The sequence below is a fragment of the Moschus berezovskii genome, chromosome 13 (assembly GCF_049115385.1).
Source record: "Moschus berezovskii isolate FMDL1 chromosome 13, NW_MosBer_1.0, whole genome shotgun sequence".
Lineage (NCBI taxonomy): Eukaryota > Metazoa > Chordata > Mammalia > Artiodactyla > Moschidae > Moschus > Moschus berezovskii.
The window spans coordinates 50,105,227-50,393,584 of NC_142472.1; the positions used below are offsets into that span (position 1 = coordinate 50,105,227).

At 40.5% G+C, this 288,358-nt stretch overlaps 5 protein-coding genes, 1 long non-coding RNA gene and 3 pseudogenes across 14 annotated transcripts in view; 3 read left to right on the forward strand and 6 right to left on the reverse strand.

Moving 5' to 3' along the window:
• Positions 1-1,666: 1,666 nt before the first annotated feature.
• CPAP (centrosome assembly and centriole elongation protein) lies at positions 1,667-40,180 on the reverse strand. 3 transcript variants are annotated; one of them, XM_088842680.1, is made up of 17 exons: positions 40,043-40,180; positions 35,642-36,103; positions 35,041-35,164; positions 31,242-31,544; positions 28,178-28,289; positions 27,306-27,408; positions 25,544-27,179; positions 23,320-23,452; positions 20,088-20,253; positions 17,393-17,635; positions 13,616-13,700; positions 6,349-6,410; positions 5,982-6,092; positions 3,924-4,064; positions 3,760-3,844; positions 3,554-3,674; positions 1,667-1,983 (listed from the first exon to the last, which is right to left on the reverse strand). In XM_088842680.1, the coding sequence occupies exons 2-17, from the start codon at positions 36,083-36,085 to the stop codon at positions 1,788-1,790; spliced, it is 4,065 nt and encodes a 1,354-aa protein (XP_088698806.1). In that variant the 5' UTR covers positions 36,086-36,103; positions 40,043-40,180; the 3' UTR covers positions 1,667-1,787. The 3 variants fall into 3 exon arrangements, with proteins under 3 accessions (XP_088698806.1, XP_055282413.2, XP_055282414.2); XM_055426438.2 differs by lacking the exons at positions 5,982-6,092; positions 40,043-40,180 and having other exon boundaries at positions 35,642-38,170; XM_055426439.2 differs by lacking the exons at positions 5,982-6,092; positions 6,349-6,410; positions 13,616-13,700; positions 40,043-40,180 and having other exon boundaries at positions 35,642-38,170.
• Positions 10,345-10,867, forward strand: LOC148775832 (large ribosomal subunit protein eL42-like; annotated as a pseudogene).
• A 780-nt stretch (positions 40,181-40,960) lies between the features above and the next one.
• On the reverse strand, positions 40,961-45,956 carry LOC129556410 (uncharacterized). The gene is made up of 3 exons (XR_008685996.2): positions 45,104-45,956; positions 44,206-44,286; positions 40,961-41,080 (listed from the first exon to the last, which is right to left on the reverse strand). It is a non-coding gene; the product is annotated as an uncharacterized LOC129556410 (long non-coding RNA).
• A 1,924-nt stretch (positions 45,957-47,880) lies between these two features.
• On the forward strand, positions 47,881-125,461 carry PARP4 (poly(ADP-ribose) polymerase family member 4). 6 transcript variants are annotated; one of them, XR_008685995.2, is made up of 35 exons: positions 47,906-48,026; positions 53,256-53,388; positions 54,569-54,770; positions 58,489-58,558; positions 59,646-59,721; positions 60,476-60,589; positions 62,658-62,807; positions 63,314-63,451; positions 66,107-66,280; positions 69,433-69,593; positions 70,418-70,555; positions 72,801-72,896; positions 75,176-75,359; positions 75,547-75,703; positions 77,051-77,175; positions 79,375-79,506; positions 80,223-80,309; positions 82,458-82,622; positions 84,339-84,385; positions 84,536-84,614; positions 88,222-88,359; positions 92,171-92,366; positions 93,307-93,374; positions 94,268-94,455; positions 96,238-96,337; positions 98,321-98,491; positions 98,750-98,830; positions 100,816-100,896; positions 101,901-101,996; positions 102,601-102,723; positions 107,484-108,680; positions 110,294-110,393; positions 112,897-113,003; positions 113,686-113,864; positions 116,488-116,621. XR_008685995.2 is itself a non-coding variant. In XM_055426431.2 (34 exons), the coding sequence occupies exons 2-34, from the start codon at positions 53,257-53,259 to the stop codon at positions 124,479-124,481; spliced, it is 5,295 nt and encodes a 1,764-aa protein (XP_055282406.2). In that variant the 5' UTR covers positions 47,881-48,026; position 53,256; the 3' UTR covers positions 124,482-125,461. The 6 variants fall into 6 exon arrangements, 5 of the variants coding, with proteins under 5 accessions (XP_055282406.2, XP_055282404.2, XP_055282407.2 ...); XM_055426431.2 differs by lacking the exons at positions 112,897-113,003; positions 113,686-113,864 and adding an exon at positions 124,286-125,461 and having other exon boundaries at positions 47,881-48,026; positions 116,488-116,620; XM_055426432.2 differs by lacking the exons at positions 112,897-113,003; positions 113,686-113,864 and adding an exon at positions 116,924-117,242 and having other exon boundaries at positions 116,488-116,620.
• Positions 55,680-56,609, reverse strand: LOC148775833 (antizyme inhibitor 1 pseudogene; annotated as a pseudogene).
• Positions 125,462-128,018: 2,557 nt separating the features above from the next.
• On the forward strand, positions 128,019-177,412 carry MPHOSPH8 (M-phase phosphoprotein 8). 2 transcript variants are annotated; one of them, XM_055426426.2, is made up of 14 exons: positions 128,019-128,385; positions 140,042-140,197; positions 154,169-154,990; positions 158,302-158,401; positions 160,896-161,153; positions 165,776-165,901; positions 165,981-166,069; positions 166,995-167,135; positions 167,763-167,849; positions 169,234-169,388; positions 171,033-171,187; positions 172,657-172,784; positions 173,792-173,875; positions 174,235-177,412. In XM_055426426.2, exons 1-14 carry the CDS (start codon positions 128,161-128,163, stop codon positions 174,274-174,276), a joined length of 2,568 nt encoding a protein of 855 aa, XP_055282401.2. In that variant the 5' UTR covers positions 128,019-128,160; the 3' UTR covers positions 174,277-177,412. The 2 variants fall into 2 exon arrangements, with proteins under 2 accessions (XP_055282401.2, XP_055282400.2); XM_055426425.2 differs by having other exon boundaries at positions 128,020-128,385; positions 160,893-161,153.
• A 24,632-nt stretch (positions 177,413-202,044) lies between these two features.
• On the reverse strand, positions 202,045-254,467 carry PSPC1 (paraspeckle component 1). Its single transcript, XM_055426427.2, has 9 exons — positions 253,953-254,467; positions 249,214-249,515; positions 239,991-240,086; positions 233,452-233,648; positions 228,688-228,772; positions 226,047-226,152; positions 208,453-208,510; positions 204,853-205,022; positions 202,045-202,716 (listed from the first exon to the last, which is right to left on the reverse strand). The coding sequence occupies exons 1-9, from the start codon at positions 254,313-254,315 to the stop codon at positions 202,531-202,533; spliced, it is 1,563 nt and encodes a 520-aa protein (XP_055282402.1). The 5' UTR covers positions 254,316-254,467; the 3' UTR covers positions 202,045-202,530.
• On the reverse strand, positions 240,097-249,207 carry LOC148775834 (ribosomal biogenesis factor pseudogene; annotated as a pseudogene).
• A 9,042-nt stretch (positions 254,468-263,509) lies between the features above and the next one.
• The window catches only part of ZMYM5 (zinc finger MYM-type containing 5), a 25,737-nt gene continuing 888 nt past the window's right edge, over positions 263,510-288,358 (reverse strand). Inside the window, exons 2-8 of the mRNA XM_055426423.2 lie at positions 288,217-288,286; positions 281,170-281,674; positions 280,841-280,934; positions 270,415-270,700; positions 269,386-269,551; positions 268,005-268,217; positions 263,510-264,899 (exon numbers count right to left, since the gene is read on the reverse strand). Of these exons, the coding sequence (XP_055282398.1) occupies positions 264,132-264,899; positions 268,005-268,217; positions 269,386-269,551; positions 270,415-270,700; positions 280,841-280,934; positions 281,170-281,664 (2,022 nt within the window). The 5' untranslated portion in view covers positions 281,665-281,674; positions 288,217-288,286 and the 3' untranslated portion in view covers positions 263,510-264,131. The remainder of the gene's footprint in view (positions 264,900-268,004; positions 268,218-269,385; positions 269,552-270,414; positions 270,701-280,840; positions 280,935-281,169; positions 281,675-288,216; positions 288,287-288,358) is intronic.

Genomic DNA, 288,358 nt, shown 5'->3' on the forward strand with positions numbered 1-288,358 from the left:
AAGTATTTACTTATTGTAATTTTTAAATATTTTAGCCACATTAGGAAAAATATTTCCTATATATTCAGTTTAAGAAATAAGACACTGTCAGCACAGGTGTAGGGGCCTGTTCTACCCTTCCCCAGTCATTCTCTTACCTACAAAGGAGGTGAATACTGTGAATTTGGCATTTATTGTGCTTATATACCTTGGAGAAGGGCATGGCAACCCACTCCAGTATTCTTGCCTGGAGAATCCCATGGACAGAGGAACCTGATGGGCTACAGTCCATGGGATCGCAAAGAGCAGGACACAACTGAAGTGACTTAGCACGTGCTTATATTGGTCTTTATAATTTTACTGTATATGTAAGCATCCATAAACAATATACAGTTCCATATATTTTTAAGTGTGTGCAGTATCACACAGTTGCCTTTCCCCCTACTTTATTTACAGTCTTTTATCCATACTGATATGCATAGCTCTGTTTTATTCACTTGCATTGTTACATCCCTCTGTGCACATAATTTATTCTGTTAGATCTTTAGGTTGTTACCAGTATTTTCTCACTTATTCTACAGTAAGACCCTCTCTGTACCTGTGAGTGGTTTTCCAGTGAATATACTTATTAATGGAATTTACTAAGTCCTGAGGTAACTGTTTTTCAAACTAACTCTACCATTAGTAGTCTTGAGTTCCTTGCTGACATGCAGTGTGGCCAGACCATTATTTGCCAGTGTATGATACTACTATAAAGAGATACGTCATTTTTGTAATATGCATCCACTGGTTTAGTTGCTTGTTTATTGCTCATTCATATCTTTTGTAATTTTAACTAGTAAGGCTTCTTAATGTATTTGGGTTATTAATCCTTGTCAGATATATGTATCTTTTCCTAGTCTGTGACTTTTCTTTTTGGGGTATCTTTGGACAAACTTTTGACTCATTAACCTTTAAAGTTTGTGCTGTGTCTTTCTCAAGGGTGGACCTTGTGATCTAGGGGTTAGAATTTGGCACATTGACTGCTGTGGCCTGAGTTCATTCCCGGGTTGGGGAACTGAGATCCCAGAAGCCTGTACAGCATGGGCCCCCCAACCGAAAACAAAAATGGCTTTCTATCCTGAGGTTACATGAATATAATTCCTTATTTTCTCTGAAAACTTTTAACACTGCCTGGTTGTTTCTTAGGCCCTGCCCTTCTCACGTGTCCTGCTTTGACCAGATATCACTCTCATTACAGCTGCTTTCTCCTCCCATGAGATCTGCACTTGCAGAATGAACTCATGCTACCTGTTTGACTAACTGACTGACTTGTATATTCCCTCATTGTTTTAACTTCCCATTCTGTGACCTTGGTGGGAGATACAATGCTTTAATTTCAGCACAGATTGAGTACAGTGAGTGGAGCAACGATTCCTCCTTCAGTGATGTTTCTGAGCATGACCTTGATAGGGCTGACAGGCAGTAGGAAAATCTGTGTGATAAATACTATGTGATACTGTATTTCTTGTATTTCCTGGTTTTCATAGCCATCACCAACCACAGAAAGCATCCCCTTATTAAAGTCTATGCTGGTTATGACCATAGAAGACAAGGGAGATGTATTAAACATGAAAGCTGCCCCTGTTCATTTCAAACATAAAAAGCAAGAAGTTTTATACTACGAAGTGTTTTCTATTTATTTATATAGACACACAGACACAAACACACATAGTATATAAATTAAACCACAGAATCCACAAGAAATGTACATTTCTTTTTAACAAGGAAATCAAATTAGTGTCATTTCATGATAAGTCACACAAGTTTCATGACAGTTTTGTGTCCATAAGAACATTACCGTCCTTGTCTTTCATTCTTACTCGACCAGATGTGTACTTGGTCTCCTGATGCCCATTTGTGTACACAGTTTTCACAGTGCCATCTGGATACTCCCGTCTCTTGAACTGGGCCGTATGCAGTTCTCTTTGGCCATTATTAAATTCTATGATTTTGTTGCCATCTCTGTAAATTTTAAATAGAATTTAATTCCTTTATAAAAACATGAAGATTATAGCAGGAGAAATCTGGCAGTTACTCCTTCTCCAAGAGCATCCCTGGTCCTTATTTTAAGGATAATGTCCCATTATAAAACAAAGCTAAGGCGCTAAAGTTAAGAAGTTGTCAACTTCTCAACAGAGAATGTTTTTTTCTATTTTGGTTATTTCTCAAATTTCATATGAACACATATGTGGCTCTCTGCCATATACAAAGGTTAGAGAGCCACTGCTCTAGTTAAAGTGTGGCCCTGTGGTGTCTGCATCACCCAGGAGCTCACTCGAAATGCAAATTATTTGAGTGGGGCCCAGCAACAAGCCCTTGAACAGTCCCTCCAGATTCAGATGCACCCTGAAGTTTGAGAACCACTGCTGTAAGTGAAAAACAGCACAGTTATCCTGAATGAATTGCACATTCGAAAGCCGCTAAGAGAATAAAAGTTTTTATAACAAGAAAAACATGTAATTATGTGTGATGATGGATGTTAGACTTTTGTGATCATTCTGCAATATACAATATCTAGTAAATTTTTGTGGTACACCTGAAACTGATGTCATATGTATGTCAGTTACACCTCAATTTAAAAATGATAATCCATAATGAACTAATAACATGGGATGTGTCTGAGTATAGACGAGAAAAGACTGGCCATGAGATTAAATAGATGGTTCTAGGGAACTTTTCATAAGAGTCAAAACTGAGAAACTTCTGAGTTTTAATACTTGAAGATCAGATAGATGGCTCTAGGGAACTTTTCTTAAGAGTCAAAATTGAGAAGTTTCTGAAATCTATATTGTACACATAAGATTTTCCTCAAATTTTCTTTAGTTGAGCAGCAGATAAAGACCACCAGATTTCAGACCACAGTAAGGGAAAAACAGTCATGACCATAAGGAGGTTCCTACATTATTGCCAAGTTTACATCACATAATTCAAGTTAATGGGTACTTAACTGCTACACTCCAGGAAAGGAGGGTGAAACTAAAAACAGGTCTGGATCTGACAAACCCCTATTATGGTTTTAATTATAATGGCACCTATAAGATGCTCTTCACTGTGGATTAAAGAAGTCATCTCTGACTTCAAGAAATTTAACATTCAGAAGGATAAAGACATTGTTAATTTGGAATTGGCTTAGAGAGGCCAGAAGAGTAAAGTGCTTAGGCTGGGACAGGGAGACCCAGAAAATCAAAATAGAGTCCAGTTATTCTTAAAAATTGACAGGGAAGCTTCCCTTCTGTGTCTCGCTCACTGTTTTCAAATTTCACCAAACTTATTTCTAAATAAGTATCTGGCATCCTCCTTTCGTGAAGTGCTCTTTAGATATCCTTTAGATCTCTAAGCTAAAGACTAAGCAAATGTTAGAATCCATTGGTCTCAAACTTACCTTAAATTCTAAAGTGCTGCAAACACATCTTACCTGCTCTCAGATTCTGAACTCATTAAAATGTTGAATGACTTATTAAAGTTTAAGATTTTTAAACTTCATTACTGATTGAAAGTTGAAAACTAGAAACCAACTTAACAGGTAACATACCGTTGTACTTTGACAACTGTACCATCTGGGAAAATGCTTTCTTCCTGTCCATCAGCAAACAAGTTTTTGATAGTCTGGTCAGGAAATGTGATTTCTTTTCTTCCATCTGGGAAATGTTTTTCTGTAAGAAAGGGGTTATTATAAATATTTTATTTTTAAAGGGAGGAAAAACTTAATAGAACTGAGAGGGCAGAGCAGGTTCTCACCTATCTGGCCACTAGAGAAATGTAGAACTTCCAGCCCTTCTGGGAATGTGGTGTGGGCAGTCTGCGTGGCTGCATAGTAGTAGATCTGTAAAGACACGGAGTCAGCACTGCTGCTCCTTCAGGGGTGTTTATGCTACAGAGAAAACACACCTGTGGAAACCTACCACTCTCCCATCTGGCATGACCTGCTTGATGTCACCGTTGAAGAAAGTGACAGTGACGGTCTCCCCATCTGCACTCACTTCCTTTCGCGTTCCATTTGGAAACAATACAACATGGCACCCGTTCTTATAAACCTTCTCTATCTACAAAAAAGAAAACCAAACTAGCAAAAATTTTCTGAGACCACATGACAAAAACGTCCCTATTTATTATAAATTGCCTACTTTGATATTTTTCATAATAAAAATTAAAACATTTCTCTGAGAGAGAAGTTCCAATTCAAAACAATCAACTTCAACTATTAGCACATCATGTCTATTCTTAAGTCACCTATTCCCCCCAAACTTTTCAGTTGTTTTTTTAGGCAACCTTCAGATTATCACTTCAGCTCTAAACACTTAAACAAATCTCTCTACTGGAACAGTCAGTAACATAACCAGACTATTATCATCCCTAACAAACTGTAATTCCCTCATTATATCATAACCTTTACACTGTTTTTCATAAATTCACCAAAAACAAGGTTTTGTACAGTTTTCTTGAATATGGATGAAAATAAGGTCCACACACACTGGGTTGATGTGTCTCTCCAATCTCAATTTTTAATGGTCCCTTCGTTTTCCCATTTTAATGCCAATTGTTGAAGGAACTGAGTCACTGAACATATAATATTGACCACATTCTGGATCTGGCCAATTGCTTTCCTATTTTTGTGTCAGTTAACATGTTCTCATATCCTGTTTTTCCTTAAAAAACCCAGTAGTTACTCTCAAGGCTTGATTACATTCCAGGTGAATTATTCTGACAAGTGCCTTTTAGGTACAGCAGTGGGCTCTGTATGACAGCATGTCCAGAAATTCAGTAAGTACGTAGCTGCCTCACGACCTCAGCACTGACTGGGTGGCATCATGAGACCCATCAACCTTTCATCTGAAGTTTCAGCAGCCACTGATGACTGCTGCCCAAGACCTTTCCTTTCATTAGACCTTATACACTGGTGATATCCTAATTTTCTCATTCCTCTTCTAAAAAAGAAAACCCTTCCTCATCAACAATTTGTTACCCGAAAGTAAAGTGTTGCTTTTGAAATGTGGTGTTGGAGAAGACTCTTGAGAGTCCCTTGGACTGCAAGGAGATCCAACCAGTCCATCCTAAAGGAGATCAGTCCTGGGTGCTCATTGGAAGGACTGATGTTGAAGCTGAAACTCCAATATTTTGGTCACCTGATGTGAAGAGCTGACTCATTTGAAAAGACCCTGATGCTGGGAAAGATTGAGGGCAGGAGAAGGGGACGACGGAGAATGAGATGGTTGGATGGCATCACCGACTCGATGGACATGGGTTTGGGTGGACTCCGGGAGTCGGTGATGGACAGGGAGGCCTGGCGTGCTGTGGTTCATGGGGTCGCAAAGAGTCGAAGATGACTGAGCAACTGAACTGAACTGAAAGTAGAGTGCACAGGAAAACTACTTTAGGATGGAGGTAACAAGTTCCTTCTGATTGCTGGTCTTTGTCCTTCACTCATTCCTTATGGTTCACAGTGAACTTCAACCTTCTCATTTCTATTAAAGTGGATCAAAGAACCTAGAAAAGTACATGTTCTAAAAACCTAAGGAAAAATCCCCTCACCACCACCTCAGTAACAAACCCTGTTTATGTCCCTTCCCTTGTCCTTCATTCTTTAACTGGAGCACCCAGCCAGGCTGGGCTAGGGCATAGGAAATATTTAAGGAGGGGTAGAGCATAGAACTGAGGCTTTTACAAGTACTAGGGATTACCAAGGCTTTCAGCCATATCTGGGGAAAGAACAAGAAGTTTAAACAATGGGACTGTACTCCTCCTCTTATTGCAACTCTCAGTTAGAAATGGCAACTAAATGCATTTTCATTTATCAAGTGTTTTCAGAGGGGTCCAAAGGTTCAGGCTGAGGACATGTGCCAAAGCATTGAAGACCTTAGGCCCCATCAAGTCTCAAAAGTCAATGATTTTAGAACCTGTTTCAACTATATTTTAAATCATGTCTATTTTTTATAGAATTCATTAAAAAAAAAAAAAGTAACCTTTCCATCAGGATGGCTGATTTCTCCCTGAATTTCCTCTTTTTCATCCTCCTCTTTATAGTCAGGATCTGGAAAGTTTACTGGTTCAGGCAGCTCCCTGGGTGAGGCCATCTATAAGGACAGGAGGCTCTTAATCTGTGCTATATGACATGTAATAAAAATCTCAAGCAGCTAAAACTTAACACTTTTGTCCAAAAGCCAGATTTCACTATTATAGGATTCTGTGACTAGTGTTGGTGTTGTTTAGAAAACCTTTACGATGTTAAGTAAAAAGCTTCCTTTATAAATGGTTTAGAAACTTAAAGCAGTTCACTAATCAACTGTAAGCCTAAGAAATATGTCTGAATATACAAAAACAAAGATTTACCTGTCCCTTCTCCGAGCTGCCTAAATCATGAGGCTCAGACTTGGATCTTTGAGATAGATTGCCTGTTAGAATATTATTGCCAGAGTTAGTTTGATTATTTAATTGAAAGATTTACGTTTACTCAATACTATGGTCAAACATTTCCTTAGTTCACTCTTCTTTACCCATTATTTAAGAAAGTTTTAGTATTCTTCTTTACTAATTCCTAGTTCTTCATTATGTAAATTCAGATGCTTATTCAAATACTTAAGTCCTAATGACCAAGAAAGACAAAGACAGTATCCATTTTCTGAAAGTTTACAACCTCTTTCTGGAGAAAGAGACAAGCGCTCAGCCAACCTAACAGATGAACCTGAAGGTGTTCTGGAGACAGTCACTAGGACCTTTAATTAAGAGGGCAGAAATGGAGAACAAAGAGTGGAAGCATCCAGAAAGACACAGAGAATCTGGCTTGAAAAAGAAACTGGATAGACCTAATGGCTATGGTCTAAACTTTTTAGATCATGACCAATACACCCAATTATACTGTATATTAGGAATACACACATTATAAAATAGGCACACATGCGTGTACATGCACACACATAGACACCACACCACCACAGCAACAACAAACTGAAGTTAGGTTAAAAAGGCACTAAAGTTCTAATATTGTCTTCCTATATGCCAATGGATAGTAGTCCTAAATTTGAAGGGTTTCAAGCTCAAGTGCCAGGATCTGACTTAAATGTAAAAAACCAGAATGGATCCTGAATGCTCCAAGAATGGTGAAGAGCAGAGGTAGAGGGTCCACTAGGCAGGCTGTGGGCATCTGTGGAGATAGCAGTGTGTGTGCTATGGCAAATAACAGACCCAAGGATTCCAAGTTGCCAGGTACTAGCAGTTTCATACAGTTCAACCTACTTAATCGATTCAGAAACTATCAACATCAGAGGATTAGTTTAAGGACAGATGGGAATGTGGGAGGGCAGGGAGTAAAGATAAAAGGAATCAAGGAGCACACACAGGTTTTGGCTAAATGACCAACTTCCTCCACATCACAGGCACAAAAACCACACTGCACTCTGAGCTCTGTGTTAACATCACCTCTGAATCCTATAACCACCCTCCACAGAAGAGACGAATATCCTCATTTTATAGGCAAGAGGACTACATAAAGAAGTGAAATTCAACTACATTAAAGAAAGGAATTGGGGAACTTTTAAGGTGACATCAGCATCATGGCAGCTAAGCCATTCCTCTTTCCCCTTAACAACTAACTTGACATTTGCAACTGAACAAAAGTGCCTCAGTGCCTTACACCCAGGAATCTGGGGGGATTCTTGCCCACCTGTGCATCTGAATATAGACCAGACCTCAGTAGGAGCTGTGGACCCAAGGGACTCAGCAAACCTGCCCCATCCCCACTCACCATGGGAGGAAAAACCTGGAGAGAGTGGACCTGAAGACGTCCAGGGTAGACGAGCAGGCTACCAAGGCAGGACAGAAACAAGTTTGTATGCAGCGCAGAGGGGAACCCGAGAGAGCTGCCCCCAGCCCAGGGGACAGTGCACGGACCTGAGCTGTGTGGTGGAGGCAGATGACCTCCCGAGGAGGACATGGAAAGCTTGAGAGGGGAGCGGCTGCCCAGCCGCCTGCCATGTGGCTCAGAAGCCGCTTTCTCTCCAGGAGCACCTGAACTCCTGAGGGACCAGACCTCCACGACTGGGGGGAGTCAGGAAAAGAGGGGGGGAGCAGGTAAGAACATGGGCATGGAGGGATGCAGTTCCTGCTGTCCACTGCAGGACCTCTACCGGAGGTCCACCCATTCCACTCAAGGATCGCCCCCTGGGCCCACACCGCCACTGCTGCCAGCTCCTTGTGTGAGCGTGGAGTGCTCAGAAAATAGGCCACGGTCAGTCTGTGGACAGGGAAGGAAGCAAAAACTTGAGCTATGGCCCTACATCCTGGAAAATGAAAGTTTTCTAACAGCCAGCCTGGTGAATTGAAGGAACCAGTGAAGTCATAAAAAGCTTTGTTAAGGAAGTATCTGCTACTTCAAATTCTGGAGGTGAAGAATTCGATGACAGATGAAGAATGCAACAGAGGGTATCTGTGCAGAGCAGACCAGATGGAAAGAACAAGTGACTTGAGAAACACGAATTCAAGAATAATACAGCTAGAAAAGGAGATGAAACTAAGAAAGCCAACAAGAGCTATTGGATTCCCACTAGAAGGACAAATACTTGATTAACTATTGTTCCAGAAGAGGAGCAGTAGAAAGGGGCACAGAGTTTAAAGAAATCAGAGCTTTTATTATTTAAAGGAATAATAGGTGAGGACTTCCTAAATCAATGATAATAAACCTTCAGAGCAGCCAGAGGGAAAAAAGAAGTAACCTGTGAAGGCGCAGTCTTAGGCTCTCAGTGGATTTCTCAGCAGAAACCCCACAGGCCAAGAGAGGAAAATGACATATCCAAAGTATGAAACAAAAACTGCCCACCCAGACTACTTTATCCGGCGAAATTATCCTTCAAAAATATGAAGGGGAAATAAAGGCTTTCCCAGACAAAAACTGAGGTAGTTCAGCATCACCTGACCTATAAGACACTGCACGAAATGCTGAAAGGAGATCTTCAAGTAGAAACAAAAAGATGTTAACCAGCAACAAGACAACATGAAAGTACACAACACAACACATTGGTAAATGTGAACATGTACAGTCAGATAAAAAAAAAATTCACCTAATTATAGCATAAGGTTTAAAGGAAAAGAATATTTTTTAAAACTCCAGTTATGGAATTCCCTGAAAGTCCAGTGGTGGAGACTCTGCACTTCCACTGTAGGAGGTAAAGGTTCGGTCCCTGCTGGAGGAACTAAGATCCCACATGCTGTGCAGTGCTACGAAAAAAACCAAAACTCTAGCTACTGTAACGTTACTCAAATCAGAGCATAAAAAAGGCAAATCGTGACATCAAAACATAAAAGGGTGGTAGAGCCTTTATAATGATAAGTTGCTAATAGCATACAGCGGATTGTTTTATCTATGAGATGGTTTATGTAGATCACATGGTGACCGCAAGCAAAAATCTAGAGTTGATCCACAAATACAACACAACAAGAGATGAAGCACACCACCGTGGGAAAAAAAGTTTACAGAGATAGGCAGAAACGGGGGGAAAAGAAACAATGGAAATAGAAAACCAAAAGAAAGCAATCAATAGGATGGCAGTCATAAGTCCTTACATATCAATAATCAACTACTGTAAATGCCCATAGAACAGAATAGAAAACCCCCCCATATATACAATCAACTAATACTCAACAAGGGAGTCAAGAACACCCAATGGGGGAGAATGCACAGTCTCTTTATAAAGCAGTGCAAAAATTGAACACATGCAGAAAAATGGAATTGGATCTCTCTCACACCACTCATAAAATGAACTCAAAATGGATCAGTCTTAAACGTAAGACCTGGTACTGTAAAAGCTGTAGAGCAAAATAAAGAAGCTCCTTAACAACAGTCTTGGCAATAATTTCTTGGATATAACATCAAAAGCACAAACACCAAAAGCAAAAACCATCAAAATTAAAACTTTCTGCCAAGCAAAGAAACGATCAACAAATAACCTACAGAATGAGAGAAATTTTTTATAAACCATCTATCAAATTAAGAGTCAATATACAAAATATATAAAGAACTCATGCGTGCACTTTAGTTATGTCCTACTCTGCGATCCTGTGGACTGGAGCCTACCAGGCTCCTCTGTCAAAGGAATCCTCCAGGAAAGAAAACTGGCGTAGGGTCCCATACCCTTCTCCAGGGCATCTTTCCAACCGCAGGATCAAACTCATGTCTCTTAGGTCTCCTGCACTGGTAGGCGGGTTCTTTACCACTAGCACCACCTGGGAGGCCCTAAAGAACTCATATGACTCAATAATTATAAAACAAAGCACAAAAAAATATAATTTAAAAATGGGATGAGGGCTTTCTGTGCTAGTAACACTCTCGCAAACATGGTGAACGTTCCTAAAAGACGCTGAACTAAATATGGCAAGCACCAACCCCACAAAATGACCCAATACAGGAAAAGCAAGGATTCTCTGCATCCCCAAGGAAAGTAGAGTTATGACAGGAAGCAGAGGGGCTATGGTGGGCAGACTAAGCCAATTTTCCAGAAAAAGGCTAAAACTACAAAGATTGTACTGAGGCTTGAATGCGTTGAGGCATTGAGCCCAACTGCAGATCTAAGAGAATGCTCGTTATTAAGAGATCCAAGTATTTTGGGCTGGGGGGAGATAAGCGAAAGGACCAAGTGATCCAGTTTTGAGCTTCATGTTTTGTTTTATTAAGAAGACAATAAAAATTTGAGATTGTTTATGTGCTCGCTTCGGCAGCATGTATACTAAAAATTTGAGATTGTTTTTAAAAAAAAATAAAAATGGGCAGAGGAACTAACTAGACAATATTTTTAAACATGACATCCAAATGCCCAAACGGTACATGAAAAGATGCTCAACATCACTAATCATGAGGGAAATGCATATCAATGGCTATCCAAAAAAAAAACAAACAACCCAGACAAGTGATAACAAGTGTTATCCTGTTAGGTAACAAGGATGTGGAGAACAGGAAACCCTTGTACAATGGTGGTGGGAATACAAATTGGTACAAGCCACTAGGGAACAGTATGCACATTCCTCAAAAACTTAAGAACAGAATTACCATACAATTCAGCAATTCCACTTCTGAGTATATATATCCAAAGGAAATGGAAACAGGATATTGAAGAGATACATGCATTCCCATGTTTACTGAAGTATCATTCACAATAGTCAAGATACGGAAATAACCTAAAGTGCCCTTCCATGAATGAATGAAGAAAATGTGGTACATATATACCAGGGAATATTGCTGTATGGTATAACTTATATGTGGCATTTCAAAAAGCCACACATTAAAACAGAGAATAATATGGTGGTTACTAAGGGCTAGGAGGTGGAAGTTAGGGTATAACAACTTGCACTGAGCTGTAAATAAGTCCCAGAGATACAAAGCACAGTGTAGTGAATACAGACAACAATACTATGCTATAATCATCAAACTTGCTGAGAAAACTAGATCTTAATTATTCCAACCACTAAAAAAGAAATCATAACTGTGATTTAATAGAGGTGCTAGGTATGGCCACACTGACAGTCACATTACAATATATAAATGCATCAAATCAACATGATGTACACCTCAGATTTACATAATGTTATATGTCAGATATATTTCAATTAAAAAAGACACTTTTTATATCTTTAACATATAAAGAGTAAAAAGACAAGCTCTACACTGGGAGAAGATACCTGCAATACGTGAAGCTGTTACAGGATTATGAGGATGTGGGGCCCCTCCCACAAACAAGAAAAAGACACAACTCCACAAAATAAAGATGTCATCAATTTCCTCTCAAAATGAATTCTGAACAGCTACTAAACACAGGCAAATGTGTTCAACATATTTAGTAATGGTGATGCAAATTAAAACTATGAGATACAGATACACTCCTAACAGACTGGCATGAACTTAATTCTGAAAATCAAGTAATAACAAGATGTAAAGCAAAGCAAGCACTTACATTGCTGGTGAGAGAGTAAAATCACTTTGGAAAATATTTTGGCAATATCTGTTAAAGATATTCCTACAAATTACTCAGTAACTCTAGTCCTAGGTATATGTCTTAGAGAAATGAATGTGTACCAGAAATGTGTAGGAAGGTTCACAGCATCGTTTAACATCCCAAAACTTAAGAAAAACTTAACCATCAACAGAAAAATAGCAAACTGTAATATATTCATAAATGGAATACTAATACTACCTTGCAGTGAAAATTAGTGAACTAGATCAACAAGACTGAATCTCAAAAACACGTAGTGAAAGAAGACAATGGAATACATACAGCATGACTGACTCTTCAGAAAGCTCAAAAAAAGTAAAACTTTTTTTTTTAGTACTGTGAAAGTAGAAACTATTTTCAAGGAAAAGCAATGTAATATGATCACGGAGGGGGCAGTTCTGAGGTGTTGCTAATTCTTATTGTAGGCAGTGGTTACTCATATTTCCTTTATAACTACTTTTCAAACTACTTATGTTATATCCATTTCTATAAATTTAATTTACAGAAATAACTTTCTAAAACTTCCAGGCAGATTAAAGATCCAGCTGTGAAAACAAAAGTTCATAGAAGAAAATAGTGTATTTGTGACTTGATGTTTGAGACGGATTTCTTAGTCACAAAAAGCAAAAACCATTTTTTTTTTAAGAAAACTGATTAAATTCAATATTAAAAGGAAAACACATGGATAAAGAAACACAAACCAAAAAGCTAAATATAGATGGGGAGAAGATACTGGCAGTGCTTATAATTAACTTTAATAAGCAAAACCTCACAAGCACACACACACAGTTTTAAACGGGCAAAAGAGATGAACAGGCAATTCACAAGAGGAAACTCAAATGTCCACTAAATATCAAAAGATGCTCACATTACCTCATCAGTAATCAGGGACATGCATATTAAAATGACAGTGACTCATCATTTCACACCCATCTCACTGGCCAAATTAAAGTGTAAGCAGATCAGGTGTCAGCAAGCACAAAGAGCATGTTCTGTTGACAATAAAAAAAAAAAACTGCAAAGGGAAGTGAGTCGCTCAGTTGTGTCCGACTCTCTGTAACCCCAAGGACTATACAGTCCATGGATTTCTCCAGGCCAGAATACTGGAGTGGGTAGCCATTCCCTTCTCCAGGGGATCTTCCCAACCCAGGGATCGAACCCAAACATCTCCTCAACTGTGACAAACCTGATGTGACCCAATATCCTACCCCTGACATTTGTCTGAAAGAAACTCACATGACCAAGACTTGTCTTATTCATTCTGTGACAGACATGGAAAACCTGAATGCCCATCAACAAGACACCTTAACTGTGGCAAATATACATGGAATATGTACAGCTCGAGTTTATATGTATTACTGAGGTTAGGTCTTAAAATACTAAGAGAGAAAGCAAATGGCAGAGGGATGGAGTATGACACAATACTACATTAATTTATGGACACAACGTACTAAAAGAATGAAAAGTAAGAAAGGAAATGTGGTCTGGGTGCAATTTAACTGGAAGTAGGATACACAGGGGCTTCAATTATATTTACAATATCTTATTTCCATTAAGTTGGTGTAAATTCTCCACTTTAAATTTCTAAAATATTTTATAAAAAGATCATGTAATGATCTTACCTTGTGTTGGCAAATAATTTTTTTTGTACTTTTCTACCTGGGTTCCTGAAGAAATCTGACTCTTTTGAAATCGAACTGATGAATTCTATAGTATGAGAAAACGTTGAATATAAAATTAGTTTAGTCTACACATTAGTACAAGGAAAGAAAGTAACAGAGATCAGCGTGCAAAGGGAATATTTTAAGTGTGTTCAATTTATGCTGTTTTCATGTATACTGAGTGAACAGGCCGGAGTGAACCAGCTGCTACTAGGAATGGACTACACACATACTCACACATCACCTCTGGAAATGCATTCACTCCTCAAGTGAGGCACAGCAGACAATGTGAAACAACAGTTTTTGGGACGTTACCAGAGCGGTCAGAGGAGAGGGCTGGAACTCATGGTCAGACACCAGGAGACTGCACATACTATCCTCCCACCCCCCAGGGTTAGAGGTCAAGGGAGATGTCCTCCTTGTTCCCATCTCCTCCTCCAGTCAGATCTCCTTCTCTCCTGCCAGTCAGTCTCATCCACGTACCCCACTTGTCAGGAGATGATGCCATAGCTGCTACCTCTAGACCACTCTCTCCCACCTCAGCTAGGTACTTCAGTGGACAAAGGAGAACTAGTCATTATAAATATCTGCAATTATTAAGAGCTGCAAAAGTATCAATTTCAGAACAACCTACAAAATAATCATTCAAAAAGCCAGTGCCATTTAATAAAGTGCCAAAGTATTTAGGGGTGAGATGCCACAATTTCTGCCATTACCTTCAAATGGTTCAGCAAAACACTTTACATGGAAATGTGGCAAAATGTGAACAATGACTGAATCTAGGTTGAGTGTTCAGGTATTCATCATACTATTCTTTCAAATTTCTTTGGCTCAGCTTTCTTAATAACATGGTTGGGAGGGGGGGAATCTCACCCTCTGACTACACATTCTGTCCTCCCAGCTCACGCTGCTGACACCCTCCCTCCTCCAAGGCTTACAGCCTGCAGGATGCCACGATCCACTGATCGTGTTTCCTGCATCTCCCCAAACCTCTGCCCTTCTTGAGCAGACTGAAATCATGACTCACTGCAGTCACTCTTGCTATATATACTATCAATTTCCATGCCCCTCTCACTCTGGTATTCACCGGGCTGACATACCTCTGCTGTCCACCATTTACACTCGAAAAGCTGAATAAGAAAAAAATAACAAACAATTCCTACTTGAAACATACCATCTCTAACCTCTGTGGAGTCAGACCACATTTCCCCCTCGTTCCGCTCTTGCGGACCCCAATTTCCCATCCCTCCCTCCCCTCAAAGCTCCCAGAGCCTCCTCCATCCTCCCTCTCAGCAGAGAGCCAGGCTTCCCACTTCTCTGAGAAAAGGTAAAGGGTTGGGGGAACTTCCCACCAAGGGCTCCCCCACGTCCAGCTCTGGGTCCACACCTGAGCCTCCCCATCACCAGGCACAGACATCCAAGCCAGGGCCTCCACCCCTCAAACCCCAGCTCCTCTCCGTGTGCACACCGCTTCAACAACCCTCGCACTGTCTCCTGCATCAAGGTTTTCCTCTCTGCGTACTCAGTCCTAATAATACATAAACACTTGTTAATTTTCCCATCTTAAAAATAAAAAACTTCCCCTGCAGCTACTACCCGATTTCCTTGTATTTACTACAAGACTTCTGCACAAAGCTTTACAGTCTGTCTGAAGCTTCTCACTCTCTCACCCAGTCAGGCTTTCCTCTGGCAAATCCGAGGATCCACTCAGCCCTCACCTTACTCAGCAGCAGCCTCTGAGGGACGTGCCTCTCTGCCTGCTGTACTTGGCCCTCAGGACACCACACTAATCTCCCCACTTCAGCTCTGGTTCTTTGTCCTCACCATCCATACCTTCAGCCCTAGTCTCTCCCACACATTCTGAGGGCCCCAAACTTCTAGCCCAGACCTGACCTTCTCTGGATACACACCCATCTCCGCCCCGTGTCCGCCTGATGTCCAGCAGGCAAATCAAACTCACCTGACCTAACCTGAGCTCCTAACATCCACACCCCCGGAGAAGTGTACTCTCTTTTGAGGGGACTCATGATAAATGGCCAAAAAAACAAAACGACACTCGACTTGGAAGCCCGCTTTCCTGCTGTCACACCCCACCCAGTTTATCACTAAATCCCGCCCACGTCTCTACCCTCTCCAACCGCTCTGCAGCCTCAGCCACCAGTCTCTGTTTAAGGCCTCAATCCCCCAATGCTCCCGATGGTGCCCGCAGCCCACCTCAATCCACTCTCATGTCTGCAGCAGGGGGGCCGCCCCTCCCATGCATCCTTCCAAGAGTTCGAGATCTCACGCAGAAGAAAAGGCAGTGCTCTGGGAAGTGATTAAGGCCTAAGGAAAGCTACACCGGCCATTCCCAGCCCATCTCCGATTTCACACACTCCTCTGCTCCCCAGGATGGACTCTGCTCCAGCCACACCAGCCACAGGGCGGCTCTGGCCTCAGGACTACCAAACGGTCTTATCCTGGCTCACTGCGCCCTCTCCTGGCCGTTGTTCAAACCTCGCTTTCTCAGGAGGGCTTTCTCCAGATGCTGGACAGAAAACTCCCAACACCCTCCCCCAACAGGTGTCCCACCTCCTTGCTTTTCTCCTCAGTCCTTCCTCATCACAACCTCACACACCATGTCCAACACTCATCTTTCTCCCACCACTGGAACACAAGTTCCAAGAGGACAAGAGGTCTGTTTTGTTCACTGCTTGATCCCCAGTGCCTCAGTGTCTGCACGTCACAGCCATGAATATAGATGAGTAAAAAAACAAACAGTTGATTCAAAAGGATCATATTCACAAAAAAAAGAGGATCTCTGCAGAAAATTTACTTACTCTGTTTTAACTGAGATCACCTGCCTATTGTATTATAATTCCTCCACAAGAATTACCAAAATGAGGAACTTCCCTGATGGCCCAGTGGTTAAGAATCCATGTGCCAATGCAAGGGAAAACAGGTTCGACCTCTGGTCTGGGAAGACTTCACATGCCACAGAGCAACTGAGCCCATGAGCCACAACCACTGAGCCCTCAGGCTGCAGCTGCTGGGCCTGCACGGCCTGAGCCCATGCTCTACAAGAGAAGCCACTGCAGTCAGCCCACGCAACTAGAGGAGCCCCCACTCGCTGCAACTGGAGAAAGCCTGTGCACAGCAACAGAGACACAGCACAGCCATAAATAAATAAACAAAAAGTTTTTTAAAAAAAGATTAAAAGTGGAACTTCCTTCATGGTACAGTGGTTTTAAAGAATCATAAAAACGAGTTTGAAGTCTTTACAATGCACAAAAGAAGAATTTAACTGTGGTGAAATACACATAGAACTACCATCTCAATGTTCTCAAGGCAGTTCAGTGTTTAAGTACGCTCACACTGTTGTGCAGTCGCACCACCATCTCCAGAACTGTTACCTCACAAAACTGAGTCTGTACTCAGGAAACAGCAGCTCCTCCTCCTCCCCTCCCCCAGCCCTAGCACCCACCCTCTATATCTATGAATCCAACTCCCCAAATATTCAGCATCTCCCTAGGGTGACAGAGGCTTCCCTGGTGGCTCAGTGGGAAAGAATCTGCCTGTAACACGGGAGATGCAGTTCGATCCCTGGGTCAGGAAGATCCCCTGAAGGAGGAAATGGCCGCCCGCTCCAGTCTTCTCGCCTGGAGAATCCCACGGACAGAGGAGCCTGGCGGGCTACAGTCCATGGGGTCACAGAGTCTGACATGACAGAGACAACAGAGACAAGGTGACAACACCTACCAAGAACCCATCTTTCTTTGAGGCGGTCACACACTGACCCATCCTGGCGCTGCTCTCTGTGGCTTCTGCTTTCTTCCAGGCATCCAGTCGGAACCTTTCCATCACTTTTATCTCCTCCCGGAGGTCTGTGTTCTCTCTAACCAACATTTCTATCTGGCTTCTAAGACGGCCATGTGTACTGGACCACTTTGCTTCCTTTCTTTTCAGATCTTCCTGTAAATCAGATACCTGCCGCTTCAAAGCCTTTCCAAAATACAAAAACACAAAACACCATTACTAGAATTAAAACAATGTAACAGAAGAGACAACACATCAACAAACCAGGATCGCTAGCCCAGCACAAAGAGCAGAAAAGGGAGGACTTAGCAAATCACATTTCAGAAACATCGGGTTCCTCAGGAAAAGGAATGGGGTTCAAGCTGGAGTCTCACCTCATACCATCAACAAAATCCCAGGAGTCAGGGGTGGGGGGGTGTCAGACACCACATAGGAGCCATGAGGTAATCGAGGTCTAAACTAAGATATTAACTGAAATAGAAAGAGACGAGTGGGGTTATCTGGTGAAGAAAACAGTAACAGGAATCCATGACTAACTGAAGAAGAGCAGTGACAAAGGGAATAAATGAAGTCAGAACTCCCAGCCCTGAAACTGGGTCTGTCTGAAACTCCTGAGACTGAAACTGGGACTACCTGAAATTCCTGAGAACTGGGTCTGAGAAAATGACTTGTTTCAGATGCACTGAATGACTAAGTGAAGAAACTCCTGGAGATGTCTGAGGAAGCTACTTGCAACTGTACAAACAGAAATCAGCCACCTGCACCCAGGTGGGTACAAATTACGGGGAGTGACTGAGAGCGGAGGGAAGCCGAATCAAGAAAGCATCGCCACCACCCACAAGCTCACTCCGACTGAGGTATGAGTGAGGAGGCCCACCACCTCGTGAACACGTGTGGGCCTGGACACCCATCTGCCCTCTCACAGCACTCAACACAGCAGCAAAGGCAACAGAGGGAGGAACAGGGCTCAGGGGCCCTTGCTGGGTGTGACTTCAGAGAGACGGAGGCTGGACCCAGGTGAGGTCAAGGCCCTTCCCCGGGTTCGACGTCAGAGAGACAGACTCAGGGCCAGGGTGAGGTCAAGGCTCATATCCCAGTTCTGTGCCATGAAAACACATGAAGCAAGGTCATTACCTCCCTGAACTTCCTATTTATAAAACAGTGGGGGTGCAACCAACCAGTGAGCTATTTCTAACTGGTAACCACTGTTATCATGTGGGAAAATAAACTATTCTACTAAAATGATAACTCGTAAATCTAAATAATTTAAGAATTCAAAGCCAAATAAAACAAAAATAGACAAATACTATCAGAGAAGGCACTGGCGACCCACTCCAGTATTCTTGCCTGGAAAATCCCATGGACGGAGGAGCCTGGAAGGCTGCAGTCCATGGGGTCACTAAGAGTCAGACACGACTGATCGACTTCACTTTCACTTTTCACTTTCATGCACTGGAGAAGGAAATGGCAACCCACTCCAGTGTTCTTGCCTGGAGAATCCCAGGGACGGGGGAGCCTGGTGGGCTGCTGTCTATGGGGTCACACAGAGTCGGACACAACTGACACGATTTAGCAGCAGCAGGAGAAGGCAATGGCAAGCCACTCCAGTACTATTGCCTAGAAAATCCCATGGATGGAGGAGCCTGGTTGGCTGCAGTCCGTGGGGTCGCTAAGGGTCGGACACGACTGAGTGACTTCACTTTGACTTTTCACTTTCCACTTTCACACATTGGAGAAGGAAATGGCAACCCACTCCGGTGTTCTTGCCTGGAGAATCCCAGGGACGGCGGAGCCTGGTGGGCTTCCGTCTATGGGGTCGCACAGAGTCGGACACGACTGAAGTGACTTAGCAGCAGCAGCAGCAGACAAATACTATATGGTATCACTTACACACAGAATTTTAGGGGGGAAAAAGCTGACTTCCAAGAGCAGAATGCTGGTTGCCGGGAGTCGGAGGGAGGGGAAATGGAGCAAGGGAGGTCAAAGGACATGAACTTTAAGCTGTAAGAAGAGTGTAAGTTCTGAGGGGCTTCGGTACAGCTCAGTGACTGGTTAACAAGGTTGCACTGTGCACCAGACAGTTGCTCAGAGCAGATCTTCAGCATTCTCCACACCCACTCACTCAGAGATAACTTGACTTCGGTAATTATTCCACAATGTATATGTGCATCAAATCATCACACAGTATACTTTTAAACATATAGCTATATATTTCAATTATTCCTCAGTAAAGTTAAAAGGAATTCAAAATCAACATTTTGAATTTATCCATGTCATTATCATAGTCTTTTCTGGGGAAGTCTTTAGTAAGAAAAGAACTGACATATTTTACTCTTCACAAGTCAAGAGTATAGGACTTCTCTGGAGGTTCAGTAGTTAAGATGGAGGGGGCCAGGGTTCGATCCCTGGTTGGAGAACTAAGATCCCCATGGCATAGCCAAAGAGTAAAAAATTTAATAAAAATTAAAATGAAAAGCTGTGACTACGGAAGGTGTTCCTGGTATCTCAGATTGTATGCTGAGTCAATGGATCATTAATACATTGATACCCAATTTCTCTTTGACACAAATAATTCTAAAATTCTTACAAGGCTGCCATCTTTACTAACTTATGAATATAATATAAATAACTGACATACTTGTATTTCTTCACGTTCCTTTTTATCTGGAAAAGTTCTTGCAACTGTAGAATACTTTTCAAAAACTTTGCGTTCCTTTTGTAACTTCCTCATTTCTTCCTTTTTAAACTCCTCTATTCGAGCCAATTCTTTTGCTTTTTGTTGTTCAAAGTCAGCAATTTCTTTCCTAAAATGACCAAACCACATTATCATCTAAGGAGACCACCTCGATATCGTAATCCACACATGGCACAAAATGAAGCCCCAGTGACAGCCTGGAATGGAGGAGCTGCTGGTTTTGGTGACTCCACCTTCAATCAACAGTAGTGAAATAACCATCAACTCAGTAAAGCCCCTCTCAGCAAGTATTTTCTGGGAACCTACTATGACTCAGGCACTATGCTAGGAACTGAGAAACCATAGTGAAAAAAATAAAATCCTTAGTCCTAACAAAGCTTCTTACATTCTAGTGGGAGCAACAGAGGACAATCAAGATAAACAAGTAAAATATATGGAACACTAGAAATGTTAAGAATAAAGCAAGGAGGTTAGAAAATATGGAGGTCAGGGGACGGAAATTATGGATGGAATCCTCTTGCTGAGACAGTATGTGAAGTGAAATCTGAGGGGCCGGGAGAGATCAGTCATGAAGATATCTGGACAGAGTATTCCAGGAAGAGGAAACCCCATGTGCAAAAGCCCCGGGGTACCAACGTGACTCGTCTTCAAAGACCAGCCAGGAGGCCAGTGTGGCTAAAGAGACAGAACAGTAGGAGAGAATGTCAAAAACATGGTGGGGCTGGGGAGACTGATAAAGGTCATGGTCTCTGGGACCACGGTGAGGACTCTGCTGTTGAGCACAGCAGCACACTGGTCTGGGGCTGTCATAACCCAGGGTCTTTCTGGATGCTGTGCTGAGAGCACACGGCGCAACAACAGCAGGACTGTGGAATAAGGGGTCCCAGCTCACATGCTCCCACACAAACAACAATCTGACCACCATCCACAGACAAAAGTGGGAACTCAAGGACCCTGGAAGGTAACTGAGAAACCCTGGTGAAGCCTGACATCAAGGACAGCACGTTGAGAAGGCAAGTCCATGCAGACCTACCAAATGGCAACCTGATTGTACTACACACAGCCCCACTGCCAAAGGAGGCAGGAGGAGCCATGCCTACCCATGCCCCTGGAAGCAGACCCACAGACCACAGTCCTGGCTACAGATCCTGACACAACCCGGTGACCCAGCTCCAGCCCTGCTCTGGGTATGGAGGCAGTCCGGCCAGATCAGGGGCCCATTGGGAAGATGCTCAGGAACCTGGCTGGAGCCACACCAGTACTGATCTCTGGAAACACACCTTCTATTACAGACCCAGCAGTGGTCCAGGAGGAAGCCCATGACGTAGCTTCAGTCCTGCCTGATTGCGGTCCAAGAAGCAGTTCTATCCACAGGGGATCTGGCAGGAACCACAGCTGACTGCAACCCTGGCAACCGACCTATCAAATGGTGAACCCCTTCACTATGGATCCAGTACAATGAGCCAGCTACAATCCCACCATGATCCTGGAGGCACCCATCAGTCCAGGAGTCCAGCAGGACAAAGTCTGTACCTGCCAGAAACAGCCTCTAGAGACAGGAGCAGGTGTTTGTTCCTTCAAATACAAGGACATCCACACAAGTTTACACATATCAGTAAGAATCAGGCAAACATGAGACCACCAAAGGAAACTGTTAATAAAGCTTCAGTAACCAGTCCAAGGAAATGGAGATCTACAAACCACCTGACAAAGAACACAAAGTAAGTGTTTTATGAAGCTCAGCAAGCTACAAGAGAGCACAGATAAAGGACTCAATGAAATCAGGGGAACAACATGTGAAACAAAACAAGAACAAACAGAAATTATTAAAAAAGAAAGAAAGAAATTCTAAAGCCGAAGAATAAAAGAAATGAAGCGACAAATGCAACAGAGAACTTCAGAAAAATCTGTGACCTCACAGGCTGGTGACTTGAAGATACCCAGTCAGAGGGGGAAAAAGGGAAAAGAATGAAAAGGAGTGAAGAAAGCCCACAGGACTTATGTGATGTGACTAAATGAACGACACACGCATTAGGGGAGAGAAACCCCGAGTCCGACTAAGAAAAAAAGAGAAATACAGGCTTTAACAGATACCTCAGAAATAAAAAGGACCACATGTGAACAATTATATTCCAAAACACTGGAAAACTCAGAAGAAATTGACAAATTCCGAGAAACATACAACCTACCAAAACTGGACCCAGAAGGAAGAGAAAGCCTGAACAGACCAGTAACAAATAAGAGGAATGAATCAGTTATCAAAAACTTCCCACAAAAGGAAAGCCCAGGACAGGTGGCTTCACAGGTGAGTCCCACCAAATACTCAAAGAAGGATTAATACCAATCTTTAAAAAGAAGGGACACTTCCAAACTCATTCTGTGAAGCTAGTTTTCACTCTCATACCAAAGGCAGACAAAAACACAAGGAAAGAAAACTATAGGCTAATGTCCCTGATGAATAAGGGTGTAAAACTCCTAAAAAAAAAAAACTAGCAAACCAAATTCAACAGCACAGTAAAGGCATTAACACACCATGACTGATCCCCAGGATGCAGAGCTGGCTCGGCTGGCTCGTGCAGATGAACACGACATAACTGGCGCGGCTGCTGTGGAACAGCATGGTGAACATGACACAAACTGGTAAAACATACACGACATAACTGGCGCGGCCCCTGTGGAACAGTGTGGTGGCTCCTCAGCACTATTCTCAATAATCCAGAGGCAGAAACAACCCCATGTTCAGCTGCAACCCAAGGAAGGCCAAGAATCACTAGAAACTAAGAGAAGACAGAAGAGAAAGCACGGCTCTGCTGACGACTGACTTCTGGCTTTCAATCTCCAGAAATGTGAAAAAATAAATTTGCGTTGTTTTAAGCCACCCAGTTTGTGTGAATTATGTCACAGCAGCCTTAGAACGTAATACACTGGCCAAGGTAGCACCTGAATTCACAGCTCCAAACTGCTTGTCAAACTTCAGTTTATGACCTCATCACCAACAGAATTCCCCTTTTAACACATCTTGGACCACAATAGGTCATTTTATCTAAATTTATTAAATTCTTTTGTGGTACGTATTTCACTTCCTTCTCTTGCTAGATTAACAGGAATTGTTTCAAATAGTTTAGATATAATCTTAAAGATATAACTGGATCACTGTACATATCCCCCCACTTACCTGAGTTTTTCCAAGGCACTTTCTCGTTCAATGCGAAGTTTAGCTAAAGATGCATTCTCAGCTTTAAATTTTTCTATTTCTGTTTCCAATTCAATAATTTTCTCTCTTAAAACTTGAGATCGAGCATTGCCACCTAGAAGATAAGCCACAAATACTGAACTTCACAAAAAGCTTTCAGCAGCAAAACACTAGCTAGCTATTACACTAACAGCCAAAAATATTCTCAATACCTGTATTATTAAAAAGCATTAGGAACAATATTTCTAAAAGACAAAAAAATTTACAATGGCCTAACTTTGCAGATGGGGCAATCTAAACTTGAAGAATCAAATCATTCTACCTCAAAAAACAATCTGATGACAAATTAACATTATTATTTAAAAGTCATTCAAATAAATTTTTGAACAAACATACATAAATAGCTTAAGAACATGAATAAGCATTCACAAGAGATCTAAAGCACTAATCAACACCAAAATCAAAGTTTGCTGCTGCTGCTAAGTCACATCAGTCGTGTCCAACTCTGTGTGACCCCATAGACGGCAGCCCAACAGGCTCCTCTGTCCCTGGGATTCTCCAGGCAAGAACACTGGAGTAGGTTGCCATTTCCTTCTCCAAAATCAAAGTTTATCCCCCACCAATAAAAGAAATACAAATTAAGACCTTTTCCACATCAAATTTGCTACTTAACAGAATAGTCTATACTTTTTTCCTTCAACCACCCATTTGGAAAATAACCTTGATTTATATCACAAGACTAAAATACATGTATCTCCCCTCTGACCCACTTCTAAAAATCTAAAGAATTTTATAAGTTTATAAAATCATACAAGTCATTCTACACAAAAAGTGCATTGCAGCGTTATTTCCAATAGTGAAAAATAACTGAAATGTTCAACATGAAACTAGTAAATAAAATTATGCTATATTAATATAATTCTCTGCAACCATTTTTAAGTACACAAACAGTTTTAATGATATGGTCAAAGCACTGCATACATCTGGTCAAAAAGGATAAGGCCAATTATATGTCTCTACCATATTAAAAATACACAGGAAAAACGATTGTAAAGAAATACATCACAGTTACCTTAGATAGTTTAGTTATAAACACTTTTGCTTCTATACTTTAAGCTTCCAACTTTCCTGCAAAAAATACTATTTTTAAAAAATAGCTTATTTTTTAAAGCACCCATGCTTTGCTAGACATTCGAGTTTATAATATATATAAAAGAATGGAAAACTGTTTTCAATATAAGTTTAGAAAGTCCATCCCATCAACTAAATACTTTACAGCCATGAAATGGAATGAGACAGATGTGTATTAGCACAAGCTTCAAAATGTATTACTAACAAGGAGCAGAGCAGTATATACAAAGTGTGTTTACATTTGTGTAGAAAGGCAAATTATATACAGATTCACACATACACTTTCATATGCATGGAATCTTGGTAGAATACACAAATGAAATGGGAAAGCTGGTGTCTCTAGGAGCCCAGGTCTGGGGCTGGGGAAGAGAGGAAACTCGGATTTTACTCTATTTCTTCTTCATCATATATAGCAAGTTAATGCATGAGACCATTAAAAAAACTGATTTAAAATGGTGTGCACAAATGGAGGTAACACAGTAACACCAACCACAAGTTGGGTATTCCTTGGTTGTTGTTGGTGGTTTAGTCGCTAAGTCGTGTCTGACTCTTACGACCCCACGGACTGTAGCCTGCCAGGCTCCTCTGTCCATGGGATTCTCCAGGCAAGAATACTGGAGTGGATTGCCATTTCCTTCTCCAGGGAATCTTCCCGACCCAGGAATCGAACCCCAGTCTCCTGCATTGCAGGCAGATTCTTTACCGACTGAGCTATGAGGGAAGCCCAACAGCCCTTGGTTATTAAAGAAACTTAAACATTATCTCACCTTACAGTAATTAATTTTAAAGCCTTGGCAATAAGACACAGGTTAAAATTTGAAAAAATCTGCCATCACAATTCTTCCAAATCTCTTATACTAGTGTGTGCGCGTGCATGTTTGTGTGTGACTATCACATTTTTAGGCTCACAAAAGAAATCAAACCTTAACAAACACCTACTAGGTATCTACTGAGCATCTAGAAAGAAACATTTTAAGAAACTTAAAACTTAAAATGTGTTTCTTTTTAAGAAACATTCTGACAACATACTGATAAATTTAAACTTACAGCATTTCATTACAATACTCTGACATACCAGATGGGTGGTCTTGACTTGTGTTTAACTTGGGATCATTTCCTGAGCGTGAGTGTGACTTTGACTTCGATTTCAAAGAAGGAAAGAATTCCATCATCAAATCTGAGGTAGGAGGAGAGCTTGGGCCCCTACTGGATTTGCCCAAGTCTTCTCCCTTCTTGACTGGCACGACCTTCCTTTTTATCGTTTTGTCCAGTACACACATTTCACTCTTGTTAGGGCAGGTTGTCTGGGAAGTCCCATAAATGGCTTCATTCCCAAGAACACCGTCATGTTTAAATGAATTATCTTCAAGATCAGTCCAAGTTCTTTCATCATCAAAGTCAATTTTATTCATACTTATAGATGAGTGTCTTTTGGAGGAATCAGAAACTTTATTTTTCAAGCTTTCTATTATGAAAGAATCTTCACTGCTATAATCCTTGTCAGACAAATCTAAATCAACATCTCTCTTTTTCTCTTCCTCTTGAGTCGTGGTGTCCCGAAAATGTCCCTTAGCATCACAGACCTGCGGACTATCTTCTCTGCTGCTGGAACTCCTTTCCTTACCGTCAGATGATGGCTTTATTGTGACGTCAAGCTGTTCCTCCAAATCGGTGCTATGATCACTGTCTGTAACACCTTCACCATCGCCTGTACTCCACCTGGTCTGTCTTTCAGGAGGGTTCGTTTGGAACACTCTCCTCCTGACTTCACAGGACGGCGCCCACAATCCTCCAGGTGAGAACACTGAATCAAGTTGTCTGGGAGCAACCTCGCACTCAGCCTTGCTGCCACACTGGGCACGGTCCGGATCCTCATTTTGGTTATGCTGACTAACAGAACCCGGTGTTGCTGTCTTCTCTTCCCGCACACCTTTGACAGGTGTAGAAGACAGCCGGCGACCTCTGCAGTTCTGCTGGTCCCTCTCTAAGATCTTCAGTACAAATGAGGAGTTACTAGAAAATGATATTTCATCAGCAGCTTGTTCTAAAAACAAAAATTCATCTAATTCCAAATTTTCCTTTTCCTTTTCTCGTTCCCAATTCTCTAACTTTTTCTGAAGAGAAACATCAAGAGAAGATTCTGACCCTTTCAAAGTTTCACTTGCAGGGTTCTGAGAAGCCATACAGCTGATGAGTCCTGTGGAAATGGGAAGTCTGTCTTTACTGCGTGTCTTATTCCAGATTGTGCAACCAACATCGCAAGGTTTTGTACACTCAGGTACATTTTCTTTATTATTAGATTCCAATTTTTTCCCTAAACTGATCTGTTCTCTAAATTGCCCATCACATTTCTTCCCTGCTGGCATTTTCAATCCTGATGGAGAGAGACTTTTCCTACTATTACTCTTATGCACTTTTGGCTTCTGACTGAGCATGAGAGAACCACACTTGGTTCTGACTTTACTGTTCTTTTTAATAGGAAGTTTCTCTGTACAGATTTCTTTATTTATAAGAGCAGTTTTCCGCTGGAATTGTTGTTTGTCTGATTTAAACACAGGCTGGTCCTCTGAAATGCTCTGAGTGGTGACTAGGTTACTTTCTCTCCCCTTCTGATACTTAGATTTAGCATTAGTAAATCTGGCTAAACCTTCTCCTCGTTTTAAGAATGGCTGTTTTGGTTTTGCTTTGATAAGCAAAGATCCTTCTGCTTCCTAAAATAAAAGAATATTTGAATTAATTCTGGTATATCCAAGTAATTTCGAAGCTATTTTTTAAGCAAATTATAAACAAATCTCTAAAGCCTTAGATAACTGGATCAAAATAGTAGAAATGCTAACCTTTAGCTGTTTCTGTTGCAATTCTAGTTCTTCCAACCGAATCTGTTCCTCTAAGTAGTCTTCAAAAGTTTGTTTCCTTTCTCTAATAGCAGCTTTAATAGGCCTAATAGTAAAAATAAAGTTATGTAACATGCAAAGCATGATGTGGTGAATACTTTACACTTAGTGTGGCTGATAGACACCTCTAACTGAGAACTAACCTTTTCCAACATCACAAATTCTATTTGAGAATCTATTAAAAGCTACAATTCCACTCCATCTCCCAAATACAGAAATACATGTCTCTACACGTGATTTGAAAAAGCCCCTCTGAAGTCCACCTACTGACCTCAGATTAACTTTTAAAGTAACATATTCATTATATAACTAAGATATGTTTCCAAGAATAGTTCATTAAATAAATATTCTTTAAGATCCTTAATAATATTAACAAGTCATTTAGCATTCCATAACACTAAAATATTTAAGAAAATAACAACCTCACTATTGATATTTTATCTTTGATATAAAATTAAATTTTAAACTCTACAACCACACTCAATTATTATTTATAAGTAATACCATATGTAAAACTCCAATATATGATCTTTCTCATCTCCAAAACAGGATTTACCTATTTGAGAGAATATTTGAGAGAATCTAAGGTATTTCCCTTAGATGAAAACACTGCTAGATTCTCCCAATACAATGTCAAGGCTACTTTAACTGATTATCTTCCCAACCTCTTACTGCTGCTGACAATATGGAATAAGCTGGATCTTCAATCCTATACTTAAAAGCATGTCCAAGCAAAAACAAGAAAACTATGGATCTTTCAAACAAAGTACCAATAATAATGACTCATATTAAATTCCTTTCAAAGCAAATGATACCTTTCTTCAATATTAACCACTTCTGAGGAATCACCAATTTTTTTTAAGTGCGTATCGTTCCCTTCCTGAATCTGTTCCGTCATTTTCTCCAAACATGGTAAAATATCTTCTCCTAGAATAAAAATAAGGAGCAATTTAGTTCAATAAAAAAAGCAGATTAAAGTCATAAAATGTGAGAATTTTACAAGTTACTATGCTAAGAAAAAAAAAATTTAGTTAAACAATGTATCAGTTCAGTTCAGTTCAGTTGCTCAGTCGTGTCCGACTCTCCGCGACCCCATGAATCACAGCACGCCAGGCCTCCCTGTCCATCACCAACTCCCGGAGTACACTCTAACTCATGTCCACAGAGTCGGTGATGCCATCCAGCCATCTCATTCTCTGTCGTCCCCTTCTCCTCCCGCCCCCAACCTTTCCCAGCATCAGAGTCTTTTCCAGTGAGTCAACTCATCGCATGAGGTGGCCAAAGTATTGGAGTTTCAGCTTTAGCATCAGTCCTTCCAATGAACATCCAGGACTGATCTCCTTTAGAATGGACTGGTTGGATCTCCTTGCAGTCCAAGGGACTCTCAAGAGTCTTCTCCAACACCACAGTTCAAAAGCATCGATTCTTCGGCAATCAGCTTTCTTCACAGTCCAACTCTCACATCCATACATGACCACGGGAAAAACCATTGCCTTGACTAGACGGACCTTGGTTGGCAAAGTAATGTCTCTGCTTTTTAATATACTATCAAGGTTGGTCATAACTTTCCTTCCAAGGAGCAAGCGTCTTTTAATTTCATGGCTGCAATCAGCATCCGCAGTGATTTTGGAGCCCAAAAAATAAAGTCTGACACTGTTTCCACTGTTTTTCCATCTATTTCCCATGAAGTGATGGGACCAGATGCCATGATCTTTGTTTTCTGAATGTTGAGCTTCAAGCCAACCTTTTCACTCTCCTCTTTCACTTTCATCAAGAGGCCTTTGAGTTCCTCTTCACTTTCTGCCATAAGGGTGGTGTCATCTGCATATCTGAGGTTATTGATATTTCTCCCGGCAATCTTGATTCCAGCTTGTGCTTCTTCCAGCCCAGCGTTCCTCATGATGTACTCTGCATAGAAGTTAAATAAGCAAGGTGACAATATACAACCTTGACGTACACCTTTTCCTATTTGGAACCAGTCTGTTGTTCCATGTCCAGTTCTAACTGTTGCTTCCTGACCTGCATACAGGTTTCTCAAGAGGCAGTGTATACCAAAGATTTTAAAACACTCAAAGACTTCTTTAATACGATAAAGAAAACTAAAAAACCCTAATTAAAACACAACATCCTTCAAAAAGTTAATGTTAAGGGGGAGAAATTTTCTAAGTTATAAAGGACTCAAAGAATTGTAGCAACTGAATGTAATACAATAACTTGACTGGATCCTACTTTTAAAAAACACCTTAAAGAGGCAATTTTGGGATTGCAGGGAGCATTCTAAATTGCATTTCCATAGTTAAGGTCCCTGGATACAAAAATATTAATAGTATTGTGGTTATATAGAAGAATGTCCTAATTTTTTCTGGATATTTGAAATTATATAATGTCTCCATATAATTTGAGATGAAATGACTGAGCAAACTATCAATATGTGCAGATATAAACAGATAAATAAGTATAGATACAGATATATATAACATATAAATATAGATAGACAAAGTAAATATGGAAAAATATCAATTGCTGCATCTAGGTGGTGGGTGCACTGGTAATCACTGCAGTGGTCTTTCTACTTTTCTGGATATTTGAAATTTGCCAAAATAAAAGGTCAATGGGACTTCCCTGGTAGTCCAGTGGCTAAGACTCCATGCTTCCACTGCAAGGGGCAAGGATTTGATCCCTGGTTAGGGAAGTTTCACATGCTGCACAGTGCCACCAAATAAAGATGAAAAGGTTAAGGGAATGTACTGTATAAAAAACAAGGAAAAGACATTTGACCTTTTTATACCAAGAAATTACTCTAAACTAGGAATAAGATATCCACAAAAGGTGCCCAATACTAAGTAGTGAGTAAAGACTTTTTGTCGTATCATTTGTGTTTTTCTATATCTGACTCTAAAGAACATATACATAAAAACACCATTAAAGATGAAAAGCAAATTAAAATTAAAAATACTGGAAATGATTCAGTCCTACTATAAAGAAAATGAAATAAAGACATATTATTTGATGATCTGCATAATGATAACATTAAAATTATGGTTATGAAGGCTACAGAAAGTGCCCTGACCACTTTCCACATTGAGTGGGAAAAGAACGTAATTTATTACACAATACTCACTCTATGATTACAAAATATGGAAAGAAAAAAAAGGCCAGGGAGTGAGCACAGAAACAGGACTTTAGAAATGCCTTGAGCACTCAGTGAGTTTGGAACGAGCAGACACTAGGAGCCAGTTCTCTGGCAGGAGCGTGCCAGGTGCTGGGAACACAGAGATACAGTAAGGGTGTCGGGGTTGGAGGGATTTCTCTCACAAGTACTAAGTCCCATCACTCATCTATTGTTCACGTCACACCTTCTATCTTACTCCCCACCACCAACACACACTTTTTAAATCGATTTCAAACTTCTCCTAAGCTCTCAAGAAAAATGATCCAACCAGAAATTGCTGCCTCCCTTTCTGAAGATCCAATACTACCACGGCAATGTCTGAAGTCAGCAAGAGTCATCCTGCAACTTGTTCCTTGAAAGTCACAAATTCTTTGTCCAAACCAGGCTCAGTCACTGTATAGAAGTTAGGATCTCTCATTTAAAGACGTAGCACGGACTTCCCTGGTGGTCCGGTGGCTAAGACTCTGCACTCACAATGCAGGAGGTCCGGGTTCAAACCTGATCATGGAATTAGATCCCACATGGTTCAACTAAGTGTTCGCATGCTGCAACTAAGACCCAGTGCAGCCAAATAAACAAATACACAAATATTTAGGAGGACAAAAAAAAACACAAATAGGAGAAAAAAATGCAGGACTTTCCTTGTCTTAGAACAACCAGGTGACACTGTCCATTAACTATAGAAGAGAGAAAGATAAGTAACTCACCTTTAGAACAGTTACCGTTTTCTTCCTTCAAATCATCTTTTTTCACAAGTGCTTCCTGACACTGTGCCTCATAAAACACACTGGGAGAAGCACCACTTCTTGAAGTTAAAACAAAATCCTGATGAGTGGTTCTACAGAAGTCGTTTTGTTCACTGGATAAAATGTTAGAAGGGTGTTTCTTTTCTTGGCTTTGATTCTGGTGGATATATGATGGCAAGAAGGGCATGGTTTTCTCTACAGTGGTTGAATTTCCCGGAGGTCTGTACTTTTTCTGGCTCTGGTCATCAGGCAGTGGAGTTAAACCTTACAATTAAGAAAATCAATAAAACCAATGACTTTCTGTTCTACCTGTTAATGGTACCTATGTTTCCTCCAAAGTGAGAAAAGTATTTTTTTTTCCTCATTATTAGGAAACCATGTTTAACAAAATCATGAAATTTTAAGAGTCCAAAGTGACCTTTGAATGCTTTTGATTGAAAATGCATTTACACCATGACTCATGTACAGTGTTCACACGCCAGAGCTACAGCCTGCCTAACTATGGAAGGTATCATTCACCCTCCATCTGTGAGCACTGCCTGGAGCTGTCAACTCTAAGCCCTGTGACAGTTAAATGCAGAACTCCGATGCAGACAGTTACAAATAATCTGAACTGTTCCTTCACAATCAGTAACTGCTCTGCGTTACAACACATGAAAGCATTTTTTCCTTTATGTTCCCATTAAGATACTGGTGACCTCAGGTGGTGGAATGATGGGTGATTTTGTTTTGTACTTTTCTGTAGTCCCTAAATTTCCTGTAATATTTTTAGCCTGTTCTGTTTCTTAAGTCTCTGCTTTTGAAATCACCCAATAAACATCTCGAAGATACAATTCTTAGAGAATAAAAGGCAATAACTAGCCATCCTGCCTGCTGAACCAGCCCCTTGAAATTTACTACTCCTGTTTTCCCAGATTGTTTCAATTAAACTTAGAATTAAAGACACAATTTCTGGGGCGGGGGCGTGCGGGGGCGGGGGGGGACTTCCCTGACAGTTCAGTGGTTATGAAGCTGTGTTTCCACTGCAGGAGGTACAGGTTCAATCTCTGGTCCAGGAACTTAAGACCCACCAGTCATGTGGCATGGCCAAAAAAATAAGACATAGTGGGAAGTACTTCATAAAAGAGGCATGCCACCAATGTCTTACACCCTCTGCTTCACCCCTAGCCCACAAATAAAACTTGAAGTCAGGTAGGTCCTCACTGAACATCAGATTCAACCTGCCTTCTTTAATAACAATATTCTCCCATCTAAATATTTTTGACTAATGGTCAGCCCACTTCAGCCTAAAGACATCTCTGACAGAAGAGCAAAATCCCAAAGCAGCAGTCCTCAAAGTGTGGTCTGTACACTCCCAGTCTCCAAAATTCTGTCAGGGCATCCACCAACGTCCAAGCTATCTTCAGAAGCACTGAGACAGTATCTGCCTTTTCACTGTGCTGATGTGTACCCTGATCACATGCACTGTCAGGGAGCTTCCAGGGGACCTCACTCAAAAGCGGGACAGCAGGACCCACTGTGCTCACCACCACACTCTCAGCTCGAAAACTGACAACAGCTTTACCGAAGAATGTTCCAGACAAAGCAAGCAGGAAAATTATTAATTTTTTAGTTAAATTTTAACTCTTGAGTTCATGTCTTCTGAATATTTTATAGGACAAAATGAGAAGTATGCATAAATCACTTCTGCTGTAAACTAAGCCATGGGCTGTGAAATTTTTTCAGCCATAAGCTCAACTAATTGATCTTTCAGGGATTATTTCTGCTTGAAAGAATGACGAACTATGATGATTTAAACCACAGCAACTGGCAGAACATCTTCTCAAAAATGAAACAACTGAGCAAGACATTTCAAGGAAACTGACAGTATTTGTTGCCAATGATAAAGTATGAACTTTCAAATAAAAATCAGAATGTTGGAAAATATGTCCATCACCATGAGCTTGAAAGCTTTATATTTTAAGACTTATGATGAGATCTGTGGTAGCATTAATACATATAAATTTTTATACTTTATAATGAAATACATCAATATTTTTAGAACCTACCTAACTCAGAGAACTATTATTTTCCAAATAACCAATGCATGATTTTACCAAAGCATGGATGATAAGTCTATTCAAAATGTCAAGATACTTTAATGTATTTTAATGTAATAGAGCACAGAAAGTTCATTAATATGATTGATTCCATACTGTGAATAACAGCTGAGAAATGACCACTTGTTAAGTGTGGTGGAATATCAAAGAAATAATCACATTATTTGAAAAAGTTTTCTCCTTTTTCTAATCACATGTCCTTGTGAAGATGGATTTTTTTTCACATACATCAACCAAAACAACATAAATGAAGAGATGGGAGGCGAAAGTAGATATGAGAATCAGCTGAGTTCTATAAGCCAAAAGAGATTTTCAAAAACACTGAACAATGTCATTCTTCTCAATTATTTTTTAGAAAATTTTTTTGTTAAAAAGTGTTATTTATAGCACATAATTATTTTAAAGAAATTACTTTTTAGATTTCTTAGTTTTAATCTCTAACACAGTAAATATCAATAGCTATAGCCCATATAATAATACAAACTCTTTGGAGTCCTCAATAATTTAAGAGTGTTATGGGGTCCTGAAACCAAAAAATATTGAGAACTGCCCTAAAACAACTGCTACATAACTCCATGGAGGTAGTTCTCACATTAGTAACATTAAAATCTGCTTCCCTATTGCTCTGCCATATGCTATTTCTACCCAGGAAACTGTCATAGGCTATTATATAAATGATCGTGATTATTATTTTTCTGTCCTCCATAAAAGAACCCTGAACCATTCAGTTATTTCCACATACATACCATATTGTCTATATTGTCTAAGATAAACATCCAAATTCCCTGAGCCATTCTTCATTTGCTGCCTTGTCACTAGTGCTACCACCACGCCCAAGGTACCATCCAGCCACATCTGCATGCACACATACCAAGATCTTTCTTCTTTGTATTCTCTATGTCCAGTACAGCCTCTCAACAGAACAGGTGCTCCACTCAATCAGTAAAGTGTGTCTCTTAAAAGGCAGCACCAAGAAGCAAGCACACTGCCCCTGACCACTGTTTTTCAAACCATGGGACACAATCCATTTTGAAAATGTCCTTGCTACCTGCCAGGCATGTGAATAAGAACCGATTCATGAAATTTCTCTGAAATTATGAGTCATGATTTTAAATGTTTTTGTTACTATGCAAGCTGGTCAAAAAACTGAAAACTACTGCTCCAGATCACCTTTCAACAGCTTGCTCATCCCTATAAGTACATCATGCTTTCTATTAACTAATCTAGCATTCAACAGGAAAGCTGTCCTATACTACCCCAGAAAGTATTTCTGGTATGGCTCGTTAGCAGAGCAGAATGGCTTCTACACAGACACACTTTTATGACCCTGATCAGTTTTTCATTCATTAGGCAGGAGTTGTACCTCAGTAGCCCTAGGTCAAATTTAGCTCCGCATTTTCATTCTGTTGGGTCTTCTTAAAATTTTCTTTTATAAATAAATGTGAATGCCTTTAAGTGGGGCACACATGTTCCAGAATGGCACAGATCCCTCATCTGTATTATATTACACCATTACCGTTCCATAGTTGTCTCTCTGGCTTGAAATTGGAGTTGGCAACATGACAGAGAAATGGTAGAAATAACCTGTCAAACAACTAAAGACAGGAAATGTGTATAACTGCCTACCACTGTACTGACCAAAGGCCTCAAGTAAATAATACCTTGGAGCGTCTGCTGCCCAGACACCAAGGTGAGTAGCTCCTCCTGCTCACCCATGAGCCTCTGCAGCTGCTCGAGCTGCCGCCTCTTCAGCTGCTCCTGCTTCTTCTGTTGCTCTTCTTTCAGCTTTTTAGACATAAAATTAACTTGATTAAAATTAGTATTTCTTTATGGACCTTTGTTCCTTAACATTAATCTTAATCCCTCCCAGCTCCCTTCTTGTATCTTCTCTAATAAGAGTTCCAAAGAGGGATCCCTAAGTAACTTAATTTGCCACCAAAACTCTATAAACTCTCAACTAAGAAAGAGAAAAAAAATCACATGAATCCTTTGATTCTTAAAGTAGGATCGGTATCAGTCCATTTATAATCAACTAATATTTGATCAGTCATTTCTAAATTAGTTTTTACAAAATGAGGTAGGAAGATATTATTTTAAGTGCTATGTTTGATTCTTACATATTAATCATGTTTTAATGTTTCACCTCAAACAAATGTATGATATTAAAAGATAAACAAAGACCTGGAACAGATGACTTTTCATTGTAAACAGAAACCTGCAATAACTGCAATCATTCACATACATATCAAGACGCCGTTTTACCTGTTCAAGCTTTTTAACAAGTGGGTCTTTATAAGGCACTTCCTTGAATTCACTCAAAAGATCTGCGATAAACTCATTTTTGCTATCTTCCCATTGTCCAGGAGCATCCTGACGTGCCACTATCTGTGGCCCCTCTTTAGTAAAAGGAAAGACTCTCTGTGGCTCAGATTTATCTGACTGTAACTTGTATGGGCTGTTAGGCTCCAATTTCTGTTCTTCATGAAGTGAATCTTCTTCCCTTATAAAGCTGAAACTATTTGAAAATTTTGTGGCTTTAATAGGAAAGCTGGTAGAAAAGTTCACATTTGCTGGCTTCTCTTCCTCTGCTTCTAAAATAGGAAATCCACGATTTAATATGACCCCAGCCCGAGAAGGATTCGCCATCCACTGGGTTAAGAAGTTCTGCCCACTGTTTAACTCTGAAGAGGTTGGCATCAGAAACATTTTGGTCCAAGGACAGTACTGTATTTAAATAATGTAAAAGATGGAACAGTTATTAATTTCCAACACCTGCAGAGAGAAGACAAAAAATAAAGTATTCTACCCAAACCTCAACCTAGCACAAAAATCTACTATTTCTTATATGAAAGACATTAGCAAAGCAATCAAGGAATTAGTTACATATTTTTTTAAATGTCCTTAAAAAATCCACACTGAGGGGATCAAAAATCAAAGTTCCCTATGATTCAATCAGTTATGGATCAATTTACACAAGTGATGATCAGTCAAAAGACCTAAAACTAAGGGAGCAGGATTCCCTGGTGGCGCAGTGGTAAAGAATCTGCCTTTGCAAGAGACTTGGGTTCGATCCCTGGAAGATCCCCTGGAGGAGGAAATGGCAACCCACTCCAGTATTTGCCTGGGAAATTCCATGGACAGAGAAGCCAGAGTCCATGAAGCCACAAAGAGTCAGACACGAATGAGCACAACACAACAACAACAAAAACCTAAGGGAGTTAAAGCTCATCTAAGTTATTTGATTATCAAAACAAAAACAAAATCACTATCCATATCCACTACTACCCACTTTAACCACTTTCAATGCATCTAACTGTAGTCCAATACTGCTTCTTTGTCCAACCAAGGAAGCAGTGTTCCTCCTAGTTCCAGAACAAGTCACCACCACCCCAAGGCTTTATCTGGCACAGTCTCCTGTTGTCCCTTCCTCCTCTTCCTATAACTCCCTTCCTGCCCATGAGGCAGTCTCTTATCTGTATCCCTAGAGGTCTCTGACATCACTATTTTGGCATTCCTCTCATTATTAGTGGCATTTTGTTTTTGTATTCATAATCTACCGAGTGAACCATCCTACACTGCTGGTGGGAATGTAAATTGCTGCAGCAACTATGGAGAATAGAATGGAGGTTCCTTAAAGAAACTAACAACAGCGTTACCATATGATCCAGCAATCCCACTCCTGGGCATATATTCACAGAAAACTCTAATTCAAAAAGATACATGCACCCCAATGTTCACAGTAGAACCATTCACAACAGCCAAGACATGAAGCAAATTAAATGTCCACTGACAGATGAATGGATACAGATGTGGTCTATGTATACAATTGAATATTACTCAGTCATAAAAAAAGAATGGAATAATGCCATTTGCAGCAACATAGATGGATCCAGAGATTAAATGATATCATTTATATGTGGATTATTAAAAAAGGATACAAATGAACTTGTTTACAAAACAGAAACAGACAAACATAGAAAACACTTATGATTACCAAAGCAGATGGTGGGAGAATAAGTTAGAAGTTTAGGATTAACAGAACTAAAGAGCCTCTTGATGAAAGTGAAAGAGGAGAGTGAAAAAGTTGGCTTAAAACTCAACATTCAGAAAACTAAGATCATGGCATCTGGTCCCATCACTTCATGGCAAATAGATGGGGAAACAGTGGAAACAGTGTCAGACTTTATTTTGGGGGGCTCCAAAATCACTGCAGATGGTGACTGCAGCCATGAAATTGAAAGACGCTTGCTCCTTGGAAAAGTTATGACCAACCTAGACAGCATATTAAAAAGCAAAGACACTACTTTGCGAACAAAGGTACGTCTAGTCAAAGCTATGGTTTTTCCAGTAGTCACATATGGATGTAAGAGCTGGACTATAAAGAAAGCTAAGCACCAAAGAATTGATGTTTCTGAACTGTGCTGTTGGAGAAGACTCTTGAGAGTCCCTTGGACAGCAAGGAGATCCAACCAGTCCATCCTAAAGGAAATCAGTCCTGAACATTCATTGGAAGGACTGGTGCTGAAGCTGAAACTCCAATACTTTGGCCACCTGATGCGAAGAACTGATTCATTTGAAAAGACCCTGATGCTGGGAAAGATTGAAGGTGGGAGAAGGGGTGAGATGGCCTCACTGACTCAATGGACATGAGTTTGAGTATACTCTGGCAGTTGGTGATGGACAGGGAGACCTGCTGTGCTACAGTCCATGAGGTCACAAAGAGTCCGACACGACTGAGCGACTGAACTGAACTGAGGATACACACGACTACATATAAAACAGGTAAACAAGGATCTACAGTATAGCACAGGGAACTACACTATCTTGTAATAACCTGGAAAGGAAAACAACCTGAAAAAGAATATGTATGTATATATAACTGAATCATTTTTCTATTCACTTGAAACACAACACTGTAAATTAACTATACTCAAATTTTATTTAAAAAAAAAAAAAGCTAGAAAATTTTCCTCCCAGACTGACAAGTGCATTTTCCCTCCAAGACTTGTCTAGATGCACTGACAAGGGGCATCACCATTGTGATGCTGCACACAGACGTCTGCATCTGAAACACAACAGGGCCCTGTGGTCCTTGCCCCGGGGTCCTCAGTCTGCCTTTTGTCTGTGGAAAAACATCAGCCAAAGAATAAGTTCAATCAGAGAAGGAAAAGCAGAAGCAAAGAAAAGCAAACAGGACAAAACAGTAACAGCTTAAGTCATTAAGCAAAATCAAGACCCTGTAGTTCCTTGTCATGGGTTAGTGATATTGAGAGCCATTCAGGTGAGCTGTCTTGGAGAGACTAAAACTCCCACCAGGTGGAAGAAGTTAACTCCATGACGACCAACCAGACACTAGCCATGACACAGCTGCTACAATTCTGAGACCTGGCCTTGAGAAAATGTGAACAAACCGACTCTGAAACTGAAGATTCAGTTCAGTTCAGTCGCTCAGTCGTGTCCGACTCTTTGCGACCCCATGAATCACAGCACGCCAGGCCTCCCTGTCCATCACCAACTCCCAGAGTTCACTCAAACTCATGTCCATCGAGTCGGTGATGCCATCCAACCATCTCACTCTCTGTCGTCCCCTTCTCCTCCCGCCCCTAATCCTTCCCAGCATCAGAGTCTTTTCTAGTGAGTCAACTCTTCGCATGAGGTGGCCAAAGTATTGGAGTTTCAGCTTTAGCATCAGTCCCTCCGATGAACACCCAGGATTGATCGCCTTTAGAATGAACTGGTTGGATCTCCTTGCAGTCCAAGGGACTCTCAAGAGTCTTCTCCAACACCACAGTTCAACTGTACTTAAAACAATCAAGATGACTCCAATCAGAGGACCGTCATGACGGATTTCAAGATGACTGTCAGAGCTGACTGTGCTGTTTCTCCATGTAGGTGCCTCCATCCACCTAATGGAATGCGGGGGTGGGGAAGGTCCTGTCTTCTTTCCACAAAACTTGCCTCTTTATTGGCTTTGAGCAGTGAGCAGGTGGACCCCGCTTTGGATAATACATCTTTCCTCCACCTATAAAAGAAACCTCCACTGCTTCATTTCATTACTATGATCCTGAAAGTATATTTACTGTCAGCATGATGCATAGAAATCCTGTTTTTTTCACCATAACCTGTTATTTACTATTGATACTAAGGCCTTGGTAAAGGGAGCATACTCAGCAAAATGCCTCGAAGGACTATCAGCATGTGAACTCAGATTTTCCTATTATCAAAATCTGTTTGAAAGAAACGAAGTCTTAGACCTCCAAAAACTACCACACAAGCATTCTTTAAAGCACCGGGGGAGGAGTTAAATTCTCTGCAACGAGAGGCAGAAAACGTAGATGCAAACAATTCAAACCCACCCTCAGGTCTTGAAAATCAATTGGTTACTTAGGGAGGTGAATTTCCGGTCTCCCAACACGTCACTGAAACCCACCGACCCACAGCAAATCTTTCAAACCCACAGCTTTGAATAACCGCGGAACAGGGTAGCCCGCACCGCCCCTCCGCGCCGACTGGCGCGCCCCCACGGGCCTAGCCGGTCCCTCCGCGCACCGCTGACCCGCTCGGATTCAGGGCGGCATAACCAATTCAAGTCCCTCCCCACAAGAAGTCCCGCTCGGAGGCCAGAACCCCTCAAGCCTCTCAAGCCAGAGCCGGAGCGGGTACCTCTGCACTTACAAACCACCCGCCACTGCCGCCGCCGCTCCGCCCGCGGACCCAGAGGCTCCTGGAAAGTGTAGTTCCTTCGGCCCCTCTGCGCTTGCGCGAGCGCGCCGTCGGACACACGCAAACTACAACTCCCAGAGAAGCCCGGAAGACACCAGTTAGTTGGCGCTAGTGGCCAGGCACCTTCCGCCCTGGCGTGGGCTCGGGGCCGGAGTAGTAGAAGGCTAAGCAGCGGGGAGATGGCTGCTGCAGAGCACTTCCGGGTCCGATCGACCCTCTCCCTTGGACTTTGAAAGCTTCTCTGGCGCACTCGCGGAAGCTTCTCCTCGTCCCCGGAAACATGAGGCCGCGGATGCTCTGATCGGTGGAGGAAGACTTTTTGCCAAGATTTCTTTGGTTTTTGTTGTCTTTGCCAGGCGGGACCGAGTAAAGGAAGGGCGGGCGGTCGGCCACACTATTTCATGGCAAAGACAACCTTGTGATGAATTCACTGCTTGTCTTTATCGCTTGTCTTTGCTGCCTAATGCGTAATTGGCCGTGTGCGCATTTTGAACACTGGCTTGCAAAGCTCGAAAACTGTTTTCTTAATTGCCATCGCAGAGTGCTGCGTAGAAGCGGACTCAACAATGCAAGGTAGCATTGTGTACACAACTTGGGCTCTGTGCTTGTTTATAAATATTTAAAGAAATCAAACGAAGTGCCATTTGTAACAACCGGTATAAGAAACGAACTAGCGCCTACTGCTGGCCCTGCACGACAGGACAGGGCAGTAATGGAGAGACAGTTGTTGGGGCAAGGAATGATAACTTTATTCCAAACGCCAGAAAACAGAGAAAATGGTATACTTGGGCCCCTAAAGAACCATCTTGGCAGAGTTAGACTTCCGACTTCTTTTGCCCTAAAAGCCTCCAGAGGCAGGGCAGGGCGGTAAAGTCACCCACTCCTGGTTCTCCTCAGCGTCAGGAGAAGATGTATTAATTTCTTCTGTCCTGCAGTCATTCAGGGGTGGGCCTGGTCAGGATATTTCTAGTCAGGGAGCTTGAAATGGGGGAAAATATATATTTGGTACGAGTTCTACAAAAACGAAGGTACTTTAGCTAAACAAAGGTATTTTAGCTTAATACCAGTTTCCTGGAAGGCAGTGTTCCCAGAGATGAGTCATTATGTATAATTTAAGCTGGTAGGCAGAGGAACCAGAGATCAAATTGCCAACATCTGTTGGATCATAGAAAAAGCAAGAGAGTTCCAGAAAAACATCTACTTTATTGACTACACCAAAGCCTTTGACTGTGTGGATCACAGCAAACTGTGGAAAAGTCTTCAAGAGATGGGAATACCAGACTGACCTTACTTGCCTCCTGAGAAACCGCTATGCAGGTCAAGAAGCAACAGTTAGAACAGGACATGGAACAATGGACTGGTTCCAAATTGGGAAGGGAGTACATCAAGGCTGTATGTAGAGTACATCGTGCTAAATGCTGGGCTGGATGAAGCACAAGCTGAAATCAAGATTGCCGGTAGAAATACCAATAACCTCAGATGTGCAGATGTAAAGATCTGCAGATAATAACCTTATGGCAGAAAACGAAGAGGACCTGAAGAACCTCTTGATGAAAGTGAAAAAGCTGGTTTGAAACTCCACGTTCAAAAAACTAAGATCATGGCATCCAGCCCCATCACTTCATGGCAAGTAGATGGGGAAACAATGGAAACAGTGACAGACTTTATTTTCTTGGGCTCCAGAATCTGCAGATGGTGACTGCAGCCACGAAATTAAAAGACGCTTGCTTCTTGGAAGAAAAACTATGACCAACGTAGACAGCAAATTAAAAAGCAGAGATATTACTTTGCCAACAAAGGTACATCTAGTCAGAGCTATGGTTTTTGCCAGTAGTCATGTATGGATGTGAGAGTTGGACCATAAAGAAAGCTGAGCACCAAAGAATTGATGCTTTTGAACTGTCGTGTTGGAGAAGACTCTCGAGAGTCCCTTGGATTGCAAGGAGAGTCAACCAGTCCATCCTAAAGGAAATCAGTCCTGAATATTCATTGGAAGGACTGATGCTGAAGCTGAAACTCCAGTACTTTGGCCAACTGATGTGAAGAACTGACTCATTGGAAAAGACCCTGATGCTGGGAAAGATAAAAGTAGGAGGAGAAGGGTATGACAGAGGATGAGATGATTGGATGGCTTCACTGACTTGATGGACATAAGTTTGAGCAAGCTCCAGGAGTTGGTGATGGACAGGGAAGCCTGGCATGCTGCAGTCCTTGGGTTTGCTCGGAGTCAGACACAACTGGGCGACTGAACTGACTGAAGCTGGTAGGCAACATCTTTTTAGTGATTAACTTGTAACAGAATATGAAAAGGTTCTTTCCTATTACACTACCACTGAGTTAAGGATAATTTTAAAAAACGGACTTCCCTGGTGATCCGATGGCTAAGACTCCATGCTCCTAACTGTAGGGAGCCCAGACTGATCCCTGGTCAGGGAACTAGATCCCACATGCCACAACTAAAAGAATTCACATGCTGCAACCAAGACCTAGTGCAGCTAAATAAATAAATACATATATTTGTTAAAAGATTACTATAAAAACACTTAGTAAAAATTGGGCTTCCCAAAAGTGTTTTGCTAGCTATTTCAAAAATAGCCCTTCCCAAAATCATGGTTTTCATTTTTTTTTTCTTTTTTTAATTATGGATGAAGAAGTCAAAGCCCAAGACTTCCAAAGTCACACAGCTAGATGCCACACAAGGAACCAAATGCTCATCCTCATTTATTATAGTCCTTTGGCTTGAAAGCTTGCCCAAAAGTCTTATTTTTTTTCAAGTGTGTATCTTTTTAAAATAGTCACAAAATTTCCTACTTTTTTTGCCTGTATTTTATTCCTCTGTTTTTATTCTAATTCAGTCTAAGTATCACATTGGTTATTGGTTGAATAAATCAGTCTTTTACTACATGCAAGTCCTAGCTGACTTTTAAATCAATGTTATATAAATGTTCACCTGTAGCCCAGGTGCCCACTAAGCTCAAAGGTTCTTAAAATCCATTACAAGGTGGAAGGGGAAGAGGGGAGGAACTGCCAGACAATGAAAAATATTGCATCTTCAAGTCCTGCTGTAGAGAAAAGTCAGACTAAGTGCTCCCACAAGGGATTTTAGCCACAAATTATCTATTCTGATACAATCTTTTATGTCATCACTGGAGGCAGGAGGGCACTGTAATATAATGGCTAATGGCCCATGCTTTGGAGTCAGACAGCCTGGGATCAGAGGAGTTCTGTTCTCAGAAACTTCTCATCTGCAAAATGGGGATGATAACACACTTGGCCCTCCCAACTGTGGTTCCACATCAGCAGATTCAACTCAACAGAGACTGGAAAAACAGCAGGGAAAAAAATTACACAGATTTCCAAAGAGCAAAACTTGAATTTGTTGTGCACCCACAATTATTTACTACATGGACAGAAGAGCCTGGCGGGCTACAGTCCATGAGGTCACAAAGAGTCAGACATCTGAGCAACTAACAGTAGGCCTGAACGCTACAGTTATTTACATAGTATCTACATGTACTAGGTATTATAAGTAATCTAGAAGTAATCTAGAAATCTAGATTTCAAGTATAGGGAGGATCTAAGTAGGTTACATGCAAACACTATACATTTTATATGAGGGACTTGAGCATTCAGGGATTCTGGTATCCTTGGGGGTTTTGGAACCAGTCCCCCATGCAAACCGGGACACAACTGTGTCTGCTTCATAAAATTATCAAGAATATTAGATCAAAAGAATATGTCTAGGGAGTTCCCTAGTGGTCCAGTGGTTGGTTAAGAATTCGCCTTCTAATGCAGGGGATGTGGGCTCAATTCCTGTCAGAAAACTAAGATCTCACATACATAAGCCCTTAGGGCCTTAACTAGAGAGAAGCCTGTGTGCCAAGGAAAAGAGCCCTGCATGCCACAGCTATGACTTGACACAGCTCTATATAAGTAGTAAAAAATACATATATTTATATATATGTAAAAGTATGACACTTACCATATGGTAAAAATTTAGGAAATTTTTCACTTTTTAAAAACCACCATATGGAAGTATGACTGATATACAAAAAGCTATATATATAATACATATAACTTGATGAGTCTAGAGAAGTCCTCACCCAAGAAGCCATCATCACATCTATACCGTAAACAAATCCATCAAGTCCAAAGTCCAGCTCGATAGGTCATGTCAGATGATTCTGCAAGATATAAAAATAATATGTAATTCTCAAGTCATTTGGTAAGAATACTATTTAAGAATACAATTTTAATTGGGCGTGAAAAATCTTCAAAGAGTTGAGGCATTTTCTTTGCTAGCTATGATAGGAGTGACCGCTCTGCCCAGAAAGGACAGAATTTCAGGCCTGGCTGTGGGAGGCTTCCCATGCTGATGCTGTCCAGGCTAGAACAGATGACCCCAGCAGAGGATGGAGGGACCTGAGAGATGCGAGTACCCAGCCTCTAAGCAAAGGCAAGAAAAGCCACAGCCCACTTTACCTGTGGGAAGTAGAGTTCCTAACTAAGGTCCTAAGGCTCAGATTTCCAGAATGTTACCTCAGTAAGAAAATTTCTAACAACTACATTGGATGCAGAAAGATATCTTAAAAAATCTTGTCATTTTAATACGGCTAGAACTAGTGCTGGTGGGTTGGGCTTGCAGCAAAAGGTCATGGAAACCTGTGAGTCTAAACAGTGAAGGGATTATCACATGCACTACATTCTAGAATGTCCGCGCAATACTGTGCAGTAGATAATAAAGAGAATTCTAGCCTGAATCTGCTGGGATCACAGCAGAGCAATACAATGATAGTTAAGACTTTACTGTAATTATTGTCTGATGGTTCTTGACACATTCTATGGGTTTTTATGCTTCAGATCAACTTGCAGCATTCTATGGGTTTTAAATGTTTTATTAGACATTTTTAAAGCAGCACGTTTACCCTCCAGAAATAAGATTACTGATTCCAGGGAGGGGAGATTAAGATGGCAGAGTCGGAGGACACAAAGTTCACCTACCCTTACAAACACATCAAAAATACATCTGCATGTGGAGCAATCCTCACTGAAGACAAATTGGAGACAGACAGCCTTGTAAAACCAAGCCTGTACGAAAGATCCACACAGAATCAAGTAGGAAGGGAAGAGAAGTAATTGGCTCAGGACCTGCACCCTGGAAGGGGACACAGAAGAGAAGAGAGATGACACAGGCTTAAATACCTTTTCTGGGGAGGGGGCGGTTTTAGCCACTGTTGGGCACCCTAGTCCTGGTGTCTGACACTGGGAAGACGTACCCCCTTAGGTGGCGTGAACACCAGTGGAACTAATAGGAAGGCTGTAAGAACCCTAGACTCCACTCATGAGGGACATGCACAAGCCTGCTTACTCCAGAAACAAGGGGATGCAGACCGACGCTGCCTGGGTTCTGGCTGGTTTCCTGGAACCGCCCCAGCACACAGCCACAGCTCCACGTTAGGGTAAAGGTGCAACACCTGAGGCGACTGCAAGACTGTGAGGCACACAACAGGCTCAGACCCCTAAACGGGGAAGGGGAGGCATCGGTGCGCTTGCTGAGGAGCACATCAGAGGCAGTGCAGCTCTGACTGGTGCTGCAGCCCTTGCCAACCACCTGCTCTAATCCTACCTGCTCCAGTCCTGCGCTCTTGAGAGCAAAAGAAGGGTCCTGTGCAGGATCCTTGCAAGGGTGGGCAGACCACCCAAGTTAAGCCTCCGTCGGATCAGTTCCTACCCTCACCCTATTTAAAGAACCAAGTCTCTCCAACTCCTGGAGCAGGGGCACCTGATGTTTGTTTTCACATCCTCTTACTGCAGCAAAAGTCTGACCTCATCAATTTCTATCAATAGGGAGTTCAAGGGGACTTCCCTGGTCGTACAGCAGATAGGAATCGCTTGCCAATGCAGGGGACACCGGTTCCCTCCCTGGTCTAGGAAGATCCCACATGCCTTGTAGCAACTAAGCCCATGCTCCACAACCAGAGAAACGACCACAATGAGGAGCCTGTGCACCACAACAGAGAGTAGTGTGCCTCACCGCAACTACAGAAAAACCCACGCAGTAACGAAGACCCAGTGCAGCCAAAGATAAAAATAATATAAACGAAATTTTAAAGAGTCCAGGGACCCCAGTCTATAACTTTTATACATCTGCTTGTTTGTTGTAAACCTTTGACTACCTTCTAGGATCTGGTAAGGTAGTTTCTGACAGGTTTTGTCAAGTTTTAAAAGATGTTTCAAAAATAAATTTAAGAAACTGTTTTGGGACTTCCCTGGTGGTCCAGTGATTAAGACTCCGAGGTGCCACTACACGGGGATAAGTGTTTGATCCCTGGTCAGGGAACTAAGCTCCCACATGTTGCCCTACACAGTCCCCCCAAATTGTTTTGGGGTAGGGATGGACCTTGTACCATTTTTGCTGATGTCAGCCAAATTGATTCTCACACAATCCTGTAAGGTAGGGGCCCCCAACCTCTGGGATCTAATACCTGATGATCTGAGGTGGAGATTATGTAATGATAATAGAAATAAAGTGAACAATAAATGTAATGAACTTGAATCATCCCACCCCTTCTGCGGAAAAACTATCTTCCATGAAACTGGTCCTTGGTGCCAAAAATGTTGGGGACCGCTGCTATAAGGTAGCTTGTCCATAATCCCCTGGAAATTAAATAGTAAAGTCAGGATTAAAATCCATATTATTTCTATATATTTTTAAATCCCATTTTATTCCCTATTTGGAGATTTTTATTATTTCCCGTTAGGTCTGTCTAGTCAAAGATATGGTTTTTCCAGTAGTCATGTATGGATGTGAGAGTTGGGCTATAAAGAAAGCTGAGTGCCAAAGAATTGATGCTTTTGAACTGTGGTGTTGGAGAAGACTCTTGAGAATCCCCTGGACTGCAAGAAGATCCAACCAGTCCATCCTAAAGGAAATCAGTTCTGAATATTCACTGGAAGGACTGATGATGAAGATGAAACTCGAATACCTTGGCCACCTGATGCTGGAAAAGATTGAAGGCAGGAAGAGAAGAGGACGACAGAGGATAGGATGGTTGGATGGCATCACCGACACCATGGACATGAGTTTGGGTAACTCCGGGAGTTGGTGATGGACAGGGAAGCCTGGCGTGCTGCAATCCATGGGGTCGCAGAGTCGGACACGACTGAGTGACTGAACTGATCGCCCCTCTACTCAGTGAGTGGCCAGCCCCTCCTCTCTGGAATGGCAGATTGTTGTCCTTGTTTAGTCCATAAGTCCTGTCTGACTCCGTGGGACCCCCCCGCCCAACACACACACACCCTCCCCCCTGAACTGCAGCCCTCCAGGCTCCTCTGTCCATGGGATTCTCCAGGCAAGAATAACTGGAGTGGGTTGCCATGCCCTCCTCCTCCAGGGGTTCTACCCGACCCAGGGATCGAACCCGGGTCTCCACAATTGGTAGTCCGATTCTTTACCGTCTGAGCTACCGAGGAAAACACATATTTCTAATTACTCAGTAACACTACCAAGAACTACAAACTCTGAGAATCCTGCACTAAAATTAGCCTCATGTTTCCCCAATCTCAAATCCTCTCGAAATTGTTCCTTTCCCGCTCCGGAAAACCGCCCTCCTGCCTCAGGCAGCACCACCACCGCTTTCCCCAAACTGCGAAGTTTGGAGTTCTCCTCATAGCGGAAAGATGAATCCGAGTCCTGACGCCGGAAGAGCAGCGCAGAGTCCTGACGCCGTCCGCGGCGCTATCCGGCTCCTCCGTGCGCGCCGCGGCCAGTCCAGGGCGGCGCCGGAACCCCAGAGCCCGGAGCGGGGGCGCGCCCGGGACCCGGAAGTGCCCGGACCCGGGAGTCCCGAGTCCTGAAGCCCCGGGAGTCGAAAGCCGAGAACTCGGGGCCGCCAGCGTCGGAGTGGGCCGGAGCCTCAGGCAGGTGCGTGGGCGCCGCTGCGGTCGACCGGTCGGGTCGGGCAGTCAACTGAAGGTCCGGGGATGAGGCCGGGAGGGGACCGCGCCGACCGTCCGAGGAGGGCCGGTCCCCTCGCCCGCCACCGCCGGCTGGGAGACGCCCCCGCTGCCGGGTGCCTGGGCGTGTCCCCAGCTCTCAAAAGTGAGCAGATGGAGATAGAACTTAGTTTTTTCTTGGGTTTTCTTTTTTTTTTTTTAATAATTTTTTCTTGTTTCCAATGTGCTAAACAGACTTTCTCCTGAAAGTTAGGTCCCAGAGAAAGAAACTTGCCTAATACTGCATTTTGGTGACAGGGAATGTAGCCCGACCTGGCGAGTGACAGGGAGCCCGGGACGGAAACACTGAAGGTACCTGTGAGTCCAAAGTGGAAGGCCCGGAAATGAGTAGTTGACGCTTTTGGGAAAGCGCACGGATGTGGGTGCAAAGTCTCAGCTCCTTAGAACAGGCGGTTGCCCTGTGTGGAGCCGTGATGTGTGTTCTGGGGCGGACGCAGTGCCGCAGCGTGTGGCCTTTGCCATTGCAGGGGTTTTAACAGTCCCGTTAGAGAGGTGTGGAATTAATGACATTTGAGCCCAGAAATGCAGGTAGTGTCAGAAGGGTTTTGGGTTTGTGGGGTTTTTTTAATAATCCTAGTCTTAAATTCCGACTTCCGTGGTGGCTCAGACAGGAAAGAATCCGCCTGCAATGCAGGAGACGCAGGTTCAATCCCTGGGTCAGGAAGGTTCCCCTGGAGGAGGGCATGGCAACCCACTCCAGTATTCTTGCCTGGAGAATCCCCACGGACAGAGGAGCCTGATGGGCTACAGTCCATGAGGTCACAAAAAGTATGACAGGACTGAGTAACTAAGCACAGCACACAGCAGGATTTAATTCATGCTTGGAAGAGTTTATAGTTGGCAAGAGTTTGTTGAATGCCTGCTGCGGCTGCTGCTACTGCTGCTGCTAAGTCACTTCGTGTCTGACTCTGTGCGACCCCATAGACAGCAGCCCACCAGGCTCCCCCGTCCCTGGGATTCTCCAGGCAAGAACACTGGAGGGGATTGCCATTTCCTTCTCCAGTGCATGAAAGTGAAAAGTGAAAGTGAAGTCGCTCAGTCATGCTGCACTCAGCAACCCCATGGACTGCAGCCTACCAGGCTCCTCCATCCATGGGATTTTCCAGGCAAGAGTACTGGAGTTGGTTGCCATTGCCTTCTCCATGTTGAATGCCTACTGTGTGCCAAAAGATGTCTAGATTCCAAGGATATAAAGATGACCAAGGACCAGTTGTTCACATACGCTTGCCATCCTGGAGACACTGATACTGTTAAGAGTGCAGGCCATCCCATGATTACAGAGAGGTGTGTGATTAAAGCCGCTGATGTGGGCTCTTGAAGTGAAGGGAAAGTGTTAGTCCCTCAGTCCTGTCCAACTCTTTGCGACACCATGGGCTGTAGCCTGCCATGCTCCTCTGTCCATGGAATTCTCCAGGCAAGAATACTGACTGTTGCTGTTCCCTTCTTCAGGGGATCTTCCCTACCCAGGGTTTGAACCCAGGTCTCCTGCATTGCAGGCAGATTGTTTACTATGATAGCACCAGGGAAGCCAGGGGAGGAAATGCCAGCTGTAAAGATGCCAGATTGGGTGGCAGTGATGCTCCCATATGCATCCATGGTTTCTAGATAGAGACAGGATTTGTGAGGGGAGTGCTGGAGTTTCTTCGGACCTGAAGCTGAACTGGGCCTGATGGGTGGAAGACACCCAGAGCTCACATATAACAGAGCAGTCTCCGATGAAGATATGAGATTGACGACTTCATGTAGAGAAAGTTTGAGAAGAAGATCTTGACGGGTGGTGTGTGTCTGTCAGGAAGCTGCTCGCAGGAGAAGAGACAGGTGTTTGAGGGAGACTCCAGACAGAACCTGCAGGAAGACAGGAGTCAAGGCCAGACTTGAAGTTTCACAAAACTTAGTGTTAGTCTCTCTCTTGCCCCTGCAGCCTCTGCTGGACCAGAGGAGGCTCACTGCCACCCAATCTGGCATCTTTACAGCTGGCATTTCCTTCCCTGGCTTCCCTGGTGGCTCTGACAGTAAACAATCTGCCTGCAATGTGGGAGACCCGGGTTCAAACCCTGGGTAGGGAAGATCACCTGAAGAAGTAAATGGCACAGTCTCCAGTATTCTTGCCTAGAGAATTCCATGGACAGAGATTTATTAATATTTTTAAAATCTTTATATTCTGGTTTCACAATGTGAATGTACTTAATGCTACTGAGCTGTATGCTTAAAAATGATTATTGTTCAGTCATTCAGTTGGACACGACTCTTTGCAGCCCCATGAACTGCTTCCCTGTCCTTCTCCATCTCCCAGAGTTTGTTCAAACTCACATTCATTGAGTCGGTGATGGCATCCAACCATCTCCTCCTGTCTTCAATCTTCCCCAGCATTTAGGGTCTTTTCCAGTGAGTCTGCTCTTTGCATTAGGTGGCCAAAGTATTGGAGCATCAGCTTCAGCACAGGTCCTTCCAGTGAATATTCAGGGTTGATTTCCTTTAAAAATTATTAAAGTGGTAAATTTTATGTTATGTATACTTTGTTGTTATTTAGTTGCTAGTTATGTCCAACTCTTTTGCAACCCCATGGACTAGCCAGCCAGGCTCCTCTGTCCGTGGAATTTTCCAGGCAAGAATACTGGAGTGAATTGCCATTTCCTTCTCCAGGGGATCTTCACGACCCAGAGATCAAACCCGTGTCTCCTGCATTGCAGGTGGATTCTTTACTGCTGAGCCACCAGGAAAGCCCATGTATACTTTACCACACAGGAGAAAAAATGTATATACTAACATTTTCTTCAAAATATATAATGAACAATTTTAGATAACCAAATGATGACAGGGTAGGAGTTAAATAGCAGAAAGCTTATGCATTACTACAAATTCTTTCAAAGAACATTTAGTGCTATAGGAAAATTCTCATGAAAAGTTAGAGAAACTGTCCATAAACTTAAATAAACAATATGAATAAATAACATTTTATGAGACTACTATACAAAATAGTAAAAAAAATATGGGAAAAATAATACCAAAAAGAAATATCACAGTATCAACAGTTGGGGTTGTTTCTGGATGGAGGGATCACAGGTGCTTTTTCTTTAATATATGTGTACTACATACACGTGTGCAGAGTTGGTGGTATAGTGGTGAGCGTAGCTGCCTTCCAAGCAGTTAACCCAGGTTCGATTCCCAGCCAGCACAGCATTCTCAGTGTTGGAGACTGAGAGCAAGGTGGGTGAACCTGAATAGCATAGTCTCGTATCTTTCACAGTGTCTGTCAGCATTCTTGTCTATGCCCAGTGCTAATTATGAATCCATCTGCATGTGAAAGACAGTCAATACCTGTGAAGCTGTGGAGTTAGTAAACATTAATGCTGCAGAAAGACAGAGTTAAATCCAGGCACTTCCGTTTAACCGGATCTTAGACCATGTTAGAAACAAGAAATGTGAAGCCCTAGTTTGTTGATTGTTGGGCAGACACCACTAGGTCCTGGGTGGGATACACAAGTGTGAGTGGTGGCAGTGGGAGGGTCCCGGGGAGAGGAACAGCTGTGTGAAGACCCTGAGGGTTTGCCAACCTGAAGAAAAGCCACCTGGGCCAGGATGAGGCTGCGGGGAGGCCATGCCTTGAACCCTGACAGGAAATTGAATTTCACTTGAAGCATAATTTTCAAAATAAGAAAATGGTTATTCATGCTTCAGTGTGGTGAAGGGATGAGAGGCACAGGGGAGAGGAGGTAGGGAAACAGTCAGGTTCCACTTGCCAGGGGTAAGGCAGGTGGGGAGGTGGGGGGATGGGGAGGGCTGTAGGAGTGGGAGGGAGCCTGGCTACAGGGATGGGGGGAACAGTTGCCTGTGGCAGGTGCCCATGGCAGGTGGGGGCCTTGACCTAGGACCGCACCCTGCTGGGGGCTGGCCAGGAGGAGACTGGACATGTCAGGGGCCAGTGCTGAGACGCAATAGACCTTCTGTGCTAAACTGGGGGTCGTTGGCACACAGGTGCATTCTGGGTCTCCCGTGGGCACTACGGCCCAGCAGAAGGCCTAGGGTGGGATTCCAGCCAGGGGAACCCAGTGGTCAAGGGGAGGTGCAGCAGAGGAGGCCATCCTGAGAGGTCACCTGCTCACTGACCATCTTCAACCCAGTGGGACCCGCATCCTTCTGGGAAGTACCAGCTCACTGTGGACAAGCTGTCAGAGAAGACTCCAGGTTCAAACCTGTCAAATAGCCACTGTCTATTAAACCCAGTATCTCACCATTCATTAGTTTATTATTAAATACACATAAAAGTTCTTTCGGTTCAAAATATGCTTATTTTTCGTAGAAGTAATTCTTTTTTTTGTATGTTATGTCTAAAAATAACAGTATTTTTATTACTAATGGTTCAAATTTTTTTTCCCCAGACTGGTTTTACAGAAACTTGTGTAACTAATGAGTCTCTTTGAGTTCAGAGAAGAATTATATGTAAAAATTCATGGCTTCACTGTCACATAATCTTAATTTTTAATTTAGAAATAAATGCTTTTATGGTCTTAAAATGGGCTTCCCTCATAGCTCAGTTGGTAAAGAATCCACCTGCAATGCAGGAGACCCCGGTTCGATTCCTGGGTCAGGAATATCCCCTGGAGAAGGGATAGGCTACCCACTCGAATATTTTTGGGCTTCCCTTGTGGCTCAGTTGGTGAAGAATCTGCCTGCAGTGCGGGAGACCTGGGTTTGATCCCTGGGTTGGGAAGATCCCCTGGAGAAGGGGAAGGCTACCCACTCCAGTGTTCTGGCCTGGAGAATTCCATGGACTATACACCCCATGGGGTCACAAAGTGTCGGACATGACTGGGCAACTTTCACTTTCATGGTCTTAAAACACACCCATTTATAACCGAAATCTGCTACATTTTCATTAAGATTAGTATCATGAGTCTATGCAAAAGGATCTGGGGATGTTACAGTATTAGCCACAAAAATTAGAAACCAACATAGAGTTTACAAACTTGGATAATGTTCAGATTTTGTGATTATAACATGATTGCAATATCTTTTTTAAAAAAATAACGTCCAACTGCTCCGCAGTTTTCCTGCAGAACAATTCTAAATTCACTGTTGATTATATTCACTGGAAAGAGAATCCTTAAGAACTCTGACTCGAAACTTTTTCCTACAGGATGACTGTGGGAATCTTCGAAAACTGTACCTTCTGTTTGAAAGTCAAGCACTTACCTCGTCAACAGAAGAGAAAACTACAAACTGATATCAAGGAAAATGGTGGAAATTTTTCCTTTTCATTAAATGCTCAGGTATTATCAAATTTTATGAGAACTGTATGATAGACATTGTGCATTACCTGAGGATAAGTCATGGTTAGAAGGGCAAACAGAGGAAATCAGCAGCAGGAGAAGGCCAGAAAAGGCAGGAGAAAGTGTGCAGTTGTTTCCAGTTTTCACTGTTGTGGACAGTGGTGTGCTGGATGTTTTCCTGTCCCATCCTCATACGTTTCTTTAGTTACTTCCTTAGGAGTAGAATGAACGGTTCAAAGGCGTTCATTATTTATTTTAATTTGTTAATTTATAATTTTATCAATTTATTTTTTAATAAATATGAAGTATCTGCACATTGTAGAATATCTAAAAAGTAAAATAATAATAAGTTAACTTATTTCCCACTATGGTTCCCAATTCTGGAGCTGCTCTCTGCATAGACAGCACACACGAGAACACATGAGCGCACAGCTCTGTTTCAGCCCAGACACAGAAAACACATTCTGCACTTACTTTTCCACTTCACAATTTGAGAGATCATTCCTCACTGTCACGTATCAAACTACTTCCTTTGTTATAGTACCTGGTGTGCACATTTCAGATGTTTATGTATGTTGAAAAATAATGTCCAGAAAGATTGCAAAGTTTCTAAAATTAGAGACCATGTTGGCATTCTCTACCCAGAAAATGGACTGAGAATAGGCAGGAATTATTCATCCATCCACAGAGATGGTGAGATAAGTCGTGTGATTCTGCCTAAACTGGTGGCAAATTGGGACATTTCATTTCTGACATTCACAGGCAAAGTATTAAATGCCAGAGAACCACCCAGTACCTCCTGGCTAGAATAGAACGTGCCTCATAGAACAAGCAGGCTCCTTGTGGGCTGTGGTCCAGGAAGGGGCAGGTGGAGTCAGCTCCCCCAGTGACCCAGAGGGAAACACAGCCTAGGGGGAAAGCCCTGCATTTCAGGCCTGGGGTCTAACAACTGGACTTCAAGTTTTACTTTTTATGATGAGGTAGTTAGTTGGTTAATCAATTATGGTACACTCATATACATACTTTGTTGATTTTTTAAAAGGTTTATGTAACTAGAGATTGTCATTCATAAGAGTTTTAGAAATCTGAGAAATATTAGTACCAATGGGGTGAAAGTCAGGTACAAATAATTTATTTAATTTTTGTTTTTACTAGTGCATAATTTCTTGTTTTTTCTCAGTGCACACATGTAATCTTAGACAGTGCTGATGTTCTGAGCCAGTATCAGCTGAAGTCTATTCAGAAGAACCATATTCTTATTGCAAACCCAGACTTTGTATGGGAATCAATCAAAGAAAGGAGACTGCTGGATACAAAGATTTATGGTCCCAGTGAGTCACTGGATATCACACCAACTTCCGATGAAGAACTGAGCAGCTCTAGTAAGTATTTCATGTCAAGTGCCTAACGTATTGGGCTTCCTTGGGACTTTCCAGGTGTCGATAGTGGTAAAGAACCCACCTGGCAATGCAGGAGATGGGGGTTTGATCCCTGGGTCAGGAAGATCCCCTGGAGAAGGAAATGGCAACCCACTCCAGTATTCTTGCCTGGAAAATCCTATAGACAGAGACGCCTGGTGGGCTGTAGCCCACAGGGTCGCAAAGAGTCATACATAACTTAGTGACTGAGCATACACACTTAATGTATTAGAGTTTCTACAGTAAACAGTTTGGTTTATCAAAGATATTACTGACAAAAGATTGTCCAAATACTATGAAACTAAGCAGGCTTCTTATCATCCCAGAAAAGGGTCAGCAAAATAATGAAGGGCAAAAGACTGCTTTAGCAATAGAAATAGATTTCTCAATATTCCATCTGGTACACTCAGATTCAAAATGACTACGAAAACACTGATAATCTCAGAAAGCTTGATGTGTAATTTTTTTTAATCTATTCAAAATTTTACTGTCATACTAAGGCTACATTAGGTTAAATACAACAAATACTATGAGGCAATTTTACATTTATTAAACTGTTGTTCAAAGCATAAATTTACACATTGTATTTACACTGAACATATCTGCTGAAGTCAGCACTGGTCTTCCATTGACATTTGATACATCTTAGTGAAAGATGTTGACTTTACAAGACTTTTTAATGTGAATCCTTAATATGAAAGCTTGTACTACTTGTATGTAAATTGTTTAATGGGGAATCCAGTGAGTAGGCTTCCATCACTACCACGTCCTCCATTTTGTTGCATATTTCATTTTAAATGCATATAAGGTAGGGCAAAGTGTTAAGTTTAAATCTGAACACATTACCTAAATCTCCCAATTACCCACAGTGAATTATAGGTGAAAGCTGGTTTGATCTGATCCCAAACACCTAATACTATTGGTTTTTGTTTTCAAGAGAATTAACAGAATAAAATTGTTCACGTTGTTCCACACTGGAATGTAGACTGGACAAACTTCACCTGCTACTTCAGATCTTTCTAAAGAAAGTGCTGAAGCGTCAGTGGAGAAGCTGTCTTGGAGGCTTGGCTGAGTGGGTGAAGGCACAAAGAAGAGCTTTCATCATTGAGTCTGAAGTGATTGTAGCATCCTCCCTTCTTGCCAGTCACTGAATGACATCCTGTGATAAACAGCTGGCTCTGAAAAAGCATTCAAAGCAGGTGGTTTGTGGAAAGAATCTGCTTCCATGCTATCAGAGAAAAGCCAGCCTCCCATATTCAAGAAGAGAGTTTTCCACAGTTTGATCAAGCTCATCACAGCATGGACCCCACGGGCAGCTTGTAAACTTCATCCTTGTATTTCTTGTGAATCTTCGGGATGGTATTTAAGTCCTTAGACAGAGACAGTTTACTTGCAAAAGAACCATAAACCCCATCATTCGGGTAATACACAAAAGTCTGGCTCATCACTTCTGGTATTTTCTATTCCAGAGAAAAATGTATCACTTTCAATAGCTTTCTTTTCAATGATGTTAATAGCAAATGTAAAGGCAGAAGACACCTAGTATCTTCTAGGTTCTGAAGTTGTCTTAATGCTAGATCCTTCTGGAAATTGGAACATCCAGCACGGGGCTGGCAACATATGAACCTCTTTCAGCTTAAGTTTAGTTCTTATGACCATCCCCCCTCCCCTATCCACAACATCTAGCGTGTTCATTATGAAGCTGAGTTCTGCACCACGTCACACACACTGGGCATCTGATGGAGCATGGGTGTTTACTTGAGAGTCTTTTCAGGCCCTTGAAATATGAAATTTGACCCCATTAAATTAGACACCCAAGTTCCATAGCACATTCAAAACAACCACCTATTGTTCCTCAGGGTAGTGCTGCCGTCGGTGTTACTTTCTGCTGCAGTAGGCAGTGAGACCTCAGAGAAGGGGAGATGGGGCAGGGCTGGTCCACGCCCACAGCAGCACACATCGGGCCTGCAGACTGGAGCTGCGTGGACAGTGCCAGCGCCCCCAGACCCAGGACAGGAGTACCAAGTGAACCTCACAAAGTACAATCTAGATTACAAGTCTTTTATGTCTCCTACATTGGCAGGCAGGTTCTTCACCACTCACGCCATCTGGGAAGCCCATAGCTAATTGAAAGTGAAAATCACTCAGTCATGTCTGACTCTTTGCAACCCCATGGACTATACAGTCCATGGAATTCTCCAGGCCAGAATACTGGAGTGGGTAGCCATTCCCTTCTCCAGGGGATCTTCCCAAGCCGGGGATCAAACCCAGGTCTCCCACATTGCAGTCGGATTCTTTACCAACTGAGCCATAAGGGAAGCCCATAACTAATTTAAGGAAACCTAAGAAAACATGCTCAAAATTCTCCAAGCCAGGCTTCAGCAATACGTGAACCGTGAACTTCCAGATGTTCAAGCAGGTTTTAGAAAAGGCAGAGGCACCAGAGATCAAATTGCCAACATCCGCTGGATCATGGAGAAAGCAAGAGAGTTCCAGGAAAACATCTATTTCTGCTTCATTGACTATGCCAAAGCCTTTGACTGTGTGGATCACAGTAAACTGTGGAAAATTCTGGAAGAGATGGGAATACCAGACCACCTGACCTGCCTCTTGAGAAACCTGTATGCAGGTCAGGAAGCAACAGTTAGAACTGGACATGGAACAACAGACTGGTTCCAAATAGGAAAAGGAGTATGTCAAGGTTGTATATTGTCACCCTGCTTATTTAACTTATATGCAGAGTACATCATGAGAAACGCTGGGCTGCAAGAAGCACAAGCTGGAATCAAGATTGCTGGGAGAAATATCAATAACCTCAGATATGCAGATGACACCACCCTTATAGCAGAAAGTGAAGAGGAACTCAAAAGCCTCTTGATGAAAGTGGAAGAGGAGAGGGAAAAGGTTGGCTTGAAGCTCAACATTCAGAAAACAAAGATCATGGCATCTGGTCCCATCACTTCATGGAAAATGGATAGGGAAACAGTGTCAGACTTTATTTTTTGGGGCTCCAAAATCACTGCAGATGCTGATTGCAGCCATGAAATTAAAAGACGCTTGCTCCTTGGAAGGAAAGTTATGACCAACCTAGACAGCATATTAAAAAGCAGAGACATTACTTTGCCAACTAAGGTCCGTCTAGTCAAGGCTGTGGTTTTTCCAGTGGTCATGTATGGATATGAGAGTTGGACTGTGAAGAAAACTGATCGCCGAAGAATTGATGCTTTTGAACTGTGGTGTTGGAGAAGACTCTTGAGAGTCCCTTGGACTGCAAGGAGATCCAACCAGTCCATTCTAAAGGAGATCAATCGTGGGTGTTCATTGGAAGGATTGATGCTAAAGCTGAAACTCCAATACTTTGGCCACCTCATGCAAAGAGTTGACTCACTGGAAAAGACACTGATGCTAGTAGGGATTGGGGGCGGGAGGAGAAGGGGACGACAGAGAATGAGATGGCTGGATGGCATCACTGACTCGGATAGACATGCGTTTGAGTGAACTCCGGGAGTTGGTGATGGACAGGGAGGCCTGGCGTGCTGTGATTCATGGGGTCGCAAAGAGTCAGACACAACTGAGCGACTGAACTGAACTGAAGAAAACATAACAGCATGGCAAGATTTATTGTTAACTAATTTTAATATATATTTGAGTACTAAACATGCTTTGTTTGTTTTAATTCTAGAAATGAAAACGAATGATTCTTTATTCCTGGACAGTTCCACAGAGAAGGAGAACACTGTTGAACTCACTAAGTAATCTACTTTTGATCTTTAAGACTTGACATAGTTTGTGAAATGTTTTGTAAACCTCAATATTAAAATGCTATTAGTACATCAGTATTTTTATAGTATTTTAATTTATCTTATCTAACTTTTTTAAGTTTTTAGTTAGTTATTCACTTACTGTAGTGATAATTATTTTTGTCAGTATTATATGAGACTAGATATAATTGTTAGATTGATTTTAAAAAAGAAAAACCACTGGAGATGAGATTTGGGCAGTCTGCTCTTTCTGTTATCTTCCTGAACAGCGTTCAGAATAAAGACCATTCATTAGTCTCTACCTGATACTTTGAAAGACCCTGATTCTGGGAATTGGAGGCAGGAGGAGGAGAAGGGGATGACAGAGAATGAGATGGTTGGATAGCATTACCAACTCAATGGACATGAGTTTGAGCAGGCTCCAGGATTTGGTGATGGACAGGGAAGCCTGCCATGCTGCAGTCTATGAGTCTAAGAGTCAGATATGACTGAGCCCCTGAACTGAGCTGATATTTTAAATAAATAAATAGAGATAGAAATAATACAACCTTCCCCAAATGAAGTAATGAGTCTAAAGTTCTGTATGGCCTCAGCTGCAGTGTCATTTAAACATCACAGTTGATTTGTTTGTTAATCTTTATTTGTTAATCTTCGTGTTATAAGAGAGAATAAATATCAAAAATAAAAGTATAGATTATGAGAAATCTGACACCCTTAATTAGTTACTTTGTTAATTAGCTAATTTATTTTAAAGAGGACTTGAGTGTAGTCTGGAGAGGTATGTTTCCCTCTGGAGTGACCAGCTTCCAAGGGCTAGAGCCCAGGGTGAACACAGGTCTCCCTGCCCCCATCTCCCTCTACTGCAGACTCATAGCACTCAGAGCTCTGGAATTGTGTATGGAAGGGATCAATCCATTCTCTCCACAGGACCTTGTTGCCATCTTTAGAATATCTAAGGAGATGTTAAGAACTTATAATGTATTTTGTATGGAATTAGAGCTACAAGAAAAATTTTACGAAAAGTCTGTTTAGTCTAAAGCTTCATTTTAATGTTAAAATTGTATTATACAAATTTCAGGTTTTATGCAGAGGATGTTGAAATTCCTCATTTTCCTCAAGATTTTGAAGTTGCAAAATATAACATCTTGGAAAAAGTAAGAGTCTAATTTCTAGTTGAGGGAACAAAGCTGTTTGAAGTCTTCTGATTATTTTTCCTATTTGATAATTTTCCCATTTTTGAAAAATTGTGCATTTCCTGAATAAATACTCCTTAATATATTAGTTGATTTTTAATAGTAAAAAAACTTCACATTTAAAATGTTTGATTTTAGTGTTTTATTATAAAAGAAATGCATGCTTATAATAAAATATAATAAAAATATAAACAGCACAAAAACGTAATATGACATTAAAAAGTGAAGATACTCCTCTCTGTTAACAGTTTCTTGTATTTTAAAAGAGTAGATTTCACACCAAGTATTTACATTATGTTGAATTTCCATTATTTTCATTAAAATGAAAAACAAAAAACTTTTCTTCTGACACCATATAAATGCAAAATAACAGTAACATTTAAAATGATGCTCCATTTGTATTTTTAAGATATTTTAATAAAATGTAACTTGAAAATAACATTTCCTCTGTGATTAAGAAAATGTGAAAAGTGGGATGATTTAAACATATACAAGTATATTTATAACAAAAATCCCAGAAGGAAATATAAAAAAATATTAATATTGGTTATATATCTGTAGTAGGACTCCAGATGATATTTATTTTCTATTTACTTTCTAAATTATATCTGCAAATGATATAATTTGTATCAGGTTTATAATCAACATTTTTAAATGGCATGTGCAGTTTGTAATTTAGTGAATGCAGCTTATGAAAGAGCAACATGTTTTCCAGGTTGTGACAGAGGGAGGTAAAGAGACAGCTGTGGTGGAGCTGCAGTGCCTCCAGGGCCCTGGGGACCGTGGCTTTCTGATAAGCACACACTTCCTCCTGGCCACCGGCACACAGGTAAGGGCTTCGTGGTAACGCCTATGTTTTTATTGTCCACCTTATTGATAGCGAATTTTGTAAAAACTGGTCAGTTGAACCAGCCAACCCGTTAGCTTCTCTCTTTTTAGCAAGTACACCATTTTGAACAGTGGAGAGGTGCTCTTTTGGGATATGGAGGTGAGGGTAGGCTGGGAGCCAGGAGAACATTCCCTGGGGTGCGGGTTCCTGCTCCTGCTCTGAGTTACTTACAGAAACTTTCCTAATGTTTGTACCTTGGCACTGGATCCCTTCACTCACTTCATTAAACACCTGCTCTATACCAAGGAGTTGCCTAGAAGCCACTCCTAATGTGAGGTGAAAAGACCACACACCCACCCTTGGAAATTGGAAGGGACAGCAAATCATGGTCCCACCCCCACCGTAACTCAGCTGCTACTGAAGTGTGTGTGAAGTGCCTGGGCTCAGGGACAGCAAGCGGGGCTGCCCATGCCCATGACTTTCTCAAGGTCGATGTCAGGTCAAGGGCAGGGTTCTGACCTAAGACAGTTAGGGAAAAAAAACAACCCAGAGCCTGCACCTGAAGTTCCAAGTAAAGCCTACAGCCCTGTCAGAGTTTTCTGTGAGACGCTTACTGACTGGAAGCTCATAGGCTCCCCTTCGAGTGACCACACAGTGGTTCTCTCGGGCTCAGGACGCACCCGCTTCACCCATCCCCCACAGGGGGTCAGCTGTCCTCCAGGAAGGAGACATCTCCTCAGGGCCCAGACTGCTGGTGATGCCCCCGGGTTCCTGACGCCCAGCAAGGAGACAGTTACACAGTCCTGGGCCCAGGGCTCAGGCTGGCCATCTGTCGGTGTTCACTGCTGACCTCCAGTCCTGGTGTAGGACTCCATTACCCAAGCAGTTCTGCCAAATATTACAGCTGGTATGCCTATCAAGATTCCATGAGGACATAAAAGATTAACCCAAGGTCAAGTGTGTCCAAGAAGGAGAAAGACTTTGTTAACCTTTTACCCAGAAGTGTAGATGGTGTTTTGTGGAGAATTTAGGTGTGTGGGTGAAAAGTAAGTAAAAATCAAGATGAAAACCAGGTAGAATGTGTCAGAACTACTTCTGCCTTCCCAGCCTCCCTCCCCCAGCCTGGCCCTTTTGCTCCTGGGTGAGTCTGTTCCCTCGACAGGCATAACCCTCCCTGATGAGACAGACAGAGCTTCTCTGGCCCTTGTCCTTTGTTAATCCATTGTGGCAGAAATCTTCCAAAATTGGGTTAAATTTTACCTTTTTATTTTGTTTTTTTGTAAAAATTACTGATTTTATTAAATCTTGGCCCCCTTTTTTTTTTTTTTAATTTAACCTTCTTGAATGGAGTGACATGGACGTGGTGTGTGTCCTGCGGCCAGTGGGGCAGGGTTATTGGCTTCGTGTGATCCAGCCCCCATGCACAGCCCGCAGGGTCTCCACAGCCCCACTAGGCAAGCCATCCATGTTCACTGAGGTTAGGACGGGGCAGGATTTGGGGAGGACAGACACCCCATCAGGACGGCGGGAATGACCACGGTGTTTGCCTCTGCCTTTGTCTGCATGACCTTCCAGCACCCCCCCTTTCTCCTTGGCTAAGGCAGTCCTTTCCTTAGGCTGTGCCTGTCTAATGATGCTTCATCTCTGAGGTATTTTTCTTTCCTCTCTTCACCCAGTTTTTCTCATTTCTGGAAGACTAGAAGCCAGACTTCAAAGCGGGATAGGATGGTGTGTAAGGTCAGATTCTGGGCTCTGAACATATGTCCTGAGGCTCTTTTGTGAGTCCAGTGCTTCTTTCCCACCTGCCGTGCCTCTCAAACTCCTCCCCCCCCAACTTGCAGGTTTTAGGCTGTTTTGTCAAGAATTGAAAATGTTAAGTAATTCCTTGAAATAGCTAGTTTCTAAGCTCCTTTATAGAAGAAAACTAGCTGAGGCATCTTATCTGTGATCCTGTTTCCCCTACCCCCACCCCCACATGGTACCCAGTAGGTGTTCATTAAAGATCGATGTGCTAATAAGCTACCGTATGCTAGTGTCCTGACACTGTGCTACGTGCTGTAACTTACAGACCAGGAGGCAGTCCTCTGTGAATAAAACCTCGGCAGACGCAAGTGAATACTATGAGAATTACATTGAGGAACTGAAGAAACAAGGCTTTCTACTGAGAGAACATTTTACACCCGAAGCAACCCAGTTAGCATCTGAAAAACTGCAAGTAGTAAGCTTGTTTTCTACATATTCTTCTGTATTACTGATTAAATAGATTTAACAGAAATGTTTTCTTCATGACAAATAAAAAGCTGGCAGGAGACAAGAACAGGAGTTAAAAGGCAAGAGGGGCCCACAGAGAGGCTCAAAGTCGAGTCGGGAGTGAGTCCCAGGATGAGCCACAGACCTCCCAGCTTCCCAGAGATTTCACTGGGAGCCAGGCCAGGAGTCAGGTCCTCAAACCCTTAATGCCACTTCATCTTTAATGCCACAGCAGGCCTAAAGAATTGCAGGGTGAAGAAAAAGGCAGGAGGGAAAACAGCATGGGGGTAAAAGAGAAGAGGGTCGAGAGAGGAGGACAAGGAGCAGGGACAAGTTGGGAGGGGCCAGGGTTAACAGTCACCCTATCGTGGGATGACATGGGCTGTTTCCTCTCGCCCCTCTGCTCATCTCAGGTTTAAAGGAGCACACTCATAAACTCTTTGTGGGTGTTTTTCTGTTTCTCTGTGGTTGCAGTTACTTTTGGAGGAGGTAATAAACTCGAATGCCCTGAGCCCCGAGGTGAGTGGCTTGGTGGAGATGCTCTGGGCAGAAGCCCTCGGCCGCCTGGAGGACACGCTGCTGAGACCCGTGGGCATGATAAGCCTGAATGACGTGAGTGCTATGTCCTGGAAGCAGGTTCTGCCAGGCAAGCCTGCCTTCTGCTTGTGGCTTAGAAGCCTGTGCCTCCTCTGAACCAGGCTCCCGCTGTGCTGCTGCTCTTCCTTCTGGCGTTGGAGAGAGGGGTGCGAGGAGCACTGCTGGGAAGTGGGCTTCCGAGGAAACTAGAGTCCCATCTGCAGCATCCACCTTGGGAGCAGCGCAGGGCAGTCCTGGGACATGGGCACTGCGGAACCTCAGGGAGAGACACAGACCCTGGTCCACTTCAGAGTGACCGTCTTGAGCCTTCGACCGTGTGGGGAAGGGCAGGTGCACCTGCAGCTATCAGGAGGCTCTTCTTGATTGTGTACAATTGAAGGAGCAGGGGAGGGCGGGCGGGGGATGGAGGCAGCGCCGCGCCGAGCTGCCTCCATCCGTGGCATGGAGCGGCGGCGGCAGGACCCCGGCGCGATTGGCTAGGTCCCGACCGGGCGCAGAGCGAGCAGGTGACGCGGAGGGGCCCGGCCTCATCCGGCCCTGGCGCACGGCGCCGAGAGTCCGGCCGCGCCGTCGGGGGCCACCAGCGCCGCTCTGACAGACACGCCTGTGTCCTCCCCGCCGGTGCGCTTGCTGGACATGCCCCCGGGACGCGGCGGCGGCGGCGGGGACCCCGGGGCTCGCCTCCGCCCAGGGACCCCCACCCAGCCTTCGGGCGCCCGGGGCCCCCGCTGAGCACGCCTCCCGCCCGCCCGGACCCCTCCGGCCAGCGCGCTGACGGGCCCTGGCGCCGTGGGTCCCCGCGGGCTGATGGACTGATGGGCGCCGCGGGACGCAGGATGAGGGGGGCGCCCGCGTGCCTGATACTGCCGCAGCTGCCGCCGTGGCTGTTGCTTTTGATGCTCGAGTCTCGGGGCGCGCCCGGCTGCCCGCTCCCCATCCGCAGCTGCAAGTGCTCGGGGGAGCGGCCCAAGGGGCTCAGCGGCGGCGCCCCCAACCCGGCGCGCAGGAGGGTGGTGTGCTGCGGCGGTCACCTCCCGGAGCCTCCCGATTCCGGCCTTCTACCGAACAGCACCGTTACCCTGCGCTTCTGATGTGAACGAGAGCCGCCCCCCACCCACAATCCCCAGCGTCCCGATTCCTCTTGGGCCCCTGTCCCGCCGTGCGCATCTGTGAATTGACCTGTGCTCCTAGTCCTGCATCCCTTCCTCCTCCCTCCCTCTTCGGATGTGAAGACGAACTTTGGCCGTTTCTCGATTGACTTCTTCGCGCAAAGATTGCAGAGAAAGAAACCTGGTGGAGGGGAAGGAGGCTGCCTCCCAACTTCCCTCCGTTATCCTGTCGTTCCCTTCTCAGCCCGGGCGTTATTAAGCCCTCATTGGCAATTGGCTCTGCCCGCTGCGCCACAACCCGAGCCCCAGCCTCCCCAGTGAGTGTCCGAGATCCCGGTAGCCCGCAGGAGAATTAGAGACCGCTCCCCACCGCAGCGATTTTCCGCGCGGACCACGTGCTTGGAGCTCCACGCGCGCCGTGGAGTGGGGGGTCCGGCCCTGGCAGCGGCCTGGACTTCCTGTCATGTCCTAGACCCAGCCTCCAAGCCGCTTCCCCTTCCCTGTCCTCCTGACCCCGGTGGCGACCGTTTCCCCACCACCCCTTGGAGCTGGCTCAGGGTCTATCCGATTGTGTCCAGAACAATACAGTAACAACTCTGGTTGGGTGAGTTCAGAGGCTGTGCCCTTCCTGACAGGACACGACTGGTCATTCTCTGACGTTGGCCGCCTGGCCTGCATTCTCCCTAGCCTGGGGTTGGTGTGTGCCTGTGTGTATTAGCGGGGTGGAAGCCGTGTCCCTCTGCTCTCTCCTGGGTTCTCGCCGCTCAGGGGATAGGGCCGTGACCTGGGAAGACAGCTGTGGCATCTGATTCCCGTCCCCCTGAGAGTCCACTGGTGTGGAAGTGTCCAGACAGGCCTGGGCATTCCCCAGCCCACTCAACTCTGGAGGAGAAAAATCCTTGCTGTATGGAATGGTTGGGCCAGTGTGTCTGTGTGAGTCCCTGCTGGGCGATGAGAATTGAGCTCCGAGAAGGGTGTGTGTGTGTGTGTGCGCGCGCCCTGGATCTTTCAGCCCTGCTCACACACATGTGCTGAGGTTAGGGCATCCTAACGTACTGAGGGCAGAAAGAAGGGGAAAAACATTAAAGGTGGTTTTGAAGTAAAAAAAGAGCAGGTGAAGAAGGTGTTCCTAGGGATAGAGCGTGTGTGGCTGCACCAGCACATTGAAATAACTCATGGAGAAAGTAGGGTCAAGTCCAGAGGTTTTTGTGTGATGTAAAAGGTGTTCTGGTGGGCTTCATCCCTGAGTCTGATCCAAACGTCTTTCTAAATGTCTCGTGTGGAAGGAAGTCCCCTGGTTAGAACTCCTCTCTGGACGCAGACATGGATGCAGACACACTGACACTCAGGACTCTGGTTCCCTCCTCTAGTTAAGCCCAGCCCAGTTTGGAAATGAGATGCATTTTCAACAGCATCAAGCTTGCTTTGTGCAGTGTCCAGTCGAAAGCTAATAGTCATGATGTATATAAGAACCATTTTAGGTATTTTTATACAAGTTACTTTACTTTTTCTAGATTATCAAATTAAATTTTAATAATCATGTGTCATCTTCTGTTTAAAGGTGAGCAAGGCAGAAGGAATTCTCCTCCTAGTAAAGGAAGCAATGAGAAATGGAGAAACACAGGAGCAACTGCAAACGATGCTGACCGAGTTCTACAGATTAATCCCTCACAGAGCTGCTGCAGCTGAGAAGGTCAGCCCGAGCCTGCTGGCTAAGAAGGAGGACTTGTGCCAGGTAAGCCTCTGCACCTTGGGGTTCAGTTTACACTTTGTGGGGACAGGGGAGGGGGTCTTTCACATCTAACTGAGATAACATTGGATCATGAAGTTTGGCTCTCGAGATTGCTCAGAAACAAATGGTTGAGCCGTTTGGGGCTGATTGGGGTCCTTACGGAAGTTATCTGAATCACACTCCCAAAGGAGCCTGTGTTGGAAGAGTGGTGCAGAAGCAAGTGTTTAAAATTGTTAGGCTGGGGACTCTCCTGAGGGTCCAGTGGTTAAGCATCCGCCTTCCAATTCAGGGGATGTGGGTTCAATGCTTGGCCTTGGAACTAAGATCCTACCTGGTCCCAGGCAACTAAACCCACACGCCGTATCTAGAGAAGCCTACGAGGAAGACCCAGTACAGTGCCCCCCCCACCACACACACACACACACACACATACACTCACACACAAAAAAAGATTTTTCAAAATTGCTATTCTGTGAAATGACTTTCCAGATTAGGAGATAAGTAGGATTCTTTCCTAGAAGAAACAGAAAGCTGCTTCTGACTTGAGCAATGAGGAGGCTTGTCACCCTGTAGGACGAGAAGTCCAGCTGTTGGGTGGCCACTGGTCCAGTTCACACAAGGCTGCGACCTCACTGGGGCCTGGCCTTTTCCCACCTCTGTGCTTCCTGCAGGGATGGCTCCCCTTCCCCTGCTGACTCCCCTTCCCATCAGCTCACAGCATCCCTCCTGGAAGGTTTCTTCTTATGTCTCTTGGAGGATGCCCCCAGTACCCTCTTATTTTTCTTTTTATTATTATTTTTAAATTAAGTATAGTTCATTTATAATATAGTTAGTTTCAGGTGTACAGCAAAGTGGCTAGGTTTTGTATACACACACAGATGTATATACATATATATTGTACACATATATATACACACATGATCTTTTTTCAGACTCTTTTCCATGATAGGTACTGTAAGATGTTGAACCCAGGTCTCCTGCATTGCAGGCAGATTCTTTACCTGCTGAGCCACAAGGGAAGCCCATATAGCTCCATATGCTACAGTAAATCCTTGATTTTTTATTTCTTTTGTATGTAGGGGTATTTATCTGTTAATTCCAGACTCCTAATTTATCCCTTGCCTTTTGTAACTTTAAGTTTATTTTCTATGTTTGTGAGTCTGTTTATTTTCCATAAATAAGTTCATTTGGCTTCCCTGGTGGCTCAAACAGTAAAGAATCTACCTGAATGCAGGAGACGTGGATTTGATCCCTGGGTCGGAAAGATCCCCTGGAAAAGGGAATGACTACTCACTCCACTGTTCTTGCCTGGAGAAATTTCATGGACAGAGGAGCCTGGCATGCTGCAGTCCATCGAGTCGCAAAGAGTTAGACATGACTTAGCAACTGAACAACAACAATATTGATTCCACATACAAGTGACATCATAGATACTTGTCTTTGTCTAACTTCACTTAGTGTGATAATCTCTAGTTGCATCCATGTTGCTGCAAATGGCATTATTTTAGGCATTATTTTATTCTTTTTAATGACTGAGTAGTATTCCATTGTATATATGTACTACATCTTTATCCATTCATCTGTCAGTGGGCACAGGTTGCTTCCATGTCTTGGCTGTTTCTTTAGCCAGAAGCGAGTCGTGTGCATGGCTAAGCCAGTTTCTGCTGAGGAGGATAGAATTACTGAGACTGCTCGGAAGTGGGGGAGGGAGCAGGCTCAGCTCACAGAGAACAGCAGGAAGGCAGACAGGGCTCACCCCGTCCCAGGTGAGGCAGCAACCCCTCTGACTCTGGGTTGCCACATCTGAGCATGAAGGATTCAGGATAAAATCAGAGATCCATGACCTCTAGACTTCAGAGAAGTTTGTAGATGTTAAATTTTGCATGTTTGGGGGAAATTACAGCTTCCCACCGATTGCCAGGTGGTGCTAGTGGTAAAGGACATGATTGAAGCAACTTAGCATGCATGCACTCACGGATTCCCAGAGGAGTCTGTAATCCAAAATATGTGAGGAACCAAGAAATGAGATGAGCTAGTGAATGAAACAACAAAGGACCCTCCATGTTTAAAGTTCCATGATTTCCTCAACACTGAGTGTAACTTCAGTTCCTGGTTTTGCTACTGAGAGGGTATGTGTGCTGCCCACCCAAATACTGTTAACCTGGATTCTGTATTTTCAGTAGGTAACACATCCTCATGATTCAGAAGCCAAAATTATATTTAAAAGGTGTACTCTGTTGCACCCTGTCCCCACCACCCCATTCCAGCTCCTCTGCCCCAACACATAACCATGCTTGTTAGTTTCCTGTTTGTCTTTGCACCATTTCTTCATGCAAATAAATATGAAAATGAACAAACATACTTAGTCCTTCCCCCTTTTTCTATGTAAAAAGTCATGTACTCTCTTTGCTGTCCTGCACCTGTTTTTTTTAACCTGACATAATGTACTCTTGAGTGTCCTGCACCTGTTTTCTTTACCTGACATAATGTACTCTGAGTGTAGAGACCACCCTCATTCTGGTCCACGGTGGAACATGCCCCTGGATGGGAATACTCCACCCATCCCCACCAGACACAGTGAACAACGCTACGGGAAGTAAACGCTCTGTGTGTCTGGTGTCTTGTTCTTGTGCAAGGGCATCTCTGAGAGGCAGTGCCCGAGGGAGAAGTGCAGCCTGAAAGAATAAACATGTCAGTACCTGGGGTGATTCTGTCCGCTTCCCTGCGGGTTTCTCTGTGCTGCCCTCTCACCGCCAGGGAATGCCAGTTTCCGTTTCCTGTCATCTTAAGAGCTGTGTCTTTGTCAAACTTCACCATGTGTATGGACTAGAAACAGCCTGGGTGTAGTGAGTCTGAGCACCTTTCCAGATGTTTTAGGGATGTTTGTGTTTCTTCTTCTGTGAACTGTCTGTTCGTGTTCTTTGCCTCTTTGTCTCTTGGGTCGTGATGTTTTTATTCATGGTTTTTAGGACCTTTGTAAGTTAAAATCGCGAATATTTGGTGGTTTTTGCAGTTTATTTGGGTTTCTTTCTTTGCTTATACTGAGTTTGTTGGTGGTGAAAAAAGCTTATTCAACCTTTTTGAGAAATGCAGTATGATATAAATTATTTTGATGTGTGGTCGTTCTGACGTGTATGACTCATTTCTACTTACAGCTAATAAGAGACATGGTTAATGTCTGTGAAACTAATTTGGCCAAACCCAACCCACCGTCTCTTGCCAAATACCGAGCTTTGAGATGCAAAATTGAGCATGTTGAGCCGAACACTGAAGAATTTTTGAGAGTAAGAGAAGAGGTGATGCAGAATAATCACAGGTAGGAACACAGGAGATAGGTGAGGATCTGCTCTTCAACCTGCTTCAGATTCTGGTAGAGCAGATCTTCACATACCTAGATAATTAATCCTCACTGCAGGGTAATCGCGGTGTGATGACAGATACTCACTTCTGTGTCTATAATAGGGCTCAGAGCTGTGTTCTGTGCTTAAACACTCCGCACTGTTGCAGTCCATTCCAAGTTCACCTACTCTTGCACAGAATTAAATTCTAAAAATTGAGATGAGAGAGTATTGGAGTTTGTTCACAAATGCAGTGTTTGAGTCCTGAAGGGTATTGCATGGGAAAATCCACTCAAATTATGATTTTAAGATGAAGAAACATGTTTTGGATCTCTCTCTGAACCTGACTGGACTGCTGAGCAGCACAGGTCAGCTGACCTTGTCTTGTCAGGGTGTCAGCTTGGCAAAGCTGAGACCGTGTTTTCTTATTTCTGTTGCTGGTAGAGTACTTAGCACAGAGTATGTTGAATGAATGCATGAATGTTGAACAAAGGAACATATTCAGTTCATATATTCTGTATATTATATGTTTGATAAAATATGGGATATTTTGCATGATCTTTTATAACCTACTTATAACACTTAACATTTCACTGTAAGTTTTGTTTCACATCCTTACTTATTTTTAAGAGAGTATTTTTTAATGGCTGAATACTATTTCCAAGAAATGTTGCATTGTGATTCATTGAATCAGTTCTCTAATAATGGACATTTGGGCGGTTTTTGGGTTTTCTGCTGCTGCTAACAGTTTTTTATTGTGCTTTCAATTATGTAATCTCAAGGTTTTCTTCTAATTCTACAGTAAGAGTCCAGTGGACATCTTACAGATATTTAGAGTTGGCAGAGTGAGTGAAACCACAGAGTTCCAGGGCCACCTTGGCAATGTCAGGCGCTTGCTGCATGGGTCTCCTGTGCAGAGCTTCATGGGAATCCTGTCCCGGTAAGAGCACACCATCTCTATTTTCCAGACTTTTCATCTCACAGTTAGACTTTTTTTCTGTAGTACATGGATCTATTCCATTAAAGTCAGCCAGTTTTATTGAATTCCAGAGAAAACTGAACACTTTATAGTTAAGTATGTAATTTAAGTCATATGTTAATTATTATATATTTTAAAGTGCAGTGCATGGAAACGAATTACTTCTTGAAGAAAGGGGATTCTCCATGTCCTGACTCTTCTCTGTGTGTCTAACTCAAAGATTGTCTAGAAATTAGAGCTCCCAGATGCCATGAATTATGTATTCAAAACATAGCTCTAATATCTGTTAGCTCTGAATAACACTTAATATTGGAGTTGAAACTGAAGTCACAACGAGCAAGGGAAAGCATGGTTAAATCTGGATCTTAGTTAAATCCCCTACCAAAGACTTATAAACATGCATGCTCCACCTGGAAAAAGCTTTAACTGCTTCAGAAGAACCCAAAGACAAGCTGATTAGAAAGATACAGGTTTTCCTTGAATTGACCTTTGCATTTTGTGCTATCACAATAAGAATACTAACAACACTAACAGTTGACTTCCCTGGTGGCTCAGTGGTAAACAGTCTGCCTGCTAGTGCAGGAGACACAGGTTCAGTCCCTGATCTGGGAGGATTCCAGATGGTGCCGAGCCACCAAGCCCATGCACCACAGCTATTGAGCCTGTGCTCTAGAGCCTGGAAGCTGCAACTACTGAAACCTGTCCATGCCAAAGCCCGCGCTCCGCAACAAGAGAAACCACCGCAGTAAGAAGCCCGTGCACCACAACTAGAGAGTAGCCCATGCTCTCTGCAACTAGAGAAAGCCCACGAGCAGCAACAAAGACCCAGCACAGCCATAAATAAATAATAACTCTACTAACAAGATTTTTTAAGAAAATAAAAGCTGATTCTATAGCCCATATTTTTTTTTAATTTGAATTTACCAGGGTAATTCTGAAAAAGAAGGATAACCAGAGAGGATTAACCAGTCAGATGTTAAAAACATAAAGCTTTACTGGGTAAAATAATGAGGTGAGAAATAGATGAGGCAGCAAAATAAAAATTCACAAATAAATGCAAAAACGTAGGGGATTTAAAATATGATAAAATTAGCTTTTTATCTCTATGGGAAAAGTTTATTTTCTTCAGTACCATATATGGATATAAATGGTTAACTGTCTGGAAAAAAATATAAAGTTGTATCCTTACTTCATTGCTCACACAAACTCCACGTGAAGTGAAGATTTGAAAATTTAAAATAAAATGAAACAGTAAAAGCAGTCTTTGAGTAAGAAAGATTATTTTAAGTACATCCCAAAAGCCATTTTACAAAATTAATTATATTTCATAACACGGAACATAAACTTCATATGTAATAAAAGGCAGGAGTCTCTCTTCTCCCACCTTCCCAGAGATAATCTGGTTTGTTTGATTGCGGAGAGTTCTAGAAAGCAGGAACCTACAATGGGAGCACAGTCAGCCTCATGGCTGTTCTGCTGAACCCTTCATGGGCCCAGCATGAGGGTGGGCAATGGCTAGCCAGTCCAGATGGTGATGAGAAACGGCCTTGGCTGGGTCCATTTCAGTGGCACCTGGAATTTCTACTCTGAGGTTACTTTGAAACACATTTTTCTTTTCACTTCATGCTAATTATTTATTTATTGACTTTCAGTTGGTATATTTTTTCCAGGTTTGTGGAGTTACGATTGACAAAAATTGTATATCTTTAGGTTGTACAACGTGATTTCTTAAAGTTGTACAACGTGATGTTTTAATATACGTATTTATTATGAAAAGATCTCCATAATCAAGTTAATTAGCATATCCGTCACCTCACAGGCTTACCTTTTCTTTTTCTTGTGATGAGTACAGAAGATCTAATACTACCTTAGCAGACTTCCGGTGTACAGTATCGTCACAGACAGTCACCACTCTGGGCATTGCATCCCCAGAGCGTTTTCGTCTTGTAACTGGAAGTTCGTGATTTTTGACTAGCACCACCCCCTGTAGCTTCCCCCACCCCCAGCCCCTAGAAACCACAACTCTACTCTTTAGGTTTATGAGTTCAGCTTTTTCAGATTCCACATACTTGTGAAGTCTTGTAGTATTTGTCTGTGTATGGCTTGTTTCACAGAAGTCTTTAAATAGCTCCTTTCTTGGCCATAATTATGAGGCTATAATGAAAGATTCCTTTTTTTAGTAAATCACTATAATGTTCTTTTCTAGTGGGTTGCTTTTACCCAAAGTAGTTGAAGATCGTGGCATGAAGAGAACAGACATTGGAAATCTTGGGAGTGGGATATATTTCAGTGATTCACTCAGGTCAGTACTTTATCTTTTTAATCACATCATACACACCTGTCACCAAGGAGTCGTGACCAACACTTGCTACAAGTTTTCACCTGTCTTTCCTTGGTGAGGATTTCTCACCAAGAACAGATAATTAAAGGAGCCAGTTTTCTCAGTATATTGTAGAAGCCTGTCTTGTGGTGGATATTTGGGAAAATTATATTTGAAATCATCTTAGTGATTTTACTATCCTAAGAGCTTTTACCTGTTTTTACTCACTCAGTCTCACAGCAAACCTCTGAGGTCAGGCCTTGTGACTCCCACCCTGATCACGGATGAGAACACTGTGGGAGAGTGGGGGTGACTTGCCGAAAGCCACACAGAACCTTCTCTTCTCCAGAGCCAGCGGTCTTGATTTCTCCAGCACATGACCTCACTCACAGACAGGGCCTGGAATAATATCTGAGTCTGTCTTCATTTCAGCCACAGCATATTGAACTTACTAAGCACCAGGTTAAGTGCTTCAAGCACGTTGTTTGATAACCTCACAGTGGTATTGGGAATCATTTTATAAAGGTGAAACACATTCTTGGAGTTTAAGTAACTTGCATTCAGGTCACAAAACTAAGAAAATGACAGGTTCAGGCCCAGGACAGAGGATGATTATCCAGGAATTTAAGGAGTACCCCCAAATCAATGAGAGGAGGAATACCCAGTAAGCGAAGGGCAAAAGATATGAAGAGGAAACATGTATGGACACACTTGAAAAGATTAGTGATCAAGAACGTACACATCAAACCAGAATGAGACCATTTCACACCTATTGTATCAAAAGACACTTAACACCTTTAGGTGTTGGTGAGTCTCCCCCCCTGGAAAAGGGTCCCGTCATCTCATGGAGCTGAAGAGCAGTTGTGATGATGTGACTTGGGGGTTGGGGGCAGTGTACCCCATACTGGCTGCACGTGGAATCACCCATGAGCTTTCAGACAGTGCTGGTGCAGAGTTCACCCAGATCAGCTCAGTCAGGGTCTCGGGGGCCGAGATTGGGCTCCCAGTAGTTTCTCTGCTCCGTGTGTGACTTTAACACACAATCTGGGCTGAGAATCACCACCCTAGTAAACACTGGTATACATAGACAAGTGGGGATTGGACAGTGGGGTGGGTGTTGAGCTAGTGTGGTCCTACGTTTCCATGTGTGCCTGTGTGCGGGTGGGTTAACCAGGTGCCCTCCAGCTGCGTGTGTCGAATGGATGAGCCTTAGGACCAGACCACAGAGTGACTCTCTCCACATAACATTATTACCGAGAGGCATGTGCCTGTGTGCTTACGCCGAGAAAGAAAGACAAGATAATGATGCTCTTTTTCCTGAGCTGGCGGCAGCTACAGTAGCTGTCTTATTATTATTCTTGAGACTTAACATTTATAGAATAAATGCTTTCCTATGTACAAAGTATTTCCAATTAAGCACTTTTATATGTTAAAATATTTTTCAAAAGGCAAACTGGCAGTCAGTTGAATTTAACCAAATTGAAGTCCTCAGTGGATATGGACAGTGGAGTTTTGGTAAGGAAGTGCAAACAGACCAGACTGCAGTGGGTTGAGATCTGGTTTGCAGACAAGCCAGAGAGACAGTTGCTGATGGTGAGGGGCAAGGAGGGAGGAGGCGGGCTGAGCGGTAGGGGAATAGATGAGCAGGAGGAGGGTGGGGTAGTCGAGGTCCTGTGTTTATAAATATGGGGCACCCATTAGCACAAACAGAAGTGCAAGTTTTAGAGGTGTGTCCTCAACAGTGCTCCCCAAGGCGCCCAGCCTGAACTCTTGACACAAAAGTTACTTAATTAAAGCTGTTGGTTCCTAAGAAAGTTAAATGGAATCACTTGTTTGGGCATCACTTGACGTTTTGTTTTTCCACTTGGATCCAGAAGGCTTCATGAGGGTGCAGCGTTGTTTGTCCCTTGACCAGTTCTTACATGGCATTTCATGTTCTTTCTGAACTTTAGTGCCAGGAATTAATCCACGTTTTCTTCTTATCAGGTGGGCTTCTTCCTTCTCTTTCCTCAGTCTGTATATTTTAGTAGCTAATAAAGAGCTGCCTAGCCAGCAGAGGAGCAATAAATGTGTGTTTTACGTAAAAAATTTAAATAAGTAGAGTTCTAAATGGAATCTTCAGAGATATTTCAGTAACAGTAAAATTTGGAACATTCTACCAGCAAAGTCGTTTGGATTCTAGTTTTCCTACATGTATAAAATAGTGTTACCACGTAACTGTAAAGTAAAACACATATGTGCTTACTTCCTGTGATGTGTAGTACGAGCATCAAGTACTCACACCCTGGACAGACAGATGGCACCCGACTCCTGGTCATCTGTGACGTCGCCCTTGGCAGGTGCATGGATCTGCACAAGCGAGACTTCTCCCTGACAGAGGCACCACCTGAGTATGACAGCGTCCACGGGGTGCGGGGAACGGATATGGTCAGCTCGGACTTTGAGGTATCTATCAAGGCAGATAGACAGGCTCCTGTTCTTATCAAATATGTTTAAGTTTAAATAATTACTGTATAGCTACTGTCTGTATTCAACAGCTTCTAAATTAACAAATATGAAATTCTGCTTTTATGAAAACATTTGCCAATAAAGTTTCTTTTGCTTTATTATTAAACTTCTGCTTTTTCTCTAGGATGACGAATTTGTTGTATACAAAACCAATCAGGTTAAAATGAAATATATTGTTAAATTTTCTGTACCTGGAGATAAAATAAAGGACTTTCATCCTTGTGATAATACCGAATTAGAAGAATACAGACCTGAGTTTTCAAATTTTTCAGCAGTTGAAGGTAAGATGGCTTTTTTGACTGCTGTTCTATGTGATGTTTATAGAACTTAAACATTGTATTTTCAATGAAATTTATATTCATGTTTGGTAACTATATCTCTGATTTCTTACATAAATACTTCATTTCCTTTTTTATTTTGTAAAAACAAAACCCAGGGTGATTGAAAGATTGGGTCATGTCAGAGTCCCCTGTTACTTCATTAACACACTGGAGCTGAGCCATCTACCACCCCCCTGAACCAAGTCCAGGTGTCGCAGTGCAGAAGATGCAGCCTTAGAGTTCAGTAGCTTGCCAGTTACCAGGCTGTGCAACCTCAGACAAACCTCATAACCTTTCTGGGCTCAGCTTCTCCTCTGTGGGAATGAGATCAACACCTGCATTACTTGAAGGGGCTGCAAAGTCGCCATGTGCAGCTTTTGTGTCAGTAGAAGGTGACCACTTCTCAGAAAATTGTAAATTCAAACTAGTATAATATTAATTGATAGCATTTAAAACCACATCAGCATTTTAAACTATGATCAAGTTATTTTATATCAGAAATATATGGCTTCGTGTAGAACATGACCCCTGTTTTCCACTGGGAGTCATTAAGTGTGTATCTCGTGAGAGTGTATCTTAGCCCAGTCTGGCACCTTCCCCACGTGACTCATGAGGACATGGGCTTCCTGGGACTGAAGTCTGAGAGACCTCCTGTCGCTGCAGCTCTGTGGCACAGTGACAACGCTGACTGAGCAGGGGGTGCAGAAACCCAGATTCATACTTGAGATACACTTAATAGGTGTTCTGAAGACCTGTGTGTACTCGTATATGTTTAAACTTTGAATTTGCGAGATGATGCCGCATAGTTGCTACTGCTGCTGCTGCTAAGTCACTTCAGTCGTGTCCGACTCTGTGTGACCCCATAGATGGAAGCCCACCAGGCTCCCCCGTCCCTGGGATTCTCCAGGCAAGAACACTGGAGTGGGTTGCCATTTCCTTCTCCAATGTGTGAAAGTGAGGTCAGTCAGTCGCGTCTGACCCTTAGCGACCCCACAGACTGCAGCCTACCAGGCTCCTCCATCCATGGGATTTTCTAGGCAAGAGTACTGGAGTGGCTTGCCATTGCCTTCTCCGGCCGCATAGTTAGTAGACTGAAAAGGCAGCATCCCCGTTGGGAATGCTTCCCCCGCCCCGTCTCATGTGGGTTAACTTTTCAGAAATGGTGACTGAAAATCCTAAAATGCTATTTGTCCACTTACCCTAAAATGTAAGGTTTGAAGGGAAGGGGAAGGAATAAAGGTCAAGGTGACAGAAACAGACTGTGGAGGGAGGGCTTTCAAAGCTGATATGAATGTTTCTGACTTGCAGATCACCAGCTTCCAGACAGCACGCCTTTCCCCGACATCAAGGCCGGCCTCCAGGATGCCTCTGGGAATTCAGTTCCTCTGGAGGATGTTCACATCAAGGGGAAAATAATAGACTTTGTAGCCCAGGTATGTTCTTTCTGGTTTTGTGATGCTTAAACTAAATGAATGTCAATCATACACAAGAATTGGATTACAGTTGCATGAACTAAACACATACATTTCTAAAATTTGTTTGTTCATTGAGCACCCAGTGTGTGCCCGGGGCCGTCCTAAGCTCTAGGTGAACCGCAAGGAGCAGCCTAAGGAAAGCCTGCCTGGTAGAGCAGGACCAGGCAGTGCACTAGGGAAATAAATAAAATATGTAACATGGGCCTGCTGGAGAGAAAACCAGGGCAGGCAAGAGGGGATGGACTGGTGAACACGGTGGCCAACAAGGCCTCCTGAGAAGGGACGTCTGAGGTGCCTATTCCAGGTGGTGGAAGGGCATGTGCAAAGGCCCTGAGGCAGGAATGCACCTAACATGGGGTGCACCGAGGATCGGGGTGAAGAGGGGGTGGGGGAGCATTGAGTGTGAGCACCAAGGAGCAGGGTGGAATGGACACTGAGGATCAGCATGGGGGGTGGGGGGCCCTGAGGAGCGGCATGAGGAGGCCGTGGTTGGAAGTGCGTGAGGAGGCGGTGGGCACTCCTGTCAGGCACAGACGGACATGCAGAGTGAGTGGGAAGCCTTTGGAAGACATTTGCCGTGCAGTGACCTGTTCAAGCTGTGTTCTCACGGGATCACTCCAGCCCAACCCTCCTCCCCAAGTTGAGCACAGTTAGAGGATGACCAGCTCGGAGACATAGTTCTGTCCAGGAACACACCGTGCAGGGATGCGGGCTGGCAGCAAGGCCTGCAGGGGGAGGGAGTCGGGCTGGCAGGAGAGACTGGCCGTGGTCCTTCAGAGGGAAGTGGGGCTGGTCTTTAGTGATCACCTGACTGGGGAAGATGGGTGTGGGGCGGGGAAGAGCCTGCCTGCCACCCCTGAGGCTGACACCATGTGGGTGTGTCTGACCTTCATCCCCGCCCATGCTGACCCACCCCCACAGCCCTGAAGCCTCTGGGGGCACCGTGTCCAGCTATAGGAAGGACCTAGGTGTGTGCTCCAGGCAGGGCACTACAGGCGCTCCTCTCTGTGGGGCCATGTAGAAGCTGTGAGTACATGATTGCCACTTCCTGTGACTCAGGCTTCACCTGCACATCAGTTCTTCCCAGACTCCGACAGGGTGAGCGCTTGTTGTACTGTTGTTTGAATGAGGAGGCACTGAACAGTGTGATAAAGACCAGTCTGAACTCGTCATTCCGACTGGATAGTCTGGGATGGATTGAGTTGTGGGGGGACTGGTGTTGACTGCAGCGGAGCCCTGGGGTTTGAGAGCCCAGTTTGGAGTTGATGCTCATCCTTCTCCAGCCTGGTCGTGCGGTGGTTTCCTCAGGTGTAGATGAGACAGTAACGCTGGGCTGCCCGTCGGTGGTGGCTGTTGCACGGTGGTTTCCTCGGGTGCAGATGAGACAGTAACTCTGGGCTGCCCATCGGTGGTGGCCATTCCCCGGTGGTTTCCTCAGATGTAGATGAGACAGTAATGCTGGGCTGCCCATCGGTGGTGGCCATTCCCCGATGGTTTCCTTGGATGTAGATGAGATGGTAATGCTGGGCTGCCCATCAGTGGTGGCCGTTCCGTGGTGGTTTCCTCGGGTGCAGATGAGACGGTAATGCTGGGCTGCCCATTGGTGGTGCCTGTTCCGCATAGTGAACGTGAGGGCCCCAGCGCACACGAGTGTTGCAGGAGTGACCTGTGTCCTCTGTGTGTCACTGTGGATTAGACAGTTTGATCAGGCTTTTCCATGGAGAAGTTTGCCCCACACATAACTCGTGAACCTTCCTCTCATTTCTGGATAGCTGGCCTGTTGTTTGCCTTGAGTGTCCACACAGGCCAGCAGCAGGGAACTTGGCTGTACGTGGCCCTCTGGACTTCTCGGAGTGAGCTTAATGTTTTCAGTTTAACAACTAAACTGAACTAAAACACTGGTTGCATTTGAAGGAGGAAGATTATAGATGTCAAAAATGTGTATAGTGTATTAGTTTCTGTTGTAAGTCCTAGTAAAAATCCTCCATCATCTTTACCTAAAATTCCTTTCCTTTTGGTGCCAGCACATCATCAAAGGCAGTGACTTGGATGGGGTCCTGACCTCTGGGGCCTCACATGCACAGCAGTTTCCATTAATAGCTGTTCCTGCAAACATCTTCATGCAGTTTCATCAAATATACGGTTTTTCTTCTACAGGTCATTGTTTTTCAAACATACAGAAACCAAAGTCGTGTGCCCATTGAGGCAAAATATGTTTTTCCCTTGGACGACAAAGCAGCTGTGTGTGGTTTCGAGGCTTTCATCAATGGGAAGCACGTGGTAGGAGAGGTAAGGGAGATTCCCCAACAGCTCTGTGGGATGGGCCATCCTGAGTCCCTTAGTTTCAGGCTGAGTAGCAGCCTGGTCATAAAACAGGATGTTCCTGGAAGAGTCAGGCCCTTGTACAGCCAGCCTCCACTCAGACATCTGGCGTCCCTCCCTGGTTAGCTAGCCTTTGTTCCTGCCTGTCCAGATTCCTTGTCCAGACACTTCAACAAACAGTGGTTTCAGTATCAAAAGTTTGAGAGACACATTGGAAAACTGGTGAAGTCCTTTATGTATTTTTGCAAAAATACTGATCCTTTGTACTCTGGTATAAAAGCCAACTGAAGTGAAGAAAAGTATGTCCAGAAGAAGTATAAGTTGATTAATTCTTTGTTTATTCTAAGAGTCCACAGTTGAAATAGTAACTCACATTTTATCAAATTTAAGATGAACTTAATTTTTTATTTATTCAGAGTAAAGCTTCAAACTTCCTTTTCACTATCAACTCTCAAATATTTTGGTCCCAGCTTTTAAAGAGCATCCTCTTCAATTGGCCTTTCCTGATTCAAATTCTTATTAGATAAGTACATTTTTATGACCACTGTATGTAAGTTTTCATTCATCTTAGATGCTTAGCTTTCTTTTTTTGCCTAGGTTTTAATAAATGTTGATGAAGTTTTCCTTATTAAAGTCTGAAGTCACTGTTCATAGTGTGACTGGTACAACACTGTCTGTTTCAGATTAAAGAAAAGGAAGCAGCCCAACGAGAGTACCGAGTGGCGATCAGTCAAGGCCATGGCGCCTACCTGATGGATCAGGACGCACCTGTAAGACTTGACGTTCATCCATGTCAGTTCCGCATGCTTGCTAGAAAGGGGAGAACAGGTGGAAATTGATTTAGAATATGAAATTTTAATTTTCACTAGAAATTTAGCATATGAAATTCTAAATTTCACTAGAAAGTGGAATCATTTTTGCTGGTTTAGGCCCTGGAGTTTCATGTAGTTGGGAAGGGAGGTTGGGCTAGTGAGACCCATGTGACTAGTTTAGATAAAGGAGGAAATGGCCAGGGTCGCCCAGCGGATCCTAAGAGCCATTTCTGTCTTTGGGAACTGCGTTCCCCAGACGTGACAACAGAAAGAAACCATGTGGACACATAATTTCCATCTTCCCGTAGAAGGATAAGTTATTTACATTTCCCCGTAGAAGGATAAGTTATTTACATTTCCCCCAGAACTAAGCTCACTTAGCAGTTTATCCAGTTTTCACCAGTTGTGTCTCAGGGAGGCGCATCTGCAGGGCCTGGGCTGGGTCCACGGTTAGGGCTAGGTCTTCACAGGGTCAGATGTGGAGATCTGGGAGGAAGAGCCACAGGGCCGCATCCATGTGCTTCTTGCCTTAACTGTACGGTGTTTTAAGTGTGCCTTAGGCAGGTGCTGGGCTGCGTGCAGCCTCTCCAGCGTAGACACGTCAGTCATTTCTAAAGACAGGCCGTGTGCTTCAGAAACACCTCTGAGGAGGACTCATCACCAGAATACTGTCAAAATGTGATATTTGGAACAGGCAGTTATTAAAATTACAATAGATTTAAGGGATAAATCTGCAGAATGGGGATTAACAAGAAGAGGTGATTGTTCCACAGGGAATTCACTGCCCCTGTGCTCAAGTGCTGGGTCCCCTGGGGTCCCTAGAGGGGTGTGGGGCTGTTACACAGGCCCCTAGTGCTCTTTATGCAGGTGGAGGCCCAGCTTGGAATCCCAGTGTTTAAGCAGTGAAGTAACAAGAGAGGTTAGATAAAAAGTTAATGGGAAAACAAAGAGAAAATTTGAGTGCCATAAGCAAGGCTGGAGACAGTGTCCAGCCGCTGTGGAGAAGGCCCACAGGAGTTAGACCCCTGTGTCAGGAGGCCCAGGTGCCCTAACCATGGGTCCCCTCTTCCTCTGAGGGATTCAGGTGAAATTCAGTTCACCTGGCTGCCTGGCAGCTCGGCCTGCCTTCGGGTTTGGGGCAAGTTAGGATTCTGTAGGTGACCTGGGTGACACCACGTGGGTGACAGCTGGCACCCATCCAGACCCTGTATCAGCAGTGCCACCATATACCTCCGGTGGTGCCTCTCCAGGAAGCCCTGGACTCCATACCCTTCTCTTGAGGCTGATCGCTGCTGTCGTGCCATAATCCTGTCTTCGTTGTTTATTCCCACCTTGATGTCAGAGGTAACAACAATTGACTCCTCAAATCCACGTTATTTGTGATATCATACATCCCTAATCTAAGCACACTGAGTTTTCACAGCAGCACCATTGAGTGAAACAGAGCACAGGCTTGGCCATGTCAGGAGGCACCCAACGTGGGTTCAGAGGAAATGATCCAGCCTCTTTCTGACCTCACTAGGCATGAAGTTGTTTCCTTATGCAGTGATTGGCAATACCCACTAAAAGAAAGCAAAGCAATTCTGAAAAGTAAGATGATGAATTTTCTAGGAAAGCGTTAAATGAGGGCCAAGCTTGGTGTGACAGGCTCCAGCTCTATAGCTAGCAGAAGTCTGCTGGTATACTGTGTCCACAGAGGGGCATTGGGGTTGTGGGGGTGGTCTCCAGGGAGGGGCGGGCAGGCGTCCTGGGCAGAGCCCTGCGGCCGCAGAGAGACCATGAGGTTGGGGGGCTGTGATCTCTAGGGAGGGGCGGGTAGGCATCCTGGGCAGAGCCCTGTGGCCACAGAGAGGTCATAGGGTTGCGGGGTGGGGGGTGATCTCCACTGGAGCAGAGGCCACTGGGTGCAGCCCCTCAGACCCCAGACCGCTGGGGAAGGGCCCTGGGTTCTCCTTCCACACAACCAGTGCTGGTCTGGAGGCCACATCCCCTTCTCTGAGGAAGAAGCAGGCAAGTTGTGATCAGACCATTTATGTAACAGGAGGGGATCGCTCACAGGATGGAGATGCTTTGAGACACAGGCTAAGTCGTATACTTCCATTTCAGGACATCTTCACCGTCAGTGTCGGGAACTTACCCCCAAAGGCCAAAGTCCTGGTCAAAATCACCTACATCACGGAGCTGAGCATCCAGGGTGCCTGCGCGGTCTTCTTCCTGCCAGCCACCGTGGCGCCCTGGCAGCAGGACAGGGCTCTGAGGGAGAACCTTCAGGTCTGTTTGGCGATAGAAGCTTTGTTGTGATTTATGCAGAGGGAAGAAACAGCATCTAAATAACCTAACCTTTGAGACATAGAGTAAATTGTAGTGACATTTAGGGATTTAAGAGTTGGACATAACTGAGCGACTTCACTTTCACTTTCATGCACTGGAGAAGGAAATGGCAACCCACTCCAGTATTCTTGCCTGGAGAATCCCAGGGACAGAGGAGCTTGGTGGGCTGCCGTCTATGGGGTCGTACAGAGTTGGACACGACTGACGCGACTTAGCAGCAGCAGCAGCAACGTCTGCTTTATTGACTATGCCAAAGCCTTTGACTGTGTGGATAACACTAAACTGTAGAAAATTCTGAAAGAGATGGGAATACCAGACCACCTGACCTGCCTCTTGAGAAACCTATATGCAGGTCAGGAAGCAACAGTTAGAACTGGACATGGAACAGCAGACTGGTTCCAAATAGGAAAAGGAGTACGTCAAGGCTGTTTATTGTCACCCTGCTTATTTAACTTATATGCGGAGTACATCATGAGGAACGCTGGGCTGGAAGAAGCACAAGCTGGAATCAAGATTGCTGGAAGAAATATCAATAACCTCAGATATGCAGATGACACCACCCTTTATGGCAGAAAGTGAAGAACTAAAGAGTCTCTTGATGAAAGTGAAAGAGGAGAGTGAAAAAGTTGGCTTAAAGCTCAACATTCAGAAAACAAAGATCATGGCATCTGGTCCCATCACTTCATGGGAAATAGATGGGGAAACAGTGGAAACAGTGTCAGACTTTATTTTTCTGGGCTCCAAAATCACTGCAGATGGTGATTGCAGCTGTGAAATTGAAGGACGCTTACTCCTTGGAAGGAAAGTTATGACCAACCTTGATAGAATATTAAAAAGCAGAGACATTGCTTTGCCAACAAAGGTCCATCTAGTCAAGGCTATTGTTTTTCCAGTGGTCATGTATGGATGTGAGAGTTGGACTGTGAAGAAAGCTGAGCACTGAAGAATTGATGCTTTTGAACTGTGGTGTTGGAGAAGACTCTTGAGAGTCCCTTGGACAGCAAGGAGATCCAACCAGTCCATCTTAAAGGAGACCAGTCCTGGGTGTTCATTGAAAGGACTGATGCTGAGGCTGAAACTCCAATACTTTGGCCACCTGATGCGAAGAGTTGACTCATTGGAAAAGACCCTGATGCTGGGAGGGATTTGGGTCAGGAGGAGAAGGGGACGACAGAGAATGAGATGGCTGGTTGGCATCACCGACTTGATGCACATGAGTTTAGGTGAACTCTGGGAGTTGGTGATGGACAGGGAGGCCTGGCGTACTGCGATTCATGGGGTCACAAACAGTCGGACACAACTGAGCAACTGAACTGAACATTTGTGAGATGAAGAGAATAAACACAGATATGCTTGATAGCATCCTGTTATTATTCTGTTCAGTCTGAATTTGGTGTTGGTACAGCGTGCTCATTATGAAGAATTTTGATAAGCATAAAAAACACCAATAAGCCAAAGAGGAAACTTTAAAGCATCCTTAATTCCGTCTCCAGAGACGCCACCAAATCTGCTGTTGCTACTTTCCGTACGTACAGTGTTCATACTCCCTGCTTTGTGTGCATCTGTATAAATTGTGTACTTGTGTGTGTGTATGTGGATTCTTGTGGTGAAACTGAGCAGATACGTAGTTGTTCATATGTATTTTTCTTTTCACAGGATACAGTGGAGAAGATTTGTATAAAGGAAATAGGAACAAAGCAAAGGTTAGTACCTAAAATACAAAACCTGTCAGTCATTCAGTGAAGCTTCATTTTATAGCTTAAATTATCATTTAAAATTACATAGAAGAGCTGCATGTAGTTGGTCAGTAATTGGGATGTTGGACTGAGCCACCTCTCTGTTCACTTTGGTAGCTTTTCTCTGAGCATGTCTATCGAGATGCCACACATGATTGAATTCATCTTCAGTGACACACACGACCTGAGAAAAAAGGTTAGTAGGTCTTTGCTTTCACTTCTTAAGAACTCGTATTTTAACATCGGTTTTCCAGAGCAATACATGCATGTGGTTTAAGTTAAATTATACCAAATTACATCAGCTTATAATCAGGAGCAGCAGCTGGTCCTGTCCCGCCCCTCCCCACACCACCGTCCAGGGACAGAGACAGACTTTACATGGTTTAGCCCTTTTCTGGTGGCTTCCAAAGATTTAATTAAATTTTTTACTGCTTGTTCTTGTTTCAGAAGAACAAACATCTGTTCCAGAAGTTATCTTTTTTTCTTTCCATGTGTGCTTCTGTTTATTTACGTTATGACCATTATGCGTGTGCACGTTAAGTTTCTTCAGTCGTGTCCAACTCTTGGTGACCCTATAGACTGTAGCCCACCAGGCTTTGTCTGTCTATGGGATTCTCCAGGCAAGAGTACTGGAGTGGGTTACCATGCCCTCTTCCAGGGAATCTTTCTGACCCAGGGATCAAGACCCTGCATCTCTTATGTCTCCAGTATTGACAGGCGGGTTCTTTATCACTACTACTGCCTGGGAAGCTCTTATGGCCATTATATTGAATATTAATTTTTGCATTTGCTTTTTTCACTCGACTTTGTATTGTAAATATTTTTGCAAGTATCCAAATTATTCTGCGATACAGCTGTTTATAAGCGACTATCCATTGTGACTATATAAGAATCTATTTATCATTCACTCTCATTAAGTTTTTAGGTTCTTATTTTGTGGTTGTTGATTTTAAAAAAGCTCTCCAATGTCTATCTGCTTGTCTTCTCTGGTCTCCATTCCTTCTTGCTAGAGGATCTTTCTCTGTCTAGTCTGGTCTTAAGGCTGCCAGAGGTATCTTTTCTCTTTCTGCTATGGCAGATGAAGATGTAACCCTCTTGCCCTCCTCTCACCTCAGTGCACATGTTTCTAACCCACTTATTCCAAGAGTTATAGTATGGTTTTTGGTTAAATCAATTTGCTGCTATTATTTAGTCACTAAGTCATGGGGTCGCGGAGAGTCGGACACGACTGAGCGACTGAACTGAACTGAACTGAACTGAAGTCCTGTCCAACTCTTTGCAACCTTGTAGACCGTAGCGCTCCAGGCTTCTCTGCCCATGGGATTCTCCAGGCAAGAATCTGGAGTGGGTTGCCCTTTTCTCCTCCAGGGGATCGTCCCGATCCAGGGATCAAATCCACATTTCCTGCTTGGCAGGCAGATTCTTTACAGCTGTGCCATCTGGGAAGCCTGGTTAAATCAGTAGTAAACGTTTAAGTTATTATGAGTACATAAATGATAATTACACTGAGCCAATAAATGTATTATGATGGATTTTTTTCTTTCTACTACTTTATATAATATTTCTTGATAGGCAGTTGTTTTGTTTTTGAGCCCTGAAAGAACTTCATGTCTTCTCTTTATCCCTGATGTTCTGAAAGTTCATCAGAACCTGACATTCATTCATCATATATGTAATTCATGGCCTTTAGTTCTGGGAGATCTTCTTATATTTTAATGAACAAGTGTCCATCTCCCCTTCACCTCTCAGTGACTCTTAGTCAGACGTCCCTGAATTGAGCCCCTTGTTTTCTTACATTTTCTCTCCTGTTGTCTGTTTCCTTGTCCTTTCATCCTGCTTTCTGGGTGGTTTTCTCAATTGTAAGTTCCAACCATTTTATTGAAATTTTAATTCCCCTTTTTTTTTTTTTTTGGCAAGAGCTCTTTTCTGTTCTGTAGGTATTCTCTTTTTTTCTGGCTTTTTGCTCAGTTGGCCTCCATTTTCATGTTAAAGGCTTTTCCTCCAGCATCTGGGTGGCCTCTCTCTATGTTTGTCCTCAGAAGTTAGTTAGATGCTGTATGGTAAGTGGCGAGTGGGCCCCGGGCCTGTGCTCGAGGCTGGTGGCAGCTGGTCCGCTGGTGTGTGGGTGAGTCTCTTGTGTGTTTTTACCCTTGCACAGTTGTGCAGAGTACCTCCAGGGTGTTCACAGGTATGACTGGGGATTCCAGCCTTCACTTCGCTGCCGTCTGTGTCTGTGCTTCGTTTTACTTAGGACTCCCGAGTCTGGATTCTACTTGATTGAATTTCTCTAAGTAATAAATCTTCAGTTTCCATTAGTGAGAAAACAGGTGCCAGCTGCTTACTACCAAGGGCAGGGAGGGGACCTGGGCTAACAGCTCAGGGCATGATCCGCTCTCCAGTTCCTCCGAGGGGTCCTTCCCAGGGAGCTACAGGCCCTGAGCCCAAAGCTCACGGCCTCCCCACCATGGGGCTTGGGCAGTGACTTCCTCTCCTCTGGCTGAAGCACTTAACACAGCTCTGTCAGCTCTCCATCTTATTGAAGTTTGCTGGCGTCTTCTCTGCGTTTATCTTTGTTCCCTTCTTTATGCCCTTTTTATTGTAGGGAGTTTTGGGATCTTGCTAGGGAATAGAGTTGTCTGTGTGCTCAGTCGTGTCTGACTCTTTGCGACCCCATGGACTGTAGCCTTCTGTCCATGGGATTCTCCAGGCAAGAATACTGAAGTGGGCTACCATTCCCTTCTCCAGGGGATCTTCCCAACCCAGAGACTGAACCTGTGTCACTTGGATCTCCTGCATTATCAGGAAGATTCTTTACCTCTACACCACCTGGGAAGCAAGAAAATAAACACATGTAAATAATACATCCTGAACAAGAACCCCTTGGCATCAGAGAGCTTTTGCTGTGTAACAAACAGTCCCAACATTTTGTGGATTAAAACAATAAGCATTTGTTGTTTCTCAAGCTTTCCTCCTGTTGCTGGGGACAGGATGGGCTGGAATAGGTGACTGGTGGCCTGGTGTCAGCTAGGGTGCTGGCCCTGGTCTCTCACCTGCCATATGTTAGCTCAGAGCTCAGCACAGCAGAGGAGGGCAGCCCACTCCACAAACACAGCACAAGCCCCTTCCTGCATTCCATCTGCCAGCGTCCCCTTGGCCACAGCACACTCAAGGGCAGAAAAATGGGCACGACCTCCTGAGAGGAGGAGCTGCAGAATTTTACTACAGTGGGCAGGCCCAGAAATCTACCACACTGCCTTTGTCACTTAAAGCCTCCCCTCTGTATTTTCAGAAGATATTTTATACTTATAAAAATACTATTTTACAATAAAGACATAATTCTAAAATTCCCATTGGGTTTTTTGTTTTACTATTCTGTGTTGTAATTATCTTCTGCATCCAGATAACGGGATACACGGACCAATCACCTTTTGGTCCAGGATCTGAGACTGTCTCCAGGGGGCTGAGTTTGCTTCTGTGTAGCCACAGTAGATGGACAAGGAAACAGCAATCCACTCCAGTATTCTTGCCTGGAAAATTCCACTGCTAGAGCAGCCTGGTGGGCTACAGTCCGTGGGGTTGCCAAGAGTCGACCATAGCTGAGTGACTGAGCACATGTACTTTAAAACCAAGAGGATAAAAACGTGATCTGGTTACACTTGTAAAACCTACAGTTCACAATTTGGGGATCTGTTGACACATTGTTGATTTTTAATAGAGTTATGTAAATCATACATGAATTTGCTACTTGATAGTATGGTGTAATTCACTTATTTACTTTGTTCTCATGGTTCTTTGTTTTGCAGAGAACAGACTGCAAAGCTGTGATTAGTACTGTGGAAGGCAGCTCCTTAGACAGCAATGGATTTTCTCTCCTCATCGGTATGGTTGATGTGTATCTCCCAAGAATGTGGGTTGAAAAGCATCCAGAAAAAGAAAGTGAGGTATAGTCCTTCTTACTTAAAAGTAGGAGATACTGTTGAAAAAGTATTTTAGGATAGATTATTTAAATTTTGGAAATGATTGATAGTCTTGAAAAGCTAGCATTACAAAAAGAGCTCTCACCACCCCAAGATTTTACAATTAAAAATATTCATGATGGAGGAGATTCCCTGGCAGTTCAGTTTTCACAGCAGAGGTTGCAGGTTCAATCCCTGGTTGGGATCATCCCCGCATGTGAGAGTCACAACCAAAAAATACTTATGACATCAAGAATGAAAAATTTTTGTGGTTTCAAGCAAAGCCCCCATGTGGCATATTTCCCATAAAAATTGTCGTTTAGTAGCTAAGTTGGGTCTGACTCTTTTGCAACCCTATGGACTGTAGCCCACCAGGCTCCTCCATCCATGGGATTTTCCAGGCAAGAGTACTGGAGCTGGCTGCCATTTTCTTCCTCAGAGGATCTTCCCAACCTAGGGATCGAGTCTCTTGTGTCTTCTGCGTTAGCAGGCAGATTTCTTAGCACTGCATCACCTGGGAAGCAATTTTTACATTAATAGGGTTCTTTGCTCAGTTGTGTCTGACTCTTTACAACCCCTTGGACTGTAGCTGGCCAGGGTCCTCTGTCCATGAGATTCTGCAGGCAAGAATCTTGAGTGGGTTGCCATTCCCTTCTCCAGGGAATCTTCCTGATCCAGGGATCAAACTCGGGTCTCTGGATAAAGGCAGATTCTTTACTGTCTGAGTCACCAGGGAAGCCCTAATTTTTTTTTTTTAAACCTTAATCCCTACCAAAAAGAAAATGTGCCTTCATATATTACATTGGTTAGTCTGTATACTTTTTACAGCTTTTAAAACATTAATACTGTAAAAACATACAAAATTATTTATGGCTGTTAGATCATATTATGTGGCTGTTATAAATAATCTCTTCTAATTAAAATAAAAAATTGAGGGGAACATCAACAACGTAGTCAAATAAGACATCCTTTGCACGTACCCATACAAATGGGCAACAGGTTCATGAAAAGATGTTTAGCATCACTAATCATTGAGGAAATGCAAATGAAGACCACAAAGAGGTATCACTTCACACCTGTTAGAACGACTGTTTTCAAAAAAACAAGATAAGTATTGGCAAGGAAGTGGAAGAAAGGGAACACTTGGACATTATTTATGGGAATGCAAGGAGATCCAACCAGTCCATTCTAGAGGAGATCAATCCTGGGTGTTCATTGGAAGGACTGATGCTAAAACTGAAACTCCAATACTTTGGCCACCTCATATGACGAGTTGACTCACTGGAAAAGACTCTGATACTGGGAGGGATTGGGGGCAGGAGGAGAAGGGGACGACAGAGGATGAGATGGCTGGATGGCATCACCAGCTCAATGGACATGGGTTTGAGTGAACTCCGGGAGTTGGTGATGGACAGGGAGGCCTGGCGTGCTGTGATTTATGGGGTCGCAAAGAGTCGGACACGACTGAGCAACTGAACTGAACTGAACTGAACTGAATCCAGTGTAGCCACTATGGGGAACAGTGTGAAGGATCCTCAAAAAATAGAACTAGTAGGATTTCCCTGATGGTCCAGTAGTTAAGAATCCACCTGCCATTGCAGGAGACACAGGTTTGATTCCTGGTCCGGGAAGATCCCACATGCTGCAGAGCAGCTAAACTCATGCTCCACAAATACTGAACCTGTGCTCTAGAGCCTGGGAGCTGCAACTCCTGATGCCCAAATGCCCTGGAGCCCGTGCTCCCATCTCTGCAATGAGAAGCCCAAGCGCCACAACTGGAGAGTAGAGCCTGCTCACCACAGCTAGAGAAAGCTTTGTGCAGCAGCCAAGACCCAGCACAGCCAAAAATAAACAATAAACAAAATAAACATGAAAAAATAGAACCACCATATAACCCTGCAATCCCACATCTTGGTATATTTCAAAGGAAATGAAATTACTGTCTCAAATACTCACACCCTAGTGTTCATTGCTGCATTATTTATAATAAGACATGGAAACAACCTAAGTGTCCTTTGATGGATGAATAGATAAAGAAAAATATATACACGTGTGTAACACATGCAACATATATGTAATATGTGTTACCTATACAATCCTGAATGTTCATTGGAAGGACTGATGCTAAAGCTGAAACTGAAATGCTTTGGCCACCTCATGCGACAAGTTGACTCACTGGAAAAGACTCTGATGCTGGGAAAGGTTGAGGGTGGGAGGAGAAGGGGACGACAGAGAATGAGATGGCTGGATGGCATCGCCGACTCTATGGATATGAGTTTGAGTGAACTCCGGGAGTTGGTGATGGACAGGGAGGCCTGGCATGCTATGATTCTTGGGGTTGCAGAGTCGGACACGACTGAGCGACCGAACTGAACTGATACATACAGTAGAATATTACTCAGCCATAAAAAATAAGGAAATCCTGCCATTTGCAACAACACAGATAGACCTTGAGAGTATCATGCTAAGTGAAACAAGTCAGACAGAAAAATAGAAATACTGTATAATCTCATTTACATGTGGTGTCTAGAAAAAGCTGGGCTCACAGAAACAGGGTAGAATGGTGGTTGTTACCAGGGTTCAAGGGTGGGGGAGTAGAAGTAAGGTGGTGTTGGTCCAAGGATACTAATGTCTAGGTATAAAACAAATAATTTCTGGGAATCAAATATGTTGGATGATGACTGTAGTTACGCATACTGTGTTGTATATTTGAAGGTTGCTAAGAGACTAAATCTTAGACGTTCTTGCTAGCTAACTTTATTGTGGTAGTCATTTCACAGTACTGTGTGCTAGATGATTGCACTGTGAATCTTGAACTTACACAATGCTGTATGTAAATTGTGTCCAGTAAATCTGGAGGAAAGTTGTAATGGAAACTAATAGTAATTCTGTTTTGAATGTTGGTTGGTTATAAGATGAAAGGTCATTGTGTGCATTTCAGTCATCACACACCACAGTGGCAGAGAGTGATGAATTATTCATTCATCCTGAAGACACTTGATATCACAGCAAGTTCAGATATTAATTCTGTATTAGTTCTGAACCTCTCAGGGGTTTATGAGGTTCACATTGGGAACCCCAGCTCTAACATTCTGCTTTTTATTTGATCTCCTATAGGCCATCTCATTGTTGAATAAATCTTATTCTTTTTGTTTTTAGAGTATTATTTTGCCTCATTAGAAAGTTTTCAGATTTTACAAGTAAATCTTTCCCAATAAAAATTACACATTTTTGCCAAATGTTGCAAATCCTAGGTACATATGTATCTTATTTGTACCTTAGAGGGTTTTGTGAGATACTAGGTTGTACAAACTCAAGGGTCTTTGAAGTGACACAGCTGAGTGTGGTTTAAAGGGGCAGGGTAAGTTGCTAAACCCTGTAAGTAGCAAGAATTAGTACTTTTCATTCATCTTGCCTGTGACTGTGGGTTGTTGTACACTGGGTATCCTCCTGATGAAATGCACTCTCCTGTGTACATTAGTGTGGGGTATATCTCCCTTCTGGAGGCTTAGAGGATTTCTTTTTTTTTTTTTTTGCCAGCCATTCCCACTGACAAGTGGCACATTCCCACAGGGTCTGAGAATTATGAGAAGCCGTGGGCCTAAGCCCACAGAGCCTCATTGTTTAGGTTGGTGACTCTCAGTGCTTTGTAACTGTCGCGACTATGAGTCCGTTGTTTAGAAAAGCTGTGGCGTGGGTTTTAGAGTGAAGTTCTGGGTCTCTGGGTACATGTAAATAACCAGACAAACTCACATGATAAGAAGCATGAGCCTAGCTCCTGTTTTTCTCCCTTTAGGCCTGCATGCTTGTGTTTCAACCAAATCTTGATATTACCGTCCCTGACGAAGCTGAGAGGAGTGAAGTGATTATTTGTCTTGATTGCTCCAATTCCATGGAGGGTGAGATATTCCTGCAAGCCAAGCAGATTGCCTTGCATGCACTGTCCTGTGTGGGAAAGGAGCAGAAGGTGAATGTCATCAAGTTCGGCACAGGTGAGTGCTCCACCCTTCGCCTCCTCCAGAGCGTCAGCATGTCAATAGGAAGGGGTGACTGTGACCTGTCTGTGGAGTGAGAAGCAGCACAGTGAGGTTCAAGAGCAAGAATTCTGGAGCCAGGTCACCGGCTTGAATCCCAGCTCTGCACCTGAGCCCTGGATGTGGCCTTGGGCAGCTTATTGGAACTTGGTTCTCTCATCTGTAACAGAAGAGAAATAGTCCCTCCTCATAGTGTTCTTGTGAGGGTTGAGCTCATGTATTTCAAAGACTTTAAATAATGCCTGTCATATAGAAAACGCCAGATGAGTATTACTATTGTTACTGTTACCAGTTGAACTGAGTGTGAGACCCTTGGTCTGATGAGTTCGAGGGGCCAAGGATCAGGACAGAACCTCTGAAATCAGCAAGGTGGTAGAGGAGCTATAAGGAACAGTCTCAGGAGGCACCAGACGAGCCCCACTGAAGAAAGGACTGTTCCCTCCAGGTGGGGTCCGGGGGCCTCTCAGCCCCTCGGAAGGAGCAGCATAGGGTGTGGGGATACCCACACCCTGCTGATTATTATTTACTGTGCCGTTTGGCAAAAGAGGCAGCTGCTTCACGAAGGAGGAAGGAGCCAGGGTCTGCTGCTGCTGGTGGGGAGAGGTCAGATGAGCAGGGACATGCCAATGGCCGGAAGGCAGTGTGTCCTGCTGCCTGGGCTGTCCCCATGTCCTGTATCTTCTCTGCACATAGTTGGCTAAGGAGCAGACTTCCTATGCACAGCCTGACCCAGGTCATTTTTGCTCAGTAAAGTGCATAGTTTGAATGCAGTGGAATTTTTTAAAGGAATGCTGTGGTGACTTTTCTTTATGTATTAAAATTACCAACCATTATTGTTTGTTAGTGGTCAAAAAATGAATATTTAAAGGCAACATCTTATAGCAGTCTTATCACACAGGTTACAAGGAATTATTTTCATATGCTAAGTGCATCACGAGCAATAAAATGCCCACAGAGTTCATCATGGTGAGTACCAGTAGCTGCCTTTGTCCTCTGTCTTCTCTCCGTCAGGCTTCAGTGGTTCTGCTGGGTCTTTCTCCCCAAGAAGCCTTAGTCCTTCCATTTATGTACACGGATGGGCTCTTTTAGTTCATTAATAAAAGTGATATGAACTCACTTCATATCACTTCATTTAAGAAAATGGAAAACTAAAAAAGAAAAAATCGTTCACAATCCCACCGTCTGAATACAATCAGCATTAACAGTTTTGAATGTTTTGCTCTGTCCCCTTTCTTTCTTTCTTTTTTTAAATTGAGCAAACTAGGAATGACCAATTGTGTCCTCAGTCCAGACTAGCTGGCAATCCCAGGGTTGTTTTGGTGTAATAGTTCTTTGAAAACCATAAAGAAACAAAGAAACGCCAAGTAATAATATTATAGGTACTGTGTGACATGAAATAAACTAAAAGGATAGTTGTTCCACAAATGAATCATTTGAAAAGAACTTTCTTTCGGTGACAACAGCCCTCACTAAGGGGTGTGCTCAATCCTGGGTGTTCACTGGAAGGACTGATGCTAAAGCTGAAACTGCAATACTTTGGCCACCTCATGCGAAGAGTTGACTCACTGGAAAAGAGTCTGATGCTAGGAAGGATTGGGGGTGGGAGGAGACGGGGACGACCGAGAATGAGATGGCTGGATGGCATCACCGACTCCATGGACATGAGTTTGAGTGAACTCCGGGAGTTGGTGATGGACAGGGAGGCCTGGCGTGCTGTGATTCATGGGGTCGCGGAGAGTCGGACATGACTGAGCAACTGATCTGAACTGAACTGAAGGGGTGTGCTTCAGTAAGTGATTACAGTTGGTAGTGAAGACACCCCAAAAGGAGTAAATGATCTTCTGCTTCATTTCCTCCAGTCTGCTGCACCTACCATGGGAAACACGGATTTCTGGAAGACACTTCGATACTTAAGTTTGCTGTGCCCTTCCCACGTGTTACGGAACATCCTCCTCATATCCGACGGGCACCTCCAGAACGAGAGCCTGACCTTGCAGCTCATAAGAAGAAGCATGCCGCACACCAGGCTCTTCTCCTGTGGGGTCGGGTGAGCACAGGCAGGCCGGTCCCACAGGGAAAGTCAGCAGGTGGGAGCTGCTTGGTGCAGAGGGGCTGGCTCTGGGCTCTTGGCCCTGGCCACTGCCTGGGTCTCAGAGCCTGAGCATCCACAGGTTAGCCGTGATTCTGAGGGGAGGCACTTTCACCCTCTTCTGTGAGGTGATGACGGTGGGTCTAATAGGCTTACTCTGAGAATCTCGTGAACTTGTATACATGGAAACAGCCAGCAAGCTCCACTTCAGTGTTGGAGACTGTTACTTGCATAATTGAGCCTAACCTGGCAGGCCAGGCACACCCAGGGCTGATGGTCACCCCACCCCATCCCCAGCCGCTCTGTCCCTTCCCCGCACCCCTCTGACTGCTGCCATTCTCTCACTGGCATTTGCTCACCCTGCTGTGTACAGGAATCTTTGTCTAGAGAAGCTAAAACCCATGACTGTTGGGGTTCACTCCCTCCCCATTTATAGTTAACATTTTTGCATTGAATTGAGAATTGTGTAAAAATAAGGAAGACAGCAGAGAGTGGGGTCCATGCTGGCAAAGGGAGCAGATTGTGACTGGGTAGGGAGGTGACCCTGAGCTTGGACACAGTCTGTCCAGTTTTTAATGTCTTTCTATGGGTTTCTTCCGGAGAAGGCAATGGCAAGCCACTCCAGTACTCTTGCCTGGAAAATCCCATGGATGGAGGAGCCTGGTAGGCTGCAGTCCCTGGGGTCGCTAAGGGTCGGACACGACTGAGCGACTTCACTTTCACTTTTCACTTTCACACATTGGAGAAGGAAATGGCAACCCACTCCAGTGTTCTTGCCTGGAGAATCCCAGGGACGGGGGAGCCTGGTGGGCTTCTGTCTATGGGGTCACACAGAGTCGGACACGACTGAAGTGACTTAGCAGCAGCAGCATGGGTTTCTTCTTCATTTTATATGTATGCATTTGTGTTCACATGCTAACCACATTTCGTGAGTCTTCAGGAGCAGAGACTGTTTATCCCACCTGTTTAACAAGTGGTCCTCCCTGGCCCACACGACAACCTCACTAACCTGTAAAAGCTGTAAATATATACAGACTCTGGCTTAAGGATTGTCTAATCAGTGTTGTAATCAAATCAGTTAGTTTTGATCACCGAAGACATACCCATCGTTATCAATAGGCTGAAGTATATTTCCAAAATATCTTTCTTAAGCTCTTTTTCTGAAAAAATTATTGATCACTTGTCTGATATTTCAGGAGGAACTTCTCTAACAAAGTACTCTTGATTAGTTGTAGAATAATTGAGAGAAATGTAACAGAACATTGTCAATTAAATATCAAAGATTACATTTGCCGGAATGAGAGTTACTTCCTAGTTCTTTGTCATCTAAATGTGGACCAGATTTTAAGACTCAGGCTTGGTTAACTCTTCTGTCAGCCTTGACTTTAGAATCAGTTGAGGGCAGCTTTGACATTCGTTGAGAGTGGGTCCCAGTCACCATCCCAGTCACAAACACTCCGGGGGTTTCTCAGAATCATCTCCTCCCTCCTCCAGAGAATCAGAAGCCAGAAATTTGTGCATTTTTCTCTTGTGAAAGAGACATGAGTCTTCTGATATGTGGGAACTTGGATTACCCAGACCTGCAGATGTTTCCTGCTTTCTGGCCTAAGTTATATATCTGCCTTCAGCTGCAGAACATAATGTGTCTTCCACTGAGTCCTAAGTTGTGTCAGTATTCACTATGTGTACTTCAACATGTTTCTAAAATTCTGTTAAAATTAAAACATGAAATGTTATCAGTTCTACAGCAAATCGTCATGTCTTACGGACTCTGTCCCACTATGGCGCTGGAGTATTTGAATATTTTAACTCAAAATCCAAACATAGCTGGAAAAAACAGGTATGTGTCTCAAACATCTTATTTCAGTCTTATGTTTAAATGTGGAAATCTTATCTTCTTAGAAATCTAGTGACAATAACTTCTGTGTTTTCATCAATGGAAAAGGGAGCTAGAAAAAGGCAAAAAGGTACCCAAACTGTATGCAACCCACCCTTAGTTACCCCTAGCCTTCCCCTCAACCCTTAGTTACTGCTAGGCTTGCACAGGAAACACTCCACTGGGGCGTTCCTCTAGCTAACTTTTTTTTTTTTTCCCAGTTTATGTATTATTGCATGGATGCAAGCCTTAACCATGGTTCTGACAACATGAATTCCTCTTCCCATCTCTAACTACTGATTACTGTAAACCTCAGCGTACTGTTTATTTTAGCCATATCGAGCCTGGCCATTTATTCCATTTTGTCTTCTGGATGAGCTTCAGATTCAAAACACACACTATCCAGAGCTCTGCAGGCAGTTGTAGCTAGTGGTTTGATTTCTGTTGATTTTTAAAAGTGAAATATTACACATTTTTTTGCTCAGATTAATTTTTTATTGTGGCAAAATATACATAAACTTTACCCTTTTCAGGTGTACAATTCAGGGTTATTAAGTGAACTCAAAGTATTGTGTAGCTATCACCATGATCTAGCTCCAGAACATTTCCATCATCCCAAACAGAAAGTCTATCCCTAATTCTTTTCTTTTTTTCACTGTGCCATGTGGCATGTAGCAATCTTAGTTCCTTGACCAGAGATCAAACCTGCGCCTCTGCTGTGGAAGCACAGAATCTCAACCGCTGGGGACCCAGGGAAGCCCCTCTACCCCTGGTTAAACAATGACTCCTCGCCCCTGCTCCCCCAACCCCTGGCACCTACCTTCTTCTGCTTCTGTGAATTTAGCTCTTCTAGGAACCTCCCATGGATGGAGGAGTCTGGTAGGCTGCAGTCCATGGGGTCACTAAGGGTCAGACATGACTGAGCGACTTCACTTTCACTTTTCACTTTCACACATTGGAGAAGGAAATGGCAACCCACTCCAGTGTTCTTGCCTGGAGAATCCCAGGGATGGGGGAGCCTGGTGGGCTTCCGTCTATGGGGTCACACAGAGTCGGACACGACTGAAGTGACTTAGCAGCAGGAACCTCATATCAGTGGAATCCAGCAATGTTTGTCTTTTTGTGCCTGGCTTATTTCATTTGGCATAGTGTTTTTGAGGTCCATTCATGTTGTAGTATATGTCAGAATTTTCTACCTTTTTAAGGCTGAAAAATATTCCATTATATGTATACACCACATTTTGTGTATCCATTTATTATTGTTATACCCTGGGGTTGTTTCTGCCTTTTGACTGTGAATCATACTGACATGATGATTGGTGTACAGGCATGTGTTGGAGGCCCTAATTTCAATACCCAGAAGTGGGATTGCTGAGTCATGTGGTAACTGTACTTAGTATTTTAAGAGCAGCCATACTGTTGTTCACTGGCATTTTACATTCCCACTAGCAGTGTGCCAAGGTTCCAGTTTCTTCGACATCTGCATCAACACTTATTTTCACACTTTTTGATTTTATATAGCCCTCCCAATGGATGTGAATTTGTATCTAATTAAGGTTTCAATTTGCATTTCCTTAGTAACAACATCTTTTCATGTGCTGATTGGCCATTAGCATATCTTCTTTGGAGAAATGTCTATTCAAGTCTTTTGTAGGGTTAATTTTTATAACTGGATCTACTGCATGACGAAGCTGTATATTGGTAACTAATTAATAGAATAATTTTAAGATGAAGATGTTTTGTGAATTTAAATTATGTGCTAGTGCTATTATTAAAAATTCGACTTAGAATTCTTTTGGAAATGTACCCTGTAGCAGGAAGGAGGGAGAAAAAAAAGAAAGAGCTACAATTCCCAAAGGACAGAATGTAAAGTCGTTTTAAGTGTTAGGTAACTATTTTCTGAATGTAACACTGAAAGAGAACTAACTAAGTCCTCTTGATAAATAGATAGAAGCCCAGATGCATAGGCTGAGTTCTCCCAGTTGCCACTCGGTCTCCGTCAAATGGCAGCAGCTGAGCACGGATGCGCCCACACCCCTGCAGGCCCCCGCCCAGGTGCCGTCCCTGTTCCACAGCGAGCGACTCCTCATCTATGGGCTCACTCCTCACTGTACACAGGTGAGGAGCACACAGGCGTTTTATTATGGGAACAGCAATGTGTTTTGCTAATAACTTTCTTTTTCTTTTTTCTTCCCTTTCCTTTACCCCCAAGTCATAATATGCTGCAGTTTTTCCTGGGATCACAGCGGCTGGTTAACCAAGGGCACTGGAGGAAAGCCTCTTAATTCCCATTAAAATCACTGAAAGAATCACTGTTGAACTAACCAGGACATTATGAAGTACAAAAACTATAAGGAATTTTTTTTCCGATTTCAGGCAACTCTACATGCGCTAATTCAAGAGAGAGAGTATTCTACAGTTGTGTCAACTACTGAACTTCAGAAGACAACTGGAACGGTGAGATTAAAAACGTAAACTGTGCACTCACTGTTTTTGAAAATTAAAATAGTTCTGTATTTTCATATTTAATGCACCACGTCCTTCCTGCATTGTTTTCTGCGTTGACATCTTTGCACCTGATGTGATGTGGAGGGTTGTCATCTTCACAAGCGAGGACACTGTCTATCAGTTTCTAAGGCAGCCCCTCTTCATCTGGGGTCTTGAGTCTAGGAGTATCCACAGGGGCATCAGTGGGCGTAAATAACTGCAGTTATACCTGATGTTTTGTAAATGAAACCTTTAAAGGTGGTTCTCAAAGATGTGCACGACTCCCTACAAGTTCAGCATACCGGCAGTGCCTGGTCCATGCCACTTATTTTAGAATACTGAGTATAACTGTACAGGATGTCAAGTAAAACATTGTATATTGAGGATGTGTTTTTGTTTTTTCTATTTTTGAATTAAAGACAAATGAATTTGTAGTATTTGCATTAGTACCAAATCTGCTATAATTAGATCTGGAAAATTCCTAACCTGTCTATGCTGTATGCCTGGAGAATTCCATGGACAGAGGAGCCCCATGAGCTACAGTCCATAGAGTCAAAAAGAGTCAGACACAACTGAGGCAGTAACTACTACTACTATTCATAGGAGTATTTATATAACCAGATGACCATTCTTTGTTTATATCTGTATAACCAGACATTGCTGTGTCTCAGTGGTAAAGAATCCTCCTGCCAATGCAGGGGACGCAGGTTTGATCCCTGGGTCAGGAAGATCCCCTGGAGAAGGAAATGGCAACCCACTCCAGTATTCTTGCCTGGGAAATCCTATAGACAGAGGAGCCCAGCAGGCTACAATCCACGGGGTCACAAAAGAGTTGGACATGACTTAATGACTAAACAACAACAACAACAAAAATAAAGCAAAGCTTTCACGTTGGCATTGAATGAAAACACTTAACTTATTACTTGCCAATGACTTATTTATAGAATTTAAGGGCATCTTTGTATTGTGTGAAAAACTGAATCTCGGTGGGATTTTACCTGGGAGCAGGTCATTTTCCATAAAGTCACAATTTTTATAGTTGTCCTTCCACTGTGAATCGTGGCCTTACCAGTAAAAAATGGCAGGAGTTGGAATTGTCACTGACGGGGACATTGCCTTTTGAGTCCTGTTGTTTCAGCCATTTGAGGAAAGGGCGGTGCCCTGGTCCTCGACTTCTGGTGCTCTGTCTGTGGCCCCTCCAGAGTGGAGATCACAGTCAGGCCTCACAGCCCTGGGCTGGCTCTTCCAGTCGAGCAGTTCACACATGTATAGAAAATGCCAACTATAGAGACAGAATGGAGACGAGTGGGTGCCAGGACTGGAGGTGACTGCACAGTGACACCACACAAGGTTTTAATGGGAAGAAATGCCCTGTGTTTCAGTGGTGCTCACACACCGTCTGTATGCATGTGTACTCAGCCAACTCTTCGTGACCCCGTGGGCTGTAACCCACCAGGCTCCTCTGTCCATGGGGTTCTCCAGGCAAGAATACTGGAGTAGGTTGCCATGCCCTCCTCCCAGGGATCTTCCTGACCCAGGGATCAAACCCTGGTCTTCTGCATCGCAGGCAGATTCTTTACAGCTGAGCCACCAGGGAAGCCCCCGCATACAGTCTGTGAAAGTGAAAGTCGCTCAGTCATGTTCGACTCTTTGCGGCCCCATGGACTATAGGGTCTGTGGAATTCTTCAGGCCAGAATGCTGGAGTGGTAGCCTTTCCCTTCTCCAGGGGATCTTCCCAATCCAGGGATCAAACCCAGGTCTCCTGCATTGCAGGCGGATTCTTTACCAGCTGAACCACCAGGGAAGCCCACACACCATCTATGTTAGTTAAAACTCATCAACCTGCACACCTAAAGGGGGTGAATTTCATTGTATGTAAATCCATCTCAATTATTTAAATGATTTCCTATTTATGTCATGAATTAGAATCTTTTTTCCTTTGCTGCCTGAACAGATGATTCACAAGCTGGCAGCGCGAGCTCTGATCAGAGATTATGAAGATGGCATTCTCCACGAAAATGAAGTGAATCACGAGGTTTGCTTTTTCACATGAAAGCCATTATCTGATTTTCTTGGCCTTTCTTGGGTTACTTTATCCATGGAAATGTGAGTGAGGATCAGCAGGTAGAAAGGGACCCCTGTCATCATTGCCGTGTTTTTCGTGCCGGGGTGTAGGGTGCCCTGTAGTTACTTGATTTAGTTTTTAGTTAGCTCATTGAATGAATTATCGCCAGAATAAAGGAGACTCAGACACCTCCCTCAGTGCCTGTAAAGACACTACCTAGGTGCTTGTGTGTTGTAGGGTGAGTGTCTCCATCTGTGATGAAGAGGCTGGGTCTGGGGGGCTGAGCCACCTGCAGAGCTCAGCAGAGCCAAGCTCACCTTGCCTCCCATCACTGAGCCACTGAGGCCCTGGCAGGGGACTCCCTCTGCTACCTCATACCCAGATGACTGCTGTCAAATGATGGCTGGAGCATTAGCGCTCAGCGCACTCCTCCCCAGGCAGTTGGTTTCCTCAGAGGTCAGCGCCCTCCTTCCCACCCTCAGGTCAGCAGCCTTGGTCCTGCTTTGCTCAGGGTCCTTTTCCGTCTGAGGGCAGCTGACCAGCCGCACTGGCAGACCAGCGTGGACCAGTCCCTCCACCTCCCGACACCCTGGGTTCCTGATCTTTACAGTGAGAGACAGACTCACTGTGACAGGTCTTGGCAGCTCAGCAGCCTTGACCTTGAGGGCTCCTTATAAACACACCACAAGCCACAAGAAGCTCATGAATATGAATTGCTCTTTCTGTACTTAAGCCTCTCGTTGAACCCATTTTTTGCAGGAAATGGCAAGTTATCCACTTGAGATACTTAGGCAGAGCCATCGACTCAATGTTGCATTGGAAATCCTAATTATAAAATTATCTACTTCTTAGAGAAAGACACCTTTTTGTATTATGTAGTACTCATTTAATTGGTCATATATAGCTAAATAGTGAAAAATAGGACGTGATTTCATTTGTTATTATTATTCTGTCTTATTATTCATTTTTCTTAGATGAAGAAGCAAACCTTAAAATCTCTGATTATTAAACTCAGTAAAGAAAACTCTCTCATAACACAATTTACAAGCTTTGTGGCTGTGGAGAAAAGGGTATGTATTGTTAATTCATGGTCATTTTATCTATATTTGCACGCTAAGAAGATGACTCTTGCCTTCGCTGTCACTGATGGCCTCTGTGTCCGTAAAAAGCAGCAGAAGGCCTCTCATCCACGCAGGGCACAGGGCTCACGTGATCTCTGCATGAGTTACCTGTACTGTTATTTTAATGTTATAGTTGAATTAGTACACAGTTAAGAAACATGAGAAATGCCAAAAATGTAACAAATTGTTGAATATGTGAATTTTAAGATACACTACGATTTGTTACATTTTTGGCATTTCTCATCTCACCTTTATTAATTCTTGACCCTCAAAAAATAAGAGAGGCCTGGGTTCCCCTTACCCTATGAGTGGCCCTTTCTCCTACACAGTTTGAGAGGAGAGCCCTCCAAGGCACTTGGTGCAGTGCCACTGAGTGGGTGCTCTGTGAAGGGGACCCTCACCCCAACCTGACCATCTTCTCCCCCAGGACACAGGATCCAGTCCAACCCCCAAACATACTCCAAACCAAACATTCATGAGGCTTTAGAATTTGTAATAATAATTTAATGTGATAATGTCTGTTTTCTCTTTACCTGATTGTGATTCAATATAGGATGGTAATGAGTCACCTTCTCCTGATACTCCAAATACTTTGGAACTTATTGCCAAAGAAGACATAGATTTTCTGCCATACATGAGCTGGCAAGGGGAACAACCAGATGCCAGCAGGATGCAGGTGAGTGTTGATTACAAATCAATTGATACTGTGTGTTCATGCTTTTATGATGCTAAGGGGAACCCTTCGCTAAAATAGCACCCTTTTGATCTGTTTATGCAGATACCGATGTCTCCCTGATGATGGGAATTTTTGCACATTTTTTAAAATGCTGTTGCGTGACTGAGAAAGGCTCCATTTACAAATGTAGCTATAAAGTTCAGAAGAGGAACAATTGTGGTTACAGACAAACTGTGGTTCAGGAAGCCAAAGGCCTTCCCTCTAAGAGTGATAGGCAGTTCATCCTGAAAGTAGTGATAAAAGCCTATCTAATTATCTAACTTCACCACCAATATTTATTAAAGTTTGTAATGCTTTATGCTGTGGCCTTTGTAACCACATAATAGAAGTTGAGAAGCACAACTTAAATAAAAACTGGAAGATGTTAGTCACTGGTCGTGTCCAACTCTTTGCAACCCCATGGACTCCCACTAGGCTCCTCTATCCTTGGAATTCTCCAGGCAAGAATACTGGAGTAGGTTACCATTCCCTTCTCCAGGGAAATAAAACCTGGAAGGCATATACAAAAGCAAAGGAACAAAACAGTGGTAGTAAGACTCTGGAGTATCCAAGTTAGAGAAGTAAAACTGCCAAAATTTAAGGATTTAAAATCCAAGGGAAAAAATTTATGTGCTTCCAAGTTAGCCCTAGTGCTAAAGAACCTGCCTACAGGAGACATAAGAGACACCAGTTTGATCCCTGGGTCAGGAAGATCCCCTGGAAGAGGGCATGGCAACTCACTCCAGTATTCTTGCCTGAAGAATCCCATGGACAGAGGTGCCTACAATTGGCGGGCTACAATCCGTGGGGTTGCAAAGAGTCTGACACAACTTGGCAACTAAAGAACAAAATGTAAAGGATCTTGGCTAGCTAAAACAACTTTGAAAAGGAAGAAGAGGTTGGAGGCCTTACACCATCTGATATTGAGGCTTACTATAAAGCCACAGTAAGTAGAGAAGTGTGGTATTAACGTAAAATGGACATCTAGACCATTGGAACAGCGTGGAGAATCTAGAAATATATCCAGGTATATAGGGCCAGTTGTCTACAGAGGTACAAAGGCTATTCAATGGGGGAAAACGATCTTTTCAAAAAATGATTCTGAAAAGATTGTATAGTCATGTACCAAAAAACAAAACAAAACCCCTCTACCCTTAGCTCACTCCATATAAAAAGATTGACTGGATTATTGGCTTGAATGTAATAGCTGAAACCTGAATATCTGGGAAGCATAGGAGAAAACCTTAATGAACTAGGGTTGTACAAAGCTTTCCTAAATTTAAAGAACAAACTACCAAAAAAACTGGTGAACTGGACTTTATTAATATCAGAAACTTTTATTCTTCAGAAGACACTGTTAAGAAAATGAAAGGGCAGATCACAGACTGGGAGAAAATGTTTGCAAAACATATCTGACAAATATGTTTATCTAAAATATATAAAGAAATCTTACAATCCGATAATAAGAAAACAACCCAGTAAAAAAAATAAGCAGAAGATCATTTTAGAAAACTCTCAATTTCTTAAAGAGTTAACCATACACCTATCATTTGACCCAGCCAAATGAAATGAAAGTATATGTTTACACAAAGACTTGTGCATGAGTATTCATTGCGGCTTTACTTGTAGCAACCAGAAGTTGGACACAACCATCAGGAGATAAATGACTAAACAAATTGTGGTACAGCCTTATAAGAGTAACTACTCAGCAGTAAGAAGGAGAAATAGTGTTAGTCTCTCAGCCGTGTCTGACTCTTTGCAACCCAATGGACTGTAGCCTGCCAGGCTCCTCTGTCCATGGGATTCTCCAGGCAAGGATACTGGAATGGATTGCCATTCCCTTCTCCAGAGGATCTTCCTGACCCAGGGATTGAACCCAGCTCTTCTGCATTGCAGGCAGATTCTTTACCATCTGAGCCACAGGGAAGTCCTGTAGCTCAAAAAAAGGTTAAAAAGGAGAATTAACCATTGATATATACAACAACATGGATAAACGTCAGGGCAGTTATACTGAGTAAAAGTCAAACAAAGAATAGAAGCTGTAAGCTTCCATTAACACAAAATATGTGCAAACCTATCTGAAGTTACAGAAAGCAAGGAGGAGGAGTGAGATGGGTCACAAAAGGGCATGCTAAAGGAGTGTGTGCTGAATATGTCATTCCCCTCGTTGTGACAATGCTTTCAGGGATGTATATTTACTCCAGAACTCATCACTCTATAAGAGGTAGCTGAGTATGTCAATTATACCCAAATAAATCTATTTTGAATATATAATTAGCTCTAACCAATTGCCTCTCTGCGTGTCCAACTCTGTGGCCCCATGGACTGTAGCCGATCAGGTTCCTCTGTCCGTGGAATTTCTAGGCAAGAATACTGGCGTGGGTTGCCATTTCCTACTCCAGGGGATCTACCCAACCCAGAGATTAAACCTGCCTGTCTTCTATCTCCCGCATTGGTAGGCAGATTCTTTATCTCTAGCGCCACCTGAAAGCCCAAATTGCCGCTACATAGGTTATATCAGTTCACTCTCCCTTCAGAAGCACTAGAGAGGCTGTTACTCTATTCTCTCTTTAACTCAGTATATTATTCAAATTTTTGATCTTTATAGATCTGATAGGTTAAAAGCATATTAGTGATATTTTAATTTTCATTTCTTTCTTTATGAATGAAAAGGAACATGTTTTCATATTCCTAAGAGCCCACATATTCATCTTTTCTAGGTATCATCCATTAATGTCTTTTACCTTTTTAAATTGTGAGATTAGTCATTTTCTTATTTATTTTAGGAAAATTTTTTTTTTTTTAGGGAAATTAGGCCTTTATGATATGAGTTGCAAAAATTTCTCAGTTTGCTATTTGTGTTTTGATGTTGCTTATCATCATTTTGTCATGCAGGTATTGTAATGAAGTCAAGCTTTTTCATCTTTGGGTTTCTTTGTTTTGTATTGCTTTGTCTTTTGTCATGCTTAGAAATCTTTCCTTCTGATATTATGCTTTTTAAAAATTTCCCATGATTTCTTTCTTTAAATAGTTGTATGACTTCATGTTTACATTGAAATTTGCGTCCAATCAGAATGTTTCCTGGTATAAGATGGGACATATGGGAGCAACTTTATTCCTTTCCAGATGACTTCCAGCTTTCCCCAGTACCATTTATTAAATAAGTCTTCTTTTCCTCAAATTGATTTAAGGAATCTTTGTTGTCTTTATTATCTCCTAATTCCCCACATGTGTTAGGATCTGTTGCTGGACTCTGTATTCTGTTTCCTAGATCAGTCTGTTATAATTGTAATTTTATAAAAGTCTTTAATGTTTCTGGTCCATCACTTGCTCTTTTTTCACTTTACTCATCTAATTAAGAAAAATTTAACCAGATATGCATTTGTAAATATTATTTTGAAATGTGTGTCTTGTCCTGTGTCCTGCAGTATTAATTATATGTGCTGAGCTGTGCTTAGTTGCTCAGTCATGTCTGACTCTGTGTGGCCCCATGGACTGTAGCTTACAATGCTCCTCTGTCCATGGTGATTCTCCAGGCAAGAATACTGGAGTGGGTTGTCATACCCTCCTCCAGGGCATCTTTCCAACCCAGGGATTGAACCCAGGTCTCCCACATTGCAGGCAGATTGTTTACCCTCTGAGTTACAAGGGAAGCCCAACAAGACTGGAGTGGGTAGCCTATCCCTTCTCCAGGGGAGCTTCCCAACACAGGAATCGAACTGGGGTCTCCTGCATTACAGGAAGATTCTTTACCAGCTGAGCTACCAGGGAAGCCCCATTAATTATTTAAATATACACATTTGTCTGAACTGGGAAGGGACTACTCCTTTAAAAAAAACAAAAACTCATTTACATTGGTAAAACTAAAAGCTGATTATTTCCAAAATATCTCAAGGACTAGTAATTCATATAAAATTTGATTTTATTTACATGGATGTTTTTAAGGAATACGCTTTAAAATTTATTCAGATAATAGTAGTGACAGAGCATCCCTCATTCTCTTTTTTTTAATACATTTTTATATTCTAGTGTAAAAGACATTACTTTAAGGCTTTGCATATTTTTTTCAGTTTTCTCATTTTTTTAATATTGCTATAAAGCAGTATAAAAGACTGGAATAATTTCATTCTATCAGTTTATTTTAGGGCTGCTAAGTTGCTTTAGTTGTGTCCAACTCTCTGTGACCTATGGACTATAGCCCACCAGGCTCCTCTGTCCATGGGATTTTCTAGGCAAGAATACTGGAGTGGGTTGCCATGCCCTCCTCCAGTGGATCTTCCCAACTCAGGGATTGAACCCGCATCTTTTATGTCTCTCGCATTGGCAGGTGGGTTCTTTACCACCAGTGCCACCTGGAAAGCCCATTTTAGGACTAATTTGACACTATAATATTGCTTATTGACAAGTCTTTGGCAAGTCCCTTTTATGGTCCTCAGTTTCCTCTTGTGGAAAATAAGGGGTGTTTAAAATTCTGTGATTCTAAGAACAGAGAGAGATTAGGATATTTGGTGTATTTACTGCTGATATTGTCTCCAGCTCTCCAACTCCGTGTCTATAAATGAGGGCACTATAGGTAAGTGACCCTAAGTGTCCAGTCTTCTCAGTGCCCCGGTACAGACAGTTTCATCAGTGCTGAGAGGTCAGCTCTAGGAAGCCTGGCTGCGTGATCATCATCCACTTGACCTGTGCTTTCCTTATATTGTCACTTCTCTTTCTGGCAGACACTTTCAGCATCCTCTGAATGGAACCAAGATCCCAAACGTAAATGTAAACATAAACGTTGGACTAAAAAGAGACATTCACTACTTAAACTTTCTGAAGATTTTGAAGCCTTTAGCTTAGATGCCCCAGAAGAATCTGAAGAGGTCAGTTTTGTCTTCAGGGATTCGGAGGAGCCCTGGGATTTGGGTCCAGTGGAGTCATCTAAACAAACAGAAGTTAAACCACAATTCACAGAAGCCATCTCACAGAAAACGGCCATTTCCGACATTCCTACTGCCCCTAGTTTCTTAGCTGCTCCCCTCCATGTTGGCTCTGCTTTCCACCGTCATCCCAGCTCATCACTGTTTGGTTCTCCAGCTGGTCCCAAACCCTTCGGTTCCCCTATGAAGTACCTGGAGATGGGCAGTGGTGCTGATGTTTCCCTGGACATGGCGTCTTTTCCCAAGCTGCATCTCCAGGGCCCACCTTTGCAACTTGCTGCTGCTCCAAGGGCCTCATTTAGCTCCAGGTCACAGCTGCCCAAAACTGATCAAGGGGGTGCCACAGGCTTCGGTGCCCTTACTGCCCTTCAGCTGGGCCCTCTCCCACGGCCACATCTTCTTTCCTGTCCTCCTACAGGTCTTCTCCCTTGTCCAGTTGTGGGGTCTGTCTTTTCTTCCCCTGCCCCTCCTCCCCCCCTACCCAGGGGGGTTGTTCCCCCTCTTCCCCCTCTACCTGGGGGGGTTGGTGTTCCTCCTCCCCCTCTTCCGCCTCTATCTGGGGGAATTGTTCCCCCTCCTCCCCCTGTATCTCAGGGGGTTGTCATTCCTCCTCCCCCTCCTCCCCCTCTTTCCTCTCCTCTTCCTTCTCATCATATTCCAACTCCTAGGAGTGCCAGTTATAAGCTGCCAGTGGCTCCACCTGACCCTGCTGAGGATGCCCAGCTGGACATTCCTCTGTTAGGTGTGTATGATGAACCTCTGTCATTAGACTCCCTCCAACATGATTGTTCATTTTTTGAACGTTCTTCTGAAACGGAAAGTGATAAAACAGCAGGACTTCTGGCAAGTAGGATTTTTAAAAAGCTGGCAGAATATGACCTGCGAAGTGGCTTTACTGCAAGCACTCAGGCACAAAAAGATGAGGATGGCCTAGTTGGCAAAGCAAGCTGGAGGAATTATGTGCCTTCGACTGAACTCTTCAGGCTTCAGACCAAGGTACCAGTCTTATCTTTCTCCATATATCTGTGCTTCATTAGCTTCAAAGTTCAGGATGGTGCTACACAAAGTAGCTACTCACCAGACTGCTGCTGGTCCACACTGACATGAGGAACTAGTGCCAGAACGCAGCTTCTTTCACTGAGAAGCCAGCTGAACAAACAGTGTGCTTGAGAAAAGCTGGTGCTTACCTACCTATTTTTAACTGTTAGGCCAGAATATCATGGAAGGGAATATTAACATTCCTCAGTTGAAGGTTAGCATCCCTCAGTGGGTCCTGGGGTAAGACATTAATCTCCAATGTTTTAGAACCTGCTGAACTGCAGTTCACACCAATTTCACAATGCAAAGTAAAGCACAAGTGTTGTAAGTACACTCTGAATTTAAAAGTTCTCAGGAATATGACTCAACATGTGAGCTTATATTAGAGATCAGCATTCCATTTGTGAAGCTAAATCACACTCTATAATTTAGTTCTTGCACTGGTATTAAAACCCAATCTTATATCCGTAATTAACTTGTTTTGATGTAATATGCTCAGTCTTGTCGAATTCTTTGCAACCCCATCCATGGTAGCCTACCAGGCTCCTCCATCTGTGGAATTTTCCAGGCAAGAGTATAGTGAAGTAGAAAAGTCACTTGGTTTAGTGTCAGTTCAAGTGCCAGCCCTTCTACTCTGTGATCTGGGGCAAGTCAGTCTTTCAATCATCCATGTGACGGTAGTAATAAAAGTGTCCAGCTCACAGAGAGGTAGACCAGCTGCCAGCAGCCCCCACCTGGAGAAATGCATGTGAAAGCAGCATACCACGCAACGCTCTCTGAGCCAGTGTTGGGGTTTCGGTCCTGCTGCGACTGCTTGTCAGCTGTGTGACTTTGCACAACTTGCTGAAGTTTTCGTACCTCAGTGTCCTCATCTGCACAGTGGGTTCCGTGACAGTACTTCACAGGAAGTGGCTCACAAGATAAGACAACAGCACTCCGTACTAGGTGAGGACTGGCACTTTCTGTCACTCCTGTTAGTTTTCAAATTGTTGCCATAGATCCTTTCACCCATGTGCTTGTGTGTACCCCACCTTCCCCTCCACGCCCTGGACCTGGAGTCTGCCTGCTTCTTGGTTAGGATCCCAGGATCAGGCTTGCAACACTTCTGTAAGCATGTAATGAAGATCCGTCTTAGCTGGAGTGGGCAGGGTATGTGAGCACAAGGAAGGTAGTTTCAAAGAGCATATTCAACATAATTTTATCTTTAGTGGAAAAGAGTCATTTTCATATTTCATCATAAGGACACATTTTAATGTTGAACAAAAGGAACCATGTTATTTAAAAGTTTGAGAAGCATTGTTTTAAAGAATTACTAGAAGAAAAAAATGTATAATACTATTTTTAAAAACCTCCATGCGTGAACCTCTCTACTGCTTTATTACAAATGCCACCAGATATAATACTTACTGTCCACAGTATTTATGAGACTCCCAATAATACTGTGTTTTCACATGAAGAAACTTCAATTTTACGGTAAAGATGTCTTAATTCCCTGAGTTGAAAACATTTATCACATAACTCATATGATGAAATTTTAATAATGTGGCTGAAATTTTGTTTTCATTTCATAGGATGGCTGCTGGAAACTTACACAAGAACTGGGATTTATATTAAAACTTAATACAAATATTTTAAACAGCTTTCTTGAACAAAAAGGCATTCGATCTCTAGGTACGTCACTATTTTTCTATTTTTAAATGTCATGCTCTTAAATGTTACACGTTTTTGTAAACCAGTGTTCTAATGTATTTGTTACATATGAAAGGGATTATATTTGTTAATCATCAAAGGATGGGACTAGTTTCTAGTCATCATTACCATTAAGTAGGGTACTACCTGTGCAGATCTATTGGCATGAGTAGCAATGACTGCTGTAAAAAGATCCAAGTAGCCTAAACACAAAGATCGCTTTCATGCACACTTCATAGTCAGGTGTTGGTCCTCAGGAAAGTCCCACTCCACACAGTGGTTTGGACACGTAGACTCCTATACTGCAACTCGACCGTCACCAACATGTGTCTTTACAGTTACTCCTGGTGAAAAGAAAAGAAGAAAAGATTACTCTGGCATCATCCACCTGGTAGACCAAAGGGAGAGAGAGAAAATGTGGCAAGGATGAGCCTCTGAGCCCTACCCAGATATTCACACAGGGAGTTGGGAAATGTACTCTTTGAATTGCACTAGACCAAATGTAACGATGAAAACTTGCATGAGCAGAGTGTTCTAGTTTCTGGAGTGAAAGAAGAGCTGACTAACTCCTGCCAATTACATTTATTAACCCTACGCAAAATATTTTAAAACCACTCTCTGTGCTGTGATTCATGGAGTCACGGAGAGTCGGACACGACTGAGCGACTGAACTGAACTGAACTGAACTGAAGGCCTGGAATATAATCAGAAGCAGGCGGAAACTAGCAGGGACTCAAACCTTGAAAGAAGAGAAACAAATTAGGTGAACTCCACTTTTATCCAGCTTTTCACTTGAAGGTACTTCTCAGTTCACGAGGCACATGGAGGTTAGAACTGAAACAGAAAGTGTCATGGGATGATGGCACCGGTTTCAGTGTTTGAGACTGAGAGCACCTCAAAATTAAAGGTGAGAATCCTTAGTGGAGGGAACCACAGAGCAGGCAGCTCTGAAAGCTGCCTTGAAAGCTCCCTCAACTTTTGGGATTGTGTGTGTTGTTTTTGTTATGTTGATTTATTTGCTTCTTTTTAGAGAAACAAACTGCTACATCTGCTAGTGAAAGAAAATGCTTTGTTTTGCTGTGAAGATTCTACAATTGTTCAGACGTCTCATAGTTCATAGATTGCCAAGAATAATGCTAATTAAATGCCAGTAAACTTTATTTATTCTTTTTGTATGGAATGTACAAATTTTGGGGGATAATAGTGTCAGTGGTCCCTGTTCTTACCTTATATAAAACATTTTCATCAATATTGGCATCATCTGTGTGATACTCCCAGTAGATTTTCTCAAAGTCCACTTAAAATTGTATAGAATGATATAATAAACAAAAAAATCTAACTTACGCACACACACCTCCCTCAGATCCTTGGCTGTCCCCTAACTTGTACATACACCAGAGTGCCTTCAAGAAATCCAGAAAAAAGCAACAATCCAGAAGCTAGAGGGCTGAGCAGAGATTTCAGCTGTCACCAAGTGTTGGGAAGACAGGATTTGGTGTTCAGATTACAGCAAATTAGACTTGATAAATGTCTCAGGCTTTCCACTGAAACCCTAGAAGAGCCATAAAGACTGTATCTCATGATGAAGGACTGTCCAACAAGATGAGGGGAAAAAAACTGAACAGTCCTACCCTAACAAGGCCTAAAGCAAAGCCTTCAGAGGATCCACCAGAACAAATGTGTAAAACCATGAAAGTCCTAGTAGGACACAAGGAAAACTGAAAAATTCACAGATAGGTGGAGATTATGCAACGTGTTACAGAAGAAAACGTGAGTCAAAAGAGAAATCAAAAAATACCTTGAGACAAATGAAAATGGAAATTGTGGTGGTTGTTATAGTTGTTTAGTTGCTAAGTCATGTCCAACTCTTGCGACCTCATGGACTGTACCCTGCCAGGCTCCACTGTCACCTGGTGGCTCAGCAGTAAAGAATCCGCCTGCAATGCAGGATGTGCAGGTTTGGTCCCTAGGTCAGGAAGATCCCCTGGAGAAGAGAATGGCAACCCACTCCAGTATCTTTGCCTGGGAAATCCCATGGGAAAGAGAAAATGGAAATACAACATACCAAGATTTATGGGATGCAGCAAAAGCAGTTCTAAGAGAGAAGTTCATAGAGATAAATGCCTAAATTAAAAAATAAGATATTTAGTAAGCAATCCAGCTTTTTCTGCAGCCATTGAGATGATAATGTGATCTTTATTCCTTGATTTGTTGAACACATTGATCAGTGTGTGAATATTGAACCATGATGTTAACTCTTCTCTACATGTTTTGCTAGAATTCACCTGTGAAGCTGTCTGGTCCTGGACTTTTGTTTGTTGGGAGGTTTTTGGTGTGTTTTTTTCTCCCTAATTCAGTCTCATTACTGATAATTCATCTGTTGATATTTTCTTTTTTTTTTTTTATTCTAAAAAAGAATTTTATTAAAAAAGCACAAATCGATATTTTCTACTTTTCTTCCTGATTCAGTTTTCTTGTTGTTCAGTGGCTCAGTCGTGTCTGACTCTTTGTGACCCCATGGATGCAGCACATCAGGCTTCCCTGTCCTTCACCACCTCTTGGAGCTTGCTGAAACTCCTGTCCTTTAAGTTGGTAATGCCATACAACCACCTCATCCTCTATCATCCCCTTCTCCCCCTGGCTTCAATCTTTCCCAGCATAAGGGTCTTTTCTAATGAGTTGCCTCTTCCCATCAGATGGCTGAAGTATTGGAGCTTCAGCATCAGTCCTTCCAATGAATATTCAGAATTGATTTCCTTTAGGATTGACTGGTTTGATCTCCTTGCAGTCCCAGGGATTCATGAGTCTTCTCCAACACCACAATTCAAAAGCATCAAATTCTTCAGCACTCAGCCTTCTTTATGGTCCAACTTTCACATCCATACATGACTACTGGAAAAACCATAGCTTTGACTAGATGGAACGTTTTTGGCAAAGTAATGTCTCTGCTTTTTAATATGCTGTCTAGGTTTGTTATAGCTTTTCTTCCAAGGAGCGTGCGTCTTTTAATTTCATGGCTACAGTTAAACCATCTGCAATGATTTTGGATCCCAAGTAAATAAAGTCTCTCACTGTTTTCATTGCTTCCCCATATATTTGCCATGAAGTGATGGGACCAGATGCCATGGTCTTAGTTTTTTGAATGTTGAGTTTTAAGCCAGCTTTTTAACTCTCTTCTTTCACCTTTATAAAGAGGCTCTGTAGTTCTTCTTTGCTTTCTGCCATAAGGGTGGTGTCATCTGCATATCTGAGGTATTGATATTTCTCCCAGCAGTCCCTTTTCCAGCTTGTGCTTCATCCAGCCTGGCATTTTGCACGATGTACTCTGCATAGAAGTTAAACACGGTGACAATATATGGCCTTAACGTGCTCCTTTCCCAACTTGAACCAGTTTGCTGTTCCATGTCTGGTTTTGTTGTTTCTTGACCTGCATACAGGTTTCTGAGGAGGCAGGTAAGGTGGTCTGATATTCCCATCTCTTTAATAATTTTCCACAATTTGTCGTGATTCACACCATCAAGGGCTTTAGCGTAGTCAGCAAAGCAGAAGTAAATGTTTTTCTGGAATTCTCTTGCTTTTTGTATGATCCAGTGGATGCTGGCAATTTGATCTCTGGTTCCTCTGTTTTTTCTAAATCCAACTTGAACACCTGGAGGTTCTCAGTTCACATGCTGTTGGAGCCACGCTTGGAGAATTTTGAGCATTACTTTGCTAGCGTGTGAAATGAGTGCAGTTGTGCAATAGTTTGAACATTCTTTTGCATTGCCTTTCTTTGGAATTGGAATGAAAACTGATCCTGTGGCTACTGCTGAGTTTTCCAAATTTTCTGGCATATTGAATACAGCACTTGGGAGATCCAGTCTTGGCAGATCATATATTGCTAGGAATTTTTGCATTTCCTCTGTGCTGTGCTTAGTCAATCAGTCGTGTCTAACTCGTTGCGACCCCATGGTTTGCAACCTTCCAGGCTTCTCTGTCCATGAGGATTCTCCAGGCGAGAATACTGGAATACTACGTTGCCATGCTTCCTCCAGGGAATCTTTGCAACCTAGGGATAGAACCCAGGTCTCCCGCATTGCAGGCATTTCCTCTAGATTGTCCATTTTCTTAGCATATAATTGTTAGTAGTCATCAATGATCACTTTCAAAAGCAGTGTATGTCACAGGAATGTCAGTCCCCAGATCAGACGAGTGTTTACTTTTGAAAAGCTAAGGGAAGGTTGGAGTGTAAGTGGATGGATTGGAAGACGTATACAAGGGGGGCTTCAATTTAAAATATTTTTTTCTTTTAAAGAAAAGAGAAAAATTCAAAACATGGAAAACTGTTAAGAGTAGATAAGCTATGAGGTGATGGGGATATTCATCATATTGTTTTTTCTACTTTTCTGTATGCTTCAAATATTTTTTAAAAAAGCATTAAGTGACTATGTTGTGGTAATGCAAACAGTGCCACGTATCAGACATTTTGGAAGCAGTTAATTGACCTGGGAAACTACACACATGTACATAGGCATGTCTGTAATTCAAGTTGTTTCTTTCTCTTATTACTCTAATGATGATGAAGATTGTAGGAGAGAAAAAATAACTCTCTCTCTACCCTTCGGGTTCTTGGCTGAGACTCCCCTGTAATTAAAGGTTAACAAGAGAGAAACAACTTGAATTACATATGTACATATGTACGTGTATCTATGGGAACCAGAGAAACATGTGAGACTCAAAATGCAGCCAGGCAGCTGAGCAAGGGAGAGGGACAGGGACTGTAGGGCTCCCTGGAGGGTGGGGAGTGGGCAGTTTAAGAGCAGGTGAGGGGAGAGAATGTGTGGTAGACAGATACTTGCACTGCCTGGAGGTCAGTCTTTCGATGGAAGACTGGCAACAGCTCTCTTCCTGTTACAGCCCTTCTCCTAATTTATTTTAGACTGTTGTGGGTGGGGGATGTAGTAAAAAGCTTTTCCTGAGTCTCCTAAGTGTTGATTGCCTTTAGCTTTTTGCCAAATTGGCAGATTCTGGGGTGGCTTATTTTGAACCCAAAAAGATGTGGAAAGTTTGGTTTCACAAAGTTTGGGATTGGAAAAGTAACAATATTTAAGATCAAAATATTTGTATAAAGTCATCTCAAATACATAGGTTGCATTTAGAAAATAAAAATGGGTCAATTTCTGGGCTCAGTAGATATAAGCATTCATTTTCAATGTTGGTATTTTTCGTAATAGAGTAAAATATCTTGATTTGGATAAGGGCACTGGTTACCTATATGTACTGTTAAAATCATCAAAGAGAGCAATTTATTGACCTTGAAAAGCAAAAAGGTTTTAATCTCACACTTCATGAAGCAGGCAGACTCCAGTCTCGAGCCCAGAGAAGGCACAGTAAGGAAAGCGGCTGCTAGCTTTTATAGGAGGGGGCAGCAGAGGACAGGAAGTGCCTCTGATTGACTGGTGCATATCCAACCTCTCAGAAAGACCCAGGAACAAAAAATAAGCAGAGAGCCTGGGAGCTGACTTAAGAGTTGCAGATTTGGCTGCCTGAGTGTGTAGTGCTTCTGGTCTAGCAGAACATTTACAGGAACATGAAAATTATCTAAATTTTGTTTTACTGACAGGGCGCCCAAGGCATGAGCAGTGCTAGAAAGTCTATTCCAAGACTGCTGATCACTAGGAATAATTTTATATTAATGCAGTAGTCTAATCAATGTATCAGTTGTTCATCTGTTGTATGCTTAGGTTTATTCCTCTGAGGTATTTGCATCAGGAGCCTAGAAACTAAATTCCTTTCAGTGAACTTTGCACATCTCTGGTTATGTGGAAAGTTAGGGTGCAGGGGGGACTCTGGATATAATACAGTTTCCTAACAACCTTCAGGATATTATGATAGACACTTGTTCCAGTTGCCCTCCTTTTTTATTTAAATAGCTGGCTAGTTAAGGACCTTGGTAACTATTATAGAGTTTTATGATGTGCTCATGTGTTATGGTTTAATAGTAATATTAATGTAATTCTTCAACGGAACTGTTATAAACAGGTTCCATTTGGGCTGCAGTGTCTCTAACAGACATAAACAAATGCTTTACTTCCAGGTGTAAGAGGAAGAGAGCACCTTCTAGACCTGATCGCCACGTTTCTAGTGCTGCAGTTCCTTCGCACCAAGTTGGAACAGGAGGGAATAATCGTCAAATCACTGATGAGACTGGATGATGCTTGCATTCCCAGGTGACTTTAACTCATTCATATTTTCAGTCATTTCTTTTATTATATTTGTTTATTTATTTGCCCTCAGCCTGTTTGTTTCATCTTGTTTGTTTTCATCATGAGCAAAGAAGCTGTAGCAAGTGTATGTGTGTCGGCCAGGTTTTTATTGTACTGTTTTATGGATCCAGTGTAATAATTATGGAGAGTATGCAGGTCAGGAAGCAACAGTCAGAACTGTACATGGAACAACAGACTGGTTCCAAATAGGAAAAGGAGTACGTCAAAGCTGTATATTGTCACCTTGCTTATTTAACTTATATGCAGAGTACATCATGAGGAACGCTGGGCTGGAAGAAGCACAGGCTGGAATCAAGATTGCTGGGAGAAATATCAATAACCTCAGATATGCAGACGACACTACCCTTATGGCAGAAAGTGAAGAGGAACTAAAAAGCCTCTTGATGAAAGTGAAAGAGGAGAGTGAAAAGGTTGGCTTGAAGCTCAACTTTCAGAAAACAAAGATCATGGCATCTGGTCCCATCACTTCATGGGAAATAGATGGAAAAACAGTGGAAACAGTGTCAGACTTTATTTTTTTGGGCTCCAAAATCACTGCAGATGCTGATTGCTGCCATGAAATTAAAAGACGCTTACTCCTTGGAAGGAAAGTTATGACCAACCTTGATAGTATATTAAAAAGCAGAGACATTACTTTGCCAACAAAGGTCCGTCTAGTCAAGGCTATGGTTTTTCCCGTGGTCATGTATGGATGTGAGAGTTGGACTGTGAAGAAAGCTGATCGCCGAAGAATTGATGCTTTTGAACTGTGGTGCTGGAGAAGACTCTTGAGAGTCCCTTGGACTGCATGGAGATCCAACCAGTCCATTCTAAAGGAGATCGATCCTGGGTGTTCATTGGAAGGACTGATGCTAAAGCTGAAACTGCAATACTTTGGCCACCTCATGCGATGAGTTGACTCACTGGAAAAGACTCTGATGCTGGGAAAGGTTGGGGGCGGGAAGAGAAGGGGATGACAGAGAATGAGATGGCTGGATGGCACCACCGACTCTGTGGACATGAGTTTGAGTGTACTCCGGGAGTTGGTGATGGACAGGGAGGCCTGGCGTGCTGTGATTCATGGGGTCGCGGAGAGTCGGACATGATTGAGCGACTGAACTGAACTGAACTGAATTCCTAAATTAACAATGATGCCCCTCTTCCCCACAGAATTATCTTAATCATGAAAAGACATTGTTTAGGCTATGGGGAATTACATTCCTATTAGGTACCATAGTCAGCAACCAAACTCTTTCAGTGGATTTCTTGTTGTAATAAGCAAGACACGGGCAGAGAGCAGGCCAGGAAGCAACTTTAGGTGCTCATATATAGCACCCTAAGTCCTAAAGCATTATGTATAAGGCTAAAGGAAAATTTGTCTTTATATATATTTTTTATTCCAGAAAATAGTGTAATAAATAGGGAATGATTTCTTTTTTATTTTGTAAGTTTTTGTGTGTAATACACCTCTACATTTTTAAATCATCTTTGAATTTATCTTTAAATATTAACAAATCTTTTCACAGCCATGACTCTTTTATTGGTTATTTATATGCCAGGTAGCAGTGTCAGCAAAAACAAACAAAACAAATGTTTCCACCTGAAAGAGCATCTTGTCTCCTCATTTGCCTTTCCATGTAGTGCTTCTCTCCCAACTCTAGATCCACATAGATGAAAACAGCTTTACTGGTAACAAATCTTTTTTTTTTTTTTTTTTACTGGTAACAGATCTTAAGGGGAAAAATATTGATAAGGAGGCAAGAAAGCTATTGATAAACACCTCCCAAATGAAAAATATTAGTCAGCAATTACTACACCAACTGCCAGTTTCACATACAGTCTCCCTTTAAGGCTAAGATTATCCTATTTTACAAGGGGTAGAGGCAACAAGTTCCACGAGAATTCAACCTTCTTTGAAACTAGCCCACATGCTCTACAGCGGACACTATAAGCACAGCTTTTATGGCCACCTGGACCAGGGTTCAGGTCCAATGGGAAAGGGAACTGGAGAGTAACAATTTTTTTAACAACTTTTACATTGAATAAAAGTAGATCGTAATTTATGCTGAGCAATTACAAATCAGCTATGTTTTTATGAAGTAATTGGAAGTAACTATTTTACAACTATCTCCTATTTGAAAATATTTTTTCAAGGCTGCAGTTCACAAGTGTGTGTATGGAGGGCAGGGATGTGGAAGATGAAGATGGATTATTTAGTTAAAAAAAAAAGGCTCAACATTTCTTAACTACCTTGTAAGAAGCTGCAGTGAAGTATAAGCACAGAGATAACTGTTCAAGGGAGCCTCTCACCTGAGCTCTTCCACTCTGTGCGGGCCGGACAGTGTTTGCACAGGAAACTAGGCTCAGAGAGTTACTGTGCTGCTGGGTCCTGATTCAGTGCTTCTCTCACTACAGCACATGGCTTGTATGTACTTTTGGAGAATCTAACTATGATGAACTATAGACAGAGGTTCGTGACACTGTACAGGAGTCAGGGACCAAGACCATCCCCATGGAAAAGAAATGCAAAAAAGCAAAATGGCTGTCTGAGGAGGCCTTACAAATAGCTGTGAAAAGAAGAGAAGCAAAAAGCAAAGGAGAAAAAGAAAGATATAAGCATCTGAATGCAGAGTTTCAAAGAATAGCAAGGAGAGATAAGAAAGCCTTCCTCAGCGATCAATACAAAGAAATAGAGGAAAACAACAGAATAGGAAAGACAAGAGATCTCCTCAAGAAAATTAGAGATACCAAGGGAACATTTCATGCAAAGATGCGCTCGATAAAGGACAGAAATGGTATGGACCTAACAGAAGCAGAAGATATTAAGAAGAGGTGGCAAGAATACACAGAAGAACTGTACAAAAAAGATCTTCACAACCAAGATAATCACGATGGTGGATCACTCACCTAGAGCCAGACATCTTGGAATGTGAAGTCAAGTGGACCTTAGCATCAGTATGAACAAAGCTCCTGGAGGTGATGGAATTCCAGTGGAGCTATTTCAAATCCTGAAAGATGATGCTGTGAAAGTACTGCACTCAATATGCCAGCAAATTTGGAAAACTCATCAGTGGCCACAGGACTGGAAAAGGTCAGTCTTCATTCCAATCCCAAAGAAAGGCAATGCCAAAGAATGCTCAAACTACTGCACAATTGCACTCATCTCACACACTACTAAAGTCATGCTCAAAATTCTCCAAGCCAGGCTTCAGCAATACGTGAACCATGAACTTCCAGATGTTCAAGCAGGTTTTAGAAAAGGCAGAGGAACCAGAAATCAAATTGCCAACATCTGCTGGATCATGGAGAAAGCAGGAGAGTTCCAGAAAAACATCTATTTCTGCTTCATTGACTATGCCAAAGCCTTTGACTGTGAGGATCACAATAAACTGTGGAAAATTCTTCAAGAGATGGGAATACCAGACCACCTGACCTGCCTCTTGAGAAGCCTATATACAGGTCAGGAAGCAACAGTTAGAACTGGACATGGAACAACAGACTGGTTCCAAATAGGAAAAGGAGTACATCAAGGTTGTATATTGTCATCCTGCTTGTTTAACTTATATGCAGAGTACATCATGAGGAATGCTGGGCTGCAAGAAGCACAGCTGGAATCAAGATTGCTGGGAGAAATATCAATAACCTCAGATATGCAGATGACACCACCCTTATGGCAGAAAGTGAAGAGGAACTAACAAGCCTCTTGATGAAAGTGAAAGAGGAGAGTGAAAAAGTTGGCTTGAAGCTCAACATTCAGAAAACTAAGATCATGGCATCTGGTCCCATCACTTCATGGGAAATAGATGGGGAAACAGTGGAAACAATGTTGGAGTTTATTTTTTGGGCTCCAAAATCACTGCAGATGCTGATTGCAGCCATGAAATTAAAAGACGTTTATTCCTTGGAAGGAAAGTTATGACCAACCTGGATAGTATATTAAAAAGCAGAGACATTACTTTGCCAACCAAGGTCCGTCTAGTCAAGGCTATGGTTTTTCCAGTGGTCCTGTATGGATGTGAGAGTTGGACTGTGAAGAAAGCTGATAGCTGAAGAATTGATGCTTTTGAACTGTGGTGTTGGAGAAGACTCTTGAGAGTCCCTTGGACTGCAAGGAGATCCAACCAGTCCATTCTAAAGGAGATCAGTTCTGGGTGTTCATTGGAAGGACTGATGTTGAAGCTAAAACGTCAATACTTTGGCCACCTCATGCGACGAGTTGACTCACTGGAAAAGACTCTGATGCTGGGAGGGATTGGGGGTAGGAGGAGAAGGGGATGACAGAGAATGAGATGGCTGGATGGCATCACCGACTTGATGGACATGAGTTTGAGTGAACTCCGGGAGTTGGTGATGGACAGGGAGGCCTGGCGTGCTATGATTCATGGGGTCGCAAAGAGTCGGACACAACTGAGCAACTGAACTGAACTGAACATTTCCTGGGCCTGGGACAAGAATACAAATAGAGACTCACATGCTATATGTCTTAAGTATTTAAAAATTACAGATTAAACTTACAGTTAAATACATTTAAAGCTCTACGCCAACAAATAAAACTTTGTAACTACCTAGAAGACCAGGTTCAGATTTAGAATTCTGGGCCCTCCCTAAGTTTTATGCTCAAATGTGGCAGTGTGTGACAAGCATGTGACAAGTTCCAGGGCCCCAGCCCTTGGCTGATATGTCGTACCACGGAGGCCTTGGGGGCAGGTATGAACACCCTGCTCGCTCATCAAAGCTGCCTCTGTACCCATGCATATGGTACAGTGTTGTGAGTATACACACATGCACAAACACACACACACACACACACTTTTTTCAAAAGGCAAGATAAGGGGAAAACTAACAAAACTAATAAAGTATTTTCTTTGGGGGAGAAGGAGGAGACAGGATAGAAGTTAAGTTTCTAGTGTACTTTATGATTTTGATTTTGAAACTGTGTAAATCTTTTACCTAATAAAGATCAGGTATCAGAGAACAGAGGTTGAGCATGTTAAATTATTCCATGGGAATGTAGTCAGCAGTGTCTGGAATATGAGGAAATAAATGGCAAGAGGAAAAAGAGAGGAGAGGTGAAACCTATAAATTAAAGGACATTTAAAAAAAAAACAGAAGGATGTTTGAAAGGAGGCAAACGTAGCCCTTATTTGGATCCTGATTTGAATGAGACCCATTGTACTTTTTTATTTTAAAAAAAGACAGGGAAATTTAAACATTACCTGAATATTTTGTGATATTAAAGAATATTATAACTATTTTTAAGTTTCACATTTAAGAAAAAGTTCTCATCTCTTAGAGATAATATAGACGAAATTAAAATAAATGAGTAAATCTATTTGTACCCTCTCACAAGGACTGATTAAATTCTCCACTTCTGGGGAATTCCCTGCTGGTCCAGTGGCTAGGACTCCACGCTATCACTGCCAACAACCCAGGTTCAATCCCTGTTCTTAGAACTAAGATCCCACAAGCCATGCAGCTCAGCCATAAATAAATAAATTCTCTACTCCCAACAGCATCAAACACAAAAGAGGTACTCAGAAAATAATTAACTGAGCTTTTTACTATATGTAATATATAACTTCATTTTAAAAAGCAACATGTTTTAAAAGAATATCTGGAAAAATACCTTGAAGAACTAGTGGAAGGGACTGTTTGATTTACAGGCACAATCAGTGAGCCACCTCCTCTTTTTAAGTCTTTTCCAACTATGAATGCCACTGGAATAAGTATTAATAACTTTGAGTCTCCTTTTGAATTGTAGTGGCACAAACTATTAAGTCAAGATTTTGAAAAACAGTGAAGTATATTCCATCACACATCATAACACCCATGCCGTTACCCTATCACTGTTATTGTGTGGGCAAAATGATTTGTTGGCACTTTATAAAAATATTTTAAGTAATTTTTGTTTCCTGTTTATGCATATTTAAAGCTTTTATATATTTTTGGCTTCATGATGTACATAACATTAATGCAGTAGCACTTTGCTTGGAGGTATATGAACAAAATTTTCATGTTAGTAGAACCATCAAAGTTTAGAGGCCATCTGGATTCGTGAGAATATTTAAAATCATCTTGCTGCTTTCAGTAGTTAGTAACTGTCAGTAGACTAATAATTATTGGGTCTTTTTAACCATGTTGGGTATGCCAGCTATTTAGTATGTTCATGTCGTCATATTCAACTAACATTTATTGATTGCCAACTTTCTGCCAGAGACCGTTAAATTTTAAATTCATGCTTTTTGTTAATCCCCACAGCAAACCCATAGGATCTTGTATCACTGTCATAACTGAAGAAACAGACTTCCAGTGATAAATGAAAGCTGTAATAGTATCACACAACTAGGAAATTCCCTGGTGGTCCAGTAGTTAGGACTCTGCAGGTTCACCACTCAGGGCCAGGGTTCAATCCCTAGTCAGGGAACTAAAATCCCACAAGACAGGTGGCCAACAGCAACAAAAAACCAATATCACAACCAGTGCTGTGTGATCACAGAGGCAGGATTTGAACCCAGCTCTTCACCACACTACTCTGATGATGGCCTTTTCCCAGTTCATGGGGGGGAAAAAAAGAAAGATGGAGAAAATTCTCCAGGTTTTCAGTTTCCCCCATATTCTTTAGTATATATCACCACTTGTTTGCTAGCAAGTTCTAGCAGACAACAAAACAATGAGGAAGTAGCTAACTAATACTAATGAGCGATCCCACAGTTTTTCTGAGTCTTTAGTTTGAATAATTGACACCATTTTCTGGACACAAACTTGAAGTTTTTATGTTACACACATTTTACAAGTAAGCTGTTCCTCATGTGTGTGCTAAAATTAAATATATACCAGTATCTTGGGTGACTCTCAGATACTTTACAAGTAAATAATAGAGTTGAGAATTCCTGGGACAATAAAAAGAAGAGAGAAATGAAAGCCTTTGTAAAATAGCATCAAGCCTGTCCTTGAAGGATAGAAAGGGGATGACAACAAGCAAACATAGAAAGGGCCGGAGAAGCCAGAGTTGTCCTGGAGTGAAAAGAACGTGTGTCACACGTGGGCAAGCTGGGCAGTGAGGGGGCTACTCTGTTTCCAAGTAGTTGAATAAGTTAAAGCACCATGTCAGACAGATGAAAGAACTTTCACAAAATGTCAGAGGAAAAAAAAGAACTGCTTTTATTCAGTTCAGTTCAGTTCAGTCGCTCAGTCGTGCCCGACTCTTTGTGACCCCATGAATCACAGCACGCCAGACCTCCCTGTCCATCACCAGATCCCGGAGTTCACTCAAACTCATGTCCATCAAGTCGGTGATGCCATCCAGCCATCTCATTCTCTGTCGTCCCCGTCTCCTCCTGCCCCCAATCCTTCCCAGCATCAGACTCTTTTCCAGTGAGTGAGCTCATCGCATGAGGTGGTCAAAGTATTGGAGTTTCAGCTTTAGCATCAGTCCTTCCAATGAACACCCAGGATTGATCTCCTTTAGAATGGACCAGTTGGATCTCCTTGCAGTTCAAGGGACTCTCATTTATTAAGTATCTTAATTTTTGACAGATTTTGTCTGATATAATGTGCTAGATTTGTTACCACATGACATTTCATATGTAATTATATTCTGAAATTGATGGAAAGATGTGTTTAATCTAGGAATATTCCCTGGGATTGTGAGAAAATAAAGAAAGCCAGTGAGTGGCTCAGAAGAACTGAAGGGCAGTACCCATCCATCTGCCAGCGGCTGGAGCTGGGTAAAGACTGGGACTCCGCCACCAAGCAGCTGCTGGGGATCCTGCCCAGAGACACCGCCTACCTTCCTCACAGGCTCCTTAAGCACAGCCAAGGCTGACGCACATGCACTTGTCTTTTAACATGCATTCATGCCTCATGTATATGATAATCAGATATAATAGATGCCTATAATGAAATCTAATTATGATTTTACTCAGTATAGCAATCACTTTAAATGAAAAAAGCCTATTGTTTCAGTGAACTAGCAAGCAACTATACAATAAAAATTTCAAGGAATTCCCTGGTGGTCCAGTGGTTAGGACTCCAAGCTTTTAATGCTGTGATTCTGGGTTTGATCCCTGGTCAGGGAACAAAGATCCCACAAGCCAAGCAGTACAACCAAAAAAAACTTTTTTAGATAAAAATTCTAATATTACAGACTTTTTTTTTAACCAGAGGTTGGGGGGAGGGTGGAGATTGGATGAAGGTGATCAGAAGGTACAAACTTCCAGTTACACGATAAATAAGTACTAGGATGTAATATGCAGCATGAAAATACAATTAACACTGCTATATAGTACATATGAAAGTTGTTGAGAGACTAAATCCTGAGTTCTCATCACAAGAAAAAAATGATTTTCTTCTTCTTTTACTCTGTATCTGTTTGAGGTGGTGGATATTCACTAAACTTACTGTGATCATCATTTCACGGTGTTTGAGAGTCAGATCATGGTTCTGCCATCTTAATCTTATACTGTACTATATGTCAATTATATCTCAATAAAACTGGGGAAAAAAATTAAATCACTACCCTCTTTGACCTGTAAACTCCACTGGTAGGAATTGTACTTCTAGAAATTCATCTTACAGAAACATGGACACATTGACACATGCAGGTATCATATGTGCATATATACATAGTGCCATTACCCAGCATATGCAATAGAGCTCATTTTTAAAGTTATATAAATAGGTGTTTATGAGATAGAAATCTATGATGTCATATTCCAAACTAGTTACCTTTGAGGAATAGAAATTTTATTTCTCTTATACATTTTGAATTTTGAAATTGAAAAAAATAAAAATTTTTACAAGGAACATATGTACTTAGTTTTTATTTCAAAAATACATAAAAGCAGAGTAAATAGTGTAATGACTATTAAGACTTATGACTCCATCAAGACTTAAAGTATTTTGTCAATTTTTTTACATGTAGAACAGTCTTCTCTCCCCTCTTGCTGTCTTACCGAATGTCCCACATTCTGGATATGTCTGACTGTGTCCATTTCTCTTTCCCTGTAAACTGGGAATTAATTCTGTAGTCCCGAGGAGATTAAGGATCAACGTTTTTGTCAACCTGAACCATGAAATCTGGTTGATCTGCTTTAATAATGTTAACATTGATTAGCAGGTTTCCAATATGAAGTTGTTTCCCTACAACCAGCATTTATCTGTGGAGAGATACTTCGACATCCAGTTCCTTATCAGTCTTTCAGCTAATGATGCTGTTGTCTGAATCATTTTAAGAAATACTGTGATTCTCTATTTTATTTCCTTCTTATTAGCTAGAATTCTGAAATAATAAGCTGTCCCCCATCAACTAATGTTGCTTTATAATATTTTTAATTATAATTTAAATATTTTATTTAAAATATTTTTAATATTATAAATATCTCAAATTATTAGAATTGCTGTCCTTCTTTAGAGACTGAGAGTCCCTGGAGGGCAGGCTGTGATGTATTTATCTTTATGTTCCTAACGCCTAGGATGCTCTTAGCGAGCCAGCACAAAGATCTGCTGCATCAGAGTCATAACCTGTTAATTTAAAAGCGTTAATTTTGTAAATTAAGTTGTCAACTAAAAACTGTCACTTGCCATCTGCCTCTACAAGGATGAGGTCATTAACCACTGCAGTCTCTGACCTACAACACTCCCTGAAAGGCACTTGGGGCCAGGATCAGGAATGAGGCTCTGTGCTCTGGGAAACACTGGCAGGACTAGCTTTCAGACAGATATTTTCTGGAGATTTTATGAGTCCAATTCTCACACCTCCTAATACCTAGAAAAGCCCTAAAGTCATTAACAAGGACACCTGCTCCTAGTGACTAGCAGTGGCCCTCTGCCAAAGCAGGTACTTGAGTGTGAGTACCCCCTTCACTGAAGTCACACCTGGGCTGAGCCCCGTCTTTGGAGCTCTCCTCCAGTGCTGGGGAGAGCCTGTTTCCTGCATAGAGTTCTCATTTTACCCCAAATAAGACTTCGCTCACAATTTTCACCTTGTGCATTTATATCAATCAACAAAATTCAAGGTTAAATAAAAAGCTCCGCTGCCACAAAGTCTCTGTTTGCTTATTTGCAATTCAAAGAGAAAAATATTTCACCTAACTACTGTGGGAGCAAAGAAGAACTAAAGAGCCTCTTAATGAAAGTGAAAGAGGACAGTGAAAAAGTTGGCTTAAAACTCAACATTCAGAAAACTAAGATCATGGCACCCAGTCCCATCACTTCATGGCAAATAGATGGGGAAACAGTGACAGACTATTCTTTTGGGCTCCAAAATCACTGCAGAGGGTGACTACAGCCATGAAATAAAAAGATGCTTACTCCTTGGAAGAAAAGTTATGACCAACCTAGATAGCATATTCAAAAGCAGAGATATTACTTTGCCAACAAAAGTCCGTCTAGTCAAGGCTATGGTTTTTCCGGTAGTCTTGAGAGTTGGACTGTGAAGAAAGCTGAGCACCAAAGAACTGATGCTTTTGAACTATGGTGTTGGAGAAGACTCTTGAGAGTCCCTTGGACTGCAAGGAGATCCAACCAGTCAATCCTAAAGGGAAATGAGTCCTGAAAATTCATTGGAAGGACTGATGCTGAAGCTGAAACTCCAATATTTTGGCCACCTGATGTGAAGAACTGACTCATTGGAAAAGACCCTTATGCTGGGAAAGATTGAAGGCAGGAGAAGGGGACGACAGAGGATGAGATGGTAGGATGGCATCACCGACTCTGATGGACATGAGTTTGATTAAGCTCCCGGAGTTGGTGATGGACAGGGAGGCCTGGTGTGCTGCAGTCCATGGGGTCGCAGAGTCGGACACGATTGAGTGACTGAACTGAACTGTGGGCGAGAATTCATTTTTTTTTGGGGGGGGGCGCACTTTTTGTCAATCACTTATAACCTTGGCAAATTACTTTTTATCACGTTCTCTGATTTTACTGGGGGGGGGGCGGAGAATCCCAACTAGAACTTGGAAAATAAACGTTTTCCTCATCTTTAAACAGCACTCCCCTAAACCGTTACAGCACTATGAGTTGCGTTTGATTGGATCCTAGGCGTTTATCCTAGCTACATCACCCAGATAAGAATCCCGGTATCTGGAGAGCATTCGGCCGGGGGAGAGGTTTCGCCGGGTATCTTTCTGGCCCGGCCGCTCCACTCCCCGCCTGCTTCCCGCAAGCCCCGCCCTCCCGCTCCCCGCCCACCGCGCTCCCTGCCCCGCCCATGCCCCTCAGCCCCGGCCCCCGGCGCTGCCCCGAGACTCTCGCTGCGGCCTTACGTCACGGTTCTTCCTTCCGCCCAAGGCACCTCCCCCCTCGGCCCGCCCACCCGCTTCCTGTGGGCGGTGCGGGGCTGAAGCGCGCCTGCGTTGACGTGTTTGTTGTGCGCGTGCGTCGCACCTCGGTCCCGAGCCCGCCATTGGAGCTTTGCAGTCAATCGCGTCCGACTGGCCGGGGCTCGGGGACGAGAGCGGGGCGCGGGTAGCGGCCCCTCTCCTGGCAGCTTGGAGAGCTCCGTTATGGCGGAGGCGAAAGCGGAGGCGGAGGGAGCGAGCGTGGCTCCAATTCCTGGTTCGGGTGCCGACGGCAGTGGTCAGTCGCCTGCAGTCGAAGGAGAGGGAGTTGGGGCGGGGGGCAAAGAGAAGGACGCGATCGCCAAAGGAAAGGAGGCCGGCGGGGACAGCGAGGAGGACGGCGAGAATGTGTTCGAGGTGGAGAAGATCCTGGACATGAAGACTGAAGGGGTAGGTGCAGGCCCAGGATGATGCTGCCCGCGCAGAGGGGGCTCCGGAGGCGGTATGGGGAGGTCCATGCCGCGGGGGCGCTGAGACCGGGGCTCCCTCCTAGGCCGCCATCCTCGGCGCGAGGGCGGTGTCTCGGCTCCAAGAACCGAGTGTCCTCGCCGCGCTCTGCCCCGCACTTCCCCGTCCCTCGTGGGGAACCCTGCTCAGTGTCTTGTTTGACCCTGGTCCCCCCAGAGTGAGGTGCTTCCTCCGTTTGTGCCCTTACGAGACTTTGTATAGACCTCTGTTTTACATTTCAAGACTTCGTTCTTTATATGTTGGTCTCCTGCTGTGAACTCCCTTAGTACAGAAACTGTTCTATATTAACTCGTTAACCCTGACGCTTGAATCCGGTGCCTAGCATGCAGTAATTGCTTAATGTGTATCAGGTTGTTAAGTGAGTGAATCACTTGTGGGCCGGGGGAAGGTGAGTGGGTCGAAGGATGGGCAATGGGACGATAATATATTTTAGTAAATAGGTGTAGGGTGACGAAAGGCCCCACACGATGGTCCTCTGTGTGTTGTGTTTTCAGTTCAGTTTCTCAGTCGTATCCGACTTTGCAACCCCATGGACTGCAGCACTCCAGTCTTCCCTGTCCTTTTTATTCCCTGTGTTATTTTAATTGTCTCTCATTTCACATTTGTCCTGTGCTACCTTTTTTTTTTTTTGCGCATTCGTTCAGTAGAGTTTTGTTTTCAGTTACTGCCTGGTATGTGCCGTGTTCGGTCCTGAGGATATAGAGGTGAATTGTAGCATACACAGTTGCTTACATAAAAGTTTCTCTTGTCCAGAGAAATCGAATATCGACAGTATTATTGTTAGTTGAAGTGAAGTTAAGGAAATTTTTATGTACTTAATTTTCCCAATTACGTTTTAAGTACCCTGAGGTGAGAGGTGTATCACCTGCGTTTAACATAGTGCCAGGCTGGTGGAAGATATTCAGAAAATAGTTAAGACGGTAATGTCTTCTCAATTAAGATGATTCCCTTCTTAATACAATATTTTATTTTGTCAGCTTCGAAGGATTGTAGGAACTGCACCTAAAGCCCCATCTTTAAAGTCTTTTTTCCTTTATTTAAGTGGAATCTCACTGTATTTGTTTGGTGTGCATCTGCTTTTTTTGCTTAGTAACATCTTTGTGAGTTTTAATCCCTGCTGTTGGAGCTATAGTTTGGTTGTTTGTTTTTTTTTTTGGTTGCAAGTTGACCTCAAACAACTTGGGCCCTAGGGGTGCTTGGCCCCGCACAGTTGAAAAACCAGTATAACTTTTGACTCCCTCAAAACCTAACTACTGAAGACTTTTTTACTAGAAAAGGAAGCCTTACCATAGTGTAAACAGTTAACAAATATTTTGTATGTTATGCATATTATATACTGTGTTCTTAACAAAGGGCTTCCTTGGTGGCTCAGCTGGTAAAGAATCTGCCTGCAATGTGGGAGACCTGGGTTCAATCCCTGGGTTGGGAAGATTCTTAATAAAAAAGTAAACTAAAGAAAAAAAAGTATTAAGAAAATCGTAAGGAAGAGAAAATATATTAACGGTATTGCCTACACAATTTACATCGTTTACAAGATGAATTACCTGTCGAGCCTGCATCAATATTGTCTTAAATAAAGCATTGTAGATGTTATATGTATTACTAACACTGACATCAACGATGGAAAGATAATGTGAAAAAGTTGACTGATGCAGTGTTTTATGGTAGCCTAGTGTGATCGATCGGAGAAGGCGATGGCACCCCACTCCACTACTCTTGCCTGGAGAATCCCATGGACGGAGGAGCCTGGTGGGCTGCAGTCCATGGGGTCGCTAAGAGTTGGACATGACTGACCAACTTCACTTTAACTTTTCACTTTCGTGCATCGGAGAAGGAAATGGCAACCCACTCCAGTGTTCTTGCCTGGAGAATCGAGAGACGGGGGAGCCTGGTGGGCTGCCGTCTGTGGGGTCGCACAGAGTCGGCCACGACTGAAGCGACTTAGCAGCAGCCTAGTTTGGGCTTCCCTGGTGGCTTAGTGATAATGAATCTGCCTGCAGTGCAGGAGGCGCAGGAGCTGCAGGTTAGATTCTTGGGTTGGGAAGATCCACTGGCAGAAGGCATGGCAACCCTTCCAGTATTCTTGCCTGGAGAATTCCATGGACAATCCATGGGGTCATAAAGAGTTACACACGACTGAAGCGACTTAGCACAGCACAGCAATCTAACCTAGACACTAAAGAACAAATCATTAGAAAATTTTTATGGCATGTAGTATTACAGTCATATTTATAATACAGTATCAGAAACATTGTTACACTTTTAAAGATATCATTTACCTTGAATAATTAATTGGCTCATATTCAGTTTCTCCAATTAGAAAAGAATGATAATATAATTCTTTGAAAGCAAAGTTATAACATATTAAGAAAGCTTAGCACATTAATTTTCCATTAACTGTCACTCATCTTACACCTTTGTAGTAATAGACCAACATCTGCATATTCTTCATGCATTCTTTGCATACTTTTTTATTATTTCAATATTTCTAGACTATATGGTTCATCTGTAACTTTTTTCAAATTGTTGAAAATCTCTAAACATTTTTCCAATATATTTATTGAAAAAAATCTGCATATAAGTGGACCCCACAGTTCAAACCCATGTTAAAGGGTCAACTGTATTCAGTTGTATGAATATATTACAGTTTTATCTTTTCTACTTCTGTTGATGGGCACCTGGGTTGTTTCCAGTTTTGGTCTACTGTGAATAATGCTTCTGTGAACTTTACTGATGGAGAAGGAAATGGCAGCCCACTCCAGTATTCTTGCCTGGATAATTACATGGACAAAGGAGCTTGGCGGCCTACAGTCCATAGGGTCACAAAGAGGCAGACACAATTGAGTGACTAACAGGCCAGAAACTTTACTGAACATGTCTCCTGGTGTATTGTGCCCAAATGTTTCTCTTGGTCGTGTTGCTATATACCTAGGAGTGGGAGGTATACACCTAGGAGGACAAGATGCATATGTCTTCAGCTTTAAGAAACTGTTTTCAAAAGTGGTTGTACCAATTTACACTACTACTGCTGGCTTATGAGAATTCCTTTTGTTTCGCATCCTGTCAACACTTGATATCATCAGTCTATATTTTCAGCCAGTAGTGGTGGTGTATTTTTTGTTGGTATTTCCTACTTGTAATTTATATTTTTCTGGATTTTACGTTAGAAATCAGCGTTGAAATCATTGAGCGTCTTTTCATATATTTATTCGTCATTTGGTTATCTTTTATGAACTGCCCTTTCAGCTCTCTCTCTATTGAGTTGTCTTTATTGATTTCTTATATTCTGGATTCAAACCCTTTGTGAGTGGTGTCCTGTAAATCTCTTTTCCTGCTATGCCTTTTTGGTAAATAGAATATGATTCATGTAGGAAAAGTTAATCTTTGTTTTGATGTTGAGTGCTTTTAATGTCTGGTTTGAGAAATCTTTCCTTACTCTAAATATTCTTTTTTTTTTTTCTTGAAAGCTGTATTGTTTTGTCTTTCTGACTTAAGTTTGCACTTCACTTGTAATTGATTTTGTGTATAGTGTAATGTAGAAGTCAGGTTTCATTGAGCAAATCTTTCTTTTTATTCTTTAACAATACGTTGTAAATTTTAGAATCAATTGTCAGTTTCCTTGCACATGTATGAACTTTGAGTTTTTATTGAGATTTGCATTGAGTTTGTGGATAAATTTAGGATTAATTTTTTCAATAATACTTTCTCTTTTTTAAAAATACTTATCTGGCTGCACCTGGTCTTAGTTGTGATGTGTGGGATGTTTTTTATTGTTGTTAGTTTCTGCAAGTGTGATCTCTTTAGTTGCAGCATGCAAATTATTATCTGACCAGAGATGGAACCCAGGCCCCCTGCATTGGGAACAAGGAGTCTTAGCCACTGGACCACCAGATAAATCTTGTTTTGTAACTTTTTGTGTTGAAGTTTTAGTAAGTTGATTTTTAGGTGTTACTGATTTTTCAGTGCAGTGGTAAATGATTTTTTGAAAAGTTTCCTTGTATTACTGTTTGTTGCTTATGCAATTAATTTTTGTATATTTACCATTTGAGAGATTCCCTTTATTTCTGGTTGCTAAATACTTTTATTGTAAATGGATGTTGAATTTTATTAAATCTTTTTTGCTGTGTCTGTTAAGATGAGTACATAATTTATCTCCTTTATACCACTAATGTGATGAATTGCATTGATTACAACTTCATGTTCATAGAATAAACCGAAGTTGGCTGTGATATTATCCTTTTTAATATTATATAGTTCTTAGTTATTTCATTTATTTCTGCTTTTTCTTTATGATTTTCTTTCCTTATTTCTTGGTCTTTTTCTTAACATCTTGAGATGGATGCACAGATTTTTTTTTAATATTTATTTTTAACTGGTTGATGATTTCTTTACAGTATTGGTTTGATTTGTCATACATCAACATAAATTAACCATAGGTGTACGTATGTCTCCTCCCTCTTGAATCTCCCTCCCACTTCCCTCCCATTCCACCTGTCTAGGTTATTACAAGCCCCAGTGTGAGTTCCCTGAGTCATATAGCAAACTCCCATTGGCTGTCTATTTACATATGTTGGTTCATATGCATTCATGCTGCTCTCTCCATTCATGTCACCCACCCTTCTCCATTCATGTCACCCACCCTTGTCCGTCAGTCTGTTCTCTGTCTGTGTCTACACTGCTGTTCTGCAGAGAGATTTGTCAGTGTCTTCCTTCTAGATTCCATATATATGCATTAATATAAGATACTTGTTTTTCTCTTTCTGACTTCACTCTGTATATTAGGCTCTAGGTTCATCCACCTCATTAGAACTGACTCAAAAGAGTTCCTTTTCATGGCTGATGTGATTGTATATACGTACCACAGCTTCTTTATCAGTTCATCTGTTGATGGACATCTAGGTTGCTTCCATGTCTTGGCTATTGTAAATAGTGCTGTGGTGAACATTGGGGTGCATGTGTCTTTTTCAGTTTTGGTTTCTTCAGGGTATATGCCCAGTAGCAGGACTGTTGGATTGTATGGTAGTTTTATTCCTAGTTTTTAAAGGAATTTCCATACTGTCTTCCACAGTGGCTGTATCAGTTTATGTTCCCACTAGCAGTGTAGTGGTTCCCTTTTCTCCATACCCTCTCCAGCACTTGTTATTTGTGGATTTTTGTAATATGGCCATTCTGTCTGGCATGAGGTGATATTTCACTGTAGTTTTGCTTTGCATTTCTCTAATAATGAGCGATTTGGAGCATCTCTTCTTGTGTTTACTAGCCATCTGTATGTCTTTGGAGAAATGTCTGTTTAGGTCTTTTGTGCTTTTTGGTTGGATTGTTTGTTTTTCTGGTATTGAGTTGTATGAGCTGCCTGTATATTTTGGAAATTAACTCTGTCAGTTGTTGCATTTGCTATTATTTTCTCCCATTCTGAGGGTTGTCTTTTCACCTTATTTATAGTTTCCTTTGCATAGCTCACTATTTTTAGCCTTTCTTTTTTCAAACAACATGCTTTTATGTCATGTTAAATTATGTTCTCACTTTAGTTGCAGTTCATAAATTATGTTTGTTTTCATTCAGATAACATTATTTTCCAATTTCCATAAATTGTGTATAAATACATTGCTTAATTTCAAAACATTTATTAGTAAATGTTTCATGTGCTTTAAAGGAATACTTTACTTTCACTGATGTAAGTTCTTATGTTGTTTTACATTGAATATTTGCCTAATTAATTGTGTTGAAAGTGTTCAACTCAGTCACTCAGTGGTATCCAACTCTGTGACCCCATGGACTGCAGCCCACCAGACTCCTCTTCCATGGGATTCTCCAGGCAAAAATGCTGGAGTGGGTCGCCATTCCCTTCTCCAGGTGATCTTCCCTACCCAGGGATTGAACCCAGGTCTCCTGAATTGCAGGCTAATTCTTTATCATTTGAGCCACCAGGGCACAGTTGGGTTACTTGAAACCTATAATACATCTGCCAGCAAGCAAATCAACCATTAGTTAAGAACTTGAAACTGTGGGAGAATGGGGAAGTAATTTGAGAATAATTTGAATGCAAGAGGCTATTCTCTGTTTCATTCAGTTTCAGGTCAGCAGCTCAGTCGTGTCTGACCCTTTGCAACCCCATGGACTGCAGCACACCAGGCTACCCTGTCCATTACCAGCTCCCCGAGTCTATTCGAACTCTTGTCCATTGAGTTGGTGATGCCATCTAACCATCTCATCCTCTGTGATCCCTTTCTCCTCCCGCCTTCAGTCTTTCCTAGCATCAGGGTTTTTTCAAATGAGTCAGTTCATACTTCATATTCCTGATATTATTGATTAGTATAACTGTCATTTTTTGTGATGTGTTTAAAGCAGTACTAAAAAATACCAGGTATTTTTACTTTCTTATTACTCATTTTTTGCCTCGCCATTTTTTAATATATTAGCTATTTTTACTTCTTTTATTTATTTATTGCCTTGAAACAAGGCATCCTGACCAGGGATTGATCCCCCTCACCACACGTGAGAAGTGCAGTCTTAACCATTCAGCCTCCAGGGAAGTTCCTGCTTTTATTATTAATATACTTGAAGTCTATTAAAGTGTCTAATTACAGTTGTAAACTGTGGAAAATTCTGAAAGAAATGGGAATACCAGACCACCTGGCCTGCCTCTTGAGAAACCTGTATGGAGGTCAGGAAGCAACAGTCAGAACTGTACATAGAACAACAGACTGGTTCCAAATAGGAAAAGGAGTACGTCAAGACTGTATATTGTCACCCTGCTTATTTAACTTCTATGCAGAGTACATCATGAGGAACGCTGGGCTGGAAGAAGCACCAGCTGGAATCAAGATTGCTGGGAGAAATATCAATAACCTCAGATATGCAGATGACACCACCCTTATGGCAGAAAGGGAAGAGGAACTCAAAAGCCTCTTGATGAACGTGAAAGAGGAGAGTGAAAAAGTTGGCTTGAAGCTCAACATTCAGAAAACAAAGATAATGGCATCTGGTACCATCACTTCATGGAAAATAGATGGGGTAACAGTGGAAACAGTGAAAGTTATGACCAACCTAGATAGTATATTAAAAAGCAGAGACATTACTTTGCCAACCAAGGTCCGTCTAGTCAAGGCTATGGTTTTTCCAGTGGTCATGTATGGATGTGAGAGTTGGACTGTGAAGAAAGCTGAGCGCCAAAGAATTGATGCTTTTGAACTGTGGTGCTGGAGAAGACTCTTGAGAGTCCCTTGGACTGCAAAGAGATCTAACCAGTCCATTCTAAAGGAGATCAATCATGGGTGTTCATTGGAAGGACTGATGCTAAAGCTGAAACTGCAATACTTTGGCCACCTCATGCGACGAGTTGACTCACTGGAAAAGACTGATGCTGGGAAGGATTGGGGGCAGGAGGAGAAGGGGACGACAGAGAATGAGATCGCTGGATGGCATCACCGACTTGATGGACATGAGTTTGAGTGAACTCCGGGAGTTGGTGATGGACAGGGAGGCCTGGCGTGCTGTGATTCATGGGGTCGCAAAGAACTGAACTGAACTGAATTACAGTTGTGCTTTTTTTTTTTTAATTTCATGTTCATAATACACTCAGACTCACTGGGTTTTTTTTTTTTTAACTAATTATCTAGTATATAGAATCTTAAGAGGATAGGCGGACCATCTGCTTCCTTATAGTTTGGCTCATGGGTTAAGCTCAGCTATCAAGAAAATAGACATTGTGGGAGTTTTGAAGATAAGTTTATAGGTCCCAAGACTGTCATGAAATTTTTTAGTATACAGCAAAGTCTTGGGCAATATTTGTGTTGACAGTACTCCTATTTTTTAAAAAAAGTATAATTCAGCGATTTCATTTCTTTTGTGTACTGCTGTACACATAGTGACCCTCTGTAAACATTTATTGAATGAATGAATGAAGCAAAACTGCTGAAATAAAGGCAGTTATTTATCAATCAAGTCTGGAGCTAAAATTGAAGATATACTCCTTATACTCAAAAATGATTATTAATATTCCTCATTGTCATTGACTAAATCAAACTTAATTGATAACTAATATTAAATTTATATGTGTTCACTGTTGAAATAAAACTTTTCTAGTTTTTTTTCCTTTAAATCAGAAAAGCTGCAAGAATTATGTAGGATCTCCCACATGCCTTCACTCAAATCCCCCAGTTGTTAATATTGACTTAATTTTTTTCCTATATATACATTTTTCTTCTGCTTATTTAAAAGTAAATGGTGTGTTTAATTTAAAGCTCCCTTGAGTAATAAATTTAGCATTTTTATGCACACAAAAATCAGGTGGCCCCAAAGCAAGGATCATTTGTTTCCATGCCCTATTGTTGGTACATTAAGGCATTTTCCCACTCTGCTGTAACAGTGTAACTTCTCATGTAACTTCTCCTACCAAGACCTAGAATACCACTCCTTGAAGGCAGTACAACACACTGTTGACTAAGGCTTTTTTCCTTTGCCTCCATTGGTACAGCGGAGTTCAGCATTATGCAACCATGCTGTCTCACCTTGGTGTATCTCGTTTTAACTACACCTTCACAGAAGCTCTTGCAATGTGGTATACTAATAGTTTTCTTTTTCCACACTTTTGCTTAAGAGAATGTGCATACATTTTCAGTTGGTATAATCACTGACACCGCACCCCCCCCAACAGCTGTATAACTGAACCATTAAACTGACAGACTGTTTTTTATTTTTGGCCACTTTGCGGGATCTTATTTCTCTGACCAGGGATTGAACCCGCTCACCCTGTAGTGAAACCATAGAGTCTTAACCACTGGACCACTGGGAAGTTCCTACGTAGGCTCTTAAATATTATTTTAAAATTATAAAGATTTTCAGGATTATTGTTGAAAGTTAAGAGGCTATATACTTTTCCCATCATCTCTCACTTTCACCCTGTTAAAGGCTGATACTGAGTTTTCCTACAGGTAGCAGAGTGTCTCTGGAAGGCAGTGTGGGCATGACTGGGGGCTGACCTGGGAGGGCACTCAGCTTGGAAAATTTGTGGCCTTGGTGGTTGTGTGAATAAAATCAGACAGTGTTAAAAGCAGAGCTAGAATGGTGCTCTGCAGATCGTGCGGGAACTATTGAATTGAGGGTGTTATTAAGGACAAAAAAACCCCAGAAATCTAGAGAAGCAAGAATTTGGAATATATATGACAAAGACTTAATAGTTATCAAGTATTAAAAAGAAAGGGACTTCTCTGGTAGTCTGGTGGTTAGGACTTGGTGCCTGCTGTGGCCCAGGTTCGATCCTTGGTCGGGGAGCTAAGATCCTGCAAGATGTGTGCCATGACCAAAAACAAAGGTTTTAAAAAGAAAAATTCTTATAAATGAGCAAGAAAAATGGACAAAAGACTCAAGGAACTTTAAAATGTTTTTGTTGTAGTTTATGCATATGGCTTCCCTGGTGGCTCAGATGGTAAAGAATCTGCCTGCAGTGAAGGAGACTTGAGTTTGACCCCTGGGTCGGGAAGATCCCCTGGAGAAGGGAATGGCAACCCACTCCAGTATTCTTGTCTGAGAAATCTCATGGATAAAGGAGACTGGTGGACTACAGTCCATGGGGTCACAAAGAGTTGGACATAACTGAGCGATTAACACATACATATGCATTCTATATGTGTATCTTGAAGTTTCCACTGTAACCACTTTTCAGTGTGCAGTTCAGGGGTAATTAAGTACATCCACAGTGATATGCAGCAGCACCTCTGTCCAGCTCCGGAACTTTTCCATCTTCCCAAAGTGAAGCTCTGTCCCCATTAAACACTGATTCCCTATTCTCTCTCTCTCAGTCCCTGTCTCCTGTCTCAGTGAGTTTCCATGTTGTAGGTGCTTCATATAAATGGAATCATAAATATTTCCCTCCTGTGCCTGGCTTACTTCATCTAGCATGTTTGTAAGGTTCATCCATGTCATAGCATGTGTCAGAATTTCCTCCCTTTTTAAGGCTGAATACCACATTTTGGTTATACATTCATCTATTGATTGACTGATTGGGTTGTTTTCCACTATAGCTATTGTGAATAATGCTGCCCTGAAATGTGTGTTCAAATATCTGTCTCTGTTTTCAGTTCTTTGGGGTGTATACCTCACAGTGGAATTGCTGGATTATAAGGTGATTCTGTTTAACTTTTTGAGGAATTGCTGGACTGGTTTCCATAGCAGTTGTATCATTTTACATACCCACCATCAGTGTGAGACGGTTCTCATTTCTCCACATCCTCACCAACACTTGTTATTTTCTGTGGTTTTGTTTGTTTGACCTAGTAGGTGTGAGGTAATGTCTCGGGTTTTTTACATTTGTTGTGGTTGTGCTCGGTCTTCATTGTCGCACAGGCTTTTCTCTCGTGGTGGTGAGCGGGGGCTACTTCAGTTGTCCTGCAGAAGCCTATCTTGTGTGGCTCCCAATCTAGAGCTCGTTGTGGTGCATGGGGTTAGTTGCTCCTTGGTATGTGGGATCTTCCCGGATCAGGGATCAAACCTGCGTCTCCTGCGTTGGCAGGCGGATTCTTCACCACTGAAGGGAAGCACAATTGCCTATTTTTTAATCCAGTTGGGTTTTTTTTTTTACTGTTTAGTTGTAGTTCTATCAGTTCTCTTTTTTTGTTGTTGTTGGCCATGTGGCATGCAGGATCTTAGTTCCCTGATCAGGGATCGAACCCACAGCCCTGCATTGGAAGCCTGGCATCTTAACCACTGGAAGTTCTCAGTTCTTTATATGTTTTGGATATTGACTCTTTATCAGATATATGACTTGCAAGTATCTTCCCATTCAGGCGGTTGCCTTTTCATTTTGTTGATGACTTGCTATGTAGAAGCTTTCTAGTTTGATGTAGTATGACTTTTTTGCTTCTGTTGTTTTTGCCTTTGGTGTGATACTTTTTTTTTTCATATTTATTTACTTATTAGGCAGTGCCAGGTCTTAGTTGCAGCACCTGGGATCTTTAGTTGGAACAAGTGGGATATAGTTCCCTGACCAGAGATTGAACCCCGGCCCCCTGCATTGAGAGTGCTGAGTCTTCACCACTGGACCACCAGGGATACTTTTTTTTTTTTAAGGCCACTTGCTTCAGGAGAAGAACTCCCCCACACACATTTTATTATTGTTGTTATTTAAAATTTTATTTTTTTAATTTAAAAATTACTTAAGTGAAAAGTACCATATATAAAGTACATCGAAGATGAACTCTCCTTCCGCCCTCCTCCCCAGAAACTGTTACAGTCACTAACTTCTATCTTAGACTATTTTAAGAGATGCTTTTAGGCCAGTTCATGTTAGGAGGGGACAGAAGTTAAAATGTGACTCATGTCTTACTATTCCACTGTGGTAAGCGGTTGCCCTCAGAGGAGAAACTGTAGCTGGACTTGGATTGGGTGGAATTTCATTATGTGTTTTAAGGAATTCACAAATGATCTCAGGAGATGAACTTTTTTCTTTTTAGATGAACATTTTTATCATGATTTTAATCTCCATTTTAAGTTGGTTCATTTGTTCTCAGCAACTGTATGGCTTTGGAACTATAATCAAGTCTAATATCCTTTATTTGCTTGTTTTTAATTTATGTTACAGGGTAAGGTCCTTTATAAGGTTCGATGGAAAGGATACACAGCAGATGATGATACCTGGGAGCCTGAGATTCACCTTGAGGACTGTAAGGAAGTTCTTCTTGAATTTAGGAAGAAAATTGCAGATAACAAAGCTAAATCAGTGAAGAAAGATATCCAGGTATTATATTTTATCTCATAGTAGGTTTTTTTTAATATAATAAATTTACTATAAATTTAATGGTATACAAAATGTTCAGTATGAAATTTACAAGGAAAAATGAAATATACAGCATTTCTATTGTAAGCTCTGTATAGCCAGTTGATTCTCATAGAATGCTTTTGTTGATTTTTGCCAAACTGTTCTTTCTGTAGCCAGCCTCTGATTGCAGCTGACAAACAGCTATAATTTGGACATGTTGATTAAGTTACAAATAAGAAGAAAGTGGGGAGAAGAGAAGTGTTGAAATTTTTCTTGTTTGTCCATGATGTGAACATTGTGTTTTCTAATACCTTTTGTGCTATTCACAGTACTACTGCAGATACCACACATACTTTTATATTTAATCAGGTTTCAGTTCAGTTTAGTTGTTCACTGATGTCCGACTCTGCAACCTCATGGACTGCAGCACACCAGGCCTCCCTGTCCATCACGAACTCCCAGAGTTTACTCAGACTCATGTCCATTGAGTCGGTGATGCCATCCAACCATCTCATCCTCTGTCGTCCCCTTCTCCTCTCACCTTCAATCTTTCCCAGCATCAGGGTCTTTTCAGATGAGTCAGCTCTTTCCATCAGGTGGCCAAAGTATTGGAATTTCAGCTTCAACATCAGTCCTTCCAATGAACATTCAGGACTGATTTCCTTTAGGATGGACTGGTTGGATTTCCTTGCAGTCCAAGGGGACTCTCAAGAGTCTTCTCCAACACCATAGTTCAGAAGCATCAATTTTTCGGCACTCAGCTTTTCTTTATAGTCCCAACTTTCATATCCATACATGACTACTGGAAAAGCCATACCTTTGACTAGATGAACCTTTGTTGGCAAAATAATGTCTCTGCTTTTTAATATGCTGTCTAGGTTGGTCCTAACTCTTCTTCCAAGGAGTAAGCCTTTTTATTTCATGGCTGCAGTCACCATCTGCAGTGATTTTTGAGCCCAAAAAAATAAAGTCTGACACTGTTTTCACTGTTTCTCCATCTGTTTACCATGAAGTGATGGGACCAGATGCCATGATCTTTGTTTTTTGAGTGTTGAGGCTTAAGCCAACTTTTTCACTCTCCTCTTTCACTTTCATCAGGAGTCTCTTTAGTTCTTCACTTTATGCCATAAGGGTGGTGTCATCTGCTTATCTGAGGTTATCAACATTACTCCTGGCAATCTTGATTCCAGCTTGTGCTTCATCCAGCCCAGCGTTCCTCATGATGTACTCTGCATATAAGTTAAATAAGCAGGGTGACAATATACAGCCTTGATGTACTCCTTTCCCAATTTGGAACCAGTCTGTTGTTCCTTGTCCAGTTCTAACTGTTGCTTCCTGACCTGCATACAGATTTCTCAAGAGGTAGGTCAGGTGGTCTGGTAGTCCCATCTCTCAGAATTTTCCACAGTTTATTGTGATCCACACAGTCAAAGGCTTTGGCATAGTCAATGAAGCAGAAATAGATGTTTTTCTGGAACTCTCTTGCTTTTTCAATGATCCAGCAGATGTTGACAATTTGATCTCTGGTTCCTCTGCCTTTTCTGAAACCACCTTGAACATCTGGAAGTTCACGGTTCACATATTGGAGAAGCCTGGCTTGGAGAATTTTGAGCATGACTTTAGTAGTGTGTGAGATGAGTGCAAGTGTGCAGTGGTTTGAGCATTCTTTGGCATTGTCTTTCTTTGGGATTGGAATGAAAACTGACCTTTTCCAGTCCTGTGGTCACTGCTGAGTTTTCCAAATTTGCTGGCATATTGAGTGCAGTAGTTTCACAGCATCATCTTTTAGAATTTGAAATAGCTCCACTGGAATTCCATCACCTCCACTAGTCTTGTTCATAATGATGCTTTCTAAGGCCCACTTGACTTAACATTCCAGGATGTCTGGCTCTAGATGAGTGATCACACCATCGTGATTATCTTGGTCATGAAGATCTTTTTTGTACAGTTCTTCTCTGTATTCTTGCCACCTCTTCTTAATATCTTCTGCTTCTATTAGGTCTATATCATTTCTGTCGTTTATTGAGCCCATCTTTGCATGAAATGTTCGCTTGGTATCTCTAATTTTCTTGAAGAGATCGCTAGTCTTTCCCATTCTGTTGTTTTCCTATATTTCTTTGCATTGATCGCTGAGGAAGGCTTTCTTAACCTCTCCTTGCTATTCTTTGGAACTCTGAATTCAAATGGGTGTATCATTCCTTTTCTCCTTTGATTTTCGCTTCTCTTCTTTTCACAGCTATTGGGTGTGAAATAGTGATTAGTAAAACTAATCAGCTTTAGAAACATATTTCTAAGTCTGACTTTTCTGCTAATTAAAACAATTCTTAGATCACTTTATGAAGCTATAGTTTTTAATCTATAACTTAAAAGCTATACCTTTAATCTATTTCAGATTATTCACAAGTCTGATTATATCCACTTCAGTTTATAGCCACTTTGTTTTTTAGGAGCTCTTGTTGATGCTAAGGAAGGATAAAGGATTCAAAGGAACTCATGAGTTAAACTTCCTTTATCGGCAGTTTGGAAAAAGACTTGATGGTGGTTGAAAGTGGGATAACATTAAAACTAATGCACAAATTTGGCTCAAGGGTTTCCTTCTTGGGGGTTATCTGTTGTTTTGTCTTTGATTCTTGTATTCCACACATTATTGAATTGGCTTTATTTATGAATCTTCTGAGAATTTCCTGTTTTAAGTTTCATTTATAGCTTTTATTTATAAATCAAACCCACTCTTGTGCAATTTCTTCTCTTTGCTTTTAGCTTTCTTTTTTATTAGAAATAATTTCATTTTTTAGACTGACAGATGTTCTTGAACTTAGATCTATTAATATACAGTGAAAATCACTCACAACAAAATTTCTTATTGAAGTTTTTATTTTAAGGACTGAACATTGATCCCTTCTTTCCCTACAGTTTGAATTTTACTGCATACTTAGTATCTTTTAAATGACAAAAGCAGTATTAGGACTTGACTGTGTGTGCTGCTGCTGCTGCTAAGTCACTTCAGTCGTGTCCGACTCTGTGTGACCCCATAGACCGAAGCCCACCAGGCTCCGCCATCCCTGGGATTCTCCAGGCAAGAACACTGGAGTGGGTTGCCATTTCCTTCTCCAATGTGTGAAAGTGAAAAGTGAAAGTAAAGTCGCTCAGTCGTGTCCGACCCCTAGCGACCCCACGGACTGCAGCCTACCAGGCTCCTCCATCCATGGGATTTTCTAGGCAAGAGTACTGGAGTAGCTTGCCACTGCCTTCTCCGTGACTGTGTGTAGTGGTTGTTAATAATAATTGTAGTGATAGAGGCACCTCTGCCTGGCTAGTGCTTGTACTCTATGTACCAGATACCCGGCCATCTCTCTTATGGATTAGACTGAGAAAACTGGGACTCAAATGAACTAAGTAACTAGGCTCAGTTCACCAGTTAGTACTGATAGAGCCAGGCACTGTGGTAGGCTTTCTTTTGGTTTAGGCTGTAGTTTGAAATTGGTTTCAGTTCAGTTCAGTCGCTGAGTCGTGTCCGACTCTTTGCAACCCCATGAATCACAGCACGCCAGGCCTCCCTGTTCATCACCAACTGCCGGAGTTTAGAAGAGTGGAATTACCAGTTTTTAAAATGTATGCTGTAGTGGCAGGGTCTTTAATAAATAGCTTTTAAATTACTAAGGAAATTCTTTAGTACTTTTTAAATTTTTGTAAAGGAAATCCTTTATGAGTTCAGATTAGAGCCTTTTTCCTTAAGTGTTTTGCTATAGTCATACTTCACTTTTCTAGAATGGGTGCCTACTCCCTCCTTGCCTATTTCTTTCACTAAAAATACTTATAGACACAAATGCACCCGTCGTACTAGGTGACTGGTTCATATTGCTCTCAAAATTTAGACATTTTGATTGAATTTTCTTAAATTTATCTTAAACTTTACTATTTCCCTTGTGGCTCAGCTGGTAAAAAAGCTGCCCACAATGCAGGAGACCTGGGTTCAATCCCTGGGTGGGGAAGATCCCCTGGAGAAGGGAAAGGCTACCCACTCCAGTATCCTAGCCTGGAGAATTTCACGGACTGTATAGTCCCTGGGGTCACAAAGAGTCGGACACGACTGAGTGACTTTCACTTTCACTTACTATTAGTGAGATAAGTTTGCTGAAACTTTTCTCAGAAAGTCTTGACTCATAGAACACTGGCTTTGTTGTCCCATCATATCACCAGGGCTCTGCTTCAACCCAACTTGCACAGGAGTCTGGATGAGAACGAGTCCTGATAGACTGCTGGGTTTGAGGCTTCTTCTTAAGCTTAAAAATTCTTGTCCTAATTTTAGGGACGATACTTTTCCACTAGAAAGTGTCTAAGTTGTCCGTACTATTTTATAAATAACTTAAAATTCCAGGCACTAATAACATTTTGAATCTTTATAAGACTGAAACCCCTGTTTCTTTTTTTTTTTAATTATTTTTTATTTTATATTGGGGTATAGCTGATTAGCAACATTGTGATTGTTTCAGGTGCATAGCAGAGCAACTCAGCCATGCATATACATGTATCCATTCTCCTCCAAACTCCCCTCCTGTCCAGGCCCCCTGGGGTATACAGTAGGACTTTGTTGGTTACCCATTTTAAATATAACAGTGTATGAAAATGAATGTTAGTCACTCAGTTATGTCTGACTCTTCGCGACCTTATGGACTTTAGCCCTCCAGGCTCCTCTGTCCATGGGATTCTCCAGGTAAGAATACTGGAGTGGGTAGCCATTCCCTTTTCCAGGGGATCTTCTTGACCCAGGGATCGAACACAGATCCCAGATTATGGGCAGATTCTTTAGTGAACCAGTAGGGAAACCCATATTTATACATTATTCCAGTATTTATCTTGTTATGACTTTTAACCTAATTATTGAATGGTGTCGGTAGACAAGCCTATGGCAAAAATGCAACTACTCATTAACCTTTTCCCACTTTAGCAAAATAGTTTTGCTGTTCATAAGTTCTTGTGACTCTCACTCTAGGTGTAGAAGTAGAGAGTAGGAGGAAATGCTTCATTCACCTCGTCATCACTGTTGATGAAAGAAACAGACATGTGCCGCCTGTGAAAAACTGTATGGAAAAGTGTTACCAATTTCTATTTCTGTGAGTCAGTCAGCATCACAGAAATAGAAATGTTTTCTACCAAAAAGTGATTGTTGATTCTATTCACCAGAAAATATACATCATGCAGAAATGGTATTTGTTCATTAAAATACTTTTTTTAGCATTTGGATACCTTTCTATCTTTTTGCAGACCGTCGGGTAGTTCAAGATTTTTTTAAAAAGCAATAAAGTAGTGTTTAACGTTGATTTGTGTGATACAGTCTAGACCTTCATTTTTAGTCAGCTAAAAGTCCACAGCTAGGCACTGGCTGGTTTCCTTGAGAACTCTGATGATGGATGTTACATGACAAAGAATAACCTCTGCTGGACCATCACAGCAACACTTTACTGCTTTTACCTTCCTGGTTTTCTTTTTAAGGGTAGCATTTTTTTTTTTTCCAGTAAATATCAAATGTTTCAAATGGGCCAAACCCTTAAATGGTCGTAGTTTTACAAAAACAGATCATATCTATCTTGTTCTTGAGGAGCCTTACAAGTTGTCCATGTGTGATCTTACTTTTAAGAATAGTTCCATATACTTGCCTTCTACCTTTTTTTTAAAATAATTTATTATCAGGACACATTCTAGCCAGCAAACAGCTGTGTTTTTTTAATAATTAACCTGTGTCCCTACTCCTCAGCTAAGAGATAATTTTGCCTTTATTTTAAAATTTTTCTGAGGAAAGTTGGTTTTTTTTTTTTTTTAGCTTCTTGAAATACTGGCTATAAAGTAATATATGTACTCTTAACGAATGAGAATTTGCACACCCAAATAAGCTTTATTTTTAAAAGTGTACATTTTGTGAAGTAAACATTTATTCCAGTAGTGCTATGAACCAAAATGTTTTTAAACTTACTGTTTTGGAATTGTCTTCATAAGAATATTAATGTCATGCAGGAAAGTAATTTCTAGTGATGCTTCCTTTATGTGTGCAAAAAAAAATGCATGATGATGGTTCTAACAGTGCAAAAGTGCACTTCCAAAAGTTATTTGAGCAGTGATTGCACTATTGAAGAGCTCATGCTTCCCAGAGGTGATTAGCTAGAGGGAGTGACCCTGACGTGGGTGTATATTGGGCGGTGATTTTGTCATCACACTTTGTCCATCGGGTGTTGACCTAGTGGAGGAGGGTGACTGACCCTGACCTGCTTGAGTCAGCCCCACTGTATGCCTGTTGACTTACTGTAATCATGATCAGAGCCCCCCTTCGTTTTCAGAGTTGCCTTCATTTGGATAATAAATAATATGCTTGTTGTGTGTGTGAAACTATTCAAGTAAGTAAAAAGACAGATTACTAGTGTACTGAAAGTGCTCAGGTTTGTGATATGTGTGGTTTTAATTTTATTCACTTTTAGTTATTTTTAAAGTTAACACTAATTCCTTTCTATCATCTAATACCTGTTTATCAGTTGGTAACGAATTTTTTATCCTGACTTCATTGAATCTGGCCAGTTATTCCAGGGCTGGATCACCCCAGCAACTAACCCGGCGGTTCATTTGAAATCAGCTAGATAATTTCACACTGTGAAGTTACACTGTTTCTTAATACCTTCTAATATCTAATAAACTATTCCATTTCTCTCAGTTGTCTCAAACAAAGCTTGTCTTTGTTGACTTGATTGAATTGAGATTTGAAAAAGGTCTGGATGTTATATATCCTTGATAATCTCTGCATCTCTCTTAATCTATAACAGCTTCTTCCCATAACCTTCCCCCATTTTTCCCCATCATGTCTATTTGATGAAGAGACCAGATATTTTTCTGTAGAGTTTCCCATATTCTAGGTTTTGAGCACATGGTGTCTTTTAACGTGTTCCTCTCTCCCTCCATGTTTTTGTGAACTGGGAGCAAATGTAGAAGCAGGATTGCACAGGAGTTTATTGGTTTTTTTAATTGATATTTTGCATGGATGGTCGTGAGCCTTGCTGTAACATGTCAGAATTCCCATCTTGTCTAGTTGACTCCTCTCCCATGAGGTTAACAGAATCTCCGAGATGAGGAGTTTCATTCTGATCCACGTGACAAATCCTCACATTTCATATGTAGGTTTTAGGAGCCACTGATAGTCGTTACCTGGAATCATTATTTCATTACAGCTTGTGATTTTGTAATTCTGACATTCCTTTGCCTTTACTACTTACATTACTGGGAAGATGATTCTGAGACGCTAACTGACTCTGGAAGTGGGGAAGGGAGGAGCTGAGTTGAGGTGATGAGGCTGCAGAATTGATGCACGACTGTCAGTGTCTAAGGGAAGAGCAGACTCAAGAGACAACTTGAATTACTGGATTGGGAACCTAGATAGACCATCGTGTTATTTAGGGAACAGCTCCAGTTTTGAACACATGAGGTTTTAGTTACTTGTTTGTTGTCCAAGTGAAGATGGCCAGTCTCCCACTTTAAACATGGGTCTGGTCTGAGTTGAAGAGGAAGATTTGGGCTAGAAATGTAGATTGGGGAGTTGGTGGTACGTGTGGGATACTTTTTTTATTAACTCTGTTTCAACTGATAATCTGACTATAAGATTGACTGTATTTTGGGGAAAAAATTCAGTTTTAGAATTCATTTAAAAATTTTTTGAAGCAGTTAGTCAAAACTTTGTCTAGCAAGCTTTGTCTGTTCTTCCTCTTCGGCCCCCACCACCACCCTGCTTTCTCCCCCTTTTTTTTTTTTTTTTTTTAATTTTTTTCAAAGAAAACTTCATTAAATGCTTTGGAGAGACTGACTAAAAATGAGTCACTTGAAAAAAATCATAGTTGATAAGGAGACATTACATAATGAGGAAGGTTTCAGTTCTCCAAGAAGACGTAACAATTCTTAATGTGCCCCCTTTATCAATGTAGAAAATTTAAGTAAAAATAGGGTATTCTGTTTGGAAACGAGGCGTCACCACTGTTTCAAGAAGGTGGAAGTCAGTTGTCAACTCTTCAGGATTGAGGGAAATTCGAGAAGGTCTCCTACAGGCAAGTAGTTCTGTAGACAAGTGTCCTACAGAACTTGCTTAAAGCAGAGGGGTGGCTTTCCGGTGAGCCTTGATTGAATTGTAGGCTTTGCCTTTGGTTTCTGTGTGTGTATTTGTTCAAAGCAGCAGAGACCTTTGTCTGTGTCAGGACCCGTGATACAGCAGCAGCATCATGGCAGCAGTGCTTTTGTCACAGATGCAACCGGTATCTGGCCACACTGTGCAGGTTTCCTGGTAGTCCTGGGGGGTCCGTCACTGAGCTCTGTCCTGTCTTCTCAGTTTCCTCTCATCTAATAGCCCCCAGAGCCCCACTCCTTTTCAGAATCCAGGCCAGTTGTTTTATAGAAGCTTCTTCACACTAGAATTAGATGGATGCTGCTGCTGCTAAGTCACTTCAGTCGTGTCCGACTCTGTGCGACCCCACAGATGGTAGCCCACCAGGCTCCACCATCTCTGGGATTCTAATGTTAAATCACAAATAACATTTTTAAAATTGGAATTAGATGGATGCTCAGTTCAGTTCAGTCGCTCAGTCGTGTCCAACTTTTTGCGACCCCATGAATCACAGCACACCAGATGGATGCTGCTGCTGCTGCTGTGTCGCTTCAGTCGTGTCCGACTCTGTGCGACCCCATAGATGGCAGCCGACCAGGCTCCGCCGTCCCTGGGATTCTCCAGGCAAGAACACTGGAGTGGGTTGCCATTTCCTTCTCCAATGCGTGAAAGTGAAAAGTGAAAGGGAAGTCGCTCAGTCTTGTCTGACTAGTAGCGACCCCATGGACTGCAGCCCACCAGGCTCCTCTGTCCATGCGATTTTCTAGGCAAGAGTACTGTAGTGGCTTGCCATTGCCTTCTCCGAGATGGATGCCAATTAATGTTAAATCACAAATAGTATTTTTTAAAATTGAAATGAGATGATTTGTAGATTAAGCATAGACATTTGGGCACATGTATTCTATCGGTAAGGTACATGACATCGATAGGTGAGTCCTGCATTAGTTATCTCATTGCTGGTGTTAAATTATAATTATATGATAAAGTGAGGTCTATCATTTTTTCTTCCCTTTTAAAGGTACCTTTTCCCCTGTAAAATAGTAAGTAACCTAATAATAAGTAACCTTTCAGACTGAGAATCACTTCTTCAACAACCTCTCACCCATGATTTTAAGATAATTTTGAATAATTTTGCTTTAATCGGTTATTACTGTGGTGTTGCAAATAACAACTTTTATAATTTTGTTTTTCTAAGCTTTTTAGTTTGTATCCTATAAAGTGCAGCTCCTCCCTCCCCCTTAAATTTTTTAAGTACCGGTACACACTCTTGGAGTCTTTTTATTTGATTGCTGTTGTTAAAACAGGCCCACCCTTGGTTTGAGGCCCTCTAGGTGAGCTCCTGTGTCCTCTGCAGTTTCCCTGTCTGTCTGGGCGCGTCTTTGCTCCCTGGACAAAGTATCCCCATGTATCCTCCTGCTCCAGCCCTGGCACCAACCTTTATTCAGGGAATCTTGATTCTTTTTATGGCAGAATAGAATTTAGAAAGCAAGATACAGTTATTGCTACTGGGATATCATTATTTCTAGACCCTTTAGACAGAGATAAAGGGGAAAACACATGTTAGTTTTAAGTCAAGTTCATATTGATATCTAATTTCAGTCCATCACCACTGTGTCTTCCTGTCATTCTTAGTGTCTGTAGTTCTGTCTCCCTTTTCTTCCATGAGAACTCTGGTGTTCATTAATATTGTATGCAGTCATTTACTGAGCCCTGCAGTAATTAGAAATTAGTTTCAGATTTACTATGCCCATTCTACTGTGAAATTCCAAATTTATTTACAGTTGTTTTTGTTCCTACAGTGTATTCAGTTCGGGTGGTGATTGTTCAAAAGTTACTTGGATTCATTCTTTTTTTTCTTTTCTGTGGTTATCAATTTGATAAATAGGTTATTTGATGTTGTTAATTAGTACCTATTTTCTTGCATCCTTCCCTTTCCCTCCACACCCAGTTTGAAATACGGCTCTCTAATGACAAATCAGAATTTCTTTCTCTTATGAATGACTTGGATTTTTTACCTGATGCCTCAATTTCTTTTATTTTCACTGTTTTGTATAAACCAAAATTCAACTGAGTAAATTTGAAGCTCTAATTGGCTTTATCCAATTTATGAATCAGACAGCATCTATCTAACAAACAGAAGGATGCTCCCAGTAGCTCATGAAAGGAAAGGTTGTAATTGGCAGATGGAGACGATTCAGTTCAGTCGCTCAGTCCTGTCTAACTCTGCAACCCCATGGACTGCAGCACACCAGGCTTCCCTGTCCATCACCAACTCCCAGAGCTTGCTGAAACTCCCGTCCATTGAGTCAGTGATGCCATCCAACCATCTCCTCCTCTGTCGTTCTTTCTCCTGCCTTTAGTCTTTCCCAGCATCAGGGTCTTTTCCAGTGAGTCAGTTCTTCGCATCAGGTGGCCAAAGTATTGAAGCTTCAGTTTCAGCATCAGTCCTTCCAGTGAATATTAAGGTTTGATTTCCTTTAGGATTGACTGGTTTGATCTTGCAGTCCAAGGGACTCTCGAGAGTCTTCTCCAGCACCACAGTTCAAATGCATCAGTTCTTTGGCACTCAGCTTTCTTTATGGTCTAACTCTCACATCCATACACGACTACTGGAAAAACCATAGCTTTGACTAGATGAACCTTTGTCGGCAAAGTAATGAATGTCTCTGCTTTTTCATATGCTGTCTAAGTTCGTCACAGCTTTTCTTCCAAGGAACAAGCGTCTTTTAATTTCCTGACTGCTGTCACCATCTGCAGTGATTTTGGAGCCCAAGAAAATAAAGACTGAGACTATTTCAGACCAGATCACCTTCCCTCACAGAGAGGCTGGGGGTCATTAGGGCAGGTACTTCACCAGTGCTGATCAGGAAACTCTAGACTGCTGGTTTATAGTTCTGAGTGTGGTAGGTATTTGTCCTGGTGAGCTTAGGATTAGCAACTGCATTTGGGGCCTGTTGTTTCTTTTTAACAGTAGGTGTGTCTCTCTTGCATGCTGTTGTTCTTTTTAGGTTAATTACTCTGTTCCTTTGTCTGCTTTCTCTTGTAACGATTTAATAAAATACTCTGCTCTAATCAATTTATATTGCTTATATTTATGTGAATTACTTTTTTGAAATTTTAGGAGGCAAAGGAGAACAAGATAGATTTTTTAGCTTCATGACTGCGGAGCAAGCTTTATTTATTTTATGAAGAATTAGACAGTATAACCTCAGACTTTATGAGGGGTTTTTTTGGGCTCTGGTTTCGCCCTGCCACCACCACCATTGTTGAATAGTCACTAATTCATGTTTGACTCTTTTGTGACCCTACAGGCTGTAGCCTGCCACCACCGTCACTTATATCTGAATCTTCTATTTTCTTTCTGTTTTCTCTCACCTTCTTTGTTTGGAATCTGATCTCAGCAGTTTCTCATGGTGGGGCCTTTTCCAGTACACCTGGCAGGGAGCATCGGCTGGTTACTCTAGAGAACGCTCAACCTGGACCGTCCCTTCATGATCCAGTGCCCAGAGCTCCTGCCCTTTCAGCAGCTCCCCTCACGGAGACCCGCTAGACTTTTGAGTGATTTCTTCCATTCTCCTTGCTACCTTTGCTTGCTCCGGTATGGATATTCGTACCACAGGGGTCTTACTGCTATTACTAGTTTGTTCCTAAAGTGAAAAGTAAAGTGGAAGTCACTCAGTCATGGACTGTACAGTTCATGGAATTCTCCAGGCTAGAATACTGGAGTGGTACCCTTTCCCTTCTCCAGGAGATCTTCCCAACCCAGGGATTGAATCCAGGTCTCCCACATTGCAGGATTCTTTACCGCCTGCAATGTTTGTTCTACCAGCTTATATTCTGGGATTCATTGAAACACCTGGACACTTAATTTTGTTGTAGATGTTGTCTGTGGCATGGGGTGGGAGGCGGGGGTTGTTTTGCTGTCCCAGTGAAACTGTACCTCAGGTTGGGACTTCAACCCACTGTCTTTTAAATCCCTGATCATACGTGGGACTTAATGAAGCTCAAGTACTTGATGTCCCAGAAAGAATTCAGTGAGAGACAAAATGATAGGTAAGAAGTGAGTTCACAGAGTGAGGGCCATCTCAGAAGGCAAGAGCAGCCCCAAGCTATGAGATTGTCAGGTTTTTGTTTGTTTGTTTGTTTGTTTGTTTGTTTTAGATTGTCAGTTTTTATAGGTGAGTAGTTTCATAGGCTGATAAGTAGGAGGAGTATTCCAGCTGTTTTGGAGAATGGGTGGGGATTTCCAAAAATTGGGGCACTTATTGACCTTTTATGCACGACCTTGGAACTGTCAACACTTCCCAGGTGGCTCAGGTTCCCTGAGAGGCCCAGTTTCAATCCCTGGGTGAGGATGATCCCCTGGAGAAGGAAATGGCTACCCGCTCCAGTATTCTTGCCTAGGAAATTCCATGGACGGAGGAGCCTGGCAGACTACAGTCCATGGGGTCGTAAAGAGTCAGACATGATGGAGCCACTAACACTTCCACTTTCTTGGAACTGTCATGATGCCTCTGGGTGTGTCACTTAGCCTGCTGATGTCTTACAGTGAGCATACACTGAGGCTCAAGGTCTAGTGGACGTCTTCATCATCTTGGCCCTGGTTGTTCATTGTTCAGTCACTTAACTCATGTCCAACTCTTTCGGCCCCATGAACTGTAGCACACCAGGCTTCCCTGTCCTTCACTATCTCTCAGAGTTTGCTCAAACTCATGTCATTGAGTCAGTGATGCCATCCAACCATATCATCCTTTGCTGCTCCCTTCTCTTACCCTCAATCTTTCCCAGCATCTGTGCCTTTTCCAGTTAGTCAGCTCTTTGCATCAGATGGCCAAAGTATTGAAGCTTCAGCATCAGTCCTTTCAATGGATATTCAGGGTTGATTTCCTTTAGGATTGAACTGGTTTGATCTGCTTGCTGTCCAAGGGACTCTCAAGAGTCTTCTCCAGCACCAAAATTCAAAAGTATCAATTCTTGAGGGCTCAGCCTTCTTTATGGTCCAGCTCTCACATTTGTACATGGCTACTGGAGAAACCATCGCTTTGAGTATACAGAACTTTGTCAGCAGAGTGATGTGTCTGCTTTTTAATACGTTGTCTAGGTTTGTCAGACCTGCTTAGTTCTAACCGTTTATGTCCTGTCCTTGGGCCATGTCATTCTTTTAAAGACTGTGCTTTACCCCTCTCCCTCCTATTTTACTAGTTGCTTTTTTATGAAGTGCTATAGGAAGAGTCAAAAAGTTTTGCCAGTGCCACCACATTTCCACTACCTTATTAAACTTGGTGGTGGTCTTTGCTAAAGCACCACAGGGAAAACTTAAAAATGCACCTATCTTGATTCTCCCTCTTGTCCTTCCCCAAGTCCTTCCCCAAGTTATTTAGAAGAGAATGTGGGGAAATAGGACCTAAAAATGCTTTGCATAATGTTTTTATATCTAGACAGATACTTAATTCTTAAAAGGTTATTCTGTCATCAAATAAATCTTTACAAATTACTTATTGGTGTTTTGAAAATTTTGAAGTTGAAATTATACATAACCCACCATACATACGACTGTTAGGACCTCCATCAGCACTTATAATTTCTGTCCCTCTCTGTTTCTCTGTTTCCATAAATTGATGCTTATTGTCACCTCCAAGACCTATTTCTTAAGTTAGCAATGTAAGTAAGTTATACAGCCTCAGTTACATAAACAATTTTAAGAAGTTGAGAAACTGGAGGGAAAAAAATTCCTACCAGATTTCATTTGTACGAGTATTCAAAACCTTTTAAATTACTGTGTTCTTAATGAGTTTTTTAATCTTTCTTATACTTTATAGAGACTGTCCCTAAATAATGACATATTTGAGGCAAACTCTGATAGTGATCAACAGAGTGAGACTAAAGAAGACACTTCTCCAAAGAAGAAAAAGAAAAAACTAAGGCATAAGGAAGAGAAAAGCCCTGACGACCTGAAAAAGAAGAAAGCAAAGACTGGGAAACTGAAAGACAAGCCCAAACCAGACCTGGAGAGCTCCTCTGAAAGTTTGGGCTTTGATTTAAGAACAAAGAAAAGAATTTTGGAAGCTAAAGAAGAATTAAAGGAATCCAAAAAGCCCAAAAAAGATGATATAAAAGAAACTAAGGAGTTAAAGAAAGTTAAAAAGGGTGAAATAAGAGATTTAAAGACTAAAATAAGAGACGATTCCAAAGAAATTAGAAAAACTAAAAAAGAGAAATGTGTTGAATCTCAGGTGGACTCTGAACTGGGCGTACTTAGTGATTCCCCACTTCAGGAAGAGGACTGTGAAGATTTACAGCTTGACAACAGAGAGGAGAAGCAGAAGTTTAGAGGTGCTAAAGATAAAGCTGAGCAAGAAGCCAGTCTGGATGCTGCTTCTGATATACAGCAGGATGGCAGTGTAAGTGCTGATGAGGACGAGGTCAAAGCAAGGAGGAAAAAAAAGAAACCGAGAAGGACAGAGGAACTTAAAGAGAGCAAAAAGCTAGAAAACAAGAATCTCTTCTTAGAGAAGAAAACTACACAGAAAAAGCAAAGGAATCAAGACAAAGGCCAAAGCAGCACAGAGTTGGATAAGCCAGTGCCTGCCTCTGCCCTGACACCGCCTAGGATGTCCAGGCCCACAGACTCCCCGGGGGAGGTGAGTACGCAGATCCTGGTGGAGGGTGGTTGGATCCCACTAAGGACTAAGGTTTGCGTCTGACAGAACACAGGGACATTCCACTCAGGCTGGTGCTCTAAGTAAAGACTTGGAGACAGTGGAGCACAGCCCATCCTCATTTCGTTTCACTTAGGAGATAGTGCATTTTTTATTAGACTGAAGGTTTGTGGCAAGCCTGTATCTAAGCCATTCTTCCTGGAGCATCTGCTCACTTCCTGTCTCCGTGCCACATTTTGGTAATTCTTGCAGTATTTTAAACTTTTGTTTTGCTTTTTGACCACCCTGTGTGGAACTTTCCTGACCAGGGATGGAACCCATGCCCCTGGAGTCTCAACCACTGGACCACCAGGAAGTCCTAAACTTTTTCATTATTATTGTACTTTTTACAGTGTTAGTGATCGGTGATCTTTGATTTTATTTTTGCAAAAATCTCAGGCTACAGCCAGCATTTTTTAGCAATACAATTTTTTTTTTTTAATTAAGGTAGGTATGGCTATTTTAGACATAATGCTGTTGCACACTTAATTCTATAGTGTAAATATAACTTTTATATGCACTGGGAGACAGAAAAATTATAACTTGGTTTATTGAAGTGTTTGCTTTATTTCTTGGATTTGAAGCCGACCTTGTAGTATCTCTGATGTGTGCCTATAAGAGAAGTTCTTCTACCATTAGGGAGTTAATACTTTATCGGGAGATTTTCTCCTCCCTCCTAGATTCTAGGTTGCCTGGCTGCTATAGAATTGAACTGACATGAAACAGATTAACATGGGGAAAATTAAAAGTTTACTAACACATACACATGAAAGAAACCTAGGAAAACTGAGTAACTCTCCAAAATGTATGAAGCCCTTACCTCAAACACCACCCTCAGCCAAAGACAAAAGAGGATGCTGAGAACGGGGAACCAGTCCTGGGAAGAGAAGCACTTTAAACAAGGGCCAGGTTACTGCACTGACTGGTGAGTCCTCGCCTGCCACTTGAGAACTCCTAGAGGCTTAAAGACGCCCTTGCCAGAGGAGATTTCCCTCAGAGATGCAAATGTCTCTCAAAAGGGTGGCTCTGACTTGACTTTCAGAGTTTTTTCCTTGCCTGCTGTTACTTATCAGTAACCAGCTTAAAATAGTTAAAATGCCAAAGAGACAGTTCCCCTACTAATCTGTCTGTGCTGTGCTTAGTTGCTCAGTCAGTCATGTCCTACTCTCTGTGACCCCATGGGTTGTATGTAGCCTGGTATTTTCCTCTATCCATGGAGATTGAGATTCTCCAAGTAAGAATACTGGAGAGGGTTGACATACCCTCCTCCATGGGATCTTCCCAACCCAGGGATCGAACCCAGGTCTCCTGCATTGCAGGCAGGCAGATTCTTTATCAGCTGAGCTACCAGGGAAGCCCTGGTCTTCCCACTAGTCTGACTGGTGGGAAGCCATTATAAATGCTGACTATCCTGCTTTTGAAACTGCCTCAACTTTTCTCTTAGTCTAATCCAGACTTTCTTTTGGACTGACTGCAGCTAGAAAATTGGGGGCTAATTTGTGAACAAGTGAGGGTTTTTAGAGGAATTCAGATACGATGTAGCATTGTGAAATAAAGTTTAGGGCTTTGTCTGTTTATTCTATTAGCTTTTCACATCCTACTTATATTTTCCCCATGTTGTTTTAAGAATATACCACTTCTGGAACTTCCCTGGTGTTTGTGTGTTAGTTACTCAGTTGTGTCTGACTCTTTGAGACCCATGGACTATAGCCTGCCAGGCTCCACTGTCCATGGACTTCTCCAGGCAAGATTACTGAAGTAGGTTGTCATTTCCTTCTCCAGGGAATCTTCCCGACCCAGGGATCGAACCCCAGTCTCCTGCATTGCAAGCTGATTCTTTACCATCTGAGCCACAGTGGACTCTCCTGGTGGTCCAGTGGCTAAGACTTCCATCTTCCACTGCAGGGGGCGCAGGTTGGAAACTAAGATCCCACATGAGTGCAGTGAAGCCAGTCTTCCCACCCCAGCTTGTGACGAAGAAAAGGACAGCCTTTATGGGAAAGGCCCCAGTGCAAGGAGAATGGGTGTGGCTTCTGCTTGAATACCCCAACTCTCTAGAGGGTTTCAGCATTTTATTTTTAAAGGCCCGGGGGAAGGGAGGGAGGGAGGGAGTGGCAGGACCTGTGATCAGTGGTGCACAACCCTCTGGTTCATTGATGGTGAGATTAAGCAGTGGTGTCACAGGGTTAATACTGATCCTTATAATGGCAAGCGACCCCAGTACTCTTGCCTAGAAAATCCCATGGATGGAGGAGCCTGGTAGGCTGCAGTCCGTGGGGTCGCTAAGGGTCGGACACGACTGAGCGACTTCACTTTCACTTTTCACTTTCACACATTGGAGAAGGAAATGGCAACCCACTCCAGTGTTCTTGCCTGGAGAATCCCAGGGACGGGGGAGCCTGGTGGGCTTCCGTCTGTGGGGTCACACAGAGTCGGACACGACTGAAGTGACTTAGCAGCAGCAGCAGCAGCAGACTCCATTAGGCTTGGGAGGGCCGTGTCTTTATGGTCATCAGGCAGTTAACACCTTCCTTTTGGTAGGGGATTTCACATCTGTAAAACTACACAGGAAGTGTGCACCAGACACTGTTACCCAGGTTCTCCAGAGTGGTTAGCTGCAGCAGAGGATATGGGGTGGGTGGTGGGGGGTCTGTCCTGGGAAGGCCCCAAGGGGGTCCTGCTCTGTTATTAAACTAATGCTGTACTAGTCTGTCTAGTCATGAGGGAAAAGGTTAAGAAAATATAGTAGTTGGGGACTGTTAAATATCCACTGAAACATTATGAGGTCAGCACAGCAAAAATAGAAACATTTACAAAATGTTACGGTGGAGAAAATCATACATATATAAACACAGTCAAGTAAAAATATCTATGCAATGTAAATAAAGAAAAATAAATTTTAAACAACAAAATTATCTGTAAAATTACAGAGATCTGAGGAACAATGTGGAGAATTAAAAACAGTTTTGTTTGGTTAATAGGAATGTAGGTGAAGTTTTTTGGAATTTTATTATTAGTAATAAAAAATTCTTCAAGGAAACTTGGTGTTGGGTTTTGAATGTGATATTTTGTGAATTGTCGAGGTTGGGGGTAAACTTGACCAGTGAAGCAGTTGACATGAGCAAAGACATAGGTGTCAGGGGTCATATGCACAGTTCACAGAAGGGGGGCCTAACGCCAGGAACCTGTTTCCCAGTTTTCAGAATCAGTATCAGCTCTGTCTGTGTTTGGGGTCTTATATGTGTCTTTTTCAGGAGAGAGAAACCAAAAAATATGAACCCAAAGAAAAATACCAGAAAAGGCAAGATTTGGACAAGGAAGAAAAAGGCCGAAAAGAGCCCAAGGCATTAAAGAGTGAGTGAATAGTGACATTTGTCGTTTCTGTGGTGTTTCAGACAAACAGTTTAGTTCATTGTGAAGACAGACTGTCGTCTAAGCTGCAAGGTCATTGAGTAGCAAATTTGTTCACGGGGGACTTGAGAACATTATACTACTGTTGTTTACCAGTAATCTTCGTTTATTACATAATGTATGTTATTAGTATATCTTCCCCCATCTGATCACCTTGTTCTTTTTCCTTTTGGGTATGAGATGAAATACGTTATCTTCATTTTTTTTTTTAACTTTAATTTTTTCATTGAAATATAGTCAATTTACAATGTTTTAGATTCTGGTGGGAATACATTATCTTGAAAGAGACAGGAAATTAGTTTTGACAGAAAAGTAAGTATCTCTTATAGTAGATGCTGAGATAAATTTCTGTTTATTGTGTTTAGCTCTGTGTCATTTGTATAAATACAATTAATATGCATTTTGATCACATCAAGATATAACTCAATTAAGAATCTGCAGTGCATGTTAGTACTAGAACAAGTACTTTATAAAATGTTCACCATTACAGTGTTTGAATAAAACTGGATATTTCAGTTCACATACCAAAAAGTACTTGGAAAACAAGTTCTTGTGGAAGCAGTGATTTCTAAGAGATGGATGATTTCTTGAGAGTGTTCTCCCACAAACTGTGTAACTGAGGTAATACTAAAAGTGAGTTTGGGCTCTAAGCCTCAGTTCAGACTTGGCAGGAAGTAGCAGGGTTGATGGAATCTGGGAGGGAACAGCTTTGATGACTTGTGTGCAGGTGAGTGTGATGTAGGGACCGTGCTTCTTCATAGTAATACTGCAGTTCTACGCCTCTCTTCAGAGAGTGACTGGAGATTCAAAATACCATAAGATTAGAAGTAGTTAGGAACTTTTTCTTCCTCTGAGTATCTGTCAGTTTCAGGTACATTTTTACTGTGAATGTTCAGTCTGTTCCTTAAATTCAGAAGGCCACACCTGGAGTCCGATTTTCAGTATCCCTGCTGCTAAAACCTGCTTCCACCCCGAGTCCAAAAGGTGCTATAGCTGGGACTTTGCCGGCCTCACTGTGTCTGCAGTTTTTCAGTTTTCAGAGTCTGTTGACCATAACCTTGCAGCTTATATGTACCTGTGCTTCTGTCTGATCCTTGGCACCCAGCCTCCAGAACAGAAATAAAACTGCATTTGGGGGTATATTTTGGGAGTGTGTCAGAAAATCAGTGAACATGAGTCTTCACATTGCATTTGCTGTATTACAATGGATTCAGTGTCCTCTTCATACAGTAGCTTGGGAAAATACCAGAATTCAGTTGCCTTCAGATTTAAATGTGGAAAAAAGTACTTATCTGTGGAAAAAGGAAAGAATGGTTAACACTTGTATTTCTGAACATTGAATGAGATGGTCCACTTGCCGTTCTCTATTTTTGTTACTGGACTGGTGTTATGTAAATAATCCAGATATTCAGAGTGTAAATATGTCTGGGACAAGCAGTCTCAGTGCTGCCACTGTGATTTTACATTCTGCATATGTCATTTTGTTGTGTCATATACTTGGTTAGGTTTCTTCAAGGCACATAGAAAACAAAATCAGTGAATTTCTCAGGTTCCTTTCATTGTGATTTGGAAAAGATACATCTTTATGGAATGAGAGCTTTATTTGGACTAGCTTTCTTATTGAAAAAGAAAAGGTTCAATTTGTGTTGGTCAGGACTACATTCATATAATGCTTGTTTTTCCTCTGGTCACACCATGTTGTGCATTAACCAGGATACCTCTACTCGTAGCGAACTGTAGTTTACTACAGGTGTTTAAAACTGTTTAAGCCTATGCAGTTCTTACAGAGGAAGATAAATGAGAGATGTCACCTAAAAGTACTATTGAGAAGGTGTTCCTGTTTAACATAAAAGAATACAAAACCCCTGTCTGCTGTATACCTAAAGTTTATAGTTGTTCACTCTGTCCTTCTACCCCTTTTGGGGGTTATTATTAAAGATATGCTGCTTTGCCAGTCTTCTCTCTGCTTTGTCTTTAAAGCGAGTAGATTATCGCAGGCATCAAGTGCAGTGTTGCTGGGCCAGTCAGTGTGCTGACACCCTTCCATCTCCCAGTCTCCACCAAAAGTCATTTTTGTACCAGGTCACTTCCGGGCATGGTGGAGGCGGTGTCTCAGCAGATGGGTGGTTGGTGACATGACTAGGATTATTCTGAGGCTCATGGGCTGTGGTGGCCTTTGTCAAAACTGCGAGTAGTTCAGACCCCCAGAAGAAGAGCCGTTCACTTTGGCTGTCCTGTGTAAATACGGAGCAGCCAACACAGAGATGAACAGAAAGGCTTCATGGCTGTGATAGTCAACCTGATCAGGCTTTCTAACCAAGGCAGATATTAGTAAGAATTAAGAAAATATCTGTGTAGTTTTTTTTTAAACACCCAGATTTTCTTTTGATTACAAAGAAATTAGTGACTCATAATCAATTTTATTTTTTTCCAGTAGCATTTAAGGAAATCAGAAATGCATTTGATTTGTTTAAATTAACCCCAGAAGAAAAAAATGATTTTCCTGAGAATAATCGGAAAAGAGATGAAATACTGCCTGACTGTAAAGTCATAGAAGACCATAAAGCCAAGGAAAACAAGCCGTTACTTAAAGAAAGAAGAAATACAAGAGATGAGACTGACACGTGGGCATATATAGCTGCAGAAGGTGACCAAGAAGTTCTGGATGGCGCGAGCCGAGCGGAGGAGAGTCCTGGTGAGTGTGTGTGACTGTCTGCAGTTTTCTCAGGGCTGTGTGAGGCTCTCTCCTCACCTTCCTCTCCTCTCCACAGTTATTATGGTCTCAGGATGGAGTAGAAAACTGTTTGAATCTATTTTCTAATTCCCTCTAGAATAGCTCAGCACATTTACAATTACAGAGATTGCTGGTTTGCTACCTTATCTCCTCTTATCAAGTTGTCTGATTGTATATCTTACTAGATTTCTTTCAGAAAACTGTCAAAATACAGACTTATTTGTATTCTTCGCTTTCAACTTTGCAGTAAATAACACTAAATGAGGTTATATTGTGAGTGCTGTTCTGAAATACTGGAATTAGCTGAGGCGGCGAGGGCTATGTATAGAAAGAAGAGGAATAAAAGTGTATTTATGTATTTATAACTAGGGCAGGGGTTCAGAGATTTGTCTGATAAAACTTTTTATAATTTATAAATCTTGTAAAACAGTTGAAGTTTTGAAATATTTGGGAATATATAACAAGCTAGATGTTAGGTGACCCTCTTACTGCAAAACACCTAGGTTCTGGGATCCTTGGTAACATGATTGCCCAGCTGGTTGGGAACTGGGTTAGTTTCTTCAGCCAGCATACGGTGGGGGTTGCGAGGGCCGGGAGGGAACTGGGCTGCCCAGCTGACACCAAGCAACAGAAAATAGTCCGGGAGGTATTGGTCCAGCCAGCTGGGGAGGTCTGGGTAGAACCTGAGACCAGCCTAGTTCACAGAAGGCAGGGAGACCAAGGAAAGAGACAGCCACCCTGGATGGGGAGGCAGGTTTCACAAGCAGGGAGCTTCTGATTGGCCCAGCCTGGGTGCCACAAGGTAAGTATCCCTCACCACCCCCACCACCGCCAGCACCTTAATAGTTTGTGGAGAGCTCTGTGTTCGGTCCACATGTCCCCTCAGTGCTGTTCCTCCTGTGGAAACAGTGGGCGGAACATACAACACAGGGACAGGGAGCCTTTGGTGGGCCTTGGGGACCTGCTCCTACAGTAGAGCACTGGTGATGCCAGAAGTTGGTTCATTGGAAGACTTAATAGGATAGACCAGCCTCCGGTAGTGCTAGGGGAAAAAAAGAATGAAAACTTAAACAGTACTTCCAGGGGGAAAAGAGAGCCCATTATAGGTGGCATCCAGATTAAAATGATTAAAATTCTATGAGCATTTCCTTGCAATAAACTTGAAAACTAAATGAAATGGGAAATTCCTAGAAAGATAATAGTTTAACAAAACTGACCCAAATACAAAAATTGGATATTATTACTATCAAAAATGTGAAATAGTCATTTAAAGTAGTTTTTCAAATTTAACACTAGGCACAGATGGTTTCATATGCAAGAGTTTATCAAACTTACAAAGAAGTCTTCCTGAAAGCAGGTGGGCTCTGGGCCCCACCATCACTTCAGTCCCCAGACCAGACAGAACTGTCCCAAGAAGGGGAGGACGGCCAGGGTTCAACACTCACAAGCTCAGGTGTGAAAACCCAGCAGAGCAGGAGCAAGTTGAATCCAGCCACTTGTAAGGCTTCAGTTCGGTTCACTCAGTCGTGTCCGACTCCTTGGGACCCCATGAACCGCAGCATACCAGGCCTCCCTCTGCATCACCAGCTCCCAGAGTTTACTCAGACTCATGTCCATCAAGTCAGTGATGCCATCCAACCATCTTATCCTCTGCGATCCCCCTCTCCCGCCTTTAATCTTTCCCAACATCAGGGTCTTTTTAAATGAGTCAGCTCTTTGCATCAGGTGGCCAAAGTATTGGAGTTTCAGCATCAGTCCTTCCAATGAATATTCAGGACTGATTTCCTTCAGGATGGACTGGATGGATCTCCTTGCAGTCCAAAGTTCAGAACTTGTAGCACCACAGTTCAAAAGCATCAATTCTCCGGCGCTCAGCTCTCTTTGTAGTCCAACTCACATCCATACATGACTACTGGAAAAACCATAGCTTTGATTAAACGGACCTTTGTTGGCAAAGTATTGTCTCTGCTTTTTAATGTGCTATGTAAGGGTTAGGGTCGGGCTTCTGTGGTCAGTAAGGGCTGTATTCACAGAGGCTCATTCACATCGTAACATTCTTTTCTGTTCTGTTCTGTTCAGTCGCTCAGTCGTGTCCGACTCTTTGCGACCCGGTGGACTGTAGCCTACCAGGCTTTTCCATCCATGGGATTCTCCAGGCAAGAATACTGGAGTGGGTTACCATTTCCTTCTCCAGGGGATCTTCCCGACCCAGGGATTGAACCCGGGTCTCCCGCCTTGGAGGCAGACGCGTTAACCTCTGAGCCACCAGGGAAGCCCTAACATTCTTTTAGTATATGTCTAATTTTATATTTAAAATAGAGAAAAAGTTAAAACTGCTAAATGTTGGGTTCAGTGCTTGGTAGGAATGAACAAAATGAATTTAGGATTTTAAGCCAGTTGGCTTCATCGTGATGCCGCTGAGTATCGTGGCTCTATGTAACTGGAGGCACTGTCTCAGTCTCTGTGAACCCTCAGCTGTCCTGAGTACCAGTCTCCCTGGGGGGATTGTGGGGGGAAGCAGCTGAGGACTCAGACACATGTCAGTGCACACATGGCTCCCTCACAGATTTTTGTGTATGGATTGAATGTACTGATGCATGAATTTAACACTCTTTTCTGAATGTCCACTAGTTGTTACTCAGGAAGTGAGGTACAGCAAGTATATGCGACTTACGCAGTCATACATGGACAAGGCTGTGCTGTTTCTGTGTTGCTGCTGCTGCTAAGTCACTTCAGTCATGTCCAACTCTGTGCCACCCCAGAGATGGCAGCCCACCAGGCTTCCCCGTCCCTGCGATTCTCCAGGCAACACTGGAATGGGTTGCCATTTCCTTCTCCAGTGCAAGAAAGTGAAAAGTGAAAGTGAAGCCACTCAGTCGTGTCCAACTCTTAGCAACTCCGTGGACTGCAGCCTACCAGGCTCCTCTGTCCATGGGATTGCTTCTGTGTTGGGATGTCCTTAAATCCTTCTAACTTTTCTTTTTTTCTCAAAGTATAGTTGATACACAGTGTTGTTAAAGTGTACAGCAAAGTGATTCAGTTACACATAGATACATATTCTTCTTCAGATTGTTTTCCATTATAAGTTATTACATGATACTGAACATAGCTCCTTGTGCTATACAGTAGGTCTTGGTTTATCTATGTTATATATAGGACTTTGTATCTTTTAATCCCAAACTGCTAATTTAGTCCCCTTCCCTTTCCCCTTTGGTAACCATTAGTTTGTTTTCTGTGAGTCTGTTTCTGTTTTGTCAGTAAATTCATTTGCATTTTTTTTTTTTTTTAAGATTCCATATGATATTTGTCTTTTTTGTCTGACTCACTTCACTTGGTATGGTCATCTTCAAGTCCATCCATGTTGCTGCAGATGGCATGATTTCACTCTTTTATGGCTGACTAGTTTTCCATCGTGTATATATATGTATATACACACACATATGTGTACACATAGGCCACATTTTCTTTATACATTCATCTGTCGATGGACATTTTGGATATTTAAGTTGCTTCCATGTCTTGACTGTTGTAAATAGTGCTGCTGTGAACATAGGGCTCCATGTATCTTTTCAAAATAGATATATGCCCGGGAGTAGGATTGCTAGGTCATATAGTAGTTCTGTTCTTAGATTTTTGAGGAACTTCCATATTGTTCTCCATAGTGGCTATATCAACTTACATTTGTACAGTCTGTAGAAGGGTTCCCTTTTCTCTGTGCCTTCTCTAGCATTTATTGTTTGTAGATTTTTTTAATGATGGCCATTCTAACCGATGGGAGGTACTGGCTGTAGCTATGATTTGCTTTTCTATGATAATTAGCAATGTTGAGCATCTTTTCCTGTTCCTGTTAGTCATCTGCTTAAATCCTTTAACTGTTACTATCAAACATTTGTGCCTTTCAGTGTTTAAAATAGTACAGCCATTTTGAGTTCTTCCCAGACGTTCTCTATTCCACTGCCAGTAGGGAATAAACATTTTCATCCCTCATGTTGAGCCCATGCGTTGGACATGAGGGTGGAAACTAGCACTTGCATCACTTGTAGTGGGGGTATCTCAGGGCCCTGAGCACTGTGGGGTTTGGTGGGGGTACTTGCAGGGGGAGAAGTTTGAGCCAAGTTTGACAGGATCACAGGCAATGACTTATTTATATTTAGAGCGACTTTACCTACATGAATATTGAAAGCAGTGTACATTCATCACTTGCGTAAGGTTGACCCTCTGTCTCTGGCCCTTCTGGTTGGGGAGGGCTGACCAGCTGTCCAAGAACAGCCAAAGGAACAAATTACAGGGCTTCTTCTTACTGAAGCCCTGTGATTTCTTGCTTTCTTTCAGCTGCTAAAATTCATGTTACTATTTTACAGTTAATAAGATACCTATTAGTCCTTATGCCTCTTCATGTATGACATCTGAAAGTGGACAATTCATATTACTACCCAAAGAAAGTCAGAAATTTAGAGGCTCAGATAATGACGTAGGTTTAAAGTGTAACATTTGGGTTAGGACACCATATGCTTAAATAAAACGGCATTGTATTTTTTATAGTCAGTAAAAGTATGTCTTAATAAGGCTCTTCTGTGTCCCAGATGGCAGACAGCAGGTTCTGAGTCTGGGCATGGATCTGCAGCTGGAGTGGATGAGACTGGAGGACTTCCAGAAGCATCTTGATGGAGAAGATGAGAATGTTACTACAGTGGATGTGATTCCAAGCAGTGAGTAGTTTTGGAATTATAGGGATCTTCTTCATTAATCTAGTTATTGAAACCTGATTTATCTTTTCTTTCATTTTAGATTTATTGAGGGATGCTGTGAAGAATGGGGATTATATTACTGTCAAGGTTGCACTTAACTCGAGTGAAGAATATAACCTGGACCAAGAGGTGAAGTATCTTTCTAAAAATCTGATGAAAGGAAGATGGAGAATAGCTCTTTTAAAATAACTCAGGTTTATTCTTTAACTATAAAAATAATACATATTCACTTTATAAGAGTCAAACATTGTAGAAACGTATAATAGAATTATAGTTCTTGTAATTCCAGCCCTGTATAATGACCTTTAGTTAGCCATGATATACCTGGTTTTGTTATGGTTTAACCTCTACATTTTGAGGGGAAAGTGACTCCTTTGTTTTGTCACCATTTGTTTTTGATTGATAGTTGCCTATTTACAGCAACTGCCCCTCTTTCTATTTTTTTGACCATGCCCTTGGCTTGCCAGATCTTAGTTCCTGGACCAGGGATTGAACTCGTGCCCTTTGCAGTGGAAACACAGTGTTAACCACTGGACCTCCAGGGAAGTCCCCAATATTTTCTTATTGTTGCTGAGTTTTTTCACACTGATTTATAAGGATACTTTAATAGAAGCATATTAATCCTTTTTATTTTATGTTTTTGAGTCTTACTGCTTGGGGAGATTTTTATTTTTAGGTAGTCACATCATTTGATCTTTTCCTTTATGGCTTTTGGTCATCTAATCTTGCTTAGAAAAGATTTTTATATATTCTGTTTTTGGTTTTCTTGCTTTAATTGTGGACTTTTTAGGTTTAATCCTTTAGGATTACATTAAAATAGATTAATTTGGCTCAGAATTGACATTTTAACATTTTGAGTCTTTTTTTGAGGAACATATCTACTCTACATTCATTCAGCTCATCATTTCTTCTCTTAAACCAAATTCTTTGGATTATTTCTTCATGTAGTTCTTGTACATTTATTTTAGATGCATTCATACGAATCATCTTATTAATGTTCATTGGAATCTTTCTCTCCCACACTTTTGCTACGTGTGTAACAAATCCAACGCAGGATTCAAGCGGGATGACACTGGTGATGCTTGCGGCTGCAGGAGGGCAGGACGACCTGCTGAGGCTGCTCCTCAGGAAGGGGGCGAAGGTGAATGGTCGGCAGAAGAACGGGACTACGGCACTCATCCACGCTGCCGAGAAGGTGGGCCACTCAGCATGCTGTGCTTTCAGTCTTGGAGACAGAATCTGTGTCTGTGGGGCAGTGTGCCAATCACACAGTCACATAACTTGGTTCAGTTCATCTATGACTTGTCATAAATCAGTGTTTTTATTGACAGTCGTACTTTGAAATTTCCAAATATCGTCTGTCTAGTTGGAGGTGATTTGTATTGAAAAAGAACTTCAGATTAAGGTATTAATATTGATTTCATTCTTAGATTTTTAAAAATCTTTTCCAATCTAAAGTATTCCTTTGGTTAATAATTTAATTAAAATGTTCCCGTGTTATCTTATTAAAGGACTGAGATGAAGAGATTCTTTATGTTGAAACCAGTGGTTAAACTTGAGGTTGAAGTTGCTGGCAGACGGTGTGCGGCTGTGCAGGGTGCCAGCGGGAGGGGCCGTGCAGTCCCCGACTCTCCTGGGACCCTGCAGGGGGGGTGGGGAGTGGCAGGAGGGAGGAGCAGAAGCGGTGGTCTGTGGTATTCACCAACCTGCATGAGATAGAATCTGAGTATTTTTGCTAATGGCTAGAAATTTCAAAACATCTTGAAATATCTTACTTGTAAAGAATTTGAGGGGATTAAATCCATTTCTTTTTTTTTAACAGAACTTTTTAACTACTGTGGCTATTCTTTTGGAAGCAGGAGCTTTTGTAAACGTCCAGCAGAACAATGGTGAGACGGCGCTAATGAAGGTAAATGCCTCCCTGGGAGCACTGCCCACCCACCCACCACCACCCCGCTGCGGGAGCATGTTCTCCATAGGACCTCCCACTGCCACTGTACTGGGACTGGTGATCAACGGGGACAACACAATCTGTGGACTTGAAGGGGTTGCAGCTGAGTGACAGACCCAGAGAGACAGAGTTACTGGGTGTGATGAGAGGAAGCACAGGGAGCTGTGGGCTTTGTAACCTGGTGGCCAAGCTTTGTGGATTCGAGCTAAGCCTTGGAGGGAACCTGGCAGCTGGCTCAGCTGCATCCTGAAGACCTAGGTCGGCTGGGATAAACCATGTCAGTGAAAGGGGACAGGCTGTGCCCTGCAGAGACCTGGGCATGGAGCAGATGGATGGGGATTTTTTACTTCACATTGGTGACTTCATCTCCTTGGCCTCAGGTTTCCTCACCTGTGCATGGATTGTGGAAGCTTGGAGAAACTCCCCACCCCCCACCCCAGCTCCAGGTTTTCTGGCCTGAGGTGCTGTCCACCCAGTAGGTCATGACCCTGTGTGGAGAGCGTGGCTCCCGCCTCCTCCATGAAGGGAGAGCTCACCAGTGGGTGGTGGCTGCGGTTCCTCTTCTAACCTTCTTGCCTGAGTCAGGCAGATGGTCAAACCCTTGGTTCAACATGGGCCGGACCCTGAGGCTGTGCTGGACTCTGTCGTTCTTCTTCCACACTTCAGGGTTAAAACTTGTTCACTGCTGATGTTTCTGTTTCATTTTTTTGGTTCATAGAAATGTTTATTTTGTTTGGGCACCCTCTTGAATTTTAGTTTTCCTTTATGTGTTCCTATTGAAGTATGTTTAGAGCATAGGTGGCAGCTGAAAGCGTGAATTTAAAACTTATTGAGAAATCACCAGGCACATTCTAAACAACAGATATTTAAATAGGAGCATAAAGGGTGTGTGTGGAGTGGGGGGTGCACAAAACTGTCTACATCTGTGCCAAGGAAGTAGGAGTTCATCCAGATAGCAGCTGGGAGCCTTCAAAAAGTTTAACCTTGAGAAAGATTTACTCAGAATAGAGGCTGGACTTTGATGCTGCTGTGTAATATCCCCTATTACAGTGGGTGGCATGGATTGGTTTGCAGACTTGTGGTAGGATTTTTGTACATATGGTAAATGCTCAGGTGTTTAACATTTGAATCTTAAGCTCAGAAGAGAGGCAGGCTAGAAACTCGAATTGGGAGGGAAATGGCAGAAGCAGGAGGGAGGGACAGTCATAGGAGGACCACAGGACTTCTATTTCCAACCCAGTTTCCAACCCCAGGGATCCTTCTCCATGGAGAACTCTCAGCTCAGAGAGGAGGAGACACTGATCACAGTTGAGTAATTTTTACTCCTTTACTCCTGACACAGGCTTGTAAAAGAGGAAACTCAGACATCGTCCGGCTGGTCATTGAATGTGGAGCTGACTGCAATATTCTGTCAAAGCACCAGAACAGTGCGCTGCATTTTGCAAAACAGTGCAACAACGTGCTGGTGTACGACCTGCTGAAGAGCCACTTAGAGACGTAAGTGTGGGAGGAGTGTGTCCTGTTGGGACACATAATGGACTGTGTATATGTAACTGCTCAGAAAAAGATAAGTACAAATCACGATGGGTTTCTGGTCTAAGAAAGTGAATTTTAAAAGTGGTGTACAAAGCCTGCAATTTATTGAGGACTTAGAAACCTTCAAACTTAGGAGTATCATCTTAAAATCTTAATTACACTCTTAACTTGGCTTCCAAACATTTTCTTAAAACCATTTAAACTTGTTTCTAAGAGATATAATTTTTGAGAGCAGTTTTTCGGTTCTGAGCAAAGTTGAACAGAAAGTAGCAATTTCCCACATGCATTGTCCTACCCTGGGCAGTGAGGCTGTTACAGTTGATGGACCCCCAATGATGGGGACCCACCATCATGGCTGACCCACACATCCTCCTGCCCTAGAGCCCCCTAAGGTTCCCCTTGGTGTCACAAATCCTGTTTTCGGGCGAATGTGTGATGGCGTGTACCTACCATCGCCCTGTCACACACTCACCTCACCACCCTAAACATCCTCTGTGCTCCACATGTTCAACTTGCCCAAACCATGGAGACCACTGATGTTTTTTTACTGCTCGCTGGACTCATAACAGTATTTGCCCTTTTCCAGGTTTGCATCTTTGTGATAAGCATTCATGTTGTCTTCCTGTCTTTACACAGCCTAATAAACTTTGTTTCTTTTTAGTGCTGAATGGTTATTACATTGTCTAGAAATTATCACAATTTAGCTATTCAGGTTCCTGCATTTTCAAATGAATTCAAAATCATTAGATGTTATTGGAAGTCCATATAAGTAATTTAGTAGCTTTTTATTACTTCTCTTGCTCACATGTAACAGGAGCTTCAGGAGCAGTACTATTGTAGGTGAGGTGCTTTCTGTCAGGTAGCAGAGCCCCTCTCCTCTTCACCCACCAAAGGTAAGATTGTAGATCTTCACGCCTGAAAGATGGTTATTCTCGTTCCAGATATAGGCAAATTTCAGACGAGACAAAAGCAATAGGTGTTTCTGGTGACCTGGGCTGCCATCCCTGAGAGCCTCAGCAGCCAAGTATTGGTTATAGGTGGCCACCAAGTAGGGAGACTAGCCTGCCTGCTTTGCCCATGGATGAGGGGTCCAGGCATGCTGGGCTTTGTTTCACATCTGTGACTAAATGGTTTTGGGGATTTTATGCTCCTTAGAGCAGAGCATCTGTTGGAAGGTGGTGGTGGGGGTGGTTTGGGTCAGGTCAGTTACACTTTATGTGCAGGATAGTCTCAAAATACTTTGTGAATTAGCACCAATCATTTTATTTGACTGCTTTCTAAACCAAGTACTATAACAAGACTGTGTGTGTGTGACAATTCTTGGCTTTATTTTCTAGCAGACTTCTTATTTCTGATTCTTCTTGATCATTCATGCACCCATTTCACGAGTATGTGAGCTCCAACTATATGCATAAGACTCAGGGGGTGGGGGGTGAGAGGACATCTAGGACAGACAGATGTGTGCTGTGTCCCATAGGAGTGCCCAGAACAAAGAGCAAGGGACAGGAGTTTTTCAAGATGGCTCTGGGGAGGCTTCACCAGTCTGATTGTTTTGTGCCTCAAGATTCTTTCCTACAAGAACGGCTTTTACTGTTTTTTTATTAGACTTTCAAGAGTAGCTGAAGAAACTATCAAGGATTACTTTGAAGCGCGCCTTGCACTACTGGAACCAGTCTTCCCAATAGCATGCCATCGCCTCTGTGAGGGGCCGGATTTCTCGATGGATTTCAATTACAGGCCCCCACAGACTATTCCAGAAGGTAAGCCTTGTCTTTCTTCCACTTTGAAATTGACATTATAAACATTAATAACCTTTCTGAAGAAAACCTTAAACTCCATCATGTATACTAATTATATAAAATAGGTAAGAACAAAATGCAGCATAGCTGACCCTGAGGAGTCTACACAGCAGTCTTTACATCTGGGTCTTAATAATACGTTTTATTAAAATTTACTGAAATACAGCTTTCAACACGGTAAGCCCAGAATCAATATTTTTCTAGAATTTTATTATCACCGAGTCTTGCCCTTTTAAAGAGATCAAGAAGAAAATGTGTTGCCCCACTGTAAAGTTGAGTAGTAAGAGATGAGAATTTCAGTCTTGCCTCCTATGAGTTTATGCTTAACAGCTACTTGGCAGGTGAGACCATGGCCATGGCTGCCTCTAGGACACGAGTGCCGAATATATGGGATGGAGATAGCACTCTCTTGGCCTGAAAGGTGGGAATTGGGTCCGGTTCTGGCTTTTGTTTGTTCTTGTTCAGTTGCTCAGTCGTGTCCCAACTCTGCAAACCCATGGACTGCAGCATGCCACACTCTCTCCCAGAGTTTGCTCAAACTCAGGTCCATGGAGTCAGTGATGCCATCTCATCCTCTGCTGCCCCTTCTCCTCCTGCCTTCAGTCTTTCCCAGCATCAGGGTTCTTTTCCAGTAAGTCTGCTCTTCACATCTGGTGGCCAAGCAATTTGAGCTTCAGCATGAGTCCTTCCAATACATATTCAGGGTTGATTTCCTTTAGAATCTACTGGTTTGAAATGTTTTGTTTAAATATTTGTTAATGGAAACTTAAGCTGCAGCTCTACCAATCAAAGCCAGTCTTTCCTAACATCTTAGTTGTTAGTCAGCTGTGGATTTGACTGTCCACAAGTGGACCATGTGCACTGCTGGGCATCCACACCAGTGCTCTGGTGCAGCTGGACAGCCCTGGGTTGCACATGCATAATGTTTGCAACCACTAACAATGTTTTCTACTCATCTGAAATCTTACTAAGATACCCGACTATCCTGACTCTTGATTTGGCATATGGTCTCAGTCTGCTCTCAAAGCCCCACCCAGATCAGGACTTTCAGCCAACACCTTTAAAAGTACTCAAGTTTGACAGACATTGACCTTGGTATCTTGAGGGGTCTCTATCTCTTAAAACTGAAGGAAAACAATTCATATTGATAATCATAAAACAAATGCTAGCAAACTGATTAGAGTCCCTTGGTCATACCCTTTGTTTGAACCAAGTATGTGTCTGTCAGACTAGGGTTAAGGACCACTCCAACCCTGGATCCCAGTCACTCAGGTTGGCGGGAACATAAACATGACTTTCATGAACACGTTTTCTAATAGGATTCCCCTGTGGATGGCCTGTGCACTTGGGCTCTCATGATGCCCTCAAGCTCTGCGAGGTGCTGTCTTTGGATGGAAATTAAAATCTGTATTTACATCTCCTCGATTCAGGCTCTGGCGTCCTGCTGTTTATCTTCCATGCAAACTTTCTGGGTAAAGAGGTCATTGCTCGCCTCTGTGGACCGTGTAGTGTACAAGCAGTTGTTTTAAATGATAAATTTCAACTTCCTGTTTTTCTGGTAAGTCTCTGTAGTTCATTACTGATGAGTACATTCTTCTAATTAAAAGCAGAGATAACCTATAAATTCTTCTGTTAATTGCAGTTTTTGAAAATGGCAATAACCCAATAATCATTGTTTTAAAATTCTCATGGTCTAGAAACTAATTTTAAATATTCCTTTAAATGCATTATAATTACAAAAGTTCACTTAAAAAGAAAAGTATGCTGTCGATGTTTCAAAAAATCCCAGTGCAAACACTGTGCTGCTTGTATTTGTTTAGTTTTAACACATCATTTTAGGTTATCTTAGTAGAATTTTGATTTTTATATAGTGACCATTTTACTATAATTTTAATTAAAAATGCCCTGGAAGATGTTCCCTGGTGGCTCAGATGGTAAAGCGTCTGCCCACAATGCAGGAGACCCAGGTTCGATCCCTGGGTCGGGAAGATCCCCTGGAGAAGGAAATGGCAACCCACTCCTGTACTCTTGCCTAGAAAATTCCATGGATGGAGGAGCCTGGTGGGCTACAGTCCATGGGGTCGCAAAGAGTCGGACATGACCGAGCGACTTCACTTTCACTTGCCATATACAAAAGTCTGCCCTTAGGCTGAATTAAAATTAACTGGTTATGCGCCGGCCGGGCGCGACCCGCTCCAGCTCCGGGGACAGTGCCAGGTGGGGAGTTTGACTGGGGCGGTACACCTGTCAAACCGTAACGCAGGTGTCCTAAGGCGAGCTCAGGGAGGACAGAAACCTCCCGTGGAGCAGAAGGGCAAAAGCTCGCTTGATCTTGATTTTCAGTACGAAAATTAACTGGTTATGAAGATTTTTAATACTCATGCTATATATATACATGGCTGGATCTAAGTCAAGGGAAAAATAATCACAGCATGTTGCCTTATAAAGAAGTGCAAACAAAATGTGTATTTTGTTCTATATCATTAAGAGTCTGGAGTCTGGCTGTTTCTAGATAGAGATGGCTGTCTGCAAAAATGCTCATCTTTCATTTGCTTTCTTCCCCAGGACAGTCATTTTGTTTACTCGTTCAGCCCTGTGGCAGGCCTCAATAAAATGTTCATAAGGCTGACAGAAGCACCTTCTGCTAAGGTGAGAATCCTTTCCTTGCATCTAGTGTCACTGTTCGGGTGCTTCTTCAAGTTTTCAGGACCTTGTTCCTGCCTGCATCTGAGATGGGCTCAACCCTCTGATGTCCATGGTACACAGCCGTAGGGGATGTTCTGTACTTTGATATTTAATTCCCACGTGTATGATCACTAGCTAGACTGAATAAGGGAGTAACCTAAAAATTCAAGTACTTGGATCTTTAATTAAAATAATGGTAATCTAGCCACTACACTGATAACCAACCAATTTGAGAATCCTGCCAAAGAGAAAGGGTGTTTTTTTCCTCTAACTAAGGGAAACTAGAAATATATGCTGTATTTTTTTTTTTTTCCTTTCAACAGGTTAAGTTGCTAATAGGTGCATACAGAGTACAACTACAGTGACCAGAAAGAATTGGAAGAGTTACTCTTAAGACCTATTTCTAAATACTCTCTGAAGCAGTTTGGAATTTTGGCACAGCTAACGTTTCCAAATTTAAAGTTTCTTCTGTAAGCCTCTTGAATTGAAGGCCAGTCATCTGTACAGTCTGTTGAGATGGAACACAATGGGTCTAACATAAAACACAGATGTAAGTATTTGTGCAAGTGTTCTGTTTTTCCACAATGTGGAATGGTACATATGAGGATTATTTAAGAAAATGAAAACTTTTTTTCTTTTAACTTAAATTTTTTTACTAGCCCTAGTGAATTTTTGTGTTATAAACCCCCAGCAGGAATGTTACATTAAGTTACCCAGGCACTAAGATAAGGTGTGAGTTTGCAGCCCTCAGTAGGACGAATCTAAAGAAAACTCGAGGAAGGTTTGACCTTTCCAACAAGCTGTTGACACAGATCCTGAGTAAGTGACAGCTTTGTATATCTGCAGTTATCCTTTATTGTTTGCAAAGAAAATAAACCAGAATCTTAAGACATAGCAGAAAAAACAAACTGGGACATTACATGCAGCATAAATGGTGATATTACATGTGAACTGTGTTCTTGGATCCAAGTCATCAGATGGTCTGTGCTTATTCTGAATGCTGGAAAGGCCAGCCACACTGTGCCTCCTGTCAAGTGATTTCCCACAGGTCTAATGCTTCCAAGAAATATTTGGCAAACTAATAAACCAAGATGTCTGGATTATAGAAATGTATAAAGTCATTAAGTTCAATCAGTTTTATAATTCAGTTAAATTTTAATGAAAAATTTTCAGAAATGTCACAGGTCCCCTCTCAGCATCCATAGGGGACTGGGTTCCAGAACCCCTTCAGATACCAAGATCCAAGGATGCTCAAGTCCTTTATATGAAATGATGTTGTATCTGCCTTTAAACCCTTTGAGTCCCACCCTTTGAGTTTCTGGAGGAACAGTACCTAAATCAAAGTAAATACTAGGTGTTAATTCTATGTAGAGGGTTCCTGGTGTGCTTCTGGGGAACTCTTTTCTGCCTTAGATGCAGGCAGAACCTGTGGATCCTTAGAGGAAACCACATACACTGTATAAACATTTCAGGGTTAAACTGACTTTTCCTACAGTGTCCTCAATAAAATACAATGTTTGTCTATTTTCTATCTCAAGTCTCAGGACTTCAGCAAAAAGGTGATGAGAAATATGTGGTTTAGCAATAGCAATACCTGAGTTAGACTTTTCAACTCTATTGGATCCTATACTCCTCTGCATCTGACTTCACAGCTGCGAGATCTGTGTCAGCAGCAGTGCACTTTGTCCAGGATTGTAAGAGAAGTGAGTTCTAAGAACATTCCTGTTACCATAAGAGCACACCTTTACAAGAGCACTGGGAATATAACCACTTGTAGAGCCATGCAGGTTAATATAGTTGTTGTTCATCTAAATTCACTTCTCTCTAGAAGGTGAACCTAAGCACATGTGCTCTTGGGTGGGGAAATTCTGACCCTTGTGGCTTAAGGATGATGAGGTCTTGAACCTCTCAACTGACAAGGCAGCCGATCGGATCAGATCCTTCAGTTAATACTTGCATATGTGTGTATAATGATTGCTCTGAAAAACCCAATTCTGAACCAGTACCTTATCAAAGGTTTGCAGATTTGCTGCTACTACTATGAGTAGAAACGAAAGCCATCTCAAGCCCTGTAACTAGAACTGAGCTTAGGGGCCACAGGAGATCTCAACTACAAACAGGATTTCATTGCTCATTATCCAGACTCACTGAAGAGCAATTAGTACACATTTTTCTACTTCAGTTTTCTCTTAACTCTAAAAACTGACTCCTACTACTTGCCAGTGTATATAGTGAGGTAAAGACATAATGCAAAATTGGGTTGTCGGTTTAAGAAACCACATTATACATCCTTGTTTACAGTACCAGCACCAAAGAGAAGTACCTAATATACCTACCAAAAAATGCTGAAGTATGGTTGGATAGGGAGTTAACTGTCTTTGCTAGACATTCTCATCTTCTTAAATTTGTAGAATTTCTTCAGTGGAATGTCATGAAGTTTCCATTTGAAGCTCAAGTGCTACTTTAAATTACACTTCCAGAGTTAAGTCATATGAGAATTTGTTAGTTTATTTAGTAGTAATAGTAAGACTTAGCATTAATACCTTATAGTATCTTTGCAGCAGTAGGACACAGATATGAGAATAACAAAAAGTGATTTATGAAATAAGAATTCAGAAAAATTTGAGACTTGCCTGGCAGTCCAGTGGTTAAGACTGCATGCTTCCAATGCAGGAGGTGCAGGTTCAATCCCCAATCAGGGAATTAATATCCCACATGGCCAAATATATAATTTTTAAAGTCTTTTTGAGAATTTAGAAAAACTTCATGAATGTAAAATCTGTTTCACAGCATAGTACAGTACAAAACCCTTAAACATTGCTAGGTAAGCTCAGGACACTGAGGGCATCTACACCACTTGCCTTGCCTCTGCCGACCTGCAGGCGATGAAGCTCTTTTCCAGCCAAACCTAGCGTTTCCAGGCCTGACTCCCAACTGGTACAGAAGAGCTTTACTCATTGGCTGGAAAATGGTAATAACAACGGTGAGGTCCACAATTTAGTCAAGACACACTCACCCTGAGCTCCCCAAGAACCACCCTCCTGTCTGCCATCGGTTTTCTATGGAAGAAACCGACTTCCAGAAGCTCTACCGCGGTCTCTGTCTTCATTCACGTCTCACTACTTGCTTCCCTTGGGCCAAGATACATGTCGGTAAAAACATGATTCTTCTCACTTGAACAAAGAAAAATTTGTTCCTTTGTCTTGGGGACTAACCCAAAATTGTAGGTTACCTGGGGTATTTTTTTTTTTTTTTTTAAAACCTACAACAGTTTCTAGTTCCAGGGGCTGGGGGCTGGGTCTGTGATAGTCAGTCAGTGTGCCAGGGGAAGGTATACAATTGAGGAAAACAAACCTGGATAAAGTGTCATGACTGCTCATCTATCCACAGGTTGTTTATAATGGAGTGGTAATAAATTGAAAAATAAAACGACTCTTCTGGCTCATTTCTCCCTTGTCATTAATTTCTCCCACAGAATGATTTGACCTGGGGGAAAAAAAGTAAATTCATTGTTAGAAAATAGGAAGTAATAGTATATGTTTTTTCTTTACAAGGTTTCTGTTATAAATAATTTGCTAGGATAGAATTCAAGACCTGAAGTCATATATTTGACCTATAAAACTTTCTATAACTAGTATTTTGTTGTGAACTCGTATATAGAGATTAAGTACCTTAAGAGTTTGGAAAACCAGGTCTCTAGCCCAGAGCAGCACCACCTTGTTAAGAAATGAAAAATCTTGGGCCTTTAAGTAACAGAGTGGGGCCCAGCAGTCTAAGATTTTTGACAGGGAAAAATAAGACACTTCTTCTAGAATTAAATATACATCTTCTATTTTATTTAACTGTCAAAGACAGTGTTTTCCTTGAATGAAGTTTCTTTTCGTTGACCAAAAAATAAAGTCTGGAATGAAAAGCAGTAGATTGGCCATATAAAACCATAACTTCAGCATCACAGCACAGTTGGCCTATGTACATAGGGTTTTTTTTCTTACCTGTGTTTTTTACTTAAGTAAGGAACCTACGTACCAAAACACTTTGAAAATTTAATGCCAACAAAATGCCCAGAGTATAAAGTAATTCTCTGTAAACCTATTTTCAAAGGGCAATTATAAAATATAATTGATTAATCAGTAAAAAGAGGGTTTTTAAAAGTTAAACAATGAATTTTTAAAGGGGGCAGGCAAGGTAGAGCTCCTTAGTGTAAAGCTTAAGAATCAGTGCCTTCACTGCCGTGCCCTGGTCAGTGACCTGAAATCCCAATAAGCCATGTAGTGTGTCCAAAATTTAAAAAATAAATTACTGGATCACACCGCACAACCCGCCCCCACACCCCCCGCAAGATCCTGTTCCGTAGACAATGTACAGAGCTGGGAATTGGCATTTTCAGGAAGTTTCCAAGTGATAGTGATTCTGACTCAGAGCTTCGAGAACAACAACCCAATGTAATTTCAGGGCTGGATAACAGCCTGATAAACAGCTGTCATATTATTGTGTGTCCATGAGACCGCAGATGCTTTGAAAAGGTGCTACTTCCCAAAGGTGTGGCACTGGCCAGTGCTTCTCACTCACTGTGGATGCAGATTCCCTGGGACCCTGTTAAGCCAGTGGTCTGTCATCGGTCTCATCTCACAAGCGGTACTCAGGAAAGGCTGACGTTCCTGCTCCCCAAGACCACTGTAACAAGAACAGATTAAAATCACCAGATTGGGGTGAGGGAAGAAATATCCTTAATATTGGGGATCTATTAGGATGACAATATACCATCACGGCAGTTCTGTCGTAATGATCACATAGTGTGAATGATTCTAAAGAATTTTCTGTGTAATTTAACAAAATATTGGAAAATCTGTTTCTAAAATCCTCTTAAAAAGGTGGAAAGGGAAAAAATGGAGTTCATGTCCCAGCTTGAATCTGATTTCACGATGTTGAGTCGTTTTTAAGATTATACGCTTTCCTAAGGAACACAAGACTAAAATTTTAGGCTGAAAATCACTAGAAAACAGGAGGGACTTTTTTCCTGTGTAAACCTGTTTGTTGCAATTCTATTCCCTGTCCAGTCTTGCCTAAAGACAAATAATATATTACTGCCAGTGGGGAAAACTGGAGATAAAAATAACCTCAAATCTTCCTCAAAGAAAAAGGCAGCAACCCTCAGAGTTCAGCACAGGTTTCAACTTGCCCATAAACTGTTCTACTAATGCTAATACATGGGCCAGGTCATTCAGCAAGTCCTGGCATCAGGAAGATGAAAGGAGTGGCGACTGCAGGTGCTGGCTGACCTGAAAGGAAACTCTGGCAAGTTTTCCTCAGCTCTCAACTTTGGGCTCACACAGGAAGCCAGATTTCAGGTAGCTTCATCCATGTTTCCTTTTCTCCTAGGATTACAATAAAATCAGATTTAGCCCTTTAAAAACAAGTTTAAATGATCAATTAAAAACCACATGTTTTATCTCATCTCCCACAGTCCACGACAGTAAGTTCCACCACAACGCCATTTAAATCTATCTCATCTGATTATGTCCATCCAGTCAAGATTGTTTGGTCAAAGAACATCAACTGATTTAAAATTCTGCTCAATTTTGTGTTTAGGCGCAGAGAAAACAGTAATCCTAGATGGTAAAGTGTCCCGTTTTCATTTTCCATAGATAGATCCTCTTGTCTGGACTGCTGGTCCCTCATCACAGCCCGTGATGCTTATAATACAAAATCCCTATGTAGGATCCCGATTCCTATTCTATCTACAAAGTGTTATTTGGCTTGTTCCAAAGGCAGGGCACACAAAACATGCTGTGCTCCATACCTATCAAGACAGCATGCACTCCAGGTTTTCTGCTGGGGTACAGGTTTATGTTTATTGTTACCTCATCCCTATGAAGTGTGTCTTAATAGCATCCCTGAAATACTAGTGCCATAGTACACAATTATAATTGAAAAGTAAATAGTTTTAGGTTCACTACTACTGGTGACCCAAATATACTAGAAGTAACTATCCTCAACTGGTACTTTTCAAACCCATTTAAGATCTCAAATTACCCAAGAACTGGATGAAGTATCACCCTCCCTGCCAAAATCATGTGAAAATCCTGCGTGTGAAACAGACTCACAGCCAACAGGCTCCGTGGTCCCAGTTTAAAAACCTTAAATATTTTTCAAGCAAAGCACACCATAAATCAAAAATTATGTTTTATAACTGTATTACCTATATAAATTACCTTTGGTAAAATCAAGGATGAGAAGAAAAATGGAAACAAATCAAAATGGACACCTGGATTACTTAATTCTTACAGACACAATGACACCCGGACTACTACAGATTTTAATTATCTTCAGTGAGCCCACAAATTTTGCAAAGCACTAACTACACTGAAAACTAAAAAGGTACTCTCCAGAATTTAGAAACTGCTAGTTGCCATTCTTAAGGGTGGTTTACCTTAATCCTTTAATTCTATGCTAAAAAACAATCACTAGAGTTTTGTGTAAAGAAGTAGTCTCTGGGATTCTTCGGTGGTACAGTGGTTAAAAATCCACTGCCAATGCAAAGGACACAGGTTTGATTCCTGGTCTGGAAGTCCCACATGCCATGAGGCAACTAAGCCTGCATGCCACAACTACTGAAGCCCACCCACCTTAAAGCTGGTACTTTGCAACTAGGGAAGCCACTGCAACCAGAGAATAACCCCCACTCTCCACAACTAGAGAAAGCCTGCACGTAGCATTTGAAGACCCAGCACAGACAAAAACTAAAATAATGAGGTAGTCTCATACTGAATGTAGCCAAATTTACTCTGCACTGAATTGTAACCAATACCAGTAAGACACTTCAGGTGTCCTGCTACCCACATCCATTCAGTGATGCTCATAATTTGGAGTAAAAAATCTGAGGACATGTAGAAGTTTGATATACTTTTAATATTTTCTGACCCTGAGGAATATTCAAAATGTGAAAATCAACCAACAATTGCATTTAAATAAAAATTTTTTTGGCCGTGCCACAAGGCTTGTGGGAAATTAGTTCCACAACCAAACAACAAATCCAGGACCATCAGTGAAAGTGCCAAGTCCTAACCACTGGACTGCAAGAGAATTCCCTAGGAAAAGGTCTTTAACTAAAATCTGAAGCTGTAACTATACCAAAACTACGTGACGAACATGGTCTGTTTTTAATTTTAGGATAAAAGGCTCAATCAGAACTTTGTAGTCTTCCCTAGTGGCACAGTGGATAGGAATCTGCCTGCCAATGCAAGGCACACAGGTTTGATGCCTGGTCTGGGAACATTCCATATGCTACGGAGCATCTAAGCTCTTGTACCACAAATACTGAGCCCATGTGCTTCAAGAAAGAAGCCACCACAATGAGAAGTCCGAGTACTGCAACGAAGACTAGTCCCCACTCGCCTGCACAAAGCACCTATAAATAATTTTTAAGTCATAGGCAGAGTTACTTAAGAAAAAAGAGCTGTGTGAGAATTAATGTTTGATTTTACATTCCATGCCAGCACATCTGAAATGGCTGGTAACAGTGAAAACAATTAAGACTCCAACCACACTAAGATTTTTTCACATAGTCAAAAATATGAATGGCCAATACCATGTGCACTTTTCTGATGACTTTTCTCAAAGAAACAAACATTAAAGATACAGAAGGCATATTCTTAACAGTCAACTATGCACCAATGAGAATGAGTACTCACATTCTCATTTTCCGCTGAGTATACAATCATTATTACATAGTCTATTATATAAATTATATATAAATAATAGTACATTGCAAGAAATAATTATGGAAGATAAATACTACATAGTTAACAAGTGTGGAGGTTGAGGAACACTCTACAAAGCTCTTCCAATTACAACACATGAATTGTAAAAACTGAAGATTTTAATAATGGCTCATGGTGAAAAATAATACCTTGCCAGAAATCACCCCTATAGGTAATGTTCTCTGGAGCAGACTCCTGTGGTATTGAAGCATAAAGGAATCACATTCTTTATTAGCAAGCTCACAAACGCCTTCTGAGAAATTCTAAAGTTTGTAGTTATGGAGAAGGGGACATCCTCATGATTGTCACCCTCTGTGATCTTATGCAGAACCAAACATGATCCTCTGCTTTGATGGCAAAGACACCACAATAACGGCTGCTAAAACAATAAACTAAAGGCTATGACCACAGGCAATTTATAACAAGCAAAATATGTACTGTACTCTTTACTGATTTAATCTCATTCTGTTACCTAATACATTCTCTTTAAGCAATAAAGAATATATCTTCAAAGATTATAGAGAAATAGTTTGTGATTAAGAGAACAGTATACCAAAAATTCAGAAGTCATTTTCCAAGATAAACATAAAAGCAGTAAATCTGTTAAAAACATAACAATACATACAAGTTCTTCCTGCTTTTTGATGTAATACAATTTCAACTGATGAACACATGATACAAGAAAATAATCTTCAAATGACTGAATTCATTAGAAGGTAGACATTTTCTCAACATGACGCTTTAATTTTCATCACTTCTGGACTGAAAATTTGCAATAAAACAAAAAATCTAAGGCTTTGATCTTCTATCAGGTTCATGGATCTTCCACCCATGTTATCATGCCAGAAGATATCACAAGTTCAACTTGTAAGTTTCATCTTTCAGCTGGTGTTATACAAAAAAATGTAATAAAAACATTCAATTTTGGATTCCCAGCATCTGGCTTTTCAGAATTCTAAAAAGCTATCTGTACTTAAAATATATATATATATATATATATATATAATCTCATAGGTAATATACACAGATCAGTGAGTTTTATATCAGCTAGTAATGAAACTTGCACTACTTAGTTATAAACAGCAATTAAGAGTATGTTAAAAGAAAGGCAAATGTGCTTCACTAAAAAGGTACCTTAATGGCCAAAACAATCTGAAAAGGTAATCAACATGAGAAGTTACTAGGGAAATGTAATGCGCCTGCATCTCAACGGTGAAAACCAACAGGACTGATGCTGGCACGGATGCAGAGCTGCAGGTATCATCACTGCTCTGGGGCTACAAGGCCAAGCAACTCTGGAAAACTGCTTGGCTGTTTCATATGCCACACTCAGCAACTCCACCCTTACGTATCTTCCCCATGAAAAATGAAATGTGTAACTAATTTGCAGAAGAACATTCACAGCAGTTTTATGAAGGGCCCAGATCTGTATGTATCTGCCATATGTGCAAAAGCGATTGTCATGAGAGAAAAAAAGACCTTGGAATTGAAAACCACCACTGAAAATTGTCAAACCTAATTATGTTCCCAAATTCCTACAAAGGCATTTCAAGTTAAAAAAAAAAAAAACCCAAAACAGAGAAAGCAAAACTCTTCAAAAGTAAAAAAAAAAATCCAGGAACTTCGCTGATGGTCCTGTGGTTAAGAATCTGCCAGCCAATGCAGAAGGCACCGGTTCAACCCCTGGTCTGGGAAAACCCACATGCCTCACGGCAGCTAAACCTCTGTACCACATGCCTGAGCTCACAAGCTGCAACTACTGTAGTCTACGCACGTCAGAGCCTGTGCTTCACAAGAGAAGCCCGTGCACTCCAACTGGAGAATGGTCCCTGCTCTTCGGAACTAGAACACATTCAGCAAAGAAGATTCAGTGCAGCAAAACAATAAATTTTTAAAGGGAAAAATCCCAGCAGCATTATCGGGTTGTGACAGTATTTCTCAAGTGCCCTCTCCAAAAAAGCCAAGAAAACCTGCCTCTCTGGTCCTATACTCAGGTTAAGTTCTAAAAGCAAGTTCAGCTACAGCAATGATAAACTGTTTTTTGCTCAAGATGACATTACTTGTTCAGCCTCCACTGTTTTCTTTAAAAATTCAATATTCCAAATACATTACTGTCACAAAGAATCCCACAGTAGTTACTTCACTAATTAACCATGTTCACATATAATGAAAAGGAAATAGAATGAACTATCAAATGACAGTCAAGTTTTTTCAACATATACTTCAAACCACTTAAACACAGCATCTAACTTACACTGAAGATACCATGTAAATGAACAAACTAGGAAAAGCATTTCTTGCAGAACCCATTATGCATTCATATGCAGTGAATAATATCACAATGCTGTACTTTGAAGACGTCATTTAGCTGCTCAGTTGTGTCCGACTCTCTTGAAACCCCAAAACAAGTTTAATGTGCACTGTTGTGAGTTGATCATCTACTTAAATACAAGGTGGAAATAGGTGCTGAGCGACGACCTCAGTGAGGTGGCTGGAGGGTAACCGTCTCAGAGATGCTCTTTCACTCTGGGTGCCACCTACCAAGCCCCTTTCACGGGAACTGTTTCTGAGTTAGTGTGTCCCAAACAGTATTTCCCTGAAAATTCGGCAGGTCAAAAAACATCTGTAATAGCTTACAGAAAAAAATCTAAATGAACTTTTTGGCCAACTCAATACACTGAAGTGGTTAAATGTCTTAATGCTCTGTTCGCAAGCACTGCACAAGATTCCAACCATTTCTTCTGAAGAAAATTTTTTAAAAAGGGACTGAAAAGTCTAAAAATGGGAGAGTTTTTTAAAAATCCTGTGTCACATTTTTTAAAAGCGCAAAATTTTATTGATTATTGGGGAGTTTGAGAAATTCACACTGCAAACTAGATGACTAGAACACAAGGCATAAAAATACCATAAAATCATCATAAATCTCACTTCTCAAACTTTTTATGTCTCCACAACATCTGAACATTCAACATGCTCACCTCAGCAAATGCTAGGAGGGCTGCTTGATGTCCCACCACTTGGCCAAGGACCCCACAACCCTTCACAAAGCACCACAGGAACTACAGAAATGTGTGGGCACCTCGGCACTCCCTTGAGTACCTTTTTAGACTATATATGCTATCGTATTTCCCATTTTTGGTCACCATGAGGGCTTACAAAGACATTAAAAAAATCTCACTGTGACTTCCAGGAACTCCAGTGAGAGCCTGGAAAGCTGCCTGCTAACTGATTTCACAAAGTGAGGTGGGCAGGGCAGCAAGAACCCCTTTAGAGCCTCAACTCATACCAGTGTCCCTCAATAAAATGCTCCAGAACCACTTAACTCCAAACAGAATTCAACTGAAACTGTTCACATACTAATGCATACTGTGGTAAAACAAAAAAGAGAAGGCAGGCTTTTAAACAGATCCCCCCCTTCCCCACCCCAGAAAAAAGTCTGAAATGAAAGGCACAAGATATAGGGGCACGTTCCTGCTGAGACAAAAAGTTGAAACAAATTTGGAGTTTTGAACATTCTAAATTTGTGTGTGTGGTATCATCTAGCTACGTCCAAGTGACTGAAACATAGGAAACTTAAATGGCTTCAAGGCTGAAAATCAGACTCCACTGTCTCTGTCGTTTCCTGGCTAAACCTCGTTGAGGCCCACAGATGAGCTCCCCTCTACAGTAGACAAGACACCTTTCATGACCATCAAAGCCGAGCCCACTGCATTCGAGTCATCGATAGCCTGTGTGGACCAAGCCCAGCTCCCCTTCCCCTCTCTTTACTAAGGTCATTGGTCTGCCTGTTGCTTGCATCCTGGGTCTCCTTCAGTCAAGTCCTTCATGAGCTGCTACAAGCCTTTCAGGTCAGTTCAGTTCAATTGTTCAGTCATGTACAACTCTTTGCAACCCCATGGACTGCATGCCAGGCTTATCTGTCCATCACCAACTCCTGGAGCTTACTCAAACTCATGTCCATCGAGATGGTGATGCCATCCAACCACCTCATCCCCTGTTGTCACGTTTTCCTCTCGCCTTCAATCTTGCCCAGCATCAGGGTCTTTTCCGGTGAGTCAGTTCTTCGCATCAGGTGGCCAAAATATTGGAGTTTCAGTTTCAGCATCAGTCCTTCCAATGAATATTCAGGACTGTTCTCCTTTAGGATGGACTGGTTCGATCCCCTTGCAGTCCAAGAGACTCTCAAGAGTATTCTTCAACACCACAGTTCAAAAGCATCAATTCTTCAGCACTCAGCTTTTTATAGTTCAACTCTCACATCCATAGATGACTACTGGAAAAACCATAGCTCTGACTAGATGAACCTTTGTTAGCAAAGTAATGTCTTTTCTGAACCATAAACCAGGTCGCATCACTGCCCGGCCCAGTCCAAGCCTTTTCTCTGGCTTCTCACTTTATCAAGTAAGAGTCTCGTGGCCTCCACACATGTGGCTCTAGTCTTGTGTTCTCAATGGGCCAGAACTGCTCCCAAGAGGGAGAAAATTAGTTGGTCAGCAAAAATTTTAAATGTTATGTATAAAGCACAAATACAATATACAAACATCTATCTGGTGCTAAAATTTCACTGAATGGGGGGGTTGAGGGCTTCAATAAGACAAAAATGGGGGGAAAGAGGGATGAGAACCCTCGGTTCACCCAATTCCAGCCACAATCCCTTCCATGCTGTAAATGGTACCCCTCAGCTTGAACAGGGCTCACCTTCAACCTCTAACCTCCCAAGCCTCCTCCTCCTGTCATTCGTATCAGCTCAAGAGCCACCACCTCTCCTCAGGAAAACCTCTGGGGCTGTCCTGGCTAAGTGGACAACCCGCCCCCTCCCACCGCCCCCAGTGCCGTGGATCCCAGCTGCAGCACCAGCAAGGCCACACCACAAGTTCCCAAGAACACAGCTCACCTGCACTAATAACCATCACGCATGAGGGAACAGAACACCATGGAGAGAACACTCATCAAGGCAGTGGATACTGGAAAAGTGACCTGTGACCAAGGACATTCCAATGATTCAAAGAGCAAACTCCTCAGTCGTTGGGTATACAACATACATGTAATTATTACTACCTTAAGAGACAGAAAATTTTTAATTAAAAATGTCATTTCACTTTGTTACAAAATGTTCAATTTATACAATAATTCATTGAAAAGCAAACTCTAATCCTTTGGGAATGAACACAAGTGTTTCTAAACATTTTATTAATTTTACATAAAACTTAGCGACTCCACCCTTTTTGGTTTATAAATGAAGTATATCTTCCCCTCCAGTATTTCCAAGTAATATTAGATTTTAAATTCAAAGTGAAGTTTTAATATCAACAGCAAAGAGGGGGAGGATTCTTCTAGAATAAAGAATTCCCAGTTCTTCCTACTCTTGCTATTTAAGAGGTGAACCTCTTAAATAGCACACCACTGTTAACAATGTTCACTCTTTCCACTGAAGAACTGTACTTTTTAAAAATTAAGATTTCTGATCTTGAGTCACATGCTTTCATCTATCACGATGAATACACTGACCCATTAGCTCTCCCCAGTTCAATCATATAATTTCTCTTCCTAAACTTTTACCATCACCTGGAAAGATGCCATTATTTCCTAGTAAACTGAGTTTATGCCCTCAGCTAAGGATTGCTGGGGTAACTTTGTCACTGTCCACAGTAAGGACAGGCAGCATCTGAAAAAAAAAATGTTAAAAACACACATACCTGGGCTTCCCTGGTGGCTCAGTGGTAAACAATCTGCCTGCCAATGTAGGAAACGTGTTCATTCCCTAATCTGGGAAGATACCACATGCCACGAAGCAACTAAGTCCCTGTGCCACAACTACTGAGCCTATGTTCTCTACTGAAGCCCACACCCTAGAGCCCATACACTTCAAAAAGAAAAGCCACCGCAATGAGGAGCCCAAGCACTGCAACTAGAGAAAAAAGTCCATGTAGCAACAAAGACCCAGCACAATCAAAAGAAAAAAGACCCAAAAACCACACACACCCAATGGCCAAGTGATTCTCCTAGTAGAAATTTTATCCTACAGACATATTTCACACAGTCTCTATTCTGTGTACCCAACATGCTATAGAGCATATAACGGGGGAAAAAAAATCAATGAAACACTGTCCCCAAAAGATCTGGTACACATACTTATGACTTACCAATAAGTCTAAGAAGAGTGAGGGATCACTTAGAACACTGAAAATAGAATATTGTGAGATGATTAATAGAAGTGTGTAGTGTGCCTGCATATGCATTGTGTTTAGAATGTAAACAAACATGCCTGTGAATGCACAAAACTTTCCAGATGGATGCACAAGAAATTGTAACCATGGCTGCTGGACAGAGAAGCTGGGTGATGTGTAGACAGCAGCAAGAAAGTTTAACTGTGCACCAATCTGCATCTCCGTGTTTGTGTATTAGATGCATATTATTCAAAATCTCAAAATACACTGAATTAGTTTATGCATCAATAGTATTTGAAGGCCTCTTGATTTTTATGAGATGTTAATGCTTTCTAATATATAATGGTGTGACAAAGAAGAATTTCCCAGTCTTCAAGAAGGACTTGAATGCCGCTATAGTACACAGCCTGCACTCAACAGGGCTTATTCCACCTCTGGTTTCCACATTGTCTAACGCTGGCCATTAACCAAGTATGAATTAAGTAAGTTATTTAAGTGTGCATTTCTAATGAATATAACGGCAGTATCTATGGAGCCTCAAAGGTTTAGCTGTATTCCAGTATAAGACTCAGTTCACCGAAGACTTCAAGTTCAACCTAAACATCCATATAGAGATGCATCAGCCCCTAAACATCAGCCCCTAAACTATATACATGTGCACTGGTCAACTATCTACTTCACACTTTATCAACTGGTACTCACTGTTGATGACTGTCAGAATTCTCAAGCCAAGATCATTTCCTAAGCTGAATGATTTTCCATATTCAGCACCCTTTCTAGATGTCACAAGAACGTGAAGAGCTCCATCCTGACCTCACTGCTTTGTTCCTGTAAGTTGGTGGCACCAAAATGGTATACCGGATTTGGGGTTCAAAATCAGTCAATCTTGCCTTTCTTCCACATAACCTCTCCAACATTCAATTAACCACCACCTTCTGGCCATTCTGTAATTTACTGATCTATCTTGATTCCTACTTTTACTCTCCAATCCTTTTCCTGATCTTAACAAGCTGTCTGGCCCTCAGTCTGAGTTTAACCAAAGTTGTCCTTCCACAATCCAGGTAACCTTTATGAGATACAAATCTCAGGACTTACTCTCTTGCCAGTACGCTCCTTGTGGTTATCATGGAGTAAGAGCTGACTAGTTTTCCAATCTCACTTTGGCTAACTTCTCACTTCGTACATCTTTGTTCATACCGAGTCCTCTTTGATACCACGTGCTCCCAAAACAAGATACAACTCACCCTGGAGATGATACTGGGACATCTCTACCTCCCCAAACCTTGGACACACTCATGAAGTAACTCTCCCCTTATGTTCTGAAGGGTCCTCTAACCCTCCTGCCCTGAACTAAAACTAAAACATTCCCTTCTCATTCATAGTATGCAAATTCTTCCCAACTAGTTTATCTTATTTCATTTCTCTTCTCCAAACTCCCTGTAACAATTCTGAACAGGTTTCATGTGTACTGTACCAAGTCGCCAAGTGTCCCCAGCAGTCACTGAACTGTGCACACAGCAGGTGATCGTTTCACATGAGCACACACTCTAATAAGCACAGCACAAGGATACACTCTTTTCTGATAACAAGACTCCAAGACTTATTGTGTATTCACACATGCTCTCTTGAATTCCTCCTTTTTCTGCTTCCCCATTCATGCAGATATGACCAATCTCAACCCTGCTGGTGTTCACCAGCTGTCCCTGCACTGCACTTTAGTTCCTGTGTTGTACTCGAACCGCAAGAGTTGAAGTTGCTCAAGAACATGTCCACCCAACACTGGCTCCTTGGCCTTAAACGAAGCAAACAGTTTTCATATGGAGCTAATAAACCTTCTTCAGAACCACTGATTCAGAATCACCAGCCATTTCTAATGAATACCTAGGCTTTATCCACATCTAACAATAATATGATCCCTTACAATTCATTTGTGGGCCCTATACAGTTTTTAAAAAATCATTTATTTTATTGAAAAATATAGTAGTAACATATATCCAAGTATCATGACAGCAATAAAATGTCTACATTAAATCAGCATTTTTAATACCTACATCATGATGTGATAAAATTCATTTAAAGAAAAGCAAAATTCACTGTGGCACTAGCACCCATGCTGAGTGTACATGCACTCACACATAGTCTAGAAGAAAAGAACTAGTAAAGGACAAACTGGAAGAGAATTGTAGTTAACGGTTACAATGAACTGTCCAGGGTTCACTTAATGCTGATCTTGCTGAGCATATGCCAAGAGGAACACATGGATCCAGAAGAGCCCTGGAGTGCCAAGGGGCCCAGGGCTGCTGCAGCTGTTATAACAGCTCGAGTGGGAGCAGACAAGGCCAGCCTCCAGAGGGAGCCACGTAAAGACGGTGATGAGGAGCAAGGGAATCTGAGGAAATGTTTAAGATAAAGGGCACTGGGAAAATTTCATGAAAAACTGAAATAGTCCAAACACCTATTTAAATGGTCTTAAAAAACAATTCTCTTTCTACACTAATAAGTATAAAGGCAGGAAACTGAACCATAATTAAAATAAATGTATTAAAACGCATTTGTATTTCAAATACTACATATTCACTATATATATTAAAAAATTAAACATCTAACTCAACTTGATAATATTTATTTGACCTTCATTAGAAGTTAGGACAATATACACACAACTGTAACATGCTGATTTTTACCTGAAATGGCACTATATTGTAAACTAGAAAAAATTTTTGATCTTCTCCAACTGCATTTATTTCCCAACTTTTCAGCAGCTCTGACATCAGGGAGCAAAGAAATCTCAAAACAGAGAACTGCTGCTTGCAGGTCCCAAGATGGTGGCACCCCACCCACTCTTCATACCCTGCCCACGTTAATCTGTCTTCACCATAAAGCACCTAGTGAGAAGACTTACAGAAGCCAAAGTGCAGGGACTAAGTATTATCACTATACAGTTAAGTTTACTATATAATCTAGAAACATTTCAAAGCACCGTCTCAAAGGCAACCCGGAAAAGCAAACAATGACTATAAGTAATTTTAAAAATCCCCAGAATCCATCCAATTGAACACTAATAAATGTTAACCAAAAGACCACAATAACAGAAGCAAACAAGTGAAAACAGGGTGCGGTAAAAGGGAGCCAGCAGCCTTAATCAGGGTATGGAATAATGACTCACCCCTGAATAGGAATTAACAACACAAAAGACCAAAAAGAAGTTTCTTCAAATTATATATTACATGCTTTTTCTCCTCCCAATATTTGTACAAACTAGTATCTCAATCTCTTCTTTAATACAATACCCAACTTGCTAAACAAAGCCTGAGAGGAACAACTATTCCCGTCAAAACAGAGCATTACTGAACTATTTTTCCTGAAAACCATCACCATGGAGCCACCTGACAGTTCAGTCACTGGAGGAATTATCACCATCACTTGTCCTCTTCTCTCCAGGGCATCTCAAAGCCAGGAAAACAAGAACAGAAACTTCAAAAACAAGCAGCCTTTGGTTGACACTCAATTAGAGAACACCAGACTCTCCTGGAGAGGACACTGGCAACCTTCTGTCCTTTCTCATGAATGCCTGGGGCTCCTCCAGCACCAGCCTCCACTGTGCAGGGCTCAGCCACTCACAAAACTGCACTGAGCCTTTTTAAATTAGAAGACCTCAGAGCCCCGAGAGCACAGCTCCAACTTGTACCAGCAATCCCACCTCCCCAAGCTCCCCTCCATCCGTCCCAAATCACTCCCTTTACACTCTCCCTTCTTTCCTGGCTCCTCACTCTTTTTAGACACATTTCTATAGATGTATGTAAGGGCATATAGTCTCCCAAACTCTATTACACATGCAGCTTTGCTCAATGTTCTGCCTGCTCTTCTTGCTCTAACTCCCCACTGTGGTGACAGCTAAGAACTTGCCAGTTCTCACTGCGTTTCTCTCACCATTCACCAGACTCCAAGCTCACAGCAGGCAGAGACCAAGTCTGTTTTCTTCATTATTTACACAAAGGCTAAGACAAAAAACTGCTTAAAAACTATCCACTGAATGAATAAGCAACCTGGGAGTCTCATCCACACATGAGCTGCAAACTCTCAAGTCTATGCCATTTCCTCCTGGATATCTCCTCAGACCAGTTCAAGAAACAGAAGTACCAACTGTACCATGATACTGGGAACACTGATAAAAGGTAAGCAAAAGGCAGGTATAACAAACAAGCACCACACACTGACATGGTGACAGGAATGAGAGGTGGTCTAGTTCTGTGGGGAAAGGATCCTCCTCAGAGACCCAGGGAGACAGAAGCCATCTCAGGGCTCAGTGAGCAAAGGCAGAGGATGGTGGGACAGAAACACAAGAGCAAGTCAAATAATGCCCATGGCCGACAAGACAGCAGGGGCTCTGTTCAGACAGAACTACTGCATCTGGCACAGGGTAGGAGCCTTTTAGAAGGAAGCACAGGACATTATATGGAAAATAACTGCAAGAGGGACAGTAAAAGCAGGACCAGCTTGAAGCGTACCAAGTCACCTTCAGTGATAAATGACAAGGTCTTTCGAGGTCACTGTTCACCAGATAGAGATTTATAGTCTTTAAACCCCCAACAAACCACTGTAGGAACTCAAATCCAAAATATTACAAAACCCAGTGGACAGTCATTCTCTCCCTCAAGCAGCTATACCCCATGCCCAGTCCTAAGCACTTACCTTCTGTGTCAGCAAACGGTATCACCACTGGCCCAGCACTCAGACCAGACACCGCAAGGTCACCAGCACCCTAACCTCCTGCTCCCACCAGATCACTGCAGTCAGCCCTGGGCACATGTAGGGGGCTGGTTCCAGAACCCCCTTAAGACACCAAAATCCACTATAATATGGCAAACCATTTGAATATAAACAATGTTCATCCTCCTATATGGTAAATATCTTTAATTACTTACAATACCATATATAATGTAAATGTTATGTAATAGTTGCCTATGACAAATTCAAGTTTCAATTTTTTGAACTTTCTGGAATTCCACACCCCCCCACCCTCACCCCTCAACTTTTCAATCAACGGTTGAACCTGTGGATACAGAATCCAGGGACACAAGGGCCAACTGTGGTCTCAAACCGCACTCTATGTGTAAAATACTCGGCTAGAATCTGAACAACCCTCATAAATACTAAAGATCCTTTCAAGGAGCATGTGTAGCTGGGTAGCGGGGTAGGGAACCAATGGTCTATGTGGTCACCTGGCTTTCTATTCATGACCTAGCCACTCCTGTCCTGGTCCCCCCTCACCTCAAACTCAAAACTTAGCAATCTTCTTCTCCACCCTGACTCCTGGCCCTGGACAGCTCCTTGTTAACTGCTCACTGCCCCAGAGTCCTCTCTCCAGCTCCCACCCAAAAATCTACCCTGGGCAAATACTTACTCACCTTTAAGTCCTGCTCAAAAGTGATCATCTTAGTGAAGTCTTCCCAACATGAGTGGAGATTCGCTTCTGGGTTTCCAGAGCACTTCCTAATTGTTTCATTACTACCAACTAGCCTAATAGTTTGCTTACTCCCAAGAGGGCAGGTGCCATATTTTGTTCATTTTTGTATTCTCATTAGTGAACAGAGTCTGTCTTACAGTTGGTGTCATTTAGTAAGGACTTGCTAGGAACTGAAAATATATCACTAATTGACAGATAGGTCCTTAACTTTCTCAGAACTGACATCCTAGATTAAATGAAATAAATAAATGAAGAAAATTTCACAAAGTTTTAGGAGTTAAGAGTAAATATTATATAAAGGAAGTACCAGGTAGATAATATACAAAAGTAAAGGGAGTAAAACATGTGTCATTACTTCCTGAGAACTAGGAGTTCAGCCATGCTGACCACTCCTGCACAAACACCAACTGATCATACAGGAACGTTATCCCACCCTGACACCTCACGGTGAGCATCTACTCAGCAAACCCTCAACCTCAAGTTATTCTTTTTAAAAGATAAAAATAAACAGATTCATAACTACAGGCCATGTAACAGGATTCAAGGATTACAATCATGTAAGGAAAATAACAGAATTTGACAGTTACTATTCTAGACCAGCATTTCCCAGAAGAAAAACAATGCAAACGACAAAAGAAATTTTAAATTTCATAAAAGCAACACTGAAGGGGGAAAAAAAGCAGCAGATGAAATTAGCTTCATAGTATACTTTATTTAACTGAATATATCCAATATTACCAATCCAACAAGCAGTTATATGAAAAGCTGAGATAGTTTATTATTATTAGACTTCATACTAAGTCTGCAATTTTGTGTCTATTTTACACATCTATTTCAAATGGCAAATTTTCTTCAATACTTATATATTAGGTTTCATTAGACTTAAGATGCAAAAGTAAATTCACATATCCAAATTATCCCAAATATGCTTACTACTGCATTGATAACTGAATTTAAGTTAATTATAATACAATTAAAACCCAGTCCCAGCTTCACCAGTCCTGTTCCAAAGACTCAACAGCGACCTGTGGCCACCACATGGGACAGTGTGGCTCCCACATCGGACTGACTGTACCATTGACTCAACCACAACGCTGTTTTATCAGTACAGACTACATTTAAGAGGGTTCTGTCCCTTTATCTCCTGAGATGGTTATTTTCCAGTCTCCTTGTCTAATAAAACAGCTATCATTGTTTCTAGTCATCTCAACTATCTGTCACTGAGTGTCTTCATATCTAGAATGCAAATGCCAGAGAGCTGAGGGCAGGACTGCCTTCGGCACAGCTGTCTCTGCAGTACCCAGGTTGCAGGACACTACTGCCAATATCCAACTGCTGAAACCAGTCTTGTTTACATGTTGCTAAATTATTTATTATGTGTATTATATGGATATGACCCAAAAAAACAAAGAATGACTAGATATGTTATGTCAGGCAATGTTCTTCCATATTGTTCGACTAATTACAGATAATTCAAATTATCAGATCTGTATTTTTAACCCAGAGAAATCATCCAGTCATTGTCTAAAAGATCATAATGTGAATAACCTGGCTTATCTCTAACACTTGAAGCACAAACACTGGGATATATATTAAATTTAGTCTTCCTAAAATATAAACACATTACATTGCAAAGCAGAAATTAAGAATGTGAATAGGTTATTTTCTGTATTGTACTTCACAGCCCCCAAATTTGGAACATGTCATTTTCCAGGAACTTCTGATCTTCCTCCTGCATGTAATTTACAAGATTTAATGGCTCAAGATAAAGGCCCATTAAGCATAACATACAGCTAACAAGCAAAAAAACAAGGTCTCTTAAATTTTCCTAATAAATCATTATGCATAAATCTAAATAGCAGCAACACATCATAAAACTTTGATGGCTTCCTGGAAAGATAACGGTGGGGGGCTGTAAGAAGCAAAGGGAAAGTATGAATCCAAACACTACAGTAACATAAAAACTATAAACAGAAACCCAAGACAGTTTCCTTCTTCAAAATTTATCATTTTTCTGCATTCATATGCCCAAAAATAGTTAAGCGCTGACTTTTGTAGATGTCCAAGGACTTCCCTGGTGGTGGTAAAGCATCTGCCTACAGTGTGGGACACCTGAGTTCATTCCCTGGGTCAGGAAGATTTCCTGGAGAAGGAAATGGCAACCCACTCCAGTATTCTTGCCTGGTAAATCCCATGGACAGAGGAACCTGGTGGGCTACTGTCTATGGGGTCGTAAAAAGTCAAGACACTACTGAACGACTTCACTTTCACTTTCAAGAACTGCCAGTCACAGGACTTCAAATCAATTCTTGGCTGAAGAAAACTAGCAATAAACATTTGAACAGGAAAAACAAATATATCTAGAAATCTAGCCATATAAATTTGCTTTAAAGTATGGATGAAACAAAGCCTTCCTCTCATTGACCTGCATGAGAATTTGTTTGAAAAACAGGTTAACAAGCCACCCTAGGATAGAAGAGCCTCTTAAATCCTGGACTCCCAAGGAGCAAGGAATCTGACTCCTTAATGGGGTCTGTGGATATGAGGACTTCCTAGACCACAGTTAACACTCCTTCCTGGAGCCACACCCACTTCTGGCTCACACACACACACAAAATAGCTTGGTCGAAGTGGATTTCTGGTGTCAGGGTTATTAGTCTGGTGGGAAGCAGGACAGAGAGGTACCCAGGAGACAGCTGGATTACAAGGAGAAACAAGTCTCCACACTTGTTTTCTTCGCACAGATATTCTTAACTAACATATACCACAATGTTCTAGAAACTATATTCCAAGGTATTTAGAAGGCTGCAAACCAGGCAATTATTTCTTTGCACTAACATAGCCACAATTGTTTGGAAGAAACTATTGTCAATATATTAACTATGTGCTCTCATTATGAACCAACACAGTTTGATTATTTCAACATACTATATAATTTTAAATAGACTTTTAAATCACATATATATGTAGCACATATCACTGTAAGGTCTAACAAAGCAGGTTATAACTCTACCTAAAATTACTTAACAATTCTCATTTACTAAACTGCCAGATGGGTATCACTAAAGTGAGTAATAAAAATTGAAGCTGCAAAGCAAAAGAAATTACATTTAGTAAATATACGCATGGTCTTAGAAAAAAATAACTTATCAAAACTTTATCCTCAATCTGGAAAAGCAAAAAGATGAGCTTACAAAAGCCATTATTTCATCAAAATAGTATCACTCTATTCATATTCACCGGGATGGGAAACAAAGATCAGCAGTTTTCTAGCACCTTCACCAGTCATCTGGCACAAGCACATTCAAATACACTGATAAAAAACAAATTATTGAACTGTTTCAACCTCATAGTGGTAAGGATAGCTGAGAATCAGTTAAGTGAAAAAACTTTACATTTCAAAGTGTGTATTCCTCTATATGCCCTCTTCACTTGAACTAACTAGGTTTATAAACAAGAAAATTCTACTTCAAAAAGAGAATTATGTTTAGGACTCGGCACTCAATAGCCAAGCCATAGCCTGATAACACTGACTTCTTGCAGTTCTTGCCAGTTGGCAGAACCTGGGAAAACTTGAGTGTTTTTGGTTTCTCTTAACGATTGGCTAAGGGTTCTACTCAACATACAATGTACCAGGACAATCCTCTATGCCACCACCACCAAAAACAACCAACCAAAAGAGTTACTGTTCCTCTTCAGAGGAACACTTTAGAACAGAGGTTTTAAAGTGGGGTCCCCAGACCCAACATATGGGTATCACCTGGGAACTTGTTACAAATGCCTGCTGTTTAGCCCCACCTGAGACCTGATGAATCAGAAACTCTGCAGTGGGGCCCTGAAGTCAGTTTTACTGAACCTCCAGGTGATTCCAGTGCACACTTAGCCTGAGAGCCATCAATTCAGAGGGACATCCACGACCATTGTAATTTATAGCAGGGATTTTTCCCCCCACTGTTGTATCTCAGCTCTGGAGAAGGGTCCAAACTACAAGAGGACCTCTCAATACATAACTGGTACAACAAATAAACAAATATAGTGAAATTCTCAATGACAGAGCTCCCATAAACATTTTTTCTTGTCATAAAATTATATATTCATAGTAGATACCACACCATTTATTTCTCACAACTCAGTTTGCTAAACTGTTGGCTCCACAGTTATTCTGTTTAAAATATTCTAACCATAGGCATGAAAATGTAAACATTTTAACCACCAGCATAAAAAAAGAATGAACATTATAGATTAAATAACCACTGAGCAAGTTATTATTGTTTGTAACACTAAAAAAGAATCACTATATGAAGTTGTTTAACATCTTTTAAGTACATAGAGAAAAAAAGTCACACTTGTAGATCTAAGCAATGTATCATATTTGATTTCAATTTACATTATCTAAATTAAAACATACCTTGACAAGAAATTAACTGAAATCATCCTGGCAAAATGTACAATGAAATAAGATGGTTTCTCTATTCTTTTGTATTAGATAATATGAATAATTTGCAGAAAATAATTTTCTTAACAAGCATACAAAAGTAAAAATGTATATAACTTGCACAGAACATGGCAAGGATAAACATACACAAAGCTTCATTCACAGAAGCCTGGTTCACTGACACTTCACATAAAAGACATCAGAACTCAAAGAATGTTCCTTAAAGATCCACTCACAAATATGACATGAAACGTTATATATTCCTACAGCTTTTTATATTATTTCATATATATGTTCTACCTTAAACTGAGATGTACAACACACAATAAAAATGAACTTGATTCTGTAGTGACAATTTCAGACCTAGAAACAAATTCTAGGTATAAATATCAATTCCAAAATCTTCAACAAGGCGCCATTTAAGACATATATGGTTCACTTACACTATTACGGAATCAATCAACACAGGGCCCTTGTATTTAATGAGTAAATTAAAACCATTTATTTTTTATACTTTTAAAAAATATAAAGAATATTTAGAAAGAAAAATTCACGTATTCAAACTACATACACTTCATTCTACCTAACAATTCAAGTCAATTTTTACACAGAAGTGAACTGCCTGAAACTTGACATTTTATTTAGAAGCAATACCATCTCTTGAAATTCATTGCTTTATTTTGGGATGACAAACTGTAATTTTAATGAAGATATTTAAATGAACAGTCAACAAAATCTGAACAGAGGAGTTGGTAGTTACAACACTGATTTAAGCTATAACATAAAATACTTGAAAAAGAATTTTTTAAAATATGCATTACAAACTCTGGCTACATTACTCTAAGAAAGGTGATATTCTTCATCTAGAAAATGAAAGTTTCTTATATTAAAAGTATCACAAAACAAAAAAGTACATACTGCTAATTCCACCAGGTCAGGTGAATAAAAATATACCCTAATAATAGGTTTCAACCAAAAGGAATCCTTAAAGATATTTATAATCTAAACAAGATAAAAGGTAAAATAATATTCCCAAGGTAACACAGCACTTGGACCTTTAAATATTGTCAAGTAAGATTCAAAATTCAATCAGTTATTCAGTAATCAAGACCCTTTGAAACAAAGACCCTTTCAAGATATTTTTTCCTATACTCAGAAGATAGTGCCATTGATTTAAAAAGAACTAATACACAACACATAATCCTGATTTTAAAGATCAGAAAACTTTTTAAAAAATCAGATTCTATACAAATAGTGAAATTCTCCACCATTTTCCCAGAGTGACATTCTATAAATTACTTAACCACATTCAACCAGGACGTGTATACTTCATTATACACACTGGAGAAAACCAGTATCTTATACTACTAGTTTCCTGTTTTTAAAAATTTAGTAATGAAGGGTACTGGAAAGGAAACAATGCTCTTGAAAAATATAAAACTACTGTCAATTTATTTAACCATTATTTGTTTACAATAAATTAACCCATGCTGGGCTATATATACCACTTAAGAGATGGCCTGGCTAGTTACTCTGAAGTAGCCCCTCCCATGACCCCAGGAGTTCCTGTGGAGGAGCATCTAACTAGAAAGCAAAAGACAGGGCAACAATTACAATGGTGAAATCTAGAAGTCAGGAATGTGCCTTATTCTTCAAAATAAGTCTGACTTTAAAATCACTGCTATGCTCTCAAATTTCAGGAATATAAGTTAAACATATTACTACATACTATAACAAAACTCTTAACATACCAAAAAACCCACATTTAAGTATCATACTACTTACTCCCTAGTAAAGTGTCTTTTTCATTTCTTACTAGCACCATTTGACACTAAAATATCAAAAATTCTAAAGGTTAAACCTTTATCACATTTATCACATTCTTCCACAAACCATCTCCATTCAATCACACATTTATATTCTTTCTTTCATAATCTAATTTGTAATTATAAACCCACTCCAAATCATTAATGTGACTATTAACCATTCATTGTGACATTTAGCAATTATTATAGAGTTTACACGTAACACCAACTTTCTGAAACTTGTATGTTCGACAAGTACATTTCTGAATAAAATGTGATAGCATAATTTCAATTAGTATTCAAGAAACAAAATCCAATTCAGATACTGTCATTGATCATTTCTGGTTCTATTAAATGGCGATTCTAGGTAAAACAAATATTTTTCCCACGTTACTGATATTGTAGGATTCAAAACAAATATTTAATATCTTCCAATGAATGCGCAGCACTGATTTTAAGCATAAAAATCCAAAAACTCAAAAATAACAAATTGAGCTTTATGAAACACAAGTGAACCAATAGCTTTTCAAAAACAATCTGTCAAGAAGAAAATGAATACATTCAAAATAAAAATGGAGAAATTAACAGAATACATTGCTAAAATAAAACAATTAGGAAAATGGATATTCATTTTATTTTGTGCATGTTAATAACAGCATATGAAACCTAAATCATGCAGACTTTAAATGCAGTGTTTCAAATCATTACACAAAAAGAAACATAATATTGTGATGTTACTGTTACTACTAATATTGTTTCATATTATCTTTTTAAGAAAAGAATTATGGGAGCATGGATGACAAAATCACACTTATTTAGAAAACTAATACTATTCTTTATTTTTATATCTATAAGTTTTAAGCAAATGGCATTCAAATGTCTTCCTTGATATACTTTTCCACAAGAAAAAATAATGACTGAGCCACAAAGTTGTTTAACTGGACAAAAACACTAAAAACTTGAGTAACTAGGAGTTCACAGATGCTCCACTTGACTCACTCAGAAGCTGACTGTTTCCAGGTAAACTTGGTAAGAACTGGAACAAGGACTTTCTCGATGAAGGGAAAAAGCTGTGTAGAGCTCTGTTCTTGGAGCCAGAATGAGCCGGACACTAGAATGTTCAGATTAGGGCATCTCTTTGTGCAATGCTTTCAAATGTTCTTGAATGAATCCTACGGAATTTCACAGCCTTGGCCAAAGTTAGCTTGGTATTAACATCAAGGACAAAGTTTCTCCCAATCTTAATTCAATTTTGAAGCAAAATACAATACTAAAAATTACCTAAAGATTTTAGGAATAAAAATACAGATGACGGGAAAGGTATATTCAGGTGCCGCAGATATCACTTAAAAACTATAGCTGATGTTCAAACTCCCCACACTGCAATTAATGTCACAAATCATAACAAATTCACCCCTTGCCAACTCACATTCACAGAAAATGTGATGAGAATAATTATTTTACAATCTCCTTATCGTGTTTTCAAAGATTTGCCAAAATCAATAGAATGTAGAAAAATTTTGGAAAATAATTCCATCCATACTGCGTGTCTAAAAAAATAGAACATAAAATAGTACATAAGAAAAATTTGATACAAAAGCATGCATCTCAAGCATGCCTAATACTCAATTGCTTTTATGCAATCTTAAGTAACCAAACTTCTTTCAAAGGATGCCTTCCAGCAAAACCAGAAACCATGCCTGGGTAATATTTACATACTGCTCACTTTTTTAAAGCACATTATTCTTCGAAAAATGCTAAAAGCATGGTATAGTAACACACTGAAATGTTATGTGAGAAGTAACTGTGCTACAACCAATGCCTGACGCCTTAGATTTGTGGCTTAAATACATGATTCCTCAAATTTTAAATTAAACATGGTAAACATACAAAATTTTAAATATAATGAGAACTCTGTTTTGGAATAATAATCCTAATGTGATGTTTCTCCATACTACTGAAAATCAATCTTCAAAACATAATTGATAGGAAAGAGATCTAATCTGATTGCCTTAACACTCACCACATGAACCATATTTCTAGGAGACAAGCACACCTCGCCTGTCCAACTGCAGAGACTCCTGAACATTCACAGCCCTGCAGAGTCAGCCTAGCTTGAACATTTCTGGAAACAAACATGCTCAAGAAATGCCCAATTTCTTTTAAATACCACAGCAAATTCCCAACTAACATCCTAGCTAACGCTATTTATTGTTTGATTTTAAAGAAAATTTAAAGAGTAAGATCTAGATATTGACACCAAATAAATAACAGCTGATAAGATTAAAAATAGATATTTTATAAGCAAAAGAGATTTGCCTTCAAACATTTTTTTTTCAAGATTCAAAAGATTTATTTGGAAAACTCAGCACAAGACAAAGATATCCTTAATATTCCTCCTCAGAATATTTGAATATTCAGAATCTGTATGAAATGTAGACAGCAGCTCTGATTTCACAGGACATCAATGGTGCATACAGGTGTAATCCCCACACCCACCCTCCCCCGCTTTCTACTCTGTCTGGCCCTTGCTGACATCAGTTTTCAATAAGCTTCTATCATCAGGGCAACCTGCACAAACTAAAAAGCAGAAAATCATTGTCATTTGTAAATGGCTGGGGTAAGTTAAAGCAATCAAAGTATTACCGTTACAGCAAAGTTTAATAAAACTGTCTTAAGAGAATACCACTAATAACAGTTTAAAATTATCCAAGATGATTTCTTTATTGAGATTAACTACACAGAATTCACAGTACTGTGGCATACTTATATTTAGCTAAAGTCACAAACACATTTGAACATTCACAATGATGAGTATCATCATTACCATTCTAATCTACAAAGCTTATGAATAAAGAAAAATACAAAAACTTCAAGTATTTAAAAAAAAAATTTAAGTCTACATACAATAACAATAAAACTTTTCTTCTAGGTAACAGGTAAAAGTTATTTTTCTCCTCTAAACAGTCACGAACGAAAGACTGTTTAGTATCTACGACGCTTGTTAGGGCCTTCAAAGTTGGCCCCTTGGCTCCCTCTACCAAAACCACCAGGACCACCACTAACAGGACCTACGCCACTCATCGGTGCTTGAGGGGTTTCAGAACCTGTTCTACTACCCATAGGTGATCCCATCTGAGACGGTGGTCCTTGCGGAAATCTATCATTGTGCTACAATACCACATAACAAATGTGAAGTCCATTTGGAACACGCCAAATATAAGTGACAAGAAAAATTGGCACAATCCCAAGTGGTGGTGTCATGAAGTTCAGCAGAAAGTCCAGCAGAATCAGGATCACACATAGAAGGAAGAAAGGAGCAATTTAATTAGTTACTATGTTTTAAAAATAAAAAATAAAAGAAGCATCTGAATGAAGAGTTACATTTTGCTAATGCTATGCCCCAATTTCATGAAAAAAGAACTGATTTTACAAAGTGAATGCCATCTTAAACTTAGTTATTATTTTACAATTCTGATCTCTCTTTTTATTTTTATTTATTTTTCACTTGGCCATGCCATATGTGGCTTGTGGGACCTTAGTGAAACCACACAGTCCTAAACACAGACTGCCAGGGAACTCCCTCTCTTTCATTAAAGTTTATATTGCATGTAACAGTTCGGTTAATAAACGTACTGTGTTTTAAAAATCAGAGACAGAACTGGGGAGCAGCATCACACTGTTTGAAAAAGTACTGGGTTGGCCAAAAAAGTTCATTCAGGTTTTTCTGTGCCATCTTATGGAAAAACTCCAACCAATTTTTTGGCCAACACAGTAAATATTGTAAAATTTTCAATAGTAATGCATTTAACATAGAAAGTACATATAAACACAGTTATAATTTCAGTACGTAAACTTTCAAGGTGCTTTTCTGCAAAGACTATTACTGGGAAAATAGTTTTTAGAAGTCAACAAAAGGCAGAATTAAACACGAATTACGTATTCTGAAAAACTTCACAGTAATAACTACATTTCGTAATCTCAAAGGCTGAACAGAACTCCCTATAAGCAGTAGTAAAATACCACTGTGAAAAAGACTAAGGGGGATATTTAAATAAATGTTACCATTTCTGTGTGAGGTAGGAAAAAGCAGACCAGTTACTTTTACTAAGTCGCTGCTGATTACACGCCACACAAAACTTTAACCAAAGTATTTTTACAAGTTTTTACTAGCTCTCAGACACTTGACTATGAAATAAGCCTCCACTGAGGGACACAAGTAAATTGATCAGTATGTAACACCTGATCCGATCACAGTATTATGTTACTGCCTCCTTATCTGAATACTCATTTAAAAAACCTGTTAGCATACCCAGTCTGTCCAAATTCTTAAAGGACTATATTTAAAGTAAATAAAGTTTATAATAGAATACTGCATCCATCAGTTCTAAGACCCACATTCACTGCCTGCATCTCTGAGATCAGGAGGGTTTAGGGCTGATGGCAGGTCTGTTTAACAGCAACACCTTCTCTTTCTCAGCAGCAATGGTACCTTTTATTCCAAAACCGAGCTTCCTTTTCCAAATATACAGTCAACTAATTTCCCCTTTCTTAATGTTAGTTAGGACAACCATTAACAAAAACCAAATAAAATGTTTTACCAATATAGTCTCATTTAAATAGTGACAGACTTTAAGGGAAAAGAAAAATGGTATCAGTCTTGTCATTGATACTTAAAATACGAAGCACAACTGAAAAACGTTTTTATAACATGTAACCCAGACAAAGATATCTTCACACTCTCAAACCAAGATATAAAATTGCCTAAATTTAGTAATAAATGTAACTGAAATTACTATTTAGTGAGAATGCAATATCAATATAAGTTTAAAATATCCTTTAAAACTTTAATGTAAATTTTCAGTTAAATTCTCTGAAATTACTCATAAGTGATTTAAAAAAAAAAAAAAGAAAACTGTGTTTTCATACATATTGGGGCTTCGTACCTCACCAAAGGTAAGGAATTCAGAGGAAAAGAACACAATCACAAAATACTAGAATGTACACTGAATGCTGGTAAGAGGTGTATACAAATGAAAATCACTGTAAAATGACTGTAATTAACATACACATCTGCTATACGCTCATATACAAAAGCATGCCGTGGATCATAATCCTAACTCTTGAGATAACAAAAAATTGCCTCTCATAAATCAATATCTAAGTTCATAATATTACCTTTTCTTCATTGGACATTGATCTTTATTGACAAAACAAGTGATGCCAAATTATGTTAAGTGTGAAGTTACCTTTGGGGCAGAAGTAAATACTACTGATATAATCACAATAATGTGCATGATACATTACCACTGCTCCATTATCTGGCATCATTGGAGTTCCCATATTTGCAGCTCCTTCTGGCCCCATGGCAGGACCAGGACCCATTGGTGGGCCAGGAATAGTTCCTCTGTTGTTCATATTCATACCCATCATTGCAGGAGGACCTTGGTTACCAGCAGGTGCTGGGCTAAACGCATCTACGCAAAACAATCTATACTTAGAGCTGTCCTATCTTAGTTGAGTAAACATTTAAAATTTAACAATACTTAGGCAACCTATATAACAAGAATATTATCAAAATCATTTTACTTCCTTAAGAATGGGACACTCAATTATTAACTCTGATAGAGCATTACATTTGCTAAACAAATGTACATATAACAAATGAGAAAACTATCAATTATTTTATGTCTGAGACTATCAAAGCTTGAAAAGTTTTCTTTAAAACATCAGTCTTATTTGCTGCAGTCTGCTTTTTAACCTAATAATACTCCCTTACGAATGAAGAAAGTATGACAACTCTCTGCCAGTTTAAATTAACGGCAAAAGATTAGCACTTACAAAACCACTTAATTTTCTTATAGTCATGACTAAAAAAACTAGCATGTAAACTATATTAAATTGTGATGGGAGAAACCACATCCTCCTATATAGATATGTGTGTGCATGTGTTTATGTATATATAGTGTGGGTGTGTGTTTGTACATTATATATATATACACACACACACATATATATATAAAGTTGACTGTAAACAAATTGACTTTTACATAGTTACTGAACATCTCCCAAAATTAAAGGAGGTACTCTTTGTTAACTTTATATACAAATATGCATTAGAAACAAACTAAAAAATTGAAATGATTCATCATGACAAAACTTATTTCTAAAAGCAAATGCAACCAAATACAGATAAAATATTGGTACAGCTATCTGAATTTTTTTGACATACTGAAATTCTGGAAATGAGAACAATCGGATACCTCAAATTTTTTTTTCATCAAGACATCCATCCACCTGCCTCATGTTAACTACAATGTTTAAGCTGTAATGTAACATTTATAATGGCTTCGAGCTTTTAAACTATACTTGTTTATCATTAAAAATTCATGACAAAGACTGAATTTTCTTCTAGTATTATCTAGTTAATTTCATGACATTCAAAACTCAATTTCTCAAAAACAACATTATAATAGGAGTGGAAGCTGTCATTCAAATTCACAATTCAGTATCCAATGAAGTTCAACTTTGCACAAGGCCAAGTCCAGGAGCAGCTGAGGGAGGAAGTCTGACTTCCTGTCGTCCCTGGCAACATACTCTGTGGCTCCTTCTGAACCCAATCCCCAGACCCCAGCCACTTCCTGGAAAGGAAGTAGTTCCTTAATCCCAAGAAGTTCTCACTAGTAAATCTACACTTGAACTATCCAACAATGTTTCTATTCCCTTAGGATAGCTACAAATAATTTTTACTAGACTTCTACAACTTCTCCCACAAGCAAAATGATTAAGGGCAGAGGCATGATCCAGGAGGAATCCTACCTCAACTTTCCCCAAAAGGAACAGATCAAGGATTAGGGTTGTTTTGGGTTTTTTTTCTTCTTTTAATAAAACATAATCATCACACTTAACTTGTAAGATACAATATAACTACACAAGTATAGGTATAATAAAAGAAAAATATTTTCAAGTATCAATAGTTGAAGTACTCTTATTTTTAGTAATTATGTTCTTCTACCAGATGGCTGTAATTAGACCAAATGTAAAGATCTAATAAGGAATGTCAGAATTATCTGGTCCCCTGAAAAGCAATTTTATAAACTGTGTTCCACGTGGAGTACATGGTAACACACCAGAAAACCTACTGTCACATTTCATCTATGTAACTTGAGAAAATATGACAATTTACCAACTGAACAGTGACATTCAACTGCATGATAAGGACTTAAAAGTCATAACTCTCAATTTGAGGATAAACTCTCACTTTGAATAAAATGTAAAGAGGAGAAAATTAAATGGAGTGGATGTTAGGGGAGCTAATTAAGTGTTCAAACATGGTTCTTTAGTGAATAAAATGCCATCAAAACTTTTAAATCTCTTAAATTCCTAACTAAGAAATCTAAAGGCATATTCTCCTATTTCTTCTAATAAAGTTGTTCATCAAGTCAGACTGTTTTCATGGTCCCTAAAACATCAGAAATATTTCAAGTTTGGTTCTGATGTTAATGACAATCTAACAATTATAATGGCATTTCAAACTACCTGTAAATGGCATTTCAAACAACCTTAAATCCACCTGGATTATATTATACACCAGCCCACAATTCACTCTGAAAATGATATAAACACTCAACTACTTGTACCTCACTATACCCTCAACTGTACTACCTGATTTAAAACTTCTCATGTACTCTTGGTTCTCTGATTTTTTTCATGTACCACTGTACTACAATTGTACTACACAATTAAGTTCTTTGAGTTAAGGGCCATGTTTTGTGCTTCCTTTGCATCTCAGAGATAGTCAATAACTACTTTTTTGCAGATAAGAAAAGTGACAAAAGTAAACAGCAGTTGTATTAAATGATTTAGATTAGCTAATTGGCCAATGGCAATAAACTGGCACAGTGGGAAGTGGTCGGTCATGGAAAATGCTCAACCTACACATTAGATGCTTTCAGATTTCTTATTCCACACACCGTGCATACATTCTAAGTGCAATGTGGATCTCCTCACTGGGAGTGCACTTGACGCACTGGAGTGTTAAGGTGATGTAATCCTTGAAACAGTATGTACATTTGACTTATGTAGATTTAACCTCAGCTTCTGTGGGACAATGTGAAACTAACATATAAAATTTAATTATTTATCTAAATCTCAAAGGTATGACAGTTAAAATTTAATAAAACTTATGAAAACATCCCACTTATGTTTCTCTTAGCTTATCTACTTGGTATTGCTCCCCTGACCACCTGGGTAGACAAGCAATCAATATTAAAGTGCTACTATGAATATTTTCTTAAAAACTTCACATCAATTCTAAAGATATACATGAGCTTAAATATGTAAATATGAGACATATCTCATTTACTTGATAAGTCACACATGTCTCCAAACAGTGCATTTCTGTGCAAGATACTGTGGGCTAGGGCAAAATAAGTTAAACACCCAGTAAAATGAATAGCTTCAAAGTTACGCAAAACGTTATGTTAAAATAGAAACGTATCAAATACTCTCAAAAAGTTTAAAGACACTATAACTCAGAAGCTAGCAAAATTCCAACACCAAAAAGCCAATTGCAGGGCATGAAGTTTGATTTTTAAAAGAACAACATAGCTATATTATACCATGTGATGACTACAAGTTTCAGGTTGTTAATCAAAACCTGTTTACAGGTTTCTTTCGTTGCATCTATTAAAACATAGTACATCGTTTAGCCTTCAAATAAACAAAATTGTTCCTCCTAGCATGTATTTTAAATATACTGTTTTTCTCAGTTTAATAAATGTAGGAAATTACACCACGTACAAATGTTGGTTTCAAATTTTTGTTACTGACATACCAAAAAATAGCATGTATAGTTCCCTGAAAAATGATAAGTAAGTGACAGAAGCCTGTGCTTCAAATCCCTACCTCCCATGTTTATTGCTCCACGGGGACCCATATCACCCATTCTCATTTCCTGTTCTCTCTGTAAGTAAACATAGTTGTCACAGTCAACCTATCGATATTAGGACTTAACATTTCCCATCTAAAATTAAAAAGAAAAAGATAAATTGGGACATAACGTTCCATTAAAATTTTAAATTTCCAACATCATTTACTTAATAAGAACACTGAAAAGAAACTTCACTCTCACAGCCTTAATTAAACATATTACAAATGCTTAGGGCATACAATTTATACTTCTATATATTAGCAGTGAGTAATACATGAAATCTATTACATGACATTTTTAATGTTATTCTTCCAAGAGATCATAGACACACGCCTAGATTCTAGAAGAAGAAAAATCTAGTAATAACCAAGAAGACCAATTATTTCTCCCACCTAGGTCTCTAAAGTCTTAAAACAGAAATGACCATTACCGCTTCCACATTCAAATGTATTCAAACACACAACACAGCTGTGGGGCACTAACCCAAAAATAAGGTTAAAGACAATTTTCATTTTTGCAATATTATAATTCACCTTTGCATTTTTCTTCAAATGCTCTGGCATTATTTCACCAGGGTTTTCAGATATACCATAAAGCCTCCGTTACATACAAGCAATTATTGAAAGTTCAACATAATATTGCTTCCTTTATCTGAATAAGAATATTTTTAGAAACTGAAAAAAAGTGTTATCACACAGTCATCAAGTTCTGAAACAAAATGCACTTGCGGTTACCTATGACATAAAACCCCACACAAATGTACAAAACACTTTAAGTTTCAGTACAAAAACTATTTCCTAAAAAATCATTTACCAACAGTTACATAGAACTTAACTTCAGTGAAATCTCTAGGTGAAATTACCCAACATATTGTAAATGAAATTTACACTATTATTTAATGATCTTTTTCAATACCAGACAAGTGTTACAAGTAGCAATCATAAAAAAATTCCAAGTGATGTCTAAATCTAAAGAAAGCATAATTTTTCTACTTTCAAAAGCAAGTTTTATTACAACAGGTTGGTTTTAAAATACTAGTGAATAAAGTACCTATAAAGCTAGAAATGAAGGAAATAAAAAGCCTATAATGGAGAAACACCACTAAGCAGCAAGTCAACTGCCCATCTAACCTAATGGAGGTGCCCGTAAAGCTAACCCATAAGGAAGCTATGACACAAGAAAAACACCACTTACGTAACAGCTCCATGAAGAAATGTTTCTCATTGCCCAGAAAATCTGAATACCAAAGCTTTCTCAAAGTTAACGTTTAACTTTCCAAAAAATAAATTTGTTTCATCATAAAACATTTGACTATTAACAGGTAGTATTACTGACCAGCAAGAAAGCTATTTTATAAAACTTATTACCAATGAAGTCATGTAATTCTGAAATTATAGGGAAAATACTATTTTATAATCACACTTCACACTATTATCAATAAATTATGCTAAGCTCTTATTTCCTCAGCAGTAGAGCCTACTGATAACGTGTGGACTCTTTCAGCAAACCCAAAATTTTAAAAGTTATTATTTACAGGAGATACTTCTCCAGTACCAAAGTAAAATACATGGATTTTATGGTCCCAACATGTTGGAGGGAACAAAGGTTTAACTTATGTTTTTACTTTTGACTTGCCTTAACTATGAAAGGCTAGGTAGGCAATAGCTAATCACTGACAGAGAGTAATTATTAGTCTCGCTGTTTGAGACTTCAATTTTCAAATCCCCCTATATATTCTAGCACCCATACTCAATGCCTGCAATTCATGGTGGGGCAACAGAGAATATTTTTTACTGTTTAAACCTCTTTATGATTTCAGCATTACTTGTCACCTTCTGAAATAATAGTGCTTAGCTTTATCATTCATAAAGTACTTTTAAAAAAAACGTATTAGTCTATTTCCTTCATTAACAGTTTTGCAGAAAGCGTATTAACATACTGAAGAGATCTATGGTTTTAAGTCAACTATTCAACAGTGGCTGAGACAGTCCCCTTTTGATGCTCTGTTATAAACTAGTTTCAGTTCTAAAATATCTTTAAATGAGACAATGAGAATCTCATAACATTCTAAGATAGCAGGTGATTGGATTACAGTAACAATTCATGCTATTACACCAATTTACACTAAAAATGCATAATTTGTTATTATTTCCCTAAAGAAAATTACTGAGTACTATTTTACATAGCTATAATCACAAGATTAAGAAAAGAGATAATACAGATGACAGATCAATTTTTAACTAATTTAGAAAAAGCAAAATGTTTAGCTCCCTAGTCATATTTTAAGGTTATTATAACTTTCTATAAACCCATTGCTACATACTTCCAGTAAAACGCAAGAGGCAGAGATAATATTTAAGGGTAGTGTTATCAAAAGAAATTAAGACAGTCCTTCTCATAACTTGATATATTGAATATCAATAAGGAGAAATCACTTGAAGTTCACTGTAACTATGTACCCACCCAAAAACGATACATAAGACCCTCACCGCTCCTGCAAATCCTTCTATTTTAAACTGGAACCGATACATACTATGTGATATTTTTATAATACAAATTCTAATGACACTTTATTACTTAACTAAAATTATTGTGGATTAACAGGCAACAACTTATATGTAAACAAAATCTCAAAAGACTGCAGCACTATATAAAAGGAGAAAGCCAAGATGACAGTTTTAATTAATTCAACAAATCCTCACAGCAACCCTATGAAGTAAGGTCAAATGTTATCCTATTTTAGAGATGATAAACCTGAGGCCCAGCATTGTTCAATAACTTATGCAGGGTCATACATGTAGCAAAGTGGTTGAGCTAACCTATAAAAATCTGCCCAAATAGAGTTCATGGAATTATTTTCTTCACAAGGCACCTTCATTCTTCAAGAATCTCATTAAGGACTAACAAAAGGCAATGGTTTTTAATATGTTTTTACCATACTATTAAGAAGGTATTCCTTTCAATTATATGTATTTTTGAAAACTTGTTAGTGAAACATGCTTAAATACACAGTTGACCAAAATCAAAAGAAAAGTACAACTGATCCCAGAGCCACATTGTATCAAAGCAACAATTCATCAACACCAAGTTCTCAAGATGTGGTTCATGGAGTGAGAAGATCTCCCAAGACGCACCCAAGATGTGCACGACCTCAAAGCTACTTCATCAGAACACAGTTCTAACATTGTTCTATCTGGGCTTTCCACTGAGATACTCTAGGGCATGGTGCAAGAGCAATGATGGGCAAAAATCCTAGTGTTAAGAGTAAAATGCAAGGCACCTGCACTCAATTTTTACTAGCAATCAATCACTGTACTCTTCACATTACAATTGCAGTTAAATAACTTCAGTCATGGCTGCCTGGGCCAGAGCACGTGGAAAAGACTAAAGATTACATTGTAAGAAAAGAAAATAGAAGCCACATTTCAAAGACCTGTATTTTATTTTCATTCGTTGTGGCTGAGTCAAGGCATACGGGATCTTAGTTTCTCAATGCAAGACCAATGCAAGCGTGGAGTCTTAATCCCTGGACCACAAGGAATGTCCTTAAAGACCTGCAGTACAGGTACAACATTGGTCTGAAACAGCTATCAGTTTGTTTCACAAAACATCTCTGAACTGTGTGCAGTTACCTGGTTGAGTAGGTCAGAACCCTGTCACAAGACAGGTGAAAGGGAAAAAACTCAGTCACAGTATTTTCTCTAGCAACAAATGAGATGTGGTGATCAGGGCAAATGAAGCCTATCAAATGGATGACATCAGTCAAAAGACAATTCTGACCGAGTTTCAGAGACGCAGCACATCAGTTTTTGAAAAAGAGGTGTCGAATTTATGTGGAAAGAAAAGTAGACTATGGCGAATATATGGATGAAAGAAATGTGAGATGACAAGCAACAACAATTACAGCTGATATTAACTTTCTAGGTGACCAGACAAAAGACAAGGCATAGAATGCATGATTCTTCTTTGGCCATTGTGTGGTACAGTCTTATTTCCAAATCATGACAAACAGTATTTACTCTTGTATAAGGCCAAAAATTAAGATACTTTTTAATATTAAAAAATAATTTCAACTATGAACACCTGGATGAAACAGTAAAAAGGATTAATTTTATGAACTTTCTATCTTGAGGTACATGTCTTTAGTTATTCTATGCAACAAAATAGATGTCTACATTAAGCATTTCTGCTGCATTCTGAAATAGGGTGGGTATTTCAAGAAAACCACTGCCGTGACTGGGCTGCAGCTGAGTAAGACACATTTTCTTAGAGCAAGATTACTACTACTTGAGACAGCATTTGATAGACAAGCAGATTACTGACTTGTGTAATTTCTTATGAGTGGTTACTATTAAGAAATGTGAATTATTTTAATTTTGTATAACAAAATACATTAACATTTAGATAGTGGTATAACTCAACGGATCACTATTTTTGTTTGGTACATTACAAACTCATGCATAGGAAAACAATCCACTCAAAGATAAGATAGACCAATGGATTCTAATGCAAAAGAGTACTTTTAAGAAACTACTGCTTGTCAAGTTTCACTGCAGTATCAAACAAGAATATTTCAATTATCTGAAAAGGTTAAAATATATATTCTTGTCTCCATTTACTTATCCTCATGTTCTTTGACCAAAAGAGCAGTATGCAATAGGTGGAATGCAAAAGCAAATATGGGAAGCAAGCCATTTTCTTATAAAGTCCAAAATTAAAGAAATTCACAAAGGAGTAAAACAATTCCACTCTTCCCACTACACAAAGTCGACCACTAGAGAAATTTACAAAAACTGTAAAATAAGGCCCCTCTTTCCACTACAACACATTTTTTAAAAAATGTCTCTTTAAATTTCTAATACGGCATTGATGTAATTAAAACCTTTTTGGGGTCCTCAATAATTTTTAATAGCTTTAAAAAAAGGTTTGAAACCAAAAAGCTTAAGGACCACTGCTTTTAAGTTCCTGTCAATATTTACTCATGAAAACATAAAGTAGCAGGAAATTTGCACTAAGGTAAATTAACTAAACCAATATACCTTAATGTAGAACTTGACATTATTTTATGGAGAATACTGACTTTTTTCCTTAATACTTAATATGCTAAAATATGTGTATTTCTAATGCCTACGGTTTAGGAAACAGTAAACAAAAACTGACTTTACATAATTATCAGCTGCAATAACATTCTGCAAGCAATGATATGGTATGTTCACCCAACACAATGATCAATCTATGTCCTCGTCTACGTGAACACAGTCCCAACAGCTACAATCCTCCTCCTTTAATCCATGAGTTTCTCACTCGGGTATGTCTCTAAAGAAATATCTAAGGATCATGATGTGCCGTTTCAGTTCCGTGTCTTAATAAAAAATGCTAAAAATCCTGAAATAAAACCTTCAATCTAAAAGAAATACAATTCTAGAGGAATGTATAAGTTCTGGCAAGTAACAATATTCAATCTATCATTAAATATTCCTAGAATTTTTCCTAAAAATAAATTCTTGTAGCACGTGGAAATGTATCTTTTCACTAGAGAAGTTTACATACAAGAATAACTAGACTGTTAAGAGAGTGAAACTTTCATTAGAGAAGACAAACTATCAGCATCTGGAAATATTAGGGAATAACATATTTAGAAACAAGAAAGGAACAAAAATCAATTACGTAAAATATTTTTTTTAAATAGGTGTAAAGAAAAATAAAATCACAAAAAAGGTAGGCCACTTTGCCAAGAAATTATCCACTCATTTAAAAAGTGTTATTAAAAGTTGTGCATCAAGAAAGCAATCTTCTAATAAACTAAAACGGGAAATAAGAAATGCTTCTATTAATAGAACTAAAATAACAGCATGCAAACTTTCCAACATAACCAACCAAGAAAGGCATGGAAGACTTAACACTTTAAATTCAAGTAATAAAAAACAGTATTTTCCAAGACATCATATCATTCACTGCTATATGGGGAGGAGGGAAAATATTTTAAGTAACATAAGACAACTATTAAAATATAAACTATACAGTATGTTTTCCGTTCAATTTGAATGCATGCATTCCAAAGTATCTACACCCATGAGTATGGAGGAAATGTTCCTCAGTTTTATAACTGCCAGAGTGAACCATTAATTCACACTTCATTAGGGAACCACAAAGTAAGAAACAGTTATCAGAACACATCTATTAGAATGTCCAAAATTCTAAACAATGACAAGAGGAAATGCAGGTGAGGACGTGGAGACAGGAATTCTCATTCTTTGCTGGTGGGAATGCAAAACAGTATGTCCACTTTAGAAGACAATTTAACAGGTTTTTGGTTTTTCTTTTTTTAACAAAACTAAGCCTCCTCTTACCATACGATCCAGCAACCACACTCCTTTTTACCCAAAGGTATCAAAAACTTATGTCCACACAAAAACCTGCATACAAATACTTAAAACAGTATTATTCATAACTGCCAAACAAGATGTCCTTCATTTGGTGACTGGATAAACTGTGGTACATCTGGGTAACGGATTATTATTCAATGTTAAAAAGAAATGAGCTATCAAGCCATGAAAAAACAGAGGAGGAACCTACTTAAATGTGTACTACTAAAAAGCCAAAATGATAAGACTCTTGATTCCAACTATTTGACATTCTGAAAAAGGCAAAAATATGGACACAGGAAGGGAATCAGTGGTTGCCAGGAACTATGGGGAGGGAGAAATACTAGATGGAGCACAGAGGATGTTTCAGGGCAATGAAATTAATTACTCTGTGTGGGTATGTGTCATCACACATTTGTCAAAACCTGAGAATGTGCAGCAACGAATATAAACTATGAACTTTTGGTGATGAGGATGTGGTAGTGAAGGTTCACCTGCTGTGACAAGTACACCCCGTGTGCTGCAGGGATATGATGTGAGGGAATCTGACAGTGAGGAGTCTGTAGGCATGTGGGGAAAGGAGTCTGTATGCATGTGGAGTGAAGAGAACATATTTTTATGTAAAAAATAAAAGTTTACTTTTTTAAAACTTTAAAATGTTTCTCTTTGAATAAATTTTATCTTAACTTACATCAAGTTTTAGTCACGAACTTGTTAAATATTGAATCAGAAACAGAAGGAAGCCCAAATACAAGTAGGGGGTTTTATTCTTAGCTTAATGTATTCATTAACCTAAACACATGTGACTCTTAAACTACATTCACTCAACAGTGTATTTCTAAAGCCTGGTTCAGGTAACTTCATAGACATAATGTTTGGAAGTCACTGTCAAATTCAACTGACTAAGTAGCAAACTTAATTACTACTTGTTAATACGTACGATGGCTCTCTAATTGAAAATGAATTAAACGTAACTACATATAATCTAGCCATACCCATCAAGAGACAGAGGGAATAAATATTTTAAACAAATCAATTTTTAAATAAATTTTTATTGAGCTGAGAATTTTATTTCTAACCTGTATACCTACAGGACATTTTCAAGATCACTCTCTTCAACTGTCATGGAAAATTCCATTTGAAAAGCTGCTTTAAAAAACTGAAATTAATTATGGGTATATAATTATTCCTCAAATTTATTTTATCCCAAACGCTTAAAGAAATCGGCAATCTGGATATCAACTACAACACAGACATAATACTTTTAATTGTATCTTACCAATGTACATATAATACTGGTGATTGGTTTGCATTTCTTTACCTATAACTTCTTACCCAGTACACTTCCATATCAAAATCAAAACAACTATCATGATTGGCCAGATCAAGGGATGAAAGACGAAACAGAAGACCAAGTATCAGCTGCAAGAGAAGCAATTTCAAGTTGGTCTCACCAACAGAAGAAAGCTAATAATAAGGCATAAGTGTTCCAATGTATGAAGAATTATGTATTTAATAGATGAGAATACCTTTTTCTATTTGTGATACTAGACATATATAACAACTTATCTTAGTAGTCTACCAGAAGACTGAAATCTTGACAAACTAGTTTTAAGTAGTTAATGCAAAGCAAGAAATTCAATATGCAGTAATATTTAAAAGTACTTAAATGATACCTAAATACAATTCAAGAAGTTACTTAAAATTTACAATTATAAGAGAAACTACTATACAAGCATTTAATTTTATTTAAAAGCAAGATTTGGGCAAAGTAATAGCACACCAAATTAAGATGTTACATGTTGAGAATCACTACAAATTTATAACCAGAAAAGACAGGATTTGAAATGTGGTTGCACAATGTAGTGAAGGGTATCACAAGAAAACTAGGCAAACCTACCCATATACGTTCAAGAACTTGAAATTCTAAACAGAAGTAAGTGCATTTCATCAGCAGAGCACGCTTACAAACTCAAGCTTCCTGCTCCCTACCACTCAGTTCAGTTGCTCAGTGGTGTCCAACTCTTTGCGACCCCATGAATCACAGCACACCAGGCCTCCCTGTCCATCACCAACTCCCGGAGTTTACCCAAACTCATGTCCATCGAGTCGGTGATGCCATCCAGCCATCTCATCCTCTGTCGTCCCCTTCTCCTCCTGCCCCCAATCCCTCCCAGCATCAGGGTCTTTTCCAGTGAGTCAACTCTTCACATGAGGTGGCCAAAGTACTGGAGTTTCAGCTTCAGCGTCAGTCCTTCCAATGAACACCCAGGACTGATCTCCTTTAGGATGGACTGGTTGGATCTCCCTACCACTAGTAGTTGGTAATTACACAGGGATACTGATATTCACATTTATCTCGTTTGAGCTGGTAAAAAATTCTGTCATTTCAGGTGATACAACAAAGCTTCAATACGAAGTACAGAATATACAAAATACTGATTGGCCTTAAAAAAAATTTTAACATAGTCACCTCGTAGGATAACTCCTGTAAGAGGTTATAAATATTATAAGAAGTCACAAAGGAGAAGTAACAAGTTTTTATGTCTTCATAAAATGTTTTGTTATGATTTCAAGCTACTTAATAACTGAACAAAATTCCTATTATTTACACTGCACATAGTGGACATTTCAAAATCTGTGTTCACTCTAGTTCACTTGTATTGGCAAATATAAGTAAGCTCTCTTCTCCAGCCTCTTAAAAAGGTAAACATTAGCTAAAGTGCTTACCATTCTGAACCAAGTAAGATGAGAAGAACTTACCATTTCAAATATACCTACAACACAGCGGAATAATAAATCAATCACATTAGCTTTTAAAATACACCCAATATAGCCCCTCAACAGTTCAGAGACTATACACTCTTTCTCAAGCAGGCAATTTTCTCTATAAACTTTCAGAACTTTTTTCAGCTGTGTCTCTTAACCTACTCCACATAGGTCCTCTGTACCTAAAATACTCTAAAATCCTCAAAGATGTGACCCTAGGCTTGATTTCTTTCTATATCCTGTACAAAGCTCAGGACTATTATAAACACAGGAAAAACTGAACAAAATTTCCTTACTAAAGGAAATCTTCAGTCTTCCTGTAAGTCTAACAATCTTGAAGGGATATTCAAGTGGAATGCACCTACTAAAAAGTTATATGTGTGAAAACTAAGCACTAAAAATGGTCATTTTACTCTTCACTATGTGATACCATTATGAACACTACAAAAATACATCAACAGCTATGTCTCAATGCCACCTATGTTTCAAAACTACTGATGATGAACATATTCAACTTTAGTATTCAATAAAAATACTGAGGTTTGGTGGCTCATAAAGAACACTCAAAACCATGTGATTGAGTTGCTTGCTGTAGTCTGAAAGACAACTATTTAACCCTACCAGTTTACATTTAAGTAACTACAATATAACAAATACAAAATGTCTGACCGTGAAAAACTCAGAGAGGTCAACTACTGAACAAAAATGTCAGAAAATAATTAGAAGGCAATATAAGTACTAAAAATTATATTTAAAATGATCCAGGATCACAGCTGGCGTGAGTAGTCAGAGATTATATATGTGCTGAGCACACACATTCTCCACGAGGGAAAAAGGGATATGGAAGTTTCTGTGGAAAATAAGCCTCTTCGTGACTATAATGGAAGGTAAGATCAAAGAAGTCATCTAATATGACACAGAGATAATTAAGTCTAACAGTATTCTCTGATGAAGTGTGTAAAGAATCAAACTACTTCCATCTGGATTCATTCAAAAGACTTCAAAATATGAATGATAAAACAGAGGGGGGAAAATGCTGTTCATAATCATAACAAGGGAACAAGGGTGACCACAAACACAACCTGATTTGCCTAAGATAGCTTATTTTATACCTGCCGTTTTAAAAAAAGAAAAAAAGAGAGAAAATTTTACCTAATACTCATATTCACTTGTCCTAGTTTGGATGAAAACTTTAAAGTTTTCCCTACAAATAATTATATATTATTAAAATAAATTAAAAAAATAAAAATAAAAAAAATAAAATAAATAAATCCTTTTGAGATGTGATCAAAGATTTAAGAGCTGGTTAAAATGGTATTATTATCTTCAACCCAAATTACACAAATCATCAAAATTCTAAAGATCATCTCCTAGAGTCTATGTTAGTTAACATTATAAAATGTTATCTTTGCTTTTATTTGATGATAAAGTCTATGTACCATCCTCAAATATTCAGAAAAATTCTTGGCTCACTGTAATAAATCAATTAAATTATTTTAGTAAATAAATGAAACCATATTAACAACAAAAATGGTCACAACTAGTGCATCCTATGAAAGACCACTGAAACAAACCTGCTGTTACCCATTTTAATTTTCACCATCAGGTCCAAATCATCCGAAGTGGGATTCCATACCAGCAATTGGCAATGACCTTCCCACACCTAAATCTGACACCAAACCCTACACCAAATAACTCTTCAGTATTTCCAAAGGATGATGAAAAGTGTCATCGTACGAAATGTGTTAGATATTTAACCCTTCCAAAATAATGCAATTTTCTACTGCAATACAACCAAATCACTTGTTAGAACTAAATAATTTACTGAAAAAAAGAGAAGCGATAGCCATGGGAAAACCACCAAATTTTGGCAGCTTCTCTCAAAAACTCAAAAGCCATTTAAGAAACTGTATTTGGACCTACTCATTACTAAGTGACAAGTGGGATCAGTTGACTCTGCCAGCACCTATTAATGAAACTTTATTACTGGCTAGAATTTCTGTTGAGTTTTATACAGGGAAAATGGGGCATTGTTGGGGCGGGGGGGGGGGTTAGGTTATAATTAAATCAAGGGATAATGATAAAGAGAAACAATACCCACACAAGAAGCAGGAAGGGAGTGGAATAAAATTAAACAAAAGGTCAAATGTGGCAATCCAGGTCAAAGGATTTGCCTCAACTGACTGAAAAAAGAGATTTGACCACTCCAAGACATCAGCAACGTGGCTGTGACACTGTATCAGCTCTTCCCATAACTTCTGCTCTGACTTATAAACATGACTACCAATGAACACTCAGGACACTAATCTGGATTCTTCAGAACCAAGAATCAAGGTTCTAGGATATGAGGCATTCTGCTCAATAGGCCTTCTAAAAACACTGGAAAAAAAAAACATACAAATTAATAAAATTACATCTTAAATTACAAATTCTTTATGAGTTTGGTTAACATGGGGCATTTTTTATAGATTCCCTCCCCCAACTGAGCAGTGAAAGACGCGGGGATTCTCGGCCTCCGGGGGAGAGGAGGGGCCAGTGACGAGGTTGATTGCTCAGAGAGTTTGTGTGATAAGGTTTTATTAAAGTATAAAAGAGAGACAGCTTCTGACACAGACATCAGAAGCGGGCAGAAAGAGGGCCCCCCTTATTAGTCTTTAGCCGGATGTTATATAGCTACTGCTGCTGCTAAGTCGCTTCAGTCAGGCTGTTAATTAAAGAAAGGAAATGTCTCAAAACTCAGAGACTGGAACCAGGCCCCTCACCAAAACATCCATTTTGGGATGACACTGGCACAAGGCGAGTTGTCCTGGGCCACAAAACTATTGATATGAATCTTAAAGAAAGGCAGGTTTCCAAGCAAATACTAGTTTCATGAACATAGCTTAAGAGAACATTTGTATGAGTAAAACATACTGGTTTGTCAAGTCGGTTCTGAGTCTTAGGCAGAACCTACTTGAAGACAGAGTCTAGCTTAAAAAAAAACATTTCCGTAAGAAAAATGCATTGGCTAGCTCAAGATTCAAGAAAAGTTCAGATGGAAACAGGTGTCGTCATGGCAACACAGAATTTTAAAAGAAACCTCTTTTTAAAGTTGTACAGAGAAGGGAAAAAAAATCTAACACTTGTAGTTTGTTTCTTCTTGCTGCTTAAGAGAAACAGAAAAAATGTCTGACACTTGCAGACTATTTCCTCCATTTGGAGACCCCTGGCCTTCCTGCCCATTACCCTCTCACAACTCTCAAACTGGCCAGAGATCGCAGGTCAGCAAACTTTTTTGGGAACGGACTGGACAGTATCTCAGGCTCTGCTGACCATACAGTCTTGACACAACACCAGAGTTATGTCACCACTAGTCAATGCTGCCATTCTGGGGCAAAGCAGCCATAAGCAAAACATAAACACGACTGCGTTCCCATAAACCTGTCTCAAAAACAGGCAGCGCTCAGATTTGGCCTGACTTACCCTAGTCTGCAGACTCCCAGTCGAAATGAAGTATTTTAAAAACAAAAAATTAATATATCATTTGAGACAATACTCCTTTCCATATAAAGGATGAAAGTCCAACAAAAAGTTGCCACACCAAAATCCTACAGAGCACAATTCACACAGAAGGCTGTGCCATTTGTACTGTTAACTAGGTGAGCCCTATCTCCCATGCAGAATGAACCTAAGTTCTCACTTCACCCAAACTCCCCAAGTTCCATAACAAATTCAACTAGTATCACTATATTCATCTCAACATATGTCTCATTTCGACTTGGCCAGTGGTTTCTGATCTTCGCTAATGAAAATAAGTAACCCAAAGAGCTTTTTAAAATGCTGATCCCATGCAACCCAGTCCCACTGGACTATGTCTCAGGCACTGTTCTAAGTTCCACAGAAATGCTGCAAAGGTTGAAAATTACTGGATTTTCAACCAGTATGCTACCAATGGATAATCCATCAGAATCTACTAAAATCACAAAATGAATCAGTGAGTAGGATGGAGACCTGAGCACTCACCTTTTTTAAAAGCTCCCTGATTCCTTACTATGCATGATCAGAAATACTACTGTGAAGAGGCCTCTCTCTCTCAGCGGGGCTGCATCCCCTCACTGCTTATGGCCTTGCTGTCCAATCCCAGAAGTACAATGGACACCTCTAACTAAGGAATGGGGGTCAAATTACTGCCTTGACATGTAATAAACATTCAGGTTTTTATGTATGTGTTCAATTCTTCAGGGCTATTCCCACCTACTCAAAAAGGAATAAAAATTACATATATATATATGAAACAGATATGAAGGGCTATACTAAAACCCACACATTAATATTGACCATGCCAGCCAAAGAAACTACTTAAGTTTTAAAACAAAGTAGCATCCAATCTAAGCACTGATCCAATTCTCCAAGTCGAAGTACTTTATAACTACATGATACCACTACTAAAGCCAGAAAGACATTTACATACTTTATGACATTATCATTTATCCAAGAAAGTTTATTTCAAGAAACTGCATTTTAAAAACATTCTAATTAAAATTTCCTCTTTACTCCAAACCAAGCTGTATCCACAAATAAAGGGTACATACACAGCAGTACTTAAATTTTAAACTACTGAATCTACAAGCAGTAAACCTAATATTAAAGAAAAAAGACAATCATAAAGACAGATTCACAAATTCTTACTGTTAACTGAATAACTTCTGTGTTCAAAGCTGTAAAATTGTGATAAGTAGAAAATTTCAACCTAGAAACTGGTCTGTCTAGAAAATGGTCCCATTATACTGCAGTAAAAACAAACCTAAATGAAATTAAGGCACAGCATAAAAATACATAGTGTTACAGGAGTCAAAAAAATATACTGCAGGAGTGAAAAATAACATGTTTAATTTATAATTACAAATTTATTATCAAAGAGCATGACTTCCTCTAAGGAGAAATAAGTTATGAAATTAAAGTGACAGCTTCTAATTGATGAAGAGTTGGCATATTCTTAAAACTCTTAAAACTATATTCCTATGTATAATATTATGATCAATTTGAAAGCTAACAAAGAAAAACATGATCAAACATAGTATCTTTTGCTACATTAAAAAATATATACTATTCAAGACAAAATAAGTATTTATTTTACACTCCAAAGCAGCTACTATTTGCTGTGTTGGAATATTTCTAATAGGAATATTAGAAAGAAGTGAGAGGTGGCATCTTCAAACAAACCAAGTAAACCTACATGACTTTTATTATTCAGGCAAGCTGAACACTTACCATGTGATTCCTCCCTTTACAATGAACAGGGAAATAAGAGAAGCACATAAGAGGCCCTAATTTCAAAGCTTTTAAAAACAAAAACAAACATTAAAATTGTTTAACAAATTTTTCCAGAGACAGTTCTGAACGTAAATGAAGAATAACTGATGCAACAATGGCCTCAATGTTTTTCTATTAACACAAATCACTTAAGACCAGTAAAGAGCTTTTGTTAATATTTCTTTAGTTCTTGATTAGCCTGATTAGTTTATACTAACAAGCATTATGAAGCTAGGAACCAAATAAAACTGAGACCAAAATGATGAAAAATTTGTCTATCTCAGAAAAAGCTAAAAATAGAACGAAGACTATATTTTCCCCTACATATTAAATATCATTACTACATACTATTTTAAATGATTCCTTTCCAAAAAATTAAGAACATACTAACTTTGGGGCCTAATATGATTATTAATTAAAAAGAAAAAAATCACCAAGTCCAGCCCACTGTTCAGTAAACTTTTTCTGTAAAGAGTCAAACAGTAAGTCTTTTAGGTTTTAATGGTCACAAATACAGTTTAGTAGTCTTTTTTTTTTTTTTTCTTATCTATCAACACTTAAAAAATGTAAACACCATTCTCAGCTCTGTGGTAGGGTGGTACAAAAATGGGTGGAGGTTCCAGGTTTCCTTTGCAGACCTCTACTCCAGCCAAATTAATCTTATGATGCTTCAAATATGTAAAACATTCTTTTGGTAACTACTTAAAACTCTATTGGACTTAAAACTCTATTGGACTTCTCTGGTGGCTCAGACAGTAAAGCGTCTGTCTACAATGCAGGAAACCTGGGTTCGAGCCCTGGGTTGGGAAGATCCCCTGGAGAAGGAAATGGCAAGCCACTCCAGTACTACTGCCTGGAAAATCCCATGGACAGAGGAGCCTGGCAGGCTACAGTCTATGGGGTTGCAAAGAGTCGGACACGACTGAGCGACTTCACTTTCACTAAAAGTCTATGAATATTAAAATATTTAATCATCTAACTTTTCTGACATCATAATCTTATGAAACAATAAATGAGCTACTTCTGAAATTCCACTAAACCTGCCATACTTTTAAATATCTAATTTATTTATTCTCAAAGTTCCCTGGCTATTACATCTTACCCACAATTAAAATGAATTTGAAACATTCCAATGTTTTAAGTGTTTGCAGGATTTCAATTTTAAACTGTAGCAACATTTCTAAATAGTTTTTGCATGAAAAGTCAAAACTATCTGTCCTTCATTAATTATGCCTACCTCTTGGACATATTAAAAAATATTGATGTGGATTTTTAAAAACTGTGAAATTTCAAAGAATCGGAGTTTGTAATCAAGCTTTCGATGTAGCCAACTTAAGTTTAACAGAACATATTAATCACTTCCTTTGGTCCCTAAATGACTTAAATCATTAGACACAGCTACATATTTTCTCCAAGGACATAAAGTTTATGCCAGAAAAATATTAAGCTAATCCCACCAGCTTAACTATAGACAAGCACTTTAGAAACTGATATACTGAGATACACGGAAGAACTAGGAAGAATTTCCTAGTTGTCAATGGAATGAAATAAAATTTCCCTAAGAAATTTATCACATGCACTTTTCTATATTTTAAGATTAAAACACTTTACTAGTTTTCAAAATATACACATTTGGAAAATTTTTTTAATTCCACATTCTTTTAACATTGTAAAATATTCTCACATTGATAATTCCAACAGATTTATATTAAAATTTAACAGTGAAAAAGAAGACCACAATTTAAAAATGTCAGTATGTAAGTATTATGTACCCAAGAGGAAAAGAGAATTGCAATAAAGCTAGAAATTACTCAAAAAAAAGAACACCCAATGCTCAAAAAACTTACTCAACTAATTTGGTAATGGGATTTAAAAATCTATTAGCTTTTAGTGTAACTTATAAATAATAACAAAAAATTTTCTAACGGAATTTAAATGAAAATGTAATTTTCATTCAAAGGATATTTACTTGATGAAAGGCAAAATAGAAAGTTCTTGATTACTATTCTACTTAGGATTTACTTTGCTGTATTCATTTTAATTTAAAAAGCTTTAAAATTTTTCAGGGACAGAGACAGAAAAAAAAAGGCACCGGTGATTTGAATTAATACGTTTAGCTTCGGAAAGTTACTTAAGAATCATGGCTTTAAAACAGAAAAAAATATTGGCAAGTATTTTTTAGAGTGAGTTGTTAAGCTGGCATTCATCTAAGGTGATCAACTAGACTCTGTTATCATTTAGAACCTGTGGGTTATAACATTTGAAGTATCCTTTTTTGCCCTACCATTTTGCCTCCCTAAAACAAAAACCTGAGTCAGATAAAGTCTCCAGAACTAACTTCCAGTTTGTAAGAAACTCAGGCATAAAGAAACTTGTTGAACATCACTGCCAGGATATAATCAACAAGATCCAGGATGTGAAATATTCTTTATGAGCAGCTGTTTCTTTAAAAATAAGAACAATAAGGAAACAATGAAAAAAAAAGAAAGAAAACCTACAGACTAAAAAGAATGGATGTATCAACCCATTTGAAGAAACCAAATTTTTTTAAAAGACTGAAGACTTGGACAAATTGGGGCTTTTATTACTTAATATTAAGTAACTGACAACTTTTAAGGTACGATAAAGAAATTTTTTCAGAGTCCTTATCTTTTATAGGTCCACACTCATATAAAATTATATGAAGTCAAGGTTTTCATACAAAAAATTTCAGATTACTTAAACATGAAAAACATCAGCCAAGTACTAATAACTGTTATGGCTGACTAATGAGCATATACTACTCTACTTTTCTATATGTCTAAAATCTTCCAAACTAAAGAACTGACATCAATTAATGGTGAACATTAGTCAAGTGGAGATGATGGGATTTATCAAGATTCTTAATTTAGCAGCAATTAAAAAAAGATAAAGTGAAATGAAGCAAAATTTAATATCCATTTCATAAAGCATGATCATCTTCAGAAACTAATTTTGGTTTACTACCTGTAAGAGGTTAAGAAACTTGCTAGTTTATCATAAACATGACGATTCAGAAAGATTATAAAATATAGTACTATATAAAGCAGTATCTAAAAAATTCTAAGTATACATCATCCACCTGACAATATAAAATCACTTTAGTTAACTAGTACTTTACTTACATTTTCCATATAGTTTGGCTTAAAGCCCTCCTGCTGTCGCCTCAGCTCCTCCTGTTCTCTGTGTCGGATCATTTCCTCTTCACGACGACGGTGCTCTTCCTCATGCCTGAGAGATTTGTAAATAAAAATTCAGGGTGTGACATATAAGCCATAACCAGGTATCTTACCTCAGGTAAAATCATGTATGTGTATCATGTATTTATACATTATGCCAGTCTCTGATGAGTGGCTTATCAGATTTATCTTCCTTCTATTTTGTTCTAAACCTCTAATAAATCAAACAAACCAATGAAATGGTAATTATCTGGAGTAAATTAAAAAAAAAAAAAAAGTAAAATAACAGCCTCCGAGTTATATGGTTACAGTCAAAAAAAGTCCAGCTTCCAAAAGCTCAAAACAGTACTCTATTATGGAACAAAGAAAAAGCCTGGATTCACCACTGGCAAAGCAGTTAGTACCAAACACTGCAAATTACCACACTGCTGAGACAAAACTCCTACTATGTCAGAAGGAAGCCTTCATAAGCCCCTCTCCCTCACTGGATCAACTCACTGAGGAAATCTCCTGGGACCAGGTATCTATGTATCACCTATTTTTGTAAATTTTGGAATAATCACGTTCACTCACTGTCTGTGGCTACCTCTGGGTTACAGCACTATTAAAATAGCTGAGACAGAGACCATATGACATGGAAAGCCTAAAATATTTACGAAGGAGCCCTTTCCCACACCGCTTACTTTTAATTACTTATTATTTCAGCGTAAGTATAGGGCACTAATTTTAAAAGCCTAGCTGTAAAGGATAAATGTAAAAGGAGAAAGCTAGATTCAGAAAGGTTTATTTTAGAAGAGAGGAGGTTTCCTTTTATTGGGACAAGTAGAGACTTAAACACAATTACATAAAACAGAAAAAAGCAGTAAGAAAGAAACTGAGGACGTCCCTGGTGGTAAAGAATCCGATTGCCAATGCAGGGAACACGGGTTCAATCCCTGGTTCGGGAAGATTCCACATGCCACAAAGCGATTGAGACCACGTGCCACAACTACGGAGCCCACACCCTAGAGCCTGTGCTCCACAACAAGAAAAGGCACAACAATGGGAAAAACATGCACCACAATTACAAACTAGCCCCTTCTCTCTGCAACTTGAGAAAGTCCACGGGCAGCAATAAAGACCCAGCGCAGAAATCAATCAATAAATAAAAATTGTTAAAAAAAAAAAAAAAAAGACATGGAAAACAGCCCTTTGGGAAAGGAGTTAAGTGGGGAGTTTCTTTTACAACAGTGGTTTCCTAACTTTAGAATGCCTCACAGTCACCTGGAGGGTTTATCACAACACAAGTGAGTCAGCTTATGACTCAGTATTACTGAGGTTAAGGTGCTGATGCTGCCTGCCAAGTACTATAAATTGAGAGTAAGTAGGTAAGAGTAAAATCAGAGTAGTCCTAATACAGAAACACACATACACTGATATCATGAGGTACAAAGTTGGAAAAAATATACTATACGAACTACTATCTACCTCCAGACCATGAGGACACTTCAAACTCATTAACGGTTTTTCACTTTCTTTTATTTCCCATGATCACCTTCCTTCCCATCACAGCATTTAGTACTTTAACAGCACTTTCAAAACAAAACTTTAAGCTTGCTTTAATCTATCATAGCTGTGCTTGCTGCTGCTGCATATGCTGCTGCTGCTGCTGCTGAGTCACTTCAGTCGTGTCCGACTCTGTGTGACCCCATAGACGGAAGCCCAACAGGCTCCCCCGTCCCTGGGATTCTCCAGGCAAGAACACTGGAGTGGGTTGCCATTTCCTTCTCCAATGTGTGAAAGTGAAAAGTGAAACTGAAGTCGCTCAGTCGTGTCTGACCCCTAGCAACCCCATGGAGTGCAGCCCACCAGGCTCCTCCATCCATGGGATTTTCCAGGCAAGAGTACTGGAGTGGCTTGCCATTGCCTTCTCCGATAGCTGTGCTTATGATTCCTAATTAAGACTGTTGAAACATGTAAGAGTAATATTTATCTTGTATTTTACAATTAAACCTTGCATATGCAAGAAAAATTGTTACTTTTCTTTCCACATCTTAGATCAACTACTCCCTTAAACCTCCTTGCTTAACCTAAAAGATTTTAAGTTGCCTGTCACAGTTGTCTATCATGTACTGAGATCTCTGATGCTCATATCGTTTTTACCATGGATTCCACCGCCATATATCCTTTTTAAATAAATTATCAGAAGAACAAAAATGCATAATGGCATTCAGACCAATCTTAAACACATGTAAAAATCAAAACTAAGAATGCAAATATGTGCATCTATAGAAAAAATAGTCCAGTAAATCACAGTCCATTTTTACAGTAAATTATATGAAATAATGCCTAAGCCCTCTAAGTTCACAGTGTCTGCAAAGTGTCCACAACTGGCTAGAAACAATCATATTGATAGAAAAATGAATTATGGGAGATTGTTAGTAATTCCATAACTGTAGTCAAAAATGGACAATTCTTTTATTTTTTTTCTGTATTTTCCAATTAATATTAAATATAACTTGTCAATAACAGACACTGGAGTTTTATTAATAACATACACAATAAAAGCTACATATATTCACATATACGTTATAATGATGTTCTTTACCTCAGCTGTATTTGCTTTCGTTTTTGTAGCTCTTGGTTTCTGAGTTCTTCCAAACGTCTGAGTTCCTCTTGACGCCTCATTAAATCTACAAAATATTGACTACAGATTAATATTTTTAGCTTTTTCTTCTGTATTTTTACATCTATAAGCATAAAGGTTCTCCACAACTGGCAATATATGTAGTAATTTATTTATACTCATGCACCTAGCTTCTCTTTTTAAAGTCTTACCGCATCATTCTACAATGAAAGATTATAAGCTGTGTAATGAACCAGGTCAATATCATTCCTGGGCCCATTTCTTCAGGTATATGAAGAAAATAAAATCTACCCTTATGCTAAAAAATTAAAATGGGTAGTAACTGCTTTAACACAGGGTCTGGAACATACTAAAAATAGAATGAACAATAGCTACATTTTCATTTACACAGTTTTAAGCAAATTATAATTTTCTTCAGCAGCAAGCTTGAAGCCCAAAATGATGCCTTGGGAAACATCAGCAGAGGGCACATTAACATCAGACCAGAAACAGTAGGAAAAATGGGATAGGACATAGCATAAAACCCCAAAACATCCCTCCCAACACTATCAGCACATTTCCTCCTGCATCAATGAAGAAAAGAGGGGATAGTTCCTGAAAGGAGGAAAAGGGCTGAACACTGATGTGAACAAGCCCACTTTAAACAGGACAAGCATCCCCACTGTCACCAACCCATGTCACATATCAAGAACAAGGCTTTCAGAGTGAAGCAGCACAAAGATGCCCATTTGAGAAGCAGTGGATAAATTTCCCAAGTGTTAAAATATCCTTGTACTATCCTACTTAACTATATGTGCATGCATGCACTGACTCATAAATAAATTTTAAAATATATATAAGTACTCCAGATAACACAATTATTGGTTTTCTTTTTTCTATAAGCATGTTAGCTCAAATTTCTAAAATGAACATAAATTATCTCAAACATTTCTTAATAAAATACTATATTCAGAATTCTTATAACAGTTCAAGTTAAAATCCCATAGGCAAATAACTCTAACATCTTAACTATAACAACATAGGCATCATAATTATAAAAAGGTAATATTATCCTCCCTGAAGGTTAAAAAAGATTGAATTATGTATTAATTATGTCAACTAAAAAAGATCAGACAGATTATGTGGCTCTAATCATCCAGGCATGATATGGTTCACTGGGATATATAGCCAAATCTCTCATTATTCCAAAGCTCCTTCCAAAATGCCACACCCCAGACCTGGATACTCAGTCTCAACTGAGAAACTAAAAAAAACAAAAATTTTAAAAAAAATTCGGAGACTGCTCACGGTAAGTCTGCTTTGGTATATGTACCAGGAACTAGGTGATTCAGATAACATGCCAGTTGAGAAAAACATTTAGCTATCTAAAAAACATGACGACAATGATCTTCAAACATTTTTATCAGTAACTGTCAACCTTACTAGCTCATTAGAACTGCTCAAGTGCCTTTTAACCATAGACCAATTAAATCAAAATCTCTTGGGATATGAACCAGCTATGAGTTTTTTCTTTTTTTGAAGCTCCCTAGATGACTCCATTGTACAACCAACATTGAGAGTCCATAACTGTCATATAATTTCTATAGCTGGTGAGACTGGTAAAGACCAAAAATATATAGTCTATTTATATTCCTAAGGGGAAATGCTTCAATAAGACAAACCATGGGAAATATCTTACTATCATTAATTAAGAAAGTCAATACAGTGTATCGTGTAACAATTTTATTATTGATCTTCTAGGCTTGCTGCTCTTAAAACAGGAACACACATAGTAATAAATGGAAACATATGTACTATATTTTCTTCCATGAAAAGAAGAAAAGAGCATGAATATTTCCTGAAAACTGGATCTTCTCCTTTTAAGCTGGGCCAGTTAAGAATGCTGCTTTGCCCTCTCAGACCATGCTTCCTCACCAGAACAGGGTACAATAATTAGCTCAAAGGATCTGACAATCAAATTATCTGATAAACACACTATCTAATACGAAGCAGGAGCACAATCAACTTAAAACAACATTTTGTATCTTCCAAATTAATTCCTATAAGTTGCTAATACCCAAAATTTCTGAAATTTCACAAAAATTATATATTTATATACCGCCATGATAATGTACTTCTAGAGAAAAGTATTACCCAAAAAATATGTAACCTGAAGTAGCACAACCAAAAGGAAGGATTTTTTAAAAGATTATAAATATAAATAAAAAAATATTAAAAATAACAGACAAGAAGAGTTACTGACTGGAGGAGGGAGAGAAGATGGGAGATGGTAGAGCTGAGGAGTCGTCAGCAAAAGGAAACAGCAAGCTGCAATTTCACCCACACTTGATGCTGATGGAACACACATTCACATCTTTGAAAGCTTGCAACTTGAAGATTCCTATTGAGAGGACTTACCGTATGTCTTTAAACATACTAGTACATGATATGAATGAGTTAAATTTTATTAGAAAAAGAGTGACTTTACAGAAACATTAGGTTTAGGGTACCAAAAGAAACCAAAAATATCTGACTAGTTTCTACTGTTTGCTGAGCTGGATTTTAACTTACTTGGCACCAGCAGTTATTCAGCGACTTGACTGAAACTGCTTCAAAAACATGTACAAATTGTGTTAGTCACTCAGTCGTGTCCAACTCTTTGCAACCCCATGGACTGCAGCCCACCAAGCTCTTCTATCCATGGAATTCTCCAGACCAGAATACTTGAGTGGGCGGCCATTTCTTTCTCCAAAACATGTAATGAACAGGCTGAAAAAAGCTAACCTGGATTTTATACTGAAGAAAATGAGAATCTACCATATGAAGATTTACAGATGAATGATGACCAAATGGCTGATTCATGTCAATGTATGGCAAAAACCACTACAATACTGGAATTAGCCTCCAATTAAAATAAATAAAAGAAAATATTGGCTCTAGTATAAAGAATAGTTTAGAGGAGGCCAAGATTAGATGACATAAAGTCCAATAACAAAGCCTCTGCAAACTTCCCTGGGGGTCCAGTGGTTAAGACTCTGTGCTCTCAGTGCAGGGTGCACAGGTTCAATCCCTGGTCAGGGAACTAAGATCCCAAATGCTGCACAGCAAAAAAAGACTAGTTGAGTCAGTAAAATTCTTTTATACTTCATAAAAAATAAAAACAATTTATATATATATATATATATATATATAAAAAGAAGGCTGCAATAGAAACCAGGCAGCTATCTGTAGCACCTTTATCTCTAACAGGGAGCCAAGAGAAGGTAGATAAAGGTTCTGTTGTTATTGTTGTAGTCATTAAGTCGTGTCCAACTCTTTTGCGATCCCATGGACTGCAGCCCACCAGGCTCCTCTGTCCATGGGATTTCCCAGGCAAGCGTATTGGTGTAGGCTGCCATTTCCTCCTCCAGGGGAGATAAAGGTTTAATGAAATACTAAATTAAAAAAAAAAAGAGCAAAATAGAAAGCAATCAGACACTTTAAAGAAACACAAAATTTTGGCAATTCTCTGGTGGTTCAGTGGTTAGGAGTGCACACTTCTGCTGCATGAGCATAGGTTCAATCCCTGGTCAGGCAACTAAGATCCTGCAAACCACACAGCACAGCCCAAAAAAAAAATTCTTTTAAGGAAAAAAAATAAGTTTTATGGAAAATGGAAAAGTGATAGAAAGAATCAGAAAAAATTACAGGGAGAATTAACAGAAAAGAACAAAGGGGAGAGAGACTATAAGGAGGCATAATAAGAAACCTAGAGATACCGAGGGAAAAGTAAGCCAGAAAGAAAAACACCAATACAGTATACGAACGCATATATATGGAATTTAGAAAGATGATAACGATAACCCTGTATACGAGACAGCAAAAGAGACACAGATGTATAGAAGTCTTTTGGACTCTGTGGGAGAGGGCAAGGGTGGGATGATTTGGGAGAATGGCATTGAAACATGTATATTATCATATGTGAAACAAATCGCCAGTCCAGGTTTGATGCATGATACAGGATGCTCGGGGCTGGTGTATTGGGATGAACCAGAGGGATGGGATGGGGAGGGAGGTGGGAGGGAGGTTCAAGATGGGGAACACATGTACACCCGGGGCAGATTCATGTCAGTGTATGGCAACACCAACACAATAATGTAAAGTAAAAAAAAAAAAAAAGAAAAGAAAGCAATGATAAAGAAAAAAAAAGAAACCTAGAAACAAGGATGCGAAAAAGTAAGCTTCTCATATATACTTAAGCAGCTTGTCACATTAAGTATCTGACCAGTGAATATTAATAAATGTATGCTATGCATAACACCTGTTATGAGTGCTCTTATTAACAAAAAAAAAAAATCACACACAAAAAAAATTCAGTTAGCTCTGTCTCAAGTGTTTAAAGTGTTCTTGCCAAATACTAAGAATTTAGTCTTCCTAAATTCCCAAATCTGGAGCCTGGTGGGCTTCCGTCTATGGGGTCACACAGAGTCGGACACGACTGAAGTGACTTAGCAGCAGCAGCAGTAGCAAATTCCCAAATCTATCAGCAAACCTGAATCTTTTTCATCTCTGCCAAGGAACATCCATCTGTAATCTTATGACACGTAATAAGAATCTTTTTTAAGTCAGCTATTTTAATAATTTTCTTTTTCATAAGGAAGTTCTCTCAGAAAAGCAAAAATTTTGTTTCTAGTATTTTGAGTTTCAACTGTCTTAAAACTCTTAACTAGCAACTTCAATAGTAACAGTTATCAATGAGAAACGCACCTTGCCGCATGAGCATCAGCTGGTGCTCGTGCCGAGCTGCTTCCATCTCTGCCTCCAGTTTCTCTTTGGCTTCTCGGATGTTTCTGTCAACCTGCTCGCGCTGCTGCTTCTCCATTTCATCCAGAGCCTTCCATCGAGACGCATACTCAAATTCAAATGTCCCAGGCTGAGCAAAACGTGGCGGCTGTTCTCTTTCCCTAAGTTTACATGAAAAGACATACAGAACCATGTTTAAAAACTAAAACAAAATATAAGAACAACAAGCATTACCATTAACTAAGCTCATACAGCGTTCATGGCACTGTCTGACAAGTAACCTCCAAGAAATACTTCACGGCAATGTTGTCAAGCAGTTTAACAAGTCTCAGTTTAAGAAACTGCCCAAAGATGCCCAACTAATTAATAAGCAATAGAACCAGGATTCAAAACAAGACAACGAGACACTACAACCTGCATTCCCCAAATTACCACCTCCAATAAGGCCTTTCTGGTTTTCAATCAACAATTTTATATAAGGCAGTCTGTAACACATGACGCAAATGTCCCCTAAAAAGTAGGGAAAACCACTAGACCATTCACATATGACCTAAATCAAATCCCTTATGATTATACAGTCGAAGTGAGGAATAGATTTAAGGGACTAGATCTGATAGATAGAGTGCCTGATGACCTCTGGACGGAGGTTCGTGACACTGTACAGGAGACAGGGACCAAGACCATCCCCATGGAAAAGAAATGCAAAAGAGCGAAATGGCTGTCTGAGGAGGCCTTACAAATAGCTGTGAAAAGAAGAGAAGCGAAAAGCAAAGGAGAAAAGGAAAGATATAAGCATCTGAATGCAGAGTTCCAAAGAACAGCAAGGAGAGATAAGAAAGCCTTCCTCAGCGATCAATGCAAAGAAACAGAGGAAAACAACAGAATAAGAAAGACTAGAGATCTCTTCAAGAAAATTAGAGATTCCAAGGGAACATTTCATGCAAAGAAGGGCTCAATAAAGGACAGAAATGGTATGGACCTAACAGAAGCAGAAGATATTAAGAAGAGGTGGCAGGAATACACAGAACTGTACAAAAAAGATCTTCACGACCAAGATAGTCACGATAATGTGATCGCTGACCTAGAGCCAGACATCTTGGAATGTGAAGTCAAGTGGGCCTTAGAAAGCATCACTACGAACAAAGCTAGTGGTGGTGATGGAATTCCAGTTGAGCTATTTCAAATCTTGAAAGATGATGCTGTGAAAGTGCTGCACTCAATATGCCAGCCAATTTGGAAAACTCAGCAGTGGCCACAGGACTGGAAAAGGTCAGTCTTCATTCCAATCCCAAAGAAAGGCAATGCCAAAGAATGCTCAAACTACCGCACAATTGCACTCATCTCACATGCTACTAAAGTCATGCTCAAAATTCTCCAAGCCAGGCTTCAGCAATATGTGAACCGTGAACTCCCAGATGTTCAAGCAGGTTTTAGAAAAGGCAGAGGCACCAGAGATCAAATTGCCAACATCCGCTGGATCACGGAGAAAGCAAGAGAGTTCCAGAAAAACATCTATTTCTGCTTCATTGACTATGCCAAAGCTTTTGACTGTGTGGATCACAATAAACTGTGGAAAATTCTGAAAGAGATGGGAATACCAGACCACCCGACCTGGCTCTTGAGAAACCTGTATGCAGGTCAGGAAGCAACAGTCAGAACTGGACATGGAACAACAGACTGGTTCCAAATAGGAAAAAGAGTGCGTCAAGGCTGTATATTGTCACCTTGCTTATTTAACTTATATGCAGAGTACATCATGAGGAACTCTGGGCTGGAAGAAGCACAAGCTGGAATCAAGATTGCTGGGAGAAATATCAATAACCTCAGATATGCTCATGACACTACCCTTATGGCAGAAAGTGAAGAGGAACTCAAAAGCCTCTTGATGAAAGTGAAAGAGGAGAGTGAAAAGGTTGGCTTGAAGCTCAACATTCAGAAAACAAAGATCATGGCATCTGGTCCCATCACTTCATGGGAAACAGATGGAAAAACAGTGGAAACAGTGTCAGACTTTATTTTTTTGGGCTCCAAAATCACTGCAGATGCTGACTGCAGTCATGAAATTAAAAGACGCTTACTCCTTGGAAGGAAAGTTATGACCAACCTTGATAATATACTAAAAAGCAGAGACATTACTTTGCCAACCAAGGTCCATCTAGTCAAGGCTATGGTTTTTCCCGTGGTCATGTATGGATGTGAGAGCTGGACTGTGAAGAAAGCTGATCGCCGAAGAATTGATGCTTCTGAACTGTGGTGTTGCAGAAGACTCTTGAGAGTCCCTTGTACCTCAAGGAGATCCAACCAGTCCATTCTAAGGGAGATCGATCCTGGGTGTTCATTGGAGGGACTGATGCTAAAGCTGAAACTGCAGTACTTTGGCCACCTCATGCGACGAGTTGACTCACTGGAAAAGACTCTGATGCTGGGAAAGGTTGGGGGCGGGAGGAGAAGGGGACGACGGAGAATGAGATGGCTGGATGGCATCACTGACTCTGTGGACATGAGTTTGAGTGAACTCCGGGAGTTGGTGATGGACAGGGAGGCCTGGCGTGCTGTGATTCATGGGGTCGCGGAGAGTCGGACACGACTGAGCGACTGAACTGAACTGAATAACTTTTAGGGACAGTAATAAAGCAGAAACAATTCGTTGAGTGTTATATGCCAGGTTAATTGGTACACCAAATAGTACAGGCCTAATTTACTTCAATTTGTTTTATACTTGTTTGCCTTGCTAGACTGTAAACTCAAATGAGCACATGAAATTCCTGTTAACCACTGTACCTAAGTACCTAGCACATACCGAGCACATTGTACACATTTAGTATTTATTTCTTAAATGAACGAATAAATGACGGGGAAAAAATCTTTTAAATGAAGACCTATGAATGTACCCAACATTCAAAGAACTTAGATTATTCAAAAGTACTTTTATAAGAACACAATTCTCACCCACCAATAAAACTAAAGATACTTTGTAATCATAAATTTTAACTTTTATTTGGGGATGGGGAGGGGAAGATGGTGGATGGGACAAAGTTGGGAGATAAAGGAGGAGGTTGTCACAGAGGGAAAACATAGTGACAAGAAACAGCTTCAAAGATATTCAGGGGATAGGTAAAATCAAAGTTAACCATGATCAAGGGATTCTAGACCTAAAAATAGACTTGGATCTTTTTCTCTTTAAAGCACTGACTGGAAAAGGGAAAGGAATAGAGAGATCCACCACCCACTAATTTTTCTGAAAGAACTGTTTATTAGTTAGTAGTTCCTAAGTCAGGTGTTGACTACAGTAATTAATATAAAAACTTCATTTTCTCCCAAAAGAAACACTATTGAAACAATATGGATTTGGGGCACCAGAGCTGAATTTGAATCTTGACTCTTAAGTTTCATGAACATTCCCTTCAGAGCATAACTCTTTAGCAGTGAAGTTTAAAATATCATGCGATCATGTAATGTTTGCTGGAATAATTAAGTCATTATATAAACAAGTTTGGTTTGGGGTTTTTTTTCCCCCAATAAAACAAGTACAAACTTTAAATTCCACTTCTTGTAACACCCTTAAAATTCCAGTTCTCTAATTCCTGAATGCAAAAAGATGCTCTACTTAAAATCTGTAATAAGTTATAACCAGAAATCAAATGAATAGGAAATTAAATGTAAGCCTTTGAGAAACAGCATTTAAGAGAAATTTATGTGGTTGAGTTATAACTGATTACTACCAATCCCTTGCTTCTAGGACACATTCTGCTGGGTGTCCCTCCCACTTCAGGGACTGCTCCCACTCAGTCTCTGTTGATTCCTTTTGACCTTCCCAACTTGTCAAATGAGCACTCAGGAGTTGGTCCTTTGACATTCTTTTCCATCACATTGGTAACTTGAGCCCAAACAGCACATCTGAATTCCAAACACAAATCCAACTACCTTGACAACAGATCCCAAAACAAGGTTCCTGATCCTCCTCCCCCAAATCTACTCCTCCAGATTCTCCATGTCAGTCACTAGCAAGCCCATACTTTCCAGTTACTTAGGCCAAAAACATCATCATCACTCTTTTAACTCTCTTTCCCCCACATCCCCATATCCATCAGCAAAATCCAATCTATTTTCAAACCACATTCAGAATCTGACCACTTCTGGTCGTCACCACTGTGACCACTTCCTGTCAGCAGAATCCTAAACTTACCTCCCCAATCCCACCACTGGCTCTTTATAATCTATTATAACAGAGCAACTACAAAGCTGCTTTAAATTTAAAATTAAATCACTATCCTGCTTCTTCCTTTCACATGAACCACAGAAGCCAGTTAGTTCAATAGCCCACAAGCCCCACAGTCTGCACTCCTCCCACTACATCCTAACTCCCCTGATCCCTACAAGGTTCCCCATACTCACCCTGGTCCAGTTAACCTGGCCTCCTCACTGCACCTGCACCATGCCAGTCCTCCCTCAAAGCCTGCAGAGCTGTACCCCTCAGCTGACTGAGATCCCTATTCCATCCGGTTCCACATCACCCCACCCACCACTGCCGCTTTCAAATTGTGAATCAAATACTACCCTCACAAAAGCTTCCTTAACCACCTGTATAAAAAAGCCACACTCTTCTGCTCCCCTGCACCCACTTTTCCCTGTCTTTCTGCCATCTTTATTTTATTGTTTACCCCTTGCTTCCCAAGGGCTTCTGTGATAGCTCAGCTGGTAAAGAATCTGCCTGCAATGCCAGAGACCTTGGCTCAATTCCTGGATCGGGAAGATCTGCTGGAGAAGGGATAGGCTACCCACTCCACCACACAGCAAAAATTTCTGGTTTATTCTGTTCGTTGATACATCTCCAACACCAGTTAAAAATAAGCACCCAGGGACTTCCCTGGTGGTCCAGTATTTAAGAATCTGTCTTGCAATGCAGGGGACGTGGGTTCAATCCCTGGTCGGGGAACTAAGACCTCACATGTCATGGAGCTCCTAAAGCCCTCATGTCACAACTATATAGTCTGTGTGGCACAACAAAAGCCAAATCAATCAAATAAAAAAGCACCCACACTGGTCATTTAAATCAACTACAAGGGAAAAACCTGTCTACACTAAAATCAAAGAGTGCTATTAAAACATGTGTAAAATGTTATTTTGAACACAAATTATCAAATCTTAAAATCATAATCATTTTTTGGTCAGGATGAAGAGAAATAATTTTATGCATACACCAATGAGTATAAATTGGTATAATGTTTTGGGCAAACCATCTACCAGAATTAATCACCATTAAATATGCATACTCTTTGATCTTAGCATCATACCTCACTTTAGTGGTTTTAAATGGTATTTCTCACTACTTAGTATATTTATTAAAACATTAATCTTTGGTTCAGTATTTGTGTAGCCCTGCCACTAGAAATGTAAGCATCATAACGGCAAAAACAGTTCTAAGTTGCAGTGGCAGCACCTAGGACAGTGCTTGGCACAAAAGCGTTCCAATGTCTAGATTCATGCACGCAAATATTAGTGTTTTTTGTTTTTCAGTCACACCACATAGCATGTGAGATCTAGTTCTCTGACCAGGGATCAAACTAGCACCCCCTGCTTTGGAAGCACAGAGTCTTAACTAATGGGATCAGCAGGGAGGTTCACTACAGTCTTACTTACTATAATAAACAACTGAGTAGTTAAGACCAACACAATGTATTCACACAGTCAGCTTACATAAAAATATCTGAACCACACTGAATGAAAAGTAATTGTTAAAAGGTTATTTTTCTTTTTCATCTTTAAGAATTCTTTGGAGAAGGAAACGGGAACCCACTCCAGTTTTCCTGTCTGGAAAAATCCCACAGAGGAGACTGACAGGCTGTAGTCCATAGGGTTGCATAGAGTAGGACATGACTGACAGAGCATGAATACACACACGCGCACGCGCACACACACACAACTTTGGTAGATACCACAGATTAATAAATTTTTTTAAAAAGAATAATTCTTACCCTTTCCCAAGTTATTTAACTAGAACCATCTTTCTACTCCTGCCAAAGACTCCTCTTAATTCATAATACACCTGTAGCATACTCAATACAGAAACTTTTCTATCTAAAATTCACTGTTTCTCTGGCATAGGTACTACAAACAGTACACTCTTATGGAACTCACCCACGCCCCAGTTATAAAAGTTGAACTTTTCGAAGTCAAGTTAACCTTTTACCAATATACACAAGAAAACTAGCATTCCATGTAAACCAGCCCACTCTATTAACCAGATTGTTACTGGCTAACAATTGTTACTAGCTAACAAGACTAAAATGGTAACCCACTCCAGTATTCTTGCCTGGAGAATCCCATGGATGGAGAAACCTGGTAGGCTACAGTCCACGGGGTCACAAAGAGTGGGACACAACTGAGCGACTGAAAACACCTTATAATCCAACAATACTCAATAACAAATGTAAAGTAATAAATACCCTTGAAAGCACATTCTAAATTTATCAGAATTTATCTTCTTATTAAGAAGATCTTACTTATGATACTGCTGAGTTTTCTGCATTAGTTTCTCTGGTAAACCATCTTCATCATCAAACTGTTCCATGGGCTCCACAATGACCGGACGAGGGGTCCTGGACAGGTAAAAAGCATTAATAAGAATTAAAACAGTATCTAGAACTAAAATCCTCCTAGAAATCTTTTATAATAATTCCAAGATACATACTTGGAAAATTTACCTGAGATAAAAGTCTCAGAAAGTATCACATATACACATAAAATCAGTAAATAAACACTGGCTGCACCAACACAGGTGAACATCTAAGTCAAAGATGAGTGCTTATTTTTAGAGCATGGAGTCTTTTTGAGACCACAGAAAAAAACATCAACATAGACCTGCCTGATCACTGCAGTTAACTTCTACAAAGAGCAATGCAGAGGAGCAAGTATCCAACTCTCCTTTGTGTCTCATCCACATACACACCCTGACCCCCATCCCCTCCATGGCCTCAAACTCCCAACTCGGCCCAGCTCCCAACCTTCCACTGTCCAACCAGTCTCAAATGGAAAAGTCTTTCTAAACCCTAAAATATATCAGCCTAAATGCAAGGAGGTCCAACCAGTCCATTCTAGAGGAGATCAATCCTGGATGTTCATTGGAGGGACTGATGCTAAAGCTGAAACTGCAATACTTTGGCCACCTCATGCGACGAGTTGACTCACTGGAAAAGACTCTGATGCTGGGAAAGGTTGGGGGCGGGAGGAGAAGGGGACGACGGAGAATGAGATGGCTGGATGGCATCACCGACTCTGTGGACATGAGTTTGAGTGAACTCCGGGAGTTGGTGATGGACAGGGAGGCCTGGCGTGCTGTGATTCATGGGGTCGCGGAGAGTCGGACACAACTGAGCGACTGAACTGAACTGAACTGAACTGAAAAGATATCAGTCAAGCCTTTTTGGCCGGAACCACCATCTTCCAGTAATTCACCAAAATGACCAACACAAAGGGAAAGAGGAGGGGCACCCGCTACATGTTCTCTAGGCCTTTTAGAAAACATGGAGTTGTTCTTTGGCCACATACATGCAAATCTACAAGAAGGGTGATACTGTAGATATCAAGGGAATGGGTACTGTTCATCAAAAAGGAATGCCCCACAAATGTTACCATGGCAAAACTGGGAGAGTACAATGTCACCCAGCATGCTGTTGGTATCATTGTAAACAAACAAGTTAAGGGCAAGATTCTTGCCAAGAGAATTAATGTGTATAGAGCATATTAAGCACTCTAAGAGCCTAGAGAGCTTTCTGAAACATGTGAAGGAAAATGATCAGAAAAAGAAGGAAGCCAAAGACAAAGGGACTTGGGTTCAGCTGAAGCGCCAGCCTGCTCCACCCAGAGAAGCACACTTTGTGATGACCAATGGAAAGGAACCCGAACTGTTAGAGCCCATTCCCTATGAATTCATGGCCTGATGGGTGTAAAAATAAAGACCTGGACTGTACAAATGTTTCTCTTAATTGAGTAGAGGTGTTGTGTCACAATTCAGTGGGTGATGTCTTTTCAAATTTAGTGTTTTTTCTTCCTGAAAGATGTAAGAAAGTTTGTTGTTCAGTATGCTCCATTTTTTAATAAACTGCCAGATATTAAAAAAAAAAAAAAAAAGATATCAGTCAAGCAAAAGGGAAGGGGGTGTATAGGGGCAGCCAGAAGCAACACAATTGAAGAAATGGGGTGGGGGGACAAGAAGAGTAGATGATGAAACAGCTGACCTGGAAACCCTCCTTCTGTATTGTTTTCCTAAGGAAGGGAAGGCTCACTGAGGAAAGAAAAGAGAAATAAGTGGAGGAGATGACATACTAATATTAAAGTTTACTTGCTATCAGTCTCTCAGCACAAAAGCAAGTCTGAAAAATGAACAGAGATGCTTCAAAGAGAAAAAAAAAATCATGGCTAACTTCTGAGGTGTTAACAGAGGAGCTAGAGAGGTGAAGGAGCTTTCAGGGTTCAAAATATTTCCCTTTATAAATAAAGACCCAGAGATTAACAGAGACTAAATCCTTCTCTATATGGAAAGTAAAGCTATAAAATGGTCACATAAAAAGTTATTCCTGAGCTAGTGAGACATTTGAGAGAAAAAAAGAATTATAAGCATGTGCGGAATACCTTGAGTAATGAAAACAATGCAATTAGAAACCTCAGGTAAAGTAAGTGGAAACCCAAAAGAAAAGGGACTTACAGGCCTCATTCTCCAGTATGAGACCTCATGTCCAATACGTACAAACAGAAATGTAATAAAGAATGAGTAAATACAGCCTCAGAGAGTTCACACAACTCAATGAAGTTTGAGAAAGCAGCTGAGAACTCCTGAACCCACCCAGCCCACAGGAGGATGTGGTACTTCTAAGAGGACCCAAAAGAGCCCAAGGACAAAAGGAAGACGCATCGTATGAACCACTTACCCCCTGGAATCTGAGGCAGGGCCACAAACATTCAAAGAGTAATAGAGCCAGGTAAGAACTACACCTGCGTAATTGTTATAATTATACAATTCCAACTTCAGGGACTTTCCTGGAGGTCCAGTAGTTAAGAACTCTGTGCTCCCAAAACACTAGGGGAAGGGTTCAACCCCTGGTTAGGGAACTAAGATCCCAGAAGCTGCAATGCTTGGCCAAGAAAAAAAAAAATTCTATTTCAACATAAATGTGGCCAATAGATACTTTTCTACAAGTTCTCTGGCAGAGAACTTGACAAACACATACAAATGTTATATATTTACATCTTGTTTCCACTTTTCCATTTTTCAAGAGATACATGAGTAAGTGAGTAAGGATCACCCATAACCATTCATCATATTAAGACCATGTATGGTGTATACAAGGGACATCTTTAAGGGACTGTGTCTTTTTTTATTGGGATACATGCTAAAATGTGAACATTTATGGCTTCACTGTATGCACCACTCCTGTGTCCAACCCACCTTGTAAACTTAACATAAGGACTCCAAGTTCTCACTGCTGAGGACCTACGTTCAATCTCTGATCAGGGAACTAAGACCCCATACCCAAGACTTGGGCAATGTGGCAAAAAAAAAGAAAGAAAATCTAACTTAAATTTTGTCTATAGGACTTTCCTGGTGGCTCAGTAAGTAAAAGAATCTGCCTGCCAATGCAGGAGACACAAGTTTGAGCCCTGATCCAGGAAGATCCCACAGACCCTGGAGCAACTGAGCCAATGCACCACAACTACTGAGACTATGTTCTAGAGCCAGGGAGTTGCAACTACTGAAGACCAAAGTGCACCACCACTAGAGAAAAGCCCATGCAGCAACAAAGACCCAGCAGAGCCAAATAAGCAATTTTTAAAATTTTGTTTATACATGTAATTACTTAATTTACTCCTTCTACAAATATAGGTAAATATTATATAGAAAAAAAGACTGACAACCATGTGTTAAATCTGCAATTGTTATGATACCTTTTCCTTCTCACGCTGCCCCTAAATTAATCATTACTTTGACTGTAAAACGGATAAATGTTCAATTGTGAAAAATTTTAAACAATATACTAATTTTTATGTAAGAAAGTAAGACCCAGGACTTCTCTGGTGGTCCAGTGGCTAATAGCATTCACAATGCAGGGTCCCAGGGTTCAATCCCTGCTCAGGAAACTAAATCCCACATGCCACAACTAAGACCTGGTGCAACCAAATAAATAAATAAATAACTTTTTTTAAAGAAGTATAAAATACATTGATAAGCAAAGGAAAAATTTTTAATATTCAATTAAGATTAAATTCTGACATTCAATATTAAATAATAATATTGGGTAAGCATTGTTTCCTCAGTATGACAATTACACTTCAGCTCTGCAAGAGAATATTCAAAGGATATACATGCCAAGTACTGTAATTCAGTACTGTACTTTGCAGCTGATTCAACTGAATTGGCAAAAAAAGAAAAAAAATGTATTATTTCCCATAGTGAAAAAGCTATGGCAAAATGCTAACAATTACTGAAGACAGGTAACATTTACACCAACATTAAAGGATTCTTTAAAGGAAAAATACCTTTCTCTAAACTGAAATTAAAAGACACATTTTCCTGTTTCTAAGGAAGCAACTCCCACAGCATTTTTAGGGTATAATTCGGAAAACAGTAAGAACAGACCACTACATCTTCATTTCAGTTAACCCGCAATGATCTCTAAAACAACAACAAAAAAGTGAAAGAAAAATTTGAAAAGTGAGCACTTTTCATTATCATTATGCCTCCTCAATTTATGTGAGTTCTAAGCATGAGCACTTCTGCTGCTCTAGATATGATTTTAAAGTTTAAAGATAAACCATAAATTTTTAATTTTCCCTTTCTATCATTTTTCTGCCTCATTAGTAATTTCAAAACAGCATGGATATTAACTTATACATACTTTTTCAACTATGTGTTAATCAATTACATATAATGCATACAAAGCTGAAAACCATGTATAGTATACAACATTTTATGACAATTTAAAGGTATTTTCAAGAGAAACCTTGATTATAAAAGATGTCTACATTTACAAACAAAATCCCTGCAATATCACCTTTAAAAATCACTTGTATTAACTAAGATATCTGAGATTCAGTGAGTCAATAAATCTGATCACCTAACAGGTTCCAAGACTAGTTGGAGCTAGGGATCCAAGGATAAACAAAACAATCCCTACAAGTCTTCTAAAAACTGCCCCCGCCCCTAAATGAGAAAATAAAAGGATCATTTTAGAGCCAAGAAAAAAACCACAGTCAGAAGGAATAAGAGAGGAGCCACTTTAGATAAGGCAGTCAGGAAAATCCTCTCTATAAATCAACACTTCAGCTGAGACCAAGTATTCAAACAGCAGGGAGGACATCTGGAGTTCCATGAGAAGGTTTAACAACAAAAGACCTAGCAAGGAGAATCTACAGAAAGTAGAAACCACTCCACCTGTGGCACACTGTAAGAAGCAAGGAATTGGGCATGAGACTGAACTCCACCATTTATTAGCTGTGAAATCTTAAGCAAATTACGTAACATCTGAGTCAATTTTCTTATCTGAAAAATGGGACAAATAACCAGTTCTTCCGGAAACCCAAGTGATCGTGATTATGAAATAAGACAGATAAAATGTTCAACACCTTGCCCATTCCCTCAAAGTGTTGTGTGTTAAATGTTAGTCACTCAGTCATGTCCGAATCTTTGTGATCCCAGGGACTGTAGCCAGCCAGGCTCCTCTGTCCATGGAATTCTCTAGGCAAGAATACTGAACCAGGAGAAGGAAATGGCAACCCACTCCAGTATTCTTACCTGGAAAACACCATGGACAGAGGAGCCTGGTGGGCTACAGTCCATGGGGTCGCAAAGAGTCGGACATGACTGAGCAACTTCACTTTCACTTAAAATCACTGCAGATAGTGACTGCAGCCATGAAATCTAAAAAATTAAAAAAAAAAAAAGGAATACTGAAGCGGATCACCATTTTCTTCTCCAGGGGATTTTCCCAACCCAGGGATCGAACCCAGGTCTCCTGCATTGCAGGTGGATTCTTTACCATCTGAGCCACCAGGGAAGCCCTCGAAACTGTATATAAATTACTCCTTTATATAAAACATTTAATTGATTGGTCTTTTTAGGGAATCTGATGCATCACCAGTGTATTACAACTGAACCACTAATCTTGTAGCTTCAACATTAACTGGTACATTTTCATGACACTGATGAGAAACCAACTGTTTCTGCAGCAGCTCAAAGGAAAGGCCTTTTGAGAAGTCTGTATGTTCATTTTGTTTATCTACAAAAGCTTTATTTACTGTTAACTTTTTCCACATTCACAATGTTTATCGTCTTAAAGACTAGTGGTAACAGGTTTTACTTTATTTTTAACCTTAAAGCTTTTTTGGCTAGTTATGTGGAATACATTCCTGGACTTCTGCCCTCTTAGTTTGTTCTTGGCCATCATCAGACCTCCAAGATCCTTGTGCAGCTGCTCATGTTCCAAGTGACGCCATCTGCATGTCATTTATAAATTATTCTAAAAGCTACCTGTAAGAAATACTTTGGCCACCTGATGTAAATGGCTGACTCACTGGAAAAGACCCTGATGCTAAGAAAGATTGAAAGCAAAGGAAGAGGGCAGGAGAGGATGAGATGGTTGCATGGCATCACAGACTCAATGGACGTTAATCTGAGCCAACTCCAGGAATTAGTGAAGGACAAGGAAGCCTGGCATGCTGCAGTAAATGGGGTTGCAAAGAGTCTGACAGGACTTAGTGACTGAACAAGAAAAAATAGTTAAATATTTATCAGTGCCCAACTACGACTTTAACAAACAGCAATTAATCAAAGCTTACAGCAGAAAATATATACTGACTACATGCCTTGCCTACTGCTTTAGGACTTGCCTTCCTTCACTCTTTAATCACTACTGCAAACTTACTAAGTATCCAGGAAATACCAGAATACAAGTGTCAGGACTATAGTGTTAAACAAGACAGTCCCTACCCCAGGGGAGCTTACATTCTAGGTAGAGAATGCAACCTTAAGTGCTATGAAGAAAAGTGAAGTTGGAGAGTAAAGCATTAGGTTATTTTGTGTAACATAAAACAGTCAACTTCCCTTAGGAGATAATATCTTACCAAAATGTGAATGAAATGTCAGAGCAAGACCTGTGATGATGGGGCAAAAGAGCATCTCTCTAAAGCAAAGGGAATGGGAACAAGACCAAAATCTCTAAGAGAACAAGCTGGCAGAGCTGTAAAATGTCTGCTGTACAAGAGCTTCAGCACAAATGCTTAACTGTCAAAAATAAACTGAAAAATACTTCACAAGTTACCAAACTAAGCTCCTTGGAGATAGAAAACAATATTTCTACATTGTCTTTGTATCCAATTCCCCAAACTCTAAATATTTTAATGATTCCAATCAATAGCTCAAGTGCCAAAAGAAAGCCATTCAATAATCAACCTAGGAACTTTTACAAATTCAGTCTGAAGACTAAGAATGCACACTGAGAACTTTCTTGTGGGCAAACTGAAAGGAAAACCATGTTAATATGGCAGCAGGTTTAATGACCACTATAACTACTTTAAAATATTTTTAAGTAAATGGAAAAACACATCACACTCATGGATTGGAAAAGGGCTTATACTTTGAAGATGTTAATGTTCCCCAGAATGATCTGCAGATTCAAAGAAATTTCAATCAAAAGTCCAGCAGAACTTTTCTTTTAATTGAAAAGCCGATTTTAAAATCAGTAAGGTTATACAAAGAAATGATAATAACCAGAACAATTAAAAAAAAAAGAATAAAGTTGGATGCTACTATCTGACTTCAAAGTCAAGGATAAGGTAATTAAGAAAGTACAGTAACAGCATAATAGACATACCAATCAACAAAACAGGAAAGAGAGTAGATTTTTTTCCAGTTATTTGATAAAGGTAAAAGGTGAAAAGGGAAAATCATAACCTTTTCAATTAATGGTGCCAGAATATTAAAGCAGTGAACTGCTACCTCACATCATACTCAAAACGTATCACAGGTTTAAATAAAAAGCTAAAAATTTCTCAAGAAAATACGGGAAAGCTTTGCTACCTTAGGAAAGGCAAGGATTTCATACATAAAAATTCCAAGGAACAAACCAAGAAAGAAAATAAATTGATAAACTGGACTTCACAAAATAGAACAACTTCTGCTCTTTGAAAAACACTATTAAAAAAAATTAAAAGGACTTCCTGGTGGTCCAGTGGCTAAGACTGTGCGCTCCCAATGCAGGGGACCTGGGTTCGATCCCTGGACAATCCCACATGCCCCAACTAAAAATCTTGCCAACTGGCAACTAAAGATTCCACATGCCTCAATTAAGATGGAAGATCCTGCTTGCGCAACTAAGACCAGGTGCAGTCAAATAAATCAATTAAATAAATTATCTTTTTAAAAAAATTAAAAAGCAAGTCACAGACTGGGATGAAATAGTGTTAATAAAGGCCTGGACCCAGATTTGTTAAAAAACACTAAGACAAACCAGCCAATCAAAAAACAGGCAAGGAACTTCTCTGGTGGTCCAGTGGATATGACTCTGCCCTCCCAATGTAGGGGGTCCGGGGTTTGACGCCTGGTCTGGGAACTAGATCCCACATGCCACAACTAAGCCGTGGTGAAGCCAAATAAAATTTTTTTAAGGCAAAAATATCAACAGACATTTCACAAAAAGACACATATGCAAAAAACACATGAAAAGGTACTTATCATCAATCGTTAAGAAAACAATATTTAAACCACAAAGAGACACCATTACACTCGCTAGAATATCTAAAAATTTCAAGTGTCGCTTAGGGGACATGATCATTAGAACTCTCTTATTCATTGCTAATGGAAATGTAAAATGATCCAAAAATCTGGAAAACAGTTTGGGAGTTCCTTATAAAGTTGAACATACATTTGCTCCTAAGTATTACCTAAACCACATGAAAGCATACTGTTCACAAGAAGTTTTATACACAGATGTTCATAATAGCTTTATTCACAAAGGCCAGTAGTTGGAAGCAACTTGAACATCCACCCAAAGGTCACCACAGTTGTAACTTGGCCATAAAAAGGAACAAAATACTAATATAGTGATATAGATGAAATCTCATAAACGTTACGCTAAGCAAAAGAAATCACACACAAAAGAATACATACTATTAATATATAACTTCATTTATATGAAATATAAGAAAAAACAAAACTATAGTAACAGAAAGATCAAAAGCAGTCTAGGCAGGGATAAGAGGAGTAACTGCAAAAGGATACAAAAGAATTTCTGTTGGATGCTGAAAATGTTATCTTGATTGTGGTGGAGGGTAAGTGACTACATACATTTTTCAAAATTCACTGAGCTATACATGCAAAACTGGATGCATTTTAACATATGTAAATTATATTTCAAAACTGATTAAAACCTCATTCATTAAATGTAACCTTTTGCTTTGCACCTAATACACGTTCAGTAGGCTGAATAAAAATGGTAACACAAAACATTCCTGAGATTCTATATGAATTAATACACTGAAGTTTGAGTACTGATTCTTGACTCCTGGAGGTACACAAATATACACTATTTATATTCACTGAGTACTTACGCAACACCTACTTACCACATGCCAAGACAACATACAGGGAAGGAACTACAACATACAGGGAAGAGGCAGAACAGAGAGAAGCCTGTGTGTAACTCTATAGAAGAAAGACAAGATGTTTAAACTTACGTTGTTAGCAAGAACGCCCCATCACCACATCTTTCCAGAGCCTTTCGTGCAGGAGGTTTTGCTGCAAATTCCACAAAACCTTTTCCCGTGGCTCTACCACGATCATCCACAACAACAACAGCTTTCTCTACTGGACCAAACTGGGAAAATGCTTGCTCTAGTAGCTCATTGGAAACCACCGGAGAAAGGTTCTTAACAGTTAGGGCTGCTCCATGTGTAGCAAAACGAATTCGGAGAGGTCTACTCTTCAAAATGGTGCCATCCAGCTCTGCTTTTGCGATTTCAGCCAGTGTTCTGGATTCCTTTTTAGGAAGAAAAAGATCACTTTTTTAAAAATTACAGTTAACAAAATAATTTTAAACAGTGGCTTGTTTCTAAAGAGGGCTGGGTAGTTTTACAAAATGGCTGATAGGGTCACTTTGTTTCTGTGCCTTTCAGTTATGGTATCACACGTATTAATTTTTTTAAGATAAGTAATTTTTAACATTTTAATAGAAAGTTCCAACCCCAAAGTTCTGTTAAAAATCATCAAGATTGCTGAGAGAAATATCAATAACCTCAGATATGCAGATGACACCACCCTTATGGCAGAAAGTGAAGAGGAACTCAAAAGCCTCTTGATGACAGCGAAAGAGGAGAGTGAAAAGGTTGGCTTGAAGCTCAACATTCAGAAAATAAAGATCATGGCATCTGGTCCCATCACTTCATGGGAAATAGATGGAAAAACAGTGGAAACAGTGTCAGACTTTATTTTTTGGGGCTCCAAAATCACCATGGATGCTGACTGCAGCCATGAAATTAAAGGACGCTTACTCCTTGGAAGGAAAGTTATGACCAACCTAGATAGCATATTAAAAAGCAGAGACATTACTTTGCCAACCAAGGTCCGTCTAGTCAAAGCTATGGTTTTTCCAGTGGTCATGTATGGATGTGAGAGTTGGACTGTGAAGAAAGCTGATCACCGAAGAATTGATGCTTTTGAACTGTGGTGATGAAGAAGGCTCTTGAGAGTCCCTTGGACTACAAGGAGATCCAACCAGTCCATTCTAAAGGAGATCAACCCAGGGTGTTCACTGGAAGGACTGATGCTAAAGCTGAAACTCCAATACTTTGGCCACCTCATACAACGAGTTGACTCACTGGAAAAGACTCTGATGCTGGGAGGAATTGGGGGCAGGAGAAGGGGTCGACAGAGAATGAGATGGCTGGATGGCATCACCGACTCGATGGACATGAGTCTGAGTGAACTCCGGGAGTTGGTGATGGACAGGGAGGCCTGGCATGCTGTGATTCATGGGGTCACAAAGAGTCGGACACGACTGAGCAACTGAACTGAACTGAAAGATGATCTGTTCATAAACAGATTGCTACTGTTTAGTCGCTAAGTCAAATGCAACTCTTTTATGACCCCATGGAGTGTAGAGTACCAGCTATTAAATGTGCAAGCAGTATCTTTTAAAGTCTCTTAAATGTATTTAAGGAAATACAGAAATACTTTTTGAGACCAAGTATCAGTTACTGGAAACTATTATTGAAAATAGTTTCTCTATACACTTCATGTTTGTTATTTATAGCTTAATAATGTGTACCACCTCTCCAATGCCAGACAAATCCCTTTTCATTTCCATTTCTTTTACATTATCTGTAAAAAAAAAAAAAACTGCCATCAGGTGTTATTAATCACTTCTTCTAAAACACTTTCATGGGTTACACATTTCTCCCACTACACTAAGAAAAGCAAATATCCATTCATGGGCTATAAGAAATCTCTCCATTAAACAGAAAAGCATGTACACATATCCTCATTATTATAAACTAGAGAATATGTTCATTGCTGAACTACAAAATAAGAGAATTTCCTTCTTGAAGAACTCAGAAGTTTCTACAAAACACAGGCATCTAATAACAGCAAACTGGTAAACTTACTACAGGTATGTTCTTTTTCAGTTGTGAAAACTCCCAGCAAAAAACTGAAAGAGGCTTAATATGCATTTTGTGAGAGGAGTACAAATTGCACTTCCTTATGAAAAAGTCTTAAGATCACAACAGCTTTTTATTCGATCTCTGAAATGTTTACAATAGCTTTAAACTACTTCACTTATGCGAAAATCTACCTACAGAACTAATTTTACAAAAACAAATGAACCTAACCTCTTTAAATATTCAAAATGGCCATTTTATTACTCTTTAACTCTGTAGTAGCAATAGTACCAGCAAACATTTCACAAATATCTAACAAGGGTTATGTCCTTTGCAGCTAAGATGTCAGCAATCCAACAACTCTTGAGAAGTAACTTTTAGGAATGGAGTCTTGGATTAGAATGCTGTCACACGTATAACTAGGAATGAGAAGAAACATGAGCAAATTTCATGGGATGATGACAGTATCTTGATCTAAAATCACAAGATTATACACTAAGTATCTGTGCATCTCATTATATGTAGGTTTCAAATACCTTAAAAAACAAAATTGGACTCTAGTTAATGATAAGCATGCTGAAAGTCATGGAATGATGGACGGACTGAGATAGAGATGAACAGATATGTGAAAAAAACACAGCAAAATTTAATTGTAGACTCTAAGTACTGAATGCATGAATACTGAGTGCATCAATATTCCTTTCTAAACTCGGAAATTATTCATAATAGTATGTTTGTGAGCAGGGGAGGAGAGAGAGCCTGGTGAAGACTCTGTAAAGTGTTTCTAGAGAGCATCTACTGTTCAGTCAGATATAGTGACAAAGTGTGACATCATTTTTCAAGATAAACAAGAAATTTTCATTTTTACATTAATTCAAGTACTTTTTTTTTACCGTTGGCAACAAATATGATTTTTAATACTTTCTAGGACAAATAATAAAATGTTTGTGCTATCAAGAATTTCATGCCACAGTGCATCTTCAAAGTTTATACTTTTGGTTTCAAATGGTTGTACATTAGAGTTTCCCAACCTCAGCATATTATGGACAAGATAATTCTTACTGTGGGGGCTGTCCCGTGCACTGTAGGATGTTTATGCCAGTAGAACCACCCCCCCACCACAACTGTTTAACAACCAAAAATGTCTCCAGACATTGCCACATGTCCTCTCGGAAGTAAAACCACTCCATTTGAGAACTACTGCCCTATATGTGTACTGAAGTAACTATCAAGTCAATTAAAATTATGTACTTGAAACGAACCAAGGATTTCCTTATTTCATAGCTCAGAAGTGACAATAACTTTTACTAAGTGGTTATTACATGCCAGTCATTTATTCCTCCCCCATATATTAATACACATACACAGGTCTTTGCCTTATCCTTCATCAGCCTCACCAACAATCTCATGAAGTGGGTTTTGCTACTATCGTCACTTCATACATAAGGAAACAGGCTTATAAAGGTTCAAGTAACTTGTCCAAAATCACACACAAATCTGATCTGAACCTATACAAAATCCACAATCCATCATTACAGCCTTCCAGCTGTCTCTCTGAATCACACTCTTCATAAAACGTTGAAATTACAGGTTCTTAACTAAAGGAATACAAAAAACAAAATAAACTGAAGTTACTACCCCAAGAGAGACTGGTTGAACTTGGGTCTAACAACCTCCACTGGCTCCACTTGCCACTTTCCAACAGCCACTACACCAAGGTACACACTACAGCCACTGTGCTGGCTGTAGTGTTGTTTAGTCGCTATGCTATGTCTGACTCTTGTGCGACCCCATGGACTGTAGCCCACTAGACTCCTCTGTCCATGGGATTTTTCAGAAAAGAATACTGAAGTGAGTTGCCATTCCCTTCTCAAGGAGATCTCCCCAACCCAAGGATGGAACCTGCCTCTCCTGCACGGCAGGAGAATTCTTTACCACTAAGCCACCTGGGAAACCCCACACCATTACTAATATTCAGATCAAGTATGCACTATGAGTTTCCTAAACAGAAAAAAATGTGTAATAGCTCAGAAATATTTAAAGTTTTTAAATTGACCTGTTAAACAGAGTTCAGGTTAAACAGTAAAGTTATCCAAGAAGTCAAATATGAAACTAAACTGTAACTTCCAACTGAAAAATTTTTAACATTCTTACACAAAAATTTAGGGTGATGGCTCTGAAGAAGCATATCTCAAAAGAGCAGACAATAGCAGCCCTTCTCACCTCCCCATTTCACAATCCTATAGAAAATTTTTTTAAAGAAAAGTAAGGACCTATGTTATCCAGTAAGAGTAGCCACAAACCACATGTGGCTATTTAAATTGAGAACAAATAAAATTTAAAATTTTCGGCCGCAATAACCACATTTCAAGTGTTGAACACTCACATGGTTATACTAGTGTCACTTAATTAAGATCAGTTTTCTCCATATTTTTTGCTTTGTCCACTCACGGAGAGAAAACCTATTAAAGTACTTGAAATGATCCAAAGGTTTACTTCATAACTCAGGATAATGATAATAACTTATTACTAAGTAGTTATTACAAGCCAACCATTAATTCCTATTAAGGTTTAGATGAAACGGGAAAAAATGCGTGCTATTCTACTACCACAGAGTGTAAGGGAGACAGAAAAGCGCTAAGTCCTCGTGGGAAGTTCCCTCACGCGAGCAATGCGACAGCCGCCCGGCTCGGGGGAGGGGGGGTGGTCCGAGGTGACGGGGGTTGAGGTGAGCCGGAGACAGGGGAGAGGCGGGAAAATGAGGAGGGACCGCGCAGCCCCCGAGCCCCGGGAGGCCCGCGCTCCAGCCCGCCCCTCACCAGGCGGATGAAGCCGAATCCGCGGTCGCGGTTGATGAAGACCTCGCTGGGCTCGCCATAGCGTTCGAACAACCGCTTGAAGTCGTCCTCGGTGATGTCCGTAGGCAGGTTCCCCACGAAGAGGCGGCAGCGCTGCGTGTACGTCTTCTCGCCCGGCTTGAGGAAGCTCTTGATGTCGATGGTGAAACCTCCCTCGTCAGCAGGCCGGTCCTCTCCGGCGGGCGCGGCGGGCACCGGCGGCTCCCCTGGCAGCGCGAGGGCCAGGGCGGCCGGGTCCCCCTCTCCGGCCACTGACTCCAGAGCGCGGAGGCGCGCCGGGTTCTTCTCAATGCGCACTTGCTTCAGGTTTCCTCTCAGCATCATCTCAGCGCGTGCCCCCCGAGTCGGTCTAGAGCTCGAAATGCACGTAGATGTCGACCCACGGAACAGAGGTCGGGAAGAACTAGCTCCGAGATACCTCCAGCCAGCCGCCCGCACTCACGCCCAAGATGGCGCCGCTATAGCCGCGGTCGGAGGGAGAGACGCCACGCAAGCCCCGCCCCTCCGAGGGCGCGCTGAGGCCAATGCGCCTGCGCACTCCTGCGCCAACGGCGCCCTGGCGGCGTGCGCAGGCGCACCAGTGTGCGCGCGTCCCTGTTCCCAGCCTTCCCAGATCTCGGAAAGATGCAGGTCCTCGGTTCGAGGTAACAGTGGTAGTGGGTGTTGGAGCAGTGTGTGAAAACGCAATGATTCAGGGAAACATCCACATTCTCCTTGACGTCCAGCTCTATTTTCAATGACAGCGGGAAAGTGAAGACTTGCGGATTTTATACATAGCATGAATAACGAGGTATTTCCCAGTAATTGAAACAAGTGAAATCACATATCCGCCCTTTTCAAGAGCAAGGTTATTATATTTCGTAATGAAAAATCCAGTTCTATATAATAGTTGTGATGTTGATTATTCACCTCAAAGAAGGACTCCCTGAACTATGGACCACACTCTAGGACAGGGTCCTCAAACGTTTTCTGTAAAGGGCCAGATGGCAGATATTTTAAGATTTTCAAGCCATATACTATGTCGGCCAAACTACTCAATTCTGCGCGGTACCGCTCCCGGCAGGCACATGGTAGGTCTTCATTAAGTATTAAAAAGAAAGGCATTCACGGTCACTTTACAAACCCTTAAGCAGTTTCTCGTGAATTTAAATGCTTACTTTAGAATGGGCTGTGTTGCTGTGCTGTGCTTAGTCGCTCAGTCGTGTCCGACTCTTTGTGACCCCATGGACTGTAGCCCCCAGGCCCCTCTCCGTGGGATTCTCCAGGCAAGAATACCGGAGTGGGTTGCCATGCCCTCCTCCGGGAATCTTCCCGACCGGGGAAGATCTCCCGGGTCTCCCTCATTGCAGGAAGGTTCTTTACCCACTCAGACACCTGGAAAGCCCAGAATGGAAATAATACTTAGTAAATCTGTCCGCGAAGATTTTGCATGAGACATTTAAATTAAAAAATTGGAGAACGGCAATCCCTCTGCTATTTACCCAGCTGAAATGAAAACCTGTGTTCACACAAAGACCTGTATGAAAATGTTTATAGGGATTTTATTTGTAATCAACGAAAACTTCGAAGAACCTAAATGTCCAACTGATGAGTGGACTAACAGTGGTACATTTATATAATAGAACATATTCAGCAATAAAAAGGAAAAAAACTGATAAACGCAACAATGTGACTCAAAGGCTACACACTGAATATATGACATTCTGGAAAACTAGCTACAGTGGTTGCCAGGAGCTGGAAGGGAAAGTAAGGTTGACTAAGTAGAGATACAGAGAACTTTTTGGAAAGACAGAAGTAAATCTTAGCAATTGCCTGACAGTCCAGTCCTTAGTACTCTGCCCTTTCACTGCAGGGGCCCCAGGTTCAATCCCTAGTCCTAAATAAGATCCTCCCCACTTCACTCATAGCTGATATTGTCAAATTTGTTAATTTCACTGAAGAAAAAGACAATCAGAAGAAAATTGCCTCATTCTATCAGCACCAAATCAATCCACTTAATTCCATATGTAACCATGCTGCTGCTGCTAAGTCACTTCAGTCGTATCCGACTCTGTGTGACCCCATAGACGGAAGCCCACCAGGCTCCCCATCCCTGGGATTCTCCAGGCAAGAACACTGGAGTGGGTTGCCATTTCCTTCTCCAATGTGTGAAAGTGAAAAGTGAAACTGAAGTCGCTCAGTCGTGTTCGACCCTTAGCTACCCCACAGACTGCAGCCTACCAGGCTCCTCCATCCATGGGATTTTCCAGGCAAGAGTACTGGAGTGGCTTGCCATTGCCTTCTCCGTATGTAGCCATATGTGCTGCCTTATGTCCTGTAATTAATAAAATGGTCAAAAATCCCCTCTGAGGCAAACCACTGGATGGCATCTTTTAAGTGCTTTGCTTCTACAGTTACCTAATCCCCTTCCAAAGTGAATAGTTACTTGATCTAATAGTTAATAGATCAGTTCTATACTGAACTATTCCCACCAGCAAAAGAAACTGTTGATGAAACTAGCCTCTTGAAAAAAGGAAGGGAAAAAACTTCCAGGACCACTGGTTGTCCTTTAGTTACCATTTCTTGTTGGAGAAGACTCTTGAGAGTCCCTTGGACTGCAAGGAGATCCAACCAGTCCATCCTAAAGGAAATCAGTCCTGAATATTCACTGGAAGGACTGATGCTGAAGCTGAAACTCCAATACTTTGGCCACCTGATGCAAAGAGCTGACTCACTGGAAAAGACCCTGATGGGAAAGATTGAGGGCAGGAGGAGAAGGGGACGACAGAGGATAAGATGGTTCGATGGCATCACCAACTCAATGGACATGGGTTTGAGTGAACTCCAGGGAGGAGGATGGACAGGGAGACCTGGCATGCTGTGGTTCATGGGGTCACAAAGAGTCGGACAACTGAGTGACTGAATTGAACGTAGTCAAGAAAGAAAGGAAACAAGAGTTGTGTTTTCTTTGTCTTGACTCACTCATCATCTGATTTCTCCTTCAGCCACACGAGATGTCTATCCCACATTCCATCCCACTGAAACCTCTCATCACCATGGGTGACATCTCCCACTTGACGAGAGACAGCTGTCCTGTCACGGATCTTGCAGTAGCATTTGACATTGTAGATCTGGACCTGAGTTTCATCATGTGTCACATGGAAAAAATACCTTCTTTGCAGAGTTTTTGCGCATATTAAATGAATTAATTCAAGTACAGTCTGCGACTTCCCTTGTGGTCCAGTGGCTAAAACTCCACACTTCCTGTGAAGAGGTCCTGGGGTTTGATTCCTGGTCAGGGAACTAGATCCCACATGCTGCAACTAAGATGTGGTACAGTTAAAAGTATATAGTCTTTGGGAAAGAGTCCAGCATCATAAATACAACTCTATTATTAATGATCACTTCCTCCTACTTTCTTAAAACAGTGTTTTATCTTCTGCAGTACGATATTCCCTGATATTCTCACAGCCACTGGCCACTCTTCACTCTCTGTCTTTCCTGGGAACCTGCACTTGAGAATGTTGGAGAACCACAGGTCTGAGTTCTCCTCTCCTCTTCTGCAACACTCATTCCCTAGATCAGACCATCCACACTGAGGTGCCTGAGAAGCATTGGAACAGGTTTTCTTAACTTCAACACTATTGATATTTTGGACCAAATGATTATTTATGGTAAGGAAATGGTTAGCTGCATCACTGGCTTCTACTTATAGGGGTGCTGTTGTACTGGGCATTACTCTAATTGCTTTATACTTATTAACTCATTAATCATCACAACAATCTTTTAAGATATGTATTATTATTATCACCTTAAAATTTTTATTTATTTTTGGTTATGCCGAGTCTTTGTTGCTGTGTGGGAGCTTTCTCTAGTTGTGGTGCTCGGGCTTAGTTGCGCCACAGCATGTGGAATCTTCCTGGACTAGGAATAGAACCCTAATACCCTGCATTGGCAGGCATTCTTAACCACTAGACTATCAGGGAAGTCCTCATCTGTTTTTAAGACTATATTTTAAAGCAGTTTTCACTTGGCTGCAAAATTAAGAGGAAGGAATAAGCTTTCCTATACACTTCTTGCCCCTATACCTGCACAGTCTCCTCTGCTATCAACATCCCCCACCAGATGGGACATTTGTTACAGTCCATGAGCTTACACTGACACATCATCATCAACCAGAGTCATGAAATGATGTTAGGGTCACTTTTCATGTTGTACATTCTGTGAGTCAAATTATGACATGTATCCAGCATTGTAGCATCACACATAGTATTTTCACTACTCTAAATCTCTTCTGTTCTCCACTTATTCATCCCTCTCCCCATCCAACCCCTGTAACCCCTGATCTCTCAACTGTCTCCATAGTTTTGCCCTTCCAGAACATCTCAGTATTGAGTCTTCCTATTCATCAACATGGTATGTCTCTCCATTTATTTACTTCTTTGATTTCATTTATCAGAAACTGGTAGTTTTCCTCATATACATCTTATAAGTAATTTGTTAATTTTTATCTAAGTATTCATTTGTTTTGGGTGGTAATGGAAGTGGTATTGTGTTTGTAATTTTAAATTTCATTTGTTCATTGCTGATGTGTAAAAACATTACAGTCCATGAGGTCCCATAGTCAGACACAACTTAGCAACTGAAAAACAATAGCAACAACAACAAATTACTGACTCTTGTGTATTAACCTTGTGTCCTTCAATCATCCATGTTTTTAAATTTTTTTTGGCCAAACTACATGGCTTGTGGGATCTTAGTTCCCTGATCAGGGATGGAACCCAGGCCCCCAGAAATGGAAGCACAAAGTCCCTAACCAGGGAATTTGCCCATTTAAATACTTTTAATTTATATATGCCTTTGAAGTGGGTTTCTTATACACTACATAGAATTGGGTCTTGCTTTTTGACCCACCCTGACAATCTTTGTCTTCTAATTAGTGCATTTAGATCAATGACGTTCCAAGTGATTACTGATATAGCTTGATTACTATCAACCATTTTTTTGAAAATTTATTTAACTGCATCAAGTTTTAGCTGAGGCACTAAGGATCTTTCCTGGCAGCGAGTGGTCTTACTTGCCCTACAGCATGTGGGATTTTAGCTCCCCAACCAGGGATTGAACCCTCACCCCTGAGTTGCAAGGCAGATTACTAACTACTGGATCACTAGGGAGGCCCCTATCGTATTTTTATCATTTTCCACTTGTTGTTCTTATTCTTTGTTCCTATTTTTTAATGGTTTTTAATTGAAATAGTTAATGTACAATGTTATGTTCATTACTACTGTACAGCAATGTGACTCATTTATACACATATATAAATTCTTTTCCATATTCTTTTCCATTATGGTTTATCAAGTTCCTGTTTTTGTATACCACTCTTTCTGCCTTTTGTGATTTTAATTAAGCATTTTATAGTTTCATTTTCTCTCATTCATAGCATATCAGTTGTATTCATTGTTCTACTTTAAGTGGTTGCCCTAGATTTTGCCATATACATTTATTTACAACCAATCCTAAAACCACTTTCTAGTTATACTGATTACTTCACTAGTAGTGTAATTTACAACAGTAAAATAATCATGATTCCTCCCTCCCACCCCTTCCATCTCTGCAGTCATTCATTTCATTTATACATAAGCATACATAAGTGGGTAGCCATCTCCATGCTTACATTCCCAACATAACCAGGACTGAGAGCTATGGGGCTCCCCAAAGCCTTTCTCGACAGGAGCTTGTGGATTCCAAGTAGGAGTATCTAAAGCATTGTCTGAAACTTTTCAATTATGAACACAGAGCAGGGTTTTGCACTCAGATAATCAAACATGCAAAAATAAGCCAGCAGGTGAAGAGGAAGGTCAAACCAGTTAGAGATGATGCACACAGAACCTGGAGTCAGGACAGGGTCTGCTTCTCAGGGAAACAGGAGGATTAGAAAGGCAAGTCTCAGAGGGATTGAAGGAAGGATCATGGATGAAGCTGAGAGTGTGGATGGTCAGGCCTGATAGGCAGTATCCTTGTACCAAGCCCTGAAGCTGGTGTGTCCTCTTGAAACCCCTATGTTCAAGTCCTGTCCCCCCAGGACCTCAGAATGCACCTGAGGATTTGAAGATGACATTTTAAAGAGGTGATTAAGTTTAAATGACATCATTGGGGGGCCCCAATCTGATGCTGACTGGTCCCTTTTTAAGAGTTTAGGGAATTCCCTGGTGGTCCAGTGGTTAGGACTTGGTACTGTCATGGGTCAGGGTTCAATCCCTGCTCGGGGAACTAAGTGACAAGTTGTGTGGCATTGCCTAAATAAATAAATGCATAAGAGAGGATGGCATGTAATTTTTCTTTCTTGTATTATTGTTAGGTGGTGTTGTTTACTTGATATTTGTTAAATTTGTTACTTGATATTTGTTAAATTTGTTACTTGATATTTGTCTAGGGTATTTCTGACCTTGTAGAACAAGTTAGGACAAGCCCTTTTCTTTCCATTCTCTAGCAGTGTATATGTTCAAGATCTCGTCCCTAAGGAAGAGAAGGAATCTGAGCCTATAGGTTTCTTTGTGGGAAGGCTTGTAATTTCAAGAGTCAATTTCTTCAATAGGGACAGGTATTCAGATTTTCTATTTCTTCTTGGGATAGATTTGGTTCTCAAGTGATTTGTCTATCACATCAAACTTATCAAATTCTTGACCTAAGTTGATCATAATACCTCATGCTTTTAGTGTCCACAGGACCTCCAGTGATCTTTCATATTGGTTATTTCTTTTTTGATCCCTTAATCAGTTTTGATAATGAAACTGAGTAGAACCCTGTGGGGTCTGCCTGGGTGTAAGCCTCTACCTGTTCCGCACCTTTTGTCTGTAGAAGCAGCTTTGGTCTCTGAGATCTTCCCCGAGTTCCTCCTCAAGGAATGTAAGTAAAAAACTGAGCACACCTTTGAGTCATTTTACAGAAACCAGGGCCCCACCACATGGAATCAGTTCAGTCGCTCAATCACATCCAACTCTGCAACCCCATGGAATGCAGTATGCCAGGCCTCTCTGTCCATCACCAACTCTGCCCAAACTCATGGAAACTGCTTAACAAAATCAGAGCCCCTGGACACACTGGAGCCAGAATGACAGAAACCTGTTAAGACCCAACCAATCAGAACCATGTCCACACATTTCAGACCCTAACCCTTAATTTTAGTCTTTAAAAACACTTGCCTTGAAGCCACCAGGGAATTTAGGCCCTTTGAGCCCTGGCTGCCAGGTTTACTTGCTGGCACCTTGCAAATAAACATTACCTTCCTTCTCCACAAGCTGGGTCAGTGCATTGACTCTGGTCAGTGCCTAAGGTGGGCAGACCAGAGTTCAGTTTGGCAAACTAGTGGTTTACAATTCTATTAATTTATAAGCATATGACTTATGGAAGTCTTTTTACACATGCCTGACTGAGGTGTTAGTGCCATTTCCCAAGTTTCAGGTTTCCCTTGCTTTATCTATAGGCATGAAATGGTTTAACTGCTCTTCACATCAAATGTGACTTCCACAGCAGAGACTCATAACCATCTAGGCAAAGCAATCTCAGCTCCTAGGACTTTCCTGGCAGCCCAGTGGTTAAGACTCAGTACTTCCACTGTAGGGGGCATGGGTTCGATCCCTGGTTGAGGAACAAAGACCCCACCTGCAGCAGCCAAAAGCAAACAGTTTTTTCAAAACCTTCTCTACTCTGGAACATTACACCACTATTTTCCCAAACTATCTCACTTTCTCAAAAACCAAGACATAGGTACTTGCTCACATTTTTCTTTCAGCTATAGTTAAATTCTCAAATCTCAATTTCATCCTAACATGGTCACCCTTTATAGTTCAGTATTACAGAGGACTGCTCCACTTTTCAAATTTTGTGTTTCATTTTGTCGTTATCCACAACCTCTTTCCCTACTGTCAGCCACTGATAATTGTAGCTAACAACCTTATGCCAAGCAGCTGGAGTTTCAAACTGAAAGTGACGGGGAGCTTCCAAGCTTTGAAGCAGAGGTGATGCGACCTATAATGATACAGCATCACTCCTTCCACTGAACTTAGCTGAGCTCTTTATTCCAAATACTCATTCACTTCTATATTCTATGCAGTAAATTGCAACTTGTAACTATGAAGGGGCTATTAGCAACTCTTACTTGACTACAGCAGTAAGGGAGGGACGGGGGAATCACAGGAAGAAAATGGCTCAATGTAAGAGTCTTAAATTTTGAAAATCTGAGGTTGATGAAAAAAATTCAGTTGTCCTCTGTGAGATTAACAAAACCAAAAAATTGCCATTTTTTGAGGACTGTTATTCTGAACTGTCTTTCCTAATCTTTGATATTAAATTTGCAGTAGAGGATAATTTTTTTTCTAAGACTTGCATTTGTTTCCTTCCTTCCTTCTTTAAGGTGAGCACATACTAATTTTACAATGTAAAAAATAAGAGCTAGATAAAGAAAACTCTTGGCTGGAAAATCCCATGGATGGAGGAGCCTGGTAGGCTGTAGTCCATGGGGTCGCTAAGAGTCGGGCACAACTAAGCGACTTCACTTTCACTTTTCACTTTCATGCATTGGAGAAGGAAATGGCAACCCACTCCAGTATTCTTGCCTGGAGAATCCAGGGGACAGAGGAGCCTGGTGGGCTGCTGTGTATGGGGTCACACAGAGCCGGACACGACTGAAGCGACTTAGCAGCAGATAAGGAAAAAGAAACAAAATGATTCACCAGGCTAGAGAGATATACTTTTATCATCTTCAGAATTTACAGTTGATTTTTTCAACATCTCACTATGAAAAATTCATACACACTAAAAAGTTGAAATTTACAGTGAACAAGGATAAAGTCAGCACCTACATCTTTTGAAATTTTCACACCTAACTCATTACACATGCCTCACAGGTGTGCCTGCAGTGTGCTGAACATGACCACTGGTTGATTTCATTAGTTTGGTCAGATTACACAAGCATCTAATACAACCCCATGACAAATCAGTAATTCAATTAACTGGTAAGTGCTCACAAAATAATGGGCACACAAAGCATTTGCAGAGTAATTTCAGAACCTGTTATGCTCTGGGTATCCTCACAGGCCTCTGAAGAAACTGAATTTTGGAATTATTCCAAAGCCTCATTCAGCCCCAAGTATGAAACACTGAAAATGACCCAGTTGTCAGGAAGCAAAAAGGCTATAAACTAATGAGACTGATGTTCTGGGTTATTTCCCAGAGTTTTCTGTGCTGGCCTCACCGACAGAGTCTGCAAGTGCCCCACTGTCCCACTCCAGCCACCATTCACATGCCATTTTGTTTCACAGGAAAAGCCTTGAGACAAGGGTATGTAAGGATGGAATATATGACAGAACTGCTATCAGAAACCAGAAACAAGAGAGAACTAGTAAATACATGGTGAAGGAACATGACTGACTACCTGAAAAAACTGATACCCTTCTTTTAATTTTCATGAGTGTATTTTTCCTTCGATGAAAACAAAAAATTGCCACAACATGTAAAGGTTAACTTAATATATTTTTATTTTAATATTTATACCAACAATATATTTTATATTTGTACCAACATAAAAATAGGTATATTCTTTATATGCTTATAGTTTTCACATGACAATAAAAGCTAAAACATTTATAAATTAAATTAAAACAAAACCAATAAAACACAAATTAACCACCTTAATTCATTTAACATAACAAATGATGCTTTGTTCAAATAATAACATTTTGCCCAAATGAAATAAACCATAAGTATTTGGTTTACTAGCAAAAAGCTGTAGTTTCAGATCCCATTCTATTTCTAAATAACAATACTTGTTCATATATGTATCTTGTTCAACTGGTATTGATAAATTCAAGCCTTTTTCTCCCTCTTTCAAGATAATCAGAACAAAATATTAATCACACCGGTCAAAAGTCAGTCCTGAAATGCCCATTTTAAAAGACGTGAATTGAAAGACTAAAAGATCGATAACTGCATTCACTGGAATGGGCATTAATCACGAGAACCTGGAGCAGAAACCATCTTTACGAGTTAACTTGCTATGATACTACTAATGAGCGGAGGAAGCACTCTATCTGGGAGCCTCAGCACAAAGGACCGATTATCAGGGTACAGCTCTGAATAAGTATTCAACCTCTTCATGTCATGTCAAATCAGGTCTAAGGTGTACAACAGCTCCACACCATCCTTCCCCTCGCTCTCCTGTAATCTGTGTTCTGAAGCTTCAACAATTTTATTTGTTTTCAAATCAGATTTCAATTTTGAATATTTAACACTATTGTTGATGTGCATTTCACTCTCCTCATGTTTGCTAAGAATATGTGATAAATGCTGCCAATCTCTGCACCCATTCTCATTCTTCAGTTGATTTTTTCCCTCCCCAAAGAGTTTGCAATACAGACAAAACACAGAATCTTTCAAGGTCGAATAAAGTAACCAGGATCTAGTGGTTTTCTCACCATTTGCAAGAATTCTTGTATAGTAAGTTTCTGAAAACTTCCTCCCTGTACTGTCTTTTGGGAAGTTAAAATTTCTTACTTGAGGTGGATCATTTTCAACTAGAGAGTCCCTCTGTTTAATACTCAAAATTCGGGGCCATGTACCTGGATCTGCAGAAAGCACAGCTGAAATAACGGAGTCTTCTGATGGTTTCTCTCCCAGCTGCTCTTGAAGTTTATCAGCTATGTCTGACATGGAAGGAGGTAAATTCACACTCTGTTGGACCACTAATGTGTCTAGGCTACATTCTGCCGACACCTGTAATTCTGAAGTCTTTTCCTTTTTTTCTGGTATTTCTTCTATTTTTTCTGGAAGTATATTCAATGATCCATATAATTCTCTTTCATTGTCTTCTCCAACAGCGTTCCTTTTTCTGTTTTCTGATGCTAATACTTTTTTTAAGTTTGTTTCCATCATCTGAGGAAAAATAGATTATAATTTTTCCTTACATTATTAACACTGAAAAAAGTTAATGTATATACAAATGCCTAATAAGCATATGAAAAAGATGCTTATCATTAATCATCAAAGAAATACAATTCAATACCACAACAAATCACTTCATACCCACCAGGATGCCTACAATAAAAGGAGTGATAATAACAAGTGTTAGCAGAGATGTGGAAAAACTGGAACCTTCCTAAGGCACTGGTGGCAATGTAAAATGGAAAATAATGGTAATTCCTCAAAATTAACAGTCACTCTATAAGACACCCTATGTCACCCTATGGTGACACATATCGTCACCATAGTGACCCTATGCCACTTTCAAAGTGGCAATTCGAAAACGAAAATACATGTCCACATAAAGACTTGTACAAAATGATCAGAGCAGCATTATTCACAAGAGCCAAGAAAATAGAAATAACAATGTGGTATTATCCATACAATGAAATATTATTTGGCAATAAAATTAGGTGTGGTAAAGATACATGCTACAACTTGGATGAACCTTGAAAACAGTATGTGTGAAATTCAATCACAAGGTACCATATAGTATATGATTTCATCTAATAACAATTAAAATTAGCTATTCTGGAGCCAATAAAATAAAAATGTACACACACACACAAAAGAGTCAAAAGAACTGTATGCACTGTGAAGGGCATCTGCTAGCTGTAGTATTTTAATACAGATGGCTGGATGGCATCACCGACTCTGTGGACATGAGTTTGAGTGTACTCCGGGAGTTGGTGATGGACAGGGAGGCCTGGCGTGCTATGATTCATGGGGTCGCGGAGAGTCGGACACGACTGAGCGACTGAACTGAACTGAACTGAACAACCTGACCACGGTAAACAACGGAGCTCAGGAACCAAGAGCACTGCTCTGAGACAGTCCTGCATGCAGAGGCAGCACCAAGGCAGAGCAGGAGTGACATGATGTGGCATGTGCCCTGAAAGACCGCCCTGACTGCACCCTGGTCTCCAGTGCTCAGGGAAACCAGGGAACAGAGACAGCCAGGAGGCTGTGGGGTCAATTCTGGCAAGAGGGGATGGTGGTCAGGTCTAGGACTACGGTGGTGGGCACAGGGCAGAGCCAGGAGTGGGTTAGGAAGTAAAATTCAGGTTAGTTGGGAAATGAGTGGCCCTGGGGGCTAAGACAGAGGAGTAAGGAATAACCCAAAGTTTCTGCTTGGATACCTGACTGGATAGGGGGTTATGTACTGATTTGGGAAACAAGGAAAGCAGGCTTGGAGTGTCAGTTGTGGACAGAGTTTCAAATATTTGTGGAACATTCAAATGGAAATTAGACAGACATACTGGTGTGAAACTGAAGAAATATATATTCCAGATATATTCTGAAAGTCATCAAAATATATATAAGTTGAAACTATGGGACTGGTAAGACAATACCAAAAGAGCATATTTAAGAAGAGACAGAATGCCAAGGACTATTGTTAATGTTATTTTTTTACACAACCAAACTCAAGCCTTGGTCTTATTTCTTTCCTTCTTGAGTGTCTTGGTAATGAATAGGTAGTCAAGCTGTCACAATTCACCCCGCATCTAAGACTTACCTTCCTAGGGATCATTAAATTGAATCCAGTGTAGATCATCAGGAAACTCAAGGCTTACGTATAATTAAACGTTGGCATCAGAGCCAACAGAGCATATACATATATATTTTTTCTTGCAGGATCTTAGTTCCTCACATTACCTAAGGTATTATACATGAGGTCTAATCTAGCTGTGTGACTCTGGAGAAGACCTTCTCTGAACTTCAGTATCTTTAACACTATTTTGAAGGTTTTATTTAATTGAAAGTTAATAAACATTTAGTAAAGAGAATCAACTAGCTACATCTGACTAATTAAAAGAAATAATTCAATTAATTAAAACACCCCTTTTCACAGAAGTTAACTACTTTGAACATTTTTAGATGATTCTTTCCATGTTTATTTCCAAGTATCACAGTAACATGTTTGTATCACTATTTACTGATTTTTCCTCCCACTTTTAGGCATCGCTATCAACTTGTCAATGAGGAGGATGCAAGTTTAGTTCTCTCTGCCACTGTGCTTACCACACACAGTCACCCTCCAGCTGCCTTCTCATCCTCTTTCAACTTTGGCACCAATGATATATTGGCCAGGTCATTCTTTGTTGTGAGGGCCTTTCTGGCCCATTCCAGGACTGTCTGCATCTTTGGCCCCCACTCACTGATGCCAGGTTCTTAGCTGTGGCATGTGGGATCTAGTTCCCTGACCAGGGATTGAACCTGTGTTCCCTGCATTGGAAGGCAGAATCTTAACCACAGGATCACCAGGAAAGCCCTCACACACAAAATTAACTTAAGATGGATCACAGATATAAAATCTAAACCTAAAAAGAAGACAAGGTAAGTAAATATCTTCATAACCTTGGTAGGCAAAGACATCCTCAACAAGAGACAAAAAGTATTAATCAGAAAAGCAAAGAGTAAATTGAACTTTATCAAAATTTAAAACTTGGGCTTTTCAAAAACATTGAGAAAAGACAAAAACACTGTCCAGTAGAAAAATCTTCCAAATACATTTATTTTACAAAAGAAATGTAGCCTGAATATATAAAGAATTCCTATAACTCAATAACAGAAAATATAACCCAATAAAAAAAGTGAAAAAAATAAAAGTGATCTAAGACTTGGATACTTTACAAAAGAAGATATACGTGTGATAAAAAAAAGGAACAGCAGTTATCAGGAAATTAAAAGCACAATGAGATAATCATTTCATACCCACTACAATAGATTAAATCAAAACCAACAACACTAAATATTGTAGAAACTACAGAGTAATTGGAAATAATGGGGACACCAAATGGTACAAGAGAAAATTACTCCTTGTAACGTCTGCAAAACGTCAAGTCTTAAAGCAAGCTTACTTAGATCAATCAATTTCAATACTCATTTGAGAGTAATATTCAATGAAAGGTTAACAAAGGAACTAAATGAGATTCTAAGAAAAATCTGCTTAAAGTAAGCTAACAGGACAAAGTTACTGCAAGCTTGATCATTTAAAATTCATTAAAAGAGAATTACCTGTTTATACTCGTTAACACAACTTTGGCAGCAAAATCGCATCTGCTGACCTTCAACGACCAGGACATTGTTCCCAGCTCCTTTGCCGGGCAGGTACTCGCCGCACTGCTCACAGCAGTTCATCACTAGACCATTGGCCAGCCTGTACTTGTTAAAGCACTGGTTACTGCACAGCTTGTGTGTCACATTGTTAACGCTGACCTCATGCCGAATCTAGAAGAAAAACCAATTTACTAAATAAATCAACCAGATTAGCATTATACCTGATATATCTATTTTTTTTCCAACAAAGAATCTCCAGTAATTACTCAGTGGAAGAAATATTCAGGTAAAAGACATTAAAAAGCACATTATACTACTCTTTCATTTTTATCTTTGATTTCTTATAAAAAGGAAAAATAAGATTCACAGAATAAAAAGCAATAAAATATTTAAGAACAGAAAATGAATTAGCAGGTTTTGATATGACTTGATTAAAAACAAATGGATAGGGAATTTGTAGGTATTATAAACTTCACTGTGCTAGAAAACAGCGGTGGGGGGTGGCCACTGGGCACCAGTATCACCCACTTTCAGGATGGTGTCTGTAAGGACATAAGTTCTTGCTTTGCTTAGCTCTGTGGTAGCCGAGATAAAATCCTGTCCAGGATTTGCATGGCTCCCTGGTAACCCAGACCAAATTCAGCCAAGTGAGCACTCCCTGGATGCCTAGGAAGACAGCAGTGGCACCAAGGAAACGTGGGATGACCTACATACTTCCACTCCACTTATTCTATGTGTTCTTCTAAGACTGGTTGTTTCCTTCATATCCTGAAACTACATTCTCATTAAGTGTGGCTAATAAGAACAAAGTCCACCACGAAACCACTGCTTTCTTTATGACTGCATTCAATTCCACGCAAGCAGATGTTTACTCCCCATTCTATGGGAATGGGACATTTGTTAGGAGACAACTCTGCTGCTGCTAAGTCACTTCAGTCGTGTCCGACTCTGTGTGATCCCATAGACAGAAGCCCACCAGGCTCCCCCTTCCCTGGGATTCTCCAGGCAAGAACAATGGAGTGGGTTCCCATTTCCTTCTCCAATGTGTGAAAGTGAAAAGTGAAAGTGAAGTCGCTCAGTCGTGTCCAACCCTTAGCGACCCCACGGACTGCAGCCTACCAGGCTCCTCCATCCATGGGATTTTCTAGGCAAGAGTACTGGAGTGGCTTGCCATTGCCTTCTCCAAGGAGACAACTCTAACATATGCCTATTCTTCTCTTCAACTTCACTGAGGGAATTCAGGACACATCTATTAGGTAGATCGCAGAACATATAATAGCACCTAAAAGTTAAAATTATCCTTGTTAATCTAGATAGTAACTTAAATAAAACTCCAGACCTCTGTTAGTTTATTACAGATTGTACATCTTGATTTGTTCAGAACTCTTTTTCGAAGATTCTGGCTGTCTTCACAGGGAGACAAACGAGTTGTACTACAACATTTTGGGAAGGGTTCACTTGACTCCCCTTGAGGAACAACGGTAGCTTTTTTGGTAGGTGCATCTCTGAAACGCAAAGGACAGACACAATTTAAGAACCTTTCTTTTTGGTTATGCTGCGTGGCTTTCAGGATATTAGTTCCCTCAGCGCCCCGACCAGGGACTGAAGCCAGGCCACAGAAATCGCCAGGGAACTCCCCAGAATACTGCATTTTAATAGAAGTCAAATCTATGAATAACAACTGACATTTTTCATTTTCTCATGATTTAATCCTAGGATTCAACTATAATTTTTGGACCCAGAAAAATCCACATTTTGGTTTCACTACTAAGAGTTCCTAAATAATATGGGAAGAGATTCAGAAATAAAAATATTTTGTTGAGACTCATGGTGGTCCAGTGGCTAAGACTCTGTGCTCCCAATGCAGAGGGCCTAGGTTCGATTCCTGGTCAGGGAACTAGATCTCACATGCCACAATGAAGACTGAAGATACCAAGTACTGCAACTTAAGACCCAGTGCAGCCAAACAAATAAATAACATAAATTAACTAAAGCAATTTTTGTCATCACAGGTTATGACCTTTAGAAACTTGCCTCAGGTTATGATTTCTAGAAGCATACAAAAAGGGGACAAGCAACCAGGTAGAAACAAGATACAGGGTGGGGGAAAGGGTGAGGCAAAGGCAGTGGAAAAGAGAGGGTCCATTTATCTCTATACCTAAATTCCATTTTCCTGCCAAGAGTAAGTACAGTACAAATGACCCACAGCTCTGATGTATGCTAAGATAACTCAAGTTCTGTAAAGTTGAAGACACCTGTGCATCGATTCTACCCATAGGATCTCTGCAACTCCGTAAGGACATTCAGAATACACATTCATACTACCAGTGTCCAATCATGTGGAGGCGCGTTGAAGGGTACAGCTTACTTTTTACATGTCGCATTGCGTTTCTTTGGAGTACGCTTATGAGAGAAGGAAGAAAGGCAGGTGGTAGAACAGAAGAGGTGAGCTGATCCTTTTCGCTGATAAGCTGTCTGTCCCTTCTGTAAAGGTTTTTTGCAGTTTGCACAAGTGATTTTAGCTGCTTTAGTGGGTTGCTGTTGGGCAGAAGACTGGAAAATCTGTTTAGGAAGCGAGGCCACTGGTGATAAAGAATCCACCCCTGGCTGTTTCTGATTACGGGGAAAGGATGCTGACTGGGAGATCCAAGAATCTTAAAAATAAAACACACAAGAAAGTCACGAAACAGTTAAAAACTCCCATCAGAAAAATACTTAAAAATTTTCATTTTGCACAAGTTTAACAGAGTATTAAGGCAGGTTTGTTTTACAACCCAGCAGAACAATCCACTTCATATTCTAAGTGAATAAAGCTCTACTGTGCCAGCAACAGAAATGATGGTCCTGGAATAGTACACTGAGTAGCCAGCATCTCTAAGTAAGACCCTCTGCGCTACAGATTTTGCAAGTAATTTAAACTGAGCCTTGGTTTTCTCAGCTACAAATTGCAATAACACCCAACCTATCAGTGTTATGAAATCTAAATAAGAGGGAATTCCCTAACGGCCCAGTGGTTAGGGATGCTTTAGGTGCCAAGGGCCTAGGTTCAATCCCTGGTTGGGGAACTAACATCCCACAAGCCATACAGCAGGAAAAAAATAAAATGCCAAATGAGACAATGCATATATTAAAGGATCAGTTTTGTACACAGGGCATTTCCTAAGGCACTTTTTCTTTTCTAAGAAAGTATTAATACATTATAAAGAAATGTGAAAATATAGACTAAAATCTAGTATGCTGGGCTGCTAAGTCGCTTCAGTCATGTCCAACTCTGTGCGACCCCATAGACGGCAGTCCACCAGGTTCCCCTGTCCATGGGATTCTCCAGGCAAGAACAATGGAGTGGGTAGACATTTCTTTTTCCAATACATGAAAGTGAAAAGTGAAAGTGAAGTAGCTCAGTCATCTCGGACTCTTTGGGACCCCATGAACTGTAGCCTACCAGGCTCCTCCGTCCATGGGATTTTCCAGGCAAGAGTACTGGAGTGGGTTGCCATTTCCTTCTCCAAAAATCTAGTATGATATCCATTTTGATAACAGCTTCCTCCTAACATTATGAAAAATTTAAAGCATATAGAGAAGCTTAAAGAATTTTACTGTGAACACCCACATGACCACCATGTAGATGCTATACTATTTTACTGGTTTTGCTTTATCACACCTTTCTATTTATTCATCCCTCTAAATAATCTATCTTGTTATGTAATTCAAGTAACTTGTAGATATTAGTACACTTCCCTCTGTAATACTTCAAAATGCATGTAATTTAGACATAGCATTTTAAAGCAACTCTGTCTACAGTTACTGTAGACTATTTCCAGGCATCAGTGAGGTGGTATGGGCAGGAGACCCAGCTCTCCTACCTTTGCACAGGGACTCTGCTGTTTGCCTCAAAATGGTACAGGTTATGTATGGGTTCCAGTGCCTTAACATGCATACAATCATTTGGGAATCTTGTTTACACAGATTCTAAACTAGTAGGTCAAGTGAGGGGCCTGAGATCTGCATTTCTAATTCACTCCAGGGTAATGAAGCTTTGAGAGAAAGCCCAAGAGTGAGATGAGAAAAATGGCCCAAGAGTACTGAATTATTTTGTAATCGCTCTTCAAAAATAGCTTTTGTCATTAGCAAAAGGCCTATGGCCCCTTCACTTACTACATCTCCAAACAACTTTCAGAATACTAGCAATATTAACAACTCTATTTTCACGTCTAAATTCCCATGTGCTGCTTCTAATTTTGTCCTTTTTGACATTTTATCTTAATAGGCAAAAACAAAACAGAACAAGTAATCAAAGAAATTCTTTCACTCCACAGGAACATATGCTGGCAAACATGAAGTATATTCCAATAGATTTTTAGATTTCTTTTTGGCTGTAAAACACATCTTATAGGATCTTATTTCCCTGATCAGGGATTGAACCTGGGCCCTCATTTGAAGTCCTAAGTACTGGGCTGCCAGAGAGTTCCCCTGATAAAAGTTTTTATTACCAAATGCCCATAAGTTTATTGCTTCACCTGCCTACTTCTGAACTATTTCTTTAGAAAACAAAAATTACATGTTCATCCATAAAATACAGGATGCATTCTGGGATTAACTTCTCTGTAGATCATGTGGATAACAAAGCAGATTTAGTAACAGAAATAAATGCAAAGCGCTGCAAGATTTCCCATTACCATTACTATGGAAGAACAATACTGGGCTTTTTATTTTTAGCCATGCCAGGTGGCTTGTGGGATTCTAGTTCCTTGACCAGGGACCAAACCCATACCCTCGGTGTGAAAGCATGGAGTCCCAACCACAGAACCGCAAGGGGATTCTTTGGGCTTGTAAATTTGTATACTTACCCACACTTAAAGGGGACATAGTTATATATAATTATGAAAAGTGCAATTTCTACTGCTAAGAAAATAGAGTCTGTAACTTTTTTTCACTTTAGCTTTGACACATAAATAAAGCAAATGTTTTCTTTGTTCGTACTGCAACTATTTATCCTAATTTCCAAGTTTATTTTAGTATTATCTTTGTCTGCACTGGAATTCTGTTGCTGTGCATGGGCTTCTCATTGCAGTGACTTCTCTTGTTGATGAACAGGGCTCTAGGGCCCAAGGGCTTCAGTAGTTGTAGCTCACTGGATCTACAACACAGGCTCAGGAGTCATGGCCCACAGGCAGCCCCGTGACCTATGGGATCTTCCAAACCAGGGACTGAACTAATGTCCCTTGCACTGGCAGGTGGATTCTTAACTACTGGACCACCAGGGAAGTCCCTCAAAGTTTCTTCTTCTATCAAATTCCTATTTTATTATATTAGTGTCTCCAGCACAGCAAGCCACTCCAGTACTATTGCCTAGAAAATCCCATGGATGGAGGAGCCTGGTAGGCTGCAGTCCGTGGGGTCGCTAAGGGTCGAACACGACTGAGCGACTTCACTTTCACTTTTCACTTTCACACATTGGAGAAGGAAATGGCAACCCACTCCAGTGTTCTTGCCTGGAGAATCCCAGGGACGGGGGAGCCTGGTGGGCTTCCGTCTATGGGGTCACACAGAGTCGGACACGACTGAAGTGACTTAGCAGCAGCAGCAGCAGGTTAAATAAAGTCTCAATCACATTTTTCCACACTGTCCCCAGAGTAAATTTTAAGAGAAGGGGCCCAGCAGATTAATGCAAACCCGTCCTTAAATGCAAGGACAACCAAGACTTAGAAGGCAGAGGTGGTCTGCCCAAGACCAGTACGTGCCAGACACACTATTTTGAGTTTTAGGTATTCTTTCTTCCCACATCCAAACTCTACTTTCTAAAGAATAACATCTTAGTATTTAAGTGTTGGTCTGAGTGAAGTTAGTATCTCAGTGGGGTTTTTTAGTTGTTAAAGAGCAACACATACATATGAAGCTTGTAAATCTTAAGTGCAGAGCTCAATAAAGAATCCACCTGCCAATGCTGGTGCCAAGGGGATGCAGGTCTGATCCCTGGGTCAGGAAGATCCCTAGAGAAGGGAATAGCAACCCACTCCAGTATTCTTGCCTACAGAATCCACTGGACAGAGGAGCCTGGCGGGCTACAGTTCACCAAGGTCACAAAGAGTCAGCCATGACTGAGCATGCACACACCTATATTTTTATGACCACCACTCAGATACAGACACAGAAAGGTCCCATGTTTTTGCAACTCAATCACTTCCCTTCTTTCCCACAAGCCATACCTGTCCTGACGTCAGAGTAGTTGTCTTATTTTGAACTTCACATATGTAATCCTGTAATCTGTACCTGAGTTTCACACACACTGAAGATAGCTGTTCATCTGTTCCCACTGTTGAGTATTCCATTATGTGGTCGATACTATTTATCACTATTTCTGATGGACATTTGGACTGCTTCCAATATTTTGGGCTGAGGGGACATCAACAACTGTTTGATGTTGACATCATCAACAGTTTACTGGATAGGGGGACGTGATAAGCAAGGTCTTGAGCGACACTTCAGTGTGTATGACACAGAGTGGGCAGGATACAGGAGCGATCTTTGCTACTCAGGGGAGGAAGCTACAATGTATAGCTGGAGGACTGTCTTCCAATTTTTGACCATGATTTCTGTACATGTCTTTTAATGGTTTCCTGGGTATTTATCCTGTTCAGTATTTGTAAAGATTCTCGAATTCAAAGGTTAATGTTTTTTCTCCATTTTAGAAAATCTTCAGTTACACCTCTTCTGCCTCACTTATTTCTTCCTCTTCCTGGGACGTTAATTACATATCCTTTTCATCAAGTATCCTAAGTCTCTTACATTCTTTTCTGCATTTCCCCCTTTCTGGTTCTAACTCAGTCTGGATAATATTCTAATAAACCTTCTAGTTCATTCACACTTTCTTCAGCTGTTCCTACAGTTAACCTACAGTTAAAATGTAGACTGATAATCCTATTATCACCCCTCATGGACTCACTTCTAGTATTTGCTTTTCTCTCTTGATTGTGTTGTTAGATGGCCTGCCTTCTCATATCCCTGACTACCATTTCTATATGAAAAACTGGGGAAAACATTGAGACTCTGGATTATGTTCACATTCCCAATCCACAGGTCAATGGTTTTTGCTGTTGTTTATTTTGAAACCAGTGTCCTTCCTTGCAGGCCCCCATGAGTTTGCTAAAAGTCCCCCTTAACTCAGTGGCCGTTTCCGGAACTGACCACACTCGCATTACAGAAGAGCAACCCCAGGAAGATAGGGTCGTCTCAGATATGACAAACCTCGTTTTTCCAGTGTATTTGTAGCTCTATAATGCTTCTAACATTTTATACACTTTGTCTCCCCCCCATTATTCTCTGTAGGAGGAACAGGAGTTACCTATCAATTGTTAGTTTAAAATCTAAATCTATTATTGTCAGAAGCAGAACTTCCTAGAATCTGTATCCAGGACAGAAATGCTTATAATCCAACAAAGATACAACACAGATGCCAAGAACAATTTCCAGGTATTCTCTTGGATGAGATTTTGCTGTTTACATAAAGATACATGATGACCGAAGAACTTTCAGTGTAATACAGTATACCCTAAAGGTTAACAAAAAAATTAAATAACACAAAGTCCATTCTAATGGACACAATCCTAATTTCATAAGCTGTTAAACAAGTTTAATCTGTAATTTATGCAGAGCCATAATTTTATAGGATAAAACCTGAACCCATATATTTAAATATAACTCAACTCCAGAAATTCTCATCTTGATCTTTTTTTTTTCCTGTGCTGCAAAATATTCATTCTTCAGAAGTGGGAAGCACACAGCAATTAAAGTAAGATACTTTGAGGGAGCTTTGACTCTGAATAACAACAACAATTACAACAGTAATATAAATGCCGCCATCTTATTCTGTATGTCTTCTGATAAAATTCATTAATTTTACCAAAGCTGACAGCAGGCAAAAACAAAATTTGGGGTTAACACTAAAATTAGACAGCTTTCAAGATGCTATATTCCATTTAAACAAAGAAAAAAGCAGCAAAAGGCATTCCTTTTGAAAAGTGACTCCACCTTTCAGAAAGCTTGACACATCTTCACCATCACTCTTCACCTGACAACTTGGTAGACACTCTTTTAAGAATTCTGGACCAAGTGGTATGATTTAAAAGGGTATAGTCTTTAACTTCTGTCCCCCAAAGTGGAACTTAAAAGAACCCAGGAACACTGTAAATTCATTCAAACTTCATAGGTAACAGAAAGGAATTACTTCAGCATACACAAAATAGTTCAAATGTAGCTAAGAACTTCATATATATGAATGAATATCAAGTGAGTCCTTTAATGCTTGTTTTTCTGTTATATTTTAAAATCACTGATATTTCATGTCATGAGAAAATATCATAGTTGTATACAGTTTTGAATTAATGAGATAAAAGGATAACAAGAACAAAAATACATCTAAGTAATCTAAACAACTTTTGCTAGTCTCAATTATGTCCACTATTTTGAGTGGAGTGACAGTATCACATCTAACCACAGTATGCTCCTTTATAGTTAAGTATCAAGTTCATGTGCTATGCTTTTAAACTGAAAAGCATGTTATTGATCCACTTCACCATTAAATATATAACTTCAATTTACTTCAGAAAATGAAAAATGGGTCAAGGTTGAAGCATAAAAGATATACATGGCAAGGCGTCTGATTTTAACTTAAGAGCTTATATGTACATAAGATTGAATTCATGTTTCCACAAATATACATCTAAAATTTAGGAAATAATTACAAAATAAGAAATAAGTGAAAGAAATCAATTAGAAATAAAAAAATTTTTAAAGAGTGAACAGATTCAAAAGAATGATTTTTCAATAAACATTATTTCAAGTCTTCAACATCTTCAACTGTTTTTAAGCTTAACACATCATTCTTTACAGAGATCACAAGTTTTTTTATATTATTTCTCATGTTTCAATCAATAAATAAAAGATGTACATGGTAATAAGTAGATGACAAACATGAATGAACAAATTTATATTTTGCAAATCTATTTTTAAAAGTTCAATGATATATAAATTAGGCCTTTCCTGATAGCTCAGTTGGTAAAAGAATCCGCCTGCAATGCAGGAGACCTTGGTTCAATTCCTGGGTCCAGAAGATCCCCTGGAGAAGGGATAGGCTACTCCAGTATTCTGGGGCTTCCCTTGTGGCTCAGCTGGTAAAGAATCCGCCTGCAATGCAGCAGACCTGGATTCAATCCCTGGGTTGGGAAGATTCCACTGGAGAAGGGAAAGGCTACCCACTTCAGTACTCTAGCCTGGAGAATTCCATGGACTGTATAGTCCACAGAGTTGCAAAGAGTCAGACACAAATGAGCAACTTTCACTTCACTTCAAAGCATTCTTGGCTAAAAAATTCCATGGACAAAGGAGCCTGGTGAGCTACAGTCCATGGGGTCGCAAAGAGTTGGACATGACTGAGCTACTAAGCAAGAGAGCATGATATATAAATTAAGGAAGTTAAAACCTTTAAATGGTCAGTTCAGCAAACATTAAACAATATTCCTACTCCTGAGGACAGTTTAAAAAAGCCCAACATTTTTTTATGAGGGCTATTTTGAATTTACCATGAAAAGCTTTAAAAAATTGACATTTGACTTAGCCGTTTCACCTACAGAAACTTTTCACTAGAAAATAAGTGTGATAAACTTAGAGATTTGACATGTCAATCAATATACTACTGATGAAATGTCAAATGCTTCCCCTACACCCCAGGTTAAGAATAAGACAAGGGAGTCCAGTGGTTAGGACTTGGTACATTCACTGCTGAAAGTTGGGGTTCATCCCTGGTTGGGGAACTAAGATCCCACAAGCCCCACAGTGCTGCCAAAACAAAGCAGACAAGACTTTATACTTTAATCACTCCTCTTCAACATTACATAAGAAATAAAGGAGGATGTGCCAGGCTGAACTATTTCCATGATAAAACAGATTATTTGCCTTTTTCACTATGCTGGCATTTGCACTAATGGTACAGAAGCAATGATGAGTAAAACTGCTCACAGTGGAACCCAACTGTACTAGAAAAGTTGTCCTCACTATCAGACACATTTACTTCTTCTGTTCTTTCAACACCAAAAGGTTGACACGATTCTGATACTAACCACCTGGAGTGAGCACCAGCCCTGCTTAAAGACATATCCACAACAAGACTGCCCTCCCTTCACATGCCACCTACTGGCTGCAAATCTGGGAGCTTCCTAAGACCACTTCAGGTTTGATAATTTGCTAGAATGACTCAGAGAACTCAGGAAAGCTTTATACTTATCATCAGTATTATTTAAAGGATACAAATCAGGACCTGCCAAATGAAGAGACATACAAGCTGAGGAGAGGGAGGATCCCAATGCAGAGCTTCTTTCTGCCCATTCTCTGTCAATCAGGTAGCATCACCCACCGGGCACAGATGAGCTCACCAACCAGGAGGCCACACTGATTTCAAAGTCGAGAGTTTGCACTGGGTTTCATCACCGTGTGGGGATGAATGATGGGATTATTTGCTGCAGGTGATCAGACAATCTCAGTCTCTTTCTCCTCCATGGAAGCTGTGCTGGCTCAAAGGCCCAACTACTTGAATCACACGGTTGGTCTTTCCAGAGACCTTCCCTTAGCCTTAATCTTCATGAATTGGTTAATCTCAAGGATTCAGCCTCTCTCCCAAGAAACATGGACAAAGACCAGTGAAATTCTTTATTATACAAAAGAAGTCCTTGATGAAAAAGTAAAACTTAGTATGAATTTTACTAAATTTCAGCCTCTGATTACATCTTAATACTCTGTATAATGAACGAGGAAGCTGTATGATGAACGGGGAAGCATCCAGAAGCCACTTCCTTCTCATAACAAAGTACAATGAGACAGAGTGGAAAAGCACTTGCAAAACTTGCACTGCAGACTGAACAAGCCTTGAAAGAATGACAAACTGGTTACATTTTCTTAAATTAAGCTTTTCATTTAAAAAAAAAAAGCTGGTTGTTGCCAATGAAAAATTCGACGTTTCAAGTGAAAATCAGAATCTTTGAAAACTTGCATCTAACACTGCTAGCTTTCTAAGGTGTCAGCATTTAGAAGACCTAGGTAACTCAGTGAATCAACACTTACAAATAATGAAAGCACAATGTTACCAATTCATTCAAAGGTAAAATTCATCCAAAGATTAAGTGAATTTTAGTGTAATAATGTATGAAAAGTTCATTATACAGTTTCAGATTCCACACTGTAAGAACTTCTAAGAAACGACCACTTATCAAGTTTTGGAGCTTTGTCAAAAGGAAAAGAAAATATCCATAATTAACTAAAAAGACTACTAGAATATTGCTCCATTCTATAATCATGTATGTATGTGAGGCCAGATTTTCTCCTTATACCGCAAACAAAAGAAGACAATGCAACACATTCTATGTAGAAACAAATTGGAGGAGCTAAATACTGTCTTCAACTAAGCCAGAATAACGTCACTTTTTTCACTAAATTTCTTTGAAAGTAGTTATCTTTCATTAAAAATGTCACATAATATGTAATTATTGTTAAATACTTTTCAAATTTCAGTTTTAATTTCTAATATGGTAACAGATAAAAACAGAAACAAAAAACTCTGTGTTCCTCAATCATTTCAAAGAATGAAACTGAGTTCAAAAGTTTGAGAACTGTCCTTTAAAAATAATAATGTAAACAAAGACATATAGTGTGTGGAGTTTCAACAGTAAAAAAAAAAAAAAAGACAAAACATAAATGCCTGAAGAGTAGAGGAATAAATATCTCACACAACAGAGTATTTTATAGTCACTGAAAATTCTGGTTTTTAAATAACATAACATACTTAAAATTTACATTAAAAAAGTCCAGAGAACACAAGACTATATATAATATGCTCTAAATTTTATTTTTAAAACCACGGAGGCAAAAAGACTGATAGCAAACAAACTAAAATTTTAACAGCTGTCAGTCACTTCTACTTAGTGGGTTGGTAACAGATACTAGTTTCTTATTTGTAACTATGATTTCTTTCAAATACTCTGTAATGTTCTCATAATCAGAGAAAAAGATTAATTTTAAAAAATTTTAAAGAAAAAAAAATATACTAGCATTCCATTAAACAATAAGTGATTTGGTTCTTAGTTCTAGTTACTTTCTAGTTCTTTTCTAAAATTCTAAGGTGATCAATAGCCAAAAGCACTAAGATGGCCAAAAGCAAACACAAACAAAAACCAAAGAACAAACAAAAAAACAAAGGGCACCTTAAGTCATGAAAAAGCCAAAAAACAGATTTGCTAAATTTTAAATAACTTTCATTATATTTTACCAGAACATGAATGGCCACGGAAGCGTATTAAAATTTAAAGCAAGTTTTCCAATTTTAAAATGAAGAAACTAATAAAGTGCTAATTTAAAACAAAAATCAGAGACAAAGAGTCCAAGAATAAACACTTGAAAAGTAAAAATTGAAAAATCAAGTTATGTAATTACAAATTAAATAAAATTTAATTCTTATGTAATATTACCTTAATCCTTTAGTTCACTACCCATCTTTTTATCCTAAGAATTTTACATTAAAGATGGTAAACAAAGATGGAGGTAAGAACTATGGGAGTTTTCAGTTAAAACTTAAGATACAAAAACACTTGGGTCAACTGCAGTTTTACTAAGTAAAAAATTCTACCTTAATATGAAAGTTAAAAAATATTTCACATATAGAATAAACTGGATATAGGTACTAAGAGTAAAAGCCAAAAGCTTACAAATTTAGGGTGAAAGGAGAGTATTTATTATCATTCACTGCTTACCAGGACTATGATGAGTTGTAAATCCTCCATTCTGAAATTCACCTCCTGCCACATTCATTCTACCAGGATTAAAAGGTCCTACTGCAGTCTTGGTCTGTGAAGTTAAAGACGGGGTGTATGTTTGCATATTAACACCAAAATTACTTGACTGAAGTCCTTTAGCGACATCTCCCAAGTTGGAATTCTATAGTGATGTCATATTTGTAATCATTAAGTTCATATCTCGCCCATTCAGAGCTTAAAACCTGCTTCTAAAGTTGTAACATTAGTAATATGAATTTCACAGTCGATTCTGTAGTGATAACACCATTACCCATTCCTGCATTTACCTTACTTCTTGAAAGACTGGAAGTGGAGAAATCCAAATCTTTGGTTCTGTTTTTAGTTCCAGGAAATCCCCATTCAATAAAACTGGAAGAAACTGTCTTTTCCCTTCCATTTGTTTCCATGTCCTCTTCATCATCAATAACAATTGTCTCACTTATATTTCCCTTCTGAGAAGCCAAATATCTTGACGAAGGAAGAATTACAGAATAATGTCCTTGAAGCTTTTTATTTCTTGATGCAGGAAGTACAAAATGTCTTTGATCAGGTATTACTGGAGCAGAAGTTGAAGGAGGTTGTATAGATTCAATAAACACAACATCATCATCATCACCATTATCACCTTCCACTGATGAGTTTCTAGATCTATTAACTGAAGGACTAGCTGGGTCACCAAATGAGTCTCCTACATCCATGAGACTAGCTGCCATGGCTTTACTCCCAAATAAGATAGGAGTCTGTTCAGTCAAGTCTAATCTTCCTGCTGAACATTCACCCATGCCAAAGAACCTGTAACAGAGAGGAAAGAAAAAAAAGTTCAAGTAAATTACGATTATTATATTTTATTGCAATTAGCATAAGTGAAATTTTAAATTCTTTTCTAAAGTGATTTTATCTATTAATAAGTCCTTCTGCTAAGCTGCTAAGTCACTTCAGTCGTGTCCGACTCCGTGCGAGCCCATAGACGGCAGCCCACCAGGCTCCCCCGTCCCTGGGATTCTCCAGACAAGAACACTGGAGTGGGTTGCCATTTCCTTCTCCAAATAAGTCCTTCACTGAAATAGAAAATAGTACAAAATAATTCCATCAACTACCAATAACCCAGGGTCCAAATACAATTAGTATACCAGATATACCTTTATCTACTAAAATTATTATACTGTCCAAATGTGCTTCCCTAGTGTGTTTTGTCATTGTTTTTCAAATTCTCTGCTTAAAACATAACAACGTAATTAAATCATTCTGAAACTTTGTCATTGTCCACAAATTGCCAAATACTATATTATAGGTTTATGCAAATTTCTGAAAAAAACTATGTACCCATGAGATACATATAGTTCAACTCATTTTATAGATCAGGAAACATGTGGGTAAGCCCAAATAGTATTTCCACTCAGGGCTCTAACTTTAGGCTCCAAATTCTTAGCCTTGGTTTTATTTAACAAACACTTCTGTGTACTTATATGCACTAGAGAACGACAAAGGAAAAGGATCCAGATCCAAATAATTGGAAGAATCTGGAGAAGTGAAAGATCAATTCACGAAGCAAAGCTCTCAAAGCAGATAAGAGGAAGACGAGGATATGCATAGCACAGGTGGTAATGAAGCTAATCATGAACAAGAAATCACCTTTATCTCAAAAGCAAGAGGGAAAAGTTAAGTGTATCGCAGTCCCTCAGTACCCCCAGGGGGTTTGGTCCCAGGATATCCACAGAGGCTCAAGTCCTACAGTTGGCCCTCCATATCTGAGGTTCCACATCCACAGATTCAACCAACCCTGGATCCTGCAATACTACAGTATTTACTGAAAAAAATCTATGTATTAAGTGAATCTGGGCAGTTCAAACCCATGTTGTTCAAGGGTTTGTCCAATTATAGCTGGAGCATATATAGGTATGTAGAAACAATAGATGGAAAGCTGAGCTAAGTTTACAAATGCTGGCTTCAATTTTCTTAGAAGCTCAAGACAGTGAAACAGGTGGGATCTATAAGGGTACTGAATAATTAAGAGAACTCATACAGTAGTCATTCAATTTTAAGCATTTCATACAGAAATATGCTAAGTAAGATTCTATTCTAAAATTTTCCCAACTAATTTTAAGTGATAGTACTTAGTCATACAATAGATAATGTTTATTCTTAATGGGTGCTATATCATTAAATATAGTAATCCATAAATGCTTAAATAAGTGAGGCAGGAACTATTCTTTGTCTCATTTTACTGATCAGGAAACTAAGACTCAGAAGATAGTGAGTAATCTGCCTGGCCTGCCCAAGTCTCCACTGCTGGAAAGGGTGGAATCAGGAGTCAAACCCAAGAAATCTGACTCTATAATCTACTTCAAAGACACCATATTATATGCAATTATTGTATACAATTTCTTAAGTCCTTGTTTTATTAAGATGAAACAAAATTAACATTCATGTAACTCTACTTCAAAGATAAATAACAAATCTGAGGACCCAGTTAAAAGGGTTATAAAAGAAACATGAAAATTAGGATCATAGTTAACACATATACAATAAGCTTATAATGTGGTTGATTTTCAAAGGAAAGAGGCAATAATTCGCCTCAACTAAATCATGAAATTTAAGAACTGTTATTTACACACACACACATTCTTGTTAGTTCTTTCTGTATTTGAATAAATCTAAAACGGAAAAGAACAATTTTTGGTTAGAGCAACAGCTGACTCCATGGTGCCCTCTGGTGGCTATTAGGTTCTATCTTAATCTTCCCAAAGAAAATCATAGAAAGGGGATTCTTTATGCTCAGCTCATTCCAGTCATCTATTTCTGAAAAAAAGATTAAGTATTAACCTATCTTCAAATTTCAGATTGTAAAAAAGTTAAAACCTAACCCTAACCACTATTAAAAGTCACTGTTTATATACTTTAACTATCATTTTCTTAATTCCATAAACATAAGCCTACAAAAAAATTTTAAATATTTCTACGATATTATCCAAAAAGAGAAAAAAGTTTAGCTAAGGCACTAAGCAAATTACCTCACTTACCTGAGTTTTACTTTTCTAAACTGTAAACTGTTGTTCATACTATAAATGGGGAGAAAAAAAGGACTCTGAGGTTTTTATTGTGATAACTGGACATACAAGTCCCTGGTCTCTGCCTGGACCATATTAAAGAGGGCAAAAATGATAAATCTCTCTACTGAGAAGGTATTCAGGCAAATACTTTGGCTCCACCCTAGGATTTCAACAAGTGTCTAATTAATCTTAAATATTTTAGTCTTCCTGTGGTATCTTTTTATAAAAAATCTTTATTGAATTTGTTACAACACTGGTTCTGTTTCATGCTTTGGTTTTCTGGCCAAGAAATATACAGGATCTTAGCTCCCTAAACAGGAATTGAACCTTCACCCCCTACATTGGAAGGTGAAGTCCTAACCCCTGGACCACCAGGGAAATTCCCTTCCTGTGGTATCTTATTCATCCACAACTATTTAATTTTCATCTTGATACAATGAAAATTAATATAAAATTAAAGGAAAATCCACACAGAGAAGTGTGGAATCTAATGGGAGTTCCCTGGTTGCTCAGTGGTTAGGATTCCAGGTTTTCACTGCTGTGGCCCAGGGCTCAATCCCTGGTCAGGGAAGTGAGATCCCACAAGCCTCACAGTGCAACCAAGAGAAAAAAAAATTGGACTAGAATTTCAGCCTAACTAAAAAGTTAGGCTAAAACCCAAGCAAGACTCTTATATGCAAATTATCTCTAGGTTGTCAATAACCTTGCAACGTTAAGAAGGTATTTCATTATCCATAAAGATAAGAGTTAACACTAAAACAAAGACACAAATTAGGGTCCTTTGCCCTATTGTGTTTACTTTTATTCTAGTTTTTATTTCCTAAAGATTGCTACAGTTATCTTTTCAAAAGATTACAGTAAAATATACAGAACACAAAACGCTATTTTAATCATTTTTAAGTATGCAGTTCAGTGTTATAGTTTTTAAGTATGCCTTTTTAAAGCTGCAAAAATGTCTGCTGAATTCGTAAGTTATAATTCAATATCGTTAATTTCCTGAGATCACTTTCAATTTAAAAAAGTGAATAATTTACTAGCCAGTCAATATTCAATTATGTTTATGCACAATTTGATAGAAGTACATATTAAAATGACTCAAAAAACAGTAGCTAAAATAGAAATGGTGAGTTATTAATATGATAAGACTAGCATATGATGATAAAGGTAAACAAACCTGCTCACTGAGCCTTCAAATATTAAAATCACCAAGAAAGTATTTTCAAATATTTAATCACTGCTCCAAAGGTTCACTTTTGGCTATCTATAGGCATATCTATATCTTCAAGGCTCTATGAAACATAGAGTATGCATGCTACAAAAATCTGTTGATCGCTTAAGTTCTAGAACACATTCTATGGCATCTCTGACTTATACTGTAACAGATCTTTTGTAATATAAAAATATTTGTATATTTACATAAAAATAGCATCAATTTCAAAATTAGCTTCCTGTTAGTATATACTACAAGGATTCCCATTTAAAATCAAAAACTAAATAAAGGTGTATGATGATTCTCGAGGTTTTACTCACAAATGTAAAGAGATAGGAAAAGGAAGAATCAAATGAACAATCATAACAAACAGCAGGAGAACTACTTAAGTACCTAAGTAATAGGCACTTAAGAGATGGTAGATTGATCACACAAAACTAACTTCAATCCCTTCTAAAATCCCCATAAATGACAGTAAAGTTCCAACTCACAAGACAAAGAAAAAGTAAAGAAGAAACAAAAACAAAAAATTTGATAAGCTGAAGAGCAGGTGGATGAGTAGTTAACCAACTCTGCCTGAGACAGCCTAACTCTAAAACAGTGAAGGAAAAAGCTGAGAAACTTCTGTCTTAAGCTAAGGAATCGTCAAAAGGCTCAAAGCCTGTAACTCCTGATATCACTGGAATAGGGAGCAAACACCTAAAACAAGGAGGATGTGAAATTCCAGATCCCTTCCCTTTCTCCACGTTGATGATCACAGGCCTTCCCCCTTTCTGGCCCAAGTTCTAGACTTCTATTCTTTGCAGAGAATAGAACAAAAGATCTTTGTTTCAGGTTTACCAGGCATTGGTGAATGCCTCAATATCATGTATTTGAAATGCTCCCTTTCCCAGCTGATTTTCAGAGAGCTGGCATCCAGACTTCAATCTTCCAAGCAGCAGACTCTTCCCCAGGAAACTTCTTTCTCTGAAACACTCCTTTCTGTGGAATTAGGAACTCCCCAAAAATGAATGACCTAAAGATAATGACTTCAGAGGTTCTCCATCAATTGGCCTAAAAAGATTCATCCTACAGTGAAGCTCCAAGCTGAAACATTCCACTCATTTTTCTAACCTATTTTCTATTTCTCAATTCTTAACCACTAGTAGACCAACCAAGGATTATAAAATATCTGAAAAAATCCTCTAATAAGAAAAATAATCCTGACATATATATATATATACACTATTGACACTGTGTATAAAATAGACAACTGAAAACCTACTGTACAGTTCAGGGAGCTCTACTCAATACTCTGTGGTGACCTAAATGGAAAGGAAATACAAAAAAGGGGATATATGTATATATACAGGTATAGCTGATTCACTTTGCTGTACAGCAGAAACATAACACTGTAAATATAACACAACTCTACTCCAATAAAAAATAATGTAAAAGAAAAAGTTGTTAAAAAAGAAAAAAAGGAGAAAGAGAAAAGTGCAACAAAAAGAAAACAAAATCGAAATCCACACAACAATCAGAACTCTAGCCGGACACATGACAAGCAAAAGACTAAAAAATTGACATTTCTAGTATTAAAAAAGAACTTCTAGAAATAAAAAGCTTAGCAAAAATGGAAAACTCAGTAAAAGGACTGAAAGATAAACCTGAGGAAATATCAGAAGACAAAAAACACAAGAATTGTAGCTACTGTTAACAATGTGTATGTGTCTCTCACATAACTTAAGGGCTAGTCACTTTACAATCTTTTTAGCAATTAGGAACACAGACACAATTTACTCATAAAATGTGGATAAAAAAGTGTATTGAATAAGATGTGCATTTATAAAGATTCAGTTATTGACTCTTAATTTGTACTTGCCAAAGTAATAAGAGAGCAGAGATATAAACCAGACATGAAATCTGGCTGGCACTAAACCTAGTCTCTTCCACACTGTGTTCACCTATGCTAGGAACCTGCTGTTGAGAAAAGTGGCTTTTCTAACTGGTAATAACTGAGTCAGAGATTTGTTATCCTTCCAATCTTTTAGTCTCCACCAGTTCCCTTTTCCTAATAAAGTCCCTCATAGCTCTAGAACCCTGCCCACATCCCTTCATCTCACACAACTACCACATAATCTGAAATATCATTTCAGGTATCCTATGAAAATCACCCAGTCAAAACATTTTTCCATTCCTAAAAGCTGTCTAACTAATGAAGTGTGCCATGAAGCATAACAGAGTAAGTGCAAAGTCAAGTCTGGCAAGAAGCAACAACAGCAAAGGGAAGGCAGGAATACTACTATGAGAAACAGTAGTATTCACAAGTTTCTTTTTGATGACTGGTGAAAAACTGACCAGCTGAAAGAATAGTCAGGATCTAAGACTGTACAGAATCCCAGATAATAAAAGTAGAATCAGAGATTTTTTTAAAAAAATCATCTTGAGACACTTTACAAAATTATTGATTCAGGATTGGTGTTAAAGCCATTAACACAACTGCTGACAGGGAACTGGGCATTTTATTGTACCAAAATGAACAGCACTTAGGTTACTTTTTAGCAACAAGAAAAAAAACACATCAACTTCATAATGGAGGCTGTCACTACCAATTTGGTAATTCGTGGTCAACCTTAGAATCGCGACTAAGGTAAGAACTAGATTATCTCTTTTAAGAAAAAAAATATATATATATATCTCCTGATGTGATGCTTGCCTGAGTTTTATCAGGATACAGAAACACAAATCTTCCTCAAATATAAGACAAATACACACACAAAGTATTGTGTCCATCAACCTTAGAATAACGATACGATTCAATCAGTCTAGTTAATTCAACAGTACAGAAAAAAATTGTTTCTAACCACTAGAAAGCAAAAAAAATGTTAAAAAGAAAGCATTAAAAATGGAACATCTTAGAACTCTAAGAGAATACCAGTGGTGTAAATATCAGCACGCACTCCCCATGCTTTCCCAGGGATTTCCCTGACTTGGCTCTGCGGACGAGGTCCATTCCAGAAAGGTAAGTTTCACAGAAGCACACTCTAGTACTGCGCTAACTGTATTCCACAGACACGCGGGGTAAAATTACTCACCGTGGACGCTTTCCTCCTTAATTACTATCACCGAACTATCACCAGACTGTCCTGAAGGTGATTCCTGGCCCTAGAACGAAGGATGAAAACGGACTTCGTTATAGCCAAGCTGGACGCAGCACCAGCTTACCAGAGAGGAAGC

Bases quoted from the DNA above. Each gene is read 5' to 3' on its own strand.
- CPAP (XM_088842680.1), bottom strand. From the start codon at position 36,085: ATGTTTCTGATGCCAACCTCTTCAGAGTTAAACAGTGGGCAGAACTTC. The intron at 3,845-3,923 runs GTAGGTTTCCAC...GTGTCTTTACAG, and splicing joins TCATGCCAGATGGGAGAGTG to ATCTACTACTATGCAGCCAC. The intron at 1,984-3,553 runs GTATGTTACCTG...TAAAATTTACAG, and splicing joins ACAGTTGTCAAAGTACAACG to AGATGGCAACAAAATCATAG.
- PARP4 (XM_055426429.2), top strand. From the start codon at position 53,257: ATGACTGTGGGAATCTTCGAAAACTGTACCTTCTGTTTGAAAGTCAAG. The intron at 100,897-101,900 runs GTTTGCTTTTTC...CATTTTTCTTAG, and splicing joins AAAATGAAGTGAATCACGAG to ATGAAGAAGCAAACCTTAAA. The intron at 101,997-102,600 runs GTATGTATTGTT...GATTCAATATAG, and splicing joins TTGTGGCTGTGGAGAAAAGG to GATGGTAATGAGTCACCTTC.
- MPHOSPH8 (XM_055426425.2), top strand. From the start codon at position 128,161: ATGGCGGAGGCGAAAGCGGAGGCGGAGGGAGCGAGCGTGGCTCCAATT. The intron at 154,991-158,301 runs GTGAGTACGCAG...TGTCTTTTTCAG, and splicing joins CCACAGACTCCCCGGGGGAG to GAGAGAGAAACCAAAAAATA. The intron at 158,402-160,892 runs GTGAGTGAATAG...ATTTTTTTCCAG, and splicing joins AGAGCCCAAGGCATTAAAGA to TAGCATTTAAGGAAATCAGA.
- PSPC1 (XM_055426427.2), bottom strand. From the start codon at position 254,315: ATGATGCTGAGAGGAAACCTGAAGCAAGTGCGCATTGAGAAGAACCCG. The intron at 226,153-228,687 runs GTAAAGAACATC...CAAATCTCTCAG, and splicing joins CGAAAGCAAATACAGCTGAG to GCATGAGGAAGAGCACCGTC. The intron at 208,511-226,046 runs GTAAGTAAAGTA...GTTTACTTACAG, and splicing joins AGCCAAACTATATGGAAAAT to AGAGAACAGGAAATGAGAAT.